The 288,358-nt window shown below is 39.7% G+C and overlaps 2 protein-coding genes across 8 annotated transcripts in view; one reads left to right on the top strand and one right to left on the bottom strand.

Moving 5' to 3' along the window:
* Positions 1–3,132, top strand: part of pdlim7 (PDZ and LIM domain 7) — a 56,254-nt gene extending 53,122 nt beyond the window's left edge. For all 3 annotated transcript variants that reach the window (XM_041797186.1, XM_041797188.1, XM_041797187.1), the window contains exons 10-11: positions 1,669–1,784; positions 2,118–3,132. In XM_041797186.1, the coding sequence (XP_041653120.1) occupies positions 1,669–1,784; positions 2,118–2,204 (203 nt within the window). In that variant the 3' untranslated portion in view covers positions 2,205–3,132. The remainder of the gene's footprint in view (positions 1–1,668; positions 1,785–2,117) is intronic.
* A 5,230-nt stretch (positions 3,133–8,362) lies between these two features.
* On the bottom strand, positions 8,363–212,483 carry unc5a (unc-5 netrin receptor A). 5 transcript variants are annotated; one of them, XM_041797634.1, is made up of 16 exons: positions 211,892–212,483; positions 95,823–96,038; positions 65,667–65,810; positions 63,996–64,099; positions 62,586–62,766; positions 58,163–58,330; positions 49,988–50,152; positions 43,008–43,196; positions 41,952–42,251; positions 36,812–36,899; positions 35,782–35,950; positions 33,475–33,708; positions 19,715–19,864; positions 16,164–16,328; positions 13,978–14,156; positions 8,363–11,958 (listed from the first exon to the last, which is right to left on the bottom strand). In XM_041797634.1, exons 1-16 carry the CDS (start codon positions 211,980–211,982, stop codon positions 11,793–11,795), a joined length of 2,709 nt encoding a protein of 902 aa, XP_041653568.1. In that variant the 5' UTR covers positions 211,983–212,483; the 3' UTR covers positions 8,363–11,792. The 5 variants fall into 5 exon arrangements, with proteins under 5 accessions (XP_041653568.1, XP_041653569.1, XP_041653567.1 ...); XM_041797635.1 differs by having other exon boundaries at positions 33,604–33,708; positions 42,966–43,196; XM_041797633.1 differs by having other exon boundaries at positions 42,966–43,196.
* Between the last annotated feature and the right edge of the window lie 75,875 nt (positions 212,484–288,358).

Genomic DNA, 288,358 nt, shown 5'->3' on the forward strand with positions numbered 1-288,358 from the left:
TGAAAATCATCAATAATGTGATCTCAATTTTTGCATGTTTACTCTCAAAAGCCCTGTGCATTTTTCTCATTCATACTTAAGAGAACAATGCCTCCTTTCTCACATTCTTGAGTAAAAGAAATAAAGGTATCTCCATGGGGGAAAATCCTTGGCTGAAAACTAAGACAAACATCTTTAGAAGGATGTTTCTGAAGGAGGATGTCATAAGAAAAGCAGCAGCTGCCTTCATGGTAGAGAACTTGAAAGTTTTGATAAAAAATGTTACTCTAAATCTGATTAAAAGCCAGGCGGTATTTTGAGGTTATGCTTTAGCACAAAATCTGAAACACTGGCACATGAAACAGCATGCTCCGAATCCTCAGTGTGCACACCGATTAGTTCCAGTGCCAACTGAGAGCGTCTCAGCCCATGTTGGACCCCCTGTAAGTGTACACATGGATCAAACCCTTGTACATTTATTGAATGTCTGCGCAGGGCCCTGAGAACATGAATGAGGGGGAGCTGACATCCAGACACAGCTTTAAGCTTGTGATCGAGCTTATTTGATCAAAGATGTCACATTTTTTACTTTAAATGGATGCCACGGCTCAGTACAGTGCAGATCAGGGTGCACAGCGCAAGCTGTGTGATTCAGAGCTCATGCCAGCTGCGTTTTCTGATAAACTTGTTTAATTTGGGAAAAATAGCTCTCTGCAGGGCGTCCTCTCCACAGCTCTACTTTGATTCATACTCTTATTTTTTATCAAGCTATTTGTAAAACATCACTCATTTGTATTATTGCTGTGAGGGTTGGCATGAGTCGACATCATGAATCTCTTGACGCTCCACAGTCAATCATAAAATGTGATGTTTTCATCTGCTCTAATCTATTTAGCTCCAGTTGACTTCATCCGTTTCTCCATTGACTTTATGAATGGTGTGTGTGCTTCTATTCTGCTGTAAATTATTTAGCAGGGCAGCGTGTTTCTCTCTGTCACTACTGAGGCTCTGACGTGGAGCGCTGCTTTATCTGAGGCGAAGTACTCCTCATACTCTGAATAATGCCTTCAGCTCTGATAAACATTGTGCTGCCTCAGCATCTTTCAGGGATTGTGCTGCTCTCACCCACTCACTGTGGAGGAGCAGCATTATAACCTGACACTTTCCCCAGAGAGCCTGATGAAAGAGACTGGCAAATCCAGTTAAGTATCTGGAGCAGTTTTTCCTCATCGTAATCCCCTCACCCCCCAAAATACATGCAAACACAAACAAAAACTCTCTGGAAACACTAATGTACAGTGGGTGGACCAAATAATGCAAACAGGAAAATATTGTATGTTCAAATGAGGAGAATAGCCTAAATTTGACTATGAAACAGCTTGATCCATCTTTAATGGTGTCATATAAGTATATATGTGTTTGTGTGTGTGGGATATTACTCCCCGTAAAAAAGGAAAAGCCTCCAGTTCTTTAAAAGATGAAAGAGGTGGAAACCTATTTCACACTCCGTGCTCCAGAACATCCTATAAAGGTTAAGTGGTGTTTACGTATGGTGATTGTGGAGCCACAGAGGATGCTCGACCTGATCTCCACCATGATAAAAGCTCTTTTGAATAAGTTTTATTATTTTATTCTGATGTTAATCTCTGCTGCTCACAGCCTCTCCTCCTTTCACCTTTCCCTCTCCAGACTATGAGAAGATGTTTGGCACCAAATGCCATGGCTGTGACTTTAAGATTGATGCGGGCGATCGGTTTCTGGAGGCCTTGGGCTACAGCTGGCACGATACGTGCTTCGTCTGTGCTGTAAGTCATTTTGATTGATACAGCTCCCTGTGGGGCTCTTTGCCCCATCTCTTCTGGCTGTCCCTGCACAATGGCACCTGAAAAATCAGCCTCCATCTCTGAACCTTGAGCTTTCCCCTCTGTCTTTCTCTTTCACCCTGTCACCTACAGTCTATCACTCTCTCTATCTCCCTTTTATTCAAGGGGAAAAAAAAATGAGTAAATGCAGGCAAGTAAAGAACATGTGCCCGCTCTGGCCAGAAGAAAACATTGTAAATTCATATTGCCAGTGTTGAGGTCTGATATCTCCTCTCTCTGCTTTCTGTCTCTGCCTGTCTCCTTTCATCTTTAAAGCTCTGCCAGATCAACCTGGAGGGGAAGACGTTCTACTCCAAGAAGGATAAGCCCCTGTGCAAAGGCCATGCCTTCGCTCCAGTGTGAGAGAGCGAGCTCCATCTTCAGAGGAATGTGCTCTCTCTCCCTCATCTTTACCCCCATCTGCTCTCACACACTCCTACTTAGACTCAGTCTTTTTTTATCCTGCAGACTTTGTTTTTATATTTGAGGCTGAATGTTTGCTTCATGTGCTGTTAGGACAGTTCACTGTAACTGCCTGTAATACCAAGTGCTGTGTTGTATAACTGGAAGTAGTCAAGGGATTAATTCATGGCATCACTAACTTGTGGACTTTTAAGAGAGTTTTAGATTAAAATTGCAGCTGCAGTCCTTCCTCATTTAATTGTAGCTGTTAGCAGAAAATTCCCCCTCATCTGCTAATCTCCTCCTTATTCAGTCTCAAAGAAGATCAAGTCATTTTCTTTCCCTTTGGTGGAGTCATTTAGCCTCTAATAATTTCACATATTGCAGTAATGTACTCCCGTGTTAAGTGAGGAGAAGAGGTTGCTCCATTCAGGACCCCGGCCCACTCACTGACTCTCAGCACACTGCCTATTAGCGTAATGATTGTCCAGTCAAGTAGAAACAGAGGGTGTCCCATCTCTGCCTGACAGGACCCCTGCACCTCTCAAACAGAAGCACGTATCACATGTACACTGCAGTTATTAACCACACAGTTAACTGTAGTTTAGTCATTTAAAGTCCTGTGTATCCTCACATGTATCAGTGGTTTAAGATTCTTCATCCTCTAAGGTAAGAAAATCCATCAGAGTTTTGGATTTATCACCATATATTAGACTTTATAATGTAAAGAAAACAAATGCTGTCCCTCATGTTACTATGATGTTGTGATTGTTCTTTAGATTGCTTTCATGCTGTTTTGAATACGTATTTATATTGCTTCAGAATGGGCCTGTAAGTGTTGTTTTTTATAGCTGCTGAATGTTTCAAATAAAATTAATTAGTAATACCACATGCTGGGGCCCATCACTGAGCTGAATCCATCTGTAACACTTCCTGTCTACTGATGTTTGGGCTGCTTTTCTCTCCAACAACAGCTGCTCCCAAACAAAAGGACAATGGATATCCAAATGTTTTCTCCTTGTCGTCACGAGTACAAGAAGTGCGCTTAAAAAGTCATTTACATTTACACTTATACAGCTGCAGCAAAAATCAAAACCTGGAATACAAATCTGTGCCACACAAATAGGTTTTAAGTTATTGAACTAATATGTTCCCTTAGTGTGAGTCATGTTAAACAAATAGTCTCCTTACTGGCTGAGTTACTGGAGAACCCCCGCCCTAAAAAAAGAGTTGTCAGTTTGCCAAAAAATGTTTTTCTGATTTTAAAAATTGCCGTGTTGTTGCAGCTCCAGAAGAAATAAACTGATAAACTTTGAAACCCTATTGTGAGGGCAGCTGTCACTCAGCTCACAAATGGTTTAAAACACAGACCAGAAGTACTGGAGGGATTTTAAACCGTCAAGAAGTTGTCAAGGCTCTCTATCCATTACTGAATGATTGACATTTTCACAACTTTGTGAACAGTCTAAACCACCAATGAAATTTAAAGTGTTGTTCAATACTAACTGAGAGTGTTGACATCCGAGTGAGGACGCTCCTGAGAATAACCTAGTCGACTTTTGAACAAATTGCTACCAAATCCCACACATAAACGCATCAAAATGTTTGTGTTAAACCAGCTGTCAAAGCCAAAAAATCCACCCCTTTGCCATTAGACAGCCAACTGTGACAGGAAAATCACCAAGTCCCCCATTTACTCCAATTTTAAATCTTTGCAGTGTACACTTCCCTCCAAAAGTATTGGAACAGTGAGACCAATCCCTTTTTTGCTGGATTTGATATCAAAAGATGATTATGAGACAAAAGATCAACATTTCCAATTTTGATATCAGGTAATTACATTTGGATCTATTACACAATTTAGAAGATAGCATTATTTGTAACAGAACACCAACTTTAATATTTTAATTGAACAAAAGTATTAGAACAGATGGACCTAAACAGATTAAAGTAAGATTTGATGTTTAGTTTGATCAAACCTTAGTCCCAGTGACATCAGCAAACTTTTGCATTCTTCTTCTGTGATGCTTTCACTACAGCCTGTGCCCAGTCTAAAATCTTCCACTTCTTGCCCCTGATGAACCCCTTTGTTGTTTTGGGTCATTATCTTGCTGCATGATGAAGCATCTTCCAATCAGTTTGGTTGTATGTTCTTTCAAACTGCCTGACAAAATGTTTGCGCCTAGACTTCTGAGTTCATTTTGCTCCTGCAATCATGTGATGCCAGCATTAAGTCTTTCCATCACTTTGGTAAAGGTTCATCTTTGTCTCATCAGTCCATAACACTTTGTCCCAGAATTTTTAAAGCTTTTTGCCTGTACTTTTTGACAAATTCTAGCCTGGCTTTCCTATTCTTTCTAAAATGTGGTTTGCATCTTCTAGTGTAGCCTCTGTGAAGTCTTCTGCCAACAGTAGATGGTGATACCTTCACTCCTGCCCTCTGGAGGTTGTTGCTGATGTCACTAACAGTTGTTTTAGGGTCTTTCTTTACAGCTCTCACAATGTTTCTGTCGTCAGCTGCTGCTGTTTTCCTTGGTCTAGCCGTTCCACATCTGTTACTGAGTACACCAGTGGTTTCTTTCTTCTTCAGGACATTCCTAGTTGTTGTACTGGCTATGGCCAATGTTTGTGCAATGGCTCTGATTGATTTTCCATCTTCTCTCAGCTTCACAAATGCTTGTTTTTCACCCATAGACAGCTCTCTAGTTTTCATGTTGTTATACCTCTAACTATAAATGCAGTCTGCACAGGCAAAACCCAAATCTGAAACTGAGCGTGGACATTCAGTGCTATTTATTGTGTGAATAATCAATGTAATAGATTCCGTCAGTCACATGTTCCAATACTTTGGCTCACAAGCTGAAATCTTGATCTTTTGTCTCATATAAAGGAATTGGCCTCATTGTTCCAATACTTTTGGAGGGGAGTGTATTTCAAGAGGATACCTGAAGAGCCTTTTCATACCACAGCTACATTTTGGTCTCTAACAACATGAAGTTAACGTGACTGCTTCACCAAAGGCTTGTAGTGCTCATGGTGTGATCCATTTGAGATAGCAGTTACAACCTTGGCACAGTGACAGAAGTTTGAGATGGCATCTTCAACTTAAATCTCTATTAAATCAGCTGAGTCACCCTGCAGTTAAATAGCAGTCACCATCAGTAGCTGTCAGAAATGAGCTAGGAAGTGCTCATTGACATACATACATTAACAGCTTTTCTAAATCCTTCAGACTTGACATTCATCAATATTCAACATGCAGCATTTGCACTTAAGTGCTGGCTTTTTCACAACATATTCAAATGCCTTTCATACATAACTTAGAGCAATGGCTCCCAAATGATGTGCAGTAGGTATGGACAAGAGAAGGCTGTACTCTGATGTGCACTCAGGCAGGTTTACGTAGGTTTGCAATGGGAATCAGTAAAACCGTAAATTACACAGCAACTGAAGTAACTGTAACTTGTTTTCAACAGGATCTTTTGTATTGCTGTGGTCTGCCTTGAGATTTTGGCTTGATCTCAGGTGTGCCTTGGGCAAAAAAAAATCCTTAAACCACTTACTTGAAATGTGTGTGTATATATATATATGTATATATATATATATATATATATATATATATATATATATATATATATATATAAACTTGCAGTAGTAGCACTTTGGCACATGCTTTTCCAGATTACGTTCCACTTCATACTTCTATTTTCAGATGCAGCTTTAATAGTAAACCGTCAACTTGTTCAGTATGCTGCATTCACAGTTTCTTCAGAACTGGCTTTCTATCATCTGAAGTGTTGTTCAGCAAATTTAGAGGGATACTTTTTATTAGTGTAGTGAGAATGCTGAAGATTTACACGATTGTTATTCTGTTTTTTATTTTTCTTATCACTATTCTTATGTATGTTTTTGGCCTTTTTCAGCTCTCTAATACTTTGTCAGACTTAGTTCAAATATTATTTTCAGCTTTTAGGGGCAGGATGGAAATGACTTCAAATTTCTAACTTCAAGCATTTTTAAAATATTAACTTTCTACAAAAAAATTCCCATTCAGATGAATAGGTGTTTCTGTAAATTTTCATACTTATTTCTGTTATTTACACTTTTTCAAATCTTCAGCTCTTTCAAATGGAAAATCACCTAAGACTTCTAAGACTTATTACTCCAGCTCACGTCCATGTACAGACTTGATTTTTGCTTTAAATACAAACTCCTCAGTTATTTAGGAGTGATTAACTTAATTGATATCTCTTACAGATTTTTATGATTGTTTATGTGGTGGACTGTTTGCGCCAGAGTGCATGATGTCAACAAGTAGAGTGCAGCAGCTTTAAAAAAAAAACAAGGAACAACAGTTTTCGCACAATTAGGATCGACCATTTTAGGCTGGAGTTTGAGCCCAGTTTGCCCTTTCTCAATGATCAAGGGTGTGGCCCGATTCGAGGCTTGTCATAACCAATTATTTTTCCAAATAGTATTCAAGTGTGTGGTGTCAATACAGTCAGTTTACTAATTATGATTCTCTGTCACACTGCCTCCAACACAATGTTAATTCTGTCAATTATACTTATTAAAATTTCAGTTTTTTTCATGAGGAAGACAGATTAGGACTAGCCAAAAACTCTGAAGAAAAGTACGTTTAGTTTTTGTCATGAAGACTCAAGCTGGCGTACACTGTCATTTTCAAGACTCAGACACAAATTTTGAGTTGCATGACTCACCTGGAAATAAGGGGAATTTTAATCTGATCATTCTCCGTTTGTTTTTTTTGTCAGAAGTCATAATCGTGTATAAACACATGAGCTCCTGTGAGATCTTTGATGTGAAATGTCCATGTAGATTCTCATTCATCCAGGTCATAGTTATCTAAGCAACTGTACTTCATTTCATCTCTCCTCCTTAAGCCTTGGTTCTCAACCTGGGGTCCAGGGCCCCCTAAGGGGGGACACCCAAGATCTCAAACCAGGAAGAAAGAATAACGTGTAGACTTATTTCTTTAGGGTTTTAACAAAATAATGGACATTTATGTGGATTCTTGACAGCAGGGTTTCCATTTTTCTTTCATGTAGGTCATGGGGGGGGCTCACATAGGTAATAAAAGAGGGGCTCCAAGGAAAAAAGGTTGTGAAAACTGTCCTAAAGGCTTCCTATGTTCTAATGTGTCTGAGGCCAAAGTAGGAATTTATAGCCTCTGTTAAGTGGCTTGTGGATGGCCAACTGAATTATGGAGAATATTTATGCAACAATTTGTGGAGGTAGATGATTCAAATCAGGGCTAAGCAGTTAATCGAAAATTTGGTTGAATGGCTATATGGCCTGCTGCAATTTTCAAATTGCAGAAAGTGCAATTTTCTTTAACCTCAAATTTGGGTCAAAATACCAGTTTACTACTTTTTTTGCAGCAGAGATGAAGAGTAATTCATGACCTATAAGGCAATCATTCAAGTGTCAGTTTTAGAAAAAATTCTCAGGTCATGCAACCCCTGGTTGGTTGTGATATGGAATGATCTACTGCTTGTGTTTGTTGGAAAATACATAAGATGAGGAACTTAAGAAATAATCGCATATCAAATACAATGAGACAAAATATATAGATATCTCTCTCTAACTCTTCAAAAAAGTCCTGCCATCTCTCTCTTTAGGAAAGTGTTTGGTGAGAGCTCACTCTGAAGCGGGTTCTTTTGTTGTTACTTCATGTTACGTCACATTCCCGCGCTTGTGCTCCTTCATTTATATCCGTGCCGTGCCTGGGCCCACCTCGTCCATCTGTTACGGGGCTGTGAAGCATGCAGCGCCCAAGCACAGAACGATTGCACTCAAACTGGTCAAATGTACTGGACTTTAGGCTCAAATGGGCCCAGGCACAGTACAGATGGCCTAGTATGAGTGCGCCCTTTGTCAATGTGCCTTCAAAAATTTAAAACCTCTCAGTGGTAAAAGTTAACATTTTGAGACTTCTTATGGTCTCAAATGTGCAATAAAACCAAGACTGTTCAAGGATTTGAAGGAACCCCGGGTCAAAAAAAGTTAAAAATCAGCCTAACTTTTCAAGTAAAAAGATCCAGTCCTTGATTTAACAATATATAATTTATTTACAACAATTTCAGGTTGAATTACTATACATACTTTTCTGAAATGTCATAGATATATATATACATAAGGCCAAGTAAATACTTGAAAGCACTTAGAAACGAATTTCCAAAATTCTACCCACAAATCCATATCATTGTCCAAAAAGTACAGAAAACCTCCCTCAGCAGAAGTTTTTCCATTGCCACAAAAGTTTTGACAACAATTTACATCGACGATAAGAACACAAAAGGTTTTAAAAAACAAAGGAAACAAAAGGATTATACAATTGCATAAGCGCTGTGGCATGTAATAAATACAGCATTTTTGACTTGCAGAAAGGCAAGGAACATTGAATCAAGGAACTAAATAGAAAAACCATTCACAAGTACAGAAGTCTATTGTTCTTAGTTCAAAAAGGAAACAGTTCAGTCAGTGACAGGGAGGTACACACTCACACACTCAGCCTCCCACACAAAAACACACACATCCTTGACACTGAATAGTAATGAGTGACACAAAAAGCACAGTTGTGAGATGTAACAATATAGCCCAAAACTTTGGGAGAAACTCAAACGTTTGAACAAGCATCTACGCTTCTTCCACAGAGCGATCAGGCCTGGGTTTGGAACTGTATTCATCACGGACGCTGTAATTGCAGATTTGATAGATTTGTGGGACAAGCTTGATGTAAAGATAGATGCAGAGCATCCTGGTGGCTGGTGAATTACATTACTGAAATGTGCTTAGACGACACAACCAAGACAATGACGGGTGATCGAGTTTCACACAGTCTGACTGTACAACTGAAACATGCTGTGTTAACACGGCCTCGCCGGCATCCCAGGACTCATGCCCCCTGTCTGCAGCGAGCCTCCACACGGTCCCAGTGCAGTGATCCACCAAGTGTTAGTGACTTTTTCCTCCTTGTTTTAAATGCTTACAGTTAGAGAAACCATCAGGTATGCAGAATAAGGACAAACAAAATGTGTAGAGAAACTTTCTGTCAAACAGTCTCGAAACCCTTAACACTGCAAAAAGTCGTCACTGCTAGATCGCCAGAGAACAGTATATAGGCAAACACGTCACGGTTTAGACTTGACAAATGCTGTGCCAGTTAAGTGTCTTTTTTTGGCTTCATATTAAAATATAATTTACATTTCTTTACAAAGTGATCAAAGAAATGGACACATAAATCAGTTAGTGTTGATTCGCCTTAAAGACAAAAGCCAGAAAATGAGATCAAATAATCTGGACTTTGAGCCCACTGCTTAAAAAAGACATTAACTCTGACTTCTTCTATTCTAGCTGTGGTAAAAACAATATGAATGGATACAAGAGGAGGATGGAGTGGCCTCAAATGGTAATCAGAAAACTTTGGTTACCAATTCTGCTGATATACAGTATGCAAAGTGACAGCACGCGGCTGCTTTAGAAAAAGTATTTACATTTTACATGTCATGGTGATTCATTTCAACATGAATGGATTTATTCATGTTGATATCACCAGTTTTTGTCAGAAAGGGGCTTGATCTGAGGGATTCTTTAAAAAAAGTAAAACTTTATGGCATCTCTACATCAGGATTTAGTAAAAATGTGTTGGTCAAGAGGCGTGTTTGTAGGATGAGAAGGTGCAGAGACGCCACATTAAAGGAAAAGTCACCTCATAAAAATAAAAAAAGACGTACTTCTTCCTCTTGCTACAGGAAACATAAATATACATTCCTAATATCTGACAATCATAAAAGAGGCTCCAGAAAGTGTTAAAGGTTGAAGCCAGCGGAGCTGATAGGACGATGGCCTGTGCTAGAAAGGATTAAACGAAAAGGGCTCTCTTTACATCTTAACAGACAACTTCACATGCAACCCTGAGGCAGACAGAGAGAGAACTATGGCTAATTTGGGATTGCTCACATCTTGTCAAAGAATAATTACTGAACCAGTGGACATTTAAGATACTCTGTGCTAGCTTGCCTGAACTGACAGATCCATGAATAATAAGAATAAAGAGTACATTTCTGTAAAGAAGCAACAGATGATAAGCTAATGTGTGGCTGTAGAAATCAGCTCCTTCATTTCTGGATTTAACAAGACAAAAAGGATCTGAGAGCATCCTGATGAGCAGAGGCGTGACACTCGGAATAAGCCACTCTTCCCTTCTCTGACGCAGGCATTTCTCTGCTATGGAAATACTGTTATACTTGCCACATAGCAAATCTAGAATTCCCACCAGCATTGCTTAATGAATTATAAAAAACAAGGCCGCACAGCTTCTCTTCCTACACCTGGTATCTGGTGAAGATTTTAAAGAATCTGTTGTCAGATTTTTGTCAGGGAAAGTGCTCTGCATTATTTATCCTCGCATAATAACCCTTTTGGCCTTGCTTCTTCTGTTGAATATGTCCCTGCTACAACATTAAAGCAATCACTGGAGAAAACAGAGTGAGTGTGGACGACATTCACTGTTCACATACAGTGTGCAGCCTATGGCTCTTTCATTTGCGACATATAGTATGATAATACAGGGAAGGTTTGGGGTAATGTTAGACTGAACAGAACAAAATAGCAGGCTTTTACATAGAAATGTTGTCAGAGATATGACTTTAGTGGAGATGTTACTCACTCCTCCCTTAAAAAAGTTCAAAGAACCCAAACCCCACATTTATCGATTTAGAAGCAGGGAAAGCTGCGAAGCGTCTCGCTGAATCAAGATGTCAAGATGTAACATTCACAGTACAGAAACCGACCGCACTAAAAGCACACAAACAGGATGAGACAAGATTTTGGGCCTCTGACATACAATCTATTTTCAACCTGCAGGTCCACGGTGTGTTGCTACAAGACGTCTGTGGAACAGAAAGAACAGGGATGGGATCTGTGGAGTGGACAGAGGGGACATTCACTGACCCTGATGACCTTATTGAAAATATGCTCAGTGTCTGAAATGATGTCAGAACAAACCTGCCAATTGCATATGTTGCCTGTTCTCTTGAACCTGAAATGACCAGCACCTCTTGTAAATTCCTTTAATAACACATATTTTAGGTTCAAAAATTAGACTCTGAATTTGCAATATTGGCCATTATTAAAAGCATTATGATTGCATATTGCTCCTTATTAGCCATAACGGGCTATTTCTATCAAAGGCATGAAGTTAAATTAAATATTCCTTTAAAGTAGAAGCAGGGTGAGGACTAATTTAACTCCTTTTATGGAAAATAAAGGGTGTTTTCTTTCCTCTGTGTACTCACTTTTCCCTCATTTGGTCTGTCAGTAAAAGATTTGGACTGTTTGATGGGAAAGAGTGACTCACTCTTACATATAAACCCTTCACTATCTTTAAGTGAAGATGAGGGACGTTGGGACAGCTCTGCTCTTCCATTCCTGCTGCAGATTTTGTGGGGGTTTTTTTTGGGTCTGTGTGTATTTTGTTGTGTTCTGTAGTTTTTCCTCTGTGCCAGTCTCTCCTCCGTTTCTGGGTTAGCACTCGCCATCAGAGACCAGGAAAATCATAGCTTCCTGTTTGCCGATGTCAGCCATGACCGTGGCCAGCTGGTTGATGTTGCCGCTGTGGAAATGCTGCGCCTCCCACAGGTCCAGGATCACAGAGGTCGGGCTCGCTTTGGACGCAAAGAAACTCATGTGTCTGCAGGGGGAGAGAAGTACAAAAAGATCAGTGAGGCAAGAGGAGACAATTTTATAAAGTCAAGCCGTGTGCACATATCATAACGGACAGTCTCTTTGGCTTTACACCAGTCTTCGAAAAGCTTTTCAGCCTCTATTTTATTGTGCTTCTGCTTCTTGTAACTCTGTCACTGTCAGCTTTCATTGTGGCTTTTATAGCTACATCCAGATACACCGTGTTGGAGCACTGAGTAAAAAAATGATAAAAGGTAAAAGAAAACACTCCAGCCCTGAAAATTGCCCTCAAATACAGAATCTCTGGCTATTTTCATTTGGGGCTTACCAGCATAAGCCTCATTCGTCTTTATTTGATGTTGAAATTGGCCCTAAATCCCCATATAGTAAATCCTATATGGACTTTCACAGCTAAGTCGGAAGTGACCTTTTCCATTTTAGGAGCAGAACCTTTGCGATCAAACCAAATCAATGACAACAAAGCAGCGGCCCCAGCCAGCCGGATATTTGATGTTTGAGTGGGACCTGATCCCCGCAGTACCTGGAGAAGATGCTTGTTTGATTTAATGGCCTTTTTCTGTTCTTTGAATGTCTTGGGTCTTAACTGTTATGTAGAGAACACATGACATTAAAAAAAGAAAGTCTGGGTACAAAGACGGATTATGCTTTGAGTGATTCCTGGTAAGGGGTGTGCGGGTCAAACTGGACGTCCTTTTCACCTTCGGAAAGATCAGGCAGAGTTCATTACTTCCTTGTTTCTTCTGCTTGCCCACTGAAGCGTTGTGTGATTTTATAAATATGTGGATGCTACATAAGTCCCTGAGACCGAGTCCCTCTGCTATTTTCAGTGAACTGGATTTTTTAGTTCTCACAGCCTTCCCTCTGAGTCGAGAGAGCACAACAAAGACAAGAGTTGGTCCAAAAAAAAATGTCTAGAAAGCAACCTCTGTGTCATTATTCAGATAAAAAAGCAGGAGCTTAGCCTTGGACGTGTCAGCCCTGCTTATTCACCTCGCCGGGTGAAACACAAGCTTATCTTGTACGGCTCAGACGCAGCCGTTTACATAGTCTTAGGAGAGAAAGATCAAGTAAAAGGTTCTTGGCATTTTAAGTTTTATTGATTGGTCCCGTTCCGCTCGGTCTGAACACTTTACACACGCAGAAACAAACAGAGAAATACAGCACGACAGAATGCCAAGCAGCTGCTGCCTTTTCAGGAAAACAGGTTGTTAAGGACACATCAAACAACGGAGCAGTTGTTCCTTCCTGAGGCCTGAATGAGAATTGATTATGTCGAACTAAACATTGCTAGTTAAACCTGTAGTGCATCAATTCACTTTGTGATTAATTAAGGTAAATCAAATTGATTCAGCAAATTAAGTGTACCTATTTTATTTCATTATGTGCTAGAAATCAAATTGGTGGAAAGTGGATCAATGGCAGGCATCTTTCTGTTACAGGTACTCTGGTGATGAAATACAGTAACGAAGCGGTGGCACTCATCCAAACCTATTCAGTATCTTTTCCCCTGATGGGCAGCTAGTTTTCTGACTTTCCAATTGAAAGTGTTAAGCAGCATGTAGCAGGTACAAATTTAGCTGCAGACTCTAAGCTGCTTACCTGTTCCTGAGGAAAAACAGCAGAGAGTGTCGTGTTTCTTTACAGAGGTGAGAGCTGCATCTATCAAGTCCACATTAATCCTTTAAAGTTAGCAGTGTCAAATGAGGATTAGTTTACTCAGGCACAACCTTGTTTACCTAAACCTAAGGATAAAACACTTGAACGCAGCAATGCACTTTACACCGATTGAACATAATTACCATTCCATAGTTACATGTTAACCTCCACATTAGTATGACCCTTTGCAATCACACTGATTGCATGTTCATTAATTTAAACAAGCTTCACACTGCTGCACAACCTCTATTCTCAAGAGCTGTATGTAAATGAGGCTCTGCAGCAGAGCCTTTGTTCAGGCGATCAGTGAACAGATAAGGATTATTGCTATTGTTCACTCAGTGTTTACCTCTCAAGTTTAAGTCTTTGTGCTAGCATTCTCCAGTCGGCTCCATTGGGACAGGGGGCGTCCAGGCTGCTGCAGATCTTCTGCCTGATGAGGTATGGGATCTGAAAGGCGCTGGGCCCCGCCAGAGCTGTGGCATTACTGTCCATTAACAGAAATTCTGAGTCGACAGCTCGGGTGTCCTGGAAGGGAAGGAAACACTGCCTTAAGAACAAAATCTTAGAAAAACTATTCCTACTTAAATGACATACTGTAGGAGGGTTTAAAGGTGCCTTTCAACAAAAGTACCAGGAACTTTTAGTTCCAGGAACCTCTCTTCAAAAAACTATATGGTTTAGTGGCAGACCATATTCTGTATTTCCACCAGGGCCAAAGTCCAGGGTAGGTGTGCAAATCAGGCATCCTGACACAGCTAGGTTTTGGGAAGACAAGGTCTATCAATATGATTATGTAATATCAGAGCAAGGTTATATAGTTTGGGAAGTTTCATTAGTTTTTATTTATAATTAGTTTTTACTTTTTGCTTTAAATTTCTGTTTAGTTTATATACATTGTAATGGTGGTTTGTTGGCTTATTTTATTTTTTTATTTATTAATTAATTATAATTATATGTTTTGTATCTTTTAGCATTAGTTTATTTTTTTTTCCCACAATATGGGATACTTATCAGGAGCAAAACCCAAAGGTATCTGAAAAAGTAAACATCATACAATATACAAAAATACATTCAAACAGGCTATTCTTCACTTTTCATTTTGAATATTCAAATATCATATTTAAATTCAACTCAAGACCTAACATTAACCATTGTGGTAGTCTTCTTCAATAATATCAGGACTTTTTACACTCCCCAGGTCTGGGTGTACACATCAGTCAGTTTGCTGCTGTCAAAGAATAAAACTGAGGATTTTTTGTTGCTAATTTCATTTTATTTTAGTTATTCTTATAAGCAGAGTGTTTAGTTTTAGTTAACTAGTATAACCTAAGATTTAGATGCCAATCATTTAATACTTTAATCATTTTTTTTACACCTTTATATTCATATTTGACTGTATTGTAATGAAGGCTCTGGGTTGGTGAACTGACAGTGTCGCTTTAATCTGTGATTATGATCTTGAATGATCGGTAATCCAAAGATTTTGAAACATGGCAACTGGAATTGGACAAGGTTTTCAAAGATTTTTCACCTCTCCTCTTTAAGGCTGGTTCAGCTCTAAAACTGACGGAGGCCTGGGAAAATGTAAGCCTTTAAGTTGACCATTAGAATCAACAGATTCAACCCATCTGGGTAACTTTGTCCAAACAGTGCCAACCCTGCCCCTTTCAGGGTAAAAACATCCCATCTGAATGACTGGCAATAAATGGGACAGACTGGGACAGTAGGGATTAAAATGCTATATATGAAAACCATATGGTTTTGATGGTTATTGAGAATCCAAATCCAATAGCAAGGGAGTTTTGCATAAAAATATGGCATTTCAAAGTAATGATTTGAATCTTAAATTATAAAACAAACAAAGTTTTGGGTGAATATGAGTGTCTGTTCAGACTCTCTCAGTCAAACTGGACAAACTACCCAATGGTGTGACCATAGATGCCATAAAACACCATCATATACCTTATGTTTGTATTTCAACCATGTTAAATGAGTTGATTCTCAACTTTTAAAATTACATTAGTATGCTGGTGAATATGTGAAAAATCTATTTATAGGTAAGCAGACTACAGCTCCTGTTTTTACCAAGCAATTGCTAGCTTAAAGTCAGTAGAAACACAATAACAGTCTGACATTTGACCGCTAAAAAAGCAATAGCATTTCATCACTTTGTTACCGCGGTTTCCCAATCTACTGCCATTCAAACGCAGAGCTTGTTTTCATTCCAAACGTGGGTGTGGTCACTCTGGAGGATAGGAAAGTGATGTTGCACTGTTTCTACCAATGCTAATGATCTGGGTGGTCCCTGAGAGTTGTTGATAAAGTTGTTGACGCTGTTACCAATCAGAATTGTTCAGCACTCTAGCCCCAGCCCCCAGTTCCTGGGTGTTTGGAAAGTAGTACCCTAGAACTACATCAAGACTGTGGTTTCTGCAGTCAAAAAGCACACAGTTCCTAAAGAGGTTCCTGGCTCATGGTGAAAGTCCTTGCTGTCTTAAGCACCTTGTGTGTTGATCTAATGCTAAATGTTACCTTGGCAATGTTAAAGTCGAGGCTAAAGCTCTGCCCCTCCCCCTCCACCTGCCACACGCAGAGCTGGCAGGTGAGCTCACAGGTGCTGAGGCTGAGCCTCTCAAGAGTGAACGTGCAGTGCAGGTACCGCTGGGAACCATTCCAGATGTGGTAGAATGGGATCTCCTGCAGAAACAAATAAAACATGCAGCATTCACAAACAGTAACACAGCAGAACAGCCAGAGAAGCATGTCTGAGACGGGCCAAAACAAGACCGCCTGCCTGGAAAACACTGAGCTCATCATTAATTAGGCCGACATACACTGTCAACTAAATATAATGGAGGCAGCAGACTGACAACATTCATAGCTGTTACTGACAGCCAGAACATTTCAAGCAGTTAAAACCAAGACGGTTACAGCCAGACCAAACTTTATGTTTATACATATTTAGAGTGCCTTTAAAACGATTCACCCCCTTGGGTGTCTTACACTTAAATGATTTATGAAACTGATCATGATCAATATAACAGGGCTTTTTCGCTTTTTTTCAACAAAAACATCTTAAATGCCAGTGTGAAAACAGATTTCTATAAAGAAATATCTATGAAATAAAAATATGTATTGTACATAAGTGTATAATATTCACTCCTTGAAGTCAGTATTTAGTAAACACCTTTGGCTGCAATCACAGCACTGAATCTGTGTGGATAGGTCTAAATCAGGCTTGCACATATCAACACTTAAATTTTACACTATTCTTCTTTGCAAAACTGCTCAAGATGTCAGGAAGTCCAGCCACAAATTCTCTGCTGGATTGAGGTCAGGGCTTTGACTCGGCCACCTCAATATATTCACCTTGTTGTCTTTAAACCATTTCTGTGTAGCTTTCACTGTGTGCTTCAGGTCATTGTCATGCTGAGAAACTCATCTTCTTAGAAGGTGTAGTTCTCTTGCAGACTGACTAAGATTGTTCTCCAAGATTTTGCTACATTTTGGCAATTTCATTTTACCCTCTACCTTAATGAGCCTTGCATGGGCCGGCTACAGAGAAGCATCCCCACAGCATGATGCTGCCACCACTGTGCTTCACAGTGGGGATGGTGTGCTGCAGTGTTTGGTGTCAAACCTTTTTGTCTGTCCGTCCTCCGAGGTCCGAAACCTGGGCGTCATCCTGGACTCCACCCTCTCCTTCCAGTTCCACATAAAGTCTGTCACCAAATCTGCCTTCTATCATCTCAAGAACATCTCCAGACTCTGACCATCACTCCCTGGTTCTGTGGCTGAAACACTCATTCATGCTTTCATAACCTCCCGCCTGGACTACTGTAATGGAGTCCTGTCTGGAGTTCCCAGCAAAACCCTGGACAGGCTTCAGTATGTCCAAAACTCTGCAGCTAGAGTTCTCACCCGCACTAGACCCTGGCAACACATCACTCCGACCCTCATCCACCTCCACTGGCTCCCTATCAAGTCCCGTATCAACTAAAAAGTCCTCCTCCTCACATACAAATCTCTTCATGCTCTGGCTCCCCAGTACCTTTCTGATCTCCTCCATCCATACACACCATCCCGCAATCTTCGATCTTCAGACACCAGCCTACTTTCCATGCCCAAAACCAAACTCCGAACCTATGGAGACAGAGCCTTCAGTGCTGTAGCTCCCGTCCTCTGGAACACTCTTCCTGCAGACATTCGTAGCGCTCCATCTCTGGACATTTTCAAAAAATGTCTCAAGCACCACCTGTTCACCACAGCCTACAGTCTTCACTAAACCACCCCTTACACTCATCCTACCTCTCACATAGTTTGTCTATGTATATGTGTTCCTGTAAAGCGTCCTTGGGTTTCTTGAAAGGCGCTATATAAATTCAAGATATTATTATTATTATTATTATCTGCTGACTTATAATTTTCAATAACCTTTTCTCTGAGTGACTGGACCTTCCAGATACAAGTGTATTTACACAACAATCACTTGAGACACATTCATTAATTGTGAGACTACTAGCACCAATTGTCTGGATCTCTGTTTAATTAGGTCAGTCACTTTTAAGGGGCTAAATGTATGCAGTCACTTATTTTACCTTACATATTTTTGTTTGACATTACTTTGTAGAAATCTGTTTTCACTTTGACATCAAAGAGGGGTTTTTGTATTGTTTTGTCAAAAAAGCCAAATTATACTTGTTATGGGTCTGTAGATTGGAAAACATTTTATATAGATACAAAGAAATTTTATTTGATTCGTCCTCTTTGTGCAGTAGCATCCATACTCAAAGCTTACAGCTCTGCTTTAAATCTCACACACATCATGTGAGACTGTGATATAAATGTATGCATTACAGATTAGTGTAGTACCACTGAACACTGCCAGCTCCTGTGTAGCACACAGCTTCCAGAGGGTGTGGGTTTAATTTCTACAGCTCTCTCTGTTGCTACATATTCATGCCTCATTCACATTTATTTCCAGGAGAAGCAGAGAAGGAAGCTGAAAAATACTCCCACAAAAAAAAAACACTTCAGCCGATGTTCAACAGCTGGAAAGACCTCAGCCTGAGAGTGAAGCTGGGCTGCAGTGCATTCTGCCAACCAAACGGGGGCACTGTTACCCAGGCAGACAGATGACACAGAGAGCCAGGCAAAACACACAAAAGTCCTCATGGGCCCCGGGGAGACTAAAGGCCTTTTTTGACCGCGCTGCTGAGAGGGGAATAACACTTCCAAATGAACAGGCACAGTCCAGAGGAATAAGCCTCTGTTCTGGGTGCATTGTTGTTTCTGCTGCTTGCTTGGCACAGCCGTTGTGTTGTCTTTGGGGAGCCGGTGCTCTGTGCTTACATAGTTACAGCCAGAACATTTTCTAGTCCTCTTTGAACAGCTCCTGTGTCTGTGTGTTGCCGGGCTGCAGTGCAGTGGGCCACGCAGGTGTGGGGAGTGCAGCAGAGGTGGAGAGGCTCCAAGAAGTTCCAGATATTTACATACTGCTCTATATTTCATCTGGGCTCCCTTTGAGAGAGCGGCAGCTAGGATAATCAATCAGCTTGCAGCTCTGGGTTGGTGCACACAACCCAGCACCAATGTGCATACGAATATACACCGCACGGACAGAATAATAGACACTCTGTATGGACAGAAGTGCACACACACAAATCCGTGCCAGGAATGAAGAGGCTATTGGTTGGAGAAGTCTTGCAGTAACAGACTGAGAAAAGTTCTTTATGTGAATCTTTAAAGCGATCAAGCAAAGCCAAAACATGATAAATTAAAACTTTCTAGAGATAAACTAGTCCATGACCCTCATTAACATTTAGAAGTTTCTCCGAACAACTTTTGCTTACTCGGTATCTTCTCCTTTCCAACTCATGCTCCTTTTTTATTTTTTCTGGACAGCTAATTCAAATACAATCCCAGGCCATTTAGATGTTAAACTAACACATTAGGGTGCCCTGCGACTGCTGCTACACAAATTTGACGGATTCAGCCAGGCACTTGTATTACATCGCCATGCCTCCCCTCTGATCTGGAGTGACTATCTGCCCCTTTGGCCCCTCAGGTCCCGACCAACACACCTGGTAGCCGGCTAGCAGCTTGCTCCTCCAGTGTGCCTGGGGCATGTCGTGGATGGACAGGCGCAAGTTGTGGTAGCTGTCTTTGAAGAGCAGGATGTGGGGCTCGTCAATCAGCCGACCCCCAAGCTGCCGCTCCATCTGCATCACCTCCTGATGGAAGAAAGAAAGAGAGAGAGAGAAGAGGAGAAGCGTCAGTGCTGTGAGGAAACACATTTACCATCACAGCCTCAGAGGTAAGTGAGATTTTGCAAAACAATCCATAACTGTGGAGGTTTTTTTGTTTACACTTTTTATGGTTTCATCACTCAAACACAATCTGTACAGTCTGGAGCAAGAGTTTGTCAGCAAATACATGGAAAATGCAAGAAAAACAACAGCAGACAAGGATAATGGTGGGACTTCACATGAAATCTAACTCAACAATAAAAAAAAACACCATCACCCACAGACACATACAGAGACTGGCTTGCTCTGCCTCTCTTACACACATCACAGCTGTACAGAACATCTTAGGACTGGCAGATATTGTCTCTGCATGTGGCCGCAGCAGGCTGGACCTTCTTCCCTCCACGGTGCTTTAATGTCAATACAAGGTTGATCCCCCAACTCAGTGCACACGACTGCATTAGCATGCAAATCCTGCAGCCATCCCGGCCTACAATGAGCTACCTGGGCTGTGATGAAGGAAGTGACCGCACCATTAGTCATCTGCTCATTGTTCTCGCATGGTGAATCTCCTTAATTTCATTTTTGTTTTTGTGCCAGGAAAGATTTGTAAATGCATGCCTAATATTTTAATCTCCGTGGGACTCGCTCAGTGGACCATTTGTTGCCATCCAAATGACCATCTGGAATGGGACGATAATATCTGCTGCCGTTTCCTCTGATCTATCAATTTGCTTGGAGATGGATGCTTTTTATGCTGAGTGAGTCCACAAGAGTCAGTTGCTTTTGGATGGCATTCACATGTTCCACCTCACACTATTACAAGCAGCAGAAGAAGACAGACCTCAGAAATAGGATTTTCATCTGTGTGAGGAGGGAAACAAGATGGCAGAAAAGGGGAACAAGCAGAAGAAGAGAGATTTCTCAAAGACAAACCCTCTGAGGGGGAGATATGGGCCATATGTTGAGCACTGCTTGCTGGCATGGTTGTACATGGTATGAATGCAACTAAGACATCTTACTAAGGTGGAGAATGACAATAATTTCTGCACAATTTATTCAAATGAGACTGTATTTTAATGAAGGGTCTGGGTTGGAGGACAAACAAAGTCTCTTTAATCTGTGATTATAATCTTGGATGATCAGTCATCCAAAGCTTTATCCAAACAGGGCAACTGGAATTGGCTTAGGTTTCTGTAGTTGTTTAAACTCTTCTCTTAAAGGCTACATGAGTTCTACAACTGGCTGAGGTGTGGGAAAATGTAAGCCTTTAAGATGACCATTAGAAGTGGCCACTTCAACCCATCCAGGTCTCCTTGCCAAAACAATGCCGGCTCTGCCTCTTTCTGGGTGAAAACATTCCATTAAAATGAATGGAGGTAAATTGGAAAGACTGAGTCATTAGATGTTTAAAAGCTTAAAATATAAAAAATGTACGGTTTGATGGTCCAATAGCAAGTGAGTTATGCACAAAAATTTGACATTTCAAAGTAATGACTGGCTTAAATAAATAAAAAAAAAAACAAAGTCTTAGGTGAATATGAACATCTGTTCAGAATATCTCAGTCAAAGAAGATCAAGGCTCTTAGAAGGCTACTTCAGAAGAGTCCAAAGTTTTGTTCTTAGCCATTCTTGGGTGTTTTTAGCTGTGTGTTTTAGGTCATCTTCTTGCTGAAGAACCCATGACCTGCGACTGAGACCAAGATTTTCAGACACTGAGCAGCTCCAGAATGCCTTGATAGTCTTGACATTTCATTGTACCCTGCACGGACTCAAGACACCCTGTGCCAAATGCAGAAAAGTAGCCCCAGAACATTACAGCCACAACAGCCTCTTCCATGTTTCACAGTAGGAACATTGTTCTTTTCTTTGTATGCTTATTTTTTGCATCTGTGAACATAAAGCTGATGTGATTTGCCAAAAAGTTCGAGTTTTATCTCATCTGTCCAAAGGACATTTTCCCAAAAGCTTTGTGGCTTGTCAATACGCATTTTGGCAAATTCCAATCATGCTTTTTTATGATTTGCTTTAAACAGTGGAGTCTTCCTCGGCCGTCTTCCATTAAGTCCACTTTGGCTCAAATAGTGACTGATGGTGCATTCTGGCACTGATGCACCTTGACCTTGGAGTTCACCTCTAATCTCTTTGAAGTTGTCCTGGGCTCTTTGGTCACCATTCTTATCATCTCTATCTTCAATTTGTCATCAATTTTCATCTTGCAGCCATGTCCAGGGAGGTTAGCTACAGTCCTGTGGTCCTTAAACTTCTGAATAATACTGTAAACTGTAGTCACAGGAACATCAAGCTGCTTGGAGATGATCTCATAGCCATTACCTTTAACATGCTTGTCTATAATTTCCATTCTAATCTCCTGGGACAACTGTCTTCTTAGCTTTCTGTGGTCCATGTTCAGTGTGGTACACACCATGATATCAAACAGCAGAGTGACTACTTTCACCCTTTAAATAGGCAGACTGACTGAGTAAAAGTTTGAAGACATCTGTGAGGCTAATTACAGGACACAGTTTAACATGTCCCTATGGTCAGATTATTATTTTTTTTTTTTCTAGAGGAACAATTTATTTTTTTTTGTCCAGACCAGTTTTACATGTTTGTTTTTTAAAATGATTCTGTTAAACCACAATTCAAAAACAATTTCTGATTTCATCAGTTAATTTTCAGCACATTTTTAATCATTACTAATTTTTTTCTGTTTCAAGTTATTTCAGTGACCATTGTTGGATTGTCTTTCGATGGGTACCAACAATGTTGTTCATGTGTGTATTTTAACCATGGTAATGAGTTGATTCTAACACTCTAATGCAAGCAGCAGAAGGAGAAAGACCTCAGCAATAAGATTTTCATCTGTGTGAGAAGGGAAACAAGATGGCAGCAAAGGGGAGCAAGTAGAAGAAGAGAGATTTCTCAAAGACAAACCCTCTGAGAGGGAGACAGAGGCCATATGTTGAGCGCTGCATGCTGGCATGGTTGTACATGGTATGGTTTCAGCAAAGACATCTAATTAAGGTGGAGAATGGCAATAATTTCTATCTGCACAACTCTGATTTAATTTTCTGCCCTCTTTCCCAGGAACAGGCTGCTCTGATTCCAATTATAATGGAAAGGAAGCTGTTAATTATCCATTTGGAATCTCTACCTGCTTTTGTTATTTGATGCGCTCTCGTCTTCACTGAACGAGCACTTTTCAGTTCAACCCTAGAATTAAATTTCAGTGTTTGCTTGGCGCATTGCTAATTTCCATGTTTGCTTAATGCTTATCCTCTTGTTAACATGAAAATTATGCCCCATGCGATTATCTGTCTCTGCATTTACATCAGTTCATTCCTTTCACCCGAATGCCAAAGAACATAAAAGATGTACAATGATCTGACTTTATGATTCTAGCTCGAGTAGTTTTCCTCTGTGTACTGCCAAGCTGAAGCCTTGTGATGTTACCCGGCCCTCTTACTCAAAGCAGGAAGGTCAGACAATGGCATTGAATCAAAGCGTTGAGGTCTAATGAGTTAATAACCCAGGGCAGTGCATTCTCCGCAGACTTAAAAACCCTCCGCTATTATGTCTCTTATGCAGACAAAAGGCACATTGTGAGGGCTTCCAGAGAGGTTCATTTAATGCACGTCTTAAGCACAATTATTTGTTGGGGGTGATTTGCATTGCAAATTAGGGCGGGTGGTCTTTGATCGGGGCTTTGACCTATAGCAGTAGATCTATAGGCCTGCTAGAAAGAGGGAGGGCGCAGAATGCCAATTATCTTATTATCAACAAACAGCTACTACAGTGAATACTAACCGGCCTCCCTAGCAGTTTGTCAGGTTTGAGGCTGACACTGCAGGATTACGATCAAACAGGGTCTAGGACATGGCAGTCCTGCTTCCTGACAGGGACGCTGAGCTTACTGAGGAAACTCCTTTAAAGCTCCGCTTTCAAATGACACCACCTTGCTTGTGTTTTGTTTATGTGTGTGAGTGTGAGTGTGTTGTGCAGGGCTTCAGCATATGCTGTGGACTGAGAGAATAATGGCCCTCTTTACGCCCCATTATCCTGTTAACAAATGACACAGTGAGCGAGCTAATGGATGAGAAGCTAAATTTGACCATATTATTTACCCTTTCTTCAGGAAAACAATGCAAGGTTTGAATGAGTTCATCAAATCACATATTAATCATCAACTTGAAGCTAAACTGTGTTTGCATTTTGGTGATGATAAGAAAAGTGGTTTCTCTTAAGACACCCTGACCCTGAACAAGAGTGGAAACATTAAGATGCATGAGACAGGCGAGAAGTTCAAGTACCGCAGGAGAAAAACCCCTTTTGTTCTGTCGGAATTCAAGATAGCCTGTGGTGTGTGTGAAGACTGTGAATTTAGACTCAGATGGAGCCAAGACCACCCCCTGACATTCAATGAGGCTGGCTAAAGAGAGTGAGATAGAGCAGGGAGGAGTGAAAGGAGCAGGAGCCAGTGAGAAGAGAGACAGAGGCGGCTTAACATTTGTGTCTGCAGGTCACTGGAGTGGCCAGCTTTAGCAGGAGAGATAACAGGATTACTGCAATCATGGCCACAGTTTTCTATGACTTCAACCCCTTTTTTTCCCACCCTCACATCGTCTTCCGCCCCCTCCCCTTACCCATCCTCTTGTTCCCCCCTCGGCTTGGACCGGAGCTGGGACTGTGATGGACTGGGGCCGGGCTCCGCGGGGAAACAAGAGACACTCATACAGCTAATCTCTGCGGGCTGGTGCTGACAGAAAGAGGTTAGTGGCTGTACCAAACTCTCTCTTGCATCAAAAAGAGCCAACCATCGGGAGCAGAAAAGAAAGAATCCAAACAAATCAAAGCATTATGAGATGCCTGCACATAAATAAATATGGATTAATATAATGGAAGTGGACTTGCTCAAAGCTGCAGATTAAAATATACCACTTTCCTCACAGGAAGGTCAAGCTGGAACATGTACACCTCTATTGTTCAGGCTTGGTGTGTAATAAACTGATTAACGTAACTAGCTATGATGGGGATTATAACCAGCGTTTGATCACTTAATTAGTCAAGCTACATGTCATACAAAACATAGAGAGGCTTTAATATCCACATAAACTCATCCTCACCCCGCCAACTCTCCGCAAAGCTGCATCCACGTGCGCTTTAAAATGTACATTCATAGCAACGATCCATTATCAGGGCTGCTCTTTTTCAGGCAAATGCATTTGTTTATAGAGAGTAGCCTGGCTATGTGGGCTCCATAAATCTGTGTATTTGTCAGCAGGATGTGACAGGCTTTTCCTCTCTGACTGAGAGTCTATCAGTCTGAGCTCCAGTGGCCGTGCCCGCTACAGTCAACTCTGATTAATAACTACAAATAGAAGGGACTTGTCTGTGCAGTTATAAATGGGGACTGTGTTTGCTAGGGAAAAGATGCACATTCTGCCTGATAAATCACAGAGCAGGCAAGGGAAAAAAGCAGCACACAGGAACACAGAAATATAATATGGAAACAATTTCTCAGCTGGGCTCAGTGATAAAGCTGACTGTCTTCTTTAACTTAATGCCAGCAATTACTGGGCTCTGCTCCTCTGTTTTTTTCCATGCCAGTAACTGTTCTGATGGAGGGATGAGAAAACAATGTTTGTATTACACGCTGTACATGCCGTTTTTTTCTTCTCTGATACATTAAAGCTAAAAGTTTCTGCTCACATGTAGCTCGCCGCTCAGGAGCTAGAAAAAATGGACGTCATAGTGGAGAGAGAGCACATAAACAGTTTATGGGCCCTTTAAAAGGCAAATAAGAATAATAGCTTGGGGTCAAACACTGTGTAGAAGATTCCAGGAGCCGCTATTTAACCGGTTAGACATCAATTAAAACACCATTTAACACGGCAGTGCACATTTTTACAATCAAGACACAAAATACTGAATGTATTGGCCTCATTACATGAATATTGATGAAAGAGTAAATCCTGAAAAAGCCTGAAATGCAATATAGAGAGGTAGTTAACTGAAATATTTTGTCACTTGAGCCCAGATTAAAATGAAGAGAAATACTATGGTGGTTAAATATCACCTTAAATTGATACAACCATTAATAAAGAGCCCATAGCAGAGGAAAAGAACCATTACTAACAAAATAATGCAAATGAAGGAAGAAATTTAAATGAAAACAAGTTATCTTCCTCAGCAGTATGGTGTTCATAAAGTTCCTGATTTTTGTTTGGAAAGCTTCTTAGAAATTAGACTGCAGTGTGCCAGATTAAAGATACTTTGTCTGGATTTAGGCAGGTTACCTGTGGAGTACCGCTGAGACTGGCGATCTGTCCACAACTGTTTATGGGCCAATGACATGACATACACATTTTTGTGTCCGAATCTATAATTTCCTTTTAAAAAACAGATCAGTTCATGGCATATATCAATTTGTCCTATGAAACTCACTTTGTTTGAATACATTTGCAGATTATTGAATAATATATTAAATTATATTTGGCATCTCAAACCCTAAAAGGTTAGAGTTATGGTTAGTCAATCATCTGTCCAAGTAAATCAACGGATTATTGACTCTATTGAAAATGACATTTTAATGGGGAGCAGGTGGCCTAGTGGTTAAAGGCGCTCCCCATGTACGCGGGCGGCCCAGGTTTGAATCCGGCCTGAGGCCCTTCACTGCATGTCTCTCCCCCACTCTTGACCCTGTTTCTGACCCAATCCACTGTCCTCCTCTACTAATAAAGACACAAAAATGCCCAAAAATAAATACATTATAATTTTTAAAAAAGACATTTCAATTGTGAGAAATTTAAATTAAAATACTGACATTACTTAATAGTTGAAATCTTTAAAACAAATAAATGTTATTCAATCTTAAAATTTTATATCTAGTAATATCATTGAAAAACTTTTGTCCTGGAATTTGCAGGTTCATACATGTCATGGTGGTCCACACGTGATCAAGGGACTTTTTATTTTTAAATGAAATCATGAAAACAGATTGTAACATCATTTCTCATCCACTTGACATCAGTTCACCCTTGTGGCTGAGTGAAATGGTTTTTAGATCCTATTAAAGTAAAGATAAAAACATTCATTTTCAGTCACAGGTGGGCAGGTACACTTTCCATGTCAGGTGGTACAACCACTGGTAAAATGATAATTTATTGTGCCACAAAACTATTTTTGTTTTGTTTTTATTTTCAAAATAAGCATGTCAACTTTCTAACAAGAGCAAAAGTAACTTTTTATGTCGAAGTATTAGTCTGTTTATTTAAAATTAGTTGCAAAAACTCTCAATCTCTATGTAATGTCATGTTAAAGACAAACATAACTCAGTACTGACTACGGACACAGTTCTATTTAAAGGGGAATAAACATCATGCAGTGTTATGGGAATTTGTCTTCCACAAATCTCCTCTATCATAGGCAACATTGTGTGATTGGTCAGAAGTGTGCTGGTCAGAAGCAAAAGGTACAAAAGAATACTAGCTGCAATGTTGCAAGGCCAAATTACATTGCTGGTGTGAAAGCGTGCATTGACTAACTACAGGCCTAAAAAAAATTACATGCAAATTATTTGCATGAAAAAAATGTGCATGTTATGTAAAGGCCTTAAGGATGAAGTGAACTGAACAAACGTCATGGTCAGCCCTGGCCAACAATTCCATGAACCCCGACACCACAGAAAACACCCCAGCCCTCCTTCTTGAGCCACAATGATACCCCTTCCTGTACAGCACCAAGAAACCTCACAGACAAATAACCACCATGCAGTATTTCAAGTTTCACAAATCATAACAAAATTATTACCCCCCCTGAAAATGTCAGTTTTTCTCAAGTATTCCCAAGAGCTGTTCTGCAATTTCTGCAGATAATACAAATTTATCTTGTTCTGGTAAAAATTAAAAGGACCTTTTGTCTGGTAGTGAAAGGGAGCTGGGAATTCTCAAAACGTGGTCTGTAGCTTTGTCTCTTAAGAAAACAAAATTCATATATTCATATATATATATATATACACATTTTTTAATGAGGACATTACATTAAAAACAGTTATGTTTATAATGACAGACTTGACAATAACTTAACACGGAAACTACATACTGACTTAACTGTTGGAAGAGTTTTAAAGTAAATATCAATTATGTTTAAATCTAAAAATATATGAAACAGTAAGCACTTAGATAAAATCTGTTGCTCCTTATTGCTCCTTATATATCTTATTGTGTGGAGCTATGAGTTGCTACCTTTAAAACAGCTAAAAATTCTATGTTTCTACTGCAAAATATAGCATATAAATTATCAATGAGACTGTTTTTTTATGTTCACACAAATCTACTTTTTATAGACCACCATGCTGTAAAATTTTCTGACTTGTTCCAGAAAAAAATAATGCAAATGATGTTCAGAACGAAATCAAAGCTTCTTCCAGACTCTACAAAAGCTCTTTTCAATTCAGGAAAGCTTATATATGATATGAAACACAAGTTTACTTTTTATTAAATGATAAAGTATGAAAATGACATGTTTCTATTGTTACAGCCAAACTATGGGATAATAAAACTGTCTTTATTGTCCTTGCTTTATGCACTGGGGTCCAGTCATGTTGGAAGAGAAAAGGTCCTTCCTCTGAACTGTTGGAACACAAAGTTGGAAGCATAACATTCTCCAAAATATCTTGGCATGCTGAAGCAATCGGATTTCCCCTATTTCCAGATCACTACTTGGTGATGCAAGGCTTGCATGCAGCTTCTAGCCATGGAAACCCAACCAACCGCAGTTTTTGAGCTTACATTAATGCCAGTGAAAGTTCAGAATTCTTCAGCTATGGAATCAGCAGAGTGCTGGTGAATTTTATACACAGTGCACTTGAGCAGTTGTTGACCCTGCTCTGTGATTTTTATGTGATCTTGCGTTGCTGTTGTTCCTAAATGCTTCCACTTTTCGATTATATCCCTTACAGTTGACTGGAATATCCAGCAGGGATGAAATTTCACAAACTGTCTCATTGCAAAGGTGGCGTTCATCACAGTACCATGAAGTCACTGAGCTCTGTCTTTTTGTATCACAAATGTTTGCAAATGGAGACTGCATGGCTCGGTGTTTGATTGTGTACACTTGTTGCAACGGGTCTGACTGAAACACCTGAATTCAATGATTAACAGTTGTGGCCAAATATTTTTGTCCACATAGTGTACCTGGAGGTGTGGATGGTTAAAGGGCCAAAAAATATCACAGACAGGCACACAGACATCAGCTACAGAGAAGTACATAACTTTGGCTGCTTTGCACATGGCTTTGCAAAAAACTGTGGGGCAGACTAATTAGTCTCTAATTAACCACGTATTGTCATTATATGTATTGAAGCTATACCATTAACAATTATTCTATTATTTCCTATGACAGAATAAACAGTTGCCACTACTACACCAAAGCAAACAGCTCTGTGAAGCTAAACAGCAGCACTTTGAGCTTAATGCTAACATTAGCTTGTTAACATGCTAGTAAAATAACCACACTGGCATTTATAAACAAGGTAGTTCTTCTCCATGCTTATTATCCAAGTAAAGTGCCTATAAAAATCATTCAATCCCTTGTATGTTTAATCCTTTAATTGATTTCAATCATTGTCAATATAATTTGGCATTTTTTTAAATGGTTGTTTTTAATAAAAAAAAACCCTCTTTGATGAAGACAAAAGAACACACCAAGCAACTCAGAGAAAAGGTTATTGAAAAGTATATGTCAGAGAATGGATAAAAAATTGCAAGGCACTAAACATCCCCAGGAGTTCAGTCAAATCCACCATCAAGAAATGGAAGGAATATGGCATGTGCACATCTTTAGCCATCCTCACAAACTGAGTTACTGTGTAAGGAGATTATTGAGAGAGGCCACCAAGAAACCTATGAATACTCTGAAGGGGTTACAAGCTTCAGCAGCTAAAAGGCAGCATCATGCTGTTGTGATGCTTCTCAGCAGCCAATCCTGGAGGGATTGTAAAGGTGGAGGGTGAAATGAATGTGGAAAATCTTGGAGGACAATCTTACTTAGTCTGAAAGAAAGCCAAGACTTAGGAGAAGACTTATTTTGCAGCAAGACAGTGACCTGAAGCACACAGCAAAACTACACAGAAATGGTTTAAAAACAACAACCTGAAAACTCTGGGGTGGTGGAGTCAAAGCCCAGACCTCAATCCAATACAGAATTTGTGGCTGGACTTGAAAAGGGCTGTTCACACCCGATCCTGGTGCACCCTAACAGAGCTTGAGCAGTTTTTGCAATTGTAGTGTCCAGATATGCAAACCTGATTGAGACCTATCCACACAGACTCAGTGCTGTGATTGCAGCCAAATGTGCATCTTCTAAATACTGACTTAAAGGGGGTAAATATTTATGCAGTCACTTATTTTATATTACGTGCTTTTATTCAATTGATATTACTTTGTATAAATCTGTTTTCACTTTGACATTAAAGAGGTTTTTGTAATTTTTTGTAAAAAAAAATCTAATTATTTTGATCACGATTGATTTATAAGAGCAATAAAAGGTAAACATCCAAGGTGGAGACTAACTTTTTACTGGCACTGTACTCAGATGATGAACCTATGATCTACTTTCAATTTGAGGAAAAGTTCACCAGAGCCAGTCTGAGTTATCATCTGAGCACCATGAATGTATAAACAACATTTCAAAATGTTCATATATGTCTATCTAAGCCAAAGTAGGCATTAAAATGTCAAAAAAATCGCATTCAAATGTTCATTTAAAAATCTACTGTATTAATATTTATGCTGTTCCCTGCAATGTCTACAAGTCTATACTGAAAAAATGATTTGAGCCTAAATCCTTTAAAAAAATAAATCTGACAGGAGGTGGGTGGTTCATAAATCATTTCATGTTTTTTTTTCATGAACTGTGCAAAAACACTAGCATTAAAAACACAGACATGTGGGTGTAGAGGAAGAACATTTAGTTATCAATAAAAAACAGCAGATTTTCTTATTGTTCCTCTATTAAAAGAGGGTAGGAAAGTTGACAGATTCTGAAAATCACAGATATACAGAAAAAAAGGTGGCAGATTCCATACTAAAAAAACAAAAACAAACTGTCGGCATCCTTCCAATTCAATTAGATGTTTGTGTAAGGTGTATGTCTGCTGAGTCGGAGGGTTGCTTCACTGCAGGTGTTTCAATCAGTTGCGGGATGGCAGAACATCAGCAATGCTCTCCCGGAGGTCGGGCTGGGAACAAGCGAGTACGCAGTGAGGGCGCTACCAAAAGCTGATCATGTCTCCTCTGCTGCTGTGCCAGCCTTGGCGGGGCCCATCAAGAGTGGGACACACATTAAATATTAACTTAATTGGTCCCGGCAGAGCCCTGCTAACATACGGCAGGCATCAGACAGAAATGTCACCGTTTCCCCAGAGCCCCCGCACACTTAGGATCAAAGACAATAACATTGGTTCTAATCTGCTGTAATTGGGAGATAAGAGATTGAATGGTACAGCGTGCATAAGAGTAGCATGCATGCGTGTGCGCGTGTGCCTGTCATCCTCACTGATGGAGGCTTGTCGGAGTAGATTGACAGCCAGCCAGGGGAGTGAAGAGTAAGCCTCAGCATTACTTTTGGTTTCTACAGTTCTCCCTGCCAGAGAACAGCCAGCAGAAAAGGCTGAGAAATGCCTTTTTGTTTTTTTCATGTCCCATCCAAAGTACAGCCTGTTTAATGCATGAAAAGTTGATTTCTTGTCTGGGAAAAAACGAGGTACAGTGCCTGAGCAGGCTGCGAATGCTGACATAAAATTCACATGTGCTGAACAGTACTGTGCATCATGACAAACATAAAAAATACTGCACCACTGTCGCACTTTACCACCTACTGCTACACCGCCTTGGTAACACACTACAATTACTGCTAATGGTAGCCATAGTGAAAGTCTAATCATAAATGGTGCATTTTAAAGATAGTGATTAGTGATTAGGCTAAAGCTCTCAAGGGAAGTTTAATCTTCACTCAAAGTGGTTAATGTACTTGCTAAATGAACTGCTGCCTCCATAATAGCACCAGGAGCAGTGTGAAGTCAAGATTACTAAACAGTGTGGGCCATGTTTTAAATCACTCACTAAAAACTACAAAACCCCAGAGATGCCGTGGCTTACCACAGGACCAGGTTGTGTGAGAGACAGAGAGCTAATGCACTCAAGGGCGTCGAGGGAGCTGCAGAGTATGGCAGCACAAGTGCTGGAGTCAACAAGCTCAGATGTCCTTTTCCTGGCTAGGAGAGCGAGAGAATAGCAGAACAAGAGCTAGCCAGAGGGAAAGAGGGACAGAGAGAGACAGAGAGACAGAGAGAGACAGAGAGAGAGAGAGGGGGTGTTTTTGTGCACCAGCAGCCTTCCTGAATCCAACACAGGACACACAAGGTCATTTGAACAGTCACACTGCAGCAAAACACCACTGGGTCACCAGATTATCTGACTACATATAGAGCACCCTATCATTACAAGTGCTCTGATAGCTAGTAAACAAAAAGAGCTGATATCCATCAGGGGGGAAAAGCACTTTTCTGCAGACTTTACCTCCTAAAGTTGGAGTTTACATTTATTTCTACATTCAAACACAGCTGAATGTCAGCCAGCAGCTTCCCTCAGTGCTCCTACTATCGTGCAATAGCTGTCAGAAACTAAAGCGATAGCAGCAGGGGCAGAATTGACCCACAAAAAGACAGATGTAAGCTAGTAGAGTTTCAGCAATTCCCACCCCGCAGCTTCAGATTGTGCAGTTCTCATCTTAGCTTCACCTCCCTGAATGTGAAAGTGCTAATTTCAGCCTGAGCCCCCGCCTCCTGCCATTGTTTATGTCCCACAGACATCCATAGATTGTCCCTGTGGCTAGCCTCTGCTCGAGGAGGTCAGCCATTACAGGCAGGGGAAAGTGGACTTGAGAGGGAAGTGGCACTTGTGGCTGTGGGTGGTGTCAGACGAGAGGAGGAACAGCTTGGTGAGAGAAAGAGAGGTGCAAAGAGGAACAGAGAGAGAGGGAGAGAGAGCGGGAGAGAGAGCACGGGGGTTGCTGGGAAAAGATTGGGGCAGGCTCTCCTTTTAATTTACTAATTAACCATGCAAATGAAATCTTAACAGGGTACTCAGAGGCAGTCCTCGGGGGAGGGAGGGAGGCATTAGTGCTTGATTATACTCTGTCCATGTGGAGAGGCGAAAAGAGAAGCGAAATATGCTGTAGAACAAAGCGATGGGAAACTTGTTGGCCCTCAGCAGCTGAGCTGAAGGCATGAAAGGAATCAAACATCTCTGTGGGCATGCAAACAAAAACACTCAGATTGGGCTGTAAACCAAGATTAACCTGGGCATATGCATTGCAAATCACACACTGTTGAGCTTCATGTGGAGAAATCGGGCCTGTGAGATTGCTCAATTTAGCATGGCCACGCCTAAATTTAACAAGTCTTTGCTGAAATCGTCTGTCCGATGTGACAGACGATGTTATTACAGAAATAGTCTACCTATCACTCAGCTGATGAGACTTCACTCCATCCATGCAGAGAAACAGGCGGCGCAACATTTGTCACAATTTACCTTGAAGACGTCCTGCGTGTCATCCATGCAGTACACCCTGATGTTGTACTCCAGCGTGGAGCAGTACGCATCAGAGAAGAGCACCAGCCTCAGGCGCTTGGCGGCACCCATATGCAGAGATTCTCCCACCAGGGCGAAGGTGCCCAGCTGCTCCGAGAACAGCCGACACGTCTCAGCCTCGAGCTGGCAGTAATAGGGCTCTGACACTAGCTCCTCCCCCATCAACAGGACGTCCTGCAGGAGGCAGAGAGAAGAAAAGAAAAACAAGGTGTGAATAGAAGGTCAAGCATCCAATTTCTGTAATAGGGAGACCCGGGTACCTGATGTCTATGTGTGTGTGGGTGTTTCAAAGGGTTGTTTGGAAAAAGATTTTGGCGAAGTAGCAAAGCCTCAAACTCTGTCCCTCCTGCGGGGGAACAAAGTAACACTCCAGCTAAAGGTCTTTCAGGTAATGAAACATGAATAGCTGGTAAACAGTTCAGATCAGAAAAAAAAACACTTTGTTCATGTTTCAGATTCTCTTTTCACCACAGTACACTTGCCCTATAGTGACATCTCCTCATACAAAGACACACATCCTACAGAACGCCATCAATTTACTTAATAATGCATGAATGAGGTCCTCAATTGACATGAAAGAATACTTAAATAGAATGCTGGTAAGAAAAGAAGGCTCTCGTTTCTGGAGGAGCAGTAAATATCAGATTATTAAGATTTCCAGAATTTATTTCAGCCTTTGTGATTTGTTAAGAAAAGGTCTAAAAAAACGTAATATTCGTCTGCAAAACAATACTGTTGCCTGCTGTCAAGGGGTGCTACAAATGCACAAGGATAAAAAAAAAATTAATACTTTAATTAAGAGAGGAGGAAAAAGGCTAGGATTTAATCTTTGGGTTGCTCGTGCCTTGTTTCAGCGCTGAAGTGCTGTGTCACAACAACTGCCTCTCTAATGAAGATGACAAACTCCAAAAAAACAGCCCATCCCTGTCACAGTACGGGATAGTTTTATGGGATAATTCCATTGCTCTACGGGCTAATTTGATGGGGACAAATTGGACCCAAGGTGACAACATTTTCTCTAAAATCCCATCATGCCAGTTGACTGACTCTCCTCATTAGCCAATCAAGCTGAAGAGAGCTTTCTGCCTGCCAAATGCCCAGCAAGCCCCTCTAGGATCGATTCAACCAGACGCTATCTGCATCAATAGAATTAGTATTGACACAATTCATTTGCAATGCAACCACAATGGAGTCTCACTTTTTCATCATCTTAATATTTCTTCTTAGAGGAGCAGAGACTAAGGAGGCTCAATTACGCTGCCGAGCGCTCACTTTATGTGCAATTCATTTCTCTTACTCCTACTGAGGCAGCGTGACCATTTCCACCAGCTCTTTATGTCTTTCCTCCTCTTCTGCAGCTATTTTTTCCAATCTGTCCCTTTCTTATGGTCGCTCTGCATCTACATTACCCACCTGTCCACTTGAACCCTCTCTCTCTTTTCTTCTTTCATTTTTCTCTCTGTGGTTGATTCTGCTCTCATCCTCTTGTCCACCTGGCACATTCTCCTTTTGGTGTCCATGCAGTTGGGCTGTTGGGCTATATTTGGTCCAGCCGATGATTAAAAGCGCTGGTCTAACCTCTGCCTCAGACAGGCCAATCCATCCCACAGACACCCCACTGCCGCCACACACACGGGGAGGCTGAATAATTTATGCACAATATCGAACATGAAAGAAGACCTACTAACACTCCAAAGCCCACCAGCACCCCCTCCAATCTCACTGGATTGTTGAGACGGTTTTACTGCCTCAAACAGCGCTTGTTTGCGTAGGAGTGTGAGCATGTGTGAGTGTGTGTGTGGACACCAAACTCTAACCTATTTGTCTGGCAGTTCTGGTTACGTTCAGATTTCATGGACAGAAATATGGGGAGGGAGCAGTGTAATTGGAGGCAGCGGTCAAAAATGGTCAAGGAGCACTCAGAAGAGTACTTTGAGGATCAGTAATTTGCTTAGAGAATTTCTGTTGTGAGAAATGTTGCCTAGCAACTCTTAGGCTGGAACGAGCTGCTGCTTCCTGGCTTTTGTTCCAACCCAATGAGAAAACACCTGATGGTCAATATAATTTAAACCCTACGGAGCGGAGGAGTGCTGGGCCAGAACTACCTCAGTTATCCAGCACTGAGTGCTTTCCAACTCAGTGCTGTTTGAACTTTTTCAAGGAAAGCTCTCTGTTAGTTCAGTGAGACTCACTAGGCAATAACTTAAAGTCTTTCTCTGAAGCTATGGAGTTATAGAGGCGTCTCACCTCCCAAGCTCCCTCATAGTTCTGCTTCTTGAGGCGGATGGCCCAGTTGTCGAGGCACCCGTCGGAGCAGTGGTCCATGCTGAGGATAACTGGCCGACTCAGGACCACTCCCGGGGGACCGCAACTCACAACAGGGCTGAGCAGGGTCTGGCAGCCGGCCAGGGGTAATCTATAGCAGGGGAGGCAGGAGAATCAGAATCAGCTTTATGGCGAAGGATGTTTATGAAACAAGAAATTCTACTTCGGTTAGCTTTGCCCTCAATGTACAGAAACCAAACATCAAATGAAAAAAAAAAAAAAAACCTGAAAAAAGTATTAAAAAAATTAAGTTTGGAATATGTGCAAACTCTTGTAGGTATCAAGTTCATGTGCACTGGTAGTATGGTTGTAAGATGTGCAAAGGGTGCAAGGATGCCAACTTGACATGATCAGAGTATAGAAGATGCAGGCAGATTTACATGAGGTAGGTAAGATAATTTAAGATAATTGATTAGTCCAGATAAGGATATGAGATGAGGCATTTTACCACAGTGAGCTCTCTTACGGCATTTGAGTGACAGTGAAGTAGTAAACAAGAGTTAGAAAGGGAGCTTAATCCAAATGAAGCACCTCTTTATGAGAAGCTAGCATTACAAATTTAGTGGTCTCTTGTAAGCAGGATATGATCTGGCCTTTTTTGCGAATGATCCAGCTGCTGGAACAAAGAATAATAAATGCCTGCTGGACTCACCAACTAGCTGGACTGAGCTGTGATGGCTGACTAATAGCATGACAATATCACAGCGTTCTGCAATGGCTGCGCCCTCTGAGACTGAATGCTGCATGCCAGATAAACAGTGTTATCCAAACAATTCATTTAAGTTAAATAGTGCACATGGTGGTAAAAGGCTACGTTATTTATTTACATCCCTCCTCCACAGTGCTGGCATTGACTCTTAAGCCTTTCCTAATGGAACAGTAGAGCATCAAAACAAACAGCCTAGTGGCATCCAGGGAAGACTGCCAGTTAGGCAGTGTTAAAGAGACCCACCTTAAATCTTCCTTCCTCTGAACAGTGAGATAAATCTCATAGATCTTTCCTCTGGGGATGGCCTCGGGAGGAATGAGCAGACTTATTCCTAATGCAAATAACAACAAAGGGAGAGAAAAGAGAGGGGTAAGGAGGAGGGGGGACAGGCTCATTTGTTTTCACTGAACAACGCTTTTGTCGTCTCACAAAAGGAAGCTGGCCCACTCGACTAAACTGAACCACTGCAAAAACAAAAAACAAATCTGTGTGAAGGTCAGCGGTAGAGTCCGTCAGGTACAGTAGATGCAAATCTCTGCACTGGCAGGCAAGGCAGGGCCACAATTAGCTGGGACAAAAGTGCACATTGCATTGTGGTTAAATGTCCTCCGTCTGCTACAGAGTAGGTAATTGAGACCATGGAACAGACTACTTTAGTAAAATTACACTTCCCCAGGAGAGACGAAGGGTGCACCTTAGAGAATAGAGAGAGTGATTGAGGTAGTTTGAGTGTTGTGCCATTTGTGTTGTGATTTTAGAGCTAAAATCATCTGTTTAAAAAGGCAGAACAAACAGAAACAGTGTGACACAATCTTAACAGTCTGTGGATTGTAAACTAGATGTGTTCACCATAAGAACATCTGTTTGAATAAGAGGAAGGTGTCTGAATGCTCACAGCCTTGTCTGAATCTATAAACCATGTCTTCTATGTGCTGCTGTGAAATGCTGCTAAATGACAGTAGATCTTTGAGTGGATGCATGTGAATGCCGAGTCTTTTATTTCTCCTCTGTCCCAATGAGAGGCTGGGTGCCAATGTGTGGTATAGTCTACATGGCTTTGAGTTAATCCATGCATAAAGTATCTGTAAGAGAGCGGAGGAGAGATGGAGAACGGCGACTGAAAAAGAGAGATGGCAGGAAAACACAGGGAGAAAAAGACCCTTTCTCTCGGTGTACTGGCACTGCCATCGGCTAATCTGGACAACGAGCCAAGTGAAAACACAGTCTTCAGTATAATTATATAAACTCTGTACTCAGCTAATGAAAAAGGGGGACAAAATAGTGGACTAATGAAAGTAGGCTTTATATATTTTTGATAGGCCAATCTCAAATGGACTATCCCTGCTCCTATGTGTATGCACAAAGCACACAGCTAACATGTGGACATGGGGTACAAATTCAACCACATCTGTCAGAAGAGAGGACACTAATTGGAATAATTTGCTCTCCATTTAATTCCAGGAATCTTTAACAGTACGATGTATTCAGAGCACACTTTCTTATTAAAGTCATGCATCTCATCACAGTGCTATTTTCACTCTCCATGATGTGCAGTAGAGATTTGGGTTAATGAAAAAACATCTAACATGATTTAATTTAGGATTTGTCACTTTTGAGGTTAACTAAACCTTTCAAACACAATCATCCAGATAAACAAGCCCATTAATTTTCTGCCCTTTGTTCCTAGAAAATGCTTTAAACTTATTTGTCTAGCAGGGATAAAAACAGCCTGAGCATTAAGCTGTTTTGCACATATAATTTTATGTGTTAACCTCTGCAAACCTATTAGGAAACAGTGATTTAAAAGCTGAGGTGTTGGTTAAGTTTAAAAAACACAGCGAGATATTCATGGGATAAATCCTCTTCGTTAATGTCTATTCAGAAGAGCTGTTTCATTGAAACAGGTGTAATAAATGTTACTTTATATGTAAATTCATGAACATTGTAGGAAATATAGAAGAAAAACAGTCCACCTTTTTCCTTCATAAAGCAGCAGATGTTATATTGTTTAAAAGGAACTTTCTATGTTTGTTTGAAGTTTAGCAGCAAAGACTACATCCTACGGGGGATTATTGAAATCGCACAGTCCTTGTATGGGAGACTTAAAATGCTGTGTCTACTGAAACAAAGCCTGAAAAAGAATAATGCTTTCACTTAACAAATCTGGTGTGGTAAGAGCTGAGACACTCTACATCTTCACGTTATGTTTTCATAAATCACATTTACAAATTAAAGCTGGAAAGTAGTAAACTAGTCCGTACCTGAAAAATAAACATACGCTGAAGTAATTAGGTATTGCTGTTGTGCAAACTTACATTAGAAGAATTTTGTTATGTTTCATTTGAGCATAAAACTCAGTTAATGCATATATGGTTCCATTTTAAACTGAACTCCTTTTCAGTACATCCTTTCACAACAATACATAATAAAAATCGTGACCCCTGGCGAGATCCTGACCCTCACCCAAACAGTGCTTTAAAGCAGTGGTTCTTGACTGGTTGAGCCTCAGGACCCACCTTTACTCCTGAATGAGAATATTTTTCAACTAATTGGATTTGTTTAATAGAAGATAGTCGGGTTTAGACCTCAGAGTATAAAACAAGACAAATCAAAGAGACAAGACAAAACAAGCATTTGTGAAAAACGGTTTCATGGATTGTTTGGTGCAGTTTTTGCTTCCAGGAACAAATGTAAAATGGCTTATTTTTTGTGTCACAAAGAAAATGCAAGAAAATGGCTCCAGTTTGATGCAAACAACGTCAACTGTTAAATGAAAGAGTACTGTCGGTGCTACTTATGTAACAGCGATTTTGCTTTTCTTTTTTAACTTTTGTGGTGATTTTTATATATCTACAGTCCTGTGAAAGGTATTTGCTGCCTTCCTGATTACTCATTTTTTTGCACATTTGTTCTACTTAATTGTTTAAGATCATCAAACAGATTTTAATATTAGACAAAGATAGCGATAGTAAGTACAAGATGTAGTTTCTTAATGAGGATTTCGGAAAAAACTATCCTAACCTGCCTGGCCCTATGAGAAAAAGTAATTGGTAAAAGCTGAGTTTAATTTCACAAGCCACACCCAGGCCTGACTGCTGCCAAACCAGCCAGAGACCATTTAAAAAAACCTGTCAGACAAAGTGAAGTAGGCTAAAATACCTCAAAAAGCAACACACTCTGCTGTGATCTAAAGAACTCAAGAACAGATGAGAAACAAAGTCACTGAAATCTATCAGTTTGAAAAGGGTTTCAAAGATGTTTCTAAGGCTTTTGGTCTCCTGTCAACCATGGTGAGGGCCATTATCCACAAACAGAGAAAACTTTTCAAGACCTGCATGCCTCACCTGACTCAGATAAGGCCAGTTATTCATGATTCAACAACAAGATAGAGACTGGGCACAAATGGCATCTGTGGAAGAGTTCCTAGGTGAAACTACTGCTGTCCAAAATGAACACAATGGTTTGTCTTATGTTTGCCATAAAACATCTTGATGATCCCCACGACTTTTGGGAAAATACTCTGCGGACTGACAAGACAAAAGTTGAACTTTTTGGAAGGTGTGTGAGAACATCAGTCAAACATGGTGGTGGTAGTGTGATGGTCTGGGGTTGCTTTGCTGCTTTAGGACCTGGATGACTCACAGGAATTGATGGAATTATCAATTCTGCTGTCTACCATAAAAACCTAAAGGTTTTTATGGTAGACAGTCACCAGTTTGTGACCTCAAGCTCAAACACACTTGGGTTATGCGGGATGACAATTATCAGAAACACACCAGCAAGTCCACCTCTGAATTGCTTTGAAATGGTACAAAAAGACTCACTGTCAGCCTTTAACCAGTTATTAGTTTTAGGGGGCTATAACGTTTCACATGGGGCCAGGAAGGTTTGGATGGCTTTGTTTCCTTTATAAATAAAACCATTATTTAAAAACTCCACATTGTATCTACTTGGGTTGTCTTTGTTTAATATTAGAATTTGTTTGATGATCTGAAACATTCAAGAGTGACAAAAATGCAAAAAATAAATAAATAAATGAATAAATAAATAAAAAATAAGGAAGTAGGCAATTACTTTTTCACAGCACTGTATATATGTTAAAATTTGATTTTCATTTTATGGTCGTTGTTGTCTGGCTTTTGTCATATCCTAACACTTGATGTATGTCAATTAACATTCATGATGATTTTTAAAAATACTTTAATTAGTTGTGTTTCAATAATATATTTCGCTAAAACTTTGTTAATATCCTACAAATTTCATACATCACATACAAACCATTTAACAAGTTGACTAATAAACTTATGACATTCATACCCATCAATTCCATTTAAAAACATCTGTTCAACTATCCTTCTGCCAGTCCTCATCTTTTAAACATCACATAGTGTATAAAACTTTTCAGAGGCAGCATTAGATATAAAGTTCCAGCTTTTTAAGCATGCAGCAGCCAAAGTGCAGATTCTTTAGAAATTACATTCTCTCTTCTTATTTAGTCATTTATTTCAAGGGGTTTTATTATAGAGATTTCTAGTCCTTTCGTTCACATTTCTCCCCGTACATTTTTACTTCTTTGCTTTGTTCATGCCCCTGTGCATAAAGGATTTAAATAACTGTAGAGAGTTTTAATTTTGTGAGTTATCCATCTTTTATTTTTGGTGCTCACTCCATGCCAACAAGTACCCCTACACAGAGGTGGGCACCATTAGTCAAAATGCTGACTCTGAAAAAAGTCAACCTGTTAGCAAAAGATTTAAAGTATCATGCTAAATAATACATAGCTAAAAATTTCTGATTCTTGTGATCCCGTCTATGTAAAGATCCAACCAAGACAGCAACCACAATTTACTCATCTATCAGACCACTGGGTAGCAAAATTTTTTGGAGGCATTTTACTTATTCCCCTGCACTTTTCTGATCATAATGTTCCAATAAAAATGTTTCTGCTGCATCAAACAAGGGTTCCCACAATACAAATCCTGTACAAGATTTTATCCAAGCTCATTACATCGATAAATAGCCATGGATTGCTTTAAATCTACAAATATATCATTTTTATATGTCAACAGTCACTGGTGTAGGCTGGCACAGCTCTGGAAGTATGCAATTCAACAATGCAATTCGTAGGTAAAAGCAGCATTCAACAATAAAAGCACCACCTTATCTAATAAACTCTAAAGTATAGGTGATGGTTTGCTTTTGTTTGGCACATCAAGTTAACAAAAACTGAATTTAACAAAAGTTAAGGCTTTGGATCATTTTTTAAAATCAATTTCCACTTTTAATACAAATAATCTGGTTTATGATTAATAGATAAAAAGGACATCTGCCTAGCTTTGCCTTTGCATACCTTCACTTTATAAAATGTAAACAAAGAACCCACCTGTGTTGGGGATGGTCAGCCTCCCTCCCAGGAAGTTGAAGGTCCCATAGGAGGTGTTTGCTACGTCACGGGGCAGAGTTTTAAAGTAACTCTGCGATGACAGCCTGCTCACAAACTCAGACGGATCTGAGTTAAGTTTGCCATTGTGCAGAGTGTGCGATCCGTTGGGAAGCGGGTCCAGCAGTGGCCCATTGGTCATCGAAAACTTCCCGGTGGCGTCGTGACGCGACCGTAAGGTGCCTTGGTAACTGGTGGTTGTTGTAGTTAGATCAGGCTGGATGGTGAGCAAATGGGAATTCTCTGTTTGTGTCATTAAAAAAAACAGACAAAGCAAATGTGTGAGTCCCTGCCTGAGTGGCAGGCGGATGGTTCGTACATAACTGAGACAGGCCTCACACTCACAAAGCTGTCGCACCCCACACAGAAAACTGAAACAAACAGAAAAAGACACATGGTGCAGAAAACACAAGAATCACACGCACGCACCCCTGACAATACACAAACACAAAATCCACCCAGAGCTAGTCTGTTCTCCTCCCCTCTGCCTCTATCTGTGTCTGTCTCTTTAGCAACCACACAATCAATTCCAAACAGAACTCAGATAGAGCTTAGCACCCAGAATTTAGAAAGGCTTTTTTCACAGTGAATCACAGGCACTGCAACACGCTTCCCCATCTCCATCCAGCTCAGACAGTTGTATTTCTATTACTCGCTGGTAAACCTCAGAGGCTTCACTGGCAGTAAACAGAGTGGGTACATTTCCTGACAATGAGGTGGTGGCGAAACATAATGTGTCAGGCAGGCAAATAAACAACACGTGCATCTCACACAAACACACCATATAAAACATCCTTCTTTGACTACAAACTACTGTAAACACTCAGAGCACCTCCAAAACCACAAACAACAGAATCAGTGGGACATGTAGATGAGTGCTGCATGGCCACGGTGGGCAGACGGACAGACCGACTAACGGACGCACAGAGGAGGTTAAAACAAAGAACAGTGTCCTACTGCTGTGGGGGGGAGGCCTGCGTGGCCGCGGTGCCCACACACCTGGCTTGCTGGGCTTGATGCCCATGGGCTGAAAGCCAGTGGTGAGGATGGAAGAGTCGGCCACGTCGGCGTCCAGGCCTTCCTTCTTGCGTCGGTAGACCATGACCACGACGATGAGCAGCAGAGTCAGACACAGAGCCAATGCCACCATGCCCACATAGAGTGCCACATCCTCAGCTCCGCTCACAGCTGCACAGGGAGGAGGGAGGAAAGACAGAAAGAAATGATTAATCACAAATGAAAAGACTCCCACAGGTGTTGAATGTCAATACTGACATGTGCAGCTGCAACATCCATTTTCTTCTGTGTGAAGGTCTCAGCAGAGCATCTGTTTGATAGCATGAAATCAGTTACATTTTTTATAAAGCAGCTTCATTTTTTCCCTGACTGTTTGATGCAGGGTTAGGACTTTAGATAGCAATCGAACATTAGATTACCTTTTCTTTTTAAGTGTCTTTAAAAGCCAGAATCCTCAAAGTCAATCCTCAGATCCCCACAAGGCAGAATAGACTGGTTTCTGCAGACGGTTTTTCAGCTTTACCTTACTTCATTTCTGCACTGGATAAATATATCTTATGCTAGCATGTTTTCTCTCTCCCCTGTCTTTTTCATTCTTCCCTGAGCACACAACACCCCCGAGAGAGATGGTGAAAAATGAAGGATTTGCTTATGAAATTCTAGCACCTCTTATTGAATGTCTCCCAAAAGCGCCTTTTCTCCCAAAAGTACAGTATGAAGATGACAGCTAAGCCCAGACAAACATCAGAGTGTGCCCGCATTGTATGTGTATGCACTGTGTGTGTTTTGCAGGAGAATGGGATTTGCTACGGCTGTCTCCCTGGGCTGGGGGAATTTGGTGGCGGAGGTGGAGGATGCTCCTGGGGCCTTTGTGGAGGGCCATTGTCCCCGAGAGCCATGGGGGCGTAGCGCTGTCAGCTGAACACAGTCGAGGAGGGGATGCATTGAGCAGTAGCGCTTTGAGGGACGGAGAACAACGGCAAAGGTTAAAGTGCTGCAGGCTGGCGTGTGTCGAGTTGACAACAAAAGGAGGACAGAAGCAGGAAGAGAGGGGCACTTGTGCAAGAAGGGAAATTAGAATTAAAGATAGAGAAAAGGGGACAGTGTGTAACTGTGACTGGTGGCATGTGGGATCTACATCTCAGCGATAACACGTCCAAAATGTTTGTGTCAAAATCACCCTGATTATTATAGATTCAACATATTCTGATGAATATTCCTGCACAGCCATGGCATCTTTTACTGCTGTGCATTTCTGCAGACACTGTGCTTCAATCTTTGAAACACAGATTTGACAAGTTTTAATTGGTGTTAGTAAACCCCTGACATGAAAATGCCTTAACCGAATTGATAAAAGCTAACACTTATTTTTAAAATACAAAGTAAATAGTAAAAGAAATATCCTTTCCCTCACTCTCTTCTCCATTCATCTCTTTTCATGCCTTTGTCCTTGCCTTCTCCTTTTGCCTTGAAAATCCATTTGTGTGGACAAAGACGCCTGACATACCCAAGTCTTTAAGAGAAATGCCAGAATCTATTTCATGGGTGATTATCTTAGTACAATCTGATACCTTAAGTAGCAGGATTATGGGCAGCAAAGCTCTGTGGAGGCCCTGTTGTAAAGCTAGAGATCTCTCGACACGTAATCAATCGTGAATGACTGGCTGCAGATAAACACAAGATGCTGCATTTTGTTCTAGACATCACATCGGACATCTGCCCAGAACATACTTGTAGCATGAAGAGTCTTAAAGGAAAACCAACACCCATTCTCCACGTCTCATCCTGTCCATTTTCTCTCCCCGTCTGTGTCCTCAGGGAATCATAGAGGTGCTTAAGCGTAAGCAGCCCGGCTAAACCTTCCACCTTCCACAACAAGCTCTAAAAAAGGAGGAATAGACGACGGCTGAACCTCTCATTAAACTTCCTAAATCCAATTGTCTTGCTGAGTCAAAGGCCAGACGAGGCTGTGATATTTGGCCTTCTAGTGCTGCAGCCCACAGAGAGATGTGTGCTCTGACTAAAGACAAAACAACACCCGTCAGCAAGGAGAGACAGGCCGCCCGGGTTCTGCTGATTGGATAAACACAGCCTTGGATTGGCAAGTTGCTGTTTACTTTTTAAGGGCAACCCAAAGGCACCCAGCCAACCTCGGATGCAAAGATCCCATATCTCTGCACTTCGTCCCCCCCCCCGCAGTCGCCATTCTTCCTCACAGACAATAAAGTCAGTCGATCAGACATCTCTCTCTCTCTCTCTTTCTTCCTCTCGCTCTCCCTCTATTCTGTCTGTAATCTCTGGTGGCTTATCAGAGCATCTCTGAGTGAAGTTTTATCTGACCCACCAGGTGTCACAGTGAAACGATCTCGATGCTCACTACAACCCTGACCGACGGCTGCTCTTGGCTTCTCCTGGCCCTCCGCTCATTGATTTTCATGATGCTATCCAATAATTGAAGGGACATCCATCACGCTTTAATTGACGTAGCTAATCAGGTTTTATAATTGGATGGGCTTTACTTTGGTCCCCCCTCTGGTGTGCCCTCTCTCTCCCTCTTTTTCAAAAACACATACTCTACCGATTTCGCTCTCTTCCTCTTTGCGGCCGCCGCTCCATTGCTCATTTCCACTTGACGTAATTGCTGGCTAGGAACTTTTGATTCTCTTTGTGTGTGACCTCTCTTGATGATTGACAGCCGCCTGGGGATAATCTGTGGATGTGATGAGCTGTTTTCAGAGTTGACCCTGGGCCACACTCTGTTTGTTCCCTTCTTTTGAAGCTTTGGTTCAGCTCCACAGACTGGCTCCAAGGCTGGCTGGTTAGGGATCAGTTTCTGACTCCAGATGGGCCACTATGGACTTATAATTCATCTCCTCTGAGGCGATGTACCTGACTTCTGTTGAAGTTTGGACTCCCACTGCATTGGCAGTCCATGCATTGTCTGCACCTGATAGTCCTCAACTCTTTCTACCTGCTCTTTTCTCTCTCCTGCATTGATAAATAAAAGCTCTGCAGCACCCAGCGCCTCCTACCCGGGCATTTATCAAAAGACCGGGGAATATATTTCATCCCATGGCCAATCCTAGTCACTCCCTCGAAGATGAATAACATTGGAGTTCTTAAGGTCAGGGAAATATGGCTACTAAAACTCTCAAAGCGAACGTGACCATTACTATCTTCACAATACAGTCGTCCCATTCCTCAGCAGGTCCTGGTGAAATATGGCCCAAAATAAACGCTCAGCCATTTCTCACACAGCTTGTGACCCCGCTCTGACAAACTAACCCCTGAAGGAAACATCAGCTGCTCTGCCACCAAATAAACCTCCAAATTACAAAATGTTCTAAACACCAATTAATAGCGTGATGGTCTTTGCACAATCATTTGTAACAGCCCCAAAATGGGATGCAGATGCAAATTACCTTCATTACCTTCATTACACACATTAAGCCAAATAATTGTTTTTATGTTGTCCTAATATCCTCTGCTGCAGTACTATTTTTCACACTATCGTTTCTGTGCCCTCTAACACCTGCCTGCCATTTTTACTTTGGCCCACTGCCAGACTATTTTTTTTTTTTGTATTTGCATGCGCAGATTCTGCGTAGCTTCATCTTTCTTTATGAAAATGATCCTTCCTGGGTCAGATGTGTTTATTTTGTAACACGAAGCTCGCTGAGGCATACTGATTCTCACACATGCAACACCTAAAACAATAACCTCGTCTAACGCGGGCCGTTTCAGGCTTAATGAGGGAGATTAGAGATGCTTGTGCGGTCCTCAGTCAGAGGACGTCTTTTGTCGCGGAGTAACTACAGCTCACTCTGCAGTTGTATTGTTCGATTACATTGGAGTAGAGAAGGGTGTCTCTTTTGTTTCAGGGGGGAAGTTTTCCATCTCAGCTAATAGCCTGCAGACATGGTTGAAGTATGGGAGATGCTGACAAGCCAAAACCATCTTGCTATTTTGCTTATTATAATACTTCACACAGCCGTTGTCTATGGAAACACATCTGCTGGGAACAGATTGGAACAGGCATTTCTTCTGAGGCCAGTGCTTCGCTCTGCACTGTCAGTGTAAATAGTCTCTGTTTCTGTGGTGTGTGTGTTTTTTTGTCTGTGTGTGTGCGCGTGAGAAACAATGACTGCCATCTTTGTGTATATATCTTGCCTCTCTGGGGAGGAGCTGCTGACCTTTGATGATGGGCCGACTGAGCTCCCTGGTTCACTGCACCAGCCAAAGTAGCAAACGCACATGCACACGTGCACACAAACAGCCTCACATATACACATGCAGCATATACAGTATTTCCCTAAGCCCTGATCTCCATGCATCGGTCTTTCTGATCACGTCAATCAGTGCATGATACATAATTCAGTTTATTAATTCACTGGCCCATGTCAACTGAATCCCCGTTGAAACTGAGTGTTTACCATGCAGATCAGCCGCACAGTGCACTATTTATAACAGTTTTCTTTCTGAGACGCCACCCTGAGACTCATCATTTCTGGATGAGAAGCTGCAATCTTTTTCTGCCTTTGATATCTGTGGGGAGTGATAGAGCTCTCCCATCATGTCCATCTGGTCAGCAGTGGACCCTGTGGTGCCACTTTCCACTCAGCTGCCTGCTTGGCCTGTGCTACCTCTTTGGTCTCTAATCCTGACAGAATGCACAAGAACTATTAATGACACACAGCAAGTAGGGACATGTTACCAGCTGATATCATATTTTTAAAAAATAAATATACTTGGGCTTAAATCAAAGTATAGAAAAAAGGGCTGTGTGATGATTACACATTTTCATCATAATTATTCTCAGGATTTCTATAGTTAATCACAATTAACCTTACTTTTTTGTGGCAAAGTTCATTATTTTGCATTTTGGATTTTTGTCCCATCTGAAACTAAGGGTGATTGGCTTCCTGTTTGAATAAATACCCGCTTTTATTTTAGAAGAAAATTAAGAACGATGAGTAGAGAGAGGATAATGATATGAACTTAAAAGGTACAGATTGCAAAATTGGGAATATTAGTGATGATGTTTACGGCTTACACCTGAAAATCCACCATCTCAGATATTAGAATGTCGCAAACATCAGTCCTTTTAAGGATTTATAATACAGAAATATTGACCTTCTGGAATATTTCTTCATTTATGCACTCAGAAATTGGCTGAAGCTCCTTTTGCACAAATTACTGCATCTATGCGATGCTGAATGGAGCTAATCAGTCCGTGGCACTGCTGGAGTGTTATGAAGCTCAGGTTGCTCCGAAAGCAGCCTTCAGCTCATCTGTATTATTTCGTCAAATGCCTTTCAACTTCCTTTGACAATACCTCAGAGATTCTCCATGGGGTTCAGGTCAGACCAGATGGCTGGTCAATCAAGCACAGTATTACCACGGTCAGCAAACCAGTTTCTGGTAGTTTTGGTTTCACTGTGGTCAGCTACCAAGTCCTGCTGGAAAAGGAAATAAAGCTCCTCAGAGATGTAAGCATGAAGTGCTCTAAAATCTCCTGGTAGATGGCTGACAGTGTTGACTCTAGACTTGATAAAGCACAGTGGACCAACAGCGGCAGATGAGTTGGACCCCAAAACCATCACAGACTGTGGAAACTGAAACACTGGACTTCAAGCAACGTGGCTTCTGTGCCACTCTGATCTTCATCCAGACTAATATTTTGAAATAGTGGATTTTTGACTTTCATGAGCTGTGAGCTATGATCATGAACAGTGAAACTAAAAAAGTCTTGAAATGTTTCACTTTGTATGAGATAAATCAAAAATATATGGACATTTAACTTCTTATGCACTGTACCTTCAGCCCCAGAAAAAGGAACTTCTCATGGACTGGAAAAGGAACAAGTGACAATAAAAAGTAAAATACTTGAAATCACAAGGTCCAGATGACCTTTTGACTGGTCCAATGAGCCAACAGATTATTATTATTATTTTTTTTAAGTGACACTGAGGAGCAGTGGCAAATTTATTTCACATCACTGTGGCTGCTGGGAGAGGCTGCAGTGGCTTAACCAAAGTGTGCTGAAATGGACAATAAAGCATAGGATTAGTGCATTAATCACTGACTTTAATAGCATAGGGATTAATGCATTTGTTGGAGAAATGTACAACAACATTCACAGCACACATGCAATGTGTGCTTTCATGGTCGATTGACCCATGCCCCTTTATCCAGCAGGTTTGCTTAAATCACAAGTGATGGTGTAATTTTCAGTTTGTGAGCATCACAGCAATGACACAGGTGAAGAGATTCTTTATTATCAAAGCAGTAATTGCTACTCTGGTGTTTATTGGAAACAATCATTTCAAAAGGTCACACAAGAGGGCAAGAATCACAGCCAACAATTGAACTGTCAGTACTAGTGCCTTATGAGAGAGATGGCAACAATTCACCGTAAACCTTTTCTGAAGTGTGGCCACGATCCGTCACAAGAAACTGTAACAAGCTGAGAATGTTTTTGGATTAGAAGAGCAGAAGGCATCTGCTCCTCTTGTCAATGTAGGAAATATTTTCAAAACAGGAAAGAGAATAAGAGAAGCTTTAATCTGTCCTTTTGAAACAGACGTAGCCCAGGGATTAATTGATGCTGATCTGTGCATCTGTTCTCCATGCACTGTATTTGATAAAGGTAACTATTCTGAATCCCTGCTTTTTATTCCTTAATACATTCCCCAGTTTGGCCTTGAGTGTCTCATGTTCATTGTTTGATTATAAGATCAGTGCTGTATTTTCTGATGGCAGCTCTTGAATGTTGTTTATTCATTTCAAATTTTTAATTTGTCTCATCTGCAAAATAATAAAGAGCAAACATAAACTAAACTACTTCAAGTGCTGCGGAAAAGAGGTTTAAAAATACTTTGTGCTGCAGTGTCTTTTCTGCTTTACTGCTAAGTTGAACAGTTGGGAGGATGTTTGCAGTGTGTGGGTGGTAATGCACTCACTCTGTGGGCACTGCTCGCTGGTACAGTTGAGACTCTGAAGGTCGAGCCCCTGGCACTCTTTGCCCCCGGTGCCAGGCGAGGGCTGGGTGCACTCCCTGCTCCTCCACATCGAGCAGTCTGCGCCACACGCCGACCACTTGCTCCACTCGCTCCAGCCTCCATCCACTGCAAACACACATGCAAAAATAGAAAATATGGGTGAGCACGAACACAGGCAGCAAAAAGATACACAAACTGATTCATGTCTTACATTTACGTTTCTGATCTGAGGGGAAAGTATTGATCTGAAAACATGCGGAACAGGTTCAATAACACAAGCAATAACTCCCCTTTACAGAGTAAAATGTTCAAACTCTACATGTTGAAGCTCAGATGTAACAGTGGTGTAAAGCAGTGGTGTATTTGCGTGTCAGGTGAGAACAACTGATGGAGTAGTCTGTTTCCATCTTGTGCAAATCCAGTCGCTCTAAAATGGAAACGTGGTAGGGAAAGCATTATAAAGACATGCAAATCCACTTGCACACACTCAAATCCAGCAGATGCAGATGGAAACCAAAGCGTGTAAAACTGCTGAGGAGAGCCATATTGTCTCTATTCTGCTTTCTTTGTTTATTTTCTACATGGAAATCAGATGCATCTAAGCTAAACCCCAGTGGTGGGAGGGCGCTGTGGCCATGTAGTCCCAGCTGTCAACAAACCAAATCTGTGCTGGGATAGGAAGATGATCCCATGAGAAACTGTCCCCCTGTTGGCTGTCAAACATACAGTACATGCACTCATAAATATCTCTATTAAAATACTCCCTAAAATGATTTTTAGAGAGAGACAGGAAATCTATCTTGGTTAGATTTCTCGGTCAAACATGCTGTAACTATGGCAACAAGAGCATTACCTGCAGTGGATTTGAATGCAAGACACAATCCAGGTGGTATTACTTTGAACAAAGCTGGGTGTATATTACACCTGCAGCTTATTTCTGTCTCCCACAACTTCAAACACACCATCAGCAGACTGGGCAAAATGAAACCAATGGAAAATGGGCCGGTAATGGTTCTGAAGCCCAACAGCTTTGCCACACACAGAGAGGGAGGCCATTCTGCAAAGGTAGGGTGGTTGTGAGGAGTGGAGGAAGGGTTGGGGTTGTAAGAGTTGAGGGGCGGCAGCAAGGAGTGATATCGACAGTGACACAGCAGCAGGCCTGGGGAAGGTTACCATCGGGCTAATGGGAAAAAAAGAGCAGTAATGAGCTCTCATGGGGGAAAATGCCACTGACTTGCTCTCTCAGTTTCCCAAATGTAAGGGCGAAGGGGACCAGGCCAGAAGCACCAGAGCTGCACACATACACACTGAGGACAGGAACACCTTTATTGCAGCAGTAACCCTCCTCCTGACTGACCTGAGGGCAAGGAAACCTTAGTGCTCATTAATCTCAGCAATAAATAGAGCAGGGGGGCATGACCTAAAGACAGCATGTTTGACCCTCTGCAGGTCAGAGGCTTTGATAAATAAAACATAAGTGAGATGTTACTCAGGATGGGATACCTCCAGTTGTGCAACTGTGTCAGGTATAGAGAAGCAATGAAATCAAAATTTCACATCACAAGGGGCGCAGAAGGCCTAGTAGTTTAAGGTGCACCCCATGTACATGGGCTGCCTGGGTTCAAGTCTGGCCTGCGGCTACTTTCCTGCATGTCTCTCCTTCACTCTCTCATTCCTATTCTGACTCTATCCACTGTCCTCAACTGTAAATAAAGGCATAAAGGCTCAAACATTTTTCTTAAAATAAAATAATAAAAATAATACCCTGAAATATCATGGTTATCAGTATTATCATGGTATTGCTTCAATTTGCTGAAAATCCAATTCATCATTTCAAATTATTTCATTAATTTTGATATTAAAAACAGTATAAATCAAATCAGACTAGACTATAGAGTTTACGTTTTATTAACATTAAAAATAAACATGAAAACTATCAAATGTGCATAAAAAGGTATTTGGTTAATAAGGCTGTCAAAATTGAATACTTTTTGACACTTTTTTAATACTACATACTTTAGACCAGCGATTTTCAAAGTGTAAGGCAGGCCTCCCCTAGGGGGCGCCACCGAACTTCAGGGGAGGCACAGAACTAAAGTATTAACCAGATACAGGTGATTTGCTTTGCTAACTTCTGCTGTGCATGGGGAAAATTGGACAGATTTATAGTTAATGTAGAAACTTTACTAGAGTGGACTATTAAAGATAGGATTTTCCTAAATTTGTCCTGATGATGCTCCACAGCCACGGTATTTAATTTGCAAGGATGTACAAGCTAATGACAGCATAAGGCTGTGTGAACCCTGGGGTCACTTGAGACAAAGTACTTAGTTTAGGGACCAAACCAGTTTTTGTTTTATTTATTTATTTTTTTTACAAGAAGTAAGAAGGGACATTTAACACAGTGAACATATAGATATTTTGAGACAGGTCTTGCTGCAGCTCAGAGACCTCCCTGATTCAGCCCGCTCCCATAGTGACCTCTTCCCTGCGTTTCATTGCAGATGGTTTTTACAATGGCAAGCCCACTTGGTAATGAAATGCATAAAGCTCATTGGAAATGATTAATTAACAATGGGGGGGATTATTCGGATTTTTGCTTAATTAAATGAAAATAAAGAAAAAAGAAACCAAAATATATGCTGCAACTAGATCTTTTATTTTGAAAATTGGAATCTCCTCTTAATTTTAATCCAAAATATGATTATACTAAATAAACCAAAATGAAGAAACAGTGTGACAACAAGATATACGAAGTTCACAAGCTTTCCAGATGTGGTCTTTGAAAATAAGAAGACTTTCTCTTAGTTTAATTTGAAAAATAAGATATAAAAAATAATCCTAAAATGGGAACAGACGTGATGTTTTATTTTGAAAATTTGAAGCTTGCAAACTCAGGGGGGCGTGGCTTCCGGTTGCCTACTTGAGGTCTGTTTATGAGAGGCTATATCAGAGAGGTCTCCAGGCTGCAGCCATATATACTCATAGATGTTTTTCCCCATTCCTTCCAAGTTAACTAACCTACGTAGCATGGACATTATTTGCTTTGATATTAAGGCACGATTATCACTAACATGGTAATTAAAATATTAATGGTCTGATTACCATGAGGAAATTCTGATCACAGTTATCATCAAAACTGGTTACAGTTTCATCTCTAGTCAGGTAGAGGTAGTATTTAGTTTTAGAGCAGCTTCCAGGGCTAAAAAAAGAAAAGGCGTTGGGAGCAAATAAGGCCAGGAAGAGGTCAGCCTATTTGCCTGTGTGTCCTCAAATGAAAGCTAGAAAATGTGAGGGCGTTTCACCATGTGCATGTGTGAGGGCTGGGATGCTGACACAGCTCCGGCCTCTTTGCAGTCTGATCCATTTGGCAGAGGGAGCAGAACCAATCAGATAATTGTCCTTGTTTGGCATTGAGTGGACCCATCCGTGGGCCAGTGGGCTGATTACCCGGGCTGGGAATGAGAATGATTGAATAGCAAATTACATCCTAATGAATATATTATGTCGCCCCTCAGTTTATTCACATGGCTGTGAAATAAAGAGATGGGATCAACATCTGCCCTGATGAGGTGATGAAATTCTGCCTCTCTCTTCCGCCACATAGCAAGACTAACGGCCATGCAAATGACATTTCCAAACGAGGAGATTGGAGGGGAAACAGGGGTGCTGCTCGGGTAAGTGTGGATGAGACACAAGCACTGTGACCTGAGGCTGAGGCAAATAAAAAAAGATGTATAAACAGTTCTTGATGGGCTGTCTGACTCTGAGCACACGTTTAAGAAATAGAGAGGCTTTTCACAGTAGCAGGCAGTAAAGAAAAGTTTGGATAGCATTAGAGGAAGACGAGGAATAAGAAGTGGTTACAATAAATGCTGGGAAGCAAGAACATTGACACTTTTTTTGATTTTCTCTTTATAAATTCAAGGCTGAATCAGACCCAAACCTCATCCTTTTACCTTTTCAGAATTCACATCAGAAAATTGTCATCCACAGACATTTTTTTTCCTTCAATCTTATCCCCAGAAAGAGATTGTTAGCACTACTGCAAAAGGCACCAAAGCTGATTTTCAATCATGCAGCACCACAGGTTTTAGGTCAGGCAGGTCTGTGAGGAGGGACAGTAATACAATAGCCCAGTGGCAGGCCCCCATTTGGACATGTTGTCAAGGGGAGAAGCAAAAGGAACCTGACTATTCTTTACAGGTCGGTTGGAGGGCCCGTTTGAGGCTTTGCTGTTCGAAATGACAATGGCTGCTGACGGACATAGTCCCAGATCATTGGACACCTGTGGCTTCTGTGTCCTTGAGGGTAACACAAGGAGGGGGACAAGTACCACTGAGACCAGCAGGCCACCCCTCTGCTCCCACTGTCCTGTCAACACATGTGTGCGTGGTAACCAGTGTTCAAAGGAGGATAAAAAAAAGGTAAGACCGAGGGGGGTGATAGCTTAGACGCACGGGGTGATGCAATGGAGATTACTAACCCAACTTTGTGTTTTCTGCCACATTTCATGTTGTTAAAATCAGATTTTAGCTTTAAGTTATGTTGTACAATGTCATTGATCACTGAGCTGAATCCCTTATGTCAACAAAACTGCTAGAACAATCCAAAGAGAGACGGCATGACATATGAAGAAGAGAATGAGCCAACACAAATGGCATTCAATGATTAAAAACACAAAGCTGTCACCAGATGGCCACTGTGTTTCTGCTGTAAACTAACGTGTCTTTCTGTCACAGCCTTTGTTTATTCTTTGGATAAAATATGAAGTCTCCAGAGACACATGAATGTTCACTTCGAAAGCAGAATTAGACATTTGCCTGCAGTGCAGACAGCAGACATATGAGACATATGGATGCATGTGTGCAAGATATACATGCACAAACACGCTCACCAGTACGCATGCACAAATACACCAGCCTCAAGTCTGTTTATTTTCCATCTAGTAGAATTCTCACGACTCCTCTGGCGAGCCTGAGGGATCCGTACAATATTTAAATTATTCACACCAGTTAGAAATCTCTTCAGGATGTTTACTCTTCTCTAACACATTGGCAACACTGCCATTTAGTTTTGTGGGGCAGGTGTCACCATGTTTGCTCGAAAAACTCAGGACTAGCTATTTGCTGTTGGCTCAAGTTGTGTGTCTTAGTTGGAAATGTTGCCGTGATCTGACATTTTGGCTCTGACCACAAGTCTGCAGAGAGGCAATGAAAGTCAATAGAAGGGTGAGGAAGGACTGCAGATTTATGTGGGATCCTTCAGCGGGGTATGAGGAGGTAGAGACAAAGGGATGGGCAGAGAGAGGAAGGAGAAATGGAGATAAGCTCAAGCATAGTTTGGCTACAGGCTGTCTCAAGTGTTGCTCTGCTCTGCTCTGAGCCTCAGGCTTTAGCCTCAGCCTCCTCCTCCTCCTCCACAGCTCTCTGCGTCTCTCGCAGCATGGAGCCCATCTGATCTGCCACACAGGACTCCGCCAACTCTCATTAAACACTTTGGAGACTTAGACAAAAATACAGATGAGCCTCACATGCTTCACACTTTCCACGAGAGAGGTGGGAGTTCACGTTTAGAGATACAAGAGTCATTGTGAGAAGCATGTGGAGCGTTTGGTTAGTGAACAGGCTGTTGTCGGTGTCAGTCTGTGCAAGCCCATATGAAGTCGGTGCGTGAAAATATGCCTCTGTGGCTGCAGCTCGGCGCTGCTCTGAAGGAATCACGCTACTTTTAAAATGTGGAACACTGCATGGCCGACGGCACTTCAACAAAAATTATATAAAGAAAGGCAGGGAGAAATTATAGCTTTTGCATGTTGTTGGTTCCAAATTTACATCGATTTGTTTCCGGCAAATATCTATTCAGTTGACAGAGTCTCCGTCTCCCCAAAGGAGTTCAGCAAATATCTGAGGCCATCGATGTGGTTGCGGTAAGAAGAAACTGATTGCAACTGCAAATTACAAAGACAAATCAGATGAAAAATAAGATATATATTTTGCCAACCCATTTCAAAGATCTAATGCTGGAAGTTAAATGCACAAGAGAGCCAATAATCAACATGATTCTTAGTCTGGATAATGAATGAAACACAACCAGCATTAAATCATGCACGTTTTAATATGCAGCTTGAAAAAACAAAGGCACTGCGGAGAAAAAAAAAAACTCTCAAGGCTGACTTTAAAAAATAAAGAACACTACTTCTGAATCCAAATGTCAGACGCGTCTAAATAAATAACATGATTTCCATCTGCAGAAGCTACCACTGCAATTCATGCTTCTCAAGTCTCTTTGTTCTAAAATGGGTTGAAATAAGCTCCCAGTGAGTTAGATGTGAAGGCCATAAGTATAAGGAGAATTAAAGCTGTTATAAGGTATGTATGGATACTCTTACGCTGGCCTCATCTGTCCTGTATCTCAAATATTATGAGAGTATATTTTCTTTTCAGAAAATGATTCATACATGTGTTAATCATGCATTCGATGAACCCTAGTGAGGATTCAGGTGTGTCTGGGCGTTGTCTTTGCTGGACTGTGTGTGTGCTGGGTGACAAATGACAGGAGCAGTCAGTCCATCTTTGGGGATTTCAGAGGCACGTCTGTGAGTACACAGCAGAGCCGCGGTGCCACTTGTGATTGGAAACAACAGCCCATCATCCCCCAGCTCTGGCGTGGTGAACTCCGGCCTTGAGGGGAGCTCTCTCCGGGGTCCGACAGCTGGGGGTGTCTGTGCCACTGATGCTCTGTCTGAGACAGGTAACAAGTGAGAGGAGGAGGCAGATACTCCTCTGTGTCGCCAAACAACCCGACTGATGGAGGTGAGAGAGGGGTCACGTTGCTGTAGCTTCTTTCATCAAGAGATACAAAAATAAAGACTTCTTTCTCTCACAATGTCTCTGCAAAGTGTGTTCACAGGGAACAATGCTTTTACTGTCAAAGCACCCAAAGAGTTGAAATTACACATTTTCTCCTAGTGGTTCAGTCTAACAATAGCAGCTTGGGCCACATTAATCTTTTTAAGCTCATCAGGGTCAGTATCCTGCTTTGCTATGGGGGAATGTCAAGCATCCCTGGACGCCCCTCTAATTCCATTACTCATTGCACCAGCGCTAATAATTCAAAATCCTACCAGATAGCGTCCTGATGGGGCTTCATGTATTCTGTGTTTCCTTTGTCTTCCTCCTCCTCCTGCTGTACTCCAGCGGGCCATGTTACTTACACTCAAGCTTGACATCTAGTGATGTCTTTACATGGGGAATGTGTAACGCTACACCCTGATTCACTAAGGAAGATAACCTCTGTTTTGGGCTCGGAGAAGCAGCCTCTGCCAGAGGTGTTGGATTCCCCTCTCTGCCATTTACCGAGCGTGGGAGATTTCTCCTGCGGTCAGCACGGCTGCAGAGCTCGGCGATACGTCCACAGAGCGATCTGCTGGCAGCCAAACAGGCGGCTCAGGCTCTCTTTACTTGTTTCTCAGTTTTCCCCCTCTCTCTCCCTCGCTCTGATTCTGTGCTTTGTTCCTGCCTTCCTTACACTGTATCAGATTCCCGCTCACTCTCACCCTCGCTATCTCTCCTTTGTCAGGGGGCTAATGTGGGACTGCAAATGAAGCAGCTTGACTTCCATCTCAGCCTCCCGGAGATCGATATGTGTTGCTCAGTATCAGGCAGGACACTCTCTGGGTCTGTGACACTCAAATGAGAGGACAGGCCGGGATATGAAGCATCCTCACATGGCACACAAGCTGCCATTTTCAGACTTTAACTGCACAGATTTCCAAAAAAAACTTGAGCAGCAAAATAACAAACGCATGAGCTTGTCTAACAAATCACTACAGCTGGAAACATGTCTTTTAATACAGATAGGTCCATGAAACAAAAGGTGAACAAAAAGGGGTATTAATACATCACTTTCACGACGAGGCCTCACTGTGAAGACTAATAGGTTCTGACATTGCTGTGTAAGCACTCTAATTGCAGGAAACAACAGAAGCACTATCATCTAAGAAAAGCCCTGGGTGCTGGTACAAAAGGCAGCCAAAATAAAGATGAATTGATGACTTCTAGATGCAAAATAATGCAAAAAGAAAGCCACAGGAAGCCAAGCACCACAGGACAAACAGGGTTGCCAGGGAGTTACCTGGACAGGTGGCCACGCAGGCACTTTTCTGGACGTTCTGCCCCTCACACGACGTGCCTCCATTCAGTGGCGTCGGGTTGGTGCAGCTCCGACTCCTCTTCTGCCAGCCACGCCCACACACAGCGCTGCAGGACGACCAGGTGGTCCACGTGGACCAGCCGCCGTTGACTGTGAGACCAGCGCCGGGGGAGGAGGAGGGAGGGATGAAGGGGTGAGGGATAGGGGAAGGTTTGAAGTGAGGAAGGGAGGGGTGAATGGATGAAGGGACAGAGCAGCCAGGATTACCCGACATGCACTAAAGACAAGAGGTGTGTTGTCCTGGAATAAACGTGACTGCTGTTACACTCAGCACTGAAAGGTGAACTAATGGAGGAGCAGAAGAGGAAGGCTACATCCTGTGTCCGAGTTGGAATTACAGCCAACTGCGGTGAAAACAAAATGGCTTCAACAGGGAGCAGAAAAAACTTGACAGCTTGCCATTTTTGACCTTATCACTGAGGCAGACACATCTGCTGCAAAATAACTAGTAGACATTTAAAAACTTCCCTTTAGATTTCACCACTATAATGCAAAATAGTACATGAGGTGTACTAAAGTCAGAAGTACAAAGTAGAGAAGTCTTGAAACAGAAATGCTCTCTTGCATGAGTTATAACACCTGCTGCTCGAAAATGCACATATCCCAATGAGAAATGTTTAAATTATAGCTGTTCCAGTCTTGTCCTTCAGACATTCCCCACTGAGTTCATACCATTACATGCCATTATTGAAACACTAGTGCTTTTGTAATGTACAGAACAGCTCTGTGCAATTATTTCCCTTACATATGTGAGACTCAAAGTTCAGAGATTTAAACCTCTGCAAACGGAGTCCCTCTTATATTAGCCACTTACCTTTTGTCTGAGCCTTTACTAGCACATTCATTCTCTACTGATCTCTGCAGGTGATTTCATCATTTATGGCAGGCTTTACTTTAATCAGCTCCTTTCTGCTCTTCTGTTCCTTTCAGCATATTAAGACTTCGTATTTACTGGCCTAAGCAGCGATGTCATTTCTTCTCTGTACATACTCCCACCCTAATTTCCCCCCTAACTCTCCCCTGTGCTTGTCACGGCTGAATCATTTCCTTGCCCTCTCCATGCGATTGATTGCCCACCGCAGCGAGGTAAATTGCCAGGCAACTCGGCCCCTGATTACCTCTTAGCACAGAGAGCAGCCACACCAGCCAGGCCTTGTTAGAATGCATCTCTGGCCCCCTGTTGAACCCCCTTTGAAAAGTAGCGATTATTATGACTTGCTACAACTAGCTAGATCAGCTAGCAGTGTGCACTGTGATGCTCTCAGGAAAAACCTTTTTCTGCTCTTACATGCATCAAACATAAAAGAAGAGCAATTAAGCCCTCTTTTTGAAAGACCATTTGTTTTGTGATTAAGTCTTTATTAATACACCAATGGAAATGCATTTGTCATCTTGTCAAGAACTTCGAGTGATGAGAGGAGAATAATATTGCACATGCAAGCTTCCCAGCAATTTGTTCACAATTTGTCAGGTCCAAGAGTGAAAACTGTTGTTTGACAATAAAAGAAATGCAAACAACCAGAGAATGAGCATTTTTGTCTCTGCAGTATTTTCAGCCCTGGATTTCTTTATCTGCAGAGCTAGTCTTCCAACGACAAACTAATCAATTTTAATCAACAGTGGGAATAATTGTGCTTTTTATTCTCATGCTGGAGGCTTGCAGGAGTGTATGATAATGTGGGTTGTTGTCTGCATGCTCCAAACAAACACAACAGTACCCTGTGAAAGTGCTTACATTTTCAAATACATTTACAACTTTACATCTTATTCGCGTAACAAAATTACCCCAAGAGGAAGTTGATTGACGTGTCTATTGCACTGTTAGTAATTTGATATTGATTTGGTATATATACTTGTTTAAAAAAAAGTAGGTTTAATCAAAAGTTACAACATCCCTATGCTCTTGTTCTTCTGAATTTGAAATCACTGCACACCACTGTACACTCCATTAAGTGTGTTACGGAAAAAAAATATGGTACAGTATTTATTTACAAATCAATCATGGTCAATATAATTTGGCTTTTTTGACAAAAAAAACCCCTCTTTAATGTCAAAGTGAAACCAGAGTTTTACAATGTAAATTTAATTAAACATGGGTCAAGCCAATTGGTGCTAGTACTCTCACAATAGAGAAGTGAGGATCACCTGGGTGCAGTGAATGTGTCTCAAGTGGTTGTAGTATAAAGACCCCTGCGTCTAGAAGCTCCAGTCACTAGTCAGTATTCCTGGCTACCATTACACCATGAAGACAAAATAGCACTCCAAGTAACTCAGAGAAAAGGTTATTGAAAAGTTTAAGTCAGGGGATAGATACAGAAAAAAACTCCAAGACACTGAATATCCCACATAGTTTAGTTAAATCCATCATCAAGAAATGCGAGAGAGGCCACAAAGCACGTATGACTACTCTAAGGAGTTACAAGCTTCAGCAGCTGAGATGGGAGAGACTCTGCATACAAACAACTAATGCCCGGGTTCTTCACGACTCAAAGTTTTAAGGGAGAGTGGCAAAGAGAAAGCCACTGTTGAAGAAAACTCAAGTAAAATCTTGACTAGAGTTTACCAAAAGGCACGTGGGAGGCACATGGTCAAGTGGAAGAAAGTTTGTTGGTCTGATGAGACTGAAATGGTGCTTTTTGGCAATCAGACAACACACTGTTTGGCAGACACCAAACACTGAGCATCACCACAAACACACCATCCCCACTGTGACGTAAGGTGGTGGCAGCATCATGCTGTGGGGCTGCTTCTTGGCAGCTGGCCATGGAAGGCTTGCAAAGGTCGAGGGTAAAATGATGCAGCAAAATACTGGCAAATCCTGAAGGACAAACTTACTCAGTCTGCAAAAGAACTACGGCTTAAGAGAAGACTTACTTTCCAGCAAAACAATGACTTGAAGCATACAGTGAAAGCTACACAGAAACAGTTTAAAGACAACAAGATAAATGATCTGGAGATGTCAAGTCAAAGCCCAGACCTCAATCAAATAGATAATTTGTAGCTGGACTTGGAAGGGGATGATCATGTCTGACCCCTGTGCAAATCTGACAGAGCTTGAGCAGTTTTGCAAAGAAGAAGGGATAAAAATTGCAGTGTCCAGGTGTGCAAGCCTGACTGAGACCTACAGACTCAGTGCTGTGATTGCAGCCAAAAGTGCCTCTACTAAATACTGACTTAAAAGGGGTGAATATTACATATTTTGTTGTTTAATTGAAATTATTTTGTAGGAATCTGTTTTCACTTTGACATTAAAAAGGTTGTTTGTACATTTTTTTGTAAAAAAAAAAAAAAAAAAAAAAAGCCAAATTATATTGACCATGTCTGAGTTATAAAATCTGTGAAAGGGTAAAACATCCAAGGGGTGAATACTTTTTATAGGCACTTTTCTAAAATGATTTAATACCATACTGGGTAATAAATGCATTTTATAGATCTTTGACATAAAAGTTTGAATAATTAAATATTAAACACATATTTTCTTTTATCATTTGAGAGATAAATGGGGAGCCTTCTCTACCATCACATTATATAACACAAAGTAACAGCTCTTTTTCTGGCTGTTCAGCTCTGCATAGTATTATCTTTTCAGGCAGGTTTAAGAAATACAGACTCTGCCAATTTACACATTTCGTGTTCACAAAGTTTCTTTCATGATTCCCGTGTGACTTCCTTCTACACGTACAATGTAGCTCAGAATGAAGTCAGGCTGTAACATATGCAGAACTTTAATAGAACCAGTACTCAGGGAATCCTCTGTGATAGAAAATATGCCGTCTCCCTGCATTTTAATAAAGATCAGTCTGCTTATCAAGCCAAGTCATTATTTACAGTTTCCTGTTAATTCAATTTCTGCTCTCAGATTGGATCCACTACAGAAGAGGAGGAAGATGGCAGCCCCCGGAACGGAGACTGCCAGCTTTGGCAGAGTGCTGCCAGTAACATTTTAAGTTGTGCTAATTAATGTGTGGATGCACTACTATCACTTTATGTAGTTATCTATGACAGTTTAATTCATTGCTTGGAGAAAAACAGAGCTAGCTCTGCAAGCTGTCACTGCTGCAACATATGTGTAACCCTGGATTTTGATACGATTCAAACTATGCTCTTGAAAAATGCATTATTACTACTGCCTGATGAAAGAAAAGCACCTAGGTTTCTTTCATGCCAGAAAACGTGCAGAGATTAATGTGAAATTATGAGATAGCACAAACATGCAGGCAAAACATGATTTATCTGAGGTGTTTTTCTGTTGGTGTGTTTAAAAGCTATGATGATCTGAGCCCAGGCCTCTCATTAGGCTGCATGTACACAGCTTTGACCCTTTTTTAAAGCTGCTATCACTTACCATAGACTAGGACCGTGGCAGAGTTGCTTTTCCGGCGAGCAACGATATTTTTGGCCACACATGTGTAGTTGCCCGTGTCCGCCAGCCGGGCTTTTTTGATGACGAGATTATGGTCGGCCGTGATGAAAAAATTGGGGTCGCTGGCTGGGTTGAGAACATCCTCGTTTCTCTGCCACTCCACCTGAAAATATGTTTCAGTGGTCAAATATCAGTACTACAGAACAGAGACCATCACCCTCTACCATGCAGCTTTACTGAGGACAAACATGCTGTGAACTAGACATCTTTACATGGACAGAAAAGCAGCGAGATACTTTTATTTTTGATGTAATCAAACAAGTAAAAAGCAGAACAGATGTAGCTTGGTATGATACTGATACTGGGGAAAAATTAATTTATCCAAACACCCCACTGATCTTGATATTAATTTCTTTTTTGCTAGGAAATGCAGCTTTATTTTGTAGCTGCTGGATATCTCATTGGCTGTTGGGGGTCTGTGAGTGAAACCGATAAGCTTTGTGTATATTTTGTAACCTCCTCCAGAAGCCAAAACTGATGCTATTCTCCTTCTTTTTTTTGGTATACTCTCAGATTAGCTCACTTGTTTTCTTGCTCTCACTTGACCCCGCGCTGTCTAGAGAGAGAGAGGCTCCAGCGTGGCAGCATTGTTATTGGTATTACTGCCAGTTCTAGTGCCGCTTATAATTGGGCTTTCTTCCTCTTGTACGCTTTCCCTGTTTCCCCTGCTGTGACTTCTGCTCTGATGTTCTTTTTCTGTTGAACCTCGGTTGGCACCTTCTTTCCCGTGTCTCTGCAAACTGTCCCTACATCTCTGGGCTGTGATTGGCTACTCTGCTGTTCCTGGTGTCTGGACTGTCTGAGTAGCTGGCCTATGCTCCTCTTATGCTGTTATTAGAGCGGTTAGTGCCTATCTGGGACCGCAAGGATGCGGCAGGCAAGGTGAAACAGCTGGCCCCAGTCTGGTCCTCTAAACAGACGCGCACCACCGAGAGAAAAGAGAGAGATAGATGAGAAGACCAAGAGTGTGTGAGACATGCAGTACATGGAGAGATAGCAGAGAGATAGAGAATGAGAAAAGGGAAGAGCGAGGCAAATAGGCCCATTAATTATGGATAGGCCTTTAGAGATGCCAAACGGAGAGTGAAGCCTCCAAGCCTATCCTGAGTGATGTGACGAGACAATGTGATATACGGCTTCCCTGAGATGTAAGAGAGATAATAAATCAATAACAGCGAATAATTAGGAGGTGTAATTCATCCGTCTGTTCCCTAGTGGAAAAGGGAGAGATGATCCTGAGCTACTTTTTTGCTCTTTTGTCCTCCTGGTGAGGAAAGGGTAAACGGATGCTAGATGGGGCGCCTATAAATATCTCCTGTATCCGTGTTTCACCTCAGCTTCTGGCACTCCCTCGGGGGGATGGCAGCGCAGTAACACCTCCTGGTCCAACGCCACCTCTTTACCCTGCGGCTCCTCCTCAAAGTTCTTCCTCAGGTCTGTGGGAATATAGGTGCAGAGAAAAACAACCAATTAGGTGACTTGACGGGCTGACACATTTAAATTTAGAACTTCTATCCACAAAACTTAGCTTGGTGATGATTTATAAATTTTCCACTTATAAATGTGCACCCATGTCGCACTCCAGTTGGCCCCTAAGCCACACAGGGATCAGTGGCACCAAGCATGTTGCTTATTACAGGCTGCCTGGATGGTTCAGAGATGTTTGTCGGCTGCCAGAGGGGCCCGGCATCAAGCAAAAGCAATTGCATTACCCCTCACTTCTCTCCACCCACCCACTCTCCCCTCTCCAGCATTCTCCAGCCTCCAGCCTCCATCTGTATGAGAGCTTGGAGCAGCCACACGAAAAACAAGGCCCTGAGGCGCCTGGACAAGAGCTCCTGCAAGCCTGGCTGACTGCATGAGGCTTATATTACGTTTCACTGAATATGCTTACTGTTGCAACAAGTCCTGCCATATATCTATTCATAAACCTGGGTTGTGGGTAACACAGGTAAAGGGCAATTTATATCGGGTGAGCTGATAGCTGAGGGGCTGGTGCAAATTTGATGTGCTCACTCTGGGTTTGGCTCAGAGCAAAGTAATGTGTTATTGTACAACGAGCCGCCGGTGAGTTCCTTTAAACAGATGTTGAGCCTGTCCTGACCGATCATATGAGAGAAATGTTAAGATGAGTGGAGAGTTTTACGACATTTAATTTAATTAAAAGTGAAACAATGGGACTGGAGGAGACTTAAGATGTAACAGTCCTGGAAGGCTCAAATGCACTGATGTGAGCTCGTGTGCACGGGGATATAATGAACTGGCATGCACACCCACTAGTACTGAAGTGTTTGTGTGTCCTTATCTTGCATCTAACCGACTTTGTTGAGCTTTCAAACAAGGTTGGATAATGAATGTGTGTTTTCAAAACGTCTGGTGGTTTGGAGATGGTGCTGTGTTCTGCTCTTTCTGGAATAATGCATATTTATGTTTGAATTAATGGGCAGAATGCTTTAAAATACTCAAATGTAAAATGGTTTCTTCTAATAAAGCTTTTGAGGCTGCAGCAGGGGATGTGTCTGCGCTCCCCAGACAGATTTATGATTGCTACACAGCAATAAATTTCAAATCTGTTTTTATTCCAGTTACTTTCATAGGGATCATTGCTGAGGCTCTGTATCCAGTGAAAAATATGCTCATGAATACTCAAATTTGGAGCTCCATTTTTTGTACAAGTGCTTTCATGCAGATGTATTTTCTCTGTGTCTTTGCTGGGGTCGGATATTTTCCTTTTATAAGTAGAATTGCAGAAGATGATTTAGCTAAATTATAATCACAGCAGCACACTGTGGTGCGTCAGATCATAAAGGCCTCTGGGCTAATTGCTAAATGGAAGTTGATTTCTCACCAACCTCCTAAAGTGAAAAAGTCTTCTCGTTAACATCCTCTCATTACAAACTGACATGTAATATCTAAGCACCTTGTTAGACAGGGTTTCTAACTTTCTTCTCAGGCGGAGTTTGACTTTGTAATGGCAAAGCGATGCTTTTTCAATGCACTCACAAGCAATCCGGATGTAAGCTTTTTGGCTCTTCTGGGTCCCGGTGGTGCTCCAGGCGACACACTGACACCAGTACTCGTCCAAACCGAAGATCTTCTCCACCTGCTGTCTGGTGATGTCGATCGTCACTTGCATGATTGGCAGAGCTGCAAAGCAAACACAGAAGCAAAACACAAGAATTAACCGGGAACGCCGAATCTGAATGAGCTCAGGTTTATCCCCGTCAGCTTACTTGACAGCAGGAAAGAAAGAAATGACCATAAATAAATATTTCTCCACAGAGGGAAAACAAACGAGCTGAAATGAATTCCTAAGTGCATTTTGTACCTTGAACTAAACCGGCAAAGTAATTTAAAAAAGCCGGGCAGGATAAACAGGCAGAGAACTGTAATCATATATAAACAGAGTGCTTGTTAACCGAGGAAAATGAGAAGAGAGCCTTGCAGCTATCCTTGGTGTAATTTGGAGGGCGTTAAAACAGCAACAGTTGGAAAGGAATAAGGAAGTACTAAACAAACACGACAAACAAAAATACTCAGCCCGACCTGCGCCTCTATTATTAAATCCAGAAAGGGGGAAGAGTTCACAATCTATGGCACATTTGCAGAGAGGTGTTGATATAAGGAATGCTGCTGTGCTGAGGTGCAACAATAGTTTTCTTTTTTTTTCTTATTCAGAAGAAAGTGAAGACAATTCCTCTCTAAACAGAGAGAAATTGGGATGAAATCCATTCACCTAAGCTTTTCAAACAATACAGTGTTGTCCGAGTACTGTCTCTTTTTTATATTTCTAAACACTCTTTCATTTCATTTTTCTTTGACCTTTCATTTGGAACCTGTAATCCAGAGGTGTATTTTTTATTGAGTCCCAACCCTGATCCTCACCATGTGTCCCACTTTCTCTTCACTCTGATTGAAAGATTGTCGTGTTTTTCTTCAGCTACCAGCTACCACCTCTCTCTCTCTCTCTCTCTCTCTACGCTCATCTTTTCTTCCTGCAGATAGGTGCTGAACCTTTCATATGAACACAGGACATTTCAGTCACAGAGGACACATCCCCGAGACTGACAGAGTCACACCCACCCTGCTGTATATTCAAGCTTCAACAGAGAGCCACTCTTCAGCTGCCATTTACATAAAAGCACTTTGTGACACTCTAATACTCCCCTCACACACTTGATCTGTCTGCCATGATCATTTCCAGCTCCAGACTGAAGCTTGACTAAGTGGCACCTATCAGGCCATCAAACATATACGGCAATTGCATAAAGCACTTGTGCTGAAACAGAGTATTCATCAAACTAAAAATGAGAAAATTTGTCGTAAACAATTTGAGGCAAACTGTGCTTGAATCTGTAGAGGCGGTGGTGACATGAGCAGTTGGAAAAGGAAGAGGAGTGACTTTACTGCCCGCAGCAATGTGGTGATAAGTAGCAGTGAGGGTCACCGGCAGACCCCCCATGTATTAGCGACTAAATGCGGTAGATTTAGCTGTATGTGATCACGGCAAATGTGAGTGCCCAAGCAGTGAATCCAGCCCTGCAGCGCCACTCTAAGCGTCAACAAAACCACCCCGTGCTGAGTGCAAGATTTTGCCAACGTGCTCGTGTACCTTCTCCACTCACAGCTAATTCCAAAAAATAAAAAAGCGATTTATAAGTGAGTGTTAAAGTTGCCTTTAATAATTCAGCCAAAAATCCTTTAAAAAAGTTTGGAATAAAAAGCTAGAGTAAGGAACTCAATCCACTCTCTTTTCGCTCTCTTTTCTAGACGTGTGTGTGCAGAATCAAGTGTGTGTATGGTAGAGGCTGAGAGAGCACCTAAATGCTAAAACAAATGGCTAAAGTAACAAAATGGGCACTACAGAGAATGAACAAATGGAGCATGAGCAAGCTCTCCCTCTTCCTTCATATCAGCATCAGGGAAGAATATGTCTTTCCCCTGAAGAGTAAAACAAAACAAACAAAAAAGTGCACTTGCACAGCATTTAATTCTCCTTAGATGCAACTCGACAAATAGGTTTTTCCTTTCATGTACATTGTGTGCACTTTAACAATATATCAGGTGCCCCTGATGCACCCGATGAACCCCTACTCCTCATTTTTCATCAGTACAAAGATGACTAGAGGTCCCTCATTTTTGAGTTACAAGGAGTAGTTGTGAAGTCTTCCTCAACAAAATAAGTTGATCCTTCAAGTTCCAGATATGACACTAATACTTACTGACTTGTTAACATAAAGGCTGTCAATAAGTAAAACAAGAGGTTTTAAATGATTGGGTCCTAAGTGATTTGACAGTTGATATAAGGAGCAAAAATTCAACAGTCAGTGAGTTAAACATAAAAATGAAGAGTTTTCTGAATAAGGATTAGCATCGTAACAAAAAAACATACAAACAGCTATGGATGTATATTAGTGTTTGTGCAGACTCAATTGAACTGGACAAACAAGCACTATGACTGGAGAAGGAGAAACTGGCATCATGTACAGTTCCTATAAAAAGTATTCACCCCCACTGATGTTTAACCATTTAATTGATTTTATAAACCAATCATGGTCAGTATAATTTGGCTTTTTTTTTTTTTTTTACAAAAAACACAGAAAAAAACCCTCTTTAATGTCAAAGTGAAAACAGATTTCTACAAAGTCATGTCAATTAAAAGAAATGATAACATATAAAATAAGTGATTGCATAAATATTCACCACTTCAAAGTGACTGACCTTTAACAGAGGTCCAGCTAATTGATGCTAGTACGCTCACAATTTGTGGAAAGGAGATCACCTGAGTGCAGTGAATGTGTCTCAACCAATAGTAGTAAAAAGACTCCTGTGTCTGGAAGGTCCAGTCACTAGTTAATCAGTATTTCTTGCTACCATTACACTATGAAGACAAAAAAACATGGCAAGAGAGACAGAGAAAAGGTGAAGGAAAAGTATAAGTCAAGAGATGGTTACAAAAAAGAATTGGAAAATATATGGCGCATGTGTAAATCTGCCTAGATCAGACAAACTGAGTGACCGTGCAAGAAGGAGACTAGTGTGAGAGGCCACCAAGACACGTATGACTACTTTAAAGGAGTTACAAGCTTCAGCAGCTGAGATGGAGAGACTCTGCATACAGCAACTGTTGCCCAGGTTCTTTAGCAGTCAAAGCTTTGTGGGAGAGTGGCAAAGAGTAAGCCACTGTTGAAGAAAACTCATCAAATCTCAACTAGAGTTCACCAAAAGGCATATGGGAGACTCTATGTTCAACTGGAAGAAAGCTCTTTAGTCTGATGACTTTGGCTTTGAACGAGGCTTTGTGTGGCAGACACCAAACAATGCACATTACCACAAACCCAACATCACCATGTGAAGTGGTGGCACGATCATGCTGTGGGGATGCTTCACAGTAACTGGCCCTGAAAGGCTTGTGAAGGTGGAGGGTAAAGTGAATCTGGGAAAATAGAGAAAAATCCTGGAGGACAATCTTATTAAGTCTGCAAGAGAATTATGGCTTGTGAGAACATTTAATTCCCAGCACGACAATGACCCGAAGCATACAGCGAAAACTGCACAGATATAGATTAAAGACAACACGGGTGAATGTTCTTGAGTGGCTGAGTCAAAGCCAAGATCTCAATCTAACAGAATAAACATGCAATTGGCAACACTGATCCCACATTTGACCACTTTACTCTTATCTAGTTTTCGCCTGGAACCAGAGGACTCTTTTTTAATACTCCTCCCTAACACTTGTCATTCAATTTGGGGCATGGTCATTCTAACGAGTGAGAAGTGACATTTGACTGCTCTTATCAATGAAGACATCCATCTGGAAAACCTTCAATACTAAGCTTTTGGGAAAAAGCAGAGGCTTTGAAAAAAACTTGGAGTGTGATTGGATGAATGTTCTGTCTGTCACATCTCTACGGGCCAATCAGAGCAACAAAACATGTGACATAGCTGCGACCGAGGTGTGCGTGCGCAGCTACCGAGGAATAACGTGAACCATGGCGACTGTAGACATGTCAGTAAACGACTTTTGTCAATTTTGAAAAGAAAACAACTCACTGCTGTTATTTGTTCTTCTTTTAACGAAGAAATGTCATCAAGTTCTGCTAAAACTGGCACTTTAGCAGCATCCATGCCAAGCTCTTTCGCCATAATTGCACTGGTCTCTTGTTGCTGCTTGCTTACGTCACGACTCCGCCCCGCCTGAAAGTACTGCCTCTCGTTGCTGATTGGTCCTGCCACTTTCTAACCAGGCCCAAACGGTTCAGACGGGAGCTTTGTAAGATGGATTTGCCCGTAAGAAACAAGGAAACGGGCGAATCCATCTGCTCTGCAAGGTTAAAAATCACCATCTTGCTGTTGATTCACTAGATATTCTGGTAGATTTCCCATAACTCTCAGTTATGTGCCTTTTGAAAATCTCTATTTGAAGGGCTAGGAACCCTTAGCACTTTAACCTATCCCTCCATTCCTAAAAAAAATTATGAGTCAGGACACTACCACTAGATGTGAACATGCAAAACATAGGGGTAGGGGTATGTGATAGGGGCTAAGGGTGCATCGGGACTGAGCTTGAGTCGATGAAGCAGTATCAACAAATTTTCTTGGTTCTGCATAGACTTTTATTTACAGAACAAGCAGCACTGTGCAATTTATATCTTGCACACCAGAGAGAGATTAGGAATAGGGGATTGTCCTATTTATTTTTTGTAGTTTTTTGTGTGTTTGCCTGTTGTAACCTGTTAAATAAAACCTTTACAAGAAGGCAAATATGTGTGTGCAGACACATGAGGGCAACAAAAGATCAGTGCAGTTTGGAGGACAAAGATAGAGAAAATCACTGAATAATACCCTCAAACTTGAAAGTTAAATAGAGCCAAATTCTGAGAAGCCGTAAGCCTTGAAAACATTTGATGGCCCTGATTTAGACTGAGCTCTCAGCAGTTTATGTGCACATACCAGGTTTGAATAAATATATTTGAATACATACATTTAAAATCCAGCATTAAGCCGTGTTCGGTGCTTTGTTTGGCTCTACTTACAGTAGAAATTTATTCGATTAATGCATACCTGCCTGCTTCTCTGAGCTAGTGGGTGAAAGGAATAAAGATCAGTATGGAGATACAAAGCATGAACAATAGCAACCTGAGGTGAGAAATCCAAAGAGGAGCAATTTGAAGCTCTGCTTGCTGGGGTAATTGCATTCTGTTTCCTTATCTCTTCCTGTCTCCATAATTACCTGCTTTCTGTGTCTGACACCTTCCAGTAACACTGCTGTGAGTCACTCTGTCCAATTTCTCTCCAATTAATAAGTAGGACAAAATAGTCTCATCACTTTGGGAACAAAATAGGACTGTAATTTTATAGCAGTTAATAATAATTGGGCAGACTGCTTCTAACTGATGTTTTCAGTATTGTCCACTGAGACAGTGGTAAGTAAAACAAAAAGTCTAAAAACAACACTTGAAGATGACTGATACCAAACCAGCACTATTGATTCATGGAAAGCTGTGTCTCTCTGCAACCAGAGCACTGATACACTTATGACTCAATTATATCAGTATTGATTTCTAATACCCTCAGATGCCTCAAAGGTGTCAGGAAGAGAGAGGACATTCATACTTCCTTTCTTTCAAAGATAGAGAGCACATTCTTAGAACTCCCTGAAAGATAATTAAAACATGACACCATTCCCCAGCCTTGGTTTTGATCTGCAGCCCATTTAGAAATGAGCTCATATCCCAAACCTCAGTGAAATTACTGGGATTTTTAAAGGGTGATTATGTGATTGACACCGTAAGAGTACTGGGCTTTCAGTGTGAACCCTGGAGAATTTCATTTTTAATGGAGAGAAATTTGCTGATGTACTGCATTCAACTGTACTTAAACAGTAGATCTGGAAAACACACACAGCTGATGTTTGTTATATAATGTTGAACCAAGCGAGAACAAAAACCAAACACAGGTTTGCACTCTTTTGTAAAAACATCCAAAACCTAACCTGACACGCCAGATGGATTTTTTTTCACACATCCATCTGGGAAAGCTTCAATAGGAAATGTTTGAGAAAAGGCAGAGGCTTTGAAATAAAAAACGGAGTGTGATTGGGTGAATGTTTTGTCTGTCACATCTCTACAGGCCAATCAGAGCAACAAAACATGTGACATAGCTGTTATCGAGCAGCTACTGAGGAATAACGTTGAAACATGGTGACTGTAGACATGTAAGTACAAGAGTTTTGTCGTTTTTGAAAAGACAACAACTCACTGCCGTTCTTTGTTCTTCTTTTAATGAAGAAATGTTGTCAAGTTCTGATAAAACTGGCACTTTAGCAGCATCCATGCCAAGCTCTTTCGCCATAATTGCACTGGTCTCTTGTTGCTGCTTGCTTACGTCACGACTCCGCCCCGCCTGAAAGTACTGCCTCTCGTTGCTGATTGGTCCTGCCACTTTCTAACCAGGCCCAAACGGTTCAGACGGGAGCTTTGTAAGATGGATTTGCCCGTAAGAAACAAGGAAACAGGTGAATCCATCTGCTTTGCAAGGTTACCAAAAACCCATACCATTCACAAAGAGTGTTATAGTTCATTATGAAAGCAGATACCACTTCTGCTTCTCTATACGACTCATAAGGTAGCCTAACATTTGGAATCACACAAAAAATAAAAAAAAATATGTATAAAAAAAAATCATGAATGCAGAATTTTTTTGAGGCTTTGTGGGGTAATTGGCCAGCTCTCCAACACACCTGAATGAATGGGCATGACCTGTCAGAATAGTTACTGTAAAATCTAGAATATCCATCACCCACGGTCTGTTTTTGGAGTCTCCTTGGGGGAAAAAGGTTTCAACCGTCTTCCTGTGTGACGATGTCTATTTAATTCAGCCAAGTCCACAACTGTGCAGCTGTGTTGCTCTTCTAGTACCATCTGTTTTGCCGTATGGAGTTTGAACATCTATCAGCTACAGTAAACTAGTCTAGCTCTCAGTCTGTGGTGATTGTTGTAAGACAGACTCAAAACCAGCGAGTTCCTCTGCCCTGCCCCACCTGTCCCTTGTTGCCCTTACTGAGGAGTGTTTTCAGTCAAACCAGGACTTCCCAAGCTTTACTTACACAATGGTAACCTGCCTGTTTGTTTGAGATGCAGGATTATGATCTTGTGAGGTAGAAAGGTGTCAAAAGATCATGCCCAGTCAATCTGGTGTCAATACATATTCCAGCACGTTCTGAACAGAGTAGCAGCTGCATGTGGAACACAATGAGTGAAAAATTTTCAAGTGCATTAGGTCTTGTGCAATTTGCGACAATGGCAGCACACACTAGAGCTGAAAGATCTGGGAATATGATCTTCCAATATTGCAACTGTTTTTTAAGTTCCTCATCTTAAGTATATCTCAATAAACACAGGCAATTAATTCCATAATTTAACCAACATCATATCAGATAGATTCAGTAATTATCAGTTGCATGCAATGTGTCACAGAATAAATTTGCACTGGAATAAAATCAATGAAAGTGGCCATATGCACAAGATGCAAAGTTTGCTGGAGGAATGCACACCTCGTCTTTCTGTATCTGCTTTTTAATATACAGTAGTCACCAAAATGGCTTTTGTTACTGCTCTCTGATGTACATTGAGCCCCTCTTTGTTTAGTCACCATAAATACACTCTTACACATGTCCATAAGCAACACCTGATTATCTCTGAGACTCAAATAACACTAGAATGACAGTCTATGACATGTACACAACACTGTATTCTTTGATTTGTATTTTAAAGGTGTGTAAGATGGTTTCTTACCATGCTTGATATTTCCATCATACTAACCAACAACAAATCTGTTCTAGCATACTGTGGTTTGAAATTTTAGTACCTTTTTAAATATTATATACAGAAATGATAAGTAACAATAAAAGCAAAAAAGCTACCACTGAGCAATGTACAGATCCAACATTTTAAGCTCTGATACCCATTTTATAGCTTTGGGTATCTGATGCTAATACTGATCTGTAAAGTTTTTACATACACCCACTCTCATGAGAAACCTTCTCAAATGTTCTTCTAGAGGTCAGGAAGAGCCACTTCAGAAAGTAAATACTGTGTAAGGTAAAGTAAATGACTGCATAAATATATTCACACTCTTTAAAGTGACTGATCTAATTCAGCAGAGGTCTAGCTGATTGGGGCTAGAAGTGTCACAATTAGTGAAATTGGGATCACCTAAGCACAGTGAATGTGTTTCAAGTGATTGTAGCATAAAGACACTTGTATCTGGAAGGTCCAGTCACTTGTTGATCAGTATCCATGGCAACCATTTCAGCATGAAGGCAAAAGAACACTCCAAGCAACTTAGAGAAAAAGGTGAAGGAAAGGTATAAGTCAGGGGATGGATACAAAAAAGTCCAAGGCATTGAACATCACCAGAAGTTCATTCAAATCCATCAAGAAATGGAAGGAATACGGCACATGTGGCATCATGAATCGCCCATTGTCCTAGATATCTATCTACGGATTCATGCCATGATCAGAGAAATACCCAATATCAAGATCGAATCTGAATCCAAACCAAACCCCTGCTGAGGGTTCTTTTAAGACAGGGTGATTGCTATACAATCTATGAGACATATGCCAGGGCAAAAAAGAAAAGTCTACAAAAAACATATTACTTTTTAAAACATAACTACATGTTGTAACTGAAGGCATGAAAATTGGACAAAAATTATCGTTAATTTAGAATAAAACTGACAATAAATGCATTTGTTCTTAGGGGTTAAGTGACCCCTACTTCTACTTAAAATGAAAAATGATGGGATTCAGCGCAGTGAATAAAGCACACAGAACATGCAGTGCTTGTATCTAAAAGCAGCATTAATAGAAGCATCCAGGCTGTGGATTCTGGAGCGAGCTCAGAGACTGCAAAGCAAACACACTTTTCTGCCTGAAGACTTCCTGAGTTTTAACAAATGAAACTGAAGAAATAAAAGAGTCTGCAACGGAGGAAGAGTGGCCAAGTTCATAAATTAACTGACCTTACTATTGTATGATGAAGCCTGTGCAAGGTCTTCAGGCGATGAAGTATAATACAAGCTATTACTAGATCCACAGGGACACACTTACACAGAGGACACATCTGCCTCAACTGCACTGTGCTTTATTCAGATCTGTGGTAAGGACAAGATTATTTACATACACACTCCATTCAAATACAAAAGATGGGGTCACAGTTAAGAAAAGGGAACAAGTCATGCTTTGGGAGACTAAAGCAGTGTGTGTATGTTAGGGTGGGATGAATTTCCCCCTGAGCCAACAGGGGCTCAACACACACAGGGTAAACATCATTGGACTCAATCCCGGGTGAGTCGATATTGGGCTTGTCTGAGAGCGGGACTTTATTTTTCTCTCCCTCTCTCTTGTTTTCGCAGGCTGTGACCTCAATTCCATAGGGGTCATTTGCTTATCAAAGGCAAGGACTGGAACTTGCAGGTCCTGAGTGTGTGTTCATTGAAACCAAGGAAATTCAATTAGGCGGCATCCCTGCTGTGTGTGAGGCCAGGATTCATCAGTGGATATAGGAGGATTAGGGTTGGGTGACTCTACATCGAGGGACTGCACAATTTCAAGGGAGAGTTCACAATGGTTGAAGGGGAGACATCACAGATGAACGCTTTTAAGATGGTGCTGTCTGCACATGATGACCACCTTTCAAAAGCATGCTTAAAGTGTTTCATTTCCCCCTTTGGTTCTTCTTTATTGTGTTTGGCATCAGCGTCATCACTGGTATCACTAGTGGTTCAACAATGTGCTCTTCCACAGATCAATTACTTTACCTTTTTTACCTGAAATAAACTCTAGACTTTATTCACAGTGCCTTTTTAAGGTGTCATGTCTACACATTTTTTTCATCATGACCATTATGGGGGCACAAAGAGTGAACAAAGCCAACCTCCTTCTATGGTGTCTTCAGTAGTAGTGGCGAGATGGGTCAGGTCAGGTCAGGTATGGGAGCATATGCCTGTTTGGCACATCAGCCTTGGTCCTGTACTGCTCTGGCTTCCCGATGGCCATTGTCTAGGCCTGCGCCAAGGCCATGCTCCATCTCTCCAGCCCCCTCGACAACACATGCAGTTGCCCGCCGGTGTCTACACCAGTTCACTGGGTCCTGGGCATCCAGTATGCAGTACTCTAGATCAGGTCGCGTGCCAGTTCCCCTTAAAGGTGCAGGTGCCATTCCCATATCCCTTAAGCATGTCAGAATTAGACACATGGTCTTGCCAATGACAACAAAAAATGCACGAAGTAGCACCTCTGGCCATCATTCAACATCCAGGCCTCACAAGAGCACAGTAAGACTGGAAGGACCTAGGACCAAAACACTGACTTTCGTATTCATGCTCTGATACCGAGAATGCCCCCGCTGTCTTGCTCAGCAAACCCATTACCCCATGTGTGGTTGACCTGAGCCTTGCATCAGCAGATTGGTGGACTATGCTGCCAAAGTAGGTGAGCTGCTCCACAATTTCCATGCTCTCACAATTCACAGACACATATTAAATGGCAGCATTCCAGGCATCCCCAAATGCCTGGATCTTTGTTTTTGCCCAGGAGACGTGCATTCCCAACACTTCAGCCTTCTCACCCTACAAGGACATCTACAGTCTCTGCAAGGATCACAGCATCATCAGTAATGTCTAGATGGGTGATCTGGACATCCCCAAATGACACTCCACAGTTTGCTGCCCCTGCAAGCTGCCCCATTATCTAGTCCATACAGGTGCTCAAGAGTGTTGTAGCTCTTCATCCCCAGAATCAACTGGGAAGAAGTCAGAGGTGGAACCATCTGACCTCACAGCCCTCTCTGTATCAGAATATAGGGCAGACATCAGCTGGTTGAGCCAATGTGGGATCATACTGAGCTCCAGAATCCTCCAGAGGGCATGTCTACTCACCAAGTTGAACGCCTTTCAGAGGTCAACATAGGCTGTAAGCAACCCATGCTGACGTCTGCACATGCAGTGCCGCACACACTTAGGGCACTGTATGTGTGTGCATGTGACTGTATGTGTATGTGGGGCCTCTGCTGTGCCTGTGCTCACTCGTGCTTTTGCAATGCAAGGATCAATATGAATGTCTTAAAGCAGAATGACAGTGTAGCTTAGTCATGGTGCTGTTATGGAAGTACACTCTGAATACACTACTTTCGAGCTACAGCAAGTTCAAATTAGGCTGAAAACCAAACCTCCAGTGTTGAACAATGACGCCAATGCTAAAGTGTCAGAAAAAAAACACAGCTCAGTTCAAAGAGCTGCTTGCCATCCAAACAGAGCCAGACCAAGTCCTTGGCAATTAATCAAGTTTCAGTTTCAATCACAGTTTTGTCTTCCAACCATCATCAAAACAAGCTAATCATAATCCAATGATGAAAGTAGTTTTTCTTGTTTATTCATTTTTACTTTAAATTATCATTTACACATGCACATTATGCATCAATTTTTAATGCCAGTAATAAAAGCTTTTTTTAATACCCCAGCATGATGTTTTACTGTATCACCACCCAGCATTAATGTCAGGTCATGCAACTTGATGTTTAAAAAGAAGTCCACCTACAAGAAACTGCACCCTGAACATGAAGTTGGAGCATGATGTTATTTAGGAAAGTAGGTAAAATCTGTTGACCACAAGGCAGCCGTCCACTCAGCAGTAGCCCACACACCCAGAATGTTCATTTAAAGATAGAATGAATTGGCAAAACAGTCCTCATCTCTACCAAAAATAAGGATTCACTGGATTAGTCATCTCCACTTCTCTTTTTAATCAGGGTATCAGATTTCAATCATTTTTTAATCCTTTTATATAATCACTTAATCGTCAGTCATTCTAAATGAGTTATTGAATTTGTATGCTTTGCCCCTGATAAGTCAGTGGACACTGACTTATCATTTCTTATTGTGCTCTAAAGAAATAGCGTGCAGTACATCTTCACTTGGTTCCTCTTTCCTGTGCCATCAATAAGCATATCAGAATGTGTGGGATTATTTAATGGTACCAAGTGCTCAGCTCATGAGGAGAGAACCTTTTGAATCTGAATTGTCTGAATGCCACTGCTATAACTGATGACTTACAATTGTTTCCTATCACTTCATTCATACTGTATGAGTCTGAGTGTGTTGTTTGATAAAACTGTGTATTGCTGCCATTCTTGGTCAAGTCTCCCTTGAAAAAGAGATCTTTTGATCTCAATGGGACAAACCTGGTTAAATAATGGTTAAATATATACATATTTTTAAAAAAACTGCTGTTAACGGCTTCATCAAAAACAGAATTTAGTTCAGGGCTGGTCACCCAGGTGCTGTGTATTTGTGTAAGCAGGGTCAGTGTTGGTATGAAGGTAGCTGGAGGCTAGTCATTTCCAACCAGCTTAAAAAAATACCCCATGAATCGAACCTGGCAGAGAAACTGCAAAAGGCTATTGATGAATTGGACCTTTAATGGTGGGGAGCACATTTTCTGTACAGGGGTATTTGGGATCTAACAACTGTATAGGATAGATTTCTAAATATTTCAGCTATATCAAAGCTAATCACAGGCAGGTTTGTTAGCTATTCCCCAGTATGCTAGACTTCACTTTAACAAAGACCTCAGGGGGATGCAAGGCTCTGTCTGCTCTGAGGACCCCCCTAAAAAAAACAATTATTAAATACTTCATACAAATGTGTGTTTTTATAGTTCCTACTGACTACAGACTATGTGGGTCCACACCACAGTGTTGACTTTACTCTTTTTGGAGAGTTGGTTAACACACACAAACACACAGTTAACACTAACCAGTGTTACTTTAGCTTAACATTTATTTGTAGTGTTTAATTTACTCTTCTCAGTGAATCATTTTAAACTAATAAAGTGTTATTTTCATATTAACACTAAGGTGTAAATATTTATGCAAATAATTACAAAAAACATTGGGAATACTGCTCAAATAATATGTCAGCTCAACAATGTAAAACTTCTTTTCACTTTAAATGTGAATTTGATGTGTATTCAAATTTAACTATTGTCCCACTGTTATGTCCTTATCATAATTACTAAAGAGTGACATCATGTATAGTCTCCTGTGGAAAAATCAGGTGTTCTTTTGTAAAGACGGAGTAAAGACACAAAAGCAGAGTTGCAAAATACTCTTTGGTGAGAATCAGTCTGAAGCCTTTTATGGTCACTAACTCAGTGGATAACTTCACTCACTGAAATTGCTTGTGCCAAGCTTACCTCAACTGACTCTCTACAGAGTTGGAAAAACACTGAATGCATTAACACTGTCAAGTAACCCTGACACTTAAATCAGAATGGAGTTAAAATTGCATTTTAGGAGTTTGAATCAACTCTGAAATGTTTAACACTGAATATTCAGCACTCCAGGTTTTGCTGTGTATTTCCTTTGGGTTTTGTTTGTGAAAAAAATTAAAATCTATGTTGATTTTTTTACAGCATGGTATCTTTTTTCTCTTTTGTGTCGATCATGGGGGATCAGTTTTTATTAAATACAGACAGGGGTTACAGGGTAAAGGTCTTTAGGTTTCTGACAACCGTTTTGGTTTCAGTATAATTTAATCTTGACAATTATGGAATCGCAACATAAATAGAATCTGCTGCCAAGAATGGTGATAAAATCATATCAGGGTGAAGTTATATCATACCAGGCCAACTAAAAACACAGGTACACAGCAACCTTTCAGGTACTGCGATGTGCAAATAATCAAAAGTTAACCCTTGGGTCACGGACCCAAGGACATAACTGCTTTATCATCAAGTCTTCAGACTTTCATTACCATGTAAATCAGAGCAGTGATGGGTGGCCCATGTGCAGAGCTGAGAATGGCATGTGGTCCCATAAGCGTCTGTCTCCAAACAAGGATAACGTGGCCTTCTGAGTGAAGCATGGCTCTATTAAAAAGCAAGAGAGATGGGAACAGTGCAGGAAGGAGGGAGGCAAAAAGAAGCCCTGAGTTCACAGAGAATACTGTAGTGGGGCCTCCCATTCAGGGCTGTTGGTGAGGTTGCGACTCGAGTCAGTGGGACAGCGTTCTGGGTCAAGGCTTTGCCTCCGGTTATGACCAGCTTTTCAAGAGCTTCTTTTGATTGAGCTGTCCATTTTCCACAATGAATGCACGCTGCAAGGCCCCCGCTGATGCTCTGAATGTCGTTACAGATTATTCATGGCTGACAAACAGGCGAGCAGGTAGTGCTCCAATCAATCCGGCTAGGTTCAGTCCAATGCCAGTCCAAGGAGACTCAGGTAGAGTCAGGACACTGGAGCAGGATGAGTAAATGATGCAGGACGGCACAAACACTAATGAAAGTCATACAGGCCCGATTTGAAACTCCTGCTCTGACACTAATTGTGTTTTTGGAGCTCAGATGTGTACAGAAATGTGGGTGGGTATAATTTAAGTGAAAGGGATCTGAACTCAAAAATATCTGTGATAATGATGTACACACTTCCCATGCAGCAGAAGAGTGAGATCTTCACCTGGTAAGAAACTGCACTGCCAAATTTATCCCTCACACAACAGCATGCTTGGAGCACACAGGAAATCACAACAATGCACTCATAAATGACACTCAGGTTGTGTTTTTTAGTTGCACAGGTCTTCACAAGCTTGGAACGTGATAATGAATTGATGTACAACACTTCTGAATAGCTTTTCTGTGTCGACAAGCACACAGACATCTCAAGCCAGACTTAAAACAAGCTGTTCATTCATATATTTCAGGTTTATATCCGGGCACCACACACGCCAAGACTGATCACATCAAACGGACATTAATTCAAAGCAATGGATTTTTCTATTTACACTGTCCTCCCATAATTAGTTTGGCTAACCTTTCCTTAATAGCGCACGTACACACACAGAGTATGCAGTGATTTACCTCTGTGCCCTTACCAAAGTGCCCTGGTTGTAATTACTCTCCATCCAATATCCTGACCCCGATGATTGGCAAGAGCAATGCAATGTTCTATATGCCACAGTCTCCAGGCCGCGAGTGGCTAGGACCCGCTCCTTTATCTCACAAACACACCTTGTCCTACCTGGAATGAGAACACATTGGAGGTGAAGGCCCTGAGCTCTTTACCTCTGCTTCCATTACATTCTGCAGAGTGGGACGATCTGATAGGACGCTACCCACATGAAAGCCCTGATAATTTGTCTGGGCTAACATGTTTCTCTCCCCCTTGTCTGACACAGCCTTGGGCACTGAAGTAAATAAGGAAAACAGCTTAAGGTGAGTCAGTCCGGCACCCATCTGGTTGCAGAGCACTCTGCGCTGTACAAATTACATTAACGTTTACCCTCCCTCCTGACGCTCGGTTCTCTTCGGGTCTCTGACCAGCAGTGCTGTCTGAGTTAGGTGACAGAGGTTTTTAGTAATCCAATGAAGGTGTGAGAATGATTGGTAAATATTCAACATAACGAACAGTAATCAGCAAACAGCCTGGAGGAACACAGAGGCTGCTTCAGTCTTTCTACTAAACCAGAATTCTTCCGATTATTATTGAAGCACTGACAATCAAATTCATTCTTTTAATAACATTCTCTGTTTGTGTATAATGACTTAACACAATTTTTCTAAAGGTTATGAAACTTCAAATTAGCACTCATTAGCTCTCTACCTCCAATATGTGCATTATATACATATTATATAAGCTGCAAACACCAGCAGTCTCTCTTTGCAGTCTCTTATTTTTACATCATTATTAACAATTCACACCTCGTTTTTTGTGCTCTCAGTGTTTCCCCAAGGATTTTCGAGACTATGATGGGGGACCCCTAACCCTCTATGGGGGTGTGGGAGCATGTCTGGAGATGGGATAAAGTTCCAGAAGGACAACCATCACTGCAGCCCTCCAGTGATCTAGGCTTATAGATTCTTCTGTTTTTCATTCTACTCTATGCTTTGATGCTGTAAAGTTAAACATCTTAGTTTTAAATTCTTATTACTTTGTTTGGTTTTTTTTTACTGTGAAGCATTCAGAGTTGATCTATGAATGGATTTTGCTCTCAAAATAAAATGTTTTTAGGCTTTATCTGACTTGAGCATTTATTCTATAGAGTGAAATTGTCCTTGGCTGGTCACTATTTAGGTTTTCACTCCTACATAGCTTCACTTTACAACAGAGACTAAATCCACTTATAATTCAGTCTACGCTCTCAAGTGGGCAACAGCAGAATGATAGCACACCAGGTATGTCCCCTGAAATTGGACACACAAGGTTAGCTCTTATAGATTCATAACGCTGCCTTGAAAATATATCTTTTGTATCCTTTAGTTCCTTTGAGAATCAATATTTTCTGTATGTATCGTATCTTGTCAGAAAAGTCCCCCGTTTGACCCCGGCAGTCACACAATGTTGAATCTACACGGTTCTGAGACCACCGTGGACCATGTTGTTGAGTCCATTTTGGACTACAATGTGCCTCATGAGGGGATTAAGTGCTGCAGACTGAGCCTGGATTGAGACTTTAAATATTAATTTCTTTGTTCAGATGTGACTGTATCAATTATTAATACAGTTGATGCAAGACAAGGAGAATTGTGGACTTTATAAATAACCTGACGCTAAAAAAATTGAGAAAATGGAATGAAAGGAACAAAAGGGACCCCTGGGCTTTGTTTGATAGAGTTACTATGTTGGGAGCTAGTGGAGGAATATGCACAGATTTCGATGCAGAGATTACGAACAAAAAGAAGGAAAGATGATAACTAGCAAAAAGTGTAGATGTGCCAGATATTTCCAAAGAACGCTTAAAGATTACAACTAATTTCTTTATTGCAATATTAGTCACTTAGTCAATGTTATTCACTTTTCATTTGTAGCACAGAGTTTTAACATGGTGCAAAGTTAACAGAGCACTGGTTAGTTATGGATGATTTATTTGTGTTTTCAGTGGAGGATTGTATTTGTTGTTAACTGTAAAGTTTTGGTAGCGGCTAATGTGCTAACTGGGAACTAGTGTGCTAATATGAAGCTAAGTGCTGTTGTTGTTAATGTGTTTAATGTAGGCACGTATTGTGAAACTTGCTGCATGTATGTTAAACAACCTATACAAAGACAAAGGAAATTCTTTGTGGAGTCATTTCAAGGGTCTGGTTGTGTGCAATCTGTGTCTAACTGGCTGTAATAACAGGGTAACGATTACTCTGGTTTACTGTCGGCTCTGTTTCTACTGTCTTGGTCTTGGATTGGGTTCAGACAGAAAAATGTTTCCTCAGTCCTGCGTCATGCAAGGGTTTCTGATTTATGTGTTTTGCTGCTGTCTGGTAGTTGTTCTAAATGGCCAAAATTCTGGAGGACTAACGGCCATTCTGGTCAGAGAAAAAAGTCAACTGGAAACTCTGATTAGTCCGACAATCATTTTATCAGTTAGCATTAAAGGTTATTTTTTCAGAAAATTGTTTGAAAAGAATCCCTTTTAAATTGAGCTCAGGATGAGAAGCCGACACTGTCTCTTGTATTCAAAAATATTCCAGCACCATAATGTTTTCAGTTTACCATAAGAAACAAGGCAGAGCAACAAATCTCCTTTGAAAAGCTGGAAGGAATGAATAGCTGTCTCCTCACTTGAAGTGATTAAATTAAATTTCTAACACAAACAAGCCCTAAGGGAAGAGGAAAAGACTCAGCTGACAACAACATCATGCCAATACTTGTTTCTTTTAATTTCCTTTTCAAATACACACTTGAACTGTACAATGACGGAATACTTGAAAGTGAATATCTGCCCTTTGACTGCCCTTTTAATACTTGGTTAAGGTCTCTAGAGAGAAGAAAGAACAAACATTCTCAGAAAAGCAAACAGTAGTCTGAAACAACATGAATGAATGAATTATTAATCTGACGTAGCATAAAATATCGCAGATTGCCTCCTGATGGCTCAGAGACCATCTCCTTGTTGAACAACAGCTCCTGTAGGAAGGTTTCCTCAAACATATGTGACTCACTGCTGTATTTTCTCTTTGTGTGTGTTTGTGGTTGACCACTGACCACAGCATACTGAGCCGAGAAGTGTTGTATGTGGGCAGGGGCCTGCTGATAATTGACTTGGGTTTTTATTCCCTGAAGCACGAGGTAGAACACTTTCGCCTGCTTGTTTTTCACTCTCATCAATCTGACCCAGAGTCCAGTAAACCTCAGACTAATCTCTTGTCTGCTTACTTGAGCCTGTACAGAAAAATGTGAAAGTATATTTTAAACTATTCAAGCTTGGTGAGAGAAATGACGTCTCTCAAAAAGTTACTTTATTTGTGTTGCTTACAGAGAAAATCTTAGGGCACTCTTCATATCTTGGACATGACTTTTTGAAGATTGGAGCTATTCTTTCCTCACAGAATAAAATAGCATTTTCTGTGCAGCACTCCTGCCCCACTCCCAGGACTTACTGCTGCTTTTGGTTTAAAAGGAGGAAACGGAGAGCTGATGTTTGTTCCAGGAGTGTGTAAAATACCTTTACTGAAAGGCTCCTTTGGGCAAACACACAAAGCATTAACTGTCAGCCGCTGAGTTCCTCTGCCTATCAAAAATCTCCATGGACTATTTAGCTGTCAGCTCTCTCACTACACCTCCCAGATCGCCCTATTTTTAAACGAATTTGAGCCATGCAGGTGCTGATTGACACCACAGACTCCCACTGTCTCTTTCCGTCTGCGAAACGCTAACGTCGTCTATTTCCAGGGGACGTGGCAGTAGGCTGAAACACAGAAGTTTATTAGCAAAACCACAGAATGAGAAAAGTATCTGTTTTCACAGTCAGATCAAACACGCAAAGCAGGGAGCTAGTTTACCAGCTCTTCTCTACCCCCATTCAGAATCCCACTGTGTTAAATTGGCTCATTTTGAGACGCATTGTTGAACCCATTTGCAACTTTGGCTTCTACTTGCTCAACACAAGGGCAGCACAAGTGGCCTGAGTAATGCATGTGCTGCGTTTCTTTGCAGCATACAGACTACATTTTATTCAGATGTCTGGGTTAGGGCACAGAAGGCTTAGAACTACTTGTAGATGAATCCAAGCAAATATTTCCATGTAGCTCTCGGCGTCAGCAGCTCTCCACAAAGGTACACAGACTACAGTCGGAAATCTAGTCAAAATTGGTAGCTTGAAAGTGTTTCAGTCCTGCTGTAGAGATGAAATACTGTACAGGCAGCCAGCAATCTTGTATTATGCAAAGATTGTAATACAGATCTGTAGATGTTTTTGCTGTACATATCAAGCTAGTTCTGCACACAGAAATGTAGGGTGTCGTGTTTGCCTGTCAAGGAATAAATAACTGAGTCTGTTTTGAAAGACAACCCATCTGACACTCCTAAATGCAGTTAGACTTCCAGCAAGGGCAAAGCTTTGTGAGACTAACAAACAAAAAAATCCCTTTAGAGAAAGCAAAGCAGGGCTGATGCGGGATATTTTTTGTAGGAGGAAAGAGGCTGCGAGCGTGGGAGATTTGAACGCCGGCGTTGTTGTGTGACAAAAGGTAATTATCATTCACTTTTGTTCCTCTAATTGCCGATAATTTTGAAACACACAATTCATGCATGTCAAGGCAGAAACAGACCTTTTTGTGTCACAAGTCTACAAATAATAACACTTGCATAAAAAGTAGGAGACTCTGAGAAGTTTGCATGAGACCGTCGGCGAGATCAATCAGCACAGCTGGTTTGTTTTTAATTTTGCCCGCCATTCTTTTCTCCCACTGCTCCAAGCAGGCCTGCAATTGTCTCAAGGCCACACAACCAGAGGCTTCAATTAAATCCACTCTGACTCCCTTCTAACTCTGAAGGGTGTTGCGTTACTACAGGAAAGGTCTGCCTCCCCACACATAAACACACACACAGGGATGCAGGCAGTGTGCTGACCTGCCTGAAAAGCCTCATAGAACACGCTGACAGATGTGTCACGGGAACAATTCACCTTGCCATCTGTTTTTCAGTGCTTCCTCGCCAAATCCTTCCCCTGCCGTCCCGCGATCAAGGACAGGATGAAATACAAGTCCCATTATGGGGAAGCAGCTAATAATGCATTATCAATTAGTCCCTTTGGCTACTGATCGATGCTTCGCAGGTGTTACAAGGCCATTTCCTTCATTTAGGGCTATATTGTCCTCTTTCCCTCAGATTCTCTTATTTCCTCCTGGTCATTAGATCCTGGCTCCCAGGCCTATCAGGTTTTGCTTAAATTGCAGCAGGACTCTTCTTCAATATTCCATTAAAGATCATGCTTAATCACTGGTGTGCGGCCCCTAGGAACATTAGGAAGCCTCTGTCCTGAAATCACCTGAATTTTGACAGGCAAGCGGACGCCTTGTTCTCACATTTTACTAAATGTCATGCATGTAAAAGGACCTCCTGTGAGTAAAGGTAGAGCTATTTATCAGCATCCTTGTTGTTGACCTATACAGGACTGAAGAAAAAAGGGAGAAAAAAATGTGTGATACAGCGACAGAAAGAGAAAGAGTGGGGAGAGAGGGTGGAGGTTGGTGTAAGAGAGGTGATTGGCTGCTATAATACCAAGGATAAGTATGGAGGCATTAAAATAAAGGTTACAGATCATCTCGGCTTAGCCTAGCTTATCTCCCCCTTGGATCAGAAATTAAATATGTCATCACATTACAATCCGGGATCTAGTCAATCAGGAAATACATATTTTATACAAATGAAACCTCACTGGTTTGCAGACACAGGAGGTTAGCCCAGTGGTGCCTGAACGCATTATTAGTTAGATTCAGAGATTTACCATCTACGTCATATGCGGTACTCAGACTTAAAAGGACTGGATGAGGACAGAAGCTGATGCAGTGGGTCATATGATGGGTTACCAGCCACTTTATTAGGTACACCTTGCTAGTGCTGGGTTGGACTGCCTTAATTCTTTGTGCAGTATTTTTCGTAGTTTCAACAAACATTCCTCAGAGATTTTGGTCTTTATTGACATGATAGGATCATGCAGTTGAAGCAGATTTGACAGCTGCGCATCCACGATAGGATTCTCCAGTTCCACCACAACTAAAACATGCTCTATTGGATTGAGATCTGCTGACTGTGGACTGTGGCCACTGGAGTACAGTGAACTCATTGTCATGTTCAAAAAAACAGTTTGAGATGATTTGAGCTTTGTGACATGGTTCATTATCCTGCTGGAAGCAACCATGAGAAGATGGGGACACTGTGGTCATAAAGGGAAGGACATGGTCAGCAACAATACTCTGGTAGGCCATGGCGTTTAAACAATGCTCAGTTGGTACTAAGGGGCACAAAGTGTGCCAAGAAAATATACCCCTCACCATTACACTACCACCAGCCTGAACCGTTACTACAAGGCAGGATGGATCCATACTTTCTTGTTGTTAACGCCAAATTCTGACCGTACTGTCTGAATGTTTCTAGCTAAAATAATGACACATCAGGCCAGGCTAAATTTCTCCCATTTTCTCTTGTCCAATTTTGGTGAGCTGTGTGAATTGTAGTCTCAGCTTCCTGTTCTTAGATTACAGGAGTGGCACCCAGTGTGGTCTTCTGCTGCTGTAGCCTGTGTGATTCAAGGTTCGACTACTGTGTGTTCAGAAATATGGTGTTCTGCATACCTTGGCTGAAATGAGAGGTTAGTTGATTTACTATTGCCTTTCCATCAACTCCAACCCGTCTACCCATTCTCCTCTGCCCTCTGAAATCAACAACGCATTTTCGCCCATCTGCTGATCACTGGATGTTCCTTTATCTGACCATTCTCTGTAAACCCTAGACATGGTTGTGTGTGAAAATCCAAGTAGATCAGCCTTTTCTGAAATACTCAGACCAGCACGTCTGGCACCAACAACCATGGCACATTCAAAGAAGTGTTGTAGTCAAGTCCACACTATCCAAGACCAAGGCATGCCCGAGATCCCATCGCACTGAGACCACAACAAGACCAAGACTTTTGGGGGAATAGACTGAGACAAGACAAAGACCATAAAAATCAATTTCAAAAAATCATTACAAGGTTGAACAGTAAAAGATCACTCTCTCTTCAATTCTAATTTGTTTTTAAATAAATTTGACAGCAAAAAAAAAAAAGGGTGTCTGCAACTCTGTTTTCAAAGCACAACAATGCAAAAATTTCAAATCTTAGCAGATTGGTTCAAATAACTTCTTGTCAAAAATACATCTTTGTATGTATTTAAAACCCGCTGACAAGTCGGAATTGTTTTAGATATCTGAAATTCAGATGTTTATCTAGATTTGAAGGTGAATGAGTTTCTGCCATGTGGTTGACTGAAAGCTATTTGTGTTAACTAGCAATATTAGGTGTACCTAATAAAGTGGCCTGTGAGAATCTAGCACATGAGAGTAATGCTCAACGGTAACAGTTCTTGAAAAAGTGAGGCCTAGCTAATTAAGTGGACATGGGGCCTGGTTATAAGAGGGAAATGATGGCTGGAATGAGGAAATAAAAGTCATGGCTGACTGTTCATAATGGACCACAACCTGAACGAGCTTTTGGTGACAAATTTGAATCCAACCTTAAAAATCACACTTAGTATTTTGTGATGATTTAGGCTGGGCCACTTGCAAAGCAATTTCTTCTTGGAATTTGAATCTAAATGTGGAGTGTTACCATAAAAGGAATATTAAAGAGTTAATGATTTGGATGTAATCCAAAGTAAACAGTGAAAAATTCACTTTCATAAAGCACGAGGCAAATCTGTAGCATTTCATTATTTTCCCCATCATCTTCTGTTTTCATTGTTGAAGCCTTGTCGACATCCGGTTCAATCAACAAAAGAAATATAATCTCTTCCCCATCTTCATAAGGTGGTTGCCGAGGTTTATTGAAATAGGAATGTGAAATGCATGTATTTTCCACCTGAGAGGGTTTGCTGCCGAGGTGACAATGCGGCGTGCGGATCAAAATCGTTTCCATCAATGCTGGCAGATGAAATGCAAACACAATCAAATCAGCCGGCCCCATACAACAACCCTCCGCTCAAATGCCAATCTCCCTTTCTTCTCATCATGCATCTGATGAGAAATCATAGTGTGGTGGAAACTCCTAATCTATGCAAACACACTGTCAGCATTGATTTGTTCGCAGAGGATATGTCTTTATTAGGACTCGCCAGACGTCTCCTCGCTCCGAGGAAGGATGACCTGGAACAGACGGAGAGCCAGGCCGAGACTTAGGAAGCAGTCACAGCCATAACAATCGAGATAAGTTACTGAGGATAGGTAATGAGAACCGATAGACTAGAGGATAGATCGATATCTGACATTTATACCAGAAGAAGAAGGACAAATCGTGACATCTCTTTCCCTTCCCATGTTCGGAGGAGCTTTTGAGACAAGTGGCCCTGTGTGAGTGTGTGCTTATTGAGACAGGGGTGTGTTATTTGTGTGGGATCCGTTCACTGAATACAAAGGAGCGTCAGTTTTTCTGCATGTACACACAGCTTTGCCTGCCCTGCTCAGAATCAGGTTCAATAAACAGAGCTGTCTGATGAGGGCAGAGGTCCTGCCTGCTGTAGACAGTTATCCACATGTCATGTTTTCCTCCTCTTGAGCTTTGAATACTGACTGAAACATGTCTGCACTTCACACCTGGGTCAGTTATTAATTTAAAACCTCACAGTTACTTTGACGTCTGCCTGGATCTGCCAGGGGTGAACATGGCCTGAGTTTGCTGAACATTGCCTCTGCTGTGCTGAGCCAGAGTGGTTCATCTCTCAAACAGACACATCTCTGACTTCTCTCCTACTCTGTTCTGATGTGAAGCAGTGAAAGCATTATTGATACGCCTTTAGCTCCCTCTGATCAGTTTGTTTTCCCGTTTGATATCTTTTAGTGATGAAATCAAGGAGCGAAATCATTAGTGCAAAGGGAATCCCTGGATGTTCACACCACAGATATCACAGCAGCAGACCAAAGGTTGCTTCAAGTACATCTGTGATCAGCCATGCATTCAGAAACACTACGACTTTGATCTTCTGCTGCTTTAATAAGTCTCAAATCCTTTTACACCCGGCTCGTCAGATTTTTATGCACAAGACTTCTTCAAATGTTTAATTATTTCTAATCATTCAAATAGCAGAAATCATTAGTTACTGAAACAAACATAAGCAGCACTATTAAGCCTTGCATAAATGCAAAAGAACCAGTGTCAATATTAATTTGTGGGCACAAGAGTGGAGCATTGTTATAAATGTTTACTACACCACATCCTAACAGAATAGGAATCAGATATTAGGTTGCTTTATGCCACCACTACATCTGTTAAACAGAAGTGTGACACGTTGCATTGAGTGGTCTTTGACAGCTTTGGCCCGCAGTCCAAAGGAACCTGCCCTTGCCTGACAATTTATAGGACATGGGATGTTTGCATCGCTTGCATGCCCTGATTTGCCCACTGCAGTGCAGTGGTACCGGTACAATATGCATCTGAAATTACACAGAGTAACCAGAGTTGAGTTGAGAGGTGCTCCTATGGCAGAGCTGTGCATGTTGTCCCACAGTTGCTGTTTAAGTTTAAATAAGGTTATCAGAGTTATTGTGCATAGCTCTTATTTTTCTATGCATTATCATATGCAGTTGTAACAGGCCTGCATGTTGACTCATGCAGACTATTTCTTGTGCAGCTTTGTTGCTTTAAACTTAGCGGTCATTGATTACTGGCATGAAAAAATATATTTTTTATTGTTGTTACAAGCTTTCCTATAGATAAGAGTTGGGCCGATTGTACTTTAATAACTTTTAATAGACCCAGATCGAGGGAGTGAGAGAGTGTTTGTGTGTGAGAGGGAGAGAGAGTGTGCATTACGCACTTAATGGCAGGACAAATAGGTGAACTGTGTGTGTTATCATAATCTCTGGTAAACCTACTGTGCCATCAATGAGCAAAAATTCTGAGTCTCAGGCGAAAATTCCAGTCTACCTCATATAATTTATCATTTATTCAAATGTTGAGCAAAACAGATTCACAATAGCCTATATACAACAAACAACTTATTCACAGTGAAGGTCCCAATAGACGTGGCTTTGAAAAATTTAGAGTTTATAATAAAGAGAGCAGTGATGATCCACATAGCAGACCAAAAGATCCTTGCGCAGCGACCACATGCTAGAGTGCTTTTATATGAGACAGCACTGGTCCATTAAAACACTGAATCCTACAGTGCTGGTTGCACTATTGACTGGTAAACTGAGAAATACTGTCAGACTAGATGATCGGCCAATGCTGTTACCAGGCAGACAGACTACAGCTCCTGCTGTCACAGGACGATAGCTAGTTTAAAGTCATCAAGAACACAACACCAGTCCAACATTTCCAGCTTCAGCCAAAAGACAAAGAACTCTCGTTTGACACCCTTTCGTCAGTAGAGAATGACAAAACATACATTATGGGATTTTAATTAAGGCACAAAACACAACAAAATGGCTTTTAATCGTTTTGTTACCACTGTTTTGTAACCTACCACCACTCATTCTGTGGGCCTGTTTTCCTCCAAATGGGGGTGCGGTCACATTGGAAAGAAGGAAGTGACAATGCACTGCTCTTATCCATCAGTCACACCCTCATTTAATGCCAAACAGCTCTGCAGCCTGTTGTAATTGGAAAACAAAGCAGTCTGAAAGAAGTCTCCTGTTTTGTCTTGTGAAGAAAACACAACGAATATTTTTTAAGTGAAAACACTCTGAAAATACAAAAACACATCAATCCTGTCTCTCCCATGACAAGACTACTCAGTTTTGCAGTTATACTGCAGGAAATGTTCAAACAGTTAACTTTGTTTCGGCGCTATGTTATCCTGGAGAGTACATGTATGGGGCTTGAAACGATGTATTGAGCCACAGCTAATGCTGTTTATGAAAGTTAAACTTGTGCCAGTGAAGCAGGGACTTCGTCATTTTGAATGAAAGCCCTCTGACAGCTGAAGTTGCGTACTGTGGGTTTAAAATGTAGCATTCACTTGCTTTGTAAACCGCTTATATAAAAGGGCTTCAGGGGCCTCTCTGTTCCAATTATGGTGTTTAAAGAACTCTATCTCAAATCTTAAATGACTGCTGACCTCTGGGCCAGGCTAGCCTTGTGAAAGAGATCTCAATCTTAATGGATTGAATTCATCTGTTTAAATAATGGTTGAATAAAAATTGGATTTGTTTCCAATATACTCAGCACTTTTTTAAACAGAAATCCAACAATAATCATCATTCCCTTATCAATAAGGTCTTCTTAACAGCATTGATGAAAAAATGCAGTGGCAAAAAATAGGGCATGTAATCAGAGGGTATACATATTCTTAGAGTATATGGCTTTTTCACTTAGTACTGTATACCTAATCAAGGGTTTTGTGTATTTTTTTGTTGATGGGCCACTCGTCTATCAAAGACTAGAACAAAGACAATCATGTAGAATAGAAAATCACGGAGCAAATGTGTAATTCATCTCCAGCAGTGACTCTTGACTCAGATTTGTCTTTTAGCCATTTCCTTTATTTTACCATTAGAATTAAGGGCATTAACTCCATCCACAGCCTGATTTTCATTTACATTTCAAAAGAACAGGGAGCCTTGATGAGAATCCCAATCACACTGAATGCCATAGCAAATGAAACTGGTAGAAATATTTCAGGTTTTTTGGTGTTGTTGGTAGACGAGGTACACAGTGTCTACTTTTCAGTTTTTGTTAACAGAGGAGCGAGCTTGTTTTCTCCTCACTGTGGAAACTTGAGGGTAAAAAAAAAAAAAACAACGACCTCTCAGGAGTCAGGAAAGGCATATCTCAAAGTTTCTCCCAGAGAAATGGGTTATTTTGAGGTGGTGATTTTTCACTGTTGCACTCGGTATAAATTGTCAATCCATTTTTGTCAACTTGGGAATGTCTCCAAACTCCGTATTCATCCCTCCTCCAGGCTCCATGTTGACGTTGGGCAGCTCCTGGTGTGACAGAAGTCTTGGTTGCTTGGCAACAGGTACAAGTTTAGAGTCCAGTGTGACTGTGACGACCAGGGTGAGAGGACACTTCGTCAAGCCTGTGCTACACATGCTCACACAGACACAGCTTTACTGCTGCTGGTGTGTGCGCCTCACATGTTCGTTGCAGGAAGGCAGATTAGAGGGGGCCATCAGTAAACTCCTCAGGGCAGCGCTGACATTAAACAGCACAAGTGTTTGAGAGATCGATGTGGGTACCTTGGAGTCGCCGTACCTCTAGACATCAACGTGTCCTTCATATCCGTACAGCCCCGCCTCTCATATGACACCTTCATCATCAAAGGCAGCGGGTGCACAGTGTGATGTGGAGGCCTCAGGACTTCACAGGGTTTCTAAATCTGAGTCCCTCACTCCTACAGGTGTTCACAGCACCCGGCACAGCAAACTCTTTCCTACACAAATAAACACAGACTGTAGCAGCTTGGAACCACACATTAAATGGTCCATTGTCGCTAAAGGTTAGCATAGTGCTGCTGAAACAATGTTATGTTCCATTAAACTTTCCTGCAGTGCATCATGTTCTCATCAAGACTAACTAAACTTCATTTGGATTTCATCCAATCACAACAAGCAGCAAATGCTATAAACTCAGAGCCACAATACAAAAGAGAACATTTGTTTATAGGCCCTTTTACATGTTTACTTGAACTATGGCACCCTGAATTGCTTAATTTAGAATTATTGAACTCTAGTAAAAGGAGAGCCAATATAAAACGGGACAGCAGAAGTGAATATGAATAATTGTGTACTTTATAGACTATTATTGAATTTTTGATTTATAATCAATTAAAGCTGTTTCCAAAAACTTTCCTACAAGAATGGGGGATAAGTTCACGGTAACAGCTGCCATAAATGTTTCTTATTTGTTATCTTGTTATTTCTCTTGTCCCTCTCCTCTTCATGCTTTTCTCCACACCTTTTCATCCTCAGTGCCTCTGTACCGGGGCTAAATTACTGTTAGTGCTGTGCTCATGGTGATTAACGCTGGTGGTTATTATAATCGGGGTAGTGTTTATTACAATAATAATTAAAACTGGTCTCTTACAATAGGCCAAAAAAGAAAGTATGGTCTACACCTACCCTCTTTATAAAGTGTCTTGAGATAACTTTCCTTGTAAATTGGTGCTACAGAAACAGAGATTGATTGACTGATTGATTAAAAATGCATTAAATGCATTAATCGTCATATGATCCATGATTAGTGCATGCTTTTTTAAAATCACATTTAAATGTAAAAACTTCTCAGACAGCGAAGTGGACAAGTGAAAGAAATCTATACCCTGTGATATCAACATTTATCTTTTAACTGTTCCCTTATTTCCTTTCAATCCATAACAAATTATTTTTTTTCTGATTAAGTTCAGGTCATATAATTTAATTTGACAAAAGCTCCTTATTGTCTTTCAAAAATAAAGTGGTTTTGTATTCAAACAGGAAATCAATTACCCTTAGCTTCAGACAGTCACAGATCCAAATTAAATAAAAGCAGTTTAAAATGCAAAAAAGTGGAATTTAAAAATGAAACAAAAGGTTAAATTTGGAGATTATTCAAATTTTAAAAATCTAATCATTTGACAGCCCTAGTTAAAAATGTATTGTTCTCTTTTTCTTCTAACTTACATCAGGAAAGTATGAACAATAGAATTGATGAGAACTTGGATCAAAAGGGACTGTTGATAATGTCAGTATGTTGATTTTGTTTATCCAACCTCATCAACAGAGAGATCATGAGAGCAGAACTTTAATGAAACACAAGCAGGGAGGCAGCGCTGGGACTTGATCAAATTGTGTCAGTGTTGACTTACCGACAAAATCTCTGCCTAATGATCCAAATCCACAAGTGCTCCCTGGAGTGTTCACTTTCTGTTCTGAAAATTAACTTTTAATGCACTTTCATTCCCGTTATTCACAAGAGCCTCGTTCAAAAAAAGACTCTGGCTTTGAAAACTGCAACTAGTACCCAAGGTGAAACAAATCAAACAACAGGGGGCTGTGTGTGAGTGACAGCAGGGTTATGACATGACACGATGAACTATAGACTTGGCTTCACCTGTTTTTCAAAACAAACTCGTCTTCTGGAAAAAAAAACCGCCACATTTTACTCTCTCATATCTTCTGTAGTAAAGGGAAACTGCTCCCAACCTGCAGAGAACTGAAGTTTAAATCGCTTGCGATGCATCAAAGTGGCTCACACATTTGAAAGTGTTTGAATCTTTGTGCTTGGTGTGGTTTTATATGAAAAGTCAAAAAGCAGGAGCAGGTGCAGAAGAGGACACGTCAGAACGCACATCAATCACAGCTTCAGAACGAGAGGATATCTGAACTAGATTAGAAATAACTCACCTTGTCGGGTTGAACTGACACTTGGAGAAGCTAACCCCATGTTACTATTCAGACAATTCAGTCCTAAATTCACTGAGCTGCTGCATGCTAATTACAACCCCTAATGACCAGTCGGATAAATTGCTTGCACAGAGAGCTCTTGATCTGAAACAGGAGACAAAAGATGTATATGAACTGAAAGATTCCTGCAAAAAACACATTCTCTCTGTGTGTTTGCACTCTGACAGTGTTTTGTGGCTCTCACAGTCGTGATATCAATCCCCTATTTTAATGCATGCGACTGTTATGTGTGGCTGCAGATCTAAGCGTGCATTCAAATTGTGTGTGCCTGAGTATGTGCTGCCCTCCCTCCCGGAGAAAAAACGTGTCATTTTTCACCTTTCTCGTCTCCAATCAGTTGTCAGGCTGTGAATGAGAGGTTAGAATTTGCCGAATGCCGCTGAATCACACCACATCAGTGTCATATGTGTTTATGACACTGATAGTGGAGGCGGGAGGACTGCTGCACAACCAAGAGGAAAACAAACAGGTCTCCAAGGTGATGGAGATGATTTCTGAGACTGAAACCAATGTGCTTATTATGTGAGTGGCAGGCTTAATAGGCTGGAGGACGAGCCAAGAGCCTGATGGAGCACAGTAATCATAGCAAAATAGCAAACCTTCATTTCTGCATGCAGATATTTTATGCACTGTATCTATGGAGCTGCGATGACACAAGCAGCACAGAAAAACATTTATGCCAGGCAGAAGAGGATGCCTAATTTACATGTAAGAACCCAAAAGGAAATCAGTGGTTTGATTTGTTTGTACCTGTTGCTGGGTCAACAGTCCGCTCAATCAAGTGGTCGTCCTGGTGAACCCACTCGCCATTGCACTTGAAGTAGATCTGTGTTGCAGGGGTGGAGCGGCATGTCAGCGTCACTGGCTTGTTTTTCACGATGTATTCGTCCTGCGGCTCAATCAGGAAGTGAGGTAACAGGTCCGTGAAGGCGGCAGGAAGTGTTGCCGTGGCAGTGTGCTCCGAACCTTTAAAGGAAAAAAAAATAAATAAAAAGAATTTAAGAGACATGCCAAGAAAAAAAAAAGCTTTTAAGTTTTCAAGTTGTCAGGAAGGCGGATATTGAACCTTTTCCTGCTTCACTGTCCTGACTCTTTGACTTGTAAGTGGAAATGTATTTGACATAATGTAGGGAATCTGTGTCCTTGGTGATTCGAGACTCATACATATGCACATGAAAGAGGCATGGGAGCAAAGATGGAGACAGATGGACAGACAGAGTGAAGAAGAGAGGCAGGGCCGCATGGACGAGGGTTGGCAGCAACAGAGCTCGGCCTTGTGTGCTCTTGGCCGGGTCACAGGGGTGGTGGGAGTCCATGTTTTTACTCCAGCTCTTAATCACGGCCCTTTAACATGATGGACCGGCGGCTGTAAATCCTGCCTCAGCGACCAGGCCACTTCACGACGTGTTATACAGCTCTCCACCAGGACTCTAACTCTACCCGTATTAGGGCGAGACGGTGTGAGAGGCAGCCAGTTTAGGGATGACTGACAGATAGGCAGCCAGTTAGCTTAAATTCACTTTCTATATACAGTAGATGGCATTTTATTCCTGCATGATCTTGTGAGATAGGGGAAGACAGAGGGAAGGCGGATATGCCCAGCGCAGAGATACAAGAGCTGTCCTTCAGGGAGAAAACGCTGCATCTTAGAGCAAACTGAAAAATGTATAATACAAACTCTGAATGACACAATGGAGCCTACAGCGCACTCATCCTCCCTCTGTGAACACACTTTCTCCCTCTCTAAACATATTAGCCTTGTGGAAGAGATAGAGAGGACGTAGAAGAGAGTAGAAAAAGGGAATAACCTCTTTACACTAGCAACACTCAAGGGAGATCAGTAAATCCCAAAATAAAACCCCTTTAAAAGGAGGGTAATATTAATTTAGTACCCTGAATCCAATATGGCTGACAGACTGGGCATTAACAGCCTTTTCCACTGCTCCCCGTGCAGCAGAAGATGGCAATCCACATCTCTTTAATGAAACACTCACGCTGACCTCTCTTCCTCTCCTCCCTGCTGATGCTCGGGTCGGGGATAATATTACATTGCATCACAAACACCCATCTTTGAATAAAGACATTATCTGTCAGCCCCTCCCCCACTACCCTCCCCCACTTTATTAATGCCCCTCTTTCTTCTGCCTTTCTTCTTTTACCCCTGTGTGCTGACTTGCTAATTTATCAGGATGAGATACGGTGAAGCATGCCGCCACTGAACCCCATTAATGTTTGGTGTACATGTTTAACTCTTAATGAAAACTAAATGTTCTGTGTCCAATGAACAACATTGATCACAAGCTGACACTTTGCCTTTTTCCTCATTTTCCAAAGCACATTTTTGTTATTGCAACACATTTGCGGGGAGGGGGAAGTGATAAATACAAGGGCTCATACTCAGGACAGCTTGCCTGCTTGATGTCATTTACTCTGTATGTGCTTCCTGTCTGGTGGTGTGGAGGAAAAGGCCACAGATCATCATGAATAGTGAGTATAATTGCTCTAACCGAGAGCTAAAACTTTGCTAATAAACAGCGTGGGACCAGCAGGTCAGGGTGGTTGAAAGTGTGCTGGTCCTAATGACGGCCGTTTCTTCTAATGGGCTGGCTTCCAGCACTGTGACCATAGCCATTAGCCGGCCGAGCTGACCCTCTGTACTCCCCGCTGACTGAAGACGACAGCTCACTAAAACAGTGGGTGAGACTCACCCCACACCTGCCAGGTTAATCATCTCACACTGGCCGGATGATGTTGAAACAGAGGGGGAAACTGAAGCCGCCTGAGACGCTGACGAGTTGTAACAATGAGCTTCTGATGATGTTAACTCGTCTTTGGCTTCTCATTTGCAGAGGTCACTTTCAACTCGAACTCTCAACTTGTGATGGTGGTTCTAATTTGTGTTTATGCGTGTGCATGCTTGTGTTTGTCACGTGAGGTGGGGTGGGGGTTACACTCCCGTTTTAGTGCGTGCACTTTAGGTTAATGAGGTTAAACACGTAATTTCTTTGGAGAAGTAAATTATCGTTTTTATAGGAAGGCATTCTAGTCACGCACTGCTTTATATCAAAGCCATAATGGAGGGCTGATGCGTAGTAAATTGGCTTAGATTATTGTCACGACACAATGTACTTCAAAGTCAACGTGCACACTCTCACACACACATGCACTAGCACACAGGGAGTATCAACCACTTAACAGACTTCTTGCAGGTCAGTGCACAAATCAAATAGACATTCAGCAGCACTGTGGGCACTGCATCAGAATCCACTGAATGTGATTGGCTAAAGCCGCCATTAATCGTCGAATGCATCCGAGGACCATTGCCAGATCATTTAGTGCACACACAAACAACAAACACAAGATGCTAAATGCCTCCCTTGTTGACCATTCGGCCCAATGAGGACGGTTTAATTGATACAACATGCTGGATTTGTTGCCAGGAACAGTAACCACTATGCAACACTGCTGTAATCCTGCACAGTTGTTACACAGCACCCTAAAAAAAAGAACCCTAAATAATGACTGTGATGCTTTGACTTTTTACAAGAAATGCTTTAGGAAGTGACCTGACATTTGTCTGCAGCTGCCATTCCCTCAAGAGACTCTGCAGCTGACCTCACACGTGCACCACCCTGTGCACAAACACAACAAGGGTGCACCAGGTGTCAGTTTGCTGAGCCATGATGTCCGGCGCACATTTCTTGCTGCGCACAGACCCAAATGTCCCACGTGTCCAGCTGACCTCTTCAGCTCCCAAGACAAAGAATGAGCATGCCCGTAGGAGGAGATGCAGTCAGAAACATCTGAAATGTGCAATACTTAGATAATCCGTCATATTCCTGTAACAGCTGTAACTCTAGAAACTAATAACCCTCCTTTTAAAAAGCAAGACAGATTACATTCTTCAAAGCAAGCAGGTTTTTGTTGCCATCCTCAATATTTCACAATGATTTTTACTGTAATGTCACTTACTCATTTTCCATTTTTATATAAACACAAATCTTTGGTCTCCTTTTCAAAATCACTTTCCCCACTCCTGCTCCTCCTCTGCTCGTGTCAGAGTGCCACGCACTGTCGACTTGTGTTATTACCATTTGTAAAAGAAGCATTTATTTTTTAATTTCTCCCCTTATTATCTACTTGGAGAACAGAATTTGCTGAATGCACCACAGCATGAGGATGTCAGCGGGGAGAAAAGCCATCGCTGCAGAGAAAATAACCCTCTTTTGTGTTTCTCCCTCATGGCACCAACACATCATGTGCCCTTTGGAGCCAATTACATTTTTTTCTTCCTCCTCTTCTTTTTTTTTTACAACGTCATGTCCCCAAAGGAAAAGCATCATTGAGCAATCACTAGGCATAATTTACATCAGAGTGATGAACAGCAGCTATAACAAGTGTTTTATGACACCATCAGCCCCTTACAATGTCCTCTGAAATTAATTCAATTAAAATTACTATCCGGAATATGAAACCATTTCATGTTTAGCTGCCATTAACAACAAAGCCCAGATCAGATTTGTCACAACCAGTTTGTTGGTTGACGTTTTTCATCTGAGCACTTTGCTTTGCTCAAGTGGCTTTCTGAACGCTTTAATACCACTGAGTATCTTTATTTGGTAATCACTCTGAACATAATGAATGTGCATTAGAGCTCATGTAAAGAAACAAATACTTTCACTAAGCTAACAACATTACAGTAAGGAGTGATCAAACATGGGGGAAAGGCACGAATGTAATGTGTAGATGAAAAAATGGCTCCATGTTCCATCATATATAAACTACAGCACAGCTGACTGATGTGTGTTTGTCCCCAGATGACAAATATTTACTCCTCCACATGTCTGAGATTGAGAAAACATTTTTCAGCTTCAACCACACACTCTCCCTCTGTAAGGCACACATCAAACACCTCTGCATACTGTAAACACACATTTTTTAAACTAAAACATATGTAAGGTTTTGATAAGGGATGTGAATCTTTCAGTATCTCATGATTCAATTCACTTCCGATTCTGGGGGATTCACAACGAATCCTTTTTTCTTACAGAGGTGATAATTAGCTACAGCATCTGCTCCAGTCTGTTGTTGAATACGGGCTGTATATTAGTATTTTACATTACAAAGTCTTATAAAATGTGCTCAAAATGATTTTTTAAAATAATATTTACAGTGTTTTAACCGCTATTTACTATCTACAATAATTAGAAAAACATGGTTATTTGTGCTTACATTGCAAAAAATTTTAATATGAAAATAAATGTGTGAGCTTAGGCAGGAAACATTTATCAGAAACTCGTCAGAAAAAAAAAAAAAAAACAAGTTCATAAATACTTAGTAAATGATGAGGTGGGAGAGCAGGTGTTATATTTTAATGCGTGACCATGTTAACTGATGATGTTTAAGCAGTCACATCATTGTTAAAACACTGAGCATTTTCTGTTACACACAAGACATGATCAAAAGAGATGAATTTAATGAAAAACTAATAAATGGGCTCCTTAAGTTTTCGTTATTAACCCATACATTTTTGTCGTATAGTCAACAGTTAGCATGGCCACTTGTTTAACTGTAACACCAGCCTTTTATGTGAACCTGATAGAACCTGTTATTTTTATTGTCCATGCTGGTGAGCACTTGTTGGCTGATAATCTACTTTATTATTACTCTGGGTGAATGTGCATTTCTAAAGTAGGGTACTTTAGTTAAGCACAGTAAGCAGATACATTGGGTCAGGCTTCCTCTTACCTGGAAAACAGTGAGTTTTAAAACTTTCTTTTGGGAAAACAGTGACTCAAGGCTCCATAGACAGTGCAGGCAGCACAAAAGTATGTCAGACATGGCATTGTAAACTTTACTAACAGTAAGAGCTAGTGCTGCTAATGCTAACAGCTCAGCTAACAACCACACGTCCTACAGTGTCTATGTCTGAGACAGCACATGGAGGAAAATACTTGCAAAGCCCACCCTAAGAGGGGATAAAAAGGAAAGGTTTCTGGGGGCACATGGAGGTCAGCGAAATCATGGTCCATCATAAAGTTAAGCTGTGATAACCATTTTTTTCCCTGAATAATAACACTTGTCAAAGCAATAAATATACTTTTTTAATGTATTTATGCAGTATACTAGCCTTTTTAAAAATGTAAACCAAAAATGTGGACATTAAACATTACCATTTGGAAAGTTAGGTCAGACTTGATAGCTAGGCCATGATGTGCACAAATGCCAGGGTGCAAGAAAATAAGAAACTAGACAACTGCATGGAAAAAATTATTGCAAGAAAAAGGCAAAAAAGGGAAGAAAAAGTGGCAAAAATGGTTTAAACAGTGGAAACAATGGTTTAAGTGGTAAAAATGGGCAGAAATGTGGTGAAATGGGATTAAAGTGTCCAAAAATTGGGTTATAAGTGGCAAAAATTGGTTTAAAGTAGGGCTAGCAATTAACTGAAATTTAGATTAAATTGCAATTTGTTGATGATTTTATGCTCAACACATAATGCAAACACACAAGTGTCACTTTGCAAAAAACCTACTCGTTTTGTTTTTGTATTTTTTCTCTCTTTAAATTGGGGCCAATATAATCACTGCCTTCAAAACATCAACTCATATTGTATTTGCAGTAAGTCAAAATAATCACAAAAAGATATTTTTTCAAAATTGTTCAGCCTTAGTTTTATTTACAAATATTTTGTCCATTGTGAGACAGAATGACTTATTGCTTGAGAAAAACATAAGATGATTATTGTTGGCCAGGACACTAGCACCAATGCTACTGATCCAACACACATTCATTGATATGACCAATAAATCAAAACTGGGGAGGGTCCATTCACTGGGTTTATTAGGGGCCCAGTCAAATCTGAGGGCAGGCCTGGCTGCAGGTCTGTGGTTGAAAATAAACTCACAAAGTACATTTAAAAATATGGATTCTTGGAAATTTTAAATTGAATCAGAATCACAGGTTGTTTTCCTCCAAAAAAGGTGTTGTTAACACACAGCTTTACCCTTTAATAAATAATAGATGCCATATTAAGCGTGCAAACAAAAACGCATGCTTTACAAAAATCTCATTCACCATGTAATTCAGATACCAAACAACATCCCTGTCCATTACACATAGACTTAAAAGCATCAATCATGGCTACTGGAAATACACTCTTCCAGAAATGGCTTGAATGTTTTAAATAAACATGTAGGGGAGATGGCACCCATAGCAACACAAACTTAATCACATCTCGATTGCATCAATGTCAGAGGATGCAGAGAAAAAAAATGAGGGAATGAAGGACAGAAGGAGAGGAGGGGACTGGGAGGATGGGATGAATAAGTAAATCAGTCGCACACATGCCACATGTGACAATCTTCTCCCATTTAAATGAATAGAAAATTGGCTGCTAAGCATGTACGTTGATGCAGCGCTGTACATCTGTGTGCATACATTAATTCAGGATACTAATACCACGCTGCCTACACTGTTCCCTGATGAGAACATTTCCATGATAGATGTGCTCCTGAAGCTCAGGTCACGCCGTCAACTTTGAGAATTGCCTTCAAAAGCTGGCGACATAAATCATTTTCACTGAAATAGGCAGCACTTTGAAAGATTAAATGCTGCTTTTTGGAGTTGTGTCATTAAACATTTTGTCAACAAAGGACAAAAAGATGAAGCTGTTACTTGTGTAAATAGGATGCCGAGAAACCCCATTACCGAGCCTTACACCTTTGAACAGGAGCTAAAACGTCTGCAGATTGTCGACTCTTATTTATTAATTTCTCCTGCCATCTATTTGAAGACACTCCTCAGCAGGGGGGGCAGGAAAGCGACTGTGCCGTCTACCGATGCCACCAGAGCTGACACCTTCTCTTTGCTCACCTTTCAAGGCAATGCCGTCCTGAAAGGCACATTTGCCTTGCAACCAATGAGACCATTTTAAGTCTTGTCAGCGTCAAAGAGGTGACATTTTGAGATCTGTGCATAGGTGACAGAGGCTGCATGTGCGTTTGTGCAAATGTGTGTGAATGAATTGCTAAGAGTGATGTTTAACCAGATCAGCAGCTGAAAGCTTGAATTTGTTTGGTGTGGGCACCAACACAAAACACATCTATGTTTCTGACTTAAGCTGTTACATGGTCAGACCTATGATTCAAAGAGCCACAGTCCTAATCTTAGAGGAACCATTAATGCTGTGAGGACTCAAGAGTCTCCAGATTGGACCAAACATTCATATTCATCCCTCATGTGCCACAGCTGATGCTTTGTCCCATTTCACTCCCAGCTGTTTCCACAGACAACCCAGTTTCACGGCTGAATCAGCCTCTACGAAAGTCAAAAACAGATTTCTAAAGCAGAGCTTTAATCACTGGCTGTGACTCCAAAATAAACCCTGTGTATCTGACTGCATAATTCAGTGCCTGCACTAACTTTGGCATTTAACTCAAGTCGACTATATGCTGTCCTCTCTCAGATTTAAGGGCAATCCAAATTAAAATAAACTTTTGATCACGGCCTCGTATTAAATAGCTTCTCCTCAAGAGATGAGGAGCTTAAGTTAAACTGAAAATACATAATTCAAACAGAGCGTGGCAAAGATCATTTTGCATTATTACTTCAAAATGTGCTCCTCTTTGAGCTCTGCTTTGTAAGCCTACTTTGGCTCTTTAATGTTTGTTTGAAGTTATTTCAAGATACAAAATATTCAGCTAACAACAAAATATTAGAAATGTCTCTACCAATGTTTTAAAAATAAATTCATCTCGGAGGCTACAGATGTTTGGATGAATTCACAGTAAAGCAAGAGACATTAAAAAGATGTAATTATGTTTAAATGCTTGCTGAAGCAAAAGTCAAGATTTACATTTCTCAGCTTCACCTTTTAGCTTCTCACTGCATGGTGCTCCTTAGAAAGAGTCGCAGAGATTTAAACACATTCTCACTTAATAACATACAATCCCCAAAGGAGCTGAAGACATCCTGGGCTGTCAGGAGGGCAGACATCTTTGCCATCCCCGGCACGCACACGCCCATGGATTTGTGTCCCCCCACGCTTAGCCGGAAACGAGGTAATCCACAAGAAAGTTGATTACAGACCTCAGCGCAGGCACGGGAAGAAACACAAACGCAGACAAGAGAGGCAAAGGAGGCATTTTTTAAATCTTTGAAACGGATGTTAGGAAATAAAGAGAGGAAGGAGGAAGGAGAAGACGAGAGACAATTTAGATTACCAAGTTAATCCTTTAATTACCGGATATGCCTGCAGCTAAAACGAGAGGTTTCACACACGCTGCATTTTACAACTGTGGAGTAACTCCAGCTGCAGAAAGTGAAGCAGACTGACATAATGATTAAGAGACGTAAACCTTACAATAATGGAATGTCACTATCGCTGGTAATCTATATTGTTTATGATGCGGGAGAAACAGAACAAAACACCATAAATTGCAATTCAGAGCAGAAATGAAACTCATATCTCATTTCTTATACTGCAAATGCTGTTCATTTAAGAGATTTACAATTAGATATTCTCTGTCAGACGGCAGTGCAGTGCTCAACATGCCAAACAGAAAATACTCTTCATCTTAGGTAGCGTCCAAAAATTAGCTCAGTTTGGCAAACCAGCAAAGGGAGGGTATTTATCGTCTGATGCTGGCACGAACTTCACAAAGTTACTCCAAAGGCTTTTGACACAACATTGTAAACACGAAACCTTTCCGTGGAGCTCCCCTCAACCTGCCAAATCCATTCCTCTTGCTCTTCCTTCTCCCTCCTCATTATTGAAGATCCAGATAGAAAGAAATTGGGGAAGACTCGGGCGATCTAATTAGTGTGACAGAGCGTGGAGGTACCTCAGCATCAGACGGAGAATTAAGACACAACACGAAGATATGATCCATAACAAGACTGAGATAAAGCATCACCTGTTCCACTCTAATTACTATTACAAAACGCCAGCACCAACTTTCTAATTTAACAAGCCACCAGCACTCACAGCAGCCGTGACACACTCTGCTGCTGGCTCGCTAACAGTTCAGTGTACTGATAAGGGAAACATACTCTCACTGAGCATTCCACCACACAGATACATTCAACTTCTTTGGTTAACAACATTTAAGCCCTGTTTAGTGATAAATCACATGTTTGGGGACACAGAAAATAGTTTAATGTTATCCCTGTTATCTTCTTCAGTTCACGGGAATAAACAAGTCTTGTTAGCTTCAAACTGATCTGCATATTGAGGTTTGATCAGTTTTGTTGAGCAGGAAAGTTACAATCTAACAGATTCACATATAGACACAATGTTATTTATTGGTAGGCATAAGTTGTGTGAGGGGGTGCTCCAGGGCTTCAGCTTTGGTAAAAAGTAGTTTTTCTGCTGAGGGGTTTGATGTAAAATTGCAAAGAGAAATAGATGATAGAGAAGGAAAATGAACCTTACTGGTCACAACATGAAAATCTCATTCTTGTAGCTGAATTGACCTTTCAAATAACTCAACACACCTACACATACTGCAGAGTAAAGAGTACTCTTAACATTGTTCCAAATTTCAACTTTTTCTGCAATTTCATAAACAAATGTATTTCTTGAACCACACAAATTGCCGTTTTTGTTTTTCAAGTGCCAGTTTTAAAATGTTGAATTCCTCTAACTTTGTTATACAACTTAAAAAATGTAAAAAAAAAAACCCAACATATTTTTGGCGGTAAAAGTGGAGATTATTAATCATCAATACGTTGATTTCAAAAGAATTAGGACACTTTGACAACATTTTCATATTAAAAATGATGTTGTCTCTAAATGACTGCATGTTAATCAAGCACATACCGTTATTCAGGCAGGAGTCAAGCACTGCCATAACTGAGATCAGCTCATCTCATGCAAGCACCAGAAGATGGCCAGCAGACTTACTCTAAGCATGTTATTGGCTAAATGTGCTCATGCTGCCTTATGTAAACAGCCCTTGCCTGTCTATTCTCTGTCACTCTCTGCAAGCTGTTCTTGCAACCCTCCTCCACCCCAGCTCCTCCTCTATTCTGCAACTGACTTAATCAATGTCATTCTGTTATTGATGCCTGCTCTGCTCTTGGTTTTGCTGCTTCTTTCTGCCTTAAAGGTCACATATTTTGCAAAATACACTTCCTCTGGCTTTTCTAGCTAAAATATGTGCCCCTGGCCTGTCCACAATCCCCCCCAAGAATCAGAAAAATCCATTCTTCCCCTTCACAGGCATATTTTGGGGACCTCTGAGACCAATAAAGACTTGTCATAAAGGGATAAAATATGTGACCATTAAGCCTGTTTCAGCTGGCTACATGTTTTGCTGCACATGTTTGCCATGCATATCCGCTCCAGCTCCTGACGGTAGCACGAGTGTTGGCTGCATATCCCTGCTGTCAAAGCTCAGTCATTCTTAACAAGTTTTACCTTAATAATACCCCCACAAGTGACTTTATTCAGTCTATAGTAAAGGTGTGTTAGGAAGCATTCAAAATAAAAGCATTCTGTACAAATAATAGGAGTTTCTCCAAAGAACTGTTAAACAAGGCTTTTACTTTGAAAAGCACAAACCAGAAGGGCACTCATACTGTGTTTATCTTTCCTGTGACATATTGTATTGCTGTGGAAACAGAAAGCTTCTCTAATAGAAGTTTCTTGACTGAAAAGCAGTAGAGTCAGAGGCCACAATAACCACCAGCCATCTTGGTTAGCATGCTAATATGTGCTAACAAGCAATAATTCCAAAGAATATTAAGTGAGTTTAACTTTTTAAGTTTTTCCAAGTAAAAACTTTGCACAGAAAAAAAAAAATATGAAGGATAAAGTCTCAGGACAACTAAATATCTGCCAAAAAGATGCAAAAGTAGATCCTTGTAGTGGACCACCAACTAGCATGCATCCCCATTCTTTGAACCATGCCCCAAGCACTGCTACAAATTGTTTTTCCCCACCTAATGAGCCATGAAAACACAAGTATGCAAAGGCGTTGCATCTTTCATTGTCTCCATCTTCCATGTTCCAGAGATGAACAACAAATTACAACTCATGCCCCTGTAGCCCATGAATATGATGAAAATAATGAATGCTGCAACCGTACGAAATGCAGACATGTGGCAGAAACATTATCAAAAGACAAACAAGTCTACCACCAGGGTACATGTGAACACAAACTCGGATGCAGTTTCCAAGCCTGAAAGAGAAATATAACTTGGAATTATGTAGATAAGCATGAACCTGTGTGGAAATAAAAGGCAGAGATGGTTATCAGATATGGCTTTCCTCCCAAAACAAACCCCAGCACATCAGAACTCTGCGTGTGTGTTCGGGGTATCAGTCTGACGCAGAAGCAGCGAGCAGAGTGGGAAACTCATTTCAACCTGAACAGCTTTCTGATTATTCTTTTTTTCTCAGCTCCTTCCAGTCCTCCTGACAACACAACCACAAGCAAACAGGCATGTGTGATTTAGCAAAGCATGAATACAAATCGGTTTCGGAATAAGTGCTTCTTTCATTACTGAAACACACCTCCTCTTCTGTTTCAGCTTAATCTTCCCACAGAAATTAATTTGACTTTTTTTTAGCCAGTTCAAGAAAGTTAAATTGCATTTAAAAAGCTAACTTGACCAAAAAAAAACCACACTGATTCGGATGATGTCCTGTCAAAATCTCAGTGACGGCAGCTGTCAAGCTAAGCCTCCTCACTTGAGAGTGACTCATGTCCGTTGGCGTTTTTCTGTGCATTGGTAATTGCTCCTGTAATATGTACATGACTCCTCACCCAACCATGTATATTAAGAGATTGCAAAGTACCACCATGCACATTAGCCTGATTTTTACTGAGTGTTAGGTCACTGCTGACGCAAATGAAATAAAGAGCACTTGAGGTTAAAAAAAAAGGTACAGGAAGATGACCAGACGCTCTCCAGGAGATTGAAATAAAACAATCACTTTGGGAAATGGTGCACAAGTTGCTGCTTCTTTTTCTCCCAGACACTCTAATTTCTTTTTCTTTAACAATACCGGAGCTGGCATAGGAGAGCAAAGAGAAAGATACAGTGCTGCACTTGAGCACACAGCTTGTTCTGCCTTAACCCTGCAGATCAGACCTAATGTTACAGGCTTTAAGCTACTTCAGGCTGTGACTGCTGATGCCTACACAATCCCCACACCTGCAAAAACCAACTTCCTACACTCCATAAGGAGTAAATAAATGTGTAATTTAACTTTGTGACTTTTCTTGTTAGGAGATAATTTAATGTTTCAGCAATGATTAGCATGTCAGTGAGTTTAAAGCAGAAAATATGGAGTGAAATTGAGGACAATGAGGAATTACGATCAGCAGGAGAACCAATTAAAATTTAGTCACAGATATATTGTTTATTTCCCAGTGGTGCAAATAAAAACTGTAAAAGGCTAGAGAGCTATAATTTGTTATTGTTGTAACACTGAGAAAGACCAAAACCACTTAAGAGTCTTCCTCTGAATATTTTTAGGCTACCCTTTCCTCTTTGGCTTGGATATTTGTACCTGCAAAATTTATGATTAGAGCTCACAGTTTTAAAGGGTTATTCTTTATAATCATTGATTAAGATTCTTAAAAAGCTTTGCATGGTAGAGCTATGTCTAAATTACTTAATAATGTATATTTATCTTCTTTTGTAGCTTACATTTGAAACTCACATAGATTTTCTGTAAATATTTGACATTTATGACATTATTTATGACACTGTTTATGCAGTTGTAACTAAACAATCAGATTTTGTGATATTTTGAAATCTACATAGTGCATTGGTAATGCCTGTCTGCTGTAACTGATGTTTTTATTGATCTTAAGGCAGGTGGCCTGTGTGGTGCAAGCTCACTATAGAGCTCAACAATTACCACCCCCTTTTTCCATGATTGTTAATTTCAGCAGTAGCAGCTAACAGCCGGCATTCATGGGTTATGGTGGGCACAACCAATCAAAGAAGTCACTGTGACACACGATGATTGTTGTAGTGTAGATCTTTTTCCCAAGATTGACCATATACCATGTTTTTCTTAAAATGAGGCAAATTTGGGTCTTCTACAGAACTGTTTCCACATATTATTGATTATCAAGTCTGCCTCCTGCGCTGTTGGCTGGTTGGTTGAGCAGATGGCTGATGCTTGGATAAATTTAATTCCAGTCTCAGTTTGGTTCTGACCTGTTGCTTTCTGTTCTACAAGTCTAAAAGAAGCCTCTTCATCTCCATCATGTTGGCTTTCTTCGCATGCTTGACCCTTTGGTCCTTCAGTAGCTGTCTGGTCTGGTTTCTTTTTTACACGTCAATAGGGCTGCAACGGTATTTGTATTTCTCCCGAAATGTCACAGTTCGGGGGTCACAGTTTGGTGCAAAGTCCCATGATGAATAGGGCCTAAATTCTTTCTGCAGTCTACAGTCTGAATAGAGGAAAACACAGATCACAGAGGGCAGTATTACCTACCAGTGGGATTGGCAATAATGCTTTTAAGTGTTAGCTAACTGCTCTTAAACAATCAACGAAGAAGAGGAGGAAGCAGGCAAAATAAAACATACAAAGAAGAAAAAGGAAGCTATGGGTATGGCTAATTCCTCCTCTTGCTAACTTCTCTGTGCTGTTAGATTTCAAAGCAGAGAAGGTGGAGGAATTTAATGATGCTCATACATTTCAAAGGCCATATGTGGATATACAGAAGTAGAGAATAGTGACTACTAGTGTGTATTTAGGCACTCTGCTTAGATTCCGTTACAATGTCCCATCCTGTCTTTACATGAGCTATCCTTCACTTCCACTTCCTTCCACTGATAAATACAAGTCATGATTTTGCACAAGTAATACACACTGTAGCAAGCCAATAACATCTATGTGAAGTTGTCATGGCACACCACAGAAATTATAAATATGGTACCTTAAAAAGGCTCTAAAACACATGAATTATATTTTTATTATTATGACCCAGACTTCAGGAATAAGTGTTCCACAGGTCCCTATACAATTAATTCACCAAAAGTTATCTGTAGTTTCAAAAAAAAAAAAAACACCCATTAAATTTCGTGTTGCAGCTGAAAACAGAAGTCTCATCAGTTGTTGTGTGCTCCTCCAATCAGAGATGTTACTGCTATGCTCTAGGATCGTGAATAAAGCAGTTTCATTTTCTAACCTGCATATAAACCATGTTTTCCTTAGAACAAAGTTCATAACATACACCTGTGTCTCTGTCTGTGTTTGAAACTCAGTTAGCTTGTTATAAGAAGACCTTGGATGCTTTAATATTCTGGCCAATAATCAAATCAGCAAAAGCAGTATGGACTATATGAGGTTGTGGCTGATGGAGAGGGTAAAAAGAAACCAAGGAGTGAGTGGCTGTGTCGTATCCCTCCCCCCTTCCAGGTCTGTCCATGACGCGCTAAAGGGATTTCTCAAAATTCCAGAGTAGATGCACTTGAGCTGAAACTCGGGGGTTTAGTTATACTTTGAATCATAGATAGTGCTCTTACAGAGGATTGTATAACCAGTGTTTTACATACATTTTCAGAATCTTTCTGGCAACAATTGAGGTCCTTAACACAGCAGATTAATCATGGGTTCATCTTGTTTTGTCTTTTGATCCATTCCCATCAGAAACACAAAGACAAACTGCTGCTATGTGGTTATTAACATCTTGTGGTGGCTGTTCCTTGCTGACTGTGACAGCAGCAGAGATAGCTGGATTAAAATGTAAGGCAGCTGCAGACCAAGGTACCTTAATCAGATGATCTTCATTTTATTCAAAATTACTGAGACAATGTTTAACTTAATGTGTTATATATAGATATCATGACAAAAGAAAATTAACTTCACTGTCTACTGAAGAGTGTCTACTTCAATGTTTAATGTTGTGTGTTACATTATTTTCACTAGTTAACTAAATTATTTGAGTTACAGTCAGTCTTTACAGCTTAGTAGCGCTGCAAAATACATTTTTGATAAATGTTATTTACACATTTTTAGTTATTTTTTCCATACCTGTATATACCTGGAATATACTAACACACGCAGCTCTCACTCATGCTCACTAGTCTGAAGAATGCCATATACAAGATTATTTCATGCAACACCTGGAGATTAAGATGAAAATGTGATCCAAAAGTAACTCAGAGAAGACAAAATAATTACACTGTTCTTGATTCACTTCAAAAGAACATCTGAGCAGTTTGTGAATCTGTGTAAAGTGTTCGCTCTCATCCAGGAGGACTCTTCATGAAGTCAAAGCTTGTGTGCTAAGTACCTCCTGTTCTTTACCAAAGTTTGGCATGGCTGTTGGAGCAGCTGAGAACTTTGCAGTTTCTTCATGATGTCCTTTCTATTACTGTCAAAAACAGGGCCACATAAAAAGTGATGTTCAGGAAGAAAATTTATAATTAATATAATTAACAATTGAATAATTATTACCTTAAGTTAAACTGACTAGAGCACTGAAATATTGCAGAATTAAAAGCATACAAAAATAACTTGGAAATAAAATTAAATGAAAGCTTTAGTCACAAAGGATGAGTGGACTGCCTTCATTGGGCAGAAAGGACAGTGGATCTAGTATTAAACCGGGGGATGAAAGTGAGGAATAACATGCAGAAAAGGGGCTGAGCGTCGGGGTCAATCCCAGGCCTTATGCACTGCCTCTGCACATCAGGCGGGTGTAAGCCAACCAGTGCCTCTCAAAGCAGACTTGCTCAGTAAAATCCTTCCTTACTTTGTGTCTCCCACAGGGAACCAGCCTCTGTGTGTGTCCAAATAAGATAAGCAGCACACAGGGATCCTCCTCCTGGGCTGTTACAGCAGCTGATGATCTTCTGACAGATGATGTGATGAGTTGGGACAGCGCCGCTACGCTGCTAATAATGCCTCACCGCAAATAAGGGCTGAAGACATGCACCGTCTGATAACAAGGGAGCTGCTCTCAATGTGCAGGAGGTGCTGGGAATTTTAATCTTCATCTTATTTTCTACCCCATTTTATATTTCATCATTCTAAGAGTCCACCTTCCAAACATATACAAACTAATCTGGGAGTAGTGGATAAGTCAGGCTTACCAACAAGTATGATTTCTATCTGTGTTTGCCTCTTGTTTTTCCTTCTGACGATGCTGCAAGCTTATTTTTCCCACTTCTGAAGTAAACCTCGTTGACATTTAAAAATTCACAATGCTGAACTTATAGGCTGTTTTTCAACACACTGAAATTGAAAATCATTTACTATGCGGCACTAAAATGGCAGGATTTAATAAGTTTCCAAAAGTCTGATAGAAATACACAAGCTACAAATACACACATCACAAAGACTCTGTCTCCAGCACTGTCGCCTCACAGAAAGAAGACTGCAGGTTAAACTTTTCACCATGTCGCTGGCTCCTACACTAGTTTGTCCCCAAGCACAGTGGCTGCCCACTCCTTTTAATACAAAAGATAGGCTAAATGAAGGAGACAAACCCTGTGTGGATCAATAATAATAACTTAAACAGTCTGAACTGCACAACTGTGCTGCCAATGGCTGTTAAGAATCACTTAGCACGCCATGAATCTTCACCTTTTGTCACATTTTATCTTGTGAATGTTCAATTGCAACATTTTTTCTTCTTCAAACTGCAAATACAAACCTCATTATTCAGTAAAAGTAGGATGATATAACAAAGACTGAAATGAATTGCCACTTAATTGAGAAGCCAAGTGAACTCAAATATATTGGCCAGAGCAGACGCTTTGACTTTCTTTGGTCTTTAACAATGACCTCATGTCAGACAAACTCTTGTCTTTATGACTGCATTCAAGTTCATAAGTCACTGAGGAGGCGCATCTGGAGTGTCGATCATGGCTACAACAGAAAAACTGTGTGTGATATTAGCGGTGCAGGTCTAGAAAAGAAACACCTTAGGCAAAAATAGCACAGTCCTCTTTCTTGTTGCCATGTTTTAAACCAGCAAGTGCAATCAGATAGATGTTAGGAAACATCACTGATGTCAGGTCAGGCTGTCTAACTAGACCAAATATGCAAGAAAAGTTTTGCCATACTTATCTTTTTGAATACATTGTGGGATGTCCTGGAAGCATTGTTGGTTATGTCACACCAGATGGGTGTTTGTCATTTTCAACATTCATATTTGAGGTTGATGTTTTGAAATAGGCAGCAACGTCACAATTTGGTAAATGTTTTGCTAAATTCTTGTAGTTTTACCCAGCCTCAAGGAACTGTATTTGTCTAATGCCAAGTCAGAAATATCCCATTATACTTACATTGACAAAAATAAAAAATAAAGTTTGAATTGCTAGAAAAAAAAAAAAAAAAAAAAAAATCCAAATGAGTTGTCAATATCTGAAGTGGTTGGTTTATCTTATTTCTAAATATTCAAGTAACTTTTTTGCTTGGGCCATTTGCAATTTTTTTTAACTTTATTTATGGTTGTTTTAACATACACAAAACATATGTCAAAATGAAGATCATGACATAAGTTCCCCCCACCCCCCCCCCCCACCCCACCCCACAGGAGGCAAATAACAGGAGTAAGTAAATTAAAAATCAAAAATTAAATAGACAGAAAAAAGAAAGAAAATAATAATATATTGCAAATAATTAATGGAACAAGAAAAAAGAAAAACAGAATGAAAAATAATAAAATTAAACAAGAAAAAATGAAATAAAATAAAAATAAACTGATGCTCAGAATTGTACTATCTGTTCAGTATTACCAGATAATAAATGATAAACCATGTTTCACAATTTCCCACAGCTGAAATCTCATACATACAGTGACCAAGTAACAGGAGAGTGTAACATCTCAAAGCAGTGTTAAAGTTTTGACATGTGTTATAAATAGGGACCAAGTCTTGTTGTATTTCTCTGCAGATCCACGTACAGAATACCTGATTTTCTCCAAGTTCAGGAACGTCATGACCTCATGAATCTACTGAGTAAAAGTAGGAGGGGTTTTACCCTTCCAATTAAGCAAAATGAGACGGCGGGCAATCAGAGACGCAAAAGCTATAGCATTTTTATAGGAAGTGTGGAGCTTTATACCTTCTTCTGTTATTCCAAAAATCACCATCAGAGGGTTGGGATTAATAGTCTCATTCCCTATTGCTGAAAGAGAACTAACCAGGATCCAGAAATTGGATAGAGATTGACAAGATCAAAACATGTGACAAAGGGAAACTGGGGAGTACTGACACCAGGGGCACACTGGGTCAACACTGGGATATATCTTTGCCAATTTATCATTGGAGTAATGAAGATGGTGCACCACTTTAAATTGGATGACTCCATGACGAACACAGAAGGATGAAGTCTGTATTTTAGAAATAATGTTTTCCCAAGTTTCAGCCAGAATGGGTTCTCCAATATCAGCCTCCCAGGCAATTTTAGATTTTTCCCATTTATGGAAAAGCTCTTTTTGGATCAAGTTGTATAGTTTAGAGATTAAACCTCTCTTGGATGGGTCAATGTTGAGTACTAAATATATCTTCTGGGGGGTAGTTAGGATAACCTAAAAAATACTTGGAGGCAAAGCTGCGCACCTGAAGATATCTAAACTAGTGAGAGTTTGGCAGATGGTAAACCTGGCAAAGTGAAATAAATGGGCCATTTGCAATTTTTAAAACGTATTACAAGCAATACACATCTGACTGTGTGTCTTTGCTTTTTATAAATTAAAATACAGTTGAATCTAATAAAATATAATGTTAAGTCAAATTTATTTTTTTTCCTGTGATTTAATTCAAGAAGTGAAACTTCCAAGTATTCAAGATTCATCTCATTTAAAGTGAAACATTCAAAGACTTTTTTGTTAATCTTGATGATTAAAGCGTACAGCGCACAAAAATCAAAAATCCACTATCTCAAAATATTAGAATATCACAAACCATCAGTCCAAAAAGGATTTATAATACATAAGTGTGCACTCAGTAATTGGTTTGAGCTCCTTTTGCACTAATTACTGCATCTTTGGGACGTGGCATGGAGCCCAACAGTTCATGGCACTGCTGAGGCGTTATGAGGACCAGGTTGCTCTGATAGCAGCCTTCAGCTTATCTGTATTGTTGAGTCTGTTGTTGAGTGTTGGTGTCTCTCATCTTCCTTTTTACATTTCCTCAGAGACTATCTATGGGGTTCAGGTTAGACCAGTTGGATAGCCAGTCAAACACAGTAACACAGTGGCCAGAAAAACAGTTTCTGATAGTTTTGGTTTCACTGTGGTCAGGTGCCAAGTGCTGCTGGAAAAGGAAATCAGGATCTCCATAAAGCCTCTCAGCAGATGGAAGCATGAAGTGCTCTAAAATCTCCTGGTAGATGGCTGACAGTGTTGACCCTGGACTTGATAAAGCACAGTGGATCAACAGCAGCAGATGACATGGCACCTTAATCCATCACTGACTGACGAAACTAAAAACACTGGACTTCGAGCACTGAAGGATTCTGTGCCTCTTTGATCATCCCCCAGACTCTGGGACCTTGATTTCCAAATAAAATTCAAAATTCACTTTCATCTGAAAACAGAACTGATGACACTGTGGTTCAGCACTCTAGGAACACAACACCTGTCCCCAAAAAAATGGTCCATTTCTGTGTGTGGTGGATCTCGATCCACTGACTCCAGTGTTAGAGAAAGAAGGATCAGTAAACCTTTGCAAATTTAACTTTTCAACAATATTCTAATATCCTGAAATAGTAGATTTTTGATTTTCATGAGCTGTAAGCCTTAATCATCAAGATTAAAACAAAAAAGTCCTGAAACTTAACTTCTACTTGATTATCTCTGTTTTTTAGATGCACCTGTATTTTGGACTTAGTTTTTGCAGACCAGCTATTGATTGAAGTTGTTTGGACTACAACAGAATAAAAGTGGCCTTCACTTGAGGACCAAATTTGTAAAATTGCAGAGCACTGATTGAATTCCCCATGCTGTGAAAGGTGCTTTTTAAAAGAGCTTTGGGATAAAGTTGAGAAAAGCACAAGTCAGGGGATGGATACGGAAAGGTTTCAAAGGCTTAAACAATCCCTCTGAGTCACATTCAGAGCCATGTTAAGAAAGAAAAGTGTGAGGCTCTCCCTACAAACAGGAGGAGATTTATCAGAGAATCTCCCAAAAGACAGATGGTTACTTTAAAAGACCTGGAATTCTCCCTGGCTGGGGCCGGTTAGTCTCTGCATATGTTGACAATCTCACAAGCTCTATGCAAACGTTGGTCTGCATGGCAAGGTGGCAAAAACGAAGCCACTGCAGAAAAGAGTCCACACCAAGTCTTGTTCCTACTTTACTAGAAAAACACTGATTCTGATGCCATGTGGCCAAAGGTTTGGTGGCCAGATATAACAAAGATTCAACATTTTGAACTGAGCTCAAAGTGCTAAACTGAACACAGCACATCACCCAAAACACATCATACCAACTGTGAGGCATTGTGGTGCAACACAGTGTTGTTCCCCCTCAGCAGGGAGTGGGCACTTCGTCAGGATTAAAGGGACAATAGATGCTGCCAAGTACTTAAAAATACTTGATGAAAACCTGCCCTGGCTCTTTGCAAGACAGCTGAGCAAGGGCAGGTGTTTCATTTCAAGCACAACAATGACTCTCAACACACAAAAAATACTCAATGGCTTATAGCTTGGGAGGTGAATGTCTTCGAGTGGCCAAGTTAAAGCCCTAATCTGAAGCAAATCAAAAATTGTGGATGACAAACTACTTATTGCAAGATTTGGCACAAATGGAAAACTCTTTAAGGAAGATTGGAAAAACATCTTCAAACAGACGGCAAAAAGGCACAAAAAAAGATTATCCAAAATGAGGGGTGTCTCTACCAGCACTGGATCGAGGGGGTGATAAAGGGGAGCCTGAGCCACCCTTGAAAAATGACTGGACACCCAGGGGCAATCCAAAAATCCTCACCTATGATTGGCTATTTGACTGCCAGAGGCTGGGCTGAGGATCAGCAACTTGAGCTGTGTTGCAACAGCTTTATTTGCATTTCATTGGGGTACCTTTTATCCTGCAAGTGATTTTAAGTAGCTCTTTACAGTGTAATTCTGCAACAGCAGTGACAGTTCTGCTGTCAGTATGGGTTGGTAAAATGGTCCTGTGGCTTTTGAACAATAAACATTGACAGGGAGGCAAGGGGAGCTTCTAACTGAAAACCTGAGTGAAAAATTTATTTTTTTCTTTTTACTTTTGCTACTTCTATATTATGGTTAAAATCAAGGGCAACTAAATGAAGATTAACAGTCCCATTCCTGTTTATGGCAAAACAACAAAAACTAACAAAGTCTATCCATTTTGTCTCTATCTTTTAAAGGCATAGCATGATTAGCTTCAGAATACTTTTTAAGTAATGGTTTGACAACCTGTTTATCATATAATTCCAACAGGACACCAATAATAATCACAAATATTGAATAACTGAGGGAATTTTAGCAGTGATGAGGCTCACAATAAAAATAAGAACTGATTTTTGTAAATTAATAAAACTGCTATAGTGTTCTAAAACTGACTGAAATCACATATTTCACTATCTATACATTTTTTCTTTATTATTCCACCAGAAAATGCAACAAACATCACAAACATTGACCATCTGAATTAATTTAAGCAGAAATAAGGCTCACATTAAAAATAACAACTGATATAAACCACATAAGTATAATAAAACTGTTATGAGGTAATAAAACTGACCAAAACCACACCTATTTTACAATTTGTACCTTGGAAATTTCAATAAATTTGTAAAATTTACCACTGGAAATCTACCATTTCCAACTATATTAAAGAGCACTGTTATCCTACATTATAATAAGTAATTTTTCAAGAAAATACCTTTAGTGTTGGCTTGTTGGATGAGCTTGCCATACGTCTTAAGACAACATCTTACACCCCTAAATGGGTGTATGTCCAAATATGGCTTCTGCATTTTTCACTCTAAAATTTCAGTAGTTGCTACAAATTATATACAAACAAAACCTATTATGGCCTTTAGCACCACTATTTATCTTTATAATGTATGAGTTTCGTCATCTTTTCACTTTATGATGTTAGGGCCAATTGTTTGGGACTAAAAAGAGATATAAGCAGTATTTTTCAAGTTCTGGAGGAAATGGGAAGTGTGAGACACTCTGGGCCTCTGCTGATTGGCTGAGAAAACTTACTGGTTCTACTGTATCACAGAGAGTTTGGGGGAGGCCATGATGGAAGCCGAATGAAGTGAACATATATGGTTCCTTGCCCCATACAGGGTTAACTGATGAACTGATAACTGTTTGTGCCACATCATTTGGTCAACAGCCGATGGTTGTAAACATGGCCAATATCGCCAATATTGATGTGAAACTGATCCATCTGTGCATGCCTAGTTTGCATTGGGTTTCTTGATGACCCTGATAAAGGTGTGCTCAGCTCCTTCCACCTCCTGTGCTCACTTCCTGTTCTGAATAAAGGACTCTGTGTAATGAAAACAACTACACTAAATAGGGTGTATTTAACAGTTAAACACCATTTTGGTTTCATGGATGAAGTACACATCTTTTGTTGTTTTTCTGATTAAACCCCTCTAACAGCACAATTTCCGTTCTACATTGTAGAGAAGATTTAGATGTTGCCACTCTGTTGTTAAAAAACTGAAATAAACAGGAATATAACATCTGTATAATACCAAAATAATAGTTATAGAACAGGATATCAATAGTTTAATAGAAGAAAAAAAAACTTTTTCACAAATAATTTTAAGAACAGTGTTTTTCTTCAAAGTAAAAAAAAAGCTGTGAACACAACATGTCAAAGTGGGGCTTGATTTTTTGCCCATATTTTTGATTTACAGAGTGTGATAGAAAAGATTGTCCGTTCACTTCTAGGTTTTAAAGCATTCTTCTCAACACAAAAAAAAGTTTTCAGGGCAGTAGTAACAGAGGGAAAGCTGCAGCAGGCTCTTTAAGACTGCGAGTGATTGAATTCTTGTACACAATGGCCAGCTTCATTTTTCCCATCTTACTAGCGTCTGCAGAGGGGTTACAGCCTCATGAACAATACCCAAATTCCTCAATCTGTCCTTGGGATCCTCCCATTGAGACTTTTGCCTTTCAATCTCTCATCGGTGTATTGTGAGCACCAGAAGAAAAACGTGAGGATAAATTCAACATGTTTTCTTCGTTGTGAGTGTGCATGTGTTCAGTACAGTGGACCTTCTTCCTGACTCCTTTCAAAAGCAACAATAGTGCGGGATTTTCCTCCTCTCTGCCTTCACAAATCCATAAAGAGCCTTGATGGCCACGCTCCACATTACAGAGACAGATATGGCTTCCTCATCCAAGCCAACAATGTGCATGAACAATAGCAAAGCATTAGGTGACTGGCAATAAATACCTGAAAAGAGGCACTTTGCTCCAGGAAAATACCCAACAGGATTGAAGCTATGAGCTGAGTGCAGAAATCTTAGCAGGGCTGTCGACCAGTGCACATAAAAGCTGAAAAATAGTAGGGAATGCTCTAATGGCAGAAAAGATCATTATCTAAATTAAAAAGGAACATTTTTATAAATTGAGTCAGCATGTCACCTTCTTTCTTTTATGTTTCACAGCAAAAAGGTGACTAACTGCAATTAGGTCTTTCCTGTTTGAGTGTAAGACTACCAGGAAGAATGGGAGTCTTGAACTACAGGCTCACTTCAAGAGTATTTGAATGTCATTTGGATAATGGAGTAGTACTCAAGAGGCTTATTAGGGAGCTGCTTTGAAATGCAAGGCAGGTGAGGCCTGTGACAGGTTGTATATGAGGGGAAACACCGACTGAATTTGCTTTAATCACAGTCAGAATTTGAAAAGGGGAAATGATAATTTAAATCAGCATGACAGATCTTTTTCATAAAAATACACTCAATCTAAATAATGGCCCATTTCCTCCTATGAGGTCCCATAGGGTTTGGATCCCAGGTGATCATTAACCAGTACATTACAGAAGAAGAGGACAGATTACTGCGGGGCATTTTAAGTGCAGAGGGAATGAGAAAAGAACTTATGATCAAGATCTTAAAAACAAGGCAATCAAGATTAAACTAGAGTCACATGCTGGGTTAGTTTTTTGTGTAGGTTTTTTCATGTGTTGCAAATAAAATGCACTCTCCCTTCCTTTACTGCAGTTTGTTTTAGTCCTCATCACCAAAATAGCTCTCACTTTGATTTAAGTGAAGAGCAGAGAGAGCCACTGCACATGAGAGGGCTAAATACAGTCATGGACGAAAGTATTGGCACACCTGGAATTTTTCCAGAAAAACCATTTCTCCCACAAATTGTTGAAATTATAAATGTTTTGGTATACACATATTTATTTCCTTTATGTGCAATGGAACAACACAAAAAAAAAAGTCAAAATTAACAATTTTACACAAAACTCAAAAAATGGGCCAGACAAGATTAGTGGCACCGTTTTAAAACTGTGGGTAAATCATTTTATTTCAAACATGTGATGCTCATTTAAACTCACCTGTGGCAGTAACAGGTGCTGGCAGAATAAAAATCCCACCTGAAGCCAGTTAGAATGTATAAAAGTTAACTCAACCTTTGTGTTGTGTGCCTGTTTGTGTCACACCAAGCATGCAGGAGAGAAAGAAGGGCCGAGAATTGTCTGAGGACTTAAGCAAAATTGTGGAAAATTACAAACAATCTTAAGGTTACAATACCATCTCCAGAGATCTTGAAATTCCTTTGTCCACTGTACAGAATATAATCAAGACGTTTATAACTCATGGAATGATGATGGATGGATAATGGATGTGGACAGAAGAGAAAAATTGACAAAAGAATGCAACGCAGGTTAGTTGGAATAGTGGATAAACATACTCAGTCAACTTCCACACAAATTCAGGCTGTCCTGCAGACTCAGGGTGCAAAAGTGTCAGCTCGGACCATACATCGTCATCTGAATGAGATGAAGCGCTGTGGCAGGAGACCGAGGAGAACCCCACTGCTGACAAAGAGACATAAAAAAGCCAGACTGGAGTTTGCAAGATGTGCCTGAGTGAGCCTCAATCCTTCTGGGAGAACTTTTTGTGGACAGATGAGACTAAGGTGAAGGTTCAAAGATGTTTTGGGGTTGTTTTGTTGCCTCTGGCACTGGGTGCCTTGACTGTGTGAAGGAATCATGAAATCTGGAGACTATCAAAAGATTTTGGGCTGCAATGTAGGGCCTGTCAGAGAGCTGGGTCTGCGTCAGAGGTCATGGGTATTCCAGTTGGACAATGACCTGAAACATACCTCAAAAAGCACCAAGAAATGGTTGGAGACAAAGCGCTAGAGAGTTCTGAAGTGGCCAGCAATGAGTCTGGATCTAAATCCCATTAAATACCTATGGAGAGATCTCAAAATTGCTGTTGCAAGAAGGCCCCCTTCAAATCTGAGAGACCTGGAGCAGTTTGCAAAATTCCAATTGAGAGGTGTAAGAAGCTTGTTGATGGTTATAGGAAGTGATTGGTTTCATTTATCTTTTCCCTAGGGTGTGCAACCAAAAATTAAGTTGAGGGTGCCAACATTTTTGTCCAGCCAATGTTTTGAGTTTTGTGTAAAATTATGTCAATTTTGTCTTTTTTCTTCAGATTTTTTGTGTCGTTCCAATGCACATAAAGGAAATAAACATGTGTATACCAAGACATTTATAATTTCAACAATTTGTGGGAGAATTGGTGTATATTCTGGAAAAATTCCAGGGGTGCCAATACTTTCATTCATGACTTTATGATGACAGAATGGCAGCATTATACAAGAATGGTAAAGTAACCACTGTAATTTTGAGGAATCAGACTGGGAACAATGAAAAATAACATGCAGAATATGCTGAACAGTTCTGGCTGCCCCCAACCTGACATGCAAGACTGTATCCATAAACCTGGGTATAGGATATGCAATGCCCCTTGGATTCTCTGACCAGGTTCTTGTGTCCCTGATCAACTTTAAGCTTTGCAAGATGGATCCTCTGATGGCAGGCATGGAATTTGGCCAATTAAATTGGCTTTGCAAGCTTAGGCCTCCACTTAAAGCAACAAAACAAATTTATTTAATCATTTGAAATTCATGCACTGATACAGATGTTGTAAAATCAATGAGTAATTGTGTTCAATGACTGTTATTGGGACAGCAATCAAAATAATTATGGTTTTTATTCGCCATAATCGAACAGCCTTACCATGTGCCACATCAAATATAATAACTGACTACATTTTGTCATCTGCCTCAGGGCCATCAGTGAAATAGCTAATAGTTTGGAGGCCATTTTTGAATACCCATCTGCTGCTGTTCACATTAAAACACAAAAGTCTCATTTCAGAGAAAGGCAACATTTTGGGATGCATTTTCCAGCATATCAGGATGAGTCAATGTGAAATGTTTTCCTTATCCTATCACAGAGAGTTAGATAAACAGATCAATGTTAATGTCATCTCTCTGCATGCACTCATACTCAGAGATACTGTGGATTTATCCCTGCTGGAACTGAGAACAAAGGGGAAACTGTAAGCCTTTTTCTATTTGTCAGATTCACCCTCTTTTAAAACTTATTTCCATTAGCTCAAGACAAAACGCATTTTTTTTTCAGATCAATCTGTCACTGTGGTACACATAACTAAAACAGTCTAAGAGCAGAGATACCAAGCAAACAAAAAATTCATCAAAGGAAGAACAGGTTTAAAAGTATAGTGAGAAAAGGTAGATGATAAAAAATTAAGAGAGAGAAAGAACAGCAACAACAAACAGTCGCAGTACCTGAGGCAACAGTGTCACTGCCAACCTTCACTGAGCACAAATTAATTGATAGAGTGCAAATGAGTAAGTGATTTTATTGTGCACACTGAAGAGAAATGTTTGAATCTATTCCACCTTCACTGAGGAGTCAGCATGATTACTCTGCCCCGCGAGGAGCCGCTCACACTCTTTGTTTTGGAGGTGACAGGAGGTGTTTTGTCTCTTTTGAAGTTATCAGAGCGTTGACAGCTGCTCACCAATCATCTTCAATTCTTTTTTTCAAAAAGTGGTAAAAAATTGGCCTGGGTTTAAATACCTGTGGTGAAACGCATCAGGAGCATAGACTGTATACAGAATGGACAGCAAAATTCTTTGTCTCAAGAGAAGCCAAAAGATCTACTGCTGTTTAAATCATAGATACTCTATGTTAAAGGACAAAACTTATTTCATTATTATAGTTTCTCATTTTCATGTCATTTCTGTCCAAGTTTTTTGGATAAGTTTCTTTTAAATTAACCATTTCAGGCTATAAATGATAAAGATTGCCATGGCTATAAACTCTGTGGATAAATGCAGCTCCAGTGGTGTTGTGGGGATCAGCTTAGCAGAGAACAGCAGGAACAAGAAAAACTAGCATAGGAGTCATTAAACTTTCTATAACTGTGAGTGTTGGCTTTAAACAGACACAAGAGTCTGCTCTGGTGTGGACTGTGCTGACACGAGGAATTTTTGACATAATGGAAAGTTAAATCTGTATTGTGGTTAACGAGGGCAGACTGACGTCAATACTATGGATATGCATAGCAAGGAAAATTGCTATTCCAAAGTCAATGGCAATTATTCATTTCTCTCAGATGGGCCAGAATGTACAGCTGAGTTTGTTAGCTTATTGCTAACACAAAATGGAAACAGCCATTAACAGGCTGATGGATTAAGTATTACACCGAGGTACTTGAGAAACCCCTGATTTTACTTCATAATTCTGGATGAAATAGTCATCAATTAGTTGAGAATATTTAGGTTAACAGAGCATTCTCTAAGTTAAATGATGTTAAGTTAGCTTCCAGTTATCTCTACAATTTGTAATGCCACAGCTGTGTCACCTGACATTGCTTTCTTCTTCTTTTGTTTTTTTAATGGCAGTTGGCAAATCGATTTAAGATAAGCTACAGCCATCATCTGGCAGTAATGCTGCATTACAACCAGGCACGGGTAAAAATAGTGTAAAAATATGAGATAATAGTCACATGAAAACTAGAATTATTACTTATTATTATTTTAATTATTAATTAATTTGCATAATCCTAATCGACATCAAGGCTCCTCTTACTGATCCCTATGCAAACTTTGGTTGCATATTTGCCAGGGGTGCAATGGTTCAAAGAGGTCTAACAGTTTTCTGGTGTGAGAAATACCTGTGATAGTTGGTAAAGGCTGTGGTGTATTAAAGATTAAAAAAGGGAATAAAACATTTTAAAAGAAGATGCAAAATAAAAGCAGTTCAGAAATAAATAGGCAAATATCTCCTAAGATGGATCGAACTGATAAAATATGTATATTTGAGAACATTTTTAAGCTATAATTTTAATGATTTATGTGTGTGCTGTGACGCCTTCATATACTTATTATCAAACAGCATATTAAAGTCTATATGTAGATAGAGGTAATAGAGGTAGAGAACATTGGTTAAAGTGTGTATTAGTCGAGCATAATTGACTTGTGTACATGTCAGTAAAAAACAGCTTAACAGCTCATGTAAACACAGGATGTGACGTTTTAGCATGGCACCTAACTACTCACTCTCGTAGCCGCTGTAGATACTTCTTCATATCTATGTATAGCCTTTAAAACGTGATACTGTTGCTAAACTCCTCGACCCTCTCTGCTTTTACATCAAGAGACATTTTAAAGAGACTACAAAGAAGTTGGCAAAATGGAGAAGAAGCCGGGGGGGAGGATCCCACCGCTCTTGCTACTGCACCGGTAGCTGACTTTTCTTCCTGTTTTGTTATGCCCGCTTTTTCCTCTTCTTTGGTGGTTGTTTAAAGTGGTTAGCTAACACTTAAGGGCATCACTGCCATCTGTGATTGCCATTTTTTTCTCCATTCAGACTGTAAACAGTAGTAATATTTCAGACGTACTTGTCGTGGGACTACGTGCACCAAGCCGTCACGGTTACACCCCTAATATTTGCACGTAACATTAGTGAGAAAAATAAATACGATAACTTTATAACACCTTTCAGTCAAAAACTGACTTGCAAGGTGCCTCATAACAGTTAAATTAAATATACATGGTGAAAAGAAGCACAGATGTGCATATGTAGATGTTCAAAAAACACAAAAAGGTATAATGCAAACATGTAAAGAAAATAAATGGAAATAAACAAAGGTAACTTAAAGTAGCATGACATTTCAAAGTAAGCGCTAATGGGCAGGGAGTTTGCTAGTCCAAGATCTTCTGGCAGATAATTCCAGCGCTTTGGGCCCAAACAGCTGAGGACACTTTTGGTCACAGGTCTGGATTCAAGAATAAACAAATTTCCTGCCAGAGAATCTCAGACTCTGAGGTACATTAAAGGTTAAAAGATCACAAATATAAGATAGTGTCAGGGCATTTAGGATTTTAAGTGCAGTGTTGCATTAGTCATGTATGGAGGAGATATGTTAGTGGCCCTAAATGAGATACTGTATATTGGCTTCATCCTAAAGAATGGGAAAGAGTCATGCATCCTTTTGTGTATAAAGTCTATGTATTGCTCGCCTATATATTACTTTATATAATATTTCAGTAATCATAGAATTTATACGAGAGATATGGAGTGGTTTGCATTTTGCTGTCTGTCCTGTTGTTACCAAAATTATAAAGGGAATATTATTAATTCCTGTAATTTAAGTACATTTAGAGTATACAGTTGTGATTGTTGTCTGATCCATATCAAGTTAATCATGTGACCTAAATAAAAGAGCTGTTTTATAGTAAAATCAGAGCCACTAGATTTTTATATAAGAATGGAAAAGATGAGCAGGAAACAACAGAGTGCAAAATACCAATTTTTCAGACAGAATTATGTTTCACAGACAACACTGTCATGTTATTGTTGCAACTTCTAAGATCCTCTGGACAAAATGAATGAATTGTTAAAGCACTTGTCACCATTTCTGCACAGATAAAAGCTGATTGTAGCCACTGTTCTCAGATTTCACTACCACACACTGTTCTTGTCCTCTAAAAATAATGATGAAATCTTAGTTAAAAAAATACAACAGTTAAATCTTCTTGAAACTTTGCAGCTTAAGCCTTGTAATTAAATCCACATTTGTTGAAAACGTCTTGTTATTCTCCTATCTGAGTTGCATAAAATCACTGTGTAAATTTTCATGTGTAAAAATGATTTTGCCATTAAAACAGCTCACGTATGCACACAATAAGAGTATTACTACCATCATTTTATTATTAGCGTGCAAGTTTTGTTGCTTTTGAAGAAACTTACAACATGCAGTTGAATAATTCACTATGACTGCAACCATTTTTGTCCAGACCTCCAGGTGTTCATACATTAATAAACACATGTTAACACACAAACCTCCAAATACCTGACCTCCATTATACATCTTAGCCACATAAACAAAAATTCATGTTGGAACAGTCTCTGTGGACCAGTTCACAGACAGTGAAAAGCCAGTGGAAACAGAGTTGGTTCCAAATATAACAATGCTTTTAGGCACCATATGTTTGAGAAACTTCCAGATGCAGCATAAAATGATGCAACAACCAGAAACAACTAAGCTAAGCATCAAAAAAATAAGGTGCTTTTGCAGTACTTCAACTTTGCATCTTCCAGACCAAGCCAGGCAGTTTTAGCTCAGTGGTAGAGTCGACCGTCCCTTCACAAAAAGGTTGAGGGTTCAATCCTCTGCTCCTACAGCCACAGTCACATGTCTTGAGCAAGGCACTCACCCCACATGGCTCCCACTGAATAGCTTGTGAATGCATGTGAAAGGAATATTACTGACGGGCAGTTGGGCATTAACAGCAGCCTTGGTGAGTGACTGTGGTGTGAATGGGTGAATGTGACATCGTGTTAAAGCACTTTGACTGTAGAGCTTTTCTAGTCTTCTGACCACTCAAAGTCCATTAACTATAACGCCTCAGAGAGTGCTTATGACAGTTTATAAGATATAAAAGGGGATGGTGCATGCCTGTGTGGGGGTCTATATGTGTTACAGATGTCTAAGAGATGATGCACACTTTTGTAATGAACCACTCGGACTGCTGAGCCCCTCTTTTATCAGTTATCAAGAAAAGTCGGCTAACTGTCCGACCCACATACAACATTTCCACCATTTCTTTGTGACTCTGTTTGGAAACTGAGCTCTGTTTAATCACTGACCACTGCCATTCCCATGACCAACACTGGCTGTACACTAAATGATTTTAAGTCAGATTTTAGGCCTACACTGGAGAAGGAGAGAGTGGCTTCACTTAAGTTTCTGTGCATCTATTTATGATTCCTACATTTAGGATCAATGTGGCCCACAGCCCTGTAAAATCTACATAGAAAATCTACAAGCATTTGATGCTTAGTCAGTGTAAATGGACTATAACATTTAAACAGTGATATGAAACTTTTTAATGTATTATATTTCTACCTTTTTTATTGTGGATGGTATGATATGGCATAGCACAAATATCAATCATACTATTTATGATTGCCTCTGATGGGATAACCACAACTAACTGGATGCTGCATGCTTTTATTAACCTTGCAAAGCAACCTTGCCAGTCTGTCATCAGGCAAATTTTGAAAAGCTTAGTCCACACCGTTCAAGCTGAACCAAACACTGTTTGGACCAATTTGGGTCATTTGAAGAGAATGGGGTGGTGACTATGGGTGGGGTTTAGTTGTACTGAAAGCTGACAGCAATGGCTGCCGCTAGTGTGTAGCAATTAGCTCAGATTTAACGGCAGTATTACCAATACTGCAACACATTTCTTTATTAAACAAGAGCAAGAGCCACACCAAAAGCTTTTCATGACAGTTAAGGTGTTTTCACTTTTCTGCCAAGCTACAACAACATGAGTTTGCTATCCTTCCAGAGGAGGTCGAGTTCTACTGTAAGGCCATGTTTACAAAAGCAGTCCATATTATCAGAGTTGTTCTACATTTCTTTATCAAAACAAGAGCAAAAAGCCACAACGTAAGCTTTTCATGGAGGATGTTTTTGCTCTTCGCCCAATTGGCCTTGGCATAAGTTTTATCCACTTCATGCTCCACTGCTCACGCACTGTGGCAGAGTTTGCCTGTGAATCTTACTTATCTGGTGGAGCTCCACATGCATACTTGTCACTGTGATTGGCCTGTCAGAATGTTAGTCCAATCACCTTCTGAGGATATTTTAAAGTCCTGCCTTTCCCAAATAGCTAGTATGAGAGGTTTCCCAGATAAAGGTGAACTATATGCATGCAATGGATCTAGCATGTCAGGTTATACTTTAAAGGCTAAAAAGGAAAAACATGTAAATTATATCGCCCTCGAGTCTGGATTCAACCATTTAATCTTGTTTTCTAATCTCACAGCAGAACAGCTGTCTGAGGATGGTGATCATCAAATTTGGTTTTGTTGCAACACCGTGTTAATCATGTGAAAACACTGAGAAAGTTTTTCACCTCTTTCCTGGCTTGTTTAATTTGGGCAGCGCAAATAAAGGGAGCCCAAACTGTCACAGGGCACTGTGTGAATTACCCCATCCCCCTAATGCTACATTGATATCAAATCACAGAGCAGTTCATCTCATTACAGTCTGTTGTTAGCTGATCTCACTGCCTTTATTGAAAGGTAACAGCCAGTTACATGCTGTATTTTTGTTCATTGTAAGTTAAATTTCCCAAATCTATCAGCTGAGGTGGTCTACGGGTCATTGAAAGGATCATAACATAGAGTTTTGTGCCAGAAAACAGTAAATTTAATCCCCAACTTCTGTCTCTCCACTCTGGCACAGAGCCAGGCTGCTGTGCTCTGATCAGAATTCACTGTAAGGTCAGGGGGAAGGCCAGTTGCTGGAGTGATCTTCTATTTTTCACTTAAACTAAATGCAGCAGAAACAAACATCTTACCTGTTGAAGGTGAATTCTAGTCCATATTTCACTTGAATTAGTCCTGGATAATTAAAAGAAGCAGACTGTGTCTGTCTCTCTCCCCAAGCAGCCACAGTTTAATCCTTCATGTCTGTTAGCTCTGCAATGCTAAGGTTTAGCACAGTATTCAATGACAGAAATGTTCCATCCCTGCCAGTTTTGTTAAAATAAAAGACAAAGACTGATTTCCCTCAAAAGAGGAACGAACAGAGTTAGATTAAGGTCACAGCTTTATAACAACACAATACAGGATGTAATAACCTTCATTTTCTTCGTTTGATAAAAATTTGAACTGCAATGATTCTTTCTTACCTTTCTACTAAATAGCAATTTACAGATGACAGCTGTAATTTCTAAAGTGACTCATCCAAGCAGACACTGAGGCTGAGTATGAGCTCTGCAGCCATCTTGCTGGTCCATGTAGTTCTTTAAAAGTGCTGCTGGTTGAGGTTTTGAATGTTTGTCATTCAGTAAAACAGCCTGTTTTGTTTTTCTGAGCTGTGAAAGATCAGAGTTCTAATGTCCAGTGGCAACTCAACAACCCCCTCCTCCTCACCACCACGCCTCTCAGGTAAAAAAGATGGATTGCCTATTTTTCCCATCACCTGTTTGGTGGCCGGGCCCATGACACCTGCTATCGGAGCACAGTTTAGTGCTCGCCCTGTCAGCTAACGTATGGGTCTATTGATGTGCTGTGACTGGACCGGGCTGATCCTACCCAACACGCATTAAGGCCAGCTGTTGTGCCTCATCTGTCTCTGCATGTGCCCTGATAGCCACAAGCAGCCAGTAAACACAAACTGCTCCAAACATAACGCCCCATCTACCTCCACCCTGAGTCCCACTGCTCACAATACCATCATCTCCCAGCCTGGACTAAATGACTGCAGAAGTGCCAGACTTAATTGAGTCCAAGACTGTGGCTGATGGGGAAAAAGTTGATTCACTGCAAGTTCGGTAATTGCAGTCTTGATTACACCCGTCTGAGAAGCTAATTCTAGGATTCAAGATCAGGAAGGCTTAATGGAACGGTCTGCACCATTGCAAACTGAGGATTAACAATGCAACGCAAATACTGCAAATTACATGCTGCTGTTTGACACTGATGATTAAGGTTAAAGAATTCAATGATGATTACTCTAAGTGCCTGAAAACAAACACAAAGGACCTTGATAAATACATGTGGAATCTAATCCAGACCCATCAAGTAATCAGTATTTCCAGATATCCTTGATATGTCTGATCTTGTGGATTTAGCTGTATGCATGATGAAAGAAGTCGAGCCAGCAGCATCGGAGAAGCAGGGGAGACTCTACCTACCCTGGTGAGAAAGATGAGGGAGACGCCCTTTTCAAAGTTTGAGCCCATGAACCCCTGAAAGGTCTGTTCATGCCCCTGCCGGCATGAATAATCACCCCCGGCTCCCCTGTAATGTGCTGCCGATGATATATTGGGCCACATTTATTACTGCTCCGCTTCCACCTGGCTAGGAGCAGCAAGTCCCCCATTAATAAAGGGAAAAAAAGAAACAGGCTTGCAACTAGATTTCTGCACAGGGAAAGACTACAGGATTAGATCCACTGTTAAAACTGTATGACCTATTTGGCAAAAATTAGGATAATGGACACTTTCCATTTTGCTATGGCAGTATGATATAGAGTAGCAGGCCTTTTTTCAGCATCAAGACTATTTTCATATCTAATCCCTGTCCACGCTCACATACAAGGTATCACTTTTCTGTCATTTCAGCAGGGAAAGAGCAACAGTCCAATCAAGAAACATCCCGGCTTTAGCAAGCCGGCACATGCATGACATGTTGATGTGACTGAAGATTTAGTCCTGCAGGATAACACATTCTTATTTGAATGGTAATGAGGGATTAAAGGTGGTTGTACTTTGCGGTGGATTAAAGCACCATTACAGGGCATCCTTTAGCCCTGTGGTCTAATTACTTATATAATTTGTCCTTTAGACAAACACATCACACTAATGACTTAAAACAGATGAGTTCTGGACTTAGGGTCATGCTGACATCCTATAAGAGGTGTTTAATGAGATTGGCATTTTTAAAACATATCTTACTGCTATAATTAGCGGCATGTCTGTGTGTCTGTCTTGATTTGCACACCACACAGTTTCTCCAATTGTCTTTGATAGCTCTCAAAATACTTTTTGGGTGGTTCTAAACTGGTGCCATTTAAAAAATCAAATATAGACAGATTTTCAATAAAACCAAACATTGTTGCTCCCTTCTCCCTGCCCCCATCACATCATGCTCCTTTCATTCATAACCTCTGAGTACAGAGTCAGAGTAGGTAGCTATCAGCAAGTCTGCAGCATTGTTGACTTAGTGAACAGGTGTAAAACTTTTTTTTGACCATTATTGGAGATGTGCTGTAGATTAAATTTTTGTGTAATAACCCACACAAACTTTGACGTATCAAAATAAGTTAAAAATGGCAGTATTAAACAGATTTTGAATAATAAAAACTTAACATTACAATCATGATCTCGCCTACAAATCTTCAAAATGGTTTATATGTTTTTATTTTTAAGTGTTATGTTCAAAGGGACTTTGTAGATCATCTTAAAAAATTAGTTTGAAATATATGAAATGTTTGAAATTCAACAAAATATGTAGTTTTTCTTTCACGCTGTGGAGTGATCTCAATGACTCTACCAAATGTTATTCATGTGGATAGCATGTTATGTAGTGATAAAAACCATGCTACATAAAGTTAGAGCTTCCTTGTCAGTGAAGGGAGTTTGTCCCAAACCCTTAGCTTAATTCAGGGAGCTTCATCCATGATTTTGGACTGCATTCCATACTGAAGTGGGAGTGACGAGGAAGTTTCCAAAAGGCCTTCGCTCTCATACACATCTTAAAGACGGAAACTACACCAAAAGTCTGTTTTTTGTCATAACTGAGACAGAAAGTGATAGAGCTGGAAAATAACAGGACTTTGTTGAAACACGCCCACAAGGAAACATGATCCCTGATTAATGTAAGAATTTCTCCATACTCATATTAAACAAGGTAACACAGGTGATGTGACACACTTTGGTGTTAGAAATCATGGTTTATTTGCTGTTATTTGTCAGTCATAAATAAAGAAAATAAAGTGCACACTCTCAAACTTTCTAAACAAGTCAAAAGACAGCTTTAAAGCTCCTCTTATTACGCGGGTGGTAATGGTCAGAAATTGATAAAGAAAAGAGTCCAGGGCAGGGCTCTTATACAAATAAGCACTGATGGATCAATGGATTCAAACTGTGTGTAAATTTGATCCTTGTTATCCTAAAACAAGAAAAAATAAAATGGGTTGTAATGTCAGAACAGCCGTTCAAAAGCTAACCAACAAAAGAATGATTTTAACTTTTGGCAGAGTCCTCTGAAAATAACCGTTAAAACTTCATTATGCATGATAATTTTAAAGTCAAAAAACAGAACCTCTGTTGAATATTTGTACCATTATTTTTCTCCTACGACGATCAAAACAGTGCACCACTGCAGAAAACTATTCCAACATCTTTGGCAGACTGACAGCAGCTTTTCTACGGCCCACCTTCTCCTCTCTCTGAAGGATGCTGTTCTTCTGGCTCAGCCTACTTTCATTTCTGATGTTATAAGCTGCAAATGCTTCAAAAGCAAGCCTGAAGTTGATAAAGGTCACCATTGTTAAGGGCCTGTATGTAAGTGGGAATAGCCTTTAGTATCATACTGTGTCACTGTGGTGTGCAGAGGACCTCAGCCTCTTGGTATTCTGAACTAACAGAGAGGAAAATGTTGCGAGTGATTGCACCTGCAGAGCCCCTGTATGCTGTTTGTGCATCAGCGTGCAGGCAGCATGTCTCTGGGAATGCATGTGTGCCAAGAGGTCGCAACATGAATCAATTTAAATCCATCTTCTGCACAGAAATTACTTATTTGTCCAATTTATTACAGGCTGTTCCATTCTATTGTGAGAGGCCTGAGAATTCGCACGCCTCCTGATTGAAATCATTGCCACTGGGAGAAGCTAGCCAACACCCTCAGAGGAGCGCTATTCTAGAAGTGAGTGAATCATTGATTTTCAGCAGGAAATCATCACGGCGAATCTAAGGTAAATGAGAGAGTGGAGATGGCAAATGGTTCTAGTTCAGCAGGATATTCACTTATCACTGCATTCTTTATAGACAGGCCCCTGTTTCTGACTATTTTCAAGCTTGTGGTTAAGTGAAGACCAGTCACTCTCAGTGGGAGTGTTTTCCTACGTGTTGGTAGAGTGCAAATGGAAAGCACCCTCGAGTGAGCAAAACTGTGCGAGACAGAGTTTAAAGGAAAAAGTAATCTTTCCAAAAATAAAAACGACACAAGCAAGCAATAACATCCTGAACCAACACAGAAATCCTATTGTGGCTTCTCCTGCCAAAGGCTTGCTCTATGAAAATGAGTCGCTTTGATGTTTGATTAAAATATATCCTCCTTCTTTGAATCCCTGTAAGAATAGTTTGAAAATTAATAATGCTTGAATTAGAAGATGTAATAAGACGTGAGCAGAGCAAAGCCAGCTCAATATTGTATACACTTTTTTTCATTCCACAGTAAAAGACTTGACATCTTCATTGGAAGTAAACAGTGACAGCTTTGAAAATACACTGACAGTCTGTCCAGTGCAGTTTGGTGTCAACAGAAATCTTAAGTTGCATTGAAAATGGAGAAATGCTTTTGTGTTGGGGACTCTAATTAATCAAAACATTTCTTTGTTACATGTCACATTACAAACATTGGTGAGAAAAACACATTAAGAAATAAGAGAAGCTGCAGAGTTGAGAATAAAGTGTGTGGTTTTTGTGCTGCTGACAGCCAGAGATAAAGATTAAGGCAGAAAAAAAAAGATCTGGGTGTGGAGGCATTTGGCGAGGAAAAGTTGTTTATGCTTAATTATCTGAGATGACAACCAGTTTGGACTCCTTCTCAAAATGTAATGTTTTGGCTCTGTCATAGGTCTGTTTTTTGTCCTAACTCTCATCCATCAATTAGGTATTTAACGGAGAATTTATCACAATACTTAAGGCTTAAGTTAGTGAGCTTTAATCAAAAAGATAATTTTCTCAAAGAAAAACTTACAAACAGCTATTTTATTTTGTTTTCTGTCCATTCCAGTCCCACTGTTTCTAATGCAGCTCATTTCCCGTATGACAGTCCCCACTCTCTCTTCCTCCCTTGTTTTCTGAAACTATGATTTGTCCATCTTTGATAAAGGATCAATGACTTCTTTGTTATCTCCAGAGACAATTAGCTTTACAGCCAGACAAACCACGACACAAACTAAAGAAGGAAAATTCAAATATGTGGCTTTCATCAGCAAACACATGTAACTGATAAAAAAGGGAATGAAATGGACTAATACCATAAATAAATATGACATTGAGCTAGCAAGTCAGATACTAATGCTGTTTTTGTTTCCATTATCTCTTTTCATGTAAAGGCCGGCTCAGACTGAACTAATTTTGATAGATTTTGGCCCGACTGCTTCACAGCAGCTCATCATCAAGTATCATAATGTACTGATGAGGTTACCTGGGCAAATTTTCTTGAGATGGAAGAGCCAGTCCATATTGTCCACCTCTTGACTTCTTCTTTTCAAAGCAAAACACCCCTAGGATCACACAGACCACTTGGCTGACACTTTGACGAGCACCCCACCCCCGATGACCTGAGTGGTAGTGTGGGCCAGGCTGTCAGCCAACACCGATCAAGATTTTAGTTGCATAGTTGTGAACGTCCCAAAAAAACTGTTAAGTCTGAGCAGGCCTTAAGACTCCAATTTTACCATTTTCCCTCATGCTTGATCATAAAAATAGATAAGCATCAGCCCAACAGATTACACCTAATAAAAAATCTTCCAAATAGAAGTAAGGCATTCTGGTTTCCATCAATGCACTGATTGAACACAACAGATAAACATTGGGTACTGATATTTTTTTATGCCCATTTTTGGCCTATGGCCAACACTGGATAATACTAGCTGACACTGATGTCAAACCATGCATCAGCACAGCCCTAGTTTTTTAGGCCTGCATGTTGGAAGGATGCATCTGCAGCCAGATGGAAGCAGGAAGAACTACTTCAAAAGCAGATGCATCCAGGTACACTCTCGAGTTCTAAACACATCAGTCAAGTCATTCAGAGTAGTACCAGCAGTTTTACAGCACTTTTTTGCAATGCTTAACCAACTTTCTGCAATTTATGCGGCTTACTAAACAAAAACCCTGCACCGAAGTATCCTTTTCAAGCCAAATGTTTATATTATATTGGTCCCAAATGTTTAATTTGTATATAATAATATACTGGATATCTGATATGCTGATATGCTGATATATCCAAACTCATTTTAGCCAATGCCAAAATAATCACACCTATTTTACAGAAAAGAAAACACTAAGTGTCTCAGCTGAAAAGAGAGGCTGAATCAAGCAGAGCTGAGAGAGGAGCAGGAAAGCTGACAGTCTGCTAATTATTTTTCATTTTGGATTACATTCAAAATGTTCAAGGATCCCGATGGGCTTTCTTAGGTGTGCAGCACCCTATGCAACCACCTACACATGATGGGACACTTGTATATTTTACCAACATTTTAGGTCTATACATTATTTATACTGCCAATATGTACAGCCGTTATACTGTTTTAAATATTGGTAGAAATTTTCATACCTGCCAATAGATGTTTAACTTTTTAAGCCAATATCTGCTCGAATGGATATTATCCCGATAATACTGTGCATCCCTGTTAGTGATTCCTCAAATCAAAGGACTATTCATGATGTCTATGTATTGATAAAACATTTCAATGCAAATACTTTGTTCCCTTATGTTCTATTCATGTAAATAGGCAGGGTCACAAGGTCAAGTGAGGGACATAATATCAAAGAAGTGTGGGGGTGTGAGGGTGGGTGCTCAGATGGCACATGAGAACTGCAGGCGGCATGGTTGTCCAGCCTTTGATGATTATGTGTGAAATTGAAGCACAAATTCAATCTTCAAAATAAACTCAATAAAAGCTGTTGGTGCAAATTGTGCAACCCTCAGTAATGGCTCAAAAAAAAAAAAAACACAATGTAGGGTTTGCAAGTGCATTTCAGGCTGCTTTACAACTTGTTTTAAAAACATATTAAGCCTGACGTTTAAGATGATTCATGACTCGTTTAAAACATTCATCCGGCTGTGTCAGCCTTTAACATTTCCAGATTATACAACTGATTGACTTGGCCGGCCCGGGGCTGCTTGTTAGTTCACTGTGCTGGACCTGTGCCAGAACCTGACGGGAGGAAGCAGAGGAAACATTTGGCTCAAGTGTCCGGACGCAGGAGCACATCAGTAAGTAAAGCACTGCACTGTCTGGAGGTATATTTTCTTGTGAAAGAAGCCGTCAACAGGACAAAGAGCCTGGTACTGCACTGCACTGTGTTTTATCCCCAGCCTGGTGCGAACAATAAAAAAGGTTGGCACTGTGTTGGGGTGTGTGTGCACACATCAGAGTGCATGTGTGACTGAATCTCCCGAGCAGCTTAAGTGAAAGTGATAAGCAGCAGAAACGGCGTTGTGCTTCTCACAGGCTGCTTCCAACGATCGCTGGGAATTCATCGCTCTTTCTCACTGTCAAACAGGAAGAGGAGGGGGGAAAGTGTATTTAAAGGATTTTCACAGTCCTTAATGCTATTTATTACATCTCACCAGCTGCAGCGAGGAGTGGCTACATGTAATTGCGGCCATAGATCTTTTGGCCTGAAGACAACCAATCAAGATGGATTCCTTTCCCGTTGCTGGGATTGACCGTGAGTGAATCCTGGTGACTTAGAGACGGGATGTTATTTAACATGGACCCAGAGTGACGCTAAGGAGCATTAGGTTCTGAGGTTGTTAAAGCACTTGTCACACTCCGAAGGCATCCATCCACACAACGCTGGCTTCAATCAATAGATAAGTAATCGGCTGCAATGAGAGCCAGCATGCGGTATTACTCACCGACTCGGTCCTGAAACAGCTCCACCTCCCAGCAAGTGGAGGAGCACAGAGCACACAGCTCCATCATGGAGGAACTTATCTGTCGGCCGAGCACGACTGTATCGACAGCTCCAAACTAAGAGCGCCTTTGTATTGGTGCGATCACTCAGAGGGATTCATGCTGCCTTCATGTTGCAATCTTTTCCTGCCACAAAGTCAACGTGTCAAATGAATATATGGTTCTTCATGTGAACTCCTCCGGTGATTAGATCTATGGCATGAACATCATTCTTTTCCAAAGTCAGGGCTGAAAATAAAAGGTGACTGTGCATATGCTGTCAAAGCCCTCAGCCTCCAGAAAGCCCTGGTTAAGCTAGGGATGGAGAAAAATGGTTATAAACCATTATTCTGACTGGTCCTGACAATGATCACATAGCTGCTTCACAATACTGAAATGTCATTGAGTTTATACATTGCTCTCTTCACAGATTTTGTTTGCACTTATGACAAATAATGAGAACTGAAGCTGAGCACAGATGAAGCTTACAGTGGAATTAAAGGAAAACTTGACAGTGTGAGAATGTGGTGAGAAGAATGTCAATGAAACACAAGTACAAAGTCATAGTGATACCAAACTGCAGTGAAAAAATACATTTATTCTGCACTTGAACTTGGGTTTGGGTTTCTGATGATCTGAATTTATGTGTTTTATAGTGTAAGAACCTTAAAACTATACCTCTTCTGCCATCCTCTACTTTCAAGAACAGCTGATGTAGTGCATTCAGTGGACATGTTTGATTATTTTGTTTGTGTGTATGTCATGTTTCATTACGTCAAATCAGTGTGTATTGTGATACATACCATATTATGAGGCTGTGGGAAATACCTATCCCTACTTCACATGCATCTATGATTATAGAATATCTAGTGGAACATTTCAAAAGGCAATTGATGTAATTTTAGCATCAGTCTACAATGCACAGTGGATGACTACTGTCAAAGACCAGGAACACAAAAAACAAACACAGAATGAAGCAGGTAGCATGAGCATCTCTACACTGCACAGAAGAACCCAAACTTTTCAGCTCACAACCCCCAAAATAACAGTGCCAGAGACTTGAAATCCCCATTGACCCTGCAGGTGATTAAAGCATATAATGCTGTGCACAGCTGCACACACTCTAATATGCTTTTTCAAAACAATGGCATAAGAAAAAGACCAAAGAACACAGCATAAATACCATAATAATTTTTTGCATAAAATAAAAGGTTTCCTCCAGGATTTTTTTGAAACTGTAGGGGAGGGCTTTGCCTATTGCCCCCCCTACAGTCCCTATTTTATTCATGTCCCCAGTTGCTCTTTTTGTATATAAGGCACTGTATAACCATGCTCTTTTTCAAGGTTTCATAGTATAACAGTAATACTTTATAAAAGTGTGACCAAAGTAAAAGACTTGAGTACTCAGAGAAGTTTGACATAGGGTGTAGTATGGATTTTATTCGTATGAGGAGTGTTGCAAAAACCTGTAGCATTATACAGAAAGTATTAATGTCTGAAGCAAATTGTGAAAATTTAGTCCTCAGTATTAATTTGTACTTCCACAGTCTCATCAGACATGAAGCCTGCAAAATGTTAGTGTTGTAATTACCCAGTATGATTACTGATGATAGCACCGATCCAAGATGAAAAATTATGTGCAAAATAATTAAGGTTTTTAAGCTTCAGGTTGTCACATCTCAAACCTTGAGTTTAAATTAGGCCTAACTAATCAATGCAGCCCTATTTATAGATGTGTTCACATAAGATTCATGAGATTATTTCTGTACGGAGAGTGAAAGTAGGACAAAAGTAATTCCTTTCCTCTTTTGGGTAACCCATAAAAAAGGTCACTATGTGGAGAAGATGAGCTTCCAACTAATTCAATTGCACCTACTTTATGTTCAACTTTGCATCACATAATACTTCTCATTCTCTAATGGTCCACATAGAAGCTACAAATAATTTGATAATGTTTGCTTTTGCAGCAACAGAAGAATAAACTAACTCCTCCGCACTGTACAGCTTATTAGGAACAATGGCTGTGTAGAATGAGAGAAAAACATAATTAGTTCTTTAAAAGTTCAAAAGACGAGCTCCACTGCTCCACTTTGACTGCACATTAAAACCATGTATCATTAAAAACAAAAGACCCATGACTTTGATCTAGACTTTCATGGAGAGCATCACTGAAAAATAAAAGTTTAATGCAAAAAAAAAAATCATTAAAGAGCAAAAGCACGCACTTCAGCTGGCATCATCGATTACTCCACTGCTGGAATAAAATAATCTTTACTGAACACCCCCCAATTTTTGTGCTAAATTTGGTCAAACTTAAACAGCAATATCTCAAAGGAAAGAACGACTGCAACAACAAGGTTTTAACAGAGTCACGGAAACAAAACCAGAACAGATGTCTGCCTTAGATTGACTGAAAGATGGGTACATAGTAACAACGGCCGCGGTGCCTCGAGGCGTCACAACTTTCAGAGCAGCTGAAATGGAATCAAGAGAGGAAAGAGTAAAGGGGCTCAGCTTTGTGAAAAAAAATAGCCTGACATGAATTCAACAATCAAAACAGGGGGCATGAATAGCGTCTGCTGGGAGGGGAAAGGTTGGCTAACATGCTCTGCTGCATAAGAATGCAATCAGTGTTCACATGTTGTGCATACTAACCTTTTTCCCTACAGATGTGACTACTGCAGGTTACACAGGTCATACCTGCTGTCTGAGACCCGCAGAGACTGGAATGTTTCGATGCTGTCTGATGATGTTAAAGAGAGATCATTGTTTATGGAGCAGATTTCTAACAGCATTTAATTGTCCTTGTTGTTTCAGAAAGCAAAGTCTATTCATTCTCCCAGCCTTTTTTGTCTTTTGTTCAGAAATCCGCCCCCTTTCAAACAGCACATTAGCATACACAAGACCATAAATCAAATTAGAACCATGATGTTGATGGGGTCTCCTGCTGTGAAGTCTCTAGACAGACATGGACAACAACACAGCTGGGAGCTGATGTGCACACCGATTTACTCTGTGCTCAACAAATATATTCAGGAGATTCTCTCCAAGGAAATGGAATATTTAATTCCTCATTGGAGAACATTACCAAACCTCATGTATAAACACACTGATGTTACATTATATGGGCAACCTAATCCAATACAAACCAACAGTCCTACCATAGGTTGTATTTTTACAAAGCTGTTACAATTTAAGCTTTAGCTAACATGGGCAGTAAGGAGTTCATTCTACTTTCAATCTATATTTAAAGGTATATTGTGGACTAGATGTGGCACTTTTGGAAAACTTTCTCAAACCAAAACACAGTGCAATTATGTTCTTATTGCTCTGAAGTATTTTACGCCCAGCATGGCAGGGTATTTCCTTTTCCACCACAACAGAGCTGGTTGAGCTGATGACACGCCATTTTAGATCAATGAGGTTAAATAGCAGTGCTTCAGTCAGCATTGTTTCGTTCTGCCAGAAGAAGAAGAAGCACCCATTGTGTCTACTTCAAAGTTTCCTCTTCTTGTATTGGTAATCTGGCAGGTATTTCAAAGTTTGGTGCAGCAGTTGCTACTTCAACACGTCTGCGAGGCATCCCCGAATGATGATGAACCACTGTGATGTCACTACAGCACGCTTGGCGGGGCTCAATGTAGCCCAGTATGGCCAAACCAGTAAATCAGTATGGGCTGGTTTGGATCAGTGCAGCCAAAAGTCAGTGAAAAAAACGCCCCGAAACAGTAAGAGAAGGAGAGATTCACAGGAATCAAACATGTTTGAGCCTCAGAGCAAAACATGAAAAGATGAATGAAGCACTGTCCTGTCCCATATGAACACAGAGCTGAGAACAACAAACCCAAAGGGAGTTTAACTTCATGTTTTTAGAAAGTTATGACTCACAGAAACATTTAGGTTGTAATTCAAATGTCCTATTTCAGAGTCTTTAATGTTGCATATTACACCTTTCACATTGGGGGCTGATAGTGGTTTTTCAATCAAGGGTCCTGAACCCTCAGGGAGGAATCTTCTGTTTAAAAGCACAACATGAGACATTACATACCAATCATACGGCCTGTCTGACAGTATTTTAAGATTATCATATCACATATTGCTTGTGAACGAAGGAGGAAAGGGAGTGCGTATGCACCATTACACAGAGGTGAAGGGAAAAAGAGATAAACTTAATTTGTTCATCTGACCGGATGTAACTACCAGTGAAGTACAAAAACATTGCTGCAACTATAATAAATGTCCAGTGCCCTTGTAATAAATGTTGTCTGGAGATGTTCCAATACCACTTTTTTCTTCCCTATACCGATTCTGACACCTTGCCGTTGGGTATCGGCTGTTACTGAGTACGGATCTGATACCAGTGTAAACTTTCTAGACCAGCTGTGCAGTGCAAACGTATTATTTCAGCCCTACAGTGAAATCAGAACATGGCTCAACAAATAGAATTGTAATGTACAGCCTCTCTATGACACAAGTTGTTTTTCTTGCTAATAATTGAGAGTTATATCATTAAATACTAAAACAATAATGATACAGAGAGCCCCATCACAGGCTCTCTATCTCTCAGAACAACTCTAATAATGTCCTGTTTTTCCCCATGATCTCGAAGCATTTTGTATTTTTTTTTTTTTTAAGCTTTTATTTTTGGGCATTTTGTGCCTTTATTTGATAGAGGAGAGGACGGTGGATAGAGTCGGAGACAGGGAAGGAAGCGGGGAGAGACATGCGGTGGAGGGCCTCAGGCCGGATTCGAACCTGGGCCGCCCGCATACATGGGGCATGCGCTTTATCCGTTCTGCCACCTGCGCCCCAGCATTTTGTATTTTAATTGGAGTGCTATACGGGTGCATGCCCTGCATGGAAGGTTTAAAAGCATTAAAAATTGAACACTGCCCAATCCTCGTAGCTCAGCAGGTAGAGTTGGTTGTCTCTCAACATGAAGATTAGGGGTTAAATCTCCAACTCCTACATGTCCATGTGTCCTTGGACAAGACAATGAAGCACAAATTGCTTCCACTGCTGCATCAATGGTGTGTGACCATGTATGTATGCTTATCAATGGGATTATTAACACTGACAGACACTCTACCAAGTAGCTTTCCCCATCAGTGTGTTAAAGTGGAGTGAATGGGTCTGAGTGGGTAGGTGTGCCAAGTGGGGATGTATTAATTTTGGGGCCCAAGGCGAACACAGACATGGGGCCCTCCAAATCCTTTGTTCTCCCCTTTTAAAATTCTTATTTATCATAGAACGAGTAACTTGTAACTTATTCTTTTAATCAGTCATCACACAGCAATGGTGTAAGAATATCTGAGACTGTATCAAAACAAGACAGTCAAACAAATGCACTTACTATAGAAACAAAAAAAGATGTAATTTACTGTAAGTCTCGACCTTGAAGTGTTATATATTTCATTTTTAAATTTATTTTAGAAGTCTTAATACTCTCAAAATGTTGTCTTAACTGTTACATGTTAATCAATTTTGGAGGTGATATTTTCACTTAGAAACTTAATGGAATTGTTCCCACACACCTAATCATACGTTCATCATCATATAATTTCCTAGCACTGTTTTTGTTAACCTGGCACGCCAGATGGATTTGTTTCACACACCCATCTGGAAAACCACTCATAGACAGCATTTGGAAAAGGGCAGAGCCTTTGAAAAAAAACTCAGAGGGTGATTGGATGAACTTTCTGTCTGTCACATCTTTACAGGCCAATCAGAGCAACAAAACACATGATGTAGCTGCCAGCGAGCTGTGCCCCTACCGAAGGAATGAACTCCATTAGAGCTGCATAACACGAATCATGGCGACTGTAGACGTGTTAGTACACGACTTTTGTCGTTTTTGCAAAGAAAACAACTCACTGCTGTTCTTTGTTCTTCTTTTAACAAAGAAATGTTGCCAAGTTCTGATAAAACTGGTGCTTTAGCAGCATCCACGTTAATGTCTTCCGCCATAATAGCATGGGCCTCTTGTTGCTGCTTGCTTACATCACGACTCCGCCGTGCCAGAAAGTACCGCCCCTCAACGCTGATTGGTCCTGTCACTTTCTAACCTGGCCCAAAAGGTTCAGATGGGAGCTTTGAAAGATGGATTCGCCAGTGAGAAACACAGAAACGTGCATATCCATCTGCGTTGCAATGTTATGTTTTTGTAGTATCCTTTATCAATGTTTTTTCAAGTAAGCGGGACTAAATGATGCTAGTTTTGTTTGCTGGACCCTTACCTTCATCTGATACCAGAAATTAACTAGACTGTACTAATTTTTGGACTACAATATGAAAGAGAGGACAGGCAGCACACCATGAGTCTAAGTTGTTCCTGTGTTTTCCTCACACTAAAGAGTTAGTTTCGGTCTCTGCGTATCTGTGAGCCATTACTGTTGGACTTTGAATGTTTGAATCTTGAGATTCTCGTCTTTCCAACAGAAAATTACATTACAAGGTTTTCTTCAGTTTTCCAACTTTTAATAAGTGAATTCCAAACAGCCAGGATACCAGCTGGTGCAGGAGGTGTCAAAGCACTTGATTCTAGAAAAGTGCTGTAAAAGCTCTAGTCCATTTACCATATGTCTTTTAAGAAGCTCATGGTCAATGCATAATATCTATGTGTTCATTTTCTATGCTGTACTTTTACCTGAAAAAAAAAAAAAAATCAAAAAGAAGAAACATACAAAGAAGTTGTTTTTGATATTCAATATTTTTCATTATGACATACAAAGTATTACAGAAGATGGAGGCTGATTTAAAAGGCTCAAGGGTTCTTCATATTTTGCCACTGAGCCTGACTGAGCAGTCGTGTCGCGCACTCAAAGTGATGGCGGTGGATGACACTGATGTCATGCCGAAAACATTGTGCATCCCTAGTGACAACCCTATCTCAGTCAACTCTTATTAGTTGCTTTAAAAATATAATTTTTATGGTTTGTGATTTTGCTGAAATGTACTTAATCCAACCATGTTGTGTCAAATTTGATTAATATTGCTTTGCACTTGATATACCTGAAATATTACACTGATAATATAAATAATAATGATTGACTGATTCACCATTAAAAAACTTGACCTATGTCTTTAAGACTAATGTTCAGAATTTAACAAGACAAACTAAAGAAAGGGGAAGCAGTGAACACGCTGTAATGTGTACACAGCCATGTTTAGAGTTATGTTATGGTATTGTTATTCCTAGACATTAAAATAAAAACATATTGGTAAAAAGCTCAATACCACGCTCATATTTAACCACACATTACTCAATATCTCTGTTTAAGAAGTTGAACTTTATAGCCCTGACATCAATAATTCCTCTTATGGAACAATCAGGCACAAACTGTTATCTGTCTGTGCTCTATTTGGCGTATTCAGTAAAGATGTGTCATTCTTCTAGTGACAGAGGATATTGATTTTTAGGCCGGCCTGCTCTAAATATCGGCCTTTTACAAAAGAAAGCACAAAGACTATTCTCTGTGTACAAGTGCTGCATTCAATAACTGCTTGGGAAATTTGAAGGAATTTTCTAAGAACTATTCAACAGGCCCATTGTTGCTTGTCCAGCGGTACGCACATCTAATGGAGGAGCTTCTGTTGTCCTGAGAAAGAGAATTATGATGTGTTAATGTGTGGCCGTGTTAACACAGGACTGAGGCTTCAAACGAGAACAATGCCCTCTACAGACACCACCCTCCTCTTGTCCTGTCCCCCTGCTTCCATATGTTGCAGGGATTTGATTGCATGCCATTTTCCAGCTCATTAATGAAGACGTATGCTGCATTTGTAATGAATGTGTCCTGACTGAAACATGATCAAGTTTCTGGACTCACTGAGTGCTTTTAAGATGATTGCTTTCACCTCTGTGGTCGGTTTCACTGGTGTGGCAAGAGGAAGCCACCGTGAAAATGGATAACAAAGAGGAGGAACCTAATTATAAAAGGATTCCTTTGAACTGCATACAGAAAGAAACCAGAAGACAGGAAAAAGAGAAGGAGAGGTTTTAGGAATAAGATGCACTAAATACATTAAAATGTGGTGCTTCAGTCGAAGTCATCCTTGTTTAATACTTAGGATTCATGCTTTAAAACCAAGCTACCTACCTAATCTCCAACATTTGAACAAGTAAGACCTTGTTGCAAGCTGATAAAGAATCAAGACCCATTTTATAAGAGCCCTGAACAGCTGAAAATCAAACTCTCAGGGATGCCTTTCAGCCCAAACCTCTCTGTATTCAGACTCTGCAGATGTGACTGCTGATGCACATCAGCTGTATTCACTGGAGGCAGGATATCAGTGCTGACATCTATTTGCAGCAATGCTCTCAGTGCCCATCATTCTGAGGTTATTGTCACTAACATGCAAAGTAATTATAGCTTATGACTCCAGTGACTTTAGTCTTGAGAGGCTTTTTCTTCACTTTCTGTGCCATTTTTCTATTTTCTTCTTTGTCTTTTAAATCTTGCATTACATGGACTTTAAGCTGATCCAAAATCTTTTCCAAAATTAAAATGTGAATGGGTTGTTGCAGTATTGGAAGGGGCTGCTTGATGTATTGGGGGAAACACCTCTTTATTTTATTGTCAAGAGTCAAAGGGGAAAATAACAGCAATTAGCTCTGCTGAGTATTCGAGATGTGACAGTTCACTAAGCCCACAAGACAAGACAATACATGACATTACGTCCACAAGAACAGGAAAAGAAGGGATTTTAAAGTTTTTTTTTTATATGAAATCTTTGATGACAAAATAACTGGCTGGAAACTGTCTTTCATTTGACTACTAGTCACATAATCCAAAACAAAGCAGGTTCATTTTGAAATGTTTTAACTGATTATCTTGAAATGAATGTAATTGCATTCATATTGTACATGGCTGTTCTGTCACTCCACTGTTTCTGGTTTCCACCAGGAACTCAATATACTGCAGCTAGTAGGGATGAATTTGGATGTTTGCTGATATGCCGATGTTTCCAAATTCATATTGGCCATACGGATATCGATACAGATTCTAAAAAACACATAAAAAAACCCAAAAGAAACCGTTCTTAAAATAAAGTTTGAAATGTAAAGGCTGAGGCTGAAACAACAGAAAGATCTCAGCTGATGTTTGTCTGCTGGTCCACACTGAAACTCCCCAAACTTATTTGTACATACGCCTGATGTTTATGGTCAATGTAGGCTGATAACAGCTGATATATTGATTGTAAATATCGGCAGAAATGTCCACATGTAGAATGAAAAGTTTGTCAAATCTTCTCGAGTGCCAGACAGCTCATTTTGCTGTTGCAATTGGCTCGTTTTGAGCTTCTGGTGTCCCCAGGTGTGAAAACCAGGTGAGGTGACCTGTCAGCATTTAGGAACCGTAGGCTTCTACTACAGATTTGCAGTCAAGGTTTGCATGACAATATAGACGAATCTGCAGCCAATGTCACATCTCATAGGGCTGCCAGGAGGCCTGCCATGACTACCCTTTAACCTGTCCAGATTCTGCCTATGGCAGTTGGATCATAGGGCCAACAAAGTAACAGCTTTTGATGGAGGCAGTGTGATGGTGTAGGGCAGCATCTCCCACACTGTAAAAACAAGACTTATCATCAATGGAAGCAATCTCAATGCAGAGAGATATTAAGATGAGATTCTGCAACCAGTGGCAAGTCTGGGATCGAACTCTATCCTCCAAGACGATATCACTTGCCCCCACACAGAGTGGGGTTTATCAGAGACTACCTTCAGAATTTGTGAGCAGAGAGGATGGACTGGCCTGACAGCAGTCTTGACATCACCCCTGTTGAACTCTTGTTTGATCAGCTTGGGCATGCTGTCTGCACCGGAGTGACCAACACAACCACACTGGCAGACTTGCTACAGATGCTGGTTGAAGAATGGGATGCCATCCCACAGCAGTGTGTGACCAGGCTGGTGACCAGCACTTCAATCATTAAACCCACCAAAAAGCACCAAAGCCAGAATAAGCTGTTTGGCACTGGCAGAGAAAATTTGGCAAATTTTTCATGGGCACAACTAGGCCTGGGTGATATGGCCTAAAAATCTAATCTAGATTTTCTTAAAAAAAATCAAATTATGATTTAAACAATTTTTTCTTATCCTTGTATAAAAAACACACAAATGACCAAAAAAGTAAAGGCATGTTTTTCCTCTATTTTATGAATAAAATGTAACAAATACCAATTGAATTTTCCTCTTGGGTAAGAGCAAGCTGTGATTTGGACTCAAAAATGCACATTTTTACTGCAAGGAGAGTTTACATCAACACAGAAAGGCTGCAATTATTTGCAGAAACCTGTGATGGCATCCAGAATTCATGTCTGAGCATAACATGAAAAAAATGATGGTTTTTTTTTTTTTTTTTTTTTTTTAAATTTCTGTATGTTCAATATTGTGTTACTGCTCCTATAGTTTTAGGTGAGTCATGCTGCAATTGACTAGGCTCTATACCTTATTTCCCATTGGGGGCTTTCACAATAAAAACCCTTAATAAATATCAACAGCTACAGACTTTTATTGTGAAGGAACTGTTGGGAGTAGCGTTTTTATCAATGGTCAACTAAGGTTCTGCAGCGGTACTGATGACTTTCTACAAAGTGCAGTGTTTACAGCTGCATCTCTCCATACATCTCTGTCTTGTTTAACGCCTCACCTCGCTTCTAGGGCTGAACATGGACTTATTAAGCAAGTCAGGAGTTTAAACACATTTCAAACCAAACTTGTGTTAAAGCCCCAGACAGACTGACAGATAGACTCTGCAAAGCAAACACAGTTTTTATCATCACAGACATTAAACTAAGAGAGGAAAAACACAGGTTTAACCTATTTACTGTATTACAGTTTAAATACAGCGGCACGAGTAAGTGACGTTCAGTTAGTTACACTGCTAGAGCAAAACTTACTGCTGACGGGACTCAAAATAAACTCCTTTCCATCACTTTGCTTGCTAGTGGCTGCGTCATGCCTTGCATGGGCTCAACAGCTGAAGCCACCCATTTAAAAACTGGTAAAGGCGGTGATGCAGAAAACCACTCTGTGGCAGAATTTTTACAATTGACAGTATTGATACTGGTTTACTGCCCAGTGCCCACCACTAGATTTCAGTGCTATTGGCTGCTTTAACTGTGTGTTTGATGGATGTAGCGGTCTTGTCAATTCCGTAGTGAGACACACTTTCGCCACTCAGCTGCAAGTCTTTAATTGAGATGTTGACACATTTGCCGTGCTGCTCCCTTTAGTTGCCACAGCTTTTAAACAAATATTGCAACGTGCTGTGGTATGTTCATGGTCAGAAGCTGCAAACCTGAACCAGGTCCACACAGCTGACGAAAATATACAGTTCTTATGGAACGAAACTCAGGATTTGTGCCTGTAGCTGTACTGTTGTGTGTGCGTCTCTGAGGTGAAGGAGGAGGAGAGTGTAAACTACAGGAGCCCTTGGGGGGAGGAAGAGGAGTGTGGAGGAATATCGGAAATCTAGATTTTTATTTTTTAATTTGTCCTAAACAAACAAAAAAATCGAATTAATCGATAAAACCGATATATTGCACAGGCCTAGACACAACCCACATACTCAGCTCTGCTGCTCATCTTAAAAATGCATATTCCAAACAAATGTGGCACCATTTAAAAGGGAAACAAACAGGCTTTCCAACAGTATAAGATTTATTGCCAAGCATCATTGTAACACTAACAAAATAATCTACCAAACACTAATGTTCCTTACTTTTTGTGCTAGGAGAATATAACACATTTTAATATTGTGAGATCACACCCCTTCTAAGCATTATGACTGGAGAGAGTGAGGTTACCTGTAGCTGCTTTTTCAAGCTAAAAATCTTTCTTTTACATGTTTCACTATGGCTTAATCTGGGATTATGGCATTTATATTTGAAAAACATAAAAAAAACATCAGCTATCTCCGTTTGAGTCTTGCTTTCATCTATGTAGAATAAATTAGCTCATGTCATCTTTTGCAGTGCAACTATATATTATGCAGTGTGGCTTTAACTCTGTACAAGACTTCAGGATCATTTAATACCTCCAACGAGAAGCATTACGAGGAAACGACTATCTTGCGTCTGACACCCCTCTCTTGGTCTCTTCGAGGAATGCTCATTTGCAACTTTAATTCCACAAATGGACTCCAAAGCTGTGTTTACAAGGAGCGAGACAAGTCTTAGCTGTGACAGCTCAAAAGCAGTTTCCTGGTAATAAATAGACTAATGCTGCATAATCAAGTCACATATACACTAATGTCTTCTTGAAAGCTCTTTAGAAGTCCATGTCATAGCAAAGTTCTATTAAAAATGTATCTCATGTGGTTTGTTTTTTCATGCGTCTGCTGTACATGTCATACAAAAGGAAGCACAGTGGTACACAGTGAAGTAAAAGCGTCATGGCTGTTAATGACAATAAGCAGTTGTTGAAAAATGGGTCAAGAAGTGACAATAGGGAGTTGATTGCACATGTTATTATGTCGCCCTAACAATAAACCACCCGCTTTGAGCTTTCTCTCTCTTTTACGCCCAACCACACACACATATAATACATACTCCCTCATCATTCACTGAGAGCTCGATGCTAGTGCAGGGAGCCGTTTGCACTTAAGCTTTTGAAAAGAGCGGTCTGCAGAAGAATAACTCAGTGAACATCACCGTTAGTAAATATGTCAGATGCCGCAGTGGCAGGAACAAAAAAAAAAGAAACAGGCTATTCTTTTATGACTGTCACGTATGCCACCCCTGTTCTCTCACTTCTAAAAGCAGAGTGAGTGTGGGGTCGAGCGGGTGTGGAGAATTGTGTCTTAAATCCACCAGTGTGTGGGGTTGTAGGAGATGTGGCAATGCCAGACTGAGGCACTGAAGAGGTGTTGGCATCCCACGCCCGGAAAAGTGTGGAAATCTGCAGAGCGAAGAGGAATTAGCGACTCCCTGCTGGGCCAAGCGGATGGGTGCGGAGGGAAAAAAAAGTGGGGGAAGGGAGGGGAAAACTCAATGATGGTGTAGAAAATGACCTCCAAGAGGAGAGGAGGGAATGAGCAAAGCAGGAGAGGATGGGTAGGAGGGTGGGTGGTCCGCTGGGAGAAGCACAGGGAGGGATCCAAAGCCAGGTCACCTTCTCCAGAGAGAGCAGCTGTGAACACTCTGCCCCTGGGAGGAGGGTCACAGTCAAAAGCTCTGTATCTTATAAAACGAAGCCCAGATTCTCTCTCTCACTGCCTTCACCCTGCACAGGTCTGCAATAACAAAGCCAATTAAGAAGCCCAGGAGAGAAGCTAGCGCAGTCTCACAGTCGCCTCGCGCTGACTTGGCAACCAGAATTATAGCCTAAGAGAGCACCTTTCAACATCGAACGTAGAGAATATCAGCAATTACCAGTGAAAACCTCCTTCTCTCTAGCTCCATTTCACCAACTCATGTGATGACTCATAAAGCCGTCTAAATTATCCCAGATGCGTGCTAATCCCAGCATGCTGAAATAATCGAAGCACCGGCATATAGCACCTTGTGTTAAAGGTGTGAAGGTGTTTTATTTTGAAGTGATTCGACAGCTGTGAGGTGTTCCTTATTTACTTTGCCTGGCATTTCATGTGGCCTTTATTTCATCCAGGTGTCACACTGCATGACATTAATTCAGACTCAGCTTCGAGAATCGATATCTTGGTGTTGTTCTGGGAGACGTGTGGCAAACTGACAGGTTGATTTCTGCTGCATCTGTTGTGCCGTCCAGGGGCATGTAAAGTTAAATAATGACATCTATATGTGCAGATGAGGCCGCCACATCGATGTGAGGAATCTTTGGAGTTTGTTACCTTAAGAGTCATTGCTGTACAGTGGCACAGGTCACAAGGCTGGTTATCATCCTCGCTATATACCTTCTGTTCCAGCAATTGCTTTCAGATTGTCTCTGTGTATAGGAGCAGCCCTGTAGAAAAAAAGTGATAGTGAACACTTTTCATGGGTGGCCGAGCTTCTTCTGCGACTGTCATCTTGTAGATTTGAAATCCCTCCTTGATCGATCGTACTAAAAGCTCTAATCTGATTGTTAAAAGAGCTGATTTGACAAAGCTGTTATCAAACTGATTTAAGTACCAATCAATAGCACATTATGTGTGGGTGTCTCTTTTCTTTGAGGGCTGTGTGGTAAGTTTTTCCAAGGGCAGGTTTCAGTCAAGTCTTTCATGTGTAAACCACAGCTTGTAACACAAATGATATTCTGCTCTCACTATTTCACATGCTGCGGTATCTAGTTAATGAGTAAAAAACTAATAATGCATACTTGCTCAAGTGTGGAAATGAAAAAAAAATCCTGTCACTTCTTTGTTGATGTTTTAACATTAAGTGTCTATTGAAAAAGGCTCCCAAACCTCCTCTGTGTTCATGTGTGATTGTATTTTTCAGCATGGTGTAATGGTCCATGAAGAGTTGTGTAGTCCTCCTGAAAGGATCATTTCTCAAAGGGAACAGGAATGCACATAGACAGCAATTTCAACCCTGTTTCCCTCTTCCATCTTTTTCCACGTCTTTCTCCATTCATTCCACACACGTATTCAACATTAGAGGGCAAATAAATTGATTGCCAGCAGCTGAAGACACTTATCTCCCAGCGAGTCAGCTTTGCACTAGAGACCCCAATACCAAAAAGCCGGGAAGCACTTCATTACGTTGATGCTTAACAGTAAGAAAAAAAAGAGCAAAACACTGGAATAACACCAGCAAAAACCAGGCTAACAAACACACCAAACACGGTGAGACCAAGATGGAGTGCGACACAATGATCAAGACCTCGAGGCTAAGCTGTGTTCATTAGTGGCAGGATTGCAGAATGAATGGAGCTGCTTACTTATTCTGAGAGCATCCTGGTAAAAGTGAGCAGGCAGGAGCAGGGCTAGCCTTAGCCGCATGCCTGCCTGGGTAGTGATGGCCAATTAAGCCTCTCTCTGATGAGCCATGCACAGGCCCGGCAAGCAATTAGGAAGCCAGGATTCTGTGCTCGTTACTGCTGCAGAGTATGGAGCATTGTCCTGTTCAACACACACATCTGCTGCTGTTAGATGCAAGAAATGCCTATTAAATGTTGATTTATTTCATTTTAAGTGAATAAGAAGAGAGATCCGCTTTCATAACACAATCTACTGTAGTGCAGCACTCCATCAGTAAGCCTCTCCGGAAAGCTGTCTGTTGATAGCAAGCCTCTTTGATATGACATTCAGTATTGTCTTTTCAGATGTGATTTGTCAATATGATGCAGATAACCAATGAAGGAGCTGACACTCTAATGCATTAGTAGTGATACTGTCTTTTGAGTGACAGCTAGATCCCTCCTGTATTGATTTAGCTCATGTTTCGGGATGTGACGCTGTTTCAAGGGGTCATATGCTTTTACGCAGTCAAGAAGCTGGAGAGATAACCGAGTCTGATAATGGAAGTGCACACAATAGTATGACAAGAATGAAGGTAAATACTTCTACGTCTCTGAAAATCTCACATAAAGGCAGTAAGATTTATCATCATTTAAATGTAGGAGCAAAGAAAACAATAGAATTGTTTAAAGATATGGAAAGGAATGCCTGTGTATTGAATCTTATCTGATTACATAATAACAGAGAGAGGGAACATTTTCAATATAACTGCTGCTGACTGACGCTGTTTTAAGATAAAGATCCTGTTGTGATAGGAGATGACTTTTATACCAGATGGCACTTTGGTAGGAATAATTGTATTCCAAGAAGCTGAAGTGCAAATAAGTTTTATTCATTTTTAAGTGTTCTGTGTTTATACAGTTCTTTAAGAGTATTATAACTGTTTGCTTTGCACAGAGCTTGGGGCAAAGATGAGATAAATGAGCGCCAAAGGTACGTTAAATAATAGTAGAAAGCAGCAGAAGAGAATAACAACAGCACTAACGTTGCTGCAGACCTAAGTTCCTCTAGTGCTCAGAGGCTTCTGTTGCAGCCAAAGCCCTTGTGTGCTGCTGCCTCCATCCTTTCACCGCCAACCGGAGGAAGTCCATTAAGTAGGTTTGGAGACTTTGTGATTTCCTGCTCTCATGGCAGCCGAACCTGCCAATCGCTCTTCTCCCCTCGGGCATCATATTCCCTATTTCCCCTGGTTAGCACCAGAGGCAGGTGGCACTAAGTGCTAACCATATGGCTGCTGCTGTAAGAATAACAGTGAGGGATCAGCTCCAGTGGGCACCGAGTTACACTGAGATGGAGATCAATGAGAGGCATTTATCACCCGAGGACGGGCATGTGTGGGTGTGTTTGTGAACTTTATGGACACCAGTTTACAACTCAGGGAATTACAGAGGGAATACGCCTGATCAGAAGGAAAACAGGCTATGAATGTGTGTTTCTGTGATCAAGCACAGAAACAAGTAGCTGTTGGTCTGCATGTGCAAACATAGTTAGATTAGGCCACAGGGAGTAATATGTACAGAGGAGCCAGCCATGTGTGAGCGCAGAATGTGGACCGTACCACAAGAAATTTACTCTCCCTTTGAGGGCTGTTCAATGATATCTAACCTGTGGCAGCATTAAAATGTAAGAACACGGCTGTACACATCCACACACTAAAAAGACAAAGAATACAAGGAGAAAACTTCCTTTACAAGCAATGCAGTAGGTACATTTTTTATGATTAATTAGAAACAATACATCAAGGACAATACTGCTGGCTTCATTAATGCTTACACAAGTTACGATTACCAGTGTGTGATCTCAACATTAAGGTCTCAATGTGTGATCAACATGTCATCTCCTGTGTTATCTTGTTTAGTATGAGCACAGGAAGTGCTTTAAAAGAGAGCTTCATTTGATCAGGGATCGTGAAGCAGGTGAATGATCAAATCCAGATGTGCCAAATATGTTTCCTCGTGGGCATGTGTCAAAAAAGTCCAGTTGTTTTTCGAGCTCCGTCACTTTCTCTCTCAGTAATAAAGAAAAAAAAAGTCATTAGCAGGATGCAATTTCTGTCTTTGAGCGTAGCGTGTGAGAGTGAAGGCCATCTCCTCTTTGGCATGTGGCGGAGTGAGCTTAAGTGTTAAACAGGGGAAGTGACATAATGGGGGACAGGGACAGGGGCAAATGGAAGCAAAAGGCACAAAAATTTTTAATTTGTGGAAAATCTGTACATATTTATGATTCTGCTATGGCACCAGTTTCAAATAATTAAACCCAAAAAGTTTTCTGAGAGATATCAAGAAAAATTGGAGCAATGGTTTGACATGCAAACCAACACAGACAGACACACTGCAAATTATAGTAGTAAGATTGATGAAGTCTAGCCTTTATGCAATCAAAAAGGAGTCATCAGAAATGTAACCCTTGCACAGCGTATACAAATAAAGAAATGACCTATAGCTACCAATGACTGTTTAATGGGCATTCATGGGTCCTCATGGAGCCAGCCTTGAGTGGAACTGCAGTGTTTGTGCATTAGTATTGGTTTCATTTTTCAACAACAGAGGCTACAGCTGGGTAAACACACGATTAAGTATGACTGAAGTGACGGATTGTAGAGAAATGTATGTTAAAGCAAATGTTAAAATTGCTTTATTTAACATATAAACAAGTTTTAGAACTAAACAGAGGTCTAAGTACCCTGTTAGGTCGGGCACACATATCCTGCAGGGTGTAGTTGCAGTCCCAGTCACCCCTGCTATAGTTTTGATGGCTACTGAATGACATATGACTGAATAGCAGCTCTGTGTCCAGGGGAGAGCAGAGCTGAATGCAGTCCTGAACATATGGACATTAGCATAGGCTGTCGGCAGCCTGCTGGCACTCAGACTGTGCACTGGGACCGGCCTACCTGAAGCTGAGGCTGGTTCTAGTTGGAAAACAAGCAGAGAGGTCTGGCTCAGTTCCAGCTAAGAAGCTGGATGTTGGCCAAGGTCGTTTGTGGACACTCCACTTAATTGACATATAGTAGAGAGTGACAGCACAGCACACTTAAAATAAATGAACGAGCTTCAGAGGGACCCTGTTCACTTAAACATTAGCACTGCATTCAAAATCTCAGCAACAACTGAGTATTTCTGCTGGAATAAAACATGAAGATACACCATTGAGTTATTGAATAATGATTAAATGGGTTATTAGGTTGGAGATATACTTGCAGTTAACTATACTCATGCAGAAGCATGACAGCAGCCACACATCCACTGCATTGGTGCAGTGAATTGGCTGTGCGTGTCCTCAAAAAAAATCAATGCAACACTGACGCAAAATGAAATATGCAGGTATGGTTGGGGCTGTGTTTAGACAGGGGGAATTTTAGAATGAACAGAGCAGCAGGAACAACAATGAGAGGAAGTTTTAAAGACAAAATTGATTAAACAAATCCACAGTTATCCACATCTCTATTGTCACTGTAGAGACAAACATCTAACTAGCTAGGACAGATAAAGCCTGCGACAGAAGTTGAAAAATCATGTAAATAAGAACAGTTTACTGGTTTAACAGGTGACCTAAAACCAAATGCTTTAGCATTTGTTTTGTCATTAAAAAATGTGATGGGACAATACAATGAAAACTAAAGTAGTGTAATATGAGTTGACTCTGTTTTGAGCAGCTGTTGTAAGGCTATCTACAAATGCATTTGGCTGAAAGTTGGTTAAAATTAAGGCTGTCCAAATTTCCAATATTTTTTGACACCACGTGCTAAACTAAGCAGATTTAGTTAACATGCTCCCTATTTAAAGCAAAATATCCCGGCAGTTATGTCAGTGAATGGAGGAAAATGTTGGACAGCATTTGTTTTGTATCTCTATTATTTCTATACATCACTGTCACCATGGTTGTAGTTTACATCCCACACATTGGGGAGCTGATGGTCCGGTTCCAAGGAAAAAGATGGGCCTACAAACATATATTAGAGTATTTCATAATAAAGGCAAATCAGAAGAGATTATGTTGTGTAATCAAATTTACAACTGCCATTTTAAAATACTTCCCTCAGTTGAATGGTTAGCGGGAGAAATCAACATCATCAAATTTTTTCCCTTGAAGATATGATTTAAAAAAACTGATTAAATTTAAAAATTTCACAAACTGTCTATCCAACTTAAATTCTTCCATAACTTTATTGCAATGCGCATATGACACAAAAATACAACTCTGTCACATTAACCCTCTAAATTATTGCAAGACTGCCAAAGGTGATTGCAGAGATGTATATAGTACTTATAAATGATGAGAATGCATATATATTGCATAATGATAAAACAGCTGAGATTTGTCATGTATTTCTGTGCAAGTGAGTCAGTAAATGCTTGCAGGAAAGTGAAGAAAAATCCATCAGCATATGTCGTTGGATAACAATATTTCGTCATCATTTCAGTATCGGCGAGATTGAGTCAGAATTAAAGATCTTCCTCTTCCTCTTCCAGAAAAGACTCATGTCAGCGCGGTTGTGCAGCTGCATTACGATCTCGGCATTCTTCTGACAGAAATGCCACTGTGAAAACATTCAGTGCCGCCTACGTCTTACGAATGCAGAGTTCTTGTCTAGAATGTAATATTTATCTTGTAAATGTCTTGCAGGCTCAGCTTCTGCCTTTTACCCCGCCTGATATGTGTGCTTAGCTACGGAGCTAAGCACTCCATCCATGCCACATTAGGCGCTCTGTGTCACAGATACACCACCTTAAATGCAGGCATTTCAGAGAGGACATTTCAACATCAGACAGGCATCCATTCTGTCTCGCACTCGCTCACTCCGATGCTGTGCTATCAGCATCGGAGGATAAACAGATACAACCCCCGGGTATTGAAGTGGGCAGGAATATTCAGGAGCACAGAAAGGCTGTAGTCGGCAGAGGCCTCCTCAGGCTGCTGCGCCTGATCCACATCGAGCTGGCTTACTTCCACCTCTGGATCACTTGGAGCTTTTATGCCAAAGAGAGGATAATTACATTTCACCTCCAAGAACAAAAAACAAAGGAGCCACAGTTTTTAGCAGTGCAGCTCACTAAAGGAGAAAAGGTTCGGGTTTCATGCACCAGCTCACACGAGCTTTGAGTGATCCAAATATGATCCTATTTCTATGGCTCAGTTGTTCAGCTCTGCATGCAGATGATCGCTTCCTCCCCCTGTGTCACTAGGGTGTCATCTGATGTGCACCTGCACTTAGCCACCATGCGAAGAGCATGACGAAATGCAGGATGTGATCACGGGGTCTTGGTGCCTTTTAGATTTACATTCCATTAGACGGCTTGATTGAATCCACCTGCCCTGTGCACCCGTTCGCCCGGGCAAACCTCTGCTCGAGCCATCTGTAGGGGACAGATTTGGCCCGTTGAGTCAAACTAGATGTGATGAACAAAGCAAATATGCTCTCGCTCGGTGATTCTCACCCCACCCTTGACTTAATATTATGTGATGCATTTATTTTTACCCTTCTCCTCCTTAGTGAATCAATGTCTTTAATCTGCCTGTGACAGAACTCTGCGGGATATTCATGTGGGAGGAACACAGTTCAGAAATAGAATCTCAAAAGTTTGCTTTCTTTAAAACATTTGTGGCTGACCTCAGGAGCTTTAGTGGTGTCTAAACACTAGATCTGTATAAAGAAAGAATATAGACTTGAAAAAGACTGATGTTCCTATTTGGAGAACTGAGAGTGAATCATAAATGCAAAGCAAATTGTGTTGACAATTACAGAAAGTGTAGGATCTGATAAAAGCACAGATATGACAGGCCGTTTTCCAGTGTTTGTAGCACAAAATGTAACTTTACTATGTAGACAGGAATCCAACACTCTAAACACTCCTGACATACTGACTATGTTTACATGGACTTGAGTATCCTGGTTTTTGTCTGGATTTTGAATACCCTCTTTTCTGTTTGTGCATGTATATATTTTTAGAATGCTGTTACTGTGCTATGTATACGTCGTATCCTGTTTTCTGACAGCTGTGGACTGCATGCACAGGTGTGACTTTGATTAAACTGTTCATTTAACTTCAGATACTCCGAAACATGTTGGATGTGTGGCGGAGGGACAGCTGGTCCACTCTGCCCAGAGAGAGAGTGATAATCAGGCTGGTGTCTGCAGTGGATCAGTCTGTGTGACCTGATGACAGCTTTGTGCCTAAACACACTCATATTTGGGAAAACATGAACCAAAAACGGTCAAGATTCAGCCATGAATGAAAGGTGAGAGTATATTACTCAGAGAATGACCACTCACACTACAATCATCAGCTGAATATGGGTGTTCACTTGCTGAATAGCAGCCAGTGACACAGAGATATTCCTTGCAGCATGAGATGGTGCATTGTCATGCATGAAGACCATTTTGCTATGAAGGCACAGTTTTTCTTTTTGTACCATGGAAGAAAGTGGTCCGTCAGAAACTCTATATACTTTGCCAAGGTCATTTTCACACCTTCATTGACCCTAAAGGGGCCTCCCAGCTCTCCCCCCATGATTCCAGTTTTTTCTCTGTACCCCGTCAAGAACATGAAGTCGATAATGGAGTTTAATCACCAAATATATTGCACATTTCTCTTTCATTAAATTTGTAAAATAAATTAGTGTTAAACTTGTATAAAATCTATCCTGTTTGAAATGTAGCTACGATAGCTTTTCCAGTGTTCTTCTCGAAATAAAAGCTTGAGCACCCATGTTCTCTCATAATCACCAGGTTTCTCACACATAAACACAGTATCCTGAATATGATCAAAACCAGGATATGACATAACAGGGATACTCAAGTCCATGTAAACACAGTCACTGCCATGCTTTCTACAGAGATTTATGAAAAATGTCATTTTGGGACAATTTAAAGCAATTTTCACTACTACCTCTCTAGATTTAGGTGGATTTCCTATGAAAGCTCAGTGGCAAATTTAAACAAAACATTCATACTTTTCCAAGTCTCTGCTCATAAACTCTTATTTCAAATAGACGGTAAATATTTATAGTGAACATCTTGCAGACTGAACTGAAATAAGCCTCTGCAGAAAAACTGAGACAAAACTGATCTCAAAGCATATTTAACAACAAACAAGTTTCCTTTCAAATCCTCATGAAACAGGTGTACACTGAGCAGCATCAAAACTGAAACAGTCTTAAGAGGGATTCTCCCCGCTTTACGTTTTGTTTTCCCATCAACAGCCATTCGACTGAACAGATGGCTTCTTCATGGGCTGACAATGCTTTTGTCTTTCCTGATTGATCTTCCATGAAATCTGCAGGAAAAAGTCAAGTCAGTCCTATCTCACCCACTTTAACCTCCAAAGGCATTAGCTTGTGACTTGTATGTGTTTTTTTTAATAATAGAGACAGGACCCATTTGTGCCTCGACTCAATTTATTATGTTCATGCACTATTAGATAAGATACTCCAGGCTCTGCAGCCACGTTCAACCTTCCAACAACTGCATACATCTTTCTCTTCAAGTTTTTCCACAGAGAATACAGGACAGTGTAAATATTCCTCTGCTGGCTGTACACCAGCTTCAACAATTTCTAAAGACATCTTCGTAACATTAGCATTGTCCATTCCTTTTCAGGCATCAAACAATGAGTCAAGAGGTAATTCAAAGATCTTTCAAAAGATTACTGTGACATTTTCAGTCATTCATTTCAGGGACAGCTAGTTGTGGTAGTATATATCTTTGTATTCTCATGGGTATTGTTCAAGTAAAGACACAGCTGTACTCACATGGGATGAATTTCAAATCTAAACATATATGAAAAACGAGGAAGACCACATACATAAGAACAGCTTCAAGACAGTTTTAACCTTATAAATCCCTAAACACACACACACACACTAGATGTTTTGGCCGGGCTGCAAGACCCCACACCTGCTGTTTATAGTAATGATGTCACAGTGGAGATCTTACAAACACAAGGAACTCACAGAAATTCACATGATCAAATGTGACTTCAGAGAAAGATAGAGACATGAAGGGCAATCGACTCAGCTGGCTGTCCTGGCAAGTGTGTTTAGCAGTGTAAAACAAAAAAAAAAATAAAAAGGATATGGAGAAAATCATTGCTGAGAAGAAAGCATAGTTGTGTTTGAGGACAGATGAGGACAAAATTATTAGCCCCCCCAACAAAATTTCACTTTTTAAAAGTAATTCCCAAATGCTGTTAAACAGAGAAAGACATTTTTAACACAGCTTTTCCAAACATCCTGGTTTTATCTTGGAGGAAGAAGATGAAGAAGACTTACTTTGTTAATCCCTGTAGGGAAATTCAGTTTTGCTACATGCATGCTACACACACATAAGCTGAATCACATGCACATCCAGAATCCCCATGGACATGCACTAATGGAGAGATGTCAGAGTGATGGCCTTGCTGCTTTTGTTGAAGCGCTGTCAGGAGCTGTCAGGAGCTGTTGGGGGGTCAGGCCTTGCTCAACAGCACTTTGACAGTACTCAGGAAGTGACCTGGCACCTCTCCAGCTACCAGGCCAAAGTCCAGATATGGCCTGGCCAGGACTTGAACCAGGGACCCTCTGATTCCCAGCCCAAGTCCTTAAAGACCAAGCTACTGGATGCTTACATAATTTACCATGCAAAAACAAACAAAATAATTTCACAAAAAACTGGAGGACCCACTAGCTTTCTTCACAGTTCTTCACAAGGAGCCACGTATGTGTTGGGTCATTGACATGTTGGAAGACAAAGTGACATCCAAGACCCAGTTTTGCTGATGACTGCTTGAGGTTTTCTTTCAAAATCTTCAGATATCCTTCTTTCTTCATGATTCCTTCCACCTTGCTAAGACTCCCAGTTCCAGATGCACTGGAACATGCTTATCTGTTAGTCTGAATATTTAACATGGATTGTCAGAGCCCATGCATGGTGTGGGCAGGAGATGAAGCCACATGCTGCGGGATCAGGCAGAAGCAGGATTGAGAAGAACACAGGGCTTTATTTAAAGTAACTGAACTCCAGGGCTCTTGCTTTGTTGTCTTTTACATTTATGTCAAATACAAAGTTATAAATAGTAATGTTTACAGTACAAAATTGAGAACTTATCAGGTCGGTTTGCATTTAAAACCAGCAGATATAGAGGAAAAAAAGCCACTGCAGTAATGGTGACTTTTTAACTTCCTGCTTTTCCCTATGTCTGCCTATAAACATAACAACCAAAGAACAACTTATTCTTGCAGTGATCTCTAGGTTTTTTTTTCCTGTAGCTGTCTGTCGAAATAAATCATTAGCCTAAGCTTCCTCATAATGAGCAGTTTCTTTTTCTCTGATGTCACACGTGGTACACCGAGTTTCTTAGATTTTGTTGGTGAGGAAAAACTAGATTTAGTGTTTATGAAAGAAATTTATTTGAACCCATCAATTTGTATTTATGCAGCACCAATACAAATGAAATGTTATCTGAAGACACTGTGCAAAAAGAGCAGGTCTAGACCTTGTATTTCATTATGATCAGAAAATTCAGTAATGGAAAAAAGCATATAAGTAAGACTCTGCACAATTCTTGTACAATGTATTTTTGTTCTCTTATATTGAATTTTTTTATTCTGCTCATGTCATTGTGTCCACCTCTGCACTCACTGCAACAATGATCATCCTGACGACACAGTAAATGTCATTTCTTGCAAACCCAGGTAGTGGACTTTTTATCAGGAGCAGTAAATCCTGCAGTGAAATCCACAAACAGGGTGATATGACTTCTAGAGGCGACATCCCTCGGGCGAAAGTGCAGCTAGGAGAAGATTATGATGCACAACATTTACCCGAGGACCTGAATAAAAGATATATGGTGGCAATTTTGATTTATGATATTTTCTTTTACGTGTTTGACCTATGTGCATTAGGAGGCATTAGGAGACCATTTCTCAGTGCAAAAGAACGGCTGTGGCTCCACGTTTGTCGGCTCTTTCCATCTCTAACAGATGTAAATTAATCACGCAGGCATTTCTCGGATGCTCGCTCGATGCTCAGAATGAATAGCAACGTTACACAGAAGTGCCTGAATGCCTTAACATCCAGGAAAAATCAAACCAGTTTCCTTTTTTTCAATCTTCAACCTGATGATTTGCTCTTGACATGCATCTCCTTCAACTCTGGTGTGACTGGCTCCATTAAGAGGTTAATTAGGATACATGGCTTTATTCTGAAGCACTTAACTTTACTTCTGTTTTATGCTTTTTGCTTTCCAAGACTGAGTGAGTGCAATTTGTCTAATTAAATCATCAGCATTATAGGAGATGGTAAACATTATGAGATGCTGTTGGCAATACATTTATATTGATTAGCTTACAGTAAACAACAACAGTAAACAAAGTCAAGTTGATGACAGGAGACTTTTGTAAAACCCTGAAACTGAACAAGGCTTCATTTCTAAATTTAGAAATCCACTTTTTAATTCTTTCTGTCTTATAAATAAGGGCTTGATTTGCTGTGTTTGTTGGCCTTCATGAGGAAGGACTAAGCCTACATTGCAGTTTTGAGGCCAGATTTTGAGTAGTTTTGGAGGGAAAGTTCAAACAAAGAACAAGGAAGCCAATAAAACTCATCATCCCAAGAGCCCTTGCAGCAGGACACATTCTCCTCTCTGATAGGAGGAGACCTGAGGAGACTCTGTAGGGGGTCCACAGGTAATAATAGTTAGTGCCATTCCATCTCTTGCACAGCAGCAGACTAGCTGTCTTCCACAATGCTTTGTTTTTTCCGGCTTTAGCAAAAAGTTTTGCAACTTCAGTAGCTGGCCAGTTGAGTACAAGAGTTTCTTTTCTTCCTTTGACGCCATCCAGACAGGAGTGCTGTGGAAAGCCCACCGGTATCCGAAAGAGGACATAACTCTTTGCTGCCTCAGAAGGATGATATGCGCCCTGCTCTCATCCTGAAGCTGAATCTTGCCACATGACTTTTAACTTGCTGGAACTGTGGAAGGAACATTAATGGACTGACCTTTTCTCACTTCTGGACCTGTTGGGCATCAGACTTTTATTACACACTGTGATCACAAGTAAGAGGCTTTGGTGTGGGCAGAACTAGCTGTAGGAAGCATCTCTAGATCGTTCACAGAAAACTGCTACATCAGTGTTTCTGCCACTTAACCCTGGCCACTGAGTTTCTGTGTGGGAAAATCATCATATTGAGTTAGTAGACTCCTTAGCCTGTGCTTTGCCCACTCCCAAGTCCACCATCTTTTAAGTCACGTGTGAAATCACGTGACTCAGCCCCACATTTCAAGACCATCAGCCATCTTGTTTCTCTCTCTTTCTTACATCTTCACTAGCTTTGCTTTGCTTGTAACTAGTTTGTTTGTTGTAAATTAGTAGTTATAACAGTTATTTGTTGAATTGTTATTTATAACAACTATTCCTGCTTTTTAAAAATAAATTCTCTTATGAATTCAAAGAGAATTTGCCAATGATTATTGTGAACAAACACTAATATTTCTGCTGGTTGAGAGGGTCAGTGTATGGTCTTATGCCTTCTATTTATCAAAATACCACTATTTAATAAATCCTAATAATATTATGATTTAAATTTTAATTCTGAGACTGATTCTTGCTCCTCCTTGGTTGTTGTTCCCCATTTCTAGTGTGGTGCCCCGTATCTATTAATCTTGATTGTTTTATTTATTCATATCAATAACTGTAATTATAATTACTTATATTTTTAATAGCAACCAAAACCTAGAATTAAAACCCCAACAGTAGCTTAAAACTGGGATTATCTGGTTTAAGCAGTCATTAAGAGTACATGCATGAACAAACTCAGCGTCTACCTTGTCCTAATAATAGCTTTAATCTCAAAGCCTTGAACCAGTTCCAGCAGCTCAGAGGAGCCCCGTCGAGGGTCCTGATCCTGGGTTTGTCTCTGTGGGAGAGGAGCATCATGGTCCACAAGACCTGGGTAAATGTTTGTGCACAGAGGCCGAGTGAGATTACATTCATAACCGAGTGAGTGTCTCTGATTTACGAGGCTGGATTTACTACCTATTGAGCGCAATTACATACAGCACAGGCGTTGAGCAAACAAAGCCTCCGACAGCAGCCATTTTGTTCTCCAGATAATATGAACTACTGGTGATAAAATGACATGAGTGAGATTTTTATGACTACTAAGGAGTAAAAGCATTGTTTACATAATAAGAATAAGTAAAGAACACATTTTAAAGCAGCACAATGAGCTTTTAAGCGTGTCTACACTGTTTTCTATTAAATAATATCACCCCTGCCTCATTGATTTGTCCTGCCAACACAACAACAATGAAATGTTTCAATAAATCAATACATCTTTACAGTATGAGTTGCTATTACACTGATTTAAGTGCCTCATTGGCTGGCAGAGTTGTGCGTCATTGATGATGTATGCTGTTGTTCATCTCCACTCGATACAGACTGAACAGCAGGAACTAATTATGTTACATTGATAGCTCCTGTTCAGTATTTGCACCACACAATTTTCCTGTTTCTTTTGTAGATAAATGCTTAATAGTTTGCTTCAAACATGCATCAGGAGGTTATAAATATAAGATAAGAGGATTTCATCCCTGGTAAAGTGAAATAGCCCACAAGTTTTCGAAGGTCACGGAAGAAAATCACTTAAAAAACTCCTCTTTGATAGTTAGAAAAGTGGTTTTGTTAACTTGAAGGGAAAAAAGAAATGTGCCACCCCATTTGCTTGATAATTTCCATTACCATCAAAAGCAGCAGGAGGAGGAGAGGGCCGCACTCCTGATCCTTAAGCTGATTGAAATATGCTGCTCATTAGAGCCCATTCACCGAATTCATGAATCACAGTAAGACAGACGACAGTTGCCTCACCTGTAAAAAGGTCTCTCTTATTAACCGGCAGATAGCCTAACTATTGTACTAAGGAAAATGGCTCAATTTATTACTGCCTTCATATGAATGCAAATGAGGCACAATCAATACGTCCAGCTCCCGACGTGTCATTAATAAGAAGAAGAAAAAAGGAGAAAAAGAAAATAAAGGTATTTATATTCTAACAGTATTATTAAGGATGCAAATAAACAAATGTATATAGAAATTAATGAGGGTAGCAGGAAAAAGGATCCAACCTTGACACAAAGGAGAATTATGAATATATCGAGCAGACGTCATCAATTACATTTGTACAAGAGCCAGCTTTTACCTTGATGGACACTTTAGGGACCAGACTTTAAAATATGCAAAAATGAATAAATAATTTGATTTTAACATATTTTTGTTTGTATGATTTATATTCTTTCAACTGTATACATATTTTAGCCTTTAGCAGTGAGATCAGTTCTGATCACCTAGTCTGCAGCCAGACACAAGAGAGTAAATGGGATATTTCTGTTGTCTGTCACATTGTTGATTGCTGGGTTTGATGCTAATATACTTTGTTGTGATTGGTGAGCATGCAAGAAACCCGATTTGTTTCTCAGGGAGGGAGAATTAAACTCTTAAAGATCCTGAAGCAGAGTTGTTGCAGAAAATACAGCTTGAATCATGCATCATATTTGTCTTACAAGTGGATTAAAAAAAAAAAAAAAAAAAAAAAAAGATCAAATGTCAAGTCACTCCTGATAAAAAGTGTTTCAATGTCAATTATTTAGGGGTTGTTCTAATATCTGAAAAGGTGTAAAGAGAAAAAGATACCCTGGATAAACAACATATGCCTCCCTCTGCATATTTTCTGAATTTCATAATTTTGGGAAGCTGTGGGGGACTAATGTGGCTGCCAGTTTATGATGAACATCAAGACTTCTTGGAGTGTAAGTATATTAAAGTATAGGAAGTAATGGAAAATACTGCAGAGTACAGTAAAGATAAAAAACATGAAAAGAGATAAGTGAAAACATATTCTATTCATTACTTTTACATCAGCAGAGACCCCTCACACCTCCACCATGGACTGTTCTCGCTGCTGCCCTCTGGAAACAGGTTTCGCAGCCTTCGAAGCAAAACAGCCAGACTTAAAAGCAGCATCTTCCCACAAGCTATAAGACTCTTAAACTCAAAATAACCTCACCCTCACATATCTTCTCAATCTGCCCCATTAGGTTGCTTCATGAGGAGCCCAGATAAGACAAATGTGCAATACAATACTACATCGTGCAATATATGTAAATAAATATCTAAATATATTTATACATATTTTATACAGTATTTAATATCATATTTTGCCATATATTTGATTTCTTATTTATTATGTACATTGCTGCTGTTTTTATCTTTGCATAATCTGAAGCCAAGCAACGAAATTTCATTCACAAGTACAGTTTTTTTTTTTATAAATGTGAATGACAAAGTCCAAGTTCTAGTCCTGTGGCCATCTAAATGTCATCTACTAAAAAATTACCACTGAAATCCTCAAAGAGATGGACACTCTTATTAAATTCCTCTAAAAAAAATCTAACAGCACCTCTAAAGCCTCAACGGGAAAGTAAAAGGAGACAATCAAACTGTAGTTCAACAGCAGGAAGCTGTGAATGCTGGGAGATTCAAGGTGGCTGCAGAAAAAGGAGAAGTGGGAGATTTATGCTAAACGTGTGCTGACTGACAAAGCAACGTCTTCTCAAGGCTCTGCAGGAGATCGGCCTAAATCCTGCTCATAAATTTTATATTAATGCCAGAGGTAACCAAGGTTGTTTTTCCCACTATTTCTCCAGGTCCATTAAACACACCTAATATATTTCAACATTCTCCCATTTCCTCATCTAAGTAGCTCTGCTGAATTGCAAAACTTGTACATAAGAGAATGTTTATTCCTCGCAGAGTCTGATGTGATTTCAGTGGCTGTGCTTGGCGGCTAAGGTTGGCTGGTTTAAAGATAAAAAGCTAACACACTCACCTTCCTCTGCACCTGTAGGTGCTGTAACCTTGCCATTTCAGGAGATAATAAGACGAGCTGTCTAAGTGGGGAATGGGAGGAGCAGCAATCTTTCTCAGATCTGGCTTCTCTCTGTGTCGTAGTTTATTCCTCAGGAATAAGAATTCAGCTCCATCACACATAACAAAGTGTTTCATTCCTTGAAAAAAAGTGTGAGCTGTCTATCAACAGTTCTGCTTTGAGCAAGACAGAGAAATTGTGCACAATTTGTTAGCTTCTGAGCAACTGAGTGTGCAGGTAATGCCAAGTTTCACACCTCTTCTCTTCTTTGACTGGCCTATTTTAAGACATGGAGAGCTTTCCCCTCCTAATTCCCAATACAACGTAGTAAATCCCCGTGCAACAGACTGCAGCCATTGCCATCAAATATAGTGGCTACCATGGAAACTACCCTGAACTTCAGTATCAATTCAGCACATAACTGGATGATAGTGAGCATGGACATAGACTGTTATAGTGTTTTTACTCAGTCATTAACATAATGTGCCACATGAATAATAGCCCTACATGCCAGTAATGAGCTGCTCACCCCTTAGTGAACACATATACTGTATTCTTCTGTTGTTCACTGACAAAATACATTAGCACATCACTTAGTCAAAGTACAGAGGAAACAATGTGCTCTAATCAAAGAGACCCCAAGCTCGAGATGGTGAATAAAAGTAAGCTGGGAAGTGTAAGAAAAGTACAACAAGGGTTTACAACAACAGCACCTCCGTCAAAATGGTGGCACACTTCCTTCACACTCACGAGAAAGGAGAAAACATGTCTCCCAGGCAGACAGGAGCAACAGCGCTGGTTTGATCTCTGCTTGCGCTCCGCGTTTCAATTGCTCGTCACAAAGATGTAAGAGCATATGTCTGCCATTTAACAGCCATGAAAAATAGTCATGGAAGGAGCCGGGGAGGAAGAGACGGGGACTTCATTCTTAAACAACACAGTCCCAGCTGTCAAAAACATGATGACAGACAAAACTTGCTAATAGGCACATACACCTGTCCTTATACCCAGAAACACACACTGCCAATTAAAGAAGCTCCAGAGACGCCAGACTGATTGTTTATCTGCATCATAGCAATAGGAATTGAAATCCACAGTCACAGATAAGACATCAATCTTCCTCAGTGGGCTGTGTAAATAAATCTGATTACGGACAGAATCATTTCCCCTTTAGAATTGTTTTATCTGCTCATTGCACGCTTCAACACCAGATTAGCCGGAAAGTGCTCAGCTTGAGGTGGCAGGCGGCCTGCAAACAGTCATTGCACGTCATCTGTCACAGGCCTGTAGAAAGTCATACACAGTCAAGATTATTGTCAATAAATCTACTTATCTTGAATCATTACCATTTACTAATATGAATCATTATTACTGAGAGTAGAGATAATAAACTCAATCTAAAAACAAAAACTATTATTTTCGATCAATGTCAATTCAATCATATCTGAAAAGGCATTAATAAAAAAGTCTTGCAACAAAAAAAGAAAAATATTATAACTTTAATTTTCCAAACCAACAGCCAAAAACCTAATATATATTTAATTCATTCTTTGTAAAAGCTCCAGTGTGTTTTTAACAGTAAACAGACTAAATTAATACCAATGTGTCTTTATGAGCTGCAAAATCAGACAAGACCCCTGCCTGCTATCGATGATTTCTAAATGCTAACATTTCATGCTTGTACTACTGCTGCAGGGTTGGCATCTGAGTTACCCTCAATTAACACATATCCCATCTGTGCAGGGATCAGTATGCGGAGCACAATCTGAAGCAAAGCGTTCCCTTTTCAGTCAATCTTTGCACTTTAACTGCATGCACTCTGGTCCGTCTGCAGGACATGACATAGGCATCACTACAGTACACCTCCTAGTCTAATATCCGTGTCAATCCACACAGAGCAGAACAACACAAACAGGAACAAGACCGTACAGAGCATCTGGTCAAAATCAAACACAGTAGGCCTGGGCTATATGGCCTAAAAATCATATCACAGTATTTTTTTTGCCATTGACGATAACAGTATTATATCACAGTATTACAAAATTAAAAAGAGATAATGCTTTCTAATCCAAATTCAAGTGTTATTAACCCCCATCCCCCCTTAAAACAAACCTTTGATGGCATACTCAATTTATCTCTAAGTATGGGAACACAGAAAACATGTCTTATTTTTTTAGGTCTCTCTAGGTTTATTTCTGTCTAACTGAACTCCAAGTTTCGCATTTCATCTCTAACCTGATGAGGTGTGTTAAGCTGCTAATGACTTGAACATGTTTTCTAGTGAAGGCTTTCACAATAAAAGCATTTCAGAAAAATAAAAGCCGCAGACTTTTATTTTGAAGAGCTTGATGGAAGTAATGTGTTAAGCATTGAGTTAGCTTAGCTTTGGCTGCCGTACAGTAGTGATGGGAAGTTCGGCTCTTTTCAGAGAGCCAGCTCTTTTGGCTCGGCTCCCAAAGAAGAGCTGGCTCTTTTGACTCCTGAATGGCTCTTTATTTAGGATCTTTGTAGCCCTATATTTTACCTTAACTATGCAAAAAATAATGGCAAGTATGTTGGAAACCCTTTTGCATTCAGTGTTTTTATGAGAAGCCTTATAATTGCCTAATTTTTTTGCATTTATTCTGTTACAAAACTATTCTTAGGTTTAGCATTTAAATTCCACTGGTTAGGGTTAGAATTAATGCCGAGCGGGTGTAGACGTGTGTTTGCACATGCGCAGTACGAATCGGGTTTCCGGGATGGATCGGGAAGCGACACCCCCCTCTCTGTTTTCACATAATGGTATTATCCTTTATCCTCACATGTGATTGCCAGCATGGCCACGATGCTGGCCAATCAAAACAAAGTTCTGACCAGAGCTGGGGCTGAGCACTATGAGAGCTAAGCAGCGAAAGGAAAAAAAAACTGGGAGCTGGCTCTCACTCAATGTGAGCCGGGTCTTCTGATTCACGACAAAGCATCGGCTCTCAGAGCCACAGCTTTTGCTCATGACCCATCACTACCGTACAGGCAATACGGCTAGTTTACAGCAGCTTTTCTGACCTCATTTAACATCGCAGCCTGGATCTTTGACTCACTGTGGACTTAGAAAAGAAAGTCATAAGTTAAAATAGACTTTTAAACGGTTGTTTATGGTGTTGTAAGAGGAAGACCTACAGTGCTGGCCTATGCGACCAGCCAAAACAGCACCTAGCTTGTGTTAAAGTCCCAGGCAGGCTGACAGAGACAGCACACTGACTTAGTTGTGGTACAGCCGTCAGACTTTGAGAGGAAAAAACAAGTGTTTTTGCATGCTAACTCACACTGAGGCGGATACGATGATGTCATTAACAAGCATTATCGCGATTGGTCAGTAGAGTCTAAATCTCTACCGAAGGCCAAATTTATATCATTTATACCGTCTACCGCATATACCGTGCACTCCTGAAACACAGCACAGTGCACAGACTATAAATTCCATAATTATATCAACATAACGCCCCACCCAGTGGCACCAGCCACAGACCATCACTCAGTCATGGGGTCACAGAGGAAGCAAGACACCATGGATGTAAGAAGTTAGGATTTTAAATGAGACCACAAAAATCCTTTCTAGAAACCATAAACCTTTTAACATCCTAATGTTCTCTTCCATGGTAGAAGCACAACAAATACAGAATAATAATGAAATGAGCAGCAAGTCAATGCCAGAAACTAACCTGCTTTTTATGAGCAACTCTCATGAATCACATGATCTCGCAACTCCTGCATGAATCTGTAGTTGTCCCATGATCTTGAAGAATGTAGAATATGTGGCTAATCGAGTAACAGCAGACATAACCTGTCTACATTTGCAAAAGTAAAGTCACAATAAATACACTTTCATGAAAGTGAATGCTCTAGGTGTATTATGCAGAGTGAAATATTTCAAGGCTTTTTCTTTCAGTCTTGGTGATAAAAGCAAATAGTTCATGAAAATTAAAAATAAAGCATTTCAAAATATTACACAAAATCTACCAATAAAGGGGCATTTATAAGACGGAAATGTTGACCCTCTAAAAATATGTTTCTTTAAGCACTCAATTTTTGATTGAGGGTCCTTTAGCAAGAACCATTTGCAAAAGATCAGCTAAAGAAATTGCAGGTATTGCGTTGTCTATACAAGGCACCATAGTCAATAATGCACACCTGAAGTTCCTCACAGGAGCTTTAAAATACTTTTACACCAGCTAACAACACATGAGGGTTTACGCTGCAAAATATCTGAACTCTCGGATTTGAAAAAAGGACATCTCCAATCAATTATCAAGGGCCTGTGTCATAAATAATGTAGCTTTTTGCACCCACTTCCAATCTAAACCAATTTCCTTCAGTAACACTCCTGTCATACATTTAACCAGTTTTTGCAAAACAGATATACAGTTTTATTTGGTGAAGAAGGCTGAGCTCAAAAGATGCCTCCTGGGTTAGTGCAGCAGTGTACTTTGACTCTCCAGGAAGCACATAGCTAAAAACTCCCATATGGATAGACACATTTGTGACCATGTGTACTGAATACTGTTATGACCTTTTTATAATCTAGGGGTAACTAAAAGGAGTGACATAATAAGATCATAAATCAAACAGGTGTAACTAACAAAAACTCCCAACTAGAAAAGCAAAAATTTCAAAATTTTATTTACAATGAAAGTAGGTAATAACAAAATTAAACCTTAATTGACCAAGTGGTGAACAAAGGAAAAAGTTTGCTAACAAAGAATTGACTAATGAAAACCTAAAATGGAAGTATTGACTTCAGGGAACTCAAAGGCCAGATTGACAAACAAAACCCCAAGTCTAACTACAAAAGAACCAACCTAGACTATCTGTACCAAAATTACAATACAATCCTAAACTTCCTGACTGACCACAAAACAGGAGAAAACCAGAACCTAACAAAAATGGCAGAGATTCCCCTACGGTTCCTCTGTCTTGAACTAAAATTGTTTGACTTAATCAGATACCAACAGAAGCAAGCTTACAACAATCAGGCAAACACACACATCATGGCTCAGGAGCGGAGGGGGAGAGACTGAGGCTCTGTCTTGAGTGTCTTTTGTAACCTCTCAGATGAGCCAGATCAGACTCAGCTGCTGCAGACTCCTGGGGTGTGGCAGAATGGAGTGGGGGAGGTGTGGCAGACCTGCAACACAATCAGGGTGAGAGAGGGCCCAAACAAAAACAGAGGATTCACCTAAAAAAACTGACTCTGCCTTATCAGAGGCTGTAACAAAAACCATAGAATTAGTTCAAAAGTAATTAACACATTGTAGCATGAATGTATGAAAGCTTTATACTATATAGGAGGAGGCTGGGGTGGAGGAGGATAAGCTTTGCCAGCAGCAGCAGGAGCATGATGCATCAGCATTAATGCAAACAGGGGTAAGTGAGAAGTATATCATGTTTAGATACACTGCTGTGTTGACAGAAAGAGCTGTGATTGGCTGGGATAATCGGGATCAGCTGGCTGTCAGCTGATCATGGTTGGGTGTATGATTTCGGTGTCCTGCATGAACAAAGTCATAGAACTCACCACAAAAGACACTAGGGGTCAACTAGAAATGGTTTTGGCTAATATTGATACATAGAATTAGTAGTGCATGTGACTAATACAATATCTGGAACCAATATGCATTTGTTATGACAAACCTAATGTGGCAAAAGCAAAACTGCATGTAAAACAATCAAGAAAAATAAAAATATGTATGCTCTGTCAACATGAGAAACAGCACAGAGCAAAAGTTCAGCAGCATACTTCCTGTGTCAGTGCCACCCAGGCCTCAGTGTTGATTGGCCGGTGTTTGGCCAGTCAGATAGTGTTGTGGGCAGAACATTAGGTGAGACTGTAGAGTAAAACAAAACTAGATGGGAAGACACACGTTGCAGTAGAACCAAAACAGCACACCTTTAAATTAACCAATTTTGGCTGATTGTTTGTAAAATAAAATGCCAATACTCATAACCGACTAAATGCCAAATATCAGCATCAATAATCAGCCAGGTTGATTATTGGACTACCCCTACAAGACACCACAACTTTTGGAACTCCACTACGCTTATCAATTTCAGTTCCCCCTCACCACCCAATCAAAAGGTAGGGGCACTGCCTCTTACATTAGCTCTATTAAAAGAGTCCAAATCTGGAGCTGCTGCTGATGCAGGGAGAGGATTCTATTACATAATTCACATGTTTGCTTGGATGGTTACTTTTAACAGAAGCTAATATTGAGCACACAACTATATGACAGATTTTAATTAAACAGACTTTAAGGGTTCACTTTAGTAGCTGAACAACAGTAACCACAAGTGAAAAGCACTCTGAAACTGGGGTCATGATCACTGCCAGTGCCACAATGGACAGACCTCAAAGCAAACAGCTTTAATCTTTTCGCTTTAAACATTTTGACTTGTATGCATGAATCAGCCCATGTCTAAAACCTGACTAGGCATTCTTTGATCCTTATCAAAGGGGATGCAACTCATGTATAAGTATAATCTAAATTTATCCAAACAATGAAGTCAAAATATCTTGTGATTATGTCTGCAACTGCAAAAGAAAACCATTTTTGTGTGTCTAAGAGAATGTAAATATATGTACTGTAAGTCGTTTTCAGAGCATCAGCTCATAATTTCAATACTTTAAAGCTCCTGAATATTTGATGCAGCCAAGAAAAACAAATTCCTTACAGATTTGGCTAAATGAGATAATGTAATGCTGGAGCGTGTAAAGCTTTAACACACTTAGGAAATCCTACTGTTTGTTTTCCTCATTGTAATGTGCTGGAATCCCTTTCAACCAAACCAGATTTGTTGGTATTTCTCCATCTGCTAACAAAGCTCTAAAGGTATTCACACTGAGGTCAGTTCACTTCTGTGACCTGAATAAGCATCGACAGCCACTAAAACGAATTTGGGCAAATCACACAAGCCAGCAGCTGAGCACAGCTACATTATACGAGTCTGCATTCAGCAGACGGTCACGGTGACAAAGCATTCCCTTAAAAACACACCAGATAAAAAGACTAATTTGGTCCAATTTTGCTGGAGGGATGCTTATCTCGGAATTCAAATAAGGTCAAAAGAGAGAACAGTCACAGAGCCGGTGATAAGATCGTGGTGGAAAAGCGGAATAAACCCTGTAACCTCTCTGAAAATGAATTATGCTCAGCATCCTTGTAGATGTGGTCATGCCTCTTACTGCCATTTACCTCCAGTGAGGACAACATGAGTCACCACAATAAAGGTAAATAAATAAATGATTAGGGCAATAAAAAAGAAAACGCACAAGTTAGGCTTATCAGGGAAAAACAACAGCCAATTTTTTTATTCTCCAGCAACCACGATAAGAAAACCACTCTTCAGTGGAAATAATAAAACAAAAATCATAAATCATCACAGATTAAATGTTAGCATACTGTACTCCAGCGTAATCTCCTCCACGGCAGGAAATTGTAGGATTTATCAGGAACAGCGTGAGTGTAGGGGGGAAACTTGTTCAAAACATCTTCAGCTGCGGCACTTAGCACTATACGAGGTTTGCGGTAAGAAACAAAAGAAAAGGAATTATCAAACTCTTTGAAAAATGATGTCAAGAAAAGGACAAAAACAGCCCGCGCTTATAAGCTAAACGACTCAGATCTCGTTCATGTCCTCCCAGCAATGAGCCGAGGCAGAGAAACGGCACCATGAGCGGTAATGAAAAAAGTGTTTCCATCAGCCTACCGCCTCACCTGTCTGTAGATGAAGGCAGAAATGAAAGATCGCTGTAACAGAACTGTCTATCACTTATGAGCTACAATCCATTAGAGCAGGGAACCGTTCACAAGACAATGGTGAATCACAACATGTTCCAAGCACAGTTTCTTCTTTTTGATCAATCATTTAAGATGAGAGCTGCTTGTGTTATTGACACGGGAACATGGGAGATGTAAGAGATAACTGATTGCCTCAGATGAGGCACTTTTGGCGTGGTGCAAAGGAAGAATAATAAAGAAAATGGCCCTTATTCAGCTACTGTACAAACTACTTCTCTCAGTAGATGTTTGAATCGAAGAAGCTGTGAAGTTTGAGTGCATCAAAACAACCCGACAGTCCCTCTTCCTTTTAAAATCAGCCAATGATGCAACTAAATCAAAGTCTTTGTGCTTATAATGGCGTTTCATTTGGCCAAAGAGTTGTCAAAAAATCTGTGTAAACACTGCTACAATATCATTAAACCCAATGTGACATCTCTGGATTGCTTGCTTTGTTCCCAACCTAAAGGTTTCTGTTTATCATCACAAACAAAAGGATAAAGACAAGCATGAGGCACGATGTGAGAAGAAGAAGCGAACAGCAGCAGCAACAAATCAAACCCAGATCACAAAAATAAACCAAGTGGTGATAAATAACACCATTCTCTGTTACAAGACAACAAATGACCAAAGTTTCCCAGAAAAACTCATCTATATTCTGATGCATTTTTCTCCGTTAATCACTAGGGGCTGTATTTGTTGTTGTTGGTCCTCGGCTCCCCCTTGGTACTAACATCCCTTTGGCTCAATTTAAGTCTCCTGAATTTAAGGCACAAATTAAATCGAGAGGTAGAATAAAGCTTAAGCTTAAAAAAATGTGTTGGATGCTTTAGGCTTTCCAAATGTGTAATAGTATACTTTATGCAAATACATCTCTAAACAAGGTGGTTGGTTGGGCTTTATGTCTCTTTTTGTGTTTTAATATCATCAGAATCTACAGATTGACTTTAACTTTTTTATTTAAAATCAAATTCTTTTAATTCTTTACAAAGGAGGAGGAACACAAAGAATAATTCTCTCATGTGACTGTTTATAGATCTGTCTTTGAATTAAATTAACTTTATTGTGTTTTATTGTATATCAGATGGATGCCAAGTTTCAAGTAAAACTCTCTAATTAAGGTCTACGTACGGGTCTTTCATATAAAAGAAGAAAACAGTGAAACAAAATGTATTTTCATTTTTAATTCACCAGAATACAAATGCTTTTACTTAGTGAGTTAGAGTCTTCAGAACAATCTTTAGACACATGGTGTGGCTGTGGTTCATTGGTAGAGTAGGTCAGTAAGGGGTTTGATCCCTAGCTCCTGCAGCCACATGTCAGTGTCCTTGATCAAGACACCCTCTTTGACATTAGTAACACGTACACTGTATGTGTTTTTTCTTATAATCTGGTCTTGGTGCTGCCAATAGCAAGGCCTGCGCATGTGAATAAACATTACTTAAGGGTGTGAATCTCTCCTTCTCAAGACGATTCGATTCGAATCTTGATTCACAGACTATGATTCAATTCACTGACAATTCATTAAAATACAGAACGACTTGGTCCAATCTGATCCAATTCTGTCTGATTCGATTGGGTACAATCTGATTATTGAATCAAAATAACTTTTTCTTTAACAAAAATTTTCAAAAAAGGGGGAAAAAAGATAATTTCATAATAATCTAAGTTTATTTGATCCTGTTTATAAAACAGACTAAATGCCAGGCGTCCTGTGCTAACATTCTGAAATTATGTTTAAGAAAGTTTTCATCACACCCAGGTGTCTTAATTTGACATTAAATTGGGAGATAAATATTAAAATAAGTTTTTACTGTACATATTCGTCCTTCTGTACTTGTAACTTCCTTAGCATTATTAATACCAATAATAGTACAAACTGAATATCAAATTTTCCCAAGAAACACAAATTAAAACGAGTTTAAAGTCACAAGGAGATTTGGACAGACAGAGCTCTGTTTGTCTGCTAGTACAGGAGAACAAGGGGTTAAAACAATATTGAAAACAGTCAAACTAAAACAGCTGTCGATGCTTTTTTTCCTTCATAGTTCCTCTTTATGTGAGTATTCAGTCTACATCTTGCAAAAACATCATTATTTCCTTTTTTGGTATATCTGACCATTCTTGATTGTTTTCGTTCTTGAATTAATTCACTGGAGAACAGCTGATCTCCAGCTCAGTGAAATCCTCTCTGTTTAATATCACATCAGTGGGCTCAGATGTATTGATTATCTCATCAAATCAATCACTCCCAACAACATGTTACGGTTGTAAACCCCGTGAATAAAGGGGCTGTTGTTACAGTGATAACTCAAGACTTCTCCAAGTTTTAACACAGAAAAGTGTTTATGTTCGGGTCTGTTTGTGCTGCGTTTAGCGTTAGCATCTTAGCTAAACTTTAGCGCCGCCATCTCAACAGGTGAGATTTATGAGCTGCCGTCGTTCTTAATCGCTTTTCACCAAAGCGTACAGATGGGCGGACATTTCTAAAGTTATCCTACCTTCATATTAAGTCAACATGACTTTTTCCTGAGGTGCAGAACTGTAACTGAAAGACGTTTAGTCGACAACCGGTGAAACACATCCAGCTACCTAGCAAGCACCTATGGCGAATGGAACTCTTGTTTAAAGGTAAAAGGTCAGCGTGGGTCATGTGAGATTACAATTCTCGCTAATTTATTTAAAATGGTGGATTTCCTGTTAGAGATAGTGTAGGCCCAAGAGGCTTTTTTATAGGTTTCTCTAAGCCGTACCTGCACACAAAATTTAATGAATCAACAAGAAAGTCAAAGAAAGGGGCTTTAGCTTTGAAAACTGTTAGGGGGTGCTATTGATGCAATTCTGATTTTTCATGTTGGAGACCTCAAAAAATATCAAAATTTTCACAAGATTGGATGCACCTACCAAGTTTCTTGCGTTTTTGAATATGTTAAGGGCTTCAAAAGTCCATGAGATGACAAAATAACACGTCTGGAGCAAAAACAATTAGCACCACTCAGTGCTCGGGCCCTAATAATCCTAGCAAATACAGTTAGGTCCTCACACCACTCGGTGCTCAGGCCCTAAAAATGAATAATCCTAGCAAATACAATTGGGTCCTCGCACCTATCGGTGCTCAGGCCCTAAAAATTAACAATCCCCATCCCTACTAATTAGCCCCCTTCATTTCTTTATGTGCATGAGTCAAAGAAGTACAAGGCTAAAGATAAAAGTTCACTTATTGGATTCAAATTCACGAATTTGCAGCAAAATAATAATGGATTTGTCCAATCTAAGTCACAGGTAGTGTACAGAACAGTGCTTTTATTTGTCCAAGGCACACCTAAGATCAACCCTTAATCTCAAGGCACATCATGTTCACTTCCTTTCCATGCAAAATAGCCTCTTTAACACATGTTTAAGCATCTTCAGTTTTTGCTATTTGTAGTAGAGTTGTACAAATACCCATGCCACAACTAAACTTGCTTCAAGGCACACCAGTATGCCTTGCCACACCATTTGAGATCTACTAGTATAGACGATGCAAAAGCAGGAGGAATAAACCACAAATTCTACTTACCAGACATTTACACACCTGCTGCTTGTTTGCGCTGAAGACAACACAACCAGGTCTGCAAAATAAGCTGTGCCCCCTTGTTTGGTGTTTTGCATACATAACACACAATCCAAATACTAACCAATATATTAGGCTGCCACAGCACACCTGATAAATGGTGATAATGTAAATGACTATATGCCAAGACAGCAAATCGGTTGCACCTGTAGGCCCTTGGTCATTTGTTTTGTGATTGCCATGGGCGTAATGAGCAATAGGCACCCTGTGTGAGGAAGCCCCATTTGTTCTGCCCTTTGTGCTGCATTATCTGGCTGACCTGTCACAGCTGTATCACTGGAGGTTTATTGGATTCAGAGACTGGGCTGTCGAGCTTTACACCAACACCTTTTGCTGTCATGGGTACTGATCAACATTTTCTGTCTGGAGTTACTACGGTCTTGTCTCTGGTGTCTGGTTTTAAAAGTCTTTTGCTGTGACAGAGTCGGTACATGATAATGTTGATGTGGCAATGTAATAGTCAGTAGATAAATGGATGTGATGACTGGGGATGTAACAAGATTGAACTGGGGCATGTTAGGACCAATATCCTGGGATCATGTTGACCATAAACGACACTCCAAAATATGTGAGCATCGGCCCATTATAGCCAGAAGCCTTCTAGGCATGTTACATTTTTTAGAACCAGATGATTTGTTTTTAAAAAGAGCCTTATAATGAGCTGTCTTTATGGAGCTCACTTTGTTGATTGTTGATGCAAAACAAAAAAGGGGCCTCCTTAATGTGTTAATTGTTAACTTGTCAAAGGACACTGATCCCAACAGGGGGGTTGGTTTTGAAAAGTGTTCCCACATCAATCTAAGGAGATTCAAAAGCTTTACAAGATAACTAATTTGGAATTGAAGGTCACCTATGTCTATCACCAAATAGGAACCATGATACATCAGCACTCATCAAAATATAAACCTGTTTCACCAGAGATAAACAAACAACAGTCTTGTTGGAGCAGAGTTAAATATTTGTAGCTTTCAAAATGTCAGCAATTAGCAAAGGCAAAATGCTCAAAACAGCAGTTCTAGAAAAAAAAAAAAAAATCAATCCCTCTTTCTCGTGCACACCGGATAGAGACATTATTTCATGTTATTTAGTTAAATGGCATCAAACAAGAAAAAAAACAGCTGCATACATTTCTTCTTTATAGATCAATTTTGGAACCAGTTTTAAACTGAGCCATCACCTATAAGCAAGGTGGCTCGACTGTGGCATAAATCATAATCAAATTATTACTGATTATTTTTAGGGATGTGTAATATCATTGACTTATAGAGATGCAGCTCACAATTCAATTTTGATTCTAATTCTGGGGTCATGATTCGATGCAGAATCAATTTTAGATCCTTTCTTAAAAAGAGGTGATAATTCCAGCATCTGCTCCAGTCTGCATTAAGTGGCTATAACAGAAAACAGAAAACAGTAGCCTAATTTTAGCTTAATATAAAAAAAATGTGTGGGCTTATCAGGAAAAGTGCTTATCAGACACTCATCAGCAGAAAAAAAAAAGATCATAAATCTAAAACCTTCACTGTAAACAATAATGTGAGAGAGCAAGTGTTGTGTTTTAACAAGTGACCGTGTTATCTGGTGATTTTTCAGCTGAAAGTGTTGGCAGCTGTTGTGGTTACAACATTGTTAAAACACCGAACATTTTCTGTTATGTCATAGTAGGCTTCATTACTTAAGTTTAGCACAGTAAGCAGATCTGTCGGGTCAGGCTTCCTCTTATCTAGTGAGTCTTAAAGGGAACATATTATGCAAAAATCACTTTTGCAGGCTTTTCTAACACAAATATGTGTCCCAGGCCTGTCCATAATCCCCTCAAGTACCAGCAAAATCCATTCCCTCTCCCCCTCTCTTTCTCCACCTTTCAGAAAATATGTTGTGAAACAAGCTGTTCTTAGATTTTACATCTAGTGACCTCGCTAGGGGCCTAAGCACCCACCCCCAGGTTTGGTTGGCCCTCCACCACTTGGTGGAAAGTTCTGCCCTCCTCTACTGATTCTCTCAGCTACCAGCTGAGATGCTGGATAGCTCAGTGGGTTACCCTGCTGACTATGGTCTGGGAGATGGTTTGAATCTGAGTCTAAACTTTGGAAAAAAATATCACGAGTGCTGCATCCATTTCCAGAGAGGGGTCTGGTCAGGGGCGGAGTCAGACAGCTAATTACCATTTAATGCCACAAACACAGAAATGGCTCATTCTGAGCAGGGCTGAAACATAGGGGTTTATAAACATGCAAAAATCCAATACTGGAGTGTTTTTCAGCAACAAACTTCACAGGCATGCTTTGGGGACCTCTGAGAACAATATAAACTTGTCTTAAAAGGGTAAAATATGTCCTCTTTAAAACTTTTTTGGGAAAACAGTAACTCAAGGCTCCATAGACAAGTGAGTCAGACATAGCATTAATCATTACCAACACTAAGAGCTAGCGCTGCTAATGCTAACAGCTGTGCTAACAGCTCAGCTAACGAGCCGTTAACCTCCTATAACGTGTCTCAGAGCACACGGAGAAAATTACTTGCAGCAGGTCTGTGGTTGAAAACACACTCAGGATGTCAGAAAGAACACTTGAAAACATTAATTCTTGGAAGTTTTTAATTGTTTCAGAATCAGAAATAAATAAATACGATTAATATATCCCTTGGATTTGGATCATTGTTTAGTTTGGGCTTTTAGGTGAGACGACTATGGATTTGAGCTGTATTACTAGCTTTAAATGTAAATTATTAGTATGATAATCGGTACTGGTATGAAAACTTCTGCCATTATTACCACCCGATATTTAGGCTACAAAGATCAGCATATATCAGCCGTCAATATTGACTGTACAAACTAATGAGTTTGAGTAGTTTCAGGCTGAGACAACAGACCTACGGCAGCCGAGGTCTTTTTCCTTTATTCATCATTATCCTTAAACTTTAAAGTGTTTTTTCAGGACTAGACTTACCGAATTTGTTCACACTCAAACTTCATATAGTTTGTTTTCTGGACATGATTTTAAGGTCCAAACTATATTTAAATATCAGTATTAGCTAAAATGTATTTTGTTGTATCTTTGTATATCAGATATCAGCAAACATTCAGTATCATACCTCCCTAAAATCTACCTTTTCTTAAAAAGAAAAATATATCCTAACCAGAGAGAGCTTAATTGGTTTTAGAAACTATCTGCAGGTAAAGGTTTCTTACTGTGAGGTGTCTGCTGACAGAAAAAGTTGTGCAGTTAAATAAACAGGTATCTTGTTTTGCTTTAGTTTTGATGTTGTACATATGAACTAGAAATACAGATGTATGCATATTCCTCTATAAACGTGAATTATTAATCTAAGTCATTTCATTGTCAGAAGTGCAGTTCAGTTTTTGTTGCTGGACAATGCAGTGAAATATTTTCAGGGCCACAGGTAAGCTGCTTAACTCTACCTAGTAAAAAAAAAAAAGACTACAGGGCGAAGGATAATTCAATAAAGTTCAGCCCAGAAAGATCATACCGTCTAGTGCCCCCCACCCCACCACAAAGCCACGACACCGCCTGAAATCTACAATGACAAAACTGACAGCTGTTGACTGGGGACGTGGCATTGAGGAGAATCAGGTCCTGGCACACAAACTCATCCCGGCGCTCCAGCATCATTGCAGTGACAGGACTCAGGGGCCGAGGGTCTGAGACAGGAGGGAGAGGGGCCGGGAACATTAATGTATCATTCATCAGAGCTCTGCACCCTGGCCTGCGTCTTTCTGCAGTATGAAAACATAACTGTAATGAAAATCCTATTGATTGGAGCTGCTTCCTCCTGGACAAATTGCAGTTTTCTCTGCCTTTTATTGTTTGGAAGGCCAATGTAAAGAGCAAAGATAAAACCCCTGAAGACATCGTCAATTCGCTGTAATGACAGGCAGACCTTATTTCAACTTCAGCTGCAGACTGTGCCTTGTGCAGACTGTGCCTTGTGCAGAAACATCACGATTTCTTGGAACACACTAATTAGCATAGAGAAAAGCCCAATCAATTACTGCATTCAAAGGATAAATTGGCCAATCAAGTTTATAATGTAGCATATAACTGACCAAGTTAAGAAAGGATTGCAGTGATTTTGCAGGATTGGTAAGAAAATGGGAACAGTGTGTGCTCTCTTTAAAAGGGGGTGTCAAAAATGTCTTTAAAAGCCTCTGTGCTGTGACTAACAGCATTTTGTCTGTTCTAGTTAACGTTTACTAGACCCAACAATGAGGAACCCTTCCCCCTCATGATCCATCAACGTTGTTATAGACGAAGAGGAGGCCTCGTGGTTAGAGAGACCATCTCTGCTTTGATCTACCGACTCCCCTGCAAAGGTGTCCTTGATAAAGGCAAAGCTACAGGGGTGCTGCTCCTAGCTGCTCCTGTGTGTTCACCCCTCCGCTGACAATGCAAACATGCAGCTCTCTGAGGAAAATGTAGGAAAAGAGCTTCTTTCAAAATACTACATTTCTGTTACAGTCCAAACTCTGCTCTGCGGGTTCAGTAGCCCTCTGATGTTTGGTCTCAACGGCCTCAAAAGCAACAAGACGGAAATCTTTAGGGATGATCTCTGACATCATCGTCGCTATCGGTGGTCATTAGGGAAAGGACAAACAAAGAAAAGTATTTTAAAGCACTGCAGCACAGCGTGTTTCATCGTCCCGAAGGAGGCTTTTGCAGAGCTAACGTGCATGAAGTGACAAGACAGACAGCGAGCATGGATAACCATCTCAACCATGTGCAGTCCTCCTGCATTTCTAAATTAAAGATAGGGGAGATAGCACAGGCGCAATCGCTACGTAGGATCTCCAGTCCCTGGTGAGGTAAAGGGACTTAGAGGAAATAGATCAACCTGGCATCTCAGGGGTCAAGGGTTTATTTAATGAAGTCATATCAGTGATGCCTGCTCCTCTCGCTTATCATTGGCTGTTGTTTAAATAGAAGGGCTGTTATGGAGTTTGTACAACAACCACACTTCTATTGTAAAGGCCCCTTTGACTGTTTGATTGGAATGAAGATGATTAAAAAAATGCCTGAGTGCATGGCACTGCAGCAGTCTTAAACTATTAAGACACATGGTGCAACTGATAGGACTAAAAATGAATCATAACTTTAAATAAATTCCTTCTATTTTAAAGCACTAAATGTGTTCTGCAAGAAATACTTCATTCAAATAGAACTGAAGCCCCACATTATGGAGATCATATGAAACAGTTAACAGAGCATCAGTTGCTATTTAAACCCACAAACTGCATGACGAACCTTGCCAACTGGGGTGAAAATTTTAACTCAGAAACCTCATTTTCTACCGCTGTGCAACCAACTGTTCATGGTGAATAACTAAACGTGTGGGTGGAGACTGTGTGAACAATTCTGTTTCTATAAACATGTCAGGAACACAACTTTGAACCGAGAAACACAGAGATGAGTGAAACTTTTTTGTCTAAGACAGAGTGGAGACAAAGCCTGGTGGAAAAAGCTCAAAGCTCAGTAAGAAATAATGTGTAGAAAGACATGTGCATTGATGCTGGGGATGCTCAATGATAGCAAAAATCCTATCAGAATTATTCATATTGAAATATTATCACCCTGTGGTTAACTGGTGACTGATCCAGAGTATACGCTGCCTCTCAAACAAAGACGGCTGGGGTCAGCTTCATCCCCTTCAAGCTATAGTTAATAGACTAATGGATATTGAGATCATAATTGTAATACTGTATATATCACTTTGTGCATGAATTTCAAATGATTAAATAAATTTGTCCTGTTGGCTTGGCTTTGCGATTGAGTTTTAATTTCGATTACAATTTTAGCCTCCCATGATCATAAAGACAATATAATCAAGACTGAATGATGACTGTGCCTCATGCCAGGATGCACTGGTTGGATCATGCATGGCAGCTGTAACACACCCTCTTAAAAGCTAGAGCACAGCGTGTCCTCTAAGTGCTATGCTCAAACACATTTAATGCTTGTATTTTTGGTAAACAGCGAATACGTTTAGTGCTCACGCTGGAACTGGTTTACTCTGATGTCAATGCAGATTTACTGCATGCAAACTGACTGTCAATAAGAATGGTAAGGTCTGTTCACATCTGGGATGCATTTCAAAGTAAAAGCATTGTCTGTTTGTTTCAATAATGAGCTAACCCACATTTTCAATATTGTTTTTTTCCCCCTTTTCCAGGTGCCATTTCTTAATCATTTAAGTGACTTGCAAAGCTGCACAGACTTTTCTTCAAGTTCCTGCCGAACTTTCCTTGAATAAATAACAGTCATAAATCACAAAGGTTGTTTGCACATTTTAATCATTTAAAAAATGAGGTTACGGGTGACATTTATCAATTTTAGGTCTGTAAACTAACTCTGCACTGGTATGATAAAGCACCAGTAAAAACACAATCTTGATCCCGCTGTTCTTTCCAATTTTAGTTCCATTTCTAAACTTCCTTTTCCATCTTTTAGAGAAATGGTTTATCATCAATTACAGTCACATCTTGATTTTAATAGCCTTCCTGAAAAAAATTCAGTCTGGTTTTAAATCTCACCATAGTACAGAAACCCCTCTTTAAGAGTTTTACTTCTTTTGTTTGATTTTTGGAAACTCTGCAGAACTGTTGCTTCTAGATTTGTCTGCTGCCTTTGATATAGTTGACCACCAAACTCTTTTATCACGTCTTAAGGCCTTAGAGGTACTGTCCTGAATGAAACTGAAAGAAAAGAAAACTAAAATCATCGTCTCTGGCCAGTTTGAGCTTCTGGTTGGTTATGACTGTGTTCTTGAACCTCTTGCATCAAACAGTCAACCCTCTGTCAAAAATCTTGGTGTTTTCTTTGAGGTCCTTTGAATCTCATCAGTGGTAAAGGCCAGTTTCTTACAGCTGCAGCTCCTAGGTAAGGTTAAGCCCCATCTCCCATTGAGTGAGTATGAAAGGATCAGTCATATGTTTATAACGTCCCGCCTGGACTATTGTAATCCGTTGTACATTGGTAGTCAGTCCTTGCTTCGCCATCTACAGCTGGTCCACTATGCAGCCCCATGTTCTCTGACAGGGAAGAGACAACGTGATCATATGCCAGTTTTAGCATCCCTCCATTGGCTTCCTGAAAGCTTCAGAATCCAGTTTAAGATTCTTTTATTGGTTTTTAAAACATTGCGCAGGCTAGCCCCACAATACTTGTCTGAGTTGTTGCACCGTCATGCTCCAGTCAGAACACTGCGGTCTACACATCAGATGCTCTCGGATGTTCTTAAGTGTAGGCTTAAAACCCAAGGTGACAGAGGGTTTGTGGTGGCCGCTCCAAGACTGTGGAACAGTTTATCTCAAAATATCAGAAATGCTCAACTGAAAACTTTAAGTCCTTGCTTAAGACCCACCTGTTTGAACTGGCATTTAATACAAGTTGGGTTGACATCTTGACATTGTCTGCTCTTATTTTTATTGTCTGTAAGTTTTATTTAAACTATTTTGTATTGTGTTATATTGCCTACTATGTCTTAAGCCTATGCAGCACTTTGAAAAACTGTGGTTGTTTAAAACATGCAACAGAAATAAATATACATTTTCTTCTTACACATACAGAAAGGACTGATTGATAGGGATGTCCCAAAAAGCATTTTTGGCCTCCAATCCTGATCCATTTTTTTATATTCAATATCTACTGAGTCTGAGTCCAGGTCCGATACTCATATTTGCCAAAATTAGAGTTTCAATGATTTTTGTTTACAAAAATTACTTAAGTAAATATAACAACTACTAGTGTCAATGTAGTATGCATAGTGTCTACAATGTCTCAACCTTTTTCCATTCAACTTAGTTCAGCTAACATTGTTGTAAAACACTTAAAATCCAGTTTCTACTAAGAATGGTGTTAATAGGTCTGTTTCTCTTCAATAATTAGTCTAAAAATAAAGTTACTTAGTGCTGTGTTTGAACTGAATCAGACAAGAATCAAATATCCACCTAAAGTGGTAAAAACAGCTGACCTGAGCAGCCAAAAAAACATGAATTGAAAAAAAACTCATTCATGTAAAAATTCATGCAACAATGCAGACATGAAACCAGGTAGTAACAGTGTTTAATCATCCTGATTTTAATTGATAAAAGCAGAGTGTGCATGGTAAGTCGTCATTATTTCCTGTTTTTAAAGGCTATTTAAGGTAAATGGGGCTCTGTGTTTGTTTGCATATACAGAAGGACAGTGCTTAGATCATCACTGAGACCTTGGGATATGATGAGGACCAGGCCAGGTGTGAATAGCGGCACTTGTCAATATACAGTGTCAACAGCCAGGACTGCTCACCCAGACAGGCTCTTTCTGACTTGGTCTCTCAGCATGCACTATTCAGGTACTATAAGATCAGCTCCACTAGCCGTCATTTTGCCTCTATGACTACATTTACTTTGACTTACACAGAGTAATGTCTTCAGGATTTCATTTCTCTAGCAGTGTGATCATTTTCATAATATAAAGATTTGATGGGTGACTAATGCATAGAAATTGTACAGCCAGGGGACAGCTGAAGCCTCATTACATCACACTATCCAGAATGCAGCGTGGACTAAAACATGGCAGCATCCTGGTGGGTTAGTTTAAGTGTTTATTTAAAACTTTCTCAAAATGCTGATATTTAGTGATGTTTTTGTTCAACATAAGAGATACAAATATCTATCCACATGGTGAATTGGTCTGCTCATGCAGAGGTCCTTTAAACTGAAACCCGATTTACTACCCAGCACTAGTGTGTGCCCCTTGAATTAGCAGTAAAAATATTGGTGTAAACCTGTGTGTGTTTCTCTCTGTTTTTGTTTGTGTGGATGGGTGTGGCATTAACAGCAACACAGAAATAAAGCTGTCAGTAAAAATGAAAGAATAAGCCAGAGTTGAGGATAAACTGACACAGGAGCTTTGACGACAATAACTCGACATGCAGAGGAATTAACCGGGGAATTACAGCTAAACCTGTGGGACTCTGCAGCCTCCATCGGGAAACGCAGACACATGGACCTGCATACATGCTGCGACCTATAAATAGGGTAGGTGGAGGATAATACTCCTCCTCCTATGAAGCAGGAAAACATGTCAAATCCTGTTATTTTGAAATGTTTGCAGTGCTTTTTGCCGAGACATGATTAATTATAAAATAACTTTTCAGTCTGTCTGAGTCATAGACCACTCCGGCTCCAGAAACGAGAACTATTTCTTGACATTGGAAGGGCTTGCATTTCCAGGCTCATGTTTTGACTCCCAGTGTCACGGAGACGGAGATTTAGTGTGACAACGCTGATGCCAAACGTTGTACTCCTGCAATGCTTTGCAGAAACATGGCACATTCAACATTCTGAGTCTGCACACAATATTCCCAGAGATGTGGATTAACAATGCAAAAAAAGAAGCAGAATAACTCAAAATAAAAGAGGAAAACAGAGACTACACTTGAGAAAGTGTTTTGTTTTATGAGTCAACCCTGGACAAAAGCAGTGATACTTTACCGAAGGCAGTAGAACACACACTTCAGCTGCTTCCTGCAGAGACTGACAGCTGAAACGCTGCATTTCTGTCAGTCATTTTCTCCTGATGGTTTGAGGCTGAATGTGTTGTTTGTTATAATAAAAATCAACAAAAAAACAACACAATTTTGGCAAATATGATCATCTCTTAATCCAATTAGTTTTGGATCTAACAGCCAAGAAAGTTCTTAGTATGACGATTGTGACTTGAAAGACAACAGAGATAATAAAGAAATAGAAAAACTCTGTTGATAGCTTTTTAGTTATTCCTATCAGTCAGCTACTTTGATGATGTACTTTCTTTCCCTGCACTTCATCACTTGAAGTGTTTAGTGTCCATGCAAGAACTGCATGCTATCTGTTGTTAAACACATTTAGTTTGCCTCCTTTTGACTCTGACAGCAAAGACTGAATGAAGATCAAGATAAAACACTGATGCTGTTTGACTCATATCTTTCCGTTGGCAGAGCGATGCTAAATTTTCCAGTTTAGATTGATTACTGGCAGGATAATGAACATTTGCATATAATAAAAATTAATTCAGAAGCAGGCTATTATCAGGAAAAATATTCCACTCAGTCAAATTATTCTATTTATTTTCAAAGCCACATGAAAATTACAAACTGTTCTTCATAACTTTTTATTTTGATGTTACTCTGCATACTGTTTGTTTTATTGACATGCTGACCTTTTGAATTTTGATTAGAAATACTCAAAGGATGTGCCTCAAGAACATTGGAATTTTGCAGATATTTTTAAGTTTAAGATTTTTAAGCCGACCCATTAGAACGCTTTACCACATATGACTAAACAGTCTACATGAATGTAAGTGCTTTTGTGTGTTATGTGCAGTTCATTTTACACTTTTCCCCTCTTATCCCTGGAAGAAACCGCCAGTTTTGCTCCAAGCACATCACCCTATAATTGTTCCTCTATTGGAGTCTGTCATGACACTTCTATAGGTCTGCAGCTGCTGTCACAAACCGCAGCCTGCAGCCCAAATGGGGTCGCTCTATTTTCTCCTCAGTATCTCATACGACCAGCCTTTGTTCCTCATCGCGCAATCTGGAGATGCCATTAGTGGCGAGGGAGACAGTGATGTTTAGTGACAGCCAACGACTCCTCTGGTCAAGAAAGTGCCCTGAAGTCATCAGAGTGTCACACACACCCCGCCGCTCTGACTGAACACAGCCTCCGCTTCCCCAAGTTCACCTTTGTTCTAGCTATCTGAGAAGCAGAAAGCTAATTGTGTGACAGGGGTCGGGGTGGGCAGCACCACGACAGCCTTGGTCGTGCCGCTGCGTAAAGCTGCCAGCTCTTCTTGTCAAACATACTGCAGGAGAATCCGACACAAAAATTAGGCGAGAGGGTGATGCTCTCATTTTGCTGCGAGTGGCAGTTTTTGTCTTTGTGTTCTCTTCATGACTATTGTCATCACATTTAAGGCTGCGCTGAAAAACATGCAGAAATTCTGCAGGCGGCTGGGCGGGACGATAAGAGAGAAGCTACATGGCCTGTTTGGAGCTGATAACTTAGACTCAGCATAAATCAAACACCTTCTGGCGATTGAAATAATTTGTACAGTTGGGCATCATGTTTTGAGAGAGGAAGAAGAATACAGAGTAAGAAAGTATCATGCCTCAGTGCCCACAAATGAAATGCTGCAGACTTGTCAAATTACACTTCCAAGTGAAATGCTTATGCTGTGATTTACCAGCATTACAACAAATTACACAAACACATTTATACTCTAAATTTAGCACAACTGCAGAGTCTCCAACTTTCTCCTCATTAATGCTAATTCATGTGAACATATTCCATTTCCTGCACAGAAGATACAGGAAGAGTGATGTGTTGTTTTCAGTGGTTATAAACCGCAGTATAAATCAGCAGGCCGTCATTTGGTGACACCGTCATGTGGACACCACAAACCACTCTATAGGCAGTTAATGGGTTTTCTAGACTGCCTCATACTTGTGGGACCTCTGGCTCAACTGTTTGCTTTAGGTGCCAGCAATTTGCACCGAGCTGTGGAAGCTGTGTGCATCAACGATGCCTTGCCTCAAAATGGCAGTCTGTTACAGAGGAAAAGCATACATCATGCGTTAGTTAGTAGGAAAAAAAACTCTGAAACAAAGTGTTCCATCAAGCTTAATGCTGCAATTGTATTGAAAGCTGATTTGTAGTTCTGCATTGATAAAGCTCACATGGAAAAGATGTCAAAACTCATTTTTCAGGATGATAAACTGTCAGCTTCTCATCCTCCTCTAATGAGTGAGGAGAGCTGAAGTATGCAGCTGATTAATATAATGGAATCTGAAAGGTAAGACAAGATTGATAAAAGGGAAACTGAAGGCTGCTTAGCAAGAGAAAAAGAGACTTTGTAAGATCTTAGAACTGTTATCCAAGAAGTAAGAAGCCCATTTATGGACACAGGACTGTTTTTTCCACATCTTCATCTTGATCCTTTGAGCATGACAAATCCGGGCTTTTAAATCTGGACATTGACTTCAAGACTTCTGCAGCAGAGTGCACCAAGATAAAAAGTTTTCATGTGAGCAGCAAATGATCTTCTTAAACCCCACCCTTATGTGCAAAAGCTGAGGATTTCACAGCGCAACTTTCTGCAGGAAAATAAATAAAAAATACTGAGGGGAAAAGTTTAACAATGACATTTTCAACAACACTCTGAGTCAGCCAGAAAAGTTATTACTTAATAATTACTTTAGTGAAAATGACAGAGCAAAGCTATATGCAGTGTATGATGCAGACCAAGAAATTAGAAAATAAGCCAAATTGCATTTGGCTTTGTGATGATTCAGCCTGAAACCAATCCTTCCAAGTTTTCACTCAAGTAATTTGGAAAACAGACATATAAGTTTTGAATGGCTAAGTTTGAGCCATCCAATAAACCAGTCCTTACATTTCTGTCAAAATAAGGGGAGGTTTCAGAGGATTCAGTCTCTAAAAGAGACCATTTATAACAACAGTTGACAGATCACTGCGGCAATGGAATAGGCTAGTCATAGATACTAACACATTCTTCTGACTTTTTATTTTCTGTCACAATAATGAGGTGACGTGGACTGCTTACTGCCTGTTTTAGGGAAATATTGTAAGTGCAGGCATTGTTTTACATGCAGTCATATCAGCACAAATGTCTCAGTTGTGTAACAGTACAACTATGTGGATTAAAGTTTATATAGCAATCAGATTCATAAGTAGTCACTGATTTTACCACTATAATTGGCAGCGTGTCTGTCTGTCCGTGTCAATTTGCACACCACATCATTGGCCCAATTGTCCTTGATACTTCTGACTAGACTTCTTGGGTGTACTGGCTCAAAAATGGCACCATAAAAAAATCATAAATACCTACAGATTTTCAATAAAATCCTAAAATGTCATAATACAGGGACTTTCCCTGTGTCATGAAGTGAATGTGGTATGTTATTGCATCTTAGAGCCAACAGAGGACACCAGAATAATCTGTAAAGTGTGGGTGATTATGTGGCAGAACTGAGAAGGCTGGCGCAGGACTGTAACTTTGGTGATTCGTTGACAATGATGTTGAAAGATCATTTGGTGGCATAAATGAAGACAGGATACAGTGGAGACTCCCGTCAGAGGACGGACTGACTTTTGAGGAAACACTCATGTTTGCATAAGAAATGGAGGCGGCAAACAAAGACATTGTGGATTTCCATGGCATGAAAGAACCTGTTAAATCAAACAGAGAGGCAGGATCAATGTACAGAGTCAGTGACACACAACCAAAGTCCCAGCCGGTTGGTGAAAGTGCTACAGATGCGGTGGAGAAAACCACCTGGCCAAAGACTGCAGGTCTGCCAATGAAAAATGTCTGTGGAGAAGTGGAACATATAAAGAAGGGGCTGCAGAAACAAAACTGGGGGTAAAGAAATTTAAGGGGATAGTTTAAGGGGATAAAAAAAGTATGAAAAGAAAGCTAATTTCATACAAGAAGGAAGGGGGAGATGGTAAGAATGAGGAAGTTTTCTCTATGTATAACATTAAAGAGGGTAACGTGACAATGTACAGATATTCATTCCTAGAGATGAACCAAACAGAAAAGAGCTAAAAGTAAATGGGAAAAATTTAACATTTGAAGACACAGGCTGTGCATACACTAAAATATCAAGGAGGGCATTTTACAAGTTATTCTGTGATAGCCAAAACCCTGTGCTTGCTCAGTACAGGATTAAGGTCAGAATAAATGGAGGCTATAAAGTGCCAGTATTAAGAGCAGTGAAAGTGACAGTTGAATATGATGGCGTCACTAATATTTTAGTTGTAGTGGTAGTGAGTGGCTCAGGAGCTAGTCAAGTTATAATTACCAATAAGACAATTTGACTTTTTAATGTGGTTATAGAAGTGATAATAAAAGGAAAAACACTAAGGTGAGACTCTGAAGGTTAAACATGGTCCAGCAACAGTAAATAAAAAGGGAGGTACTCTAGCCTGGCTTATTCAGATCAACCATAACAAAAAATGAAAGGAAAACACACTTCTTTGTGTCGACATGCCATCTATTAGTTTCCCTCTTTCTGCTTCCTTGTTTGAAACTCATAAAATGAAGAGAGATCACCTTCTTAGACCCTCAGGACGCTGCAGTTGGAAATAAGTCGGACATTTCTTCCCCACTTAAAAACACTCCCAGACCCTCCAGAGAGAGCCTGCTCACTGCAGGATTAATGTGCCTTTATAAAGTTGTCATGTCTGGTAGAGATTAAGCAGGCCCTATCCTCCCTCCCTACGCAGCACCGCATCAGTCTGGCCCAGTGGAGCCCCCTCGTGCCCTCAAGGCTGGACAAAAGAGCTCAAAAAATCTCTGCAAGAGTCAAGCCGGGAGTCCAGAGATGATATAATAACGACAATATAATAAATAAGCTATTATGCTGTAAACAAAAGGATTAAATAAACAGAGGCGGTAGTTATATTAATTGTAAGGGTTGAAAATGAGCTACACAAAAGTCAACATATGCCGTTTCTTGAGAACTGACAAACTGCATAAGAGTGATAGAAACCCTGCAGTACAGATAAAGGGATTTAGCAGCCTCTGTTTTCTGTTTACTGCGTAAGACTGATATTTTGCATTAGATTACATTACAGCAGAGGACACAATACAAGACCTTTGACATTGAAACCCTGAAATCCTGTTACAATGATTTCTATTAGCAGGGACAGAGTCTCGTGTGGATACATAGTTGCATGTGATAAAATGAAAATAACAACTGTGTCTTGCTGACTCCTGACATGTCACTAACATCGGGAGCAAAGATTTCACATTATGACAGCGATCAAAACAGCCATAAAGGAAAATAGCTAGACACATTTTACTCCATTGGGTATTGTCAACACAATTACAACATTTGGCAGACACTCTCATTCGGAATGACTTACAATGCTGCTCCGCATTCATGATTACAGCAACACCATCAGATAGAGAGAAGACAGACAGCTGGGTGACATTTATGACCACTCTTAGGATGTTATCTGTGATCCCAACAAAGGAAGAAATACACAGTCATTTCAATGCTGGACTACAAGTCAGGGCTGGGCAGCTAACACCTTTTCATTTCATTCACCATTTTAGCTTCAATTACTTTGTCACATGTGCTTTTGTCCACAGGGTTTATTGTTATTATACTTCTGCCTTAGAATAATTATTTTTAACCGTTATCATACATCATTATTTTAATATAAATATATTTTTTCTTTATTATTTATTTGCATTTATTGCTTTTTTAAAAGTGATACAAGTGTCTTAGTTCAATAAGGGCATATGTTGAAGATGTTGTACAATCAAAAAGAAATTGAGTTTTTAATTGTCATCTCAACACTAATCACAATTATCAGGATTAAGGTTTTTGCCATAATTGAAAACAAAGAAGTGATGCTAACTGAGGGTTTTTAGCCACAACCAAACTACATAAATACAAAGAAGGCGTCAACAACCATTGCCATCAATTCAACAGTAAAAAGGCAAACCACTTCCTCTTTCACCCTTCAAAATAAAAGTGCCACAGATAGCATACCGTAACAACAGATGAACTGAAATCCACAGAGCAATACTCTACTCTGGGACAGAATTGCTAACAGTAGCATATGACTTCATGAACATGACTGTGACTTTATGAACATGCAGATAATCAGCACTCAATTCTGCCTCTCTTCTCATCTATCTTCTTAATTTTTATATTCTATGTTAGCTGTGATGGAGGCTTGTACTCCTGCTCAACGAACACCATCAGCTTGCTGAAGCCTTCCACTATAAACTTAATAGAAGCATATCTGCAGTCATCAGAATTTAAGTTATTAGCAGGCTTATCTTCTTGGCTCACACAGTGTGTGCTAACCAGTGTTAACAGGGCTTTTAAATAAGCGATGAGAGACTGCGTGTTGTCTGTGTCTGCCAGTGTTTCCTTGTGCTCCAGCGTTTCCTGCTCAAAGCTGAAGTCCTGCACATGTGACTGTTCTGTTCATTTGCCTGTTGATTGTGTCCATTGAGAATTAGACCAGCTGCCATAAAGCAGTTGTTACTGTTGCTGAAACATGTCCCAAAGTGCAAATAAAGCCAAAGCTGTGGATGGAGAAGTAACTATGTGTGTCATTTATTTTCTCACTTTTTATTGTCTCTTCCTATAAGGTACAGGTGCGTCCCAAAAAATTAGAATATCATGAAAAAGTTTTTTTTTTTTTTTTTTTTTTTAACTTTTTAATTTAAGAAGTGAAACCTCCATTTATCTTAGAATTATTTGGTACAAGGAGAAACATTTCAAGACTTTTTTTGTTTTAATCTTGCTGATTACGGCTTACAGCTCATGAAAATCAAAAATCCACTAAAACTTTAGAATAACACAAAACATCAGTCAAAAGGGATTTATAACCCAGAAATGTTGACCTTCTGGAAAATCTGGCTCATTTATGCACTCAGTAATTGTTGGCTTCTTTTGCACAAATCACTGCATCTATGGGACAGGGCCCTCAGTCTGCTGCTTTGTTATGAAGCCCAGATTGCTCTAATAGCAGCCTTCATCTCATCTGGATTGTTGAGTCTGGTGTCTCTTTTCTTCCTCTTGACATTCGGGGACTGGGTCAGACCAGTTGGCTGGCCAATCAAACACAGTTATACCATGATCATTAAAAAAGAAAAAAAATCAGTATCTTCATAAGGCTTTTCAGATGAAAGCACCAAGTGCTCTAAAATCTCCTGGTAGACAGCTGACAGCATTGACTCTGGACCTGATAAAACACAATGGACCAACGGCAGCAGATGACATGGCCCCCTTAACTAAACTATCACTGATTGGACTTCAAGCATCTTGGATTCTGTGCCTTTCTGATCTTCCTCCAGACTCTGGGACTTTTTTCTTTTTCTCTTTAGCAGAAGCTTATGACGCTGTCTGTGGTTCAGCAGAGGCTCAACACTAGAACACTCGTAGCTCATTTCCTGGACCCGTTTGTGTGTGGTTGCTCTTGATCCACTAACTCCGGTGTCAGTTCCCTCCTTGTGAAGCTCCCCTAAGTTCTTGAATCTAGTTTGTTTGATAATCCACAAATGAGTGGGCTCATCCCTGTTGCTTGTACACCTTTTCTTACCACACTTTTCTCTTCTAGTCAATATTCATGAATATTTTTTGATACAGGCTCTGAAAATAGCCTGCCCTTTCAGCGAAGGGAGTTGATGATTGTCTTCTGGACAAGAGTCCAGTTAGCAGTCTTTCCCATGATGTTGTTTGTTTGTACTGAACCTGCAAATTAGACTTCCAACTTTCCACTTTGTGTGAGATGAATCTAAAATAGATGGTATTCAACTTTTTGCAATAAATCCTGAAGAAAAAAAGTGAACTTTTTCATGATATTCAAATTTTTTAGATGCACCTGTATATCCAGTTGCTAACAAGAAAGTTTGGTAACACATGTAATGTTGAATGATTTGAATACTGTCACCTAAAACAATGTGTGCACTATGCTAGCAATGACACAATACAGGCGTAAGGATGTCTACAACCAGTACCAAAGTACCCAAGTACTCAAACCCATCTCCAATCCCAACAATTCAGAGAACACAAACAGGGTAAAATGGTCCAACAGGCTGCAAACAACAAAAATATATCATACAACGCTAGTTTGTTGAGGAAATATGATGATGTGCGTTAGGTTTTGGCAGAGGTATCAGGTAACAAAGTACAAATACTTCGTTACTTTACTTAAGTAGAAATTTTGGGTATCTATACTTTACTGGAGTAATTCTTTTTCAGCCTTCTTTTTACTTCTACTCCTGACCTTTTCAAGCAATTAGCCTATCTGTACTTTCTACTCCTTACATTTTAAAAATAGCCTCATTACTACTATTTCATTTCAGCTTGTTTTCAGTCCGGCTTCGCATCGCTCAAAAAAACTCACCAATAACAAACCCCCAAACCTATTCAGATAAATCACGCCATCTGGATAGAGTGAATTTGATTATGGTTGGATGAGAAGTATATACAATACCATTCTGACACCCTTCTGGTTTGTACGCAATCCATTGCACCTTCGGACATGACACAAATCATGTCACACTCCAGCAAGGAAACAGCAGATGTATGTAGCCTAGTACGAAGATGTCCGTGGCAGAGACTCAAGAGAACTGGAGCAAAATGTCCCACCCAAGCACCATTATTTTCAATGGGCATCAAAGCGGCTGAAACAGGTGCATCCCAAATTTTCCAACATTAACATTTTAATATAACATTATAGTCATTATGGCCTTTAGAAAAATGTTGTTGTTTTCGGGAGGTGGGGTAGTGCACTATGGTAGAATGGAATTGGCCCCTGTGGCGCAGCCACTTTTACTTGAGTAAAAAGCTTGAGTTGATACTTCAACTTCTACAGAAGTCTTTTTAAACCCTAGTATCTATACTTCTACCTGAGTAATGAATGTGAATACTTTTGACACCTCTGGGTTTTGGTTCTGCTTTATGTTATGGTGGCTGATAGATGGTTTACTGATCTGGTATAGCAGGAACTATAACCTCAGGACTAATGACAGGATGTGGATGACTGTGTTGGCCTGCAGCTATATTAGCAAGTGTGATAACAAGAAGACAACTTTTACTGGTATATTTGAAACAAAGTCCAAGAGCCACGTTGAGTCAAACTGATTATTTTCCTTGAGTTATACCTGATATAGCAAAACAGACTTTTCAGGACCATTTAGGTGTCAAACCTGCAGGAATAATTGAGATACATAATCCTCTCTAGTGTCTTCAGCTCATGAATGATGGGATTTTCACAATAAAGACTAAAAATTTTCAACAGTGACTCTGAAATAAAGGATGGATGAAGCCATTAGAGGGACTGTTAACAATATCGTATTAACTGAGGTTTGTGTACGTTCAATCACTGCTTGAAATCAGACACCAACTCACATTTGTTAAACAACAGCCACATCAAACTGCCTTGGATTCTTGTTTATTGGTCACCAGATGTCTGCCAGCTCCAACTGCATGTCCAGGAAATTAATGAAACAAGCAATGTGAACAGCACTTTGTTTTTACTGAATAAGCTAAATGCTGCCGACTCCCAAAAGAAGCAACAGCAAAATGACAATAATTTGTAAAAGAACTTTAAAGTACATAAACAATATACCAATTTAAACAAACTATTTAGAATGTAATTAGGCCGAGTTTGTTTGACTGAGGCCAAAGTGGAGGCACTTCACAAGGATGACATCATAGTGTCTTTATTAACAGAGGAGGCTTCAGCACTACTGAGAGCTGCAATACATTTTCTATCCACCCACAACAGATTTTATGTTTATGCCAGTTTGTAACCGTCAAAAAGAGCAGCCAACTGGCCTAACCCTAAGATTACCGTGTACATTTATATCCTGTGTACAGCATTTGTAATTTTGGCATCTGGAAGTCTCCTGACTAAATAAACAAATAAAGAGGAGTGGAAATTTGCCACTGGAAATGCTCCCATAGCAGATCTTTGTTTCTGCTGCTGAAAGTAACAACATTGCGTAGGTATTCACTCTTATTTGCATGAGGGGTAGACCGATTATCGGCCCGACTGATTATTGAGGCTGATATTTGGCATTTGGTCCGATTATCAGTATCAGCATTTTACTTTACAGTTAATCTATAAAATTAATTCATCAACAAGGTGCACTACTTGGCTGCTCTGCAAGGTTTTTAATCCCCCCTGGCTTTATGTTAACTCTCCCCATTCTCATAAAATGTCCTGCATACAGTCTGGTTGGCTACTTTTCAAATGAATATCAGCCAATCAACAATTAAGCCTGGGTGCTACTGACCCATTGAGCATATGAAATCACGTTCTGTTTTCCTGCTGCCACTGTGTTGCTCTGCAGTTTTTTTGTGCTGATAGAGCAAGAGCTCAGTGGTTTATTTCCCATCATTTTTTCAGCATGCAATTTTAGTTTTTGTTACATTAAGGACAGTTTACACATCAGAGTGTATGCATATCAGTTTCAAATATTGGTTATCAGTCTCACAAACTACTAATAATCAGTATTGGCGCTAAAAAAAACCAATATCTGTCAACCCCTAATTTGTATTCATCACATCAGTGCCAAATGCCACTCTGGAATTAAGAAAAGGGTATCATAGTGGGGTATCATCCTAGACCTGTGATGTTGAATTGCAGCTGAAAGTAGTGAAATTAAACTGGTAAAGTAGATATAAGTTCAAAAGTATTCAAAAAAATCTTACATTTGTATGAACTTAAAAATTATTTAAAAAAAATTGGATTGATAGTTCTTCGAAAAAAAAATCTGTGCAAAGAAAAAGCACAAGGAGAGGAGAAACATGTCCTGCTTTTTTTTTTTTTTTAACTCAAAGTGACATGAAACTAATGCAGTATTCTTTTTTTTCCAAATTAATAATTTCACTTTTCTTTGACTTCAGTATAAAAGCATGGTAAACATAGTTTAAATTCACAGGAAATGTTGCTATACTGCAAAAGCAATACATCAATTAAAAGTAGCCAGGCCCACCCCTCCCTATACGCAGACCATAGACAGAGTGTAAGGCCAAACATTAACTTTACCTGGGCATCACAAATTAGTAAATCAATCCTCAAGATATCTATTTTTGGAGATCGGTGCCATACGTGATCAATTAATAAAAGCACTGTGTCCACTTGTTCTGCCTCTCCCTTCCTCTCCTGTTGACTGATGCACTCAACTGCCACACAGAAACTCTCTTATCAAGTTTCCTCTGTAAATCAAGTTGTTGTTGTGCATCCTCTCCTATCAAACATCAACCAGTGGTTCTGATCACACATCAATAAATAATATTGGACTTCTTCACGCTGATAAGCTGTTTAAGAATCAGATCAAGGATGACAACAAAGAATGATCATGTAGGCTATACTTTAACATGATTTAATAAAAGAAAGGTTACTGATAACAGTGAGGGAGAGAAAGAAGCAAAACTGATGAGCTGCTCTGGGTGTATGCAGAAAAGAGAGGGGTGCAGGTTTTTTTGGGGGGGGATTAGCTTATTTAGGTTAGTTTAATTTTAAAGAAAAAAGACCAATTAAACATAGCCTATAAATTGGGATTAATGTTATGATACAAATAATGAACCCATAGTGATGGCTCTTTTTTAATATAAGAAACAAATGAAATTCAAATATGTTATCTTTAATATTGTAATAAGGAATCTGATAATAAAAAAAACTGACTATTTTTAGAACTTTTTTGAGCTAAAAGTTAGTTTTGCTGAAAGACAGGTCTGTGGTAGTATTTGGCATGCTTTTCTTGATTATGACCTGACTATTACTCAGAATTGCCTCCTTAATATCTAAGAAGAGGTCATTCAATGATGAGGGGCCTCATACCAGAGTCTGCTTGGGGCCTCATTTTGGCTAGAGGTGGCCCTGCAAGTAGCCTGTGGTGAACTAAGAATGCTAAAACACAGATAATTTTTTGAAAATTCAGTCATTAGGTTAACAAGTTGTTCCCATGGGTTCGATGCAAAAGTCAATTTCAAAGTGGATTATTTGACAAAGCTCAAGAATCATTCTCCAGCAGAGCCAATGAAGAACCACTATTCTACTGCACAGTTTAAACAACAGATGAGAATGACAATAAGAAAGCTAATATTTTTACAATTTAACAACCTCAAAACTGGTGCATGGGTGTTATACTGAGTGCTGTCGGGGTTCTATTGTGTCTTTGCATATACCCTGGCCTGGGCTCTCAGACTCTGCAGACTGAAGTTATAGAGGCTCTGCCTGAGAGGATGATGTATAATGGATGTCTGCCAACATTTAACAAAAGTGATCCAGTATGACTATTTAATGTACACAGCCAAAAGAGCTTGCAGAGGTTCAATATTTGAGCATAGTAGCACTAGGGCTGTAGTTAACCAACTGCAATTGATTGTTGAATAAAGAAAAAGAATGTATGTTATCTGTGACTGTGCATCCTGGTTGGTAGTCTAAATAAACTTACAAAACATGAGCTTACAGCATAAAAAATTATTTTAAACTTCACTGTACTGAAATACCAGTGTGCACCTACCTTTTACATGATTTCTGAAAATGCACCCATGAGATGGTGATCACAGAACATTTTCAATTATATTCAAAATCTTAGTTATGATGACAATTAACAGCCCACACTATGCATTTCTAAATGGAGCCATCTTTCTGCCCTGTGCTGTCTTCAACAGACATTAACGTTAATGTGTGCACTTAAAAGAGATGCTGAGGGGACTTAATAAAACATACTAGCTGATTACTAAATAAAACAGGTAACGGGGAGCTTTTGCCACGTTTACTTTTTGCATTAGCCACTTTTAGTCCTCCGTTTTTAGGACTGTCATGTTTTATATGTGTTTTTAGATGTATGTTGAACTATATGTTGAGCCACGCCTAACGCAATTATCTGTCACGACAGACAATAAAGTTTTCTGAATCTGAATCTGAAAGAAGCTAGGACAGAGTGAGGAGCAGAAACATGCAGTGTACATGAAGGAATATGACTTTTATCGGCAGCAATTCCAGAAAAAGCCCCTTCCTGCAAGTTTGTGTGGATGTGTTTCTTCTAAGTTTTTCAGAGCATAACCGCAACGAAAAATCTGAAATTAAATTCCAATTTCTCTGTCCTTGCTGTGCTGAGCAGCACACGCTCTCTGTTCTTAATTGCACCACCACTAGGGTTGTGACGAGATCAAAACGTCATGAGATGTCTTCTCGCGGTAAAAAATCATCTCGCGAGATCAATATTGCGCAAACACCAGGAGTGGCAGCTCTCCTGACAGAAAACAATACCTAACTTGAAGTAATAAAAGATCACAAAGATTCCCTGGAGACTTAAAATTGTTGGTATGAAAGCTAATGAAGTAACAGAGCTGATCCGTGACCCATTCAGAGCACCCTCCATCCCCCACCCCCTCCTCCGCGTGCGCTACTCTGGGCCGCACATGATCTGCCAATGCATAAGAAGTTCATCATAACGGTGGGAAATGATTAAATGCTGCTGCTGGAAACCTGTGCAGTCTCCACAATTTGTGTATGTGCGCAGACTCACTCATAGTGCCGGTATCTGTGATTTTGTAACTTTGATTCAGTCGCTGCTTCGTCATGTCTCCTTCTCTTCTCTTCATCTGTGAGTCACACATCCATCAGCTGTTGGCTTTGCTATCATCAATCAGAAGTTTTACTTGTGTACCGCATTGGGTTGTTGTATACTACAGCAGTAAACTTAGCAAAACAAACTTTGTTTGAGCGCCACAGAGTCGACCGTTAGCTCCAAAACACAAAAATGTGTTAGCATTGATAGCCTATTCTGTACAAGAGGATTAGTTTAGACATTTCTGAACAGACCTGAATGCTTCGCAATTGTGACTTTCAGCCGTGTAAAGGACAAATATTCCACTCATATATTTTTTCCCAAAATTACAAAAAAAAAAAAAGTGTAAAATCTTGTCTTGTGTCCCATGGGCCCAAATCTTGTCTCGTCTCGTCTCATCTCATCTCATCTCATCTCATGAGATAAGTGTCTCGTCACACCCCTTCCCACCACTGTGTGCTCTCTCTTGATCAAGGAAGAAGATTAGGGCAAGAGGTGAAAGAAAAACAACGCTATGCACTTTGGGATTTAAGTTTAAATGATGAGGAAAAAATGTTGAAATTTTGAGAATAAAGTTGAAATAGTTTTAAGATGAAAGCCAAAATGCTGAGAAAAAGTCTAATTGTCAGGAGGATTAAGTCAAAGCTTATTACTGTAACAAACAGCAGATCTTAGAAGCAGATCCTAGTGATAGCAGTGAAAGGATCTCTTTGTTGCTCTTTATTTGTAAATCCAAAGTCTAGTTTCATGATCATCAATACAAGGCTGTTTATATAGACAGCCAATATTCACTGGTCCTTAAAGTCTTTAGTTCTATTTGCTCAGGGTAGTCTGGTAGTTCATGAATTACCATCAGTGCTGAATAAGAGTCAGTGACGTCCATGTTTTGTACAATGTATTCAGACAGGATAAACAAATTCAATGTAAACGCTAGGGCTGTCACAATATCAGATTTTCACTTCACGATTATCGTGGGCAAAAAATGTCATGATAACGATATGATCACGATATCAATAAAAATTTGAATAATAATGGGGCAATCAATCAAATTCAACTTTAACTTTATTTGTTGTGTTCTCTCTTTTGGCAGATGAATTACAATCAAAATATCTGTCTAAGGAGGTACTGGGACAATATGAAAACAGTAACTGTACAACATCATTTAAAAAGTGCAATTACACTCAGTAGCTAGTTAAAAGGTAGCCAGATGAACTGATAAACAGAAAATCCACAAGGTGCTACATCAGCTATAACTGCAATATTAACTGAAACAAAATCATTTGTGGATAGCAGGGGACACAGCATTTGTGTGCAGCTGAAGAATGACAACTAATATAATAACTTTGGAATAATCCAATGTCTACTGAACAATCCCTGGCATATTTTTCTTTTTCTGTTTCCAAACTGTGTTCAAGTGGCACTGGATCATTTAGATCATTTACACCATATTATCATATGCACATTTTTAACATGATATTGAAATTTTATTTTTTAGTACCACCATTATCATCAATATCGGTATACCGCGACAGCACCAGTAAACATGTTTACTGACATTTCTGCGGGAAAGCTGCTGCACGAAAGCAGCAATGAAAGCACATTTTTTTCTTTCACCTCTAGATCTTATCCTCTTCTGTACTCTCTCTGCGATTGTCCAACCAATGAGATTCTGGTCAGACAAGAGCTCATTGACCAACTGATCAACCAGCCGACTGAAGGGTGTCAGCTGTACTTGGCCCAACGATCTTTATAAGTGGTAAAACAACTTAAGATTCATGTGCAGTAAACAGCTGTTGTAAATGGCTCCTTATAAGCCAAGCAATCATTGTTTGGCATTCCTCCAACCCCCCAGTTTTCTAAGTGATAATTTATTGTTTACACCAATCTCGTGTATAAAGAAACTAAAAGTGCTGGGGTTCACCATTTTGGGCAGCATGCATGTGAATAAACACAACTAACAAGTAGTATATAGCCATCACTGACTTGTAATTTACATACACATTGTATGTAAGGTAAATACTGGAATAGACAAGTCAAATCACAATAAGTATTGATTTTTTATAACCACTTTAACAATGCAGACCAAGCTCCTAAGCCCCAGTTTATTTGAAAACAGTGTCATTCCTTCTACCACTAATTACTCTAAATCAGAAGAGTCTATTCCTCTAATATCACCAAACCCATGGTATTAATTCTGCTTGTAACACTGGACTTTAAATTAGGGGATAATTAACAAAAACAATGCAAAAGTACAGCCATGCTGTACTCATCTTTTGTAAATCATCACTGGAATAAGATATTACAGGTATAAAAACACACTTTGGTGTGGCATGAATGCACTGTTGGTCGACGTTTAAATCCATAGAAGTCATGATCAAGTGGTGTTGGTGCTGTAAAACAGGGAGTGTCTGTCGAGCCTCAATGGAAGCTGTGTTGTCATGATTAATTCTATGGGAGTAAGGACTTGAATGTGTTTTTCCATAAGCCTTGTGTTCCTGATGGCCTTGCCAAGAAAATCTGCTGCTTAGCTTTAAGCTTTGAATCTGTAATGTTCAGACCTCATTTCACATCAGGAAATGGTTTGTTTGGGAAAAACAATAACGCAGGGACCTACATAGATCAGAGAGGCTGTTCTCTCGCTGCTACGCATTTAGGCTGGATGATAAATGGTTTATGTTTTGTGGGGAGCAACATGAACACTGTTGCATAACATCAGAATGACTTTTGGTGATGATTTCAGGTAAAAGAAGAAGGAGAAGGTGGCAGTGGCAAAAAGACCTGATCTGACCTGATCTTTGAGTTTGTTCATATATAAGCAAAAGGTGACACAGCTGACATTTGTAATGTTGTATCAATACTGAATTATTAACAAGCTTGCAGCGTATTCTAACCTTACATCACACAACATGCTGTCTGGGCTCGAATGTGCTCTGAGAGTCACTGCTCTGTTGACTCAGTTGAATTGCTTGCCTAAGGGATCAAGGCCTGGACACATACATATAATTAGGAAAGGTCACTGTGCCTCCTGTCTTGTCAACAAAATCACTTTCAGATGACAAATTCTGGCTCCAACTGAGGCCGACCTCCCTCAGATACCCTTGCCAATCAAGCGCCAGCAGGGCTGTGTGTGTAGCCTTAGGTGATTTCTAATTATGTATTATACATGCCATGCTAAAGAGCGCTAAGCATACCAATAAGCCATACGTTTGGTTGGAGGTGTGTTTTCCCTTCAAGGTTGAAGTAGCAAACAAAAGTCATTGTCTCGTAACTTGCCAGGTGACAAATAGCTGAGTGGGGTATTAAAGGAGGCCATACCTCCTTCATTCAACAAGAGGATGTTTAAACATTTACATTACACTAACCTAATTGGATGAACATAATGAACAAAAAGTCTTGATTTTACACAATGACATTTAACTGATGAAATCGGCAAAATGCCAGTTCACATCCAATGACCTTCACGCCAATTCAAAGTTCCTTTCCCACACCATGCTCAGTACACTTTCTATCCAGTCCACTGTATGATGAAGTGGAAGTGGCTTTCACATTGCTCCCTGGTGGCCTTACTAAGGAACTATTAATCTATGGCTCTCCATATTGCATTCAGATCTGCTTCCCCCAGCCACCACCTGGCCTGAAGTAAAGGCCAGAAGAGGACCCAGAGGACCGGACACTCTCTTATTATGAGCTGCACCAAGACACCTCTGGGCTTCTAAGCGCTTCCTCTGACAGTGACTGATGGCCAATTAACCATTTGGAGAAGAGTATTGATCACTAAGAGAACAGGACGGATCTGGAAACATCTCCTAACACACCACTACTCTCACTGTACAAAGTGAGCAACCAGACAGTACATCATGTACACTTAAAACAAACAGAGCTAAAACAAAAGCCTGCAGTCTTTCTTACTAATTCATCCAACACTTGGGCTTAAATCGACTCAGTACTTTATTAGTGTAATAAGATTTATTTTCAAATCGCAGAAGGTGCAATATTTCTTTAACCTGAAATTTATGTCAAAATACCAGCTGACTAACTTTTTTCTGTGCAGTGGAGATGTCATGCATTACATATCATGCAATCATGCAAGTGACATTTTTATAATAGCCCGTAAAAAATCCTGCTTTCTTCATTGTTGTACATTTTTCTTATTGAACATGAGAATGATATAAAAATTACTACTTTCTTCAATACAAAGATTCATATCATATTTGCAATTCGAGTCAAAATCAGCACAAGAAGTTATTTTTCAAAAAAAATTTAGCCCTTGTTTAATCCAATATTGTGTCTGTTATAGTATAGAATAAGTTATTGCCTGTGTTTGTTTGAAGTAACGTAAGATGAGGAACTTCAGAAATAATTGCATACAAACTGCAATCGCAATACTGGGGGGAAAATTGCAACGATTTTCTCAAATCATTTAGGCCTATTCAAAATCTTTTTAAAAATAAAATAAAATAAATATTTAACCTGAAGAACTTAAGTCAGCTCATGGGTAAAAGTCCCCTCAAAAACCAAGACCTGGCTTGCAAGTAAACTGCCTGCTATATGATTGCATGTAGTTAGCTAAGAGTGCGACGACTTATTCCCATTAAATTACATGGAGGTTTAAATTTGGTCAAATCAACTGCGTGTAAGGCAAGAAAACACTAAAAAAGTCTCAAGTGAGAACAGTCTATGTTAAAACAAATCAAAACAAAGAGGGCGAATACATTTTGAAGACAATACATGGACCAGAAGAAGTAGAAAACACTGACTACAAATGTGTTTAAGTGCTCTACTCAGACTCCCTTGCAACACCCCTTCCTTCGTGTACATGAGCTAGTCTGTGATCCTTCACTGACGTACACGAGTCAGGAATTTGCACGAGTTACCACTGCTACAGCTATTTATTAAAACCAGGATTAAAGCACTTTTCATAATGATTGAATGAGTTTTTTTGTTTTCCTCTTTTGTGTCTCATGTTTAATGTATCACAGGCTGAACTATCACTGACTGTTCTAAATAACACAAAATGCAACAAAAGACTGATGATTTATATGTATATTTCCAACATGTACAAAAAGTATTAGCACTTATGTTAGCAAAAGGAAAAGTTAAAATAAGTGAGGGATATCTGGAATTAAAAAACGGGGACTTTCTATTGTTTTAGGATGAACCATACAAAATCATGACCTCAAAACTGAGAACTGTGACCTCTGTGAGCCATCACACCCCTGATATCAGCAGATAACATCTTAAAAGATGACTGTTGAAATAGCAGCTGTATATAGAAATGCATATCAGTGCTTTACCATACACTGAGAAGCATTCAATTTGTGGAGTTTTATGCACATCTAACGTACAATCTAAAAAGTTCACATAATGAACATGTAATCTATGAACTGTATTCAGTTTTTCATTATTTAACATCTATATTGCAAAAGGAATACAGCTATCACTACTGCAGAATCAAATGATTGTCTCAAAAAAAGAGCGACAGGTCAATTCTAACACAAGAAAGACTTGGGCGGGCAAAATCTAATCAGCTAAAATCAGTTTGGAAATATTGGCATTTCAAATACCGGCAACAATCCAATATTGTGCATCCCTACCGACATCATGAGTCATCTGTGCTCCTTGCCTGTGTTCAATGCAGTTATGAAGACTCCGATCAAATGGTTACATGCCATATTGCCTGCACTGATCCGACAGGATGCCATCTGTCTGCTGTACTGGTTTACATCCATAGGCACAACAAGTTAACTGGCATTGTTGGCTTACATTATCAAGAGCAAGTTTAACCGACTACAAATTCTGGTGCAGACTAGTGAAAATACAATAATTAAGTCGTCCAATTTCACACATCCCTGGAGATGACACATCCTTAATCCATGAATGCAGATATTTGATTGATAAAATGTGAAAGAAGGAAGTACAGATCTTCTTGACCTACAAATCAAATCTTTTATTTTGAGAGTGGAGGACTAGCTAAAAACCCTTGATCATAACCAGTGGCTGACAACATCATGTCAATATGTTCTTGAGCAGGGAAGTTTTTTTTTTTTTTTTTGGCAGAATTATGATTTCTCTTGTGGTTCACTTCCAGGGCATCACCCTCAGTCTTTTACATGTCTCGTGTTCTTTGATGAGGGGAATTTTTTTCCTGAGGAGGAGGACACATAGAGGCATCCAAGGTTAGAGGTCAGTGCTGCATGTTCTTTCTCTCTGTGGGAAATGCAAGAGAGAAAAATGACCTGTGAAAAAGCACATTCGATTAAACCCTCCAGGAAAAGACCTGGTGCTCTGCTCAACCAGCTCATCCCCTCTTCTCATTGGTGGCCTTTGGATATATGAGGTCAGGTGCTGGCACGGGATGGTTAGAACCACAACGGCAAGTCTGAGAGCAATCTCCCAACTGCTGATGCCATGTCAGAGACTATGGCCAACCATGAATTATCGTCCAGGCTCCCATTGAAAACGTAGGGTAATCTCATCCCACACTGGAGGTGGAAGGTCAATTTTATGCTCCCCTGATAGAAAAGTGCAGGTACTGACTAGGTAGAATCGCTCTGCAGGGGGGAAACGGCCCAACTTCAACCCCTAAGCGCTCTCGCATAGACCTGAATCATAGAAATGGGGTAATTGAAACAAAAGGGCAGAGTTTGACAGAGACGTAGTGCCTTCGCAGAGCCTCTGCACCGACTGCAGAAAATAACACCCAACTCCTCCCCTTTGCAAGGTTCATCCTTCGTGTGTCCTCGCCAATGCCCGTGTCCTTCCTTTCCTCCTCAAGATTGCCATTTGCAAATGATAAGCACAGGGACATTGCCTTTTGAAAGATACGGCCCACGGGCATTTGTCACCCAATGGAGCATGCTTCTCTGCTGTTTAAAGCTGACCTGTGTTGACATGTGCTGTTTACCTTTTATTCATTTAAGCAGAGCCATTATCTCTGCCTCCATTAATCACAGTAAGTCAAAGTCAAGAAATTAGATTTCCAGTGCTTGGACAGGGCGAACATTCAATTCGCCAGTTTTTTTCTTTTAAAAACAAATTACCTTGAAGAGAGTTGAAAAACTCCATCACATGTCTATCCTGAAAATAAGCAACGCCAGCTCTCTTTCTCATGGAGACATGGTGCTATTCAAGTTCTGTAAGCACAAGAAAATTCATAACCAGCATTAGTGCTCATGAGGAGAGAAATCATTTTATTTTTTTCCCTCTAAAATGTAATTGCCTGCTTGCATGATGTATTCTGCATTTATACACCATGCTAATTTACTGGCTGTGTATTAGCAGATGAGAAAATAAATAATTTTATAAAAAATCTCTCTCCCCTGCTGCACAAGTCCTCCCGTTGTCTCTGTCATTTGAATTCATCTCCCATGACTAGAGGGAACAAAAACTCTTTCTGGTAGTAAATTATCACTTCCCTGTAAAAGACCACATCCGGGCAAATACATGGTGATCATTTGCCATGCATTAGCTATGGGACAGAAACGAAGTGGTTTTAAATTCCTTTGACCAGAAGGCAATTTCCCTCAATAAATTATGTTAATTTCAGCTTTCGCTCTCCTTATCGCATTCTTTAGTGAGTCAATGAGGAGAGACAAAACTGGCTGCAAGAAAGACAACTCCGGGATGATTCACATTAGAATGATGAGACGTCTGGCAAAAGAATCCCATATAACTGTACCAAGAAATGGGACCTTGCAAATTGCTGCATTATGCATACGTTTCTGCTTGTTGTCAGTTAATAGCCATCTCCTTGCATCATCACAAGGTTCACACCCCCTGGAAATTACTCTGTGGTGACTGTTCACACAAGAAGGAAGGTGCCTGATACCAAATCCCATGCTGCCTCGCTGAACCAGACAACAATTGCTTGGCAACGCTCACACCGGGCAGAAGGAAAAACAAAAGAAAAACAGGTTTTTTAAATCTCTCTGCATGGATAGCTGATTTTGGATGATCTTTTCTCAAAAAAGTAGCTAAGGACTAACAATACAACACAACACCCTAACAGGCAAGTTTAAATAAACGGGCAACAACAGAAGCAACAGGAGTTGGAATTATTTGCAGCCAGACAACTACGCACACACAGCAGAAATGCATGTACGCAAATCCTTGTGGAAACGCACACACACACTTTGCATTCTGAAAACATCAAGTAGTGTGCACACGCAGGCAAAGCAGTACAGTTCTTTGTTCCTAAGGCTGAAAGCAAAACTCCCCTTCCGTCCGGCCCGTCAGATCACTCACAACACAGTGAAAGGGAAAGTGCTCAGCTAGCTCAAAATCTAGATTGACAGGCCTACCTTTATTACTGACTGAGTTATGTTTCCCCGCAAAAAAAGACAAGTCGGCTTTTGATGCAGACAAATGCAGAGTCAGCGCCTTGTCTCTCTTCAGAGGATACTTTGTCTGATCTCAGCTGAGACCATCCCGGCCCTGATGTCAGAAGAATTGGCTACCAAATTACCTCCCGATGCATCTCAGGGACTCACACTGTCCCATAAAAGTAGCTTGTAAGCTGTGATGGGAGCTTATAAGGATGCCTGTACTGAGATATTATATGATAGACAGTGACAGCTGAAACAGAAAGGGTCCTTCCTTGAAATTCAGAAGACAGAGAGGAATGGAATCACCTATATCCCTGTATTCATCATCATTTTATTAACCAGCTCATTGCTATTCAGGGTCACAAAAGGGCTGGGAGCCTTTCCCAGCATGCTTTGAGTGAGAGGAAGGGAAACACCCCGGACAGAGCTACAGTCTATCACAGAGCAGACAAGGAAACAGGAAAGCTCCTATGGGAATTAAGGATCTTAAAACGGACATGATGACATGATGAGCATGCACCATAGAAAACCACGGCACAGAGAAACCTGCTGTGAGGCAGCATCACCTCCATAGGATTATAACCTGCAACACACTTAAGTAAATCTATTCACCGTGCATCATGAAACGACATGTAAATACCACCGCACTGCTACTTACTTAGCTTGATATATGAGGTCCCTGGAGCATGTCTGTTTATTTAATCCTAATATATTCATAATTATACACTAATTAATGCAAGAGAAAAGCCCTCTTAATTCATCATCTGAGTGTCCTGGAGCTAGAGACACAATTAAAGCAACTTTAACATGTTTGCCTTCTGTCTAAAGCAAGGTTAACAGTTTGGAAACAAGTGCTAGCCAAATGACGTGTGAAATTATCAGGTTTTTTGATACTCACCAGCAGCTCCAAGCTGTGTGATATTGTTAGGATAATATTTAACATCAGGACAAAGAGGATGGGAAACTGTTTTTTTTTGTTTTTTGTTTTAAACAGATAAGGGTTGACAATGCAACTGTGAATGATAGGTACCAGGGAAATTGACTGCATTGATTTAAGGACAGATTTGTCTGCCTTTTCTGTGCACTGGTAACCTTTGGGGTCAATTGCTAGTAATCTCTAACATTGGATCACCATTAAAGACATATTTATCTTTCCAACAGTCGTGCTGTAAATTCTACTATTATAGCAAATTCGTTTTTTTAAAAGGAATATCTAGAAGGAATCTGAAACTGCATATTATAAAAGGCTCTATAGGCTCCTCTTTGTAGCTGCTGGGGTAAACTTATCAGTGAATATCTGCTCCAACTAGCTTCACCCTCACTGTCAGTGATTGTTTTGTACATCAAAGCACATTTGCATGCAATTGCTAGTGTCTGGCCAAGAGGCTACATCATAAAATATAACTCATCAGCGCGAGTAGGTCGTCTACCAACTCCGTAAAGCTGTCAGCATACTGCATATGCAGCAGGAATGAGTCCTGATCGGGGAGAAACGTGGAGCTGAATGATCCTGTTTGCAGGCAGCAGAGCAGCACACCCGCTTAAATGGATGAATACAGGCTCTGAATATACGGTTTGTCCTGTCCGCTCTGTGGCGACATAGCTCAAAGATTTAATAACAGAATGATTAGCGAGGTGATATTCGTCTTATATTGAAATTAGACTCGCTGAAAAGCAGTTAAGGTTGTTTATGTGACAGTGTAAACGTTTCTATCAGAGCACGGCGTTTTATCGTGCAGGGGGCCGTTTGTTAAAATGTCTTTAAGTGGAGGGTTTGCTCCCTGAGAGCAGGTGCAGCACCAACTTCCCTTTCAGTCAACACGGTGGGATTAAAACACCTTCTAAACCGCGCTGCGCCGCTTCACTTACATATTTGTAACACAAGAAAAGCAAGACAAGGTTACTTCACATTTTCCTCAAGTTTTCACCTTGATAGACACGTTTGAGGCAGCAAACGCACTCACATTTAACCTTGAAGGCGAGGGCTAATTGATGAGTGTGATTGCTAGCAAATTAAAGAACAATAACGTCTGCTGACAACGTGCTCTGTCACGCGCTGCCCATATTTCCGGACATAAAGACCTACTAGCAAACAACTTGTCACGTGCAGCTTTTTTGTTCACTTACAGCGTTTTTCTTCCAACAGAAATATTTACCAGCATAATGAAGCGAATGAATTTAAAATGTCAGTAAAACTCACCAGTGCAGGTGAAGCCAGCAAGCACGAGCCAAAGCACAAGGAGCGTAGCGCTGAACCTACAGCGGACAAAGGGGCCCAGAAGTAAGGGCATCTTCGTGGTTTTTATCACCTAAGTTTAAAAAAGGCAGGGAGCTGAGATTAAACACCGGCACACGGGGCTCTTAAAGGTCCGAAGAGTGTCCTCTGTACCACTTTACGCCTTTCTTTCACAACGCCCAAGTCTTTTCCTCAACACATATCCTCGTGCCGTAGCGTGGCCATCAGTATCCGGCTCGTGCGTCTTCGTTGCTCAGAACAACGCATCACAGGTGTGGTAAATAAAACTGCTCCCTTGCTCGCAGCGGCGGGCTTACAGTACTGTATCTCTCCAAAAAAAAGCCGCTATCCGTTCACAAGTCTCCCTCTCTCTCACTGAACCGGGGAGGAAGGCAGTTTCAGTTTCTTTCTTGTGACTTTGCACCCTCCGCGCGAAAGAATACCTTCTCCAAATGCGAAAAATGTAAGAATTGGCATCAGAGAGGGAACATCTGCTTGCACAGCAATGCTGGAGTGATGAGAGTCAGGGAAGGTATACGCTGCGATGAGCGGAGCAGCAAAACCTGGAGCGGATTCTGCGTGGTGGCTGGGAGTGGAGCGTCCTCAATGCGCCCTGCTGGTAGCCTTATCCTTTTTCTTATTCAAACATTTGCATATCCCGTATAAGCATAACCAACCACATATTGGAAATGCACAGACAATGGGAATTATTCCATCCGTATCTTTGCAAGAATGCTTCTCATATTTCTGCCTTACATGAAAATGATGGATATGACATTCAGTCCTGTATGATAGGAATCAGATCGGTGCTTTGCATACAAATCACACAGATCACATCTGCATGTCATTGAGTTCTAGTTAAATATGCCTTTGCTTTTGTCCTGGGGTTTTGTGTGTGTGTGTCTGCTGCAGAACATAGGTGCATGGAGGACAGATGAAGAGGCATGAGGATTAGCGCTCCCATGAGATGGTACACCTGTCAGCAAACTCAGACCAGGATGTGACTTATGTTCCAGATAGCTTTTCCTCATTTTCTGGGGGTGTCACTGAAGTGATTTTCAGACTGCTCAGCCGTGCCTTTTTACAACACTGCTGGAATCGACAGCAGATTATTAATACGCTTCATAGAGGAGGGGTTGTGTTTTTGTTTATCCATTTTTCCACTCCCACATACTAGTCAGCAGAATAATAAGTGGAAGTGCAGAACTGGACCACTGTCTTACCAGCTAATTATGGAGCTCATGTAGATGGATGATTCCTCAGATAGAGCTCAGCTATTATACAAACTCATTAAGCCTCCTCTCCATCCAGCATCCCTTTGCTAAAGGTCAAAGTCACAGGCGCAATGACAACACAAAGCACAGACACTTGCATGCACACGTAGACATGCAGAAATGCACAACCCCACAGCTATATAGTTTATGATCAAATCCTAATGGGCACTGTGAATGCAAAAGGGAAAGGAGCAGCTTAATGCAAAAGAATGACTCAGCCTTGGTCAGTTGTGAGGTTGCTTGTAATGATCTCTCGTTTCACTAATCTGCTCTGTGTCTTATTAGGCTTTGCTAGCTGCAGCATGTCTCTCCCAGTCCCTCGTTTTATCCTTGAAGCATCAGTTTCAAATATGTGAAAACATGACTATATGAGGGAGCTTATAGTGAGAGCTTTTCTTCAGACCTTATTTAAGTGTGCTTTCTCACTCTGATGTGTTTGCTGAGTCAAAGCAGGGCCACAACCTCCCTACCATCTGATTCCTCCGGGTGCATCATCCCAGCACCCTCCGCTCTCTCCATCAGACCACGATGAACAATAGCAGCTCTTTGGGGAGTTGACACATTCACTTGTTCATCGATTTGTGGCATTGTAATTAATTTTTCTCTCCGTCATTGGCTTGAGTTACAATATCCTGAGACTTGAAGAGGCTTGTCCTGGCTGCAATCAATCATGAAAGCGAGACAGAACCAACACTTCTCTTGTATCATGTTGAATTATTCACAGCAGCTATGAAATAAAAGAGACCGGACTCAGTGACCGGTAAGTATTAAGAAAACATGAGGCTCATTTGTGTGTTATGGTGTTTGTGATCCGTCCGTAAACTGTGCAATTACGCTCACAGCATATTCAACCAATAAAGACAACTGATTCCTGGTCGATAAGCATTGATCTAGCAGAGGTGTCTGGCATGAAATTAATATTATTTATTGTTTACAAACAGCACAGAGAGTCCCTGGAGGAAGCAGAGGAGGCGGCAGGATCCCAGCACAGACTTATGCAGACAGAGCTGGTGAGTGTATCAACTTCCACCATGACCACAGCTTCACAGCCCTTTTGTTTTGTTTATATCAAATTAAACTGTAATGCTGCTCCAGAGAGATATAATTGACCACAATCTCATATTAAATGACTGTAAAGATCTTAATAAGCCATCAGTGGATTGCATATTACATTGCAAACCACTTATGAGGATGCAGCCCGATGAGAATGAAATTGAGGTTGAGATTTGCATGCCACAGCATTTTAGCCATTAATAATAAGCATGCAAAATGACTGTATGATGATCAATAGGGTATCAATTTAATTAAATATTATTGATATGGGGCTGGGAAAATTAATTAAGGGCCTAACAAATCCCAGTTAGGTTGGGAGAGTAGGCATTACTCTAACATTAAAACATCTCCAGAGGGCCCATCACTCTTTATTATAGATTATAATTGATACGGGACCCTCTACTCTCTTTGAAATGACATTGAACATAAACTGTGTGCATATAGACTTATATGCAATGCCTCACTAAGGATTCTTGATGTTAAAGCACATGTGATATATTAAGGGCAATAACAGCCACCATCATCAGTCCATTTGCAATACATATGGGCTTTTACATTAGATTATTGTACTCTTAGCTGCTGTGCACTTGTAAAAACGTTATGATCAGGATATGTTCTGCATAACCACGACTCTGCTTAATTAAGTGGAGATAAAATAGCCGTAGTGTGATCTCACCAGATCTTGTGAGTGAAGAGCAAAATGAGAGAAAGAGCAAGACATGGAGAGTTTAAGAACAGAAGAGTAAAGGGGGAAAGAGGGTTTGAGCCCACTGAAGGTCTCTCATTTCAGCAGCACAGACTGCTGATGAAGCTGAACCTCCAATATCCCACCACTTCAGCTCTGACGGTTTCTCAATTTTACAGATATGGGCCCCAGAATGTGATTGGATGAAAATGTAAAATAGGATAACCACCATATCATATGAAATGGGTTGATTTCATTCCATGACTATAAATCAAAAGCAGGCACTTTAAAAATTGAAGTTGATTTCGTGTGTTTGATTCAAAGGACTTCTCTCCTAGCTCATACAAGAAAAGGTGCTCTGTCCTACACTCAAATTAAGTTTTTTTTACTCCTGCAGATCTTTCACATTCTTTGCAAGTTCAAGAGCTTGAAAAAGGAGCACAGGCGATGTTTGAGCGCAGGGCTCCAAGAGTTGTTTCGAAGGAGGAAATTCAAGCAATTTATTCATGGAATGTGTTTCCATCCCAAATAGATTCTGCTAATCTAAAACACTGCGTGAGTGTTTGGAAATATATGATGATTTCATTTTCTCCTAGTCTCAGGGTCATAAATAAATTTGCATTCTGTCAGCAAAATGAACTAACTGACTTGTAATTCATCAAACCGGCTGCTTAGCACTTAAACAGTTCAACACATGGTAACCTGATTCTTTTGCCTTTTACACAGAAGTGCCTCACAGCTGTGTGCACTAATGGGAGAGAACGAAGAAAAGGGAGCACTTACATTTTAAAGAGCTCATAAACAATAAAATAAAGAAGAGGAATGACTTAAATGAGTGACATATTTTAATTCTGAGGAGGTGCATTTGCATAAGGAATACATTTTGTTTACCACTTTGGATGTGAGTGAAGAGATCGAAGGGAAAGTTTTAAGCACGTATAAATGAGGCAAGATTTTCTCTGGTAATAGTCAGAACAAAAATATCATCTGCATCCTTCCTTTTCTTTTAACTCAACATGCTGTTTCCCTTCCAAAGAATGATACCATGCCTTTATCGGAACCAACATAGAAATGTGAATATGCTGTTTGATATTCCTCCTTACCACACAATAGCTGACAGTTAAAAGTGTCAAGCTGAACCATTTCCCCACATTTTTTCCTCCTGTTGTCTCATTTGATTATTCTCAAAAAAAGGAAGTTTCCTGAAATCTGTTTCCTGGACCGACATTGTCTTGTTGTTTTGAATGTCACATTGTCTAAGCTTGGAGACTTTGAATGATGTTGAATGTTTTATGACTCCCTGCTTTTGTGTCACTTCTTCCTACTGCTGCTCTGAGACTGCGATAGGAGAAGCTCATGGAGCAGGGCTGGATGTGACAGAGTAGGGGAAACATGTAGGCCGGCCACACGTGAGTGAAAGAGAAGCTTCTCTTCATAATGCCTGTAATCCGACCTGGTGAATGTTAGCTAAGATGTCAAACTAAGGATCAGTCATAATAAAGCAAATTTCTTGTTTCTTGGTTACAAACCCACATTAAACATGCACGCCACTAATAATAAATCAAATGACGAGGGTGTTTTTAAAAATGGGTTTGACAAAAAAATCTTAAGAATTCTCTCTTTTAAAATTCATTAGTTTTTACTCTGTTGTTTAATATTCCTGTCATACCTTACATTTAGATAATTTCCAATCAGTCAATCCATCTAACTTTCTTTAAAACAAGGAGAGAAAATCTATTTCCAACAAGGTTTGAAACAGCAGGATAACAAGAGATAGAATACAGTATGTTAAGTAATGATACAATTGATAGCTCACAGTGCATCATGATATGAGTCACTATACAGTGTAATATTGTACTTTACATTGTGTTATGTTACATTACACCAGATTAGGATACGATGTGATATGCAATGATATGATACAAAACATATTATTAATGTTATGCATCACAGTACAATACAGTGTATTACTATGTGAGAAAGTATGATATGAGACAATTTGATACATTTCGTTGTATAATGTTTCATCATTGCACTTTAGTATGTGAAAATATGCACTCCCATACAACTTATTTCATTATGTATTATTATCAAGGTTATTATAGTTATCTAAAACTAATTAAATAAATAAAACTAAAATTCAAAAATCATTTGTTAACTGAAATGGATTCTCTCCAGGTACTCAGGTTTCCTCCCACAGTCCAAAGACATGCAAGCTAGGTTACTTGGTGATCCTGAAGTGCCCTTAAGTGCGAGCATGACTAATTGTTTGTCTCTTTCCAGTGCCTATAAAAAGTATTCTTCCCCTTGGATGTTTTACCCTTTTATTGATTTTATAAATCTATCATGGTCAATATAATTTCGCTTTTCTGAGCCCAAAACAATACAAAACAAGCTCTTTAAAGTTAAACTGTAAAAAACAGATTTCTATAAAGTTAAACAAAAAATATGTCATGTTAAATAAGTAACTGCAGAAATACTCACCCCTTTTAATCCCATCCATCCATTCATTTTCTATACCACTTATCCCGTTCGGGCAAGCTGGGCGAGAGGCGGGATACACCCTGGACTGGTCGCCAGTCAATCGCAGGTCACACATAGAGACAGACAACCAGGCACGCTCACATTCACAACTACAATCAATTTAGAGTCACCAATTAACCTAACGAGCATGTCTTTGGTAGTGGGAGGAAGCTGGAGTACCCAGAGAGAATCCACGGGTGCACAGGAGAACATGCAAACTCCACACAGAAAGGCCCTGACCAGGTAGCGAACCAGGGACCTTCTTGCTGTGAGGCAACAACGTTAACCCCTGCTGCAGCACCCCCCCACTCAACACCCAACACCCAATGCCCAACGCAATTTACAAAGACAGCAGGTCCAGACTGTACTCTCTATTGTGGCCTACTATAACAGACCAGTGTTAATCATTAATAAACTTAGCACAAAAATTAGATAAATTGGTGCCTGGCACCTCCTCATGCTGGTCACACACTGCTGTGGGATGGCATCCAATTCTTCAACCAGTATTTGTTGCAAGGCAGCCTATGTGGCTGTGTTGGTCACTCTGGCATGAACAGCAGCCTAAACTGATCCCATAAGTATTGTTGAGATCCCACACTTTTTCAGTGGGTTCGAGCTCAGGACTTCTGGCAGGCCATTCCATCCTCTCCACTTCCAAATTCTGAAGGAAAGTCTCTGATGAACTGCAACTTGGTTTTGTGGAAAACTAGCTTGTAGTTGCCATATCCCACAGGCATCAGTGAAATGTGGCACGTCAATTCTAAAAGCAGACACCTTCTGACCACTCTAGCAGGGTCCATCCAATCAGGTGCCAATCAGGCACCTGATTGCCAGAGCCTGTGGGTACCACAAGCTCAAAACAAGAGTCAGTAGTGACAGCAAAATAAGCTGGTTGGCATTGGTAGAGAAGATTTGGACAATTTTCATGGGCACAACCCACATACTCAGCTCTGCTGCTCATTTCACTAATGCATGTTCATTACATATGACGCACCATTTAAAAGGAAAATAAACAATCTTCCCAAGGGTGTAAGATTTATTGATCTTTTGAGCACAGGCCTACATCAAAGCCTGCTACATTGAGAGTGGGAGCTACTTTTGGAAGCCGCTGTGTCTTATTCATGTTTGGTGCTGATAGACCGCCATTATTCTCTGCCATCAGCTCACATTCTCCAGAGCTCCCCCTTTAACACATAACTGTACCCTCCCTCCACCCCTGTTACAGCTTTGCTACTTAAATCTTGTTTAGAATTAAAGAATTTATACAAAACACTTGCACCTTAAATGATGAAAATTGTACATCTGGGGAATTAATTGCACATAATGAGGGAGAAAAGCTGTTAAAAGTGGCCTTCTAAGTTGTGATGTAGAGCCCCCCTGGCAGCAGAATTTACGCTGTGCGTTTGAAATGTAACCACATCAGTCCATGTAGTCACCGGATCCGTGAGAACATGATACAAATCAAATCACAGCCATTCATCCATTATAATGAATCTTACCTACATGATACTACAGCCTGTGTTACCAGATTAGGATCTCATTGTCTGAGAAATGCACACCACACAGCACAGGTGAAGTTTAAAGGTTTTTACATGCAGGCATATGCTGTCTGTATGCTGCAATAATAATGTCTTAACAGAGGGCTGTTATTAATATTTCAGAGATATGTGGTAATAAGTTCTCTCCTCACACCAGTAATCATTTTGAAACATTTTACACCTTTTTAAAATCCAGGGTGTCACTTTTTTTGTTAAATTCATTTTCAAATCCAGTGGACCATTTAATTAACACCAGAGATACAAACACACCTTCCTTCATGTTCCACCCTCCAAAAAATGTCAGGGAAGAATCCCATTAATACACAACATGTACATTTACACCTCTATAAATAACACATGTTGGAAAAGGTGCAAACAGAGGAAAGCAGATGCACTGAAATATAACAGTTGTGACCTTCAATGAGTAAACTAAAACATGGGTATGAGTGTCACATAACAAGAACAAATGAGATGTGTATTTGTCACATCACAACTCAATACTGTCTTTGACATTTGACATGCAAATAGATACAGTTACTATGTTAATGGAATGAATGGATTTTCCTGTCACACAACCCGGCTGCTTCAATGACACTTTAATTAACTTAAATTTTCAGAATGGGTGGGTATGAGCAAAGTCTGCATTAGATTTATGCTGCAATTACAGCACATTTCAGCAGAAATGTATTTCTTGGAAACCCGCTTCGACATATTTTGACATTACCTTAATGCGATCAATTTCTGCCTCTCATCCAAAGGGAAAATGAAAATAAAACAGCGTCTGACGGACATGGCATGTATGTGTTTAAATCTCTATTTTGCCTCTCAGCATGCATTTGTGAGACGCCACCTTTATTTGTCTGAACACTCTCGTGGAGAGATGTCAGAAACGGTATTGACAGAGACCAATCGGGAGGCGAGTGCACATATTGTTCGCTCTGCACACATCCTGCTCATTCAATTCTGGGAAATTGCTCTGCCTCAAAAAAGGTTGTCATTATTTTGTCACTCATAGTCCCAGGTGACATTTACAGCAAATAACCTTAGTGGCTAAAAGAAAAGCTACAGAGAAAAGATGAAGTCATGTAGAGAAAAAGAGTTACAATTCCAATATTGTCTCAAATCAAATAAATTCAGGGTCCTAAAACACTCTAGTGAAAAATGGAAAAGAATAGTGAAATGAAAGACTTCAATGAGGTAAAACAAAAAACAGGATTAATCACCTAACATGGATTTTTGCTATTACTTTTGATTAGTATGATTTAAGAATTTAAAGCTCTAGAGAGTTTTTATTTGGTTGTGCAACACATTTAGAATATACACAGAATAAAATAGAATACCCCTAATAGAAAGTTCCTCACAGGAGCTTTAAATCTTGTGCATCAGAAACAGCTAGAACAACTGAACTGGCATTTATATAGTATGCCTTCACTAGATTTGCAATTGCTAAATGTATAACAGAGGGTCATGGTTTGTCTTTAGTATGATTGGTGGAAATCTTATATCTTCTATGGTGTAGGTATATGTTTGATGATTAACTTTGCATGACAAAGCTGTTCAAACATGTTCAGAAGCACATATGCAGTGCTTAACAAATTTATTACACCACCTGTCTCAGAGACCATCCAGCATCATGAAGTGCTTTAATGCGGACTCTTTCATTTTCAGTGAACTCTCCACGTTTTACCATTTTGAACAGGAATGAGGAATTTCAAACTGAATTCACCTTTTTATACCCAAATTTAAGCCGGCTCACTGGGCTTCTCTGAAAAGTCAGAAATGAATCAAGCATAACATTCAACCACTAAAACAAATTTTTCTGTTCAGGAATGCAAGTAAATAGGTATAATTTGACATATTAATCAATAATAATAATGTGCTTTACTATTTTTTCAGTTTTTTTGTAAATCAGTAAATTTGAAAATTCATGGATAACAATAATAATTTTATTTTAGCATTAAAAATATCATTTGGGTTGGCGCGCCGGTAGTCGAGTGGTTAAGGCGCACGCCATATACGCAGGCGACCCGGGTTCGAATCCGGCCCGTGGTACTATTTCCTGCATGTCTCTCCCCGCTCTCCTCCCCGTTTCCAATTCTATCCACTGTCCTATCTAATAAAGGCAAAAAAGGCCAAAAATAAATCTTAAAAAAAAAAAAAAAAAAATATCATTTGGGTTAAAGAGCTTCTACATATTGGTGTATTAACCATTGCAGAAACATAAAAATGTTTTTGGTTTTACCAGTTTTTACCAATGCTGTTAATTTAGGGCAGCTGTGGCATAAACCTTACTTTGGGTGGTGGTCTAACAAATTTGTTAAGCACTGTACATATATAAGAATATATATGCAGGCTGTCAAGATTAATCACATTTATCTTGATTAATACGGTCCACAATCAATGCACTTATTTTTTTTTCTCTATCACGATTAAGTGCGATTGGCTCTTTCCAGATACTTTGGTTAAGCCATGTCAGCGTCTCCCTGCAGCCACAGTGATGTAAAGTAAGTTCACCACTGCTTCTTAATTTCTCATTTCATTTGAAAACTCACGGACAGCTCATTGGATACGTCAAAAGTCATCCGAACCATTTGTTATCAAGCATTTACCTGTTCACTGTTCTCTATTTTTTTCAGTCTATACCAAGTTCCTTTTTCCATGGTTAACTTTGTGTTAAAATCTTGAGATGAGATTTACAATCAAGAGGGTTGATGCATTCATACATTGCCTGGTGACTTTAACTCTAACATGAAGTGCATTACATTCTTCCACTGATTTAATCTTTGATAAATCCTCAGATAATAAAAGCTTTTTTTTTACAGAGTTAATCTGTTGATCCAATTAAAAATCACTGTTATTTTTTACATAGAGGTTGGTTATTATGGGTTTAAAATATGGTTACAGAGGGTCATTGCCAAAAGACGAGCATCACAAACTCTGCTAGGGGCAAAAACAATAACTTCAGTTTTATTTTTCTTAAAACCTAAATGAAGAAATTCAAATTTCTGCTTTTGTCCTTTTTGTCCAACTGAATTTGAATTTCTACTGATTGAAAAGACAATACTGAGCACAAGTCACAGTTATGAAAAAGGCTTTGTTTTCAAATAAACTGCGTATTGATAGCTGGTGAGATGATGCCGTTTTCAAAAGTTTGCAGTTTGGAGCTCATTCTCAAACTTTGTGTTCTCAGGCCTTCAAACACTGTTGTGTAAATGATCAGCCAAAACCAAGAAAAGGTTACCGTTTTTAGCTGAAATCATCATGTAAACAGGACCTAGAGAAGGCTAAATAAACAATCAGATTGTATCATTTGAGAATTAAGTCTCTCTCCTTTAGAAGGTTAGTTTCTGAAAGATTATAGTTGTGGACTTGCAAAAAAAGATATTTCCTCTTCCCATCTCTAACATAAACCACATGTTTTTGTGGTTCTCCTATGGTGGGAAAAAAACTGCCAAAAGGATGTTCTCAAGGACGTGATTATTTTTATCCTGTGTGAAAACTTTTACAAGTGCTGTTAAGTCTCTATGGATTGCATCTTTCTTTATAAAATGACCGCAGATTCCTTGTGAGCGCTGCACTCGTGAGTTCTGTTCTGTACCTGCCAAAAAGACAGATGGCTGCAATCCTGATCAAGCCAGTTCAAAAAAACACAGCCTTGAATTTAATGCAGCATAGTTGTGAGGAATAGAAGAGAGCTCACTTCGTCCCTTTCTTCTAATGTTATCTACACACACACTTTTTTAGAAGATTATATTTTGAGGCAGATATTTATACAGTTTGTATCCTGGGCTCCCATGTGTGAATATAAACATGAGTTAAATTATTCTGAATATTATCACAGAAGGTGAACTCGCACAGATCACAGGAATCCTACAGCTGAAAACAGCCTCACTTTTATTGACATTGGTGGATTCCTGGCTGAGATAATGAGTTTCGGGGAGCTATTACGAACTGAATTCAGTGCTCCGGACTCGTAAACTGAATACATCATATCAGGACATTAATGGAAATTGGAAACGTTGACCTCGACTGAAGAGCTTAACCACACGGTCCAGGTCAACAGGAATTGATGTAACAGGCCTCATTCATTAAAGGGAACACTTGAGCCTCCTTTTGGGGCTAGTCTCTACACATGCTGAGCCCTTGTGTCCTGTCTGGGTCATTGTAGCAGGCAGTTCTAATATGAAGCATTTTTAAAAGCTTTTTGTACTGTAAGATTAGAGGAAGAAATTCTGTCCTTTCACACAATGTAATGTTGTTGAGAGAAGAGGGCTTCCATGTTGTGTGAAAGGGCACATAAATACTCAACAGATCGGTTTCAGATTTGTAATTTTTTAGATTTACTTTATAAAAAAAATAATACAACATTAACATGTTAAACATTACAGTGTGTAAATTCTGCCTCAAGGCGTCCAATCAAAACAATAAAAGTGAACAAGTAGAGATGTGCTGCTCAGCTCTAAAAGCTTAAACAAAATTCAGTGCATTGTTCTCTTAGTCTGGCTCAGGATTAACCAGGATTTGCAGTTTTAACATCTTTTCTCCCTCATTGTGGGAAATTCTACCACTGCAAAGCAGATGGATTGGCCAGGCATCAGGTCTGTCATCTTGCAAAGCCCCCCCCAAAAAAAACGGTTCTGACCAATCAATATTGTTTAAGGAGGATGAGGCTGTAGCTACAGGCGGAGTTAAGTTATACTGAAGGCCAATAGCAATGGCTGCCAGTATGGCAATAAGCTTGGATGTAGCAATAGTGTCAGGCAGTTTTATTGGAAAAGAGCCACTATTGTGTCACTACAGTGGCCTGGAAGTTCAGTACAAAATTAAAAAGTCTGAAACACTTTGACAAAGCTTAAAGGGGACATATACAAAAGTAACTTTTTCAGGCTTCTCTAGCAAAATTATGTGCCCCTGGGCTGTCCACAATCCCCCCCAAAATAAGAAAAAAATCCATACCCCCCCCATCTCCACCTTTCAGAAAATGTGTGCTGAAACAAGCTGTTCTCAGATTTTCCCCTCATGAGTTAGCCCCGCCCCCAGGTATGGTTGGTCCTCCCTGCTTGGAGGAAAGTTCTAGGGGTCTCCTGATCCTCCTCTCAGCTGCTGCTGCCAGCCACATTACCAAAACCTGTTTGCAGAGCTTGAAACAAATTTTCAAATAATCCAAGGCATTTTTGCATTTCATAGAACAAATTTTAAATCAGCAAAACTTCTATGTAACTTGAAAAAACATTTACAAAAACCAGGTCTAAAACATTTTTACAAAACTTAAAAACAAAACTAAAAACTGGCATTTGGCACTTTCCCTTGTAAATTTGGCTCAGCTCATGTGAAATTTTTCATGCTTTGTAAATTTGTTTTGTAATGTTTCCCTTTTGTCAGAAGTTTTTTTATAAATTTGAAATTTGTTTCATGAAATGTAGAACTGTTTTGGTTAAGAGTGTTTCACACTTTGTGTCCAACTTTGTAAATGTGTTTCAAGCTTTGTGCTTAAGTGTTTAAGACTTTGTAATTTTATATTTAACTTTTTGTACATTTGTTTTGCACAATGTAAATTTGTTTTATAAACTGTAAAATTGTTTGCTAATGAAATTTTGTTTTATGAAATGTAAAACTATCTTGGTTAATGTTAGTTAAAGTTTTGTAAAAGTGTTTCAGTCTTTGTAATTTTTAGTGTTGTACTTTTGGTCAATTTGTTTGGGAAAATGTAAATTTATTTTGTCAATCATAACAGTGTTTTGCTAATGTAATTTTTTTTTTTAATGAAATATGTATTTTGAAGCAAACAAGATACATGGGCATTACAGACTAATGTGCCTCACCACACCATTTGGGACCACTGGACTATGGAATTACCAAATACAACAACAAAAAACAAAAACAAAACAAAACAAAACAAAAAAAAAACAGATAAAAAGTGAACAGAGCATAGTCTGAGTTATTAACTATATTTAAAACCATAATTATTCTGATTTTAATCTTAACAAACAAAGAGACAATTAAAAAAAATACCCTTTAGTACTTTTGTCCTTGTTTAAGCACCACCTATGGTAAAAACAGTAAGACTCGGAAGAGGTTAAAGGACAAGCCTGTTTTTTTCTTTAAGTTTTTTCAACTACAGTGTAAGAAGGAGACTAGTGAGAGAGGTCACCAAGACACCTATGACTACTCTGAGGGAGTTACAAGCTTCAGCAGCTGAGATAGGAGAGACTGCATACAACAACTGTTAGCCAGGATAAGCTTTATGGGAGAGTGACAAAGAGAAAGCCACTGTTGAAGGAAACTAATATTAAATCTGGACTATAGTTCACTAAAAGGCATGTGGGAGACTTCATTGTCAAGAATAAGAAAGTTCTTTGGTCTGATGAGACCGAAATGGTACTTTTTGGTCATCAGACAAGATGCTATGTTTGGGAGACACCAAACACTGCACATCACCACAAACACACCATCCCCACTGTGAGGCACGATGGTGGCAGCATCATGCTGTGGGGGTGCTTCTCAACAGCCGGCCCTGGAAGGCTTGTAAAAGGAAAACCCTGGAGGACAACATTGTTTAGAGAACTCTGGCTAGAGAGAATATTTATTTTCAAACAAGACAATGACCTCAAGCATACAGCAAAAGCTACACTGCTGTGAAAACAGCAAGATGAATGTTCTGGAGTGGAGAAAAGAGAATTTGTGCCAGGACTTGTTGAAGGCTGATCATGCCTGATCCCCACCTGACAGAGCTTGAGCAGTTTTTCAGAGAAGAATGGAGTAAAATTGCAGGGTTCAGATGTGCAAGCCTGATTGAGACATATCCATACAAACATTCATCGGCATTTCTTTGTAGGAATCTGTTTTTGCTTTGACATTAAGGAGGTTTATTTTGTCAAGAAAGTCAAATTATATCGACCATGATTGAGTTATAACATCAGTATAAGGGGTAAAAGATCCAAGAGGGTGAATACTTTTTATGGGCACTGTAACTAAACAATTTTTAAAAGGAAATATTTAACAAATCTGCTCCATCAAAAATGTAATTTGATTTTAAAATGCTATTTTACCTTCTTAATATTGAGAACTTTTAGAAGAGGGGCCTATATACAGTATGTGAAGAAACATAGGATAAATACATGCTGATAGCTACCTTTATCATCTGCCTTTAAGAGTTCATGAAATAGACCTGCACTCACATCGACTCTGAATAATTTGAAAATGTAATAGAAGAAAAACTCTCTTTTTTCTCTCCCTGCTTTTCCAAGGATAGAAGCACATCCTGAACATGTTAACACATCATAACATTTTCGCACATGCTTCCGTTTTAGTCCTCATTACAATTAAAGTCATTTTGCACATTTATCTGTAGCCATTTATTAATTTAGCATGTGTTCAAAAATTGTAGTAAGTATGTTTTTGCAGCTCAGAATCAGAAAAACAGTGTGACACATAGTTCAGACCCTCAATCACAACACCATGCAACATTGCCGTCCAAAAGCAAGCAAGCCTCCCAGTTTTCCCGAGCCTGTGCAGAGAGGTCGTCTCAGAAGAGTCGGACCTCCCAGCAATCAGGGGAAAAAAAAATAGTTCAAAGGGCCATAACAGCGCTTCTCTGAAAAATCCCTTTCATCATTTATTTGCTGAACCTCTCCATCAGCAGAAAGTGCTTTGGCGGTACTGTACTGCCATCACAAACACAGGCACATTTAACCCCCCCAAAAAATACCCAACAAAACGTATGCCCTTGCCTGTAGACTCACTAGCCGAGCTCTGTGTCTGTGATTCTGCAAAGCCCACCTCTGATACATGATGATTACATCCTGTCATGGTAACAATACTGTGATCAGCTTTAAGTATTTCCTTTTATCAACACCTGCAGCTTCAGATTAGTAGCAGCTCTAAGTGTGGGCAGTGTGACACATTGTTAAACGTCTGGCAGCTATCAGGCTCATGGGATATCATCTGCAGCCCACAAACAGGCCTGAAATTGATGAATGATGCAGCCTGAAAGGACTTGTTTAGAGTTCAGCAAGACAAGCTGTCCTGAATAGATTCAGAAGATCACATGTCAGCAGGATACAGAGATATTCTTACTGAACCAAGGTTGTATGTGTCAGAGAAATTGTATCCAGCTTCCTGATGGAGTTCATTTTTCTCCCTCACGTCTCGGCTCTGCTCCCCGTTATAGGACTGGGAATTTATGAGGAAGGATGACATATCAGGAGGACAAAAGTAACAGCGCCATTTTATTCTGTGTTTGTGAACAAAGACGGGACGAACAAAGGAAGGAGATTTAACAAGCTGTACAACGGTAATGTTCAGGGAGGAAGTGGTTCAGTGTTCAAGGAATTACTTAAAAGGGCAAGTGGGTTAAGTCAGTATTTAAAAAAAAACAGCTTCATATGAAGCTGACATTGTTGCAAGATTGTTCTGCTATTTTTCACATGGTCATTTAAAAATGAATGGGTTAATGTAAATACATCTCCTTATTTAGAACCAATGTTACAAACTTTACATCGCAGCATAACATGACACAAATGATGAGTGATTTAATAAAAAATACATAAAAAAAGAATTATTTAGCAAACACATTTTTATGACCATTTTTAAAATTAATTTTTGATAGAGGTAGCAGGTTTACATCCTCATGTGTCAATAAATTTACACTAATTCACACCATGATAATAGCCAGTGAGAAAAACAAAATTATTACAAACCACAAATATCTTTTTAATCTCAATTAAAAAAAAATATTCAAGCAAGTGACTAAATGCATACTTTAATAGAATAAAAAAGGAGGAACAAATTACCACTACAGATTGTTATACAGTGCCTAAAACAAGTATTCACCCCCTTGGAGTTTAACCTTTTTACTTATTTTATAAATCAATCACGATCAATATAATTTGGCTTTTCACCAAAAAACAATTATAAAACCCTTTAATGTCAAAGGGAAAACAGATGTCTGCAAAATAATATCAATTAAATTAAAATATGTAAGGTACAATAAGTCAGTGGTTCTCAACCTGGGGGTCGGGAGACACTGAGAAGTGGGTCACCAGATGCCTTGAAAAAACTAAGAATATTTTTTAATATCACACTGTTGCCACTTTACACTAATTTTTTTTTCCAAATGTCAACCCATTTTCATCACTTTTAACACCAATTTTGCCAATTTTTGCCACTTAAAATGCCTTTTTGTCCATTTTAAACCCTTTCCATCACTTTTTTTGCCTGTTTTTTACCACTTCTAAATCAATTCTTGTTACTTTCTGCCTTTTGTTGCCTCTGTTGACCCATTATTGCCTCTATCAATCACTTTTTACAATCCTTTTTGCCCACTTTAACCATAGTCAACCCCTTTTTTGACAGTTTAAATCAAAATTTCATACCATTCCACCTAATATCCACCATTTTTTTTGCACTAAAAAGCCATTTCAGCCACTTTTTAATCCCCTTACACCACCTTTTTTTGCCTGTTTTTGCCACTTTACCCAAATATATTCTTTAGAAATCCAATTTCACCACCTTTCCCGCCATTTTTTGTAATTATAAACCAATTTTAGCAATTTTTTAATCCCATTTTAATTATGTTTTTAACAAAAATTATTTTCATTTTAAGAAGGCTATTTTCTACACATTTGAATAAATCAAGGTTTGTGTTTCTTTGATAAAAGTGATTATTATTCAGGTCAAATATATGGTTTTCCCAGCTTAACTTCATAATGGACCATGGTTTTGCTAACCTCCATGGACCCCCAGTTTGGCTGGGTCCCAGACCTCCCACTTTACCCCCCACTGGGGTAAAGTGGGAGGTCTCTGCCTTGTCTGCACTATTCTTGAATATGCATGGCTGTGTTCAACCAACTCCAGGTATAGTGAGGGTCCCCGGTCTCTGGCGCCTTTATTTTGGGGGTCATGGGTTGAAAAGGTTGAGAAGCAGTGAAAAAAGTGACTACATAAATTTTCACGCTCTTCAAAGTGACCCGTGGTTTCAGATACATATTTATTCATAGAAATGCAGACATTTTTAATATTTTGTACAATATCATGTTATATTTTTACCCTGCAGTATGTAAAAATATTCAGTTTTTTTTAAAGTTTGGTTACAAGAATGACATTTTCTTGCTGTAATCACCAGGGTCCTTTGTTAATGTTATCAATTCCTCTATACAACATTCACTTTTTACCAACCCAAAAGTTAAGGGGCTTTTGAGAAAATATTCCACCTATACCTGAGGCTCAATTCAGCCAGCCCACCACCTGTACAGTATCATCTTCAGACATTTAAAGGAAATTCAAAATTTTAAAACCCATTAATGTGGGGAGTAGGATCAATCCAACATTGTTAAAAATAAAATATTCAAGGTACTTTTATGCATTGTTTTTTAATGGTTTATTTTTGGGCTTTTATGCCCTTATTGGAGAGATAAGACAGTGGATAAAATCTGAAACTGTGGATAGAAAGAGTGGGGAATGAGATCGTCTATATCAAGGACAATAGCCTCTGTAAATGGAGCATGAAAAACGGTTATTAGCAGCCTGGCAACTCTAACATTTTCTATTTAAACTTTATAGCTATCTAAGAACAATTTTGAAGAGTTTTCTAAAAGTCTATAGCATTGTTGCCATGTTAATGCTTGATGATTTTTTGTTCTTCTGTACCAGCATGGTAAAAAGCCTTGACAGGTTTTTCATCAACAACAGTAAGTCAAAGGACTGCAGGCTGATAGAACTCTTTTGTTGCCGATAGTATACATGAGTGTGTTGATCCTCTCATGGTGCTCCAGGAAAGAAAACCAAGCAAATGAAGCACTTCACCTCCTCACCCTGGAGCTGATACTGTATGTCTGTTTTCACACGTCGTCCTTGATACCACGGTAAAAAAAAAGAGATAAAAGTCTAATTCATCCTTGATAATGTTGACTGTGAGCGAAGCAACACCTGAGACTCAGTGCAGTAAAAAGGCTCTAAATCACAGAATTTACCCGTCAGAGACATTTCTCAGTCTATTAAAACCAATATATGCCACTTAGTGCTAAAGTTACAGCCCATCTGTGCAGTATTCCTGTTGCCTGCTTTAACTGGGCATCTCATAAATCACAGGAGTACTGTTCACACTGTAATGTAGCTGACACCTTTTAGTGCAGATTCAAACTTTATTGTATATGCTGCATCACCATGATTCATACGGATGACACTGAAAACAATGTGGTACAACAGATTGTGTGCATATTTTGTGAAAATATACTATGTGCATGTGTTTGTGTGAGTAAGACATGCTTTATTATTGTGTTGCATTCTTGGTGGAAAAAGTCATAAAATGTACCTGGATGGTTCAGAGCATAAATTATTCAGTTTTCACTATAAATTATGTTGTAATTTAAAATTAAAATAAAGTTGTTAAGTTAATATGATGCTATTAGGGTTCTACATCCAGCTGCACAAAAATCCTTGCACAAGGCTGGTGTCATGATGGGTTCTCACTTCCAAACACTTACATACATTTACTGACCACTTCATTAGGTATACCTGTTAACAAATATCTTATCAGCCTATCACATGACAGTAATCCATGCATGTAGGCATGTAGACATGGTCAAGACATTCAAGAGAAGGAATTTTAGTGACTCTGATCTTGAAAAGGCTGTTGTCTACTGGGATTTTTCACTCACAACCATCTCCAGGGTCTACAAAGAGTGCACAGAAAAGAGAAAACCTTTAGTTAATGGCAGTTCTCTGGGCCAGAATGCCTTGTAGAGGCTACCCCAACTCAAATAAACACACATTACAATAAAACAGTTTTGGGGGTGGCATGATTCAAATAAATTCTATAGAAAACCAGATTACGTTTTTGTTGTAACGTCCAATTCAACATGTTAATTTAGTGACTCCAGTGTTCTGTAATTAGTGACTTTTTCATAAAAGGATCAGTTACAGACAAAAACCTGCTCTGCGTCTGCACTGTTTCTGTTTCTCTCCTACTTATCACCAAAAAGCTGTTTGCCAACAGAAGAAGAGCAGCTGTGTCAATGTTAATTTTGGCAACTGTTTTTAGATTTTGTCTTAGTTTTAGTCATATTTTAGTCCTGTTCACCCGAGTTTTAGTAAACGAAACATTTTTATCTCACTCAAATAACTAAATCAGCTAAATTGTAAAATTTACATGTACAATAATTTTTAAATAGATTAAAATACAAATGTACATTAGATAACAGACTTTTGGGATGGGGATCACTGATTTTTATTGATATTTGTACTCTTATTAATACTTTTTAATGATCAAACTTTTTTTATCAATAATGTAAGTTATATAAATAGGACTTTTTTATTATTTGGTGGAAAAATGAGACAACAATGTGTTTTTAACCATGATCATGCTTTGTTTAGATTTTTAAACGTTCCTCCTTCAAATGACTGCATTTATTCAGATATTCACCAAAACCTGTTTTTTTCCAATTGGCATTTGCATACATTATGATAAGGTTTTAACATCCTCCAAATGGTTAATATTCCGAGCTTTCATTAAACACATCATAACATATCAATATGTCACCCTGTTTGGTTTGTTAATTAGCATTTATCTCACCAATTTTAACACGGATTTCAACTTTGAATTCATGTTTTTTAACCAACAGGACTTTTAACAAGGTTTGGGAGTTTTAATTATCACAGCTGCTGAGGAGGATTTCTGTACAGTAGCAGCAGCAGCCAATATGATGAGAACAAGCAACAAGAGTTTTTCAACAATTTAAAGGTTTTTTGTTGTTGTTGTTGTTGTAGTTAATGAAATTAACACTGGTGTGCACAGAACCCTAAGCACACAGCCAAGATTTCAAAGGAGTGGCTTCAGGACAGCTCTGTGAATATCTTTGAGTGGCCCAGCCAGAGCCCAGACTTGAATCCGATCGAACATCTCTGGAGAGATCTGAAAATGGCTGTGCACCGACTCTCCTTATCCAACCTGATGGAGCTTGAGAGGTGCTGCAAAGAGGAATGGGCAAAACTGCCCAAAGAAAGGCGTGCCAAGCTTGTGGTATCATACTCAAAAAGACTTGAGGCTGTAATTGCTGCCAAAGGTGCATCAACAAAGCATTGAGCAAAGGCTGTGAATACTTATGTACATGTGATGTCTTAGTTTTTTATTTTTAATAAATTTGCAAAAATTTCAAAAAAACATTTTTCATGTTGTCATTATGGGGTGTTGTGTGTAGAATTTTGAGAAAAAAAAGAATTTATTCCATTTTGGAATGAGGCTGTTCCCAGTATCCCAGTATTTTATTTTATTTTTTCTGAATGAAAGGACAAGAATATAAACATTAATTTAAAATCAAAAGTCAGTTTATGTTGCGTGCAGCTGTTCCAATAGGGGCATGCCATATTTCACACAGTCTGTGTGTAATACTGCATACCACTGTCCAGTTGGTTGTTAGTGAGCATATTGGGGACCTGTTAAGGTTGTCATGTTGATTATTCTTGTTTTTTTGCCCTTACATTTTGGGTCTTTGGATAACAAGTGACTACACTTTATTACATGTATTCATATTGCATAAATAATGCATCTCCATTGACAATCTGATATTGGGACTCATCTGCTTGCCTGTTAAGCAAATAACCGCCCATATATCATTTCCATCATTTTCTATCAAAAAAGCAAAGAAAAAAAAAAAAACAAATGCCATGTGCTGTAAAGCCTCTGGCAATAAAATGGAATGGGGTTGAATTAGTCACAAGCTAAATTAGATAAAACTGAATTTAAAACTCAGTTCAAAGTGACAAATTACAAGGGAATATGTTGTTAGATCTGGTTTTCGCAAGCCATGGGAGCTGTCTTCTGTTTCCATTCTTTGTTTTGTTGTTATTAAAAGATAGAAAAACGGCAAAATGATAACAAATGACTAACCATTTGGGAGCTGAAAGACTGGCTCTTGTTACTTAGCTGAGCCAAAAAGTCTGGATCTCTAAAAAGAGCTGCAATTCCCATCACTTTAAGCAAAGCTAAAAAAGAAATTTAAAAAAATCACCCTTTTTTTGTTAACTGGCAGAGGAAGACTGGTCATGTCAGCTGATTGGGTGATCTTTAATGTGTTCAAGTGCTTATTGTGTACACACAACCAATCCAATCTAGACAAGGACATCACAGACTGGCTTCACCTGCAGTCTAAGCTATAGGATATCATAGCATTACATTGAGCAGCATTGCTACATTGAGTGCATCCACACAAAGGACTAAGGGTTACCACTAAATCGGAATGCCTGAGTCTGATATAAATCCCTGTTAATACCATGTTCAAATGGGTGTTAGTGATGTTATCAGACAACAGAGTCATCATGAGATGTAAGCTAGCCTGTAGAATGATGGTAGAGTTTAAACACTGAAAGACAGACATGCAATTGGCTACATGCTGTTTTCATGACCAGTTGAACAAGTCGTTAAAGCAATTTTGTTTAAGCACCCAACACAATGCAACATAATAAGCATATTTTAAAAGTAATGCTACCCAACACTGGAATCAAGGTATACAGAGGAGGATTTCTGAATGCACAGTACATCTTACCTTGAAGCAGATGGGCTACAGCAGCAGAAACCACAGCAGGTGTCATGTCACTCCTGTCAGCTCAGAACAGGAAACTGAGGCTATGTTTCGCATGGGCTCGGACAATAGAAGATGTTGCCTGGTCTGATGAGTCTTGACTTCTGCTTCTACACTGATGGGTCAACTTTGGTGTAAGAACATGAAAGCCTGCCAGACCACCGACAACCACGGCACATTCAAAGTCACTCAAATCACCTTTCTTCCTCATTTTTCTTCTTCACTTTAAAGCCTCAAGTTCATCTCAAGTTCTCCTCAAAAATCTTTCAGCTGTGTGATTTTTAATTTTTGTTCTTCACAGAAAGAAATCTATTTTTCATGTTTCATCAGGAAACATGTTCTGAAGAAGAGCTCTTCAATATTTTTCTCTTTGTTGATATACAATTTTATTTCTGTCTGCAGTGCATACAAGTAGAAAATGACAGCTTTTTTAAGTTCTCGACATTTCAGACAGCTCTGTGAGTGAATCTACAGATAGAGCCGCTACAGGATAAAATGTTTGAAAATACGGTTCAAACTTTATTCAGGACATAAGAAATAGTTGTTTGATCATGGAATTAGTTTGGCTGAACTGTATTGAATGACTTCAAATACCTTAACAGATATTTATTATGTAGCACATTTAAATTAGAATTCTTTATTTAACCAAACTAAATAACAATGTGGTTTGATGTGCTTAAATTAAAACATTTGAAAAGTACTAGTGTTGGACTCATACCTGTTTAAACATTACTTAGTTGTTGATAGATTTGACAGTTTTCCTCCATGTGCAAACATGCAAACTTCATTCATTTTCATTATCCAGCAGGCCCATCGAGCTGTTACACAACTGAAAACAATTTAGATAATAATGGTAAAATATGCTGAAGACTTAACTTGTATTTTTACACCAGAAAGAATATTTAACTGTTTTAAAAACTTAAAATATAGATGAAAAAAATAGATAAGACATCAATACAAATAATCACTGATAAGCGCAGTGCTAGCCTCTGAAACAGTGTAAGCATGTTTCAACATCCCTTTCCTTTTCTAAAGCAAGTAAAAACCTGTTTTCTGCTTCATTTCTCCTTTTTTGACCCAAGAATGTTTAAAAAAAAAATGCAAAAAGGCCTCTAACTGAGGCCTGCCTTTATTTGTCTTTTTACATTGAAAATGCATTGAAATGTCAACATATTAGGGCTGTCAAGAGATTAAAGTTTTTAGCCGTGATAAGTCTCAAAATTTCCTTTTTATTTTATTTTTGAACTACACTCTTTTGCCTTCAAAACTGTTTTGTGACATTTTGGACTTTTCTGCTGTCCCAAACTGTAGGTAAACCAGTTCCTGTTTATATACAGACCTGTTTTAATGGTAGATTAAGATTATGACATAAACATAACTACGAAAAAGCAAGACATTATGGATGTTAAAGGAAATAAGGGAAGAGTACAAAGGCGAATGTTTGATATCACAAGGTGGAGATTACTTTTGGCTTGCCTACTAACCTGTCTGAGTTGTTTTCCTCGCTCCTTCTTTTTTTAAAAATGAAATTAGTCATTAAGGAGCAGTGGCAAACTTATTTTACATCATTGTGGCTGCAGGGAGATGCTGCAGTGACTTAACCAAAATGTGCTGCAAGGGATAATAAAGAATACAATAAATTGCAATTAAAAGTAGCACTTATTATGGACCTTAAATGATAGAGATTAATGCAGTTAATCCTAACAGCCCTAGTACATATATAAACAAGTTAGGATTCCTTATATATACAGGTGCATATTAAAAAAATGTTGAAATCATAAAAACATAATTTTTTTTCTGTGATTAAATTCAAGAAGTGAAACTTATAAATATTCTAGATCTGTTGTATACAAAGTGAAATAATTGAAGACTTTTTTTGTTTTAATGTTGATGATTACGATTTACAACTCACAAAAATAAAAAAAATCCACTTTCTCAAAATATGACAGTATCACAAAACATTATTCCAAAAAACGATTTAAAATTCAGAAATGTCACCCTTCTGAAAAATCATGTTCATTTATGCACTCAGCGATTGGTTGGAACTTCCTTTGTGGCAGGGAACCAGTCAGTCTGTGGCACTGCTGGGATGTTATGAAGACCAGGTCGCTCTGATAGCAGCTTTCAGCTCATCTGTATTGCTGAGTCTGGTGTCTTTCATCTTCCTCTTGACATTTCCTCAGAGATTACTCTATGGGGTTCAGGTCAGACCAATTGGCTGGACAATCAAGCACAGTAATACCATGGTCAGGAAAGCAGTTTCTTTTAGTTTTGACTTCACCAAGCACCTTGGATTCTGTGCCTCTATGATCTTCCTCCAGACTCTGGGACCTTGATTTCCAAATGAAAAAATCAAAATTTACTTGAATCTGTAAACAGGACTTTGGACTATAGTCCAATCGTTCTTCTTAGCCAAGGTGAGAATCATATGACGTCTGTATTTCAGGAGTGTTTCAACAGTTGTAGCCCACTTCCTGGACACATCTGTGTGTGGTGGCTCCTGCTATTCTGACTCCAGCCTCAGTCAGTTCTTTGTGAAGCTCCCCTAAGTACTTGAATCTGCTTTGTTTGACTAACTCTCTGAAGGCTGAGCCCTTTCAGCAGTGACCTTCTGTGGCTTACCTTCATTTTGGAGGGTGTCAATGGTTGTCCAGCAGCCTTTGCCTGTCCGGTACACTGTATTCACCACCTTTTTTTCCTTTCTGATCAGGTTTCCCAGATGAAAATGAAATACATCCATGTAATGCATATTTGAAACAGTCTATCTAGTATGTCAGGTTGGTAAAAAAGATCCATAAAAACAGAATTTTACTGTTTAGTAAAGTAGTAACTCTTCATGTTATTGAATTACATCATAAAAATCTTTTGCCATATCAAACTACTGTTTCAATTTTCTGCTGGAAACTGTTATGTTATCTTTTTTAGAGGCTCAGAGGTCACCAAAAGAAATTTGCAGTGTGTTATCAGCTTTGAAAAATCAGTTCCTCTCATTCTTTAACATTTGCAGTTGAAGGTCCAGGTCTGAATGTAACGTTTCATTTTTCAGATACTGAATGTCGTCGGTAGAGCGCTGGAGAAGGAGACGTGTCTGACTAAAGTGCCCTTGTGCCAGAGCTGATGGGATATCGAGTCTGAAATGCAGTGACAAGTGAGTGACATGTGCTGCACACGCAGCAGGACGGCTCAGAAACAACATCAACAATGCGGCCTGTAATTACAGTGACATATCTGGGAGTCTTTGGTGTCTGACACACAACTTTAGATCACACTTTTTACAGTAAATGACACTGTGGAGAAAGTGTTTTTATCATAAAAACATAGCTAAATTTTCTAAAATAATAACAGTAATATTTTAGCGTTATATAAGATTAAGGGCTTTGGACAGCATCATCTATTACCCAGAGAGTTGGAGTTAAGCGGACAGAAAAATAAAAGTGCTGTTTCAAGCCCCGTCTCAGCCAGGCCCAAATTAACTCCTAACAGTTTGACCTACTTCATACCCAGTGGAGCTGATTTTTTCATATTTGCTGATGAAGCCAAAGAAGAAAGTCGCATTAAGTGCAGGGAATGAGGCTAGCCTTTGAAAAACAAATATTTGAGGAAAAAAAAGGCAGAATAAACAGAGATGGAGCGCGGCTGGTAGGCAGCTGCATACATAACTAACATGGAATGGCCTTCTGACCTCGGCCTAATTGGCCCATGTCTTCTACTTGACTCATTACATGATATGAAATAATATAATAGGGAATTAATTAATGTACTCCATGCAGTGAGTTATGTAGCAGCACACAGGTCTGGCTGTTTATGCTGTTTATGGCGCTGTCAGATGTGTCAGTGCAAACACTACCTGGAATAAAACAAGCTGACACAAACCTCGTCAGTTCACCGCTCTGACGATAATCTATTTTTCATGGAACGGAAGCGGACAGGGATTTAATTTCTATTACTGCCAGGCTTCCCATTTTAGTGTCACATCTATGAAAAACAAACAAAATGTGCTCGCACACACAGCCATGAAAGTAAACAATGTTTAGGGAAAACAAACACCAACACATGCCCAGAGAGGAAATCGAGGCTCAGAACTAAACTCTTGGATGTGGTGGTGCTTTCCCTACCGGCAGCCCAATCTGCTGGAACCTATCCCCATGGAGGATTTCTCATGAGCCATGTGATCTCTCACACACACACGTGCTCTCACACACACGCGATTACTGGATGTGAATTCATCAGAGCGTGCTGCCATTAGAACAAACTCAGGTTAGCTTTTTGAGGCCATCAGCAGAGGCAGGCATTCATCAGACGCCTGTGCACACCTTGCTGGAGGCTTCCCTGAGGAGGAACTGCTTTTAGGATTCACAGTATGATGCCTCACATTAAAGGATTTGTTTTACTTGTCACTACTGGGACAACTTTGCGATAAATAACCTGATTATGCTAAGATATTGAAATAGGCACTGGGATTCAGAAGGTATAAAACTGCTCAGATGTGGATTGCTTGATCTTTTTGTGGCACATATCGCCAGAATAACTCGTTTTTCCCCCTCTGGACACAATTCACCATATCCTGTATTAACCCTGTTAACCTCTGAGCAGGGAGGAACAGCAGAGCCACACTGAGTGTATAATAGGAAAGTTCTGTTTTAGCATCTGTCATATCACACAGCAGCTCATTTAAAATCTTCCTGCACTGAGTCAAAGAAGTACAACTTGAGTCACTTAGCAACAACCTTATTTGACTGCTGATCATGACCTGCTGGAAAATGTCTTACTAATCCTCTTTGATATATCACCATTTCACAGCTAACACATTAGCTCTGTATCACAAAATAACTGATACATTACAGTAATCGTTACCTTACATAAGTTACAGTACCTCGGAGGTTACACTTAATTGGATTTAAAGCAACAATATGTAGCTTTCATACCCCATAATAACAGTTTCATTGATGATTTAACAGCTTAATAACTTTTAACTCAGATAATTGTTTCCATCCCATCTACACAAAGGGCCTCTATCCTGTTTTCAGTGCGAGCTAACTTTGGCAGCAATCCTGTAGTGAGAAGTACACCAGTTCACACACCACGCTTCAGCTCAAAAGAAGCCAGTTAGCCCATCTCAGCACTATTTGATACAATGGCTGATGATAAGAAAGCAGGACAGTAACACATGCAGCTAAGACGAGAAAAAGAAGACCAAACTGAAAGACAGCAAAATGCAACACTCCACATGTGTTGCAGATGTTATTCATAACAGATTGTGGTGTATCGTTAGACTGATTTGTTGTCTGTGTCATCTAACCAAATGGTTTCCAACCTGGGGTCTAGGGACCCCTAGGGGGGCCCCAAAGATCTAAGGGGTGCGAGGGACCCTGTTTGCTGTGATGTTGTCAAAATAAAATGTACAAATATATATTTTAAAACCATGATTAGAAACATGGTGTGTTAGGGCCAACCTAAAAGATCAAGAGATTATGAGAATCCGTTCATTTTTGTACAAAAAAGTCACATTTTTTTGAACAACAAATTTTTAAATTATACAGCCATATATTTACAAGAAATCAAACTCCAATCTTAGAGTTTAAAAAGTCAGAAAATTAACAAGAATAGCTTGAAATTTCCAAGTTTATAAAATTTTGACACTAGAAACACAAAAATGTTAAGTTTGAAAACACTGTAAAGTAAAACATGTACAAAAACACAAACTGGGGACACAGGTGGCCTATTAGTTTAAGACGCGTCCCATATACACGGCCAGCCCAGGTTCAGATCTGGCCTGTGGCACTTTCCCACATCTCTCCCCAGCTCTCTCATCCCTGTTTCTGTCCACTGCTCTGCTCCATCAATAAAGGAATAAAAAGCCCAAAAATTGTCAAAATACTTACATACTTTAAACAGTAGCTGGATTTTTGACTTTATAGTTTCAAAATTCTGGTTTGGTTCAAGTTCCGGTACACAACTTTTAAAGTCAAACTTTTTTTTTCTTGTAACTTTTAAAACTTAACAATTATGGCATGTTTCATAAACACTGACAGATCCTCTTTATTATCTATTTCTAGAGTGGCCCTAATACACCATCATAATAAGGGATCACTTATACATAGAGCCTTTTTGAAGAATGAGTGTATGTGTATAAGTGGCATAGGCATTATAGGTATGTGAAATTATACATAGTAACCAATTACAGCTCCGCCCACTTGGTACAGTCTACCTCCTTCCTGCTGTAAGCACAATGAGTAGCCAACAGACATGCCAATCAATCAGCACTTACAGCCTCATCCAATCTCCGCCTCCTGACTCAGCTCTCACGAGCCAATGACAGGCCGGTCTACTGGCACTAGTAGTTTGTTTACAAAGTTAGCTGATACAGCAGCATGTCCAAACGACCAATATTATCAGCATGTGTGTACAACTAGGAAACTACTGAAGCAGGAAGGAATTCTGAAGCGAAGAAGTTTGAGATTCAGAGTTTGGGAATCCTGACGGCTCAAACCCTGCTGGTGCAGACGCAGCTGCAGGTGCTAACTAGCCACTGGACAAGCCAAACCCATGTCCTGTTCATGGACTGACAGAACATCAGTCTCCTCCTACACTCAACGAAAAGCAACATCACCAGATCAGGAGCTTACCTCTCTTGAAACCACCATCAAGTCCAATAACAAGTCTTGAACTCACAGAATGAAACGCTGCTGAAACACGGTTTTTGACCCCTAAACGGCTGCAGCAGCAAGATCATGACAGTTTCTAGAGAGTGCAGTTTTTCATTTTCAAACTGATTTAAAAATCATCTCAGCAGGTTAATGGAACAGAAGAAACTTAACAGACTTGCTACAAACTGTATAGAGGACTACCTAACTCAGGAAACTGAAAAGATGCTCTGGGGGTGTGTAAGCTGGCTGAGTAAACATCTAAAGGTAGGCTTTATTTCACCTGTGACCATCTGTGATAAAATTAGAATTTTATTCTGCAATAAGGCTTATTTGAGAGTTGAGGTTTGATTGTACGGCATAAAGGTACTTTTTGTGTTGTCCTACACCTGCTGTTTCAGTTTAAATAAGGTTATTGGAATTATTGTGTAGCTTTTTTCTATACGTCATAAGTGCATGCAGCTGCAACAGTCTTGCATGTTGACTCATGCAGACTATCCATAACTTCATAAGTTTGGAAACTAACAAACCTATCTCATTAAGAACATTAGCCTCTCCAGTGTCATTTAGCCAAGGCTTACATACATACATCAATAAACTTTTTTGGTCCTTGTACACCATTGTAATAGTGGCTGGTTTATACATTGATGTTTTAGTAAGACCTAGTATATGTAGGCTATAATGATGGGGTGTTTACAATGAGAACAGTTAAAATTGATGTGAATTTTTCCAAGTGGGTCTACTTAGCTTTTCTTAGGAGGAAGGGGGAGGAGGGAGTCCTAAGGAAAAAAGATTGGGAACCACTGAGAACAAGTTTGTGCATCAATTCACTGGATCTTTAGTTGCTAACTTGAGGCTGGCTGCAAGTCAAGGATTTGCCCTGAATGTCAACCTTCTTGCTTGCATGTTCTGCTTCTGCAAGTGTGGACATTAATGATTTTTAACCTTGGCTTTCTATGGAAAATTACAAAAAAAAAAAAAAAATGAACATTATGCATAGGTGTGCTATTTTCATTGTATTAAACTGTTGTGTAAAACCTTCTAGCTTATTAGCACTGATTTCAGCACCAGGAGCTGTCCACAGCCTGCTGCCTGCTGCAGCTCACAGCTCAGACTCAGTTTGCATGAATCTCTCTATAATGAAACTATTGATCAACATCAGATGATAGATTACGACTTTGCTTGGACCTTATGTAAGCAGCTGTTGTTCCATGAATTATTCTGTTTTGATATGACCTGAAAAGGGAATATTTCAGACATCAATCACCCAGTCACTGTGCTTTGACTTTTTAATGTATGAGAGACCAGCAACAAGTACAAAGCAAACTATCCAAACCTAAAAATGCATCTTCCATTCATGTCTGGGTCTGAGGCTTTGGACTCCAGCACCTCCAAGCCTTGGGGTTTTGAGGTGCTAGGATCCAGAAAGCCCAGCATTAACCCTCAGCTTACATTAAGCTGTGGTTCAAGGATGCCCTCCTAAAGATCACAGCTCAGAGTTAACCCTGTTTGAGCTCCTAAAGCATGTTAAGTGTTGAGAATTTGTAGGACAACAAACATTCATCCACTGCTTTTGTTTAACGAGAGCAACTATGGCTATTTTTGTGATTTCTACTTGGTCTGAAACAGAAAAAATATCAACAACACTGGGCCTCAAGCTAAGATTTAAGCTTCAAAATTCAAGTACAATAGAGCCTTCTTTTTGATCTTCTATGGCTTAATGGCTCTGCTGTGAAATAAACTGAAGCTGCACTGAAAAATTTCAGCATTGCATTGTTTGATCCGGACTTGGGCTGGCCACTTGGATGTTAAGGAGGATTTGGGCTCATTCTGTGCTATCTGGACAGACACACATTTAACACAAACAGACCGTGGGCTGGTGTCTGTCAGCTGGCTCAGGTGAAAGGGCTGCAGGTTCAATTTTAACTGTGCTGAAAGGCTGATTCAGCTGCTCCTTCACCAGTATCATATAATAATTTTAATAATAATAACTTCATTTTATGGCCCATTTAAAAACAAGGGTTTACAAAGTGCTTGGACATGTGCAGGAGAAAGCACAAGAGCAAAGCAATAGAAGCCAAACAAAAGGAAAAAAACAAGACAACCAAACAAGCAACAAAACCCCGATGTAGAGGAACTCAAAACAAACCCAGACCAACATATTCTACCCAAACGCTATAAGAACCCAGAGAGAATGGATGTCATAAGAACCTCAACACCATCAGACATTATAGAAGGTGTTTGGAATCCAGGCAACACAAAATCCTCCGCCATAGTTCTCTAGCAGACTGAATTACATTGTCCTCCAGGATTTTCCTGTTTTTCTTCTTTCATTTCACCTACCTTTACAAGTCTTCCAGGGCAGGCTGCCAAGAAGCATCCCCACGGCATAATGCTGCCATTACCAAGCTTCACAGAGGGGCTGGTATGTTTGCGATGATGTGCAGTGTTTGGTGTCTGTCAAACACAGTGTCTTGGTGTCTGCTTGTAGTGTAAGGGGTGAAGAGTTACAAGGCAATGCACTCATTCACTAAATTTTTTGTCACCTTTGCCATCATGATAGATGGGATGTAGATGTGGGTATACACTACGAAGATTAAAGAATAAGTGAGTATACTTCATTTGTCTACATATGCCTTGCATTACACCACTGATGTAATCTTTCTCAGCATCATCTTTCTGGTAAGGAAGAAGCTCAGATAAACAAAGAAATAAAGTACTAAGCTATGATTTACAGTTTGTTAACGGATGGATCTGATGCACAAAGTCAGATTTAATTTCCAGATTATTCATCCCTATGTTTTACAGGCAAGTCTGCAAACAAGAAATCTAATTTCAAATTAAATTTAAGGCAAATAATATAAATCTTTGGAGGCTTCAGCATAAAAAATATACAATTGAATTCAATTGTTGTCCAGCATCCACAGAGACCTCAACAAAACTCAGACAAACAGAAAAAGCACTGAAAGTGTGTACCTCAGACACCTTCAAACTATTGTTCTTTTATTCCTGGAGAGAGCAGGAAAAGCATTTAGTTGCTTGATAAAGTTCTCATTTCTTATGCCAAGTTGTTGGTTTGTTGGTTGGTTGGTTTTCTGCAGGTTAAACAGTTGGTTGAATTAAAGTTAAAACTGCTGTAGATTTGGATCTTTGAAATGCCATCAGGGAACTGTCCAGGTAGAAAATCAACCTAAATATCTTGGTGACACAGGGGCAGAATCCTAATAAAAACATCAAGATGTAGCCTGACATGCCAGAAGGATGTGTTTTACACATCCATCTGGAAAACCACTGAGTAGAAAACAACTCAGTGCTGTTCTTTGTTCTTCTTTTAACAAAGAAATGTCATCAAGTTCTGATAAAACTGGTGCTTTAGAAGCATCCATGCTAATCTCCTCTGCCATAACTGCACCAGCTCCTTGTTGATGCTTGCTTATGTCATGACCCTACCGCGCCCGAAAGTACTGCCTCTCGTTGCTGATTGGTCCTGTCACTTTTTAACTGGGCCCAAACGGTTCAGACGGGAGCTTTGCAAGATGGATTCACCAGTGAGAAACACGGAAACGGGCAGATCCATCTACTTTGCAAGGTTAGTAAGGATGACCTTTACATATTTCTTCTAGACTTGATGAATTTCCCTGTGTAGCCAAAATGAATCAAAGGACAAACATTAAAGAAGGCAGCTGCCAAACTACACATTGGCTGAGTACATTAAAAGTCCTTGTAACGTGAAAACAAAAATGTGTCTTAACACACAAGATATGTTGGAATAATGTTGCTGTTAAAATGTGAAAACACAGATCCAATGTGACTGCTGGATTTAGACTGTTAGAAAGTTTTTTACCTCTTTCCTGGCTTGGTTAAATTTGGGCAGGGCAAATATAGGAACTCGTGTTGTCAAAGTACAACAATATCCAACCAACAAGCAGTTCATTTCAATACAGTATGTTTTTGGTTGATGTCAATGCATTTATTGCAAGTTAACAGCCAGCTACATGCTGTGTTTTTGTTTATTGTGAGGTAAATTTCTTAAATCTATCAGCCACGGTGGCCTAGCAACGTAACTCAAAAAGTCATGGACAGATTTTCATGAAATTTTCAGGAAATGTCAGCAATGGCATAAGGAAGAACTGATTAGATTTTGGGAATGATCCGGATCACCATCTGGATCCAGGAATTTTTTAAAGGATTCTGCACTACTGTTAGATAGGGCTAATGGCAGAGGTCTGCGCTGTTACCACTTTGCACCAGGAGATGGGGGACATGAGTAACTTATTCCTCCTAGTCTAGGAGACAAGTCAGAGGGTAACAGAGAGCAAGACAGCGAATTGTAGCAAGAATACTCACAACACTGGGAGGAATAGAGGAATATTCGCCCTCTGCCATGACTTCCGGTTGTCCGGTGAGACCATGGGTGCTTCCACCATGACAGTCCACACGTAGTGAAGCCAATGCTTTGCCTCACCATGTCTCCACCCCACTGGGGAGGGAGTAATCGATGAATTAGATTTTGGGAGTCGTCCGGATTACCGTCTGGATCCAGGAATGTTTTGAAAGGATTCTTCACTATTGGGTGATAGGGCTGATGGTGGAGGTCTGCGCTCTCTAAGTGTTTTTCTAGTTTTTACTTTACTTAAATTCACATTTCACTTATCTTTTGTCCTGGATGATTAAAAGAAGCGAGTTGTGGCTGTCTCTTTCCAAACAGATACAGTTCGATCTATCCTGTCTGTTAGCATTGTGATATTTATGTTTAATGAGGAATCCAATGGTAGACATGGTCTATTCCTGACAAGACTGTCACAATAAAAACCTCCAATGTTAATCATTGATGAGGACTGTTATTTTGAAATGTAATAACTTCGCATAACTCAGAAAATGAGTTATAAGGAATACCTGGAGTGTTAATACAGGATGAGAAGATGAAACTGTCTGCCGGTCATGACATCAATGTGATCGTTTCTCCGTTAGAAAGCTGACCGGTCCAGTAGAGCAGATAGATGATTCCTCTATTCAGGCTGTAACTTTTTTTCTTCTATTTGAGAGGATCATATTTCTTGAGTGAGTTTGGCACCGACATGCCCACACCATCCTAGAGCAGATTTCACTGCCTCATTTTTCATGATTTTGAAGCTTAATTTTATAAACTTGGAGATGTTTTTCATGGCTGAAACTTGGTCTGGTGGTTCATAACACAGTGGCCTGTCATACAACTAATGTAAAATACAGATTTATTTATTTTTTCTCCAATTACAGGGACTTTAAAACTGTTTTACAGATGTGTTTTTTCATTTAATGCAGAAAATGGCTGATAGTGAACAAAAATAGTTGTACACAAGGCATTGTGAATACCTTTTAATGTTTTACAGGACCTGTGGGAAAAGCTGCTCATGAAATAAAACTGGATTTTGCCGACAAGCGTGTCAGATGGGGGCTGCCAAGTCTCTGTTAAGGGCAAAAGTAACATTTTTGACCTTGTTTCAGTTTTCTCTCTTTTACTTTGAGAGACTTTAGAGGCATTGTACGACTCCATGGAAACGTCTCATCTTCTCAACATTTTGGCGAATGATCCTTATTCCCTCTTTGATACGAGTTGTATTCGAAGAGAAAAGCCTGATGTATCAGAATTCCAGGGCAAGCTCACCACACCTGGGAATTCTGTTTCTCACAAGATGTAGTTTTTCAGAAACGGATGCGTTCTCCCTCCTGAAATCCGGTGGCAGGGGAGGTGTAATGTTTGCAGCCGAGCATTGGTTCAGTAAGAGTCATAGTCATCTGGGGAATACTGTACATGAAGGTAAAGTGATTGGCCTAAAAAAAAAAATTCCAGGATGCCGGCACATTAGAGCCTAGAGACTGGAGTCATCACTGGGGGGCTCATTAAAAATATCCCTCTTCAGGGAATCAACAAAAACATGCAGCCTGCATTTTGCTCCTCTGTGTTGTTATAAGCAGAAGCCCAGAGCCTCTGGTATATTTGCGTCTTAAAGCCGGCCTGGTCATTGCTGGATCACTTCACCAGCACAGCCAAGAAATACACTCTGTAATGCTTCTTAAGCTAATCAAGTCTGCTATGCTTTATATTTGCAACCAACGGATATAAAGCAAAGTAGCTTGCCAGAAAACAAGATGAGTCTTGGCTCTGCTGTGTTTTGCTGTGAGTTATACACATGACCCACAAACCTGACCCAATATAGTAGAGAAGTTGTGTTTCTGTAATGATTTACTGTTGGTTTGATACTTAAGTGTCTCCGCTGCAGCAGAGACACACTCACAGTTGAAAATGAATTCTCATTGGCTAGTCTACTGTGCAAGTATGGGGGAGTATTACTGAGGACATCAGAACAGTATGGGTTGATATTCTCTATGAGAGTTATGCTGTGATTAACCATCCATCGAGACTCTGGGTAGATGCCAGAAGAGCCGTCTAAATATGGGCATGAGCAAAATATGTAAAAATGATAATAATACTAATTTTCTCAGTGATGCCTTTAATTTGGAATGTATTATTGATGAAGCTAAAATCCTCTTAGGTTGGCTTCACTTGTTTTAATAAAAATATTTTCTTCCATCATCCCCTCTTGGTAGCGGGAGCAGAAAGGTCAAAAAGTTTGAAAGCAGTACTGAAATCTAATGTTTATACAGCATCTCTAGGCAAAAATAACATGATTCATTTGGGTATTAAAAAACCAAAGAGAGAGGCAGAGAAAAATAAGGGGAAAAATAATGCTATGCTGGCAGAGGGCGGGAAAAGTGCAAAAATAAGAGATTTGTTTTTGGAACATATCACCATTACGAGCCTCGTAATTCCTGGAAAGTTGGATGCTTAAAATCTGTTGTGTGTCGGTAATATTACGATTACATCTACAGCAATTGCCTTGACCATTTTGAACAAAAGACGAAGGCAACGGATGATAGTTCAAAGGCAAAGTCTGTATGTATGGCAAAAACCACATAAGGGTATAAGTATGATGTTAAGAAAAGTCTCGTCTCCTTTTCTGTCCACACATGCCACGCCATGTTGTCTCAGAGTGACTGGTTATGCGACACCGTATGTCACGCCCTGTGACTTGTAAATGTGGAGAAAGTGTTTCCATCACACTTTTGCAATATATTTCTATGTCAGACCATCTGACATACCTCCTCATGAGAGCATAAAAACTTCTGAGCAATATTAAAGGTTTTTCAGGTGTTTTTTTTATTGTGCTATCTAAATTTTGGGCATTTGTAAGGATAATGGAAACGCAGCTACAGACAGCGTTTGGGAAAGGGCAGAGCCTTTGAAGAAAAACTCGGAGGGTGATTGGATGAACGCTCTGTCACATCTCTACAGGCCAATCAGAGCAACAAAACACGTGACATAGCCACCAAGCTGCGCCCCTACCAAAGGAGTAAACTCCATATAGAACTGCATTACGTGAATCATGGCGACTGTAGACATGTCAGTACACGACTTTTGTCGTTTTTGAAAAGAAAACAACTCTGTGCTGTTCTTTATTTTTCTTTTAACAAAGAAATGCCATAAAGTTCTGATAAAACTGGCGCTTCAGCAGCATCCACGCTAATGTCTTCCACCGTTACTGCCCCTCGTCGCTGATTGGTCCAGTCACTTTCTAACCGGGCCCAAATAGTTCAGATAGGAGCTTTGCAAGATGGATTCACCAGTGAGAAACAAGGAAACAGACGGATCCGTCTGCTTTGTAACTTTACCAGACCTCCCAGAGGAGTACAAACACAACCGGGTAGCACATAAACTAGTGAGTTAGCCCGCTAGTGGTGGGAAATGATTACCTGCTAAATTGTGTCACAGGATTAATGCAACTTAAATGCAGTAGTAACACGCCAGTGTCATGCTGATGCTGCATTAAAATAACACGACAAGTACATTACCAAATGTGACTTCTAAATTGACATGTGTATTAAAGCTACAATTATTGTTTTTAATAAATAATTTTTAATAATAGTGCCCACAGTAACATTATACTCCTAGACAAATAAAAAAAATACGATTGGATTAATGGAATGAAGTTAAAGTGAAAATTGCATGTTGATAAATTACGGTCAGTTTCAGGCCATATTCATAATTTATATACATTAATATGTTACCAAAAACTATAACAAGGAAGCCAAATTTGGCTTGGTGTTTATAGAATCTTAACAAGACAGTCAAAATAATTTCAATTTCAATAAAAAATGTTTCAAAATCATCAGAAGATTTTAATAAATGGTAGGTGCAATGATTTTACACAGCTTACTATATGTCAATGGTGGGCAACTGGCACTACAGGGCCAACATTTGGTCTTCTGCTCAATCAATAAGGCCAAAAACTCAATTTTAAATGTTATCAAACATTGAGCATGAATAAAAGGTTAAAATCTGTGATCAAGCATTAAATCTGAGTTGCCACTTCAACTCTATACACAAAGGCCAATTACATTTGAACATAAACAATAAAATTTATAATTGTTGACTAGTACTATGTGTTTTGTTGTGTTTCATTTTACTTCTGATTCACGAGGTATCAAGTATCAAACTAGTATCGTTTCAGTTTCAAGGCCCCTTTTAGTATCGAGTATTGTGAATCTGAACCTGGCATCAAAATCAAAGTTAAAATCTTGGTATTGTGACAACACTAGTCCTATCCATGCATTGAGCTGAATACTTCCCTATATTAACCTGACAGGCCAGATAGACTGTTTAACATATACATCTACATTTCATGAAATACTGAATGCTTCACATCTGTCTCCGTGGGGTGAAAAGTAACTGGTATCCTGAAGAACAAACTACTTTACATGTTCCTAACAGACAGCTACTAATGTTGTTTACTCTCAGTGGAGCCAGTTTGTGAATTAAACAGTAAAGAAGAACTAAAACCTTTCCACCAAGAAAAGCTTCCAGTGTGGTTCTTTGCTCTTCTTTTGATAAAGAAATGTTCTCAGCTCTGCCCCCAATACTGCATCAATGCCAATCTCTGGACTGGCAGCCATTGTTTACAGGCTTGCAATATAACTTAACCAAGCCCCAGCTACCGCCTCATTCTCCTAAAATGACACTGATTGGTCAAGTCAGTCTCTGAGCTGGAACAAGCGTGTACGCTTGAAGCATTACAAGACTGATCTGCCTGGTGACAGACATGTAATCTGATCCCTTAAAGGGACTGTAACATGTAGCGATGATATGTCATGTGATTTACAGTGCATTCAGAAAGTATTCAGACCACCTTCACTTTTTGCATTTTTTTCCATGCTGCTTCCTGATGTTACAGTATTTTTTTCATGAGCTAGACATGGATTTATAGTTTTAATTCACCTGTCCTAATGCTCAGCTTTCTTTTAACAGAAATATGTGTCCATCCTCTTAGTTGTGAATAGCTAAACATTTCCAAAAATGCTAAACTATTATTTTAAGACTTTTATTTTGTACTGACTCTCAGTGTTGAAATCTGCTGCTGCTAGGTGACCGGGCTGCATTTGTGGAGCTACTACAAGGGAGGAAAAACAGAAAAATAAAACAATTTCTGACCACAGTAACAGCGCTTTTGTCCGGATGTTTTTGAGGTTGAGGACATGACAAAACACTGTCATTAGGCCGGCGCTCACAGTCAGAGACTGAAGAGCTTGAGAGCTCAAAACAACAAACAGACACAGATCTGTGTACTGTGGACATGGTATTATTCCTTTGCCACTTTTTCAGCCAACCACCTGCTCCTTTGTTAACTTGCCAGACTCTTCATAGATGGAATAATCTTCGGGGACGAGAGGGGCTTTTACTATACCCGACATGATACCAGCTAGCGCCTGCTGAAAATCAATTTGCAGCCAGATTACTGCACCAAAGAGTCAGAGAAAACAAACAAATACTTATTTCCATAATTAATCAAGTGCACATGGAAGTGCTTCACTTTTCCTTGTAGACAGAGATAAGCTGTTGTTGCAGAATTTCAATTTTGGCAGTAAGATACAGTACAATGAGTGTGCTCCGCTGTTGTTTCAACTAAATGTTATCTTGCATTTGTAATTGTGAATAGTTAAACGGTTTTCCCGAGGTTTGTTGAACGAATCATGCAGCATGTTGAAGTTTTTCTAACCTTTTTTTTTTTGCAGAAGTCTTGATCTGCTGCAAACGTTTTTGAAGCAAACTTATTTTGGAGTTTTTATGTTTTTTCAAACTCAAAAGTTTCACTTCAAATCTGTTTCACTTTATTAAATGTGTGACAGTTTCTTGGCATGGTTCACACAGTTAACTTTACGTTCTGCCTGTAGGAGACCAGGCAATCTCAAAAGGACACAGGAGTAAAAGGAGCATTTTGCCATAATAAAATAAAGGGTTAGTACAAAATTTCTGGTAAAGTCAGGCTGAAAAACAGCCGTTTGCATTTACACATGCAGTTCACTAAGGTAACTTCAAGAGATTTTTAAGAATTTTGTGCAAGTGTGAAAAGGCCTTCATTACGGTGGCCTGGAAGTGCAATACAAAATGACAAAGTCTGAAACACTTTAAACAAACTTGACACACATTTACATTAACTAAAGCATTTTTACATTTCATAAAACAAATTAACATAAAAAAATCTGCAAATGTACTAAAAAGAAATGCTGACACAAAACTTGAATGAAATTTACAAAGTGCTACATAAGATTACAGAATCTAACATTTTTTTTTCCTAAAATCAGTTTTGCATTTTATAAAACAAATTATGAATTAGAAAATAATTTAAGTTTAAAAATGTAATTTTTTTCAAGGTAAATCTTCAAACATGAAACACTTTATTATAAATTTATAAATCGCTGATCACTTAACTTCTAAAACAAAATGAAAAGGGAATCAAAAAATGTATCAAATGCTTTCAAGTTTGGTAAAAGTCTTTCAGACTTTGTAATCCTGTATAACACTTTACAGGCTTTAAATGTGGCCTAATATACAATCAACTAAACCAAATAAACACAAGGGAGAAACTGAAGTGAGGACAAACTAAACATATTACAGATAAACACCAAGACAAAGAGCCTATCAAAATAAACAGTTTACTAAGCAATGAATCATATAAAGTTCAAGAAACAAAGTAAAAAAACAGGGACTTTTTGGCAGGTATTGCTACCAGCAGGCTACCAGCAGTGGGATGGCAAATGCCACCTTTGACAGGCAGCCAGCCTTTTGTCTCGGGATACCAGGCAAACAAAACAAAAAGAGAGGAAAGCAGTACTTTGAAATCAAACTATGTGGTAAACTAGTGATGATGATGATTAGACTTTTCATTGCTTATGTGATGATAATAGAAAAAAATAATTACAATAAAAGAAAAACATGTGTTGCATTAGCCCTGCAGGGCAGCACTTGTGTAATTTTATAGATCCTGGCTTGTGTTTTACTTACTCTCAGACGTATGTTGCTCCAGACAAAAGTGTCTACCAATGGCAATTATAACAGTTATCCTGTTAAGGCCCTGCATGTGCAAATGAGGATGTCACATTTTGGCTTTCCTACAACATAAAATACTTCCTGAATTTTTGAGATAATTATCAAGAATTCCCATTGAAGTTTAAGTAATTTGCTTAAAATGTTGGAGTTAAATTTTTTTTAAGGAATTTTCAAGAATAGGGATATATTAGCATATATTATATATGTATATATTATATACATTATATGTATTATATTATATATATTAGCATATTTTGGAAAGTTTCATTGAAAGTTTTGGAGAAAAAAACAGCTTAGAAATTGTTTTATTTGGGAAATTGGTTTGGATGTTTGAGAAAATTTGGGGGAATTTGATTGGAGGGTGGGGTCTTTTGAATTTTTATGGAATCTGTGTGGATGTTTAGGGAGTTTTTGTCATTTTCAAAGAATTTTGGGGAATGTAATTATATTTGTAGAGAAGAAGTTTTACAGTTAATTTGGAATAAATTTGCTCAGGATTTTTTTAAGGATTTTGTTAACACTAATGGTGTTTTATGATTAAGTTTAACTAAAATATTTGCAGAAAATTTGGAAAGAATTTGGATTACTGTTTATAAGATGATTTCAAAATGTGTTAAAGAAATCATATGAAAATTCGATGTAAAGGGAGGGGCAGTGGGACACAAATGCAGATAATGGGTTTTAAAAAAGTTATCCAAAAAAGGATAACCACTAAAATCGTGAACGATCAATAGTGAAAGGGGAAAGAAAACAAAATCTATATGTTGGTTAGTGATAACCCAAAAGCTTCTGTACGAAATACAATGAAGAAACTAAACCACTGCTGCCAAGCAGCTGACAACAAAGTGAAATGACTTGGGAGACTGAGGAAACTCAAAAATGAAATACAGAGGCCACTAGCTCAATTAGAAAAGGGAAACCAAAAATGGCTGAGTTAAAACTCTTAGCCCTGACACAAAGGTCTTCAAGTGAATGATAAACTGAGGACATGTTATACAAAGTTTCTGATATGTTTTTTGCAAACTCTTTCAAGAAAACACCAAAGAAAACACAGAGAGATGCTCTCAAAACCTCTGAAGGTGAGATCATGAGTCAGCACAGAGTGCTGCAGCTCAGGTGTCTATATCAGCCTGGATCTGGAGACATCACATTCACAAGAAAGGGATGAACAGAGTCCCAATAACTTTGACATATGCATATAAATGTAATGTAATTTTGGTGATAAATTTGATAGTTATGCTGTTTTTTTAATGTACATGAAGGTAGCTGTCATGGTAAATAGATGTACAAATCACAATCAAAGCATGTGTCTTTCCTTTTTTACAATTTAATTGTCATTTTGGCCCCTTGCTTGGTCCCTGGTAAACTCCCTAAGGCAAAAATAGATTAAAAAACATACAAATAAATAAATAGATAACCACAAGGACCCCCGAGTGTGTTGCTTATTATCATCCCCCACCCTCCTTCTCTCCTGCGGAGTTGCAGAGTTTTCTCACCTGCTATGCATGTGTGGCCTTCGGCGTTGAATAGTCAGTCTACCATTTTTCTGGCAGGACTGCATCAACACATTTTCATCTTAAGCTTTGTGATTTTCAACTCTGAGGAAATTGTGTTGGAAAGAACCCTGCAGAAAAAAGAAAACAGCACCAACGCAAATCTGAAGCAGCCCTCAACCCCCCTGCAGCTTATCTTCAGTAGGAGCTCCTGTTGTTTTCCAGCAACCTCAGCAAAACACAATAACAACATGGCTATTTAAGAGGAGATGATTTGGATGATTTGTAAGTAAAGACAATGCCTGTTGGAGGTATATACTAGACCATGACCTGAATTACACCTGAAATATATCACCAGTTATTATTTACACCTGTGTGCTTCACATTCCAGCAACTTTCACACCATAAACAAACTGTCATTGTCCATTAAGCTCTATCTCACACATTAAAAGGGAATTGGTTTTAACACACAGTAATCCAGTTACAGCCTATGAGCTCATTTCAAGCTGCTCCAAAGCTGTGGGCATATTTTGATATGACACTGACCCACTTTTTTATGGAATAAATTAGATTTTTATGTGTCTGACCTGGTCAGCTGAGACGTCTTCTAACTAAAAATGCTGAATTCAGGTGTGGATAAGCTATTTAGCTAGCTAATATGTTGTAAGCCTATGAGTTCTTCATGACCAATGGGATTTTGTGCTTCAATATTATGCTATCTACACACTTAGACCACTATATTAGGTACACCTGTTAAACTGCTCATTAACTAAGCTGTGGCGTGTTCAAAGCCAGTTAAATCACCTGTCTTCTACATTCTGATGCTTGGTTTAAACTTCAACAGATCATTTTGACCATGTTTACATACCTTAATGCTTTAATTGCTGCCATGTGATTGGCTGAGTAAGTATTTGTGTTGATAAGCAGTTGATCAGGTATACCTTATAAAGTAGCCAGTGGGTATTGTTAAACATCCTAGGACCCTGCATGTACATATGAGGACTTTACATTTAGCTTTCCTACAACATTGTAATAATTTCTACAATCACAATTTTTCAGAATTATCCAGAATGGTCATTAAATTCTAAGTAGTGTGCTTGAAATATTGGTAGAATTTGCTGTTTGAATATTTTGGGGATTTTGCTCCCTCCAGGTGGCGAGGGTACCTCTGGCCGAAGTGATGAGTTCAAGCATCTCAGGGTCTAATTCAGGAGTGTGGGTAGAGTGGACCGCAAAATCGACAGGCGGATTGGTGCAGCATCGACACTATTGCAGATGGGGTACCGTGGTAGCTAGAAGGCAAAACTCTCAATTTACCCACCGAACTTTGTTCCATCCTTCATCTATGCTGATGAGCTTTGGGTAATGATGGCAAGAATAAGATCGCTGGGTCAAGCCATTGAAATCAGATTCTTCAGGAGACTATCTGGGCTCAGCCTTAGAGACAGGGTTAGGAGCTTGGTAATCTGGAGGGATCTCGATGTAGAGCGGCTGCTCCTTCGCCTCAAACGGAGCCGGTTGTTAAGGCAGGATGTCACCTGGTTGCCTCCCTGTGGAAGTCTTCCGGGCATGTTCAACTGGAAGACCTCTATGTAGACCTAGACTCAATGGAGGGATTATATACCCCATTTGGATGGATGCAAGAAAATTGTCAAATATTTTCATGGAAATTTGGGGGATATATTTTCATATTTTGGAGAGTTTGGATAAATTGCTTTGAACATATATTAGAAAAAAAGATAAATACATAAGTATATAAATATATTTATATATTAAATAGCATTGTCAAGCCTTAACTTATACAAAACATATAAATCTAGATGATTTGAGATTATGATGACCTTGGCCAGTGTAGTTCACATGACTTAATAATCCTGCTGCTGTAAATACTTCCTTATCTAAAATGTGTATTATTCCAAGACTGGAAGTAATCCCTAAGTAATACAGCGATGTTTGAGTAATGGTAACTTAAACACACAGAGCATTATGTTGTTATACATGAGTATTAAAGCTTCAGGCTGAGAGCCACAGACAGTGGATGAGTGTCAACCAGTTTACTGAGAAAGATCCATCAGCGATTATGATTTTTTTTTTTTCTTCACAGCAGAAGAAGATAGCATTTTCCATCCTATGCATTAGGATCGAAATCAGTGACTTCCAGCATCTTTTTTCCTATTCTTCTTTGTTCTCTGTTGGTCGGTATCAGGCTGTTGAGCTTTTGTCTGCCTGTATTGAATTTGCCGCCTGATGTGACAATCGGACCAAAAGATGGTGACACCCAGTGTGACTTAGAAAATGCCTGAGGATATTTTCAACTGTTTCTTTCAGCAAAGTCAGCATATACTGTATTGATAAATTGGGAATCTTAGACTTTGAATTGTGAGCATGTGAGCCCCTTTTGGAGCCTCTAGTATAAAAATATCTGCACACTTACCTCAGGCGACAAAGGGCTGATCTTCCCCTGAGTGCTGCTAACATGTCATAATATTCAGTACATCTGTAAGCCATATTTGCACATAAAGACACAAAGCTCCTCCCAAGTGCATGGAGCAACCTTCAGGTTTGTTTGAATTCTGTTTACATCATGCTTAAGTGTGCCGATGTGACTTTTGTACCATCCGGGGTCAGAAAAAGTTTAGTATTTCTCAGCGATATAAACATAAGCCCACACAGACCATGTGCGGTGCTGAGTTTGTGCAAAACCCTGACAAATGCTTACTCTGGATGACAACATTTGCATGAATTCAGAGCAGAGAAGCCCACGCTGATACAATTTCAGAAAGTCCCAGGAAAAATGTTCTGTACATCCTTGACTTATATTTGGACCCAGGCAATCAATAGGAACAGAATTATGAGGCAGTGAAGCGAGTGATTTTAATCTGGGACTAAATATCCAGTAGTGGATTAGTTTCAGACAATTTCATACCTCCAGAGCTCTTCATGAAATATGGATAAGGCAGGAGGGAGAGAGAGAGAGTGAGTGAGTGAGGGGGGGATTATGAAAAATAAAGGCATTTCCCCAAACCTCCTCCTCCTCCCCGTCGATGGAGGCCAGATGAAAAGTTTTTGCAGATGGGCAGCTGGAGGATTTTGAGCCACTTTGCATAGCAGATGCACCGTCTCTCACAGCTTGGGTCTGGGCACCAGTTTAATTAGAAAGGCCCCCCTGGTAAGATACCTTTCAGCACTGATAGTGTCGCTCCTAAACATGCCCAGATTCCTCCTCTCAGCGGGAGATCTCACGGTCATCGCTGCTGATGAACATCGGGTATGCAGGAAGAAAAAGAGAAGCAAAGATGGGAAAAGGGTCATTTACATACAGAGATCATTAGCAGAAATCCATCCTCTTCTGTAGTCATTTACTTTGAAGTGTTATTAGCAGTGTGATCTGGGCCAACACACATGAATCACACATACACAGTTAATGTGATGCAGTCCTTAAAATTCAACTCCATTTTTAAAATAGCAGCTTTGTCAAACATGACTCAGGTCTGATTATCTTTTCCTTCACAACCAGGTGCTGATTTGTAAGAAAAATACACAAATTAATTATTACAAGTCCAAGTCAATGTTTCAAGTCCATAAGGGGATGTCCAGATCAAGTCTCAAGTCTTTAAAGTACAGATCTCAAGTCACTGAGTGAAAGTAATTTCAAGACCCAAGACTTTGATGACAAGTCCAAATCAAGTTTCAAGTAATAAGGGCAGAGTCCAAGTCTCAAGGTGCTAGAGGCAGTTACCAGTTGAAGTCTCAAGTCTTTCTTGGCGAAGGCAAGTCAAGTCGCTGGGGTCAAGTCAAAGTCAAAATGAAAGTCTTTGATGGCAAGTCCAAGTCACATCACAAGTCTTCAAGTTAAGCCCTAGTCTCAAGTGTTTGAGGGCAAATTAAAGTCTGCAGGCTTTGATGGCAAGTTCAAGTCAAGTTCCAAGTTATAACGGGAAAGTCCAAGTCTCAGGGGGCGGGGGGCAGTAGCTTGTTGAAGTTTTAAGGCTTTATGGACAAGTGCAAGTCAAGTCTTAAGTCACTGAGGGCAATCGAAGATTAGGCACAAGGCTTTATGCCCAGTCCAAGTCACATTCCAAGTCTTCCAAGTGTTTGGTGGCATTTAAAGACATCTTTCAAAGCTATGAGGTTAAGTTCAAGTCAATCCTTAGGTTTCTGATGACAAGAACAAAAATTAGACTCAAGGCTCTGATGGCGAGTCAAAGTAACACCTCAAGTCTTCAGTACAAAGTCTGATTCTCAAGTGTTCAAGGGCAAGTACAAGATTACACTCAAAGTGTTTAAGACAAGTCCAAGACACATCTCAAGTCTTCCGTTTAGAGTCCAATTCTCAAGTGTTTGATGGCAAGTCTAAATCGAGTTTCAATTTATAAGTGGCAGATGCCAGTCCGAGTTTCAAGTTTTTATGGGCAAGTGCAAGTCTACATTTGAAGTCACTGAGGGCAACAAACGACTAAACTCAAGGCTTAGATGGCAAATCTAAGCCACATCACAAGTCTTCAGGGTAAAGTCTTAGTCTCAAGTGTTGAGTCAAAGATTAGACTCGAAGCTTTGAAGGCAAGTTCAAGTCAAGTTTCACGTTATATGAAAGTCCAAGTCTCAAGGCACTGGGGGCAGCTACCAGTCCAAGTTTCAAGTCTTTGGGGACAAGTGCAAGTCAAGAATCAAGTTGCTGCGGTCAAGTCAAAGTCATGTCTCAAGTGCTTTGATGGCAGGTCCAAGTCAAGTTTGAAGTTACAAGTGAAAAGTCCGAGTCTCAAGGCACTGGGTGCAGCTGCCAATCCAAGTCTCAAGTCTGTATGGGCAAGTTACAGAGGTCAAGTCAAAGTCAAGACAAAGTCTCTAAGGGAAAGTCAATGATTAGACTCAAGACTTTGTCAAGTTTCAAGTTATAAGGGGAAAGCCCAGGTCGCAGGGCTTTGAGGGCAGCTACTTGTCCATGTCAAGTCTCAAGTCTTTGCTAGGAATCCAAATCTGAGGTCTTTGTGGGCAAGTTCAAGTCAAGTCTCAAGTCTCTAGGACACGTGTCATCAACTACATTTGTACGAGGACCAGCTTATATCTATGAGATAGTGTGAGGGCCGGCACTTTAAATGAACTAAAACAAAGAAACATTTTTCTCTAAATAATTGTGTTTTCTTTGAAATCTTAATCTTATTTTAGCTTTTAGCAGTGAACTCAGTCCCTATCAGAGGTGGGTAGTAACGCGTTACATATACTCCGTTACATGTACTTGAGTAGTTTTATTGAAAAATCCTACTTCTGAGAGTAGTTATTGAGCAGAGTACTTTTTACTCCTACTCCGTTACATTTGTGATTAAAAAACTATACTTCTACTCCATTACATTGGGCATGCACTGCACTGCTTTTACTTGTCTAGAATTTATTTTCATTCAGTATTTTTTTACACTCAGCTGAGCTCTCACAGCAGCGTGAGGTAAAATCCTCAGCACCACAGAGTAAACAGAGGAGTGACCCCTCCGCCTTAACTATCAACAGTTGGAGATAATGGCTGAAGATGTAACACCTGCGTCTCCTTCAGAGGAGCATGTTCACCCCTGGCCCAACATCAAGACTCTTTGCCTTTCAAACGATGAGGAACAACAGCCACATAATGCGCTGCCTACTGTGTCTACCTAAAATGGTAAAAACCTCAAGTTTCAAAATAGCACATCAAATCTAAGAAAGCACCTTATGGTGAGTAAGCTAAACAAGCTAGTTAGTGCACTGCTAGTTAGCTAAACATATACGTTCAAATCTCTGTTTTAACTTGCAGACTGCAAAGACACAGCTGTGTCAGTGATAAATGATGTCACGTGTCCAACCACCTCTGCAACTCTGCCACAAATGTGATTTTATATGCCATTTAACATTACATTGTAGGTGGTACTGTTATCATGTGTGTGTGTCATATCTCTTATATCAGTAATTATACCTAAGCTGGTTATAATGTGGGGCTAGTGGGCAAAAGTTGTTGAGTGATAATCAGGATAAAAATTCATAAATTGGAGCTAAAAGGTAAAATTAAATCAAAAAGGGCAAAAAATTAGAAATGAGGCCAGTTCATAGGATTAATTTCATAAATATGAGCCAAAAATCATTAACACATGATAAAATAAATATAATGTGATCAAAAAGTGAGAAATGCAATGTATAAATTCATGTGAGATTAAAATCATGTAGAAATAAGATAACTCTAATGACAGAAATAGTCTGTTTTTTTCTACTTATATTACATTTTTCATCCCATAATTGTGATAAACAAACATAATTTGACTGTTGATTTATGTATTAAGTTTTTTATTTCTTTTGCTTTTGGAAAGTTATGCTACTTTATTTATGACAGTGTGCAAATTACATAACTATCCCTGAATAATATGTCGTAATGCAATATGTTTGAATAAATTGCACAAAATGAAGTTACTCATGAAGTTACTCACTACTTGAGTAGTCTTTTAATAAGTTACTTATTTCCTCTTACTCAAGTTCTTATTTTTATGGGTACTTTTATTTCTACTTGAGTAATTATTATTGTTAAGTAACAATACTTTTACTTGAGTACTGTAACTGTGTTCTCTACCCACCACTGGTCCCTATTCACACAGTTGAATCCCTATACTGGAGTCAGCCACAAGGGGGCGATTGAGATATTTAAGCCACATATTTCTGGGGCTGCCATGTAGTTTGATGTGAATATACTGCATCCTCATTGGGGAAAACACATGAAGGAAAAAGATATTTTGTTTCTCAGGCAGTAAAAAATAAACTCTCAGCCCCCTTGAACTGTTACATTTACGTAGAAATATGCTGCTTTAATCAAGAATGGGCTTATGAGAAAGTTTGTAATGGATTTTTGTAAAACATTAAGCCAATCTTGAGAAAAATGTTTCAGTCTCACTTATCTTTGGAGTTACTTACATATCTGTAGATAAAAAGGAAAGAAAGAAAAGATACACTAAATACAGCGATATCTTTTTTTTCAGCATTTTTTCTGAATTTTATGGAGCTTCTGGGGGCTGGATGGGAAGCTGTGGGGGGCCTGATGTGGCCCTCGGGCCTCCAGTTGACGACCAGTGCTTTGGGAGTACAGTGCATTCACAGCACTTCACTTTTTCCACATTTTGTTATGTTAAAGCCTTATTCCAGAATGGATTAGACTCAAAATTCTACACACAATACCCCATAATGACAAAGTGAAAACGTTGGTTTGAAACTTATGAAATGTATTAAAAACAATAAAAGAGAAATATGACATGCTCATAAGTATTCACAGCCTATGCTCAACACTCAAGCACTTGTCATTATAGGTATTGTTTAGAATTTTGAGGTAAAAAATCAATTGAATCCCTTTTGGAGTAAGGCTGTAACATTAGAAATGTGGAAAAAGTGAAGCACTGTGAATACTTTCCAGATGCTCTGTAGATTCTTGATCATGTGTTGTGAAACAGTTATTTTAAAAGCTGTTGAAACTGAAAGTATGAGACATGAAGCCAAAAACAAAACAAAGCAAGTTTGCCCATTCTGTTTGAAGTCCTTTCCAAAAATTAGCAGGGAGTACACCTTTGGGATAAACACTTTGACTTTTAAGGAGTCTATACCAGTGTTTTAATGAAAAGAAACACCTTAATCCTCCTTATTTGGGATTGATTTATTTAAATTGGTCTGTCTAAGTTTCAAATCAATGCAGCAACCTCAAACAGATACACCAATGTTTCTGAAAAGTCCTGTTGTTGAAAGTGATTTTTCTTTCCTCATTTCTTATCTTCACTTTCCTCTTATTGCCTGTTCCTCTGGGCTGTTTTCCACTTTGTATCGTATGAGTTAAGTTTATTTTGGCATATCTGTAGGCGGCCCTCCATGCATTTAATCTCTAACTGCTGGGTGCAGGTGTATTTTTATGTACTGATTACAGCTTGTCTATTCATCTTTTTATCGCTGCAGAAGCTTTAAAGCACAGTAGGTTCTGTTTAAGCATAGATCTCATGCTGAACTCCTATTAGTCCAATTATAAAAACAGGGATTGCAAACATGAACAACTCAGGAGCAAAGCTGAACCCTGCAGACCCCAGGACCTTGTCTGATCAAAACCTTGAGATGCTTATTAGCTGCATCTTTATGAGTTTATACTTTTGAAGACCTCATTTGTTATTTAACTCATTTTTCTCTGTCCAAAACACTATTTTTCCTGCTGGGATCATGGAAAGGACACTCTCTTCAACTGGGTCTCTCTCTGGTCCACCAGGTTATTCTTTCTTCTGCTATACTAGCAAACACTGGTTAGGACATAAGAAGCAACAGCTGTATCTGCTCACAGTAGCAGAATCGGAAAGTTTTGGAAGAAACTTCAGAGCATTACCTTTCCAGTGACAATATGTTTGTGCTTGTAACCCAAATGATTCAAACACAGAATCCACCTCAATTTGGGTTTATATCTGGGTAGGAGTTTTTGACTCATTTCACCCAGAATTTACCCTGTACTAAGCCCCACCCCCCTTGGTTACTGTTCCTACGTTGAGCAAGCTTTCACACCTGCTGTTCTGACTGCCTTGTTAGTAGGCGATATCCTGAAGGATATACTAACAAATCTGTAATGAAACATTTTGGAAAATATCAGAAAAGGAGACAGAAACATCCTCGAGGTGCTTGTGTTGTGTAGTCTGACACAGTGCCATCGTAAAAGACAAAAAAACAAAAGAAGTGCAGCTTGATCTGGCCTTTAGTGAGCACAGGCCTTTCATACATTCCCTGAAGATGTATACCAGCCACATGCCGGTGTAATGCTTCATTTATAAGGTTAACAAACTGGGCAATCCACGTCATTTATTTGGTTGTCAGCAGGATAAAGGCAAAAATTTTGAGCAGAGCTCTACATTGCTTCATTGGTTGAAAAACTGATTACATAGTGGACCAGATGTCACTCAAAGCCAAGTAATATCAGCCGTATTGAAATCATAAATCTGGAAAGCCTTTAATCCAAAACAACTTCCTCTTTGAGTACATTCAGGTTTTTTATTTCCCTAACAAGTGTTTTTAAAGCTGTCGTGTTAGTGGTGTTTTTTAATCCAAGCTTTCCACAGTATAGCTATGATTAGGGCGTTCCCTGCCCGTCACAACAGTGTAGAAATTTAAAAGATAAAAGCACATTAAAAACACGCAGCTCCTGCAATTATATCTCAACAAGGAACAATCAATTTGAACACGCATATTTGTTTTACTTGAGAATTTTTCATTTCTTTTTGTTGAAGGTCTGCGCTTTTTGAGTGCTCCTCTTTTTATAAAGGCTTTACTGCGCTGACTCATATTCATATTTACATGAAAGTATCAACAACTTTTTAAACATTTCCGAAGACTTCTGCTTATGGCGGCGAACTAAGTGGACATGTTTACTCCTGCTCCAAAGCTGCCAAACTAATCCTAAACAACACAAAAGAAACCATAACCTGGATACCCAGACGCACAAACGTAATGCCAAGAAAAAGAACGAACTCAAAACTCTTAAAGACTATTTCTTTGAAGGAAACGTGTCAGAACCTGACCACGAGGACAGAGACATGGCAGATGAGAGAGATGCAGGTAATACTGAAAGCCCCCAAAACAAGGAAAACCCATCCAACATGGACATTACAAAAACTATACAGAAGAATTCCACACTCAAATGGATGGCGTAATGACAGCAATAAATAAAGTTCAATCCGTGAAAGAATGCAGCAAACGCATTACTGAAGCAGAGCAACGCATATCTTCAGCCGAGGACAACATGAACAAACTTCAAGGTGTTATTGAAAAACCTGAGAAAAGGGCAAATAGTCTAGTAGATAGTAGACTTGATTTTCTCTTTTTCATTGTAATTAGACAGGATATAAGACACTTTGGGTGAGCCAGGTTAAAGAAAGGCAAAAGCTGAATTTACTCAAAGGAACAGAAGATCTTTAATTGTATTTACTCCATATTTAAGTCAAATTCTTTGGGAAAAATGTGGACTGTGTTGTAAATAATACACTTTGTGAGCAGGAGATGAAAGAAATGTGTTGTTGAATGGTTCCTCAATGTGATGTGGACCTGTTCCAGATGCTAGAAGGAAGTGGTGTGATAAGAGATAGGGGGTACCTGTGCGTTTAAATCGGGCATGTTCAGAATAGGGTTTGGGAAATATCTTTGTTTATTATGATACTCCTTTTCCTTTCAGTGTTTTTCTTTAACTTCTTATCCTGCTCTCCATGACAGACTTCTGAGCATGAAAGATTGTATTTCCGAGAAAAGAAGGGGAATATTACTATACAAACACAAGGATAAAAAATGTCAGATATTTTAGTTAAATGTGTCTCGTGGAACTGTAGAGGCCTTCAAAATTTATCAAACTAAAACAGGTTATGAATAGGATAAAACAGTTAAATGCTATGATTGTGTTCTTACAAGAAACGCACCTGTTAACCAATGAAAATTAAAAATTAAACAAAGGTGGTCAAGACAGGTCTTCTCATCTTCTTATTCTACAAACTCAAGGGTGTGTTGATTTTAATAAACAAATCTATTCCAATACAAATAAGTAAAATCATTGAAGACTACAATGGCAGATTTTTAATAATACAAGGTTACCTGCTCGATACACAACTCAGTTTGATAAACATATATGGACCTAACAATGATAAGGATAAGGTTTACAACTATTTATTTTGAAGAATTTCCACAATGCCAGGTAAACACATCATTGCAGAAGATTTTAACTGTGTTTTTGACCCAAAAAAGACAGATCTAGTGGGATTGATATCGCTCATACAAAACCTAGGAAAACTTTACATTACTTCATTAATGAATGAAATCTCATTGATGTATGAAGAATATTCCTGTTATTCCGGTCCCCACAAGAGCTATTCTAGAATAGATTTCTTTTGGTGTCAGCAGAACTCCTTTCTACTGTTAAAGAATGCCATAATAGCATACTTTTTTCAGATCACGCTGCTGTTTCTATGACCTTAATGGACCCAAAGTTAATTTGTAAATCCACAAAATGGAGATTTCACATAAAATGGATGAAGGATTTAAAATTTTTGAAGTTCTTTGGCAAGCAAATTGATATCTATTTTGAGATAAATTAATCTCAAACATCTGCCACAATTAGATGGGAAGCCTTTAGGGCATTTATTAGAGGGCGGATCATTAGTTATACTAGCAGAAGAAGCAAAGAATCACACAAAGAACTTAAAAAGCCAAGAAATGGAAATTAAAATGCTACAGAACAAAATTTTTCAGCAAGAAAAAAAAATTCTCAAAAAATGTCAAGACAACTACTAATACTGAGAACCAAATACAATGACTTGACATCTGAAAAAGCAGCTGAAAATTTAACTGGGCTCAAGCAGAATTATTACGACCAGGGAGAAAAACCGGGAAGGCTACTTGCATGGCACATAAAACAACAACAAACAGAGAGGGCAATAGCTACTGTAGAGAGTAACGATGGCAAAAATATCATTGATCCTCTGGAAATTAATAACATGTTTAAAAACTTCTATGCAAAATTATACAAGTCTGAATATAGCAATAGTAATAATCTCCAGGAAGACTTTTTAGATAAACTTAACATTCCAAAAATTTCAGAGGAAAATTAAAAAAACTTGGATAAACAGTTCAGTATAGTTGAGGTATCAGAGGCAATAGCTGCACTGAAGGCTGGAAAAACAGCTGTCCGGATGGCATTCCCATTGACTTAAAGATAATGTATATTTTAAGGTAATTTAAGAAAAGATGATAACACTGAAGCAGAAACTTAAAAAAATGCTATAGAGATAAAAAAAAAAAAGAAAAACAGATGAGCTGCTTAGTGTGAGGGAAGGGGAGGGGTGCAGGGGTGAGTGTGGGGGTGTAAGGAGGGCAAGATCAACTGGTTTTTATCAGTTTTATTTTGAGGAAAAGATCCCAACAAAACAGATAGCTAATAAAGTTGGATTAATGTTATGATGAAAATAATTAACCCATAGTGACCACTTTTTATATGGATGGAAATTAAAAATATCCTTATTATTGCAACAAGGAATGTGATCATTAAAATCAATGATCAAAATCAATTTTACTAACTAAGCACTGTGTCTGTTATATGCGACTAACTCAGGCTAAATTGCAAAGAATTTGTATTTATTAGTAGTGCAGTAATACATCCTTTAGTTATTTTGAGGTACTTTGAGTATTGTTTAGTGAATATGTTGGGGCAATAGTGGCGGCAGTGTTGGGGGGCCTCATATCTGAGTCTGCATAGGGCCTGGCTTTGGCCAGGGGCGGTCCTGGATCAAATTGCCCTTCAGTGAATGGAGCATCTCAGAATCACTGCATCATGATACCATAGGTATGTTGGACAAAATTGTATTGTAGCGGGGAATACACTAGAGTCCTATTCAACAAATAGGTTGTGGCTTCAATAAGTGCTGCAAAGTGTCCTCTTTTTTGGTGCTGTTGAAATGGCCACCCTACTCCCAGCCCAAACTCCACCACATCCCAACGATAAATAATGTTTAATTTTGAGCCTGATTAATAACTCTGTGTTAAATCTACCCTATAGCATACACTGCACAGCGTACTCTGTAAAAAGTGTCACTTTCCACTTTAAATAGAACATTTTTGGAACAACTTTGGAAAATTCTCAGGATTCTGACCTTATAAACCCTATCAGGATAAAAAGACAACAGAAAACACGATTAATGCATTAGTGAGACAACAAACAAACAAACACTGATAGCAATGACACAGCTTACCATTAGCAGCTCTCCTGTTCTCTCCTGATTATAATATTCCATCAATAACACTCCTGCTGCATCATAAAGAGTCCATGTAGTCTAATTCCAGTCAAATTTTGTGTCCAAAAACATGATTACATCCATAAAGATCCATGGACTGGTTTTGTATAATTTCAAATTTGCTGTTATTGCTCTTAATAGTCAGTTTTATTTGCTGCAATAATGCATTTTTTTCCAGACAATTACTGGCTATGAAAAATGTCTGCCAACCTCAGTCCTCTTTGCCTCCAGGGGATCTTTGAAACACCTGGACTTTTCCACATAAAAACAGGTGATAAATCCTTATTTTTTGTTCTTTTGTTATAAACATTGAACATGGACTAGCTACAGTCATCTACAGGCCTCTGTTTCACATTACAAATTCAGATGGGATTTTTTTTCTTTTGCTGCATTACTCAATACTAGGGGTGTGACGATTCTTGTGAAATGAGATCTTGCGAGATCAAAACGTCACAAGATGTCTCTTCGAGTGGGGGTATTTGTTTAAGATACTGGCAAAATTTGGGATTGGTCCCTACTTTACCAGGTGTGTCAGTAGTTTATACTCTGGGGTCAATGCCTCAGTCATTACAAATGGTTTGGCTTCCCGTAATTTCATACTACATGGAGGGACCAGACAGGGCTGCCCTCTCTCCCCCTTGCTGTTAATCTTGGCCCTTGAGCCATCTGCCATAGGATAAGGGAGAGCTCTGATATCAAAGGAGTGACAATAAACAGTGAAACTCATAAAATAGCATCATACGCTGATGATGTGATCTTATTTCTCTCTGATCCCCTCCAGTCAGTCAGGAGTGTCTTAGCAATGATAGAAGATTTCTCCACTTTTTCCAATTACGAAGTTAATTGGTCCAAAACAGAGGCTTTCCCCTCTCTGATCCAGCATCTATGCCGGACATGAGTAGTTTTAACATTACTACTCCACAAAATGGCACCTAGGCATTACATTTCCACTCAGTTTTAAAACTATGATTAAAGTAGATTTTGGTCCTGTACTGGAAAAAAAGAAAACTCAATTTGATAGGTGGAAGGGACTCAACCTTTCCCTCTGGGGTATCTTCTATAAAAATGATGGAACTATTTTAGGTTAGATTGATCCAAAGTTCAGGTGAGACAGTGATTTCAATATGGAAGCTGAATTGGCTTCAAAAGCTTTTTGAGTCCGCCTATTGTAATCAAACAGCTGACTTCACACAGGCTTTGTACCAATTCTTTTTACAGCCTATGGTGTATATAAGGATGTTGTGTTTATCACAGTCCATCTCTTCCCTCAAGGTTTGGGTATGAGTGGTTCTAGATTTCAGAGATTTATGGATTCAATGAGACACGTTCCTTTTATTGACTCCTAAAAGCAACATAACCACTCAGGATTAAACCTCAGTGATAACTTTGTCATCTGTAAAAGCTGTACCTTTTTCACATTCAGAAAGTATTCAGACCCCCTTCACTTTTTCAGTTTTGTTATGTTGTAGACACTACAGTGAAAAGAAAAGAGAAGAAAGAAAGAAAAATTACACTGTTGACTAACGCAGCTACAGAACTACACCAAATATGTAGCGCTCATGACTGTGTATGCTTCTATGGCATAGCGACAGTGAAGATTAAGAGCTGAAGTGCATCTGTCTGCAGTAAGAATATAAAAACAGGGAAATTTTACAGCATCATCCTGCTTACATTAAATGCAATATTATTCATGCAGAGTTAATACAGCTGTTCTTTGTCAGCTGAAGTAGGATGTGAAACATCAGACTCAAGGGGGAAGCATTTTTGGATTTGAAATGATAGCCTTTACTTGTACACAAGCATGACAAAGGCTGTGACTGTGTGTGATGTGAGTTTATGATGGGTTTATTTAAAAAACAACAACCTTGTGTTGATGGATGCTTGTGAAGTTAATTCAAATCCCTCATAAGAGCAAAAATGCAGCAAGCTCTCAGTGAGTGAATCAGTGCTGACTTGAAGAACTTCACCTTCCAACACAAAGAGGTTTCAAAGTGCTGTGGAAGTGCAGTGTTGCTGTAACGTGGAGAATTGGTAAGCAAAATATATAATTCATGTGTTGACTCAGGTGGTTTAGTTAGAAAAACACTAAGCTTCCTCAAGGTGTATGAACCCAAGCGACTTTAGCTACCATACTGCCTGCTGTATGAGTGCAGGCAGTTTTTTCTCATTTTATAACACCTTAAAGCAGAACCAGCTCTGTCTGCTGTGCTTCCTCTGAACAGCGTTCAAAATCACAAGTGAATGACATTCAAAGGATTAGCAAAAACAGAGATCTTAATGGTTGATTTGAAAACAGACTGGAAGTGAAAATCTCCCAGATCTTCATCTAGCTTTGCTTCTCAGAGCGTGAGATTAGACAGTAATACAATCCTTGATTGTGAACATGAAAATAAGGCCGTCTGATACTTATCACCAGGAGACTGAAAGCTACAAGATAGCAGCAAATCATATCTGTGATAATCGGAGTATTAAACTGACAAGTGTAATAAAAGAAGTAAAGCTGTGGACTAAATCCATGGGGAGGATGTTTCACCCACAGATTGTTTCTGATGTTTGTCATAGCATAACTATAACATGAAAGTCACAGTCAGTGACCAACGGATAAAATGCTAAAGAAATAGTTCAATTAAAAATGTTATTTTTAGCCCTTTCACACATGCACTCCTTAAAATTTGAGGACATTTTCAGTGCAGGTGTCCTGAAAGCATGACTGGAGAGGAGGGACTGGTCTGACTGTCAAGTGGATATTCTTCAGGTGTTTGCTAAAGATATGTGTTGGAAGTAACCTGACACGCCACTAATACACTGCGTTTGGGAAAGGGCAGAGCCTTTAAAAAAAAACTTGGAGGGTGATTGGATGAACATTCAGTCTGTCACATCTTTATGGGCCAATCAAAGCAACAAAACACATGACGTAGCTGCTATCAAGCTGCGCCCTTACAAATGACCTCCACAGGGAACTGCATAACGCGAACCATGGCAACTGTAGACATGTCAGTAGACAACTTTTGTCATTTTTGAAAAGAAAACAACTCAGTGCTGTTCTTTGTTCTTCTGTTAACTACGAAATTTTGTCAAGTTCTGATAAAACTGATGCTTTAGCAGCATCCACGCTAATGTCTTCCACCATAACTGTACTGGTCTCTTGTTGTTGCTTGCTTACATCACAACTCCTCTGCACCTGAAAGTACTGCCCCCCATTGCTGGTTGGTCCTGTCACTTTCTAACCAGGCCCAGATGGTTCAGATGGGAGCTTTGCAAGATGGATTCGCCAGTGAGAACTATGGAAACAGGCGTATCCATCTGCTTTGCAAGGTTATGTTGAAAGCACACATCAGAGCGAATCGCTCCCTTTCTAGTCAATATTTGCAGTTACACTGCACACGCTCCAGTACGTCTCCAGCTGATGCCAGAAGTGCCACTACACCCTGCTCTATTTGATATATATTGGATGCTAAAACACATCAGTCTCTTTTAGTGATGTGTCGGGGTCTATGTGCCGGCTCTTTAGAGTGAAAGATAGGAGCCAGCACACCGTTGAGAACCGTCCATCCCTCCCTTGCCCCTCCCATCCCGCACAATTAGGGGCACAGAATAAAAGGAGGATAGTGCCTCCTCACTGTTCTGCCACAGCCAACACTTTAAAGGGATACTTCAACATCTTGGCAAATTCGCCAATTGCTATTATCCCTATAGTCTTACTAATAGGTTTGTTACCTTTAGTTGTCGGTGCAAGCTATTTTTTGATCGGCGCTGATGAGTTAGGAGCTGCTCTGCCAACGCAATGGAGTCTAATGGTATCCTGGCTTTCCCTTATCAAACTCATCAAATACACAATCCAACAACTCCAAAACGCTCTCGTGGACAAGTTGTGACCTGCGCATTCACCATGCTATGAAATATTAACGTATAATTATGTAACATTATGACATATGAAGCAAATACTCGAAACTGCTTCTTGAGTAAACCACTGGGTGGAGTGACACAGTGCAGCAGCCATGTCTGGAGTGTAGTTCCGGCTTTGCATTTAGCTTTAAAACATCTTCGTCTCGTAATGTTCCATGATTATTTCATAGCGTGGTGAATGCGCAGGTCACAACTTGTCCACGAGAGCGTTTTGGAGTTGTTGGATTGTGTATTTGATGAGTTTGATGAGGGAAAGCAGGAATACCATTAGACTCCATTGCGTTGGTAGAGCAGCTCCTAACTCAGCAGCGCCAATATAAAAATAGTTTGCACCGACAACAAAAGGTAACAAACCTATTAGTAAGACTATAGGGATTATGGCAACGGGTGAATTTGCCAAAATGTTGAAGTACGTATCCCTTCAAGGACACTTCTTAATTAACATAAGTGCTGTGGTTGACTCTATATGTATGTGGAGGTGCATGTGTTTCTGTGTATCACTTTTATTCAATCAGATGTGATAACAGAAAAGCAGGAGGAGAGGGGTGATGACATTGCTCAGTCTCCATCTCTGCTCAGTTTCCACTCTTTGAGACAGAGGGAAAGAGATGGAGAGAGAGAGAGAGAGTAAGGAGAAAATAAATTATTTATAAATAAGGACTGGTACTCGTTTGTTAACAGTTCTATGCAAAACATTATGCAAAATTTAGTCTTTTTTGAGTTTTATGGTTAATTTTTTGTCCCCGTGCTCCATTTAGAGTTTGATTTATTTGGGAAATTTTTTTATTTTATTATTTCTCATGTTATTGTTATCATTTTAATGGAAATCACAGAAGACTGTGAGTACTGTGTTTTATGTTTAACGTAAAGAAAAAAACTTGCTGCAATTAACATGCTAAAAACTTATAGAACTAGTGCTTGATTGTCTAGAAAATTATAGTTTTATTTCAAGCATGTAAAATTTGTGGCTTTGATGGCTCTTTTTTTTACTAACAGATGAAACAAATAACTTTGACGTACTTACAAACATGTATGAACTAAAAATGGAGACAATAAGTCAGAGTTCTTCTTTTAAAAAATGTATTCAATAACACTGACTTTATTGCTTATACTATTAAACTTTCATTTCAAGCAATATTTTTCTCTTGGCTTTTTACATAGTTGAAGTAAGGTTGAATGATTTTCTTTTACAAATATAAAGCCTAATTATTGTGTGTTGGTTAGAGTTTGCTCCACTGTTTAAGTGTGGACAAGTAGTGAAAGAGGTGATGTGCATCACTCCCTATGTAACATGTTAACATCAGAATTAGAAAATGTGATGAGGGAAAAAACGCCACTGTAATGTTACACTATTGAGTTAAAAGTATAAATGGAGAGGTTTCATGTTCTGTCTACAGCACTGTAGTGCTACATTAATGTTAAAAGCCAGGAGGACATCGCCAGTGGATGGCCAACGTTCACTTGCATAGAAAGTAAAAACGCATTGCTGATGTGCTCCATTAATTGTAAGGTCTGCTTTACAAATATTATTAGCAATCTTTCTTTTTGAACCATCAAGAGTGAAATATTCCCAGATTTTCTAAGTTTTAAGATGTGCAGATGTTGCATTAGGCGCCACCTTTCCTCTGTTTTTCTTTCCCTGCCGATCACTGTTGAGCATGCGCAACTCTCGACAGAGAAAGCATGAATGACAGATGGCTCACTCTGACGCATCTCAGTTTAAGAAAACATTGTTATATAGCAACACGCTGCATGAAAAAAGGTGTGCGGACGCAACAAATGAATCATCGACAATAAAATTTGTCGGCGACGGATGTCATCATTGATGACAATGACAATGAATTGTTGCATCCCTATGATACTATTGATGCATGAAGTCATACTTTTCCTGTAGTCCTATAATCTCTCTCCTCCAGCTGCTCAGGGATGCACTGCGCTGTTCATTGTCCCACTAAGGCATCCTGTGGGCGAGAGCAAACCACATACAGACCCTGGCCCAGGTGTAGTGAGTGGATTTTGAGGGTTTTATTGCCTCTTCAGAAACCAATGAGGTGGTATCACTAAGAGACTACATACATCTTTTATACAATCTATCTAGGCCCAGGATGTAAATGTACCACTGTTAACCCACATACTGTATGCAGCGTTTAATGTTTCATATCTACAAAGTAACACCATGAATGTTTAGTGTGGCAGCATTAAAAGCAGCTTTCCCTAAACAGTTCTCCTTCAGGTGCTGTTATAAACCTCTCCTCGTCTGATGTAGCAGAACATCTCTTTGATATGTGGAGTATCTGTGTGCTGCTTCAATGCTTTACTAACTAGCAGAGCTGGGATTGAGACAGAGGCGGCTCCAGGCAGAGAGGTGTACACTGTTTGTGTTTGTGTATGCGCCCCATATCAATGTGTGGACTCTCTGCTATGCTCCTAAAGTAGCCAAATTCTTTAGAGAAAATCACAGACCCTGCAACCTTTCATGTTGATACACCATCAAAGTGCATGAGTACACTTCCCCGAAATGCCAGTTATTTTTTGCAATCTAATTATTTTTCTGGGAACAAAAAGACTGCAGAGAAGCTCTAAACTCACGAATCACTGCATGAACATTTTTACAGACTCTAACTCAGCTTATAACGTCTGATATCAGCCCTGATTGGGGTTGATTAAATTATGTACATAGTAAACAAAACTCTCCATGTGGAACAGAATATCACATCCAGAATGAAAGAGATGAATTAGGATGCAGCCCAGCATAATGGCACCTTTTAACTACAAAATAAAGATGACAACAGGATAAAGTAAATAATATTAATGTAGGTTCATTCCGCTTATGTGAAGATTTGTGATTCAATGTGAACACAGTAAGTACATCTGACCTGCAGCCAACAATGTTCCTACTTATGCTTGGATATAAAATTTGTGCAAATTATGCCCAAAAGATTTACTTCCTGCTTTTCATTTGGATGTTACACCACTGCAGATTAACTACAACTTTAAAGTGGTACAGTGTATTGTATTTATTGTGCTGTCAGCTAGTGTTTATCTTTTATTTGTGTCAAATAATTAAAGAAGTGCAGCATGTATAGTAAGGACATTAACCTTTGCTGTTTTCAATGCAAACTTTTTTGATGTTTAATAAATTACAGTGATGTTTAGATGAGTCCACATTTTTTAATGCCTCTGCAGTAATCACCCTGGTTTATAGCCTCATCTATTTGTTATTGAGGCAATCACACGTTATAAATGCTCACACTAATGTTCGCTATTGTGTGCTGTTTGTCACCTGAGCTATTAAGCATTTTAAAGGAGCATTTTCCTAAATGACCACTGAGCCGTTTGTTAAGATAATTGCTGCTCATGTCTTTGTGTGGACATACACAGATTACAGATGGCCTATCTGGGCTCAATCGATGCTGTCTAAATTAAAGCCTTGTACAGGTTGGAGGGGTGGGCAGGGGTCAGCCTGGGTTGCAAGCCCCCCCCAGTACCCATACACACACATAAAGTGCCTGTACAAAGTATCCCCCCCCCTTTGATGTTTTACCCTTTTATTGGTTTCATAAATCAGTCATGGTTAATATAATTTGGCAATTATGACAAAAGCGTTTGTAAAAAACCCCTCTTTAAATTAAAGTGAAAACAGATTTTTACAAATGAATGTAAACTTAATTAAAATATGTAAGGTAAAATGAGTGAATGGACATATATTCACCCCTTTTAAGTCAGTGTTAATTAGATGCACCTTTGGCTGCAATCACAGCACTGAGTCTGTATGAATACTGTAGGTTTCAATCAGGCTTGCATCTCTGGACACTGAAATATTACTCCATTCTTTGTTGCACAACTGCTCAAGCTCTGTCAGGTTGTATGGGGATCAGGCGTGCACCGACCACAAGCCTTCCAAGCCCAGCTGCCGAGAAGTATCCCCACAACATGATGCTGCCACCAACATGCTTCACGGTGAGGATGGTGTGTTTGTGGTGATGTGCAGTTTGGCAGACAACCAAAACAACATCTTGTCTGATGACCAAAATGCACCATTTAGGTCTCTCAAAGAACTTTACTCCACTTGACAACTGAGTCTCCCACATGCCTTTTGGGGAACTCTAGTCCAGATTTTATACAAGTTTTCTTCAAGTTTGCCTCTCCCCCGTAAAGCTTTGGGTGACAGTAGTTGTGTGTACAGTTTCTCCCATCTCAGCTGCTGTAGCTTGTAACTCCTTCAGAGTAGTCAGAGGTGTCGTGGTGGCCTCTCTCACTAGTCTCCTTCTTGCACAGTCACTCAGTTTGTGAGGATGGCCTGATCTTGGCAGCCATAGTCCTTCAATTTATTGATGATGGATTTAACTGAACTCTGGGGGATTTTTGGTGTGTTGGAATTTTTTTTGTATCCATGCCCTGACTTATACTTTTCAATAACCTTTTCTTTGAGTTGCTTGGAGTGTTCTTTTGTCTTCATGGTGTAATGGTAGCCAGGAATACTGATTAACCAGTGACCTGACCTTCCAGACACAAGTGTCTATATACTTCAATCACTTGAGACACATTCACTGCACTCAGGTAATCCCCATTTTACTAATTGTGAGATGACTAGCACCAGTTGGCTGTATCTCTGTTGAATTAGGTCAGTCACTTTAAAGTAGGTGAATATTTATGCAATCACTTATTTTTTCTTACATATTTCTATTTAATCGAATACTTTGTAGACATCTGTTTTTACTATGATATTTAAGGTTTTTCTGGTCATTTTTCCATCAAAAATCCAAATTACATTGCCCATGATAAAACCAATAAAAGTGTCAAACATTCAAGGGGGTGAATAGTTTTTTATTGGTACTGTGTGCTCAGATATATGATTGGCTACCTCATGATCCCAAACCATGATACTCTTTTGTTGCATTAGTTACAGTATCTTAAGTACTCTTCCTGCAGACACCCGTAACGCTCCATCTCTGGACATTTTCAGAAAACATCTCAAGCACCACCTGTTCACCACAGCCTACAGTCTTCACTAAACCACCCCTTACGCTCATCCTACCCCTCACATAGTTTGTCCATGTCTTATCTGTTTCTTGTAAAGCATCTTTGGGTTTCTTGAAAGGCGCTTTATAAATTCAAGATATTATTGTTATTAATTGAGCTTTGGTTCAACAAACAGCTAGGAGCATTTGTGGTTTTCCAGGGAAGCTCATTTAATTTTTGGGACTACATTTAAACTTAAATATGAAATATTTAAGATTTTAAGATGCCACTCCTACATGATCTCTCCTGCATTAAAAGATGTGACATCTGAGAGATGGCTTAAGATTAAATAAATAGATGCAGAAACGGTAGAAAATGAATTATCTTGCCCCCAAAATTAAAGTCCTTGCAAGTGTAATTTCAAGTCATGATTAATATATGCCACATTCACATGACAAGCCTGGATTAACACCCTTAATTCAAGTTATCATTGATTATTGTCAGCTGATAAAAACATCCTTTAATATCTGCCAATGCAGCGGGTAAATTGGACTTGTCGTGTCTTAAAATTAGATTTGCCAACAAGATAAGATGGGAATCCCATTTTGCAACATTTTGATTTAATTTTTATGATTTGATATAATGTCTCACCAGAGAGTCTAATATTTGTCTGCCATCACCGCAGCTCCATTTAATACAAAAAATTTAAAACAAGATCTAAAGAGAAAAAGACTTAGTTGACACAGCATTTCAACTTCAAACAAATATTCAGAGGTCTTCAACAGACTTTGATCTGTAATTAAACTTCATATTCAATTTTAGACTGCCATGTCCCATGGCCAAGCACAATTTCCCCTCTTTAACCTCTCTCCTGCGTTTTCCTTTCTCTGAAATAATAGGTGATGGTACGTATTTAGTTGGTTTGCAAATCAGGCAAGAAGAAACGTTCATGGAAACCACACCTCAATGGAGTCCTTTCTGTTACTATGGGCAGTAGCGCTGAGATCAAAAAAGTGGTTTGTGGTCTGCCACTAGGGGAGCAGTGCCTGCAGGCAGAAAACTTTGTGCATAAGGCATGTGATTGTTAGCCTGGCCTTTCAATAGAGGAGTAGTGCCTGGTGGGACTAAGTATTGTCATATGGCAGGGAACTTCCTCAGTAACATTGCAGATATCACTGATATACAGTATGAACAGTGTTGGACCAATCAGTGAACCCTGGGGTACTCCACAGGTAACCTTTCTAAATCCTGACAGTTTCATTCATTTGTAGAGACTGATATTTTCCAGTTAGCTTTCCTCTCAGAGCAATCTTTTGATGTGGAGGATTTTCCCCCTCCAGAGTCCCATGAAGCAGGCTGTGGAGTGGTGGCGGACCATGGTGGTCCTAAGCACTACCTGTTCAGTCCGTTTGCTCCAGCACCAGCGTTACTAAAGCCAAAGCTCTCGGAGCCGAAGCAGTGCGGGTGCAGGAGAGGATGGGAGGGGTCTCTGGATGGTAAAGTCAGTTAGAGGCGGTAACATTCTACCTTTTATATAGAGTTTGTGATGTAGAAACCTAACAATAGTAGGTTCCATCTGAGCTGTTTGGGCCTGGTTTGAAAGTGACAGGACCAATCAGCGATGAGGGGCAGTACTTTCAGGCATGGTGGAGTCGTGACGTAAGCAAGCGGCAACAAGAGGCCGGTGCAATTATGGGGGAAGAGCTTAGCATGGATGCTGCTGAAGTGCCAGTTTTATCAAAACTTGACATTTCTTCGTTAAAAGAAGAACAAAGAACAGCAGTGAGTTGTTTTCTTTTCAAAAACGTCAAAAGTCGTGTACTGACATGTCTATAGTCGCCATGGTTTGCATTATTTCTCAGCAGAAGCACACGCACACCTCTGTCGCGGCTACATGTGTTTTGTTGCTCTGATTGGCCTGTAAAGATGTGACAGACAGAAAATTCATCCAATCACTCTCCAAGTTTTTTTCAAAGCTTCTGCCTTTTCCCAAACGCTTAGTATTGAATTTTTGGCATGTCAGGTTACGCTTTAGCAGCATCCACGCTAATGTCCTCTGCTATAACGGCACCGGCCTCTTGCTTACGTCACGGCCTCTTGCTTACGTCACGGCCTCTTGCTTATGTCCCGGAAAGTACTGCCCCTCATCACTGATTGGTCCTGTCACTTTCTGGTCCAGATGGGAGCTTTGCAAGATGGATTTGCCAGTGAGAAACACGGAAACAGGCGTATCCATTTTCTTTGCAAGGTTAGTTCCTATCCCATTGAAGAAAAAATAGGATCACTGGGATCAGAATGTTGTTTATTAGGTGCTCAGCACCATTAAATACCAGCTTTGCATCACATATATGGAGTGTCGACATCATTTCCAGCAACAGGAAAAGAGGGCCACAGTTAAAATGAAACATGTCTTCACTTCTGACTAGTGTCAGTCCATCACTGCAATGGCACAGGACAAGGGATCAGTGGGTGAAGATACGCAGCTGTGACTTTCAAATGTGATATGACTTGTCCTACTGCGCATGCTGGAAGACTGGCATACCACTAACTTAAACAGGCCAGCATTTCTCCCATGTAAACGTCTCGTTATTTCTAATTCTTTCATTCTCAAAGGACAAAACACAGTTTCTACAATGCTCTGGAAGTAACCTGCAGTTTTTCAACGATCTGTTTGCGCCATTGCTTTGCAACCAGTGGTGTATTCTCTAGCCCACTGGGTCTGTTTCTTAGGTGGCGTGCAGCCGAGCTCTGAGCAGCTGGATAAAGACCTCACACGTTCATACAGGAATAAAGAAAACAACGTACAAACAGCATTTTCTTTGACGCTACGTGGTTGACTCATTTGCCTTCTGTCTTCATGTGATGTTGGTAGAGATTTGATAAACAGTTTGCAATAGTTTTATCCTGAAACTGACTACAAGCTCTATACAATCTTATGTGTGTGTCTTCCTGTTTGAGTTGATCACTGTGCCTAGGGTTGCAAACTCCCAGAAATACAAAAAGGAACAGAGCATCGGGATAGGGGGGTTGCAGGGAACTGCATGTATTGTTATCAGATGGATAACATGAGCATTAAGAGAATTTTATTTAATGTGTAAAAACAACACTTTTAACATACATGCATCACTTAAATTGCAAAATGATGTAACAATATAGATAAAATGAATGATCTCATTCAGTTACTTTTGAATGAGTCATAAGTTAATTTTTTTTTAAAGTTTTAAACATCCTTCTCTTAGCTACAGGACTGTTCTCCCTGTCAGCCATGTTTTTCAAAAGTCTAGATATGTCAAGCAGAGAGACAACAGCAACTGTGATGATTTCATAAGAAACAGGTACAAAATAAGGAACAAATGCATTCTTTATTAGTTCAGCAAGGAACGTGCACTTAAGCTTCTAAATAAGGAATGATTCCTTATTTTAAGGAAGAGTTGGCAATCCTACCTGTGCCGATTGATGCATGCTGGCACCAATCCTCGTTGGAAATAGTCTGACTGTGTGCTGTGGAAATCCAAGAAGTGACTGGAGAGACAGCAGTTTGATCTGCAGTTTTCTCTGCACAGACAGAAGGCTGTGCAGACAGGCTATGTGGCTAATCGGGGTAGCGCTGCGTTTTGCTGATTCATCACTTTGCTGATGCCTCATCAAGACAGGTAGCTATACAGGTAGAAGCAGGAAAAGGTTTACATGTGCAACACTTTCTCATTTTTTCACCTGAATTTGGATATGATGCTATAATGCCCGAACATAAACTTAGAAAAAAACAAAACAAAAACAATCAAAACCACAGGTGATTTTGACTGATACAAAGTGTGATGAGATATGACACCTGCTAAGATCTGAGTTTTTGCAGTGTGATGAATGTGGACTGGACCCCCAAGTCTTGCCAGGTTCCTACTTGCAACAAAAAACTGAGGAGAATTTAATTAAACAAGGACATTTGAGGAATTATTTCTGCCCTGTGTATTCGTAGAAAATGCATGAACTGTCTGTAGAAGCTAATTATTGTAGGCAAACAGGAGGCGACACCCGTGTCCTCCCACTGGAGAAGGCTGGCAGCCACGCCTCTTTCAGCGCTGCATAATCAATGCCCTTGATAAAAACATACACAAGCCTGTGATGAGACGTCCCCTGACCTTAATTAGCTGTGTTCATGGCATTGCATGAACCCATTACAGAGACTTTAAAGCATATCCATTTCATTTCTCACCGTTTGGCTTCACCCCTGCCTCGGCTAATGAGACTCAGAAAAAAACAGCAGAGTGGAGAGGAGGCTGTTTTGGAGGCTTGAAAAAAATTATCATCAACCACAGCGGTGAGAAAATAGAATCACCTGGGATTACTTCCTGGCATGATATTTGCCCTGCAGTTCACTTCACTGACTCGGGGAATTTAAAAACGGCCCCATTTTTTGTTGAATTTGCTTCATTTGCATTAAACACTGCAGTAGTAATATGTGACATGACATTGTCTTAAATATTGATTAATTTGTTAAGTTTTAATGGTTATTGTGTAATCTTGTGAATGCATTAATAAACATGTGTGTGATTTTAATTTGGCTAAACAAGCAGAATGATGTCGCCCTCATGTTAAAGACCTTGCATTATTCATTCATGCACATTTAATGATTATATGAATGCTTAAGCAATGCTGTGCTGCGTTAACACGTCTGCAAACATCCTCCACCTTTGTTTATGATGTGTACATGCATGTACACAGAGGCAAAGGGGGAAGCTGGTCCACTATCCCGATATCAAAGCAGGTGATGCTTCAGCTGGAGATCTCTCCCCTGGGGCAGACTGAGCAGAGTTGACCCTAGAGTAGCCATCCATTGCATCTCTTTGAGTACACTTCAGCCATAATAACACTTCAACGCCTCTTTCATCCGTCAGCGCCAAGCTGTGATGCTGCTAACTTTGTTTCCTGCTGCACACTGAGGCCAGTCATAGCTGTATTCTCAACGGTTTCCGGGTGATTTTTTTTCACATCTTAAGAAAAGGAGAAGTTGAAGGCCTGCGATGTTATTTAGTGAAAAAAAAAGAAAACATCCTGAACACAAATAACCCTGAGCTGCAAGAGCAAATATTTATTTGCCACCGTTTCTTCACAGTCCTACACAGACATATTCAGCTGTTGAATCCTGACACAGAAGTCAGGAAGTTTTACCGTCTTCTCATTCGAGGAAATAAGCATCAAACATTTCAAATTTCTCATCCTGACAAAAATGGAGCTGCATTGACTGTAATGGAAAATGACTGACAGCACATGATTTTCTGATTACATGCCTGACAGCTTGCACTTACAGAAAATGATGAGGACAGATGTTTGCTCTGACTCACATGCAATTAGGCTTTGACTTCATGAAAACGAGAAATTAATTGAAAGTGAAATACGGAGAAAAGATTGTTTTCTACTTATGAGCGCTGTGTGTATTTGATGTGATGGTTTGCAGGAGCGAGTGTCTCCGGCACACAGAGCAGCTTTTATTTGGGTTGATTTGGTATGAAAAGTCTCCTCTTTGTAAATTCAAATGCTTTAATTTACATGAACTGTGAAGCAAAAACTGTAATTACTAACACCAGCATAGCCCAATGATGTTAAACAAGTGATTGATGATTTTAGAATTATTATAGGAGCATGAGACATCCCTGAATTAATACGCTGAAAAACAGAGGTAAAAAAGACACCATCTTTGGTTATTTTCTTCTTTAAGATACACCTGCAAAGCACCAATCAGTGCTTACTATGCTCATGAGAGAACCAATTAAATTCTGCCCTTTTATAGTGTGAGCTTTTGCTATCTATGAAGGGATACATTCTGAAAAGATCATAAAATGAAGCTCAATTTTTAATCTTCATCCTTATAATTGTCTGTTTTTTTTCTTTCTTAAGAGAAACACAATATTGAAAGATAAATTCATTCTATAGTCTATATCACTGATTCAATAGGCACCAGCCCTTTATTGAGGGGTGAGGGTTTGTCTGCTTTGGGTTTCCAAATTAGATTTGCACATTATAACTTAAATTATGATAACACACTCATGACATAGTTCATACAAAGATGTATTTATAATAACATGTGTGTAGTCCTGTGCTTTGGGGATTTTACAGATGCAACTATTTTAATCTAATTTAATTTTTACAGCAATGCCTCTCTTTTTTCTGTTCCTTTGCTGGGGGAGGCATGCTTATTTTTTAAAGACACAAGTCAGAGGGCTTTCAAGGGCAAACGGTGAAGAACTACCCCTCTAAAGCTGCTAGATACTGACATTTAACTGGACTAACTGGGTATACAATGCCTTGAAAAGTATTCATCCCCTTGAATATTTCACCCTTTAATTATTTTTATTAATCAATCATGGACAATATAATTTGGCTTTTTGGACAAAAAAGTTACAAAAAGACTCTTTAATGTCAAAGTGACAACATACTTTTACAAGGTATTGACTGAGTTAATTAAACAGAGGCCCAGCCAGTTGGTGCTAGTATTGTCACAATTAGTAAAATGAGGATTACCTGAGTGCAGCGAACGTGTCTCAAGTGATTGCAGTATAAAAACGGCTGTGTGTGGAAGGTCCAGTCACTAGTTAAACAGTATTTCTGGCTACTTACAAACTGAATGAACATGCAAGAAGGAGACTAGTAAGAGAGGCCACCAAGACACCTATGACTACTCTGTGGGAGTTACAAGCTTTAACAGCTAAGATGGGAGAGACTCTGCATACAACAAATATTGTCCCGGGACTTCACCAGTCAAAGCTTTATGGGAGAGTGACAAATAAAAAAACATTGTTGAAGAAAACTCAGATTAAATCTCCATTAGAGTTTACCAAAAGGCATGTGGGAGACTCCATGGTCAAGTGGAAGAAAACATTTTAGTCTGATGAGACCAAAATTTGCCCATCAGACAAGATGCTATATTTGGCGAAAACCAAACACTACACTAAGCACAGTAGTGGCAGCAACATGCTGTGGGCATGCTTCTCTGCAGCCAGGCCCTGGAGGGCTTGTAAAGTTAAAGGGTAAAATGGATGTGGCAAAATACAGGGAAATCCTGGATGACGATTATTATTTTGTCTGCAAGAGAACTACAGCTTGGGAGAAGATTTATTCTTCAGCAAGACAATGATCCGAAACACAGAAATAGTTTAAAAACAAGTTAAAGGTTCTGGGCTTCAGCCTGGAAGGTAGTTGCTTTGGACTTCGAAGAGTGGGTAAATCTATCTATGGCCATTTCTCAGACAAAGTGGGACTGTATTTAAACCAGATTCAAACAGGGGAAAATCACGGGGAATCTAATTGAAATTCAAATGAAAAATACAGTTTCTTCTCCAAAAAAAGGGGGAAATATACCAGGTCTGTTCAGTCATTAGTAAATTATCTGATAGGATTTAATCAAATGTATTTACCTTGTCTTTCTGTAACCTGGCTGTATCAGGATGCCTGATTTACATAATCTTTCGGGGACTTTATACCCTTGGGGCCCATTTAGTTTCTTGGAAAGAAGTTTTTAGAACAAAAATGCCTGGTTCTTTAGCTAAAAATATTAAAATATAATAATAATAATAATAATAATAATAATAATAATAATAATAATATAAGGTTCGGCCAAGGCGTCTTCTCCATTTATGCTATCTCTATGTTTAATAAACGTGAAACCAAAACAGCCCCATAACTGACACTGACATATTACACTTGTGACATCATTTGGAGCCAAAACATACAGAAAATTGGTGTCCTATTCCTTGCCACTAATTGAAACCCACATGCTACCAATAAAATGTGAACTCCACCAGATCGGTAAAGCCCGCTGTAGAGCAGAGTCTTGTGTCTGTGTTATAAACGGCCTAGGGAATACCAGACAGAGCATAACATCTGAGCTATCCTTTTTGGCTCCCAAGAATGACCAAGCAAAGACAGAAACAAACTGCTGTCCGTGGGAGGTTTCTCTTATTCATCAACAAAACAAACATTTTACCTAAAGAAGAAGTCACATTAATAACAAAGGAAATCACACTTATTGAGCTTACTTACCTCTTATTTGCAAAAGTTTACTCAAGAAGTCTCAATCAATCAATCATCCATCTATTATCTATACTGCTCATCCTGTTCGGGGTCAGTGGTGATGGGGTGGGGGCTGGAGCCAATCTCCACTGTCACTGGTGAGAAGGAGAGCACTTCTTTGACTGGTCACCAGTCAATCAGAGGACTGACTTGTGGCTGTGTTGGGAGGTAGGAAGAGGTTGATGGCTGCGTTGGCTGGTGCAGCTCCTTTTCAAATTTGCTCCATAGCTACCAGCCGATTATGAACAGGCATGCTCCAACAGCTCTCTTAAACTATAGCAACTAGTGTGCCATGGGCTATTATCCAATCAGGAGAAGTTACCTGCAGTGCAGCACAACACATAACTTAATATTACTATAATAAGACTATAATGCTGTTGTGTTAGTTAAGGTCTCTATCACCTACAATCTGGCTAAGAAAGCTGTGAGGAGTCTTATTTGTTGGCAGAGCTAGATTAAGTGATCTAGTGGACTGTTCAGGAAAAAGGTAGCAATCAAAACAACAGCAGGAGACACCAGGAAAAGCTTAAATGTTAATAACAAGGATTAAATCAGGAGGGACATTCACACAAAGTGACGTTTTTTAACACAAGATAACATCATAGCCAGGACTTTCTGAAAGTTTTGGTACTCCATATCTACAGGTCATCTTTGCAGCTAAAAGACAACAAATCTTTTTAAGAGTCGAGGCATTAGTGGAGGAGGCGGTGGCTTTTCCTGAGGCTGATGAAGCTGATGGAGACTGGGAGTAAATGTGTGAGTCGGTGGGGCACACAATGGCAGCATGAATTAACATGCAAATGGAGAAAAATCATATTCATAACAGCAACAGTATGATAGACTGACAATGGGGGTGTGCCGTGTTGTTGAATAGATGTGAGCAGCTTATGAGAACAGCTGATATTGAAATTGACAGCTGTAGACAGCAGGAAGTGCGTGTTAGAGAGGTGAATGCAAAGAACGACCAGGCCGAGCACGCACATGATACTTGTCCCATAAAATCTTTCATAATCAGGAAAGAAAACAAGATTTTAAAATCTTATTTTTTTATGGTTATTGAATAAATTGAATCATTATAAGAACATTAAGCCTATGCCTATGCCACAAAGGAACAGATGAACTGCAGCCTCAAGTTGCAGTGCACACTTCTTTATGCAGCCGTCTTTCTCATAAAATCCTGTGTCCACATCAAAGATAAACATGTCTTAACTTTCATCATTTCTTTGACACAATTATTGTCTAACAATGCAGAATGTTTCCAGCCTTGAAAACTGTTAACCTGACACGCCAGATGGATGTGGTAAACCTCCCATAGACAGGGTTTGGGAAAGGGCAGAGCCTTTGAAAAAAACCTTGGAGGGTGATTGGATGAATATTCTCTGTCACATCTTTATGGGCCAATCAGAGCAACAAAACACGTGACGTTGTAGCCCCAAACTGAGGTGCGCTGCGACCGACGGGTTAACATCATAGAAAGCTGCATAACATGAACCATAGGGAACTCAGTGCTGTTCTTTGTTCTTCTTTTAACAAAGAAATGACATCACATTCTGATAAAACTTATGCTTTAGCAGCATCCGCGCTATTGCCTTCTGCCATAATTCAAACCGGGCTCTTGTTGCTGCTTGCTTACTTAATGACTCTGCCATGCCCGAAAGTACTGCCCCTCATCACTGATTGGTCCTATCACTTTCAAACCGGGCCTAAACTGTTCAGATGGGAGCTTTGCAAGATGGATTTGCCAGTGAGAAACACAGAAATGGGCAAATCCATCTGCTTTGCAAAGTTAGAAAACTTTTGGATATATAAGATTATGTCAGAGCTTGACTAAAAAATATCTAATCTAGTAGGAATGACACCTTCCAGCCGGATGGCCGGTTGGTCGGTCAATATGCCCTCATCTGACACCAATAAAGACACCAATAGAACAGCTAATAAACTGAGATTAATGTTATGCTGAAAATGAAATAAAAAGAATGGAAGTAAAATATTATCTTTATTTTGTGAAAAGGAATAATAAAAGATGGGGGGATGCAATAGAATCTGATTTCTCACAAGATTGAATAGAAATACGCTGCTCAGCTCTTTGTTGTTTTTGTTTAGGGTGTTATTTTTAAAAAAGTCCTTTACCACTTTACTTGAGGTAAGGGACCATTTTGAGACAAACAACAATGTTACACAATGTACAGAAAACATCCGAGAGTAAGTACAACAAAAGCAAAGATCAAGACAAGAAGAAACAGAAACAACATCAGTTAGTGCCACAAAGTGCTTCAAGAAACACCAGAGCCAGATTTTCTTTCTAGTACAGTGCTTGTAGTCAGCGCTATACAAAAACTGCCTGTAGGAATTCCTTTATGTTGTCTTATTTGACCATTATTTTACATTCTAAGTATAAATTTTGGTGATGATATCAAACATTTTGTGTCTAATCAAAGACTTGAAAATCAGACATCATTCTCTGATATTTTGATATGTGTGATATGACAAGGTAAGACAAAGCTGCCTGGCTGTTTTTTTTTTTTTTTTTTTTGCAGGAAATGAATGGTTTTACAAAATGTAAGAAGATAAAGACTCATAAACCCACCTGGAAAATTAGCTTTCAGAATTGGAATCCAACCGCTCAGAATGATTATTAAAATGAGATCTCATGCTATCTTAATACCTCTAAAGCCTACAGACAAATATTTCCTAGACCAGTGATTAAAAATGTTAAAAAAGAGGAAAAACAAGCAGAGAAGTAAAGGCAGTAAAGAAGTGTATGTCTGAATAAGAAATGAAATGTCACAGAGGTCAATAAGACATCTTGAAGGCAAAAATAATGAGCAAACATAATTACTGCACTTCTTTTTGAGTGAAATGAATAGCTTATTATGTCACATCTAAAAACTGTGAAATTGCCCTTTTGTCAATCTTTTTGTAACTTTTTTAGAATAAGAGTAAAAGTAAAAAGTCATGGTGTTTACTGAAATTCACTTCTACTTTTGTTATTACAAGATTATGCATCTCTTAGCACACACACACACACACACACGGAGCCGAAGATTACATGAGTGGTATGTCTCACTGAAGGGGTTTGAAGATAAAAGGCCTCACAAACACGCTGCACCCCTGGCGTTGAGCTTTTGGGTGCCTCCAGATGACACCCTGGCTTAGGAGCCAGAAAAAGCTCAGACAATCAGAGCGGATGGGGAAATAAGATGGTCGGTGTCAGCTGGGTAATTTTGTTTACCTAAGAACTTTGTGTGCATGTGGTGCTGCTGCGATGATTATGGGGGGTTATGATTGTCGCTATCCACAGAGTCATTGTGCTCAACCTGCTGTCAGTTTCAATTACCGCTGTCTGTGGCTCCAAATCCTCACACGAGCTGTACAGCCCCCCTGACAGTCTGATTACGCCTAAAAGAAAATCCATACGCATCAGGTTCTCTTTGTGTATCCGTCCTCTAAACACAGTGCGACAGAGACAGGAGGGTACATTTGTGCAGTGCTTTGTGGTTCATCAAGGCCCCCATATGTGGATTCACTTCCTTTCCTTTTATAGTTTTTGAGAGGCTTAAATGTATCTCAGGATTTTTGAGGATGGCCATTTTAGGTTTCAAGTTCAAGTGTTGCTCCTTTGATGTGCAGCTCCAGCCCTGAGTGGCAGGTGTGTGTAGTTGAGCTCATGACCTCTCAGCACACATGAGATCTGCCTGCTGTTCCTCGCGTCTGCTCCATTTACTTTCCTTTTGTCAGCCAGCATCTTGACAGCCAAAGACAAATTATTGATCCGTGCTTTAAGGATTAAAAAAAAGGCATGTTATTCAGCCACAGATATTCAGCACACAGCATGAGCGTGATGTGCAGTGAACACTGTGAGCAGTACAGGTAATTCCTGTTAAGAAGCTCAGTCGGCTTATTCCTTGGGGTAAACCGAGAGAACAATGTGCATGCTCACGTGGCACGAAGCGAAAAGTGTTAAAAAAAAAGGCTAAATGTTTCCATTCAGTCCGTGATGGGGTGTTGCTGGGATTTTTGGGCCCAAAAGAGTGATTTACACTATATGGATAAAAGTATTTGGCCACACCTGTTAATTATTGAATTACAGTGTTTTTATCAGACCTGTTGCCACAGGTGTGTAAAATCAAGCACCTAGCCATGCAGTCTCTATTTGCAAACATTTGCAATCCTACATGGGTCGTTCTGAAGACCTCAGTTACTTTAAGCATGGTACTTTGATGGATGTAATAAGATGATTTGTGAAATTTCATCTGTGCTGGATATTCCACAATGAACAGTCAATGATATTAGCGGAAGAGTTTAGGAGCAACAGCAATGCAACCATGAAGCAGGAGACCACTTAAAATCCCAGAGCGGGGTCAACGACTGCTAAGGTGCATGGTTGGTAAACATTATCAGTGCTTTGCTGATTTCATAGCTGAGGAGTGCAGAACTTCAACTGTCATGTGGGTGGCCCAGGGGCGACCGATGTACGGTCACCTTCACCTCAAATAAACAAAAACTAACTCTTGCCTGTTATTTAAGGAACGAGAGGACATGAATAAATGTAGTTAGAAGTAAATGAATAAATAATGGGAATAATGATCATTTAAAAAAGGGGGGGTCACCAAATCCCCTTTTGAATTTTGTCTCCCACATCCTCACCCCCCATTTGTTGTATTTTCTCCTTTTAAAAAGCTTTCCATATCTGTTGCCCTCGTGGCACATAGTAGTGCACATACACACACATACACAGACACACACACCCCCAAACAGCCTTTCAAGACCATCAACCTTGGCCAATTCAATACTTTGTACCTCTACTTTTTCTGTTCTGTTTCTCTCGGCTTCACACATTATTGTTGCATCTCCTCACATTGTATTGCTTGTTTTGTGAAAGTACTCATCACATCATGTGTCTTGAACTGTTTTACGTCACTAAATTTAAACAAAACAAGCAAACAAAAAAACGGTGTTGCAGGAAGCTTCATAGAATTGGTTTCCATTCCTTACCCTCACATCACCAAGTCTAATGGCAAGCCTTGGATGGAGTGGTGACCATTCAAGAAGGAGACTAGTGAGAGAGACCACCAAAACACCTATGAGAACTCTGAGAGAGTTACAAGCTTCAGCAGCTGAGATGGGAGAGACTCTGCCTTCCACAACTGTTACACAGGTTCTTCACCAGTCAAAGCTTTAGGACAGAGTGTTGAAGAAAACTCAGATTATATCTGGACTAGAGTTCACCAAAAGACATGAAACTCAGTGGTCAGGAGGAAGACAGTTCTTTGGTCTAATAAAGTGTTTCCCAACCATTTTTCCTTGGAGCCCCCCCATATGTACCCAAGAAAAAACAAAGCCCCCCCAAGACCCAAGTGAGAAGAAAAAGTGACACACTGCTGTCAAAATTTAACATATGTTTTTTTTATTGTTTCACAGATAAAACCCTAAAAAGGCCTATGCATGCTTTTCTTATCAAAAGGCATTTGTATAAACTACTTAATAACTGCTTTATCAT

This window comes from Cheilinus undulatus, linkage group 10 (genome assembly GCF_018320785.1).
Source record: "Cheilinus undulatus linkage group 10, ASM1832078v1, whole genome shotgun sequence".
In the NCBI taxonomy this organism is placed as follows: domain Eukaryota; kingdom Metazoa; phylum Chordata; class Actinopteri; order Labriformes; family Labridae; genus Cheilinus; species Cheilinus undulatus.

Bases quoted from the DNA above. Each gene is read 5' to 3' on its own strand.
- unc5a (XM_041797633.1), bottom strand. From the start codon at position 211,982: ATGCCCTTACTTCTGGGCCCCTTTGTCCGCTGTAGGTTCAGCGCTACG. The intron at 64,100-65,666 runs GTGAGTGCATTG...ATATTCCCACAG, and splicing joins AGCTTACATCCGGATTGCTT to ACCTGAGGAAGAACTTTGAG. The intron at 43,197-49,987 runs GTGAGTGCATTA...CTCCCTGTGCAG, and splicing joins CAGCGAGCAGTGCCCACAGA to CTGTGAGCGGAGCTGAGGAT.